At 34.7% G+C, this 280729-nt stretch overlaps 37 protein-coding genes, 1 long non-coding RNA gene, 2 other non-coding genes and 2 pseudogenes across 56 annotated transcripts; 21 read left to right on the top strand and 21 right to left on the bottom strand.

Annotated features, from left to right (window-relative positions):
- Positions 1-4951: 4951 nt before the first annotated feature.
- Positions 4952-8724, top strand: LOC105962548 (large ribosomal subunit protein uL3y). The gene is made up of 6 exons (XM_012986860.2): positions 4952-5193; positions 6242-6348; positions 6771-6881; positions 7328-7632; positions 7716-8125; positions 8214-8724. Exons 2-6 carry the CDS (start codon positions 6264-6266, stop codon positions 8470-8472), a joined length of 1170 nt encoding a protein of 389 aa, XP_012842314.1. The 5' UTR covers positions 4952-5193; positions 6242-6263; the 3' UTR covers positions 8473-8724.
- LOC148765025 (small nucleolar RNA R32/R81/Z41) lies at positions 7035-7126 on the top strand. Its single transcript, XR_016029980.1, has one exon. It is a non-coding gene; the product is annotated as a small nucleolar RNA R32/R81/Z41 (small nucleolar RNA).
- A 2610-nt stretch (positions 8725-11334) lies between the features above and the next one.
- Positions 11335-17108, top strand: LOC105962549 (coatomer subunit delta). The gene is made up of 12 exons (XM_012986861.2): positions 11335-11474; positions 11791-11858; positions 11960-11999; positions 12991-13214; positions 13461-13703; positions 13795-13972; positions 14634-14938; positions 15072-15264; positions 15355-15508; positions 16302-16364; positions 16462-16558; positions 16763-17108. The coding sequence occupies exons 2-12, from the start codon at positions 11856-11858 to the stop codon at positions 16850-16852; spliced, it is 1590 nt and encodes a 529-aa protein (XP_012842315.1). The 5' UTR covers positions 11335-11474; positions 11791-11855; the 3' UTR covers positions 16853-17108.
- Positions 17109-18478: 1370 nt separating this feature from the next.
- LOC105962533 (uncharacterized) lies at positions 18479-21144 on the top strand. Its single transcript, XM_012986847.2, has 2 exons — positions 18479-18860; positions 19859-21144. The coding sequence occupies exons 1-2, from the start codon at positions 18656-18658 to the stop codon at positions 20770-20772; spliced, it is 1119 nt and encodes a 372-aa protein (XP_012842301.2). The 5' UTR covers positions 18479-18655; the 3' UTR covers positions 20773-21144.
- A 1046-nt stretch (positions 21145-22190) lies between these two features.
- On the bottom strand, positions 22191-26672 carry LOC105962550 (stromal 70 kDa heat shock-related protein, chloroplastic). The gene is made up of 8 exons (XM_012986862.2): positions 25861-26672; positions 25236-25488; positions 24858-24937; positions 24589-24731; positions 24404-24502; positions 24118-24307; positions 23628-24026; positions 22191-22923 (listed from the first exon to the last, which is right to left on the bottom strand). Exons 1-8 carry the CDS (start codon positions 26419-26421, stop codon positions 22525-22527), a joined length of 2124 nt encoding a protein of 707 aa, XP_012842316.2. The 5' UTR covers positions 26422-26672; the 3' UTR covers positions 22191-22524.
- Positions 26673-27464: 792 nt separating this feature from the next.
- PUR2 (Glycinamide ribonucleotide (GAR) synthetase) lies at positions 27465-30766 on the bottom strand. The gene is made up of 4 exons (XM_088813734.1): positions 30264-30766; positions 29770-30146; positions 28611-29141; positions 27465-28149 (listed from the first exon to the last, which is right to left on the bottom strand). Exons 1-4 carry the CDS (start codon positions 30550-30552, stop codon positions 27730-27732), a joined length of 1617 nt encoding a protein of 538 aa, XP_088669860.1. The 5' UTR covers positions 30553-30766; the 3' UTR covers positions 27465-27729.
- A 527-nt stretch (positions 30767-31293) lies between these two features.
- LOC105962552 (shaggy-related protein kinase kappa) lies at positions 31294-36842 on the bottom strand. Of its 2 annotated transcripts, XM_012986865.2 has the most exons (14): positions 36543-36772; positions 36339-36390; positions 34446-34679; positions 34181-34273; positions 34037-34096; positions 33682-33954; positions 33411-33485; positions 32987-33043; positions 32776-32916; positions 32639-32689; positions 32340-32435; positions 32136-32219; positions 31919-32021; positions 31294-31777 (listed from the first exon to the last, which is right to left on the bottom strand). In XM_012986865.2, exons 3-14 carry the CDS (start codon positions 34590-34592, stop codon positions 31689-31691), a joined length of 1269 nt encoding a protein of 422 aa, XP_012842319.1. In that variant the 5' UTR covers positions 34593-34679; positions 36339-36390; positions 36543-36772; the 3' UTR covers positions 31294-31688. The 2 variants fall into 2 exon arrangements, with proteins under 2 accessions (XP_012842319.1, XP_012842317.1); XM_012986863.2 differs by lacking the exon at positions 36339-36390 and having other exon boundaries at positions 36543-36842.
- An 8977-nt stretch (positions 36843-45819) lies between these two features.
- On the bottom strand, positions 45820-46368 carry LOC148765024 (uncharacterized). Its single transcript, XM_088812652.1, has one exon. It carries the CDS (start codon positions 46366-46368, stop codon positions 45820-45822), a length of 549 nt encoding a protein of 182 aa, XP_088668778.1.
- A 4143-nt stretch (positions 46369-50511) lies between these two features.
- On the bottom strand, positions 50512-52174 carry HSK (homoserine kinase). The gene has a single exon (XM_012986866.2). It carries the CDS (start codon positions 52008-52010, stop codon positions 50871-50873), a length of 1140 nt encoding a protein of 379 aa, XP_012842320.2. The 5' UTR covers positions 52011-52174; the 3' UTR covers positions 50512-50870.
- Positions 52175-53120: 946 nt separating this feature from the next.
- Positions 53121-61966, bottom strand: LOC105962554 (regulator of nonsense transcripts UPF3). Its single transcript, XM_012986867.2, has 13 exons — positions 61504-61966; positions 59919-60025; positions 59565-59660; positions 59374-59472; positions 59149-59228; positions 58155-58268; positions 57252-57399; positions 56336-56409; positions 54658-55081; positions 54399-54485; positions 53944-54065; positions 53803-53855; positions 53121-53626 (listed from the first exon to the last, which is right to left on the bottom strand). Exons 1-12 carry the CDS (start codon positions 61641-61643, stop codon positions 53817-53819), a joined length of 1530 nt encoding a protein of 509 aa, XP_012842321.2. The 5' UTR covers positions 61644-61966; the 3' UTR covers positions 53121-53626; positions 53803-53816.
- Positions 61967-64244: 2278 nt separating this feature from the next.
- Positions 64245-68715, top strand: LOC105962535 (RNA-binding KH domain-containing protein). The gene is made up of 8 exons (XM_088814559.1): positions 64245-64457; positions 64790-64916; positions 65488-65573; positions 66530-66672; positions 67060-67197; positions 67310-67426; positions 67911-68054; positions 68142-68715. Exons 2-8 carry the CDS (start codon positions 64819-64821, stop codon positions 68298-68300), a joined length of 885 nt encoding a protein of 294 aa, XP_088670685.1. The 5' UTR covers positions 64245-64457; positions 64790-64818; the 3' UTR covers positions 68301-68715.
- Positions 68716-69648: 933 nt separating this feature from the next.
- On the top strand, positions 69649-72247 carry LOC105962555 (ras-related protein RABA2a). The gene is made up of 2 exons (XM_012986868.2): positions 69649-69914; positions 71585-72247. Exons 1-2 carry the CDS (start codon positions 69750-69752, stop codon positions 72062-72064), a joined length of 645 nt encoding a protein of 214 aa, XP_012842322.1. The 5' UTR covers positions 69649-69749; the 3' UTR covers positions 72065-72247.
- A 75-nt stretch (positions 72248-72322) lies between these two features.
- LOC105962556 (ras-related protein RABD1) lies at positions 72323-74628 on the bottom strand. The gene is made up of 8 exons (XM_012986869.2): positions 74483-74628; positions 74297-74369; positions 74018-74065; positions 73844-73891; positions 73443-73514; positions 72998-73153; positions 72814-72917; positions 72323-72534 (listed from the first exon to the last, which is right to left on the bottom strand). Exons 1-8 carry the CDS (start codon positions 74494-74496, stop codon positions 72447-72449), a joined length of 603 nt encoding a protein of 200 aa, XP_012842323.1. The 5' UTR covers positions 74497-74628; the 3' UTR covers positions 72323-72446.
- Positions 74629-76063: 1435 nt separating this feature from the next.
- GXM3 (glucuronoxylan 4-O-methyltransferase-like protein (DUF579)) lies at positions 76064-77260 on the bottom strand. Its single transcript, XM_012986855.2, has one exon. It carries the CDS (start codon positions 77130-77132, stop codon positions 76242-76244), a length of 891 nt encoding a protein of 296 aa, XP_012842309.2. The 5' UTR covers positions 77133-77260; the 3' UTR covers positions 76064-76241.
- Positions 77261-78257: 997 nt separating this feature from the next.
- Positions 78258-84125, bottom strand: LOC105962557 (putative serine/threonine-protein kinase At1g09600). Of its 2 annotated transcripts, XM_012986870.2 has the most exons (9): positions 82745-84123; positions 81948-82232; positions 81150-81467; positions 80510-80737; positions 79875-79975; positions 79633-79747; positions 79129-79542; positions 78620-78805; positions 78258-78472 (listed from the first exon to the last, which is right to left on the bottom strand). In XM_012986870.2, exons 1-9 carry the CDS (start codon positions 83291-83293, stop codon positions 78452-78454), a joined length of 2217 nt encoding a protein of 738 aa, XP_012842324.1. In that variant the 5' UTR covers positions 83294-84123; the 3' UTR covers positions 78258-78451. The 2 variants fall into 2 exon arrangements, with proteins under 2 accessions (XP_012842324.1, XP_088669064.1); XM_088812938.1 differs by lacking the exon at positions 78258-78472 and having other exon boundaries at positions 78527-78805; positions 82745-84125.
- A 1436-nt stretch (positions 84126-85561) lies between these two features.
- On the bottom strand, positions 85562-89175 carry DBE1 (debranching enzyme 1). 4 transcript variants are annotated; one of them, XM_012986871.2, is made up of 2 exons: positions 89028-89175; positions 85562-88325 (listed from the first exon to the last, which is right to left on the bottom strand). In XM_012986871.2, exon 2 carries the CDS (start codon positions 88271-88273, stop codon positions 85751-85753), a length of 2523 nt encoding a protein of 840 aa, XP_012842325.2. In that variant the 5' UTR covers positions 88274-88325; positions 89028-89175; the 3' UTR covers positions 85562-85750. The 4 variants fall into 4 exon arrangements, with proteins under 4 accessions (XP_012842325.2, XP_012842326.2, XP_088669275.1 ...); XM_012986872.2 differs by having other exon boundaries at positions 85562-88322; XM_088813149.1 differs by having other exon boundaries at positions 85562-88322; positions 88655-89144.
- Positions 89176-94100: 4925 nt separating this feature from the next.
- LOC105962560 (uncharacterized) lies at positions 94101-96731 on the top strand. Its single transcript, XM_012986875.2, has 2 exons — positions 94101-94290; positions 95228-96731. The coding sequence occupies exon 2, from the start codon at positions 95325-95327 to the stop codon at positions 96477-96479; it is 1155 nt and encodes a 384-aa protein (XP_012842329.2). The 5' UTR covers positions 94101-94290; positions 95228-95324; the 3' UTR covers positions 96480-96731.
- An 878-nt stretch (positions 96732-97609) lies between these two features.
- Positions 97610-99878, top strand: LOC105962561 (cytochrome c). Its single transcript, XM_012986876.2, has 3 exons — positions 97610-97836; positions 98489-98622; positions 99477-99878. Exons 1-3 carry the CDS (start codon positions 97725-97727, stop codon positions 99567-99569), a joined length of 339 nt encoding a protein of 112 aa, XP_012842330.1. The 5' UTR covers positions 97610-97724; the 3' UTR covers positions 99570-99878.
- A 530-nt stretch (positions 99879-100408) lies between these two features.
- LOC105966751 (Cytochrome c oxidase biogenesis protein Cmc1-like protein) lies at positions 100409-102290 on the bottom strand. Of its 2 annotated transcripts, none has more exons than XM_012991331.2 (4): positions 102164-102290; positions 101081-101170; positions 100875-100979; positions 100409-100787 (listed from the first exon to the last, which is right to left on the bottom strand). In XM_012991331.2, exons 2-4 carry the CDS (start codon positions 101123-101125, stop codon positions 100677-100679), a joined length of 261 nt encoding a protein of 86 aa, XP_012846785.1. In that variant the 5' UTR covers positions 101126-101170; positions 102164-102290; the 3' UTR covers positions 100409-100676. The 2 variants fall into 2 exon arrangements, with proteins under 2 accessions (XP_012846785.1, XP_088669015.1); XM_088812889.1 differs by having other exon boundaries at positions 101081-101162; positions 102164-102206.
- A 1944-nt stretch (positions 102291-104234) lies between these two features.
- LOC105962536 (uncharacterized) lies at positions 104235-110127 on the top strand. Its single transcript, XM_088813650.1, has 16 exons — positions 104235-104739; positions 105357-105476; positions 105911-105970; positions 106133-106183; positions 106282-106344; positions 106426-106527; positions 106625-106708; positions 107041-107159; positions 107266-107367; positions 107626-107742; positions 107897-107962; positions 108108-108174; positions 108879-108932; positions 109119-109211; positions 109352-109426; positions 109692-110127. The coding sequence occupies exons 1-16, from the start codon at positions 104719-104721 to the stop codon at positions 109809-109811; spliced, it is 1314 nt and encodes a 437-aa protein (XP_088669776.1). The 5' UTR covers positions 104235-104718; the 3' UTR covers positions 109812-110127.
- Positions 110128-110775: 648 nt separating this feature from the next.
- Positions 110776-113762, top strand: LOC105962562 (pentatricopeptide repeat-containing protein At1g10270-like). Its single transcript, XM_012986877.2, has one exon. The coding sequence runs from the start codon at positions 110915-110917 to the stop codon at positions 113513-113515; it is 2601 nt and encodes an 866-aa protein (XP_012842331.2). The 5' UTR covers positions 110776-110914; the 3' UTR covers positions 113516-113762.
- Positions 113763-114003: 241 nt separating this feature from the next.
- LOC105962563 (Core-2/I-branching beta-1,6-N-acetylglucosaminyltransferase family protein) lies at positions 114004-117753 on the bottom strand. Its single transcript, XM_012986879.2, has 2 exons — positions 116404-117753; positions 114004-114887 (listed from the first exon to the last, which is right to left on the bottom strand). Exons 1-2 carry the CDS (start codon positions 116968-116970, stop codon positions 114246-114248), a joined length of 1209 nt encoding a protein of 402 aa, XP_012842333.1. The 5' UTR covers positions 116971-117753; the 3' UTR covers positions 114004-114245.
- Positions 117754-120807: 3054 nt separating this feature from the next.
- On the top strand, positions 120808-123022 carry LOC148765023 (uncharacterized). The gene is made up of 2 exons (XR_016029905.1): positions 120808-121073; positions 122707-123022. It is a non-coding gene; the product is annotated as an uncharacterized LOC148765023 (long non-coding RNA).
- A 1431-nt stretch (positions 123023-124453) lies between these two features.
- On the top strand, positions 124454-132032 carry MTR4 (RNA helicase, ATP-dependent, SK12/DOB1 protein). 4 transcript variants are annotated; one of them, XM_088814407.1, is made up of 15 exons: positions 124454-124695; positions 124998-125286; positions 125386-125586; positions 125679-125897; positions 126467-126802; positions 127111-127215; positions 127311-127421; positions 127532-127782; positions 128312-128435; positions 128535-128817; positions 128904-129058; positions 129437-129586; positions 129850-130082; positions 130317-130581; positions 131278-132032. In XM_088814407.1, exons 2-15 carry the CDS (start codon positions 125008-125010, stop codon positions 131554-131556), a joined length of 2991 nt encoding a protein of 996 aa, XP_088670533.1. In that variant the 5' UTR covers positions 124454-124695; positions 124998-125007; the 3' UTR covers positions 131557-132032. The 4 variants fall into 4 exon arrangements, with proteins under 4 accessions (XP_088670533.1, XP_088670531.1, XP_012842334.2 ...); XM_088814405.1 differs by having other exon boundaries at positions 124494-124695; positions 130317-130585; positions 131282-132032; XM_012986880.2 differs by having other exon boundaries at positions 124500-124695; positions 125003-125286.
- A 5207-nt stretch (positions 132033-137239) lies between these two features.
- Positions 137240-140775, top strand: LOC148765022 (uncharacterized). The gene is made up of 4 exons (XM_088814304.1): positions 137240-137661; positions 138525-138656; positions 139865-140003; positions 140622-140775. Exons 1-4 carry the CDS (start codon positions 137578-137580, stop codon positions 140627-140629), a joined length of 363 nt encoding a protein of 120 aa, XP_088670430.1. The 5' UTR covers positions 137240-137577; the 3' UTR covers positions 140630-140775.
- A 6357-nt stretch (positions 140776-147132) lies between these two features.
- On the top strand, positions 147133-149793 carry LOC105962544 (uncharacterized). The gene is made up of 4 exons (XM_088814289.1): positions 147133-147402; positions 148266-148397; positions 148770-148908; positions 149527-149793. Exons 1-4 carry the CDS (start codon positions 147319-147321, stop codon positions 149532-149534), a joined length of 363 nt encoding a protein of 120 aa, XP_088670415.1. The 5' UTR covers positions 147133-147318; the 3' UTR covers positions 149535-149793.
- A 1042-nt stretch (positions 149794-150835) lies between these two features.
- LOC105962565 (nucleic acid binding/RNA binding protein) lies at positions 150836-155732 on the bottom strand. Its single transcript, XM_012986881.2, has 8 exons — positions 155519-155732; positions 154568-154636; positions 153845-153967; positions 152406-152488; positions 152205-152280; positions 151527-151712; positions 151283-151411; positions 150836-151187 (listed from the first exon to the last, which is right to left on the bottom strand). The coding sequence occupies exons 1-8, from the start codon at positions 155603-155605 to the stop codon at positions 151023-151025; spliced, it is 918 nt and encodes a 305-aa protein (XP_012842335.1). The 5' UTR covers positions 155606-155732; the 3' UTR covers positions 150836-151022.
- A 926-nt stretch (positions 155733-156658) lies between these two features.
- Positions 156659-156739, top strand: LOC148765021 (U6 spliceosomal RNA; annotated as a pseudogene).
- Positions 156740-156889: 150 nt separating this feature from the next.
- LOC105962567 (glutamate receptor 3.2) lies at positions 156890-162127 on the bottom strand. The gene is made up of 6 exons (XM_012986882.2): positions 160959-162127; positions 159537-160873; positions 159051-159328; positions 158917-158948; positions 158240-158634; positions 156890-157612 (listed from the first exon to the last, which is right to left on the bottom strand). Exons 1-6 carry the CDS (start codon positions 161215-161217, stop codon positions 157148-157150), a joined length of 2766 nt encoding a protein of 921 aa, XP_012842336.1. The 5' UTR covers positions 161218-162127; the 3' UTR covers positions 156890-157147.
- Positions 162128-168207: 6080 nt separating this feature from the next.
- Positions 168208-176835, bottom strand: LOC105962568 (methionine S-methyltransferase). Of its 2 annotated transcripts, none has more exons than XM_012986883.2 (12): positions 176381-176835; positions 175198-175391; positions 174852-175058; positions 174616-174711; positions 173709-173897; positions 173450-173638; positions 173099-173335; positions 171869-172003; positions 171056-171376; positions 170725-170904; positions 169230-170195; positions 168208-168682 (listed from the first exon to the last, which is right to left on the bottom strand). In XM_012986883.2, exons 1-12 carry the CDS (start codon positions 176625-176627, stop codon positions 168392-168394), a joined length of 3252 nt encoding a protein of 1083 aa, XP_012842337.2. In that variant the 5' UTR covers positions 176628-176835; the 3' UTR covers positions 168208-168391. The 2 variants fall into 2 exon arrangements, with proteins under 2 accessions (XP_012842337.2, XP_088669951.1); XM_088813825.1 differs by having other exon boundaries at positions 171056-171373; positions 176381-176763.
- A 3249-nt stretch (positions 176836-180084) lies between these two features.
- Positions 180085-180158, bottom strand: TRNAI-AAU (transfer RNA isoleucine (anticodon AAU)). The gene has a single exon. It is a non-coding gene; the product is annotated as a tRNA-Ile (tRNA).
- A 966-nt stretch (positions 180159-181124) lies between these two features.
- LOC105962569 (F-box/kelch-repeat protein At3g06240) lies at positions 181125-183757 on the top strand. Of its 3 annotated transcripts, none has more exons than XM_012986884.2 (2): positions 181125-181285; positions 182208-183757. In XM_012986884.2, exon 2 carries the CDS (start codon positions 182229-182231, stop codon positions 183534-183536), a length of 1308 nt encoding a protein of 435 aa, XP_012842338.1. In that variant the 5' UTR covers positions 181125-181285; positions 182208-182228; the 3' UTR covers positions 183537-183757. The 3 variants fall into 3 exon arrangements, with proteins under 3 accessions (XP_012842338.1, XP_088669786.1, XP_088669785.1); XM_088813660.1 differs by having other exon boundaries at positions 181149-181489; XM_088813659.1 differs by having other exon boundaries at positions 181163-181478.
- Positions 183758-191927: 8170 nt separating this feature from the next.
- Positions 191928-197279, bottom strand: LOC105962570 (protein STICHEL). 2 transcript variants are annotated; one of them, XM_012986885.2, is made up of 6 exons: positions 194706-197279; positions 194404-194620; positions 193356-193850; positions 192637-193216; positions 192168-192255; positions 191928-192037 (listed from the first exon to the last, which is right to left on the bottom strand). In XM_012986885.2, exons 1-6 carry the CDS (start codon positions 196800-196802, stop codon positions 191936-191938), a joined length of 3579 nt encoding a protein of 1192 aa, XP_012842339.2. In that variant the 5' UTR covers positions 196803-197279; the 3' UTR covers positions 191928-191935. The 2 variants fall into 2 exon arrangements, with proteins under 2 accessions (XP_012842339.2, XP_088669642.1); XM_088813516.1 differs by having other exon boundaries at positions 192174-192255; positions 194706-196934.
- A 6320-nt stretch (positions 197280-203599) lies between these two features.
- On the top strand, positions 203600-207221 carry LOC105962537 (Pentatricopeptide repeat (PPR) superfamily protein). Of its 2 annotated transcripts, none has more exons than XM_012986851.2 (3): positions 203600-206076; positions 206153-206410; positions 206959-207221. In XM_012986851.2, the coding sequence occupies exon 1, from the start codon at positions 203743-203745 to the stop codon at positions 205963-205965; it is 2223 nt and encodes a 740-aa protein (XP_012842305.2). In that variant the 5' UTR covers positions 203600-203742; the 3' UTR covers positions 205966-206076; positions 206153-206410; positions 206959-207221. The 2 variants fall into 2 exon arrangements, with proteins under 2 accessions (XP_012842305.2, XP_088670050.1); XM_088813924.1 differs by having other exon boundaries at positions 203671-205976.
- A 3249-nt stretch (positions 207222-210470) lies between these two features.
- Positions 210471-212468, top strand: LOC105962572 (uncharacterized). The gene is made up of 3 exons (XM_088813303.1): positions 210471-210602; positions 210793-211523; positions 212163-212468. The coding sequence occupies exon 2, from the start codon at positions 210818-210820 to the stop codon at positions 211517-211519; it is 702 nt and encodes a 233-aa protein (XP_088669429.1). The 5' UTR covers positions 210471-210602; positions 210793-210817; the 3' UTR covers positions 211520-211523; positions 212163-212468.
- Positions 212469-212585: 117 nt separating this feature from the next.
- Positions 212586-215581, bottom strand: LOC105962538 (PHD finger protein ALFIN-LIKE 6). Its single transcript, XM_012986852.2, has 5 exons — positions 215159-215581; positions 214997-215029; positions 213737-213965; positions 213264-213390; positions 212586-213155 (listed from the first exon to the last, which is right to left on the bottom strand). The coding sequence occupies exons 1-5, from the start codon at positions 215253-215255 to the stop codon at positions 212862-212864; spliced, it is 780 nt and encodes a 259-aa protein (XP_012842306.2). The 5' UTR covers positions 215256-215581; the 3' UTR covers positions 212586-212861.
- Positions 215582-219102: 3521 nt separating this feature from the next.
- LOC105962573 (putative phosphopantothenoylcysteine decarboxylase) lies at positions 219103-222476 on the top strand. Its single transcript, XM_088813842.1, has 4 exons — positions 219103-219285; positions 220856-221199; positions 221903-222380; positions 222435-222476. The coding sequence occupies exons 2-3, from the start codon at positions 220861-220863 to the stop codon at positions 222191-222193; spliced, it is 630 nt and encodes a 209-aa protein (XP_088669968.1). The 5' UTR covers positions 219103-219285; positions 220856-220860; the 3' UTR covers positions 222194-222380; positions 222435-222476.
- A 3403-nt stretch (positions 222477-225879) lies between these two features.
- On the bottom strand, positions 225880-228829 carry LOC105962539 (uncharacterized). Its single transcript, XM_012986853.2, has 3 exons — positions 228391-228829; positions 227481-227749; positions 225880-226604 (listed from the first exon to the last, which is right to left on the bottom strand). Exons 1-3 carry the CDS (start codon positions 228686-228688, stop codon positions 225954-225956), a joined length of 1218 nt encoding a protein of 405 aa, XP_012842307.2. The 5' UTR covers positions 228689-228829; the 3' UTR covers positions 225880-225953.
- Positions 228830-248450: 19621 nt separating this feature from the next.
- Positions 248451-256296, top strand: LOC105962541 (DNA (cytosine-5)-methyltransferase 1). The gene is made up of 12 exons (XM_088814674.1): positions 248451-248695; positions 250156-251623; positions 252006-253518; positions 253612-253776; positions 253908-254121; positions 254208-254319; positions 254433-254580; positions 254672-254869; positions 254977-255255; positions 255337-255498; positions 255596-255814; positions 255910-256296. Exons 1-12 carry the CDS (start codon positions 248653-248655, stop codon positions 256045-256047), a joined length of 4659 nt encoding a protein of 1552 aa, XP_088670800.1. The 5' UTR covers positions 248451-248652; the 3' UTR covers positions 256048-256296.
- A 1295-nt stretch (positions 256297-257591) lies between these two features.
- LOC105962576 (leucine-rich repeat receptor protein kinase HPCA1) lies at positions 257592-280524 on the bottom strand. 3 transcript variants are annotated; one of them, XM_088814677.1, is made up of 21 exons: positions 279774-280524; positions 279236-279356; positions 279057-279128; positions 278851-278925; positions 278699-278770; positions 278437-278598; positions 278267-278341; positions 278047-278118; positions 277828-277899; positions 277654-277722; positions 277475-277549; positions 276847-276918; positions 276590-276724; positions 276021-276499; positions 275784-275942; positions 275493-275629; positions 275188-275407; positions 274861-275096; positions 273942-274399; positions 273626-273676; positions 257592-257696 (listed from the first exon to the last, which is right to left on the bottom strand). In XM_088814677.1, the coding sequence occupies exons 1-20, from the start codon at positions 279853-279855 to the stop codon at positions 273664-273666; spliced, it is 2856 nt and encodes a 951-aa protein (XP_088670803.1). In that variant the 5' UTR covers positions 279856-280524; the 3' UTR covers positions 257592-257696; positions 273626-273663. The 3 variants fall into 3 exon arrangements, with proteins under 3 accessions (XP_088670803.1, XP_088670802.1, XP_088670801.1); XM_088814676.1 differs by lacking the exon at positions 257592-257696 and having other exon boundaries at positions 273482-273676; XM_088814675.1 differs by lacking the exons at positions 257592-257696; positions 273626-273676 and having other exon boundaries at positions 273678-274399.
- Positions 257795-259160, bottom strand: LOC105962574 (leucine-rich repeat receptor protein kinase HPCA1-like). Its single transcript, XM_012986887.2, has 2 exons — positions 258907-259160; positions 257795-258480 (listed from the first exon to the last, which is right to left on the bottom strand). The coding sequence occupies exons 1-2, from the start codon at positions 259114-259116 to the stop codon at positions 258007-258009; spliced, it is 684 nt and encodes a 227-aa protein (XP_012842341.2). The 5' UTR covers positions 259117-259160; the 3' UTR covers positions 257795-258006.
- LOC105962575 (acetolactate synthase 2, chloroplastic-like) lies at positions 266406-268912 on the top strand (annotated as a pseudogene).
- Positions 280525-280729: the final 205 nt, after the last annotated feature.

The raw sequence follows: 280729 nt of genomic DNA, 5'->3' as shown, positions 1-280729 counted from the left end.
AAGAAAAGAATCAGAAACTCACGTTTTAAAAGACTTTGTCTGAAGAGGCCATATAAGTTTTCTCTCAAAGTTGTTTCATTTAATTGGGAAGAAGCATCTTTGAGTGGTATGTCATGTATTTATGCAAATGTCCTATTTCTCTTGCCTTTGTTTGAAAAGGATGATGTACTTTTCAAATAATGAAAATAAAGGAAGGGTATAAAAGGAAAGAAAAAAATAAAAATAAATAATATGCGGGTTGAATCGGGAGTTATCGTAATTGTTCAAATTAATATTGAAATTGAGGAAGTATTGCACATGACCATGAAAGTCGAGAGACAACTTAAGAGGAGGGACCAAACTACATATAGGACGAAGGGCATCTAGACGTACGGAAAACCAAAGTGGAATCCTCCTTCCAAAAGAGATCGTCAATTAAACCTAATAATGAGAAACCAATGACTAATTAGGCCTCCATTAAAAAAAATAAAGAGCGAGTGAGTCTGGTCTAATCGAAGTCAACCGATTCGCAAGGAATAGGGATGAATTTTCACCGAGTCGATCGTTTGAGTCTATGGGACAGCTCGTTTCAATCTCAAAGTACTCGTGATATTAAATGTCATAACTTATAAATGTCATGGAGTAGACCATAGTAGACCATATCGCATCGGAGTGCCTTATCGGCGAGCTATGATCGTCTAATGGCCGGTATCATTAGAAATAATAACATATAAAATAATTCATTATATTTTGTAAGAAATATATAGATATTTGTCGTTCTCTCTTAACAAAGATGTTTCATAGGAGGAAGAGGACAATATCTTAGATTTCCTAGATTGTTTCTTGTACTAAATGGATTTGTTTTGTTATCTAACTTTTAATCATCAATCACTTTTGCTAATTAATATCCTTTGTTTATTGCATGTTGATTAGTGGCCCAATTATGTTCATAATTAATATGTTTCACAACTATTTAGATAGTGTTTGACTAGATTTGTAAACTCATCATAAAATGTCTATATATGGTGGGTGATTTTGAAAATATTTTAAATTATTCAAAAGTTGTATCACTAAAACACTTCTAATAATTAAGTGCACAACTTAACTATAAGGTACGACCTAATGGTTGAGCAAGTGACGAGATTTTGTCAATTGACCCAAGTTCGAATTCCATTGTCAATGATTGCTAAGTTAGTTTGTCACACAAACTTAGCGTAATGAGGTTTACGTCTTTCGTATGGTTTGAAAGTTATTATACTAGAGTATATGATTTCCAATATGGGACCTTTATTTGAAAAAAATAATTTGTTTATAAGGGGGTTCAAAATTTAATATACTAAAAGAATATAAATAACATTTCATAAAACTGATGGACTAAAAAATTACATGGGTTCGTGGGCAGCGCCCCCGATTTTTTTATGAAATGTATGAATATAAAATAACTAAAAATATGGAAAAATTTCAACATTAACCAAATGATTTGTTGGTTCACTTCCTTCTGTGACATATAATATTTATAAAAAATAGACTTCATAACTATTTTATAAAAAGAAACTTGAATAAACTAATGAATATTGATTCAAATTTAAGGAATAAAAATAGGGCTAAATACAGTTTGCACCCATGTACTTTCACTACTGTCGCATTTACCCCCTGTACTATGAAATGCAACAAAACACCCCCTCACTTTAACAGTCAACTCTCACATATCTAATGGTGTTAGTTTCTGCTGTATAATTATATTTGTTCCCTTTCTTTTATTTGATAGAAGTAGCCATTTTTAGACTTTGTAATTTGGGACAAAAATATTAAACACTTTCAGCAAAACAGAAGGGAGAAACTTTTCCCTCTTCCCCTGTTATTCATCTTCTCTCATGCGATTCAACACATCATGGACGTCTTTGAAGCAATTTGAAGAGAACTTGGTGTAAACAAAAGTAAGTTCTGAAATTTTCGCTTAATTTAGGGTTGTGATTTTTTGGGGGTTTTATCCCACGCAAAATTTGGGTTTAGATCTTCAAGGATTGGGTTACAACCCTACTTTCACAGGATTATCAATACAATTTTTTTTCAGAAATTTTGGATTAAAAAAAGAGCTGAAATGAAAATTAAGAAGAAATTGGGAAGGAATTAAGTACAAATGATTGAAGAATGATGCACCCCTTTTATAGACAATTAGAAGGGTGTTTTGGTTAGAATTTTTCCAACGGCTACTTCAACAGTCAGTCAACATTTGGAAGGGACGGCTTTTGTAACGGAGATGGACAACAGGGGGTGTTTTGTCGCATTTCATAGTACATGGGGGTAAATGCGACAATGGTGATAGTACAGGGGTGCAAGCTGTATGTAACCCATAAAAATAAGTAATTAAGACATTATAAATTTACTTTGGGGCCTCAAGGTTAAGAAAATTGTACTAATATCTACTTGATTATTAATTTTAAATTTATTTTAAATTTATTTTAAAATTGATATTCCAAAATATTATATATAACAAATTTTAAAAATAAGTACTAATATATAAAGTGCATATATTTTCGTAAAAAGTCAAGGGCCCTAGATGACCGCCTACTTCGTGTCCCCTTACAACCGGTCATGATTATTAGTTGGATGTCGGTTCCTTTGCTAAAGAATAAATATTAAGAAATTAAATGTTGTTAATCCAAACTTTAATCAAAATTGTATAGTAGGAACTTCCCAAAAAAGAAAGAGCAAATAGGGTATAGCTAAATAAAGTTAATCAATGATTCAATTCATGGACATAATAATTAATTGTCGTGAACTCGTACGTAGAAATGGAATTTTGGACCTATTGGTGGAATTCCACGTCATAATTACATAATGCTTTTGTCCCTTATTGTCCTCGTGGGGCATTATTCTCACTCATTGTACCATACCCTACCCTCTTCATAACTAGGGTGTGCACGGGTCGGTTCGGTTAGGTTTTAGCCAAAAACCGAACCGAACCGAATATATCGGTTTTTGTAAAATAAAAAACTGTGTATGTCGATTTTTTATTGGTTCGGTTTCTTTCGGTTTCGGTTCGGTTTCGGTTTCGGTTATTTTTTGGTTCAAGCGTAACTATATATTCAAGTTGTACAAACAAAATAATACAATTACAATTACTTTCACAACTTACTAATGCAATGAAAATATAAAATCTTTAATTTCATAGGACTTAACATAATTTATAGATGATGTATTATGCTTCATTTTTTTCTCTACTTTTATCTACCACATTATTAAAACCATGAACTCAAGTAAATTTTTAATTACTAAATAAATAAAATACAATATCTCAATTTATGAACAAATGCTTAGAATGAGACAAGTAGTTGAAAGATAGAAAATAAATATTAGGGTAAAATAATATATATATTATATAAAATGAAGTCATTTTATAGTTTCGGTTGGGTTCGGTTTTTCGGTTCGGTTATTTACCTTTCCACCATACCGAACCGAATAATTCGCTATTTCAAAAATAAAAAACCGTACATGCGGTTTGCTATTCGGTACGATTTAAAACGGCTCGGTTTTTCGGTTTTTCGGTTCGGTTTTTCGGTTTTTCAGTTTTTATGCTCACCCCTATTCATAACTTAATTATGGGTAAATTACAATCACCCCTGAGGTATGGTTAAATTACAAAAAAAATCCCTCTTGTCTGGATAATAACAACCACCCCTCAACTATAAATCTTTTTACATGTCCACCCTTGCGGTTTCAAATTTAGTGAAATTTTCGAGATTGTATGGATTATTATCACTTTTGTACCCGATTTATCCTATCCGAACTCTACAATTTGAAGCAAGATGATCAAATATGTGTTTTAAACTTGTATATATCAGATTGTGGTGCATCAGAAACTGTAAGTTTACACAAAATGAGTACAAACTAAAGCACATTTCACGAAATCTAGATGATTATGTTGAATTTGAAACTATATGGATGAAAGTGTAAGAAAAAATCATAGCTATGGGGGGTAGATGTAATTATCCAAACAAAATGAGTTTTTTCGTAAATTGACCATACCTCAGGGGAATGGTTGTTGTAATTTACCCCTTAATCATAATATATTTAGGCATGGCAATTTGCCCCCCCTCGCTTCAACCTGAAATTCTTGGGTATTATCTGGCTCGAAAAAATATGGGGCGAGAATGAGAATTAACAAAAGAAGTTCGACCGCGGATGAGGATGGGGATGGTGACGGAGACGAGTGTATATGTACATGCCACGTAGACTCGACCGCGTATATTATTTATAAATATTTATTAATTATTATGTTAAAATGTGATGCATATGTTTAATTTATGAAATTTTTGTATTAGATTTGAAATTAAATTTGCACTTTGTTGATTTGTTTGTTGAAATAAGTCTTTAAATTATTAGTATATTACATTTTTATTAAAAAACAAAAAGAAAAAAAAAAAGAAAAACAAATTGGGGTTTTTGCAGGGCGAGTACCTAAGGGGATTTTACGTGGCGGGTTCAGGGATACTAATTCATAGAAATCGGGAATTTTGACGTATACGGGGAGGGAATTCTAGAGTCGGCACAGGGACGAGGATTGCAAAACCCGAGTACCTGAGGGGATTTTACGTGGCGGGTTCAGGGATACTAATTCATAGAAATCGGGAATTTTGACGTATACGGGGAGGGAATTCTAGAGACGGCACAGGGACGAGGATTGCAAAACCCGCCACGTTGCCATCCCTAAATATATTTATAGTACAATACATTTAAGTATCTGAAATGTTATTTGTTGTTTCAGTTTTACGAATGTCGTTCCAGTTTTATATGTTATTTTGACCATTTTCTAGTATGACTTTGCAAAATTCCAATTTTTATATTCTTTCATCTATATATATATATATATATATATATATATATATAAATTCGAGTTTTCGAGTTTCTGATTTCGGATTTTAGACTAAAAAATATAAATGCACACTTAGGCCCAACGATAAGAGCAAAAGTGTTAATACAATAAATACAACACCACCAACAAACGGGCCTTCTCCGGCCCAATACTCCACGTAGCGGCGGAGACGGAAACCCTAGATTCAACGATAATATCCTGCGGCTGAAAATCAAAGTCTCAATTGATCTCAGCCGTTCACTCTCCGACTAATCTTATATAAACAAGGACAACGAACACCCATCGGTATACAATTCTAGGGTTTAGAAGCAAGTGCCAATTTCCGTTGCGGCTCTCAGGTAGTATACTCAAATTACATCTGCCGAGTTGATACGAAAATGTCATGTACAGATCTGTATATTGTGTTTTCATCGTATTCATTTCTGATTGGTTCTAATTTTTCAGTATTATGTTGAATTAATTCAATTTTAACTAATCTGCTGATATTTGATTTGAAGTACAGTCTTTGTTCATTTTTTTAATAGATTTTTCTGTGTTTTTTTCATCGTATTCGTTTCGGTTTGGTTCTTATTTTTTTTCAGAATTATGTTGAAATAAATGAATTTTGACTGATTTGCTGATATTTGATGTGAATTACAGATTGTTAATTTTTTTTTTAGATTTTTCTGTGTTTTTGGATTAAAATAAAAAAATAAAAATGGTTTTTTTTTTTTTTTTTTGTAATTTTTGTGTATGTCTTGTTCTGGTTTAAATGCTGTTGATCACCTCCATTTTCTTTGCGATGATTGAAATGCACTCCCTCGAATAATCTTAATAAAAATTTAATCAAGGCTGGAGTCTCGAAACAGCTCTTTCTGCAAATGCCCTAGATTTTCGGGGTGTTTCGAATGGAAAACTAATGAGCTAGAGATTTGGTTTGGTAAATCATTCCATAGGCCTTTGGTTTTGGGAGCATTTCATTTCGTTCGCATTGAATTTGGCGGTGATCCGTGTTTTCTCTAGTCGTGGCATTCGATGTTTTGGACTTTTGTTTTCGAGATCGAAAAACCTTTTCTTTTTAATTGTGATGTAAAGAGTGTATAGAGTTTTGTATATATACGCATATACATAAATACACTGTGATCCAGTTTTTGCTATTCGTGGCATTTGATTTTTTTAGCTTGTGTTTTCGAGATTGAAGAAACTATTATTTTAATTGTGCTTTTGATTAGCTGTTATATGTAAAGAGTTTCAAGAGTTGTATGTATATGTGTTTGTATATATACATACATAGTTTATCACAAAACTCAATTTATGAAATGATGTATTAAGTTGAATCGTTGAAATGGTTACATGTTTTTTTATTATTGTTATATAAATATGTATTGAAATTTAATAATTTTGCAGAGTTAACTGTATTTGAGTAAGAATGTCTCATCGTAAGTTTGAGCACCCGAGGCACGGTTCTTTGGGGTTTCTTCCTCGGAAAAGGGCTGCTCGTCATAGAGGAAAAGGTCTGTTTTTTTGTTTGTTGTTAATGTTAGGACAAGTTTTACTTGCATCTATTATTTGTCTGATATGCGTAGTCGAATCAAACAGTATACTTCTGTATCTCAATAAAGTTAAACATATACATATATATTTTCTTAAATGCTAAGAAAAATTAGATTACATATTTGAGAACTAGTAGTGATTTCTTTAGTTCAGCTAATAAGCAAGGCATCTACTCTTTCGGATAATTGTTCAAGTAGATCAGTTAGCTTTATATTTGAAATTTGACTTTTTACTCCCTGCGTTTGTACTGATGATCAATTATTTTCGTAGTTGTTGATGATCTTTTTTTTGCCGTTTTCTATTTTGCTTCATCGTATTATCAGTGTGTGTGCTTGTCCAAAGCGTTTATCGTGATATTTTGTTCTGTGTTTGATTTATACAGTGAAGGCTTTCCCAAAAGATGATCCCACAAAAGCTTGCAGATTGACTGCTTTCCTCGGATACAAAGCTGGGATGACACATATTGTTCGTGAGGTCGAGAAACCTGGGTCGAGTAAGTTCTCTTTTTTTTTCTTTCCTCTTTGCTGTTTTAATCAATTATGTTTTATATTGGTCTTTACTTTACTGTAATGCTTCTAAGGAAAAGGGATATTATAAGCTACATATTATCTAATTGACTCGTTTCACCTTTGAAAATCGATATGGAGGATGAAAGTGATGAATAGTGATTAAACGGTGATGGTGAATTCCATCTGATCTGCAAATCTTTCACTTCGCTACGTTCTTTCTGATTCGTCCTCCAATAAAAAACTTTTCGAAAAAAACTATTTCTAGAGTTCTGATATTTCTTGAATTTATTTTACGTGTTTGAAAAAAACTATTTCTAGAGTTCTGATATTTCTTGAATTTATTTGAGGGTAATAGTTTAGTGTTGCTTCCATTGTATATTGAAATGTTTGTGGGTAAGGTTATTTATTTTCTTACCGTTGTCTTGTTCAGAGCTTCACAAGAAAGAGACCTGTGAGGCTGTAACCATAATAGAAACCCCACCAATGATTGTTGTTGGAGTTGTGGGGTACGTCAAAACACCAAGGGGTCTCCGTTGTCTGAACACTGTCTGGGCTCAACATCTCAGCGAAGAAATCAAGAGAAGGTTCTACAAAAACTGGTGCAAGTCGAAAAAGAAGGCCTTCACCAAATACTCTAAGAAGTTCGACACTGAAGAAGGGAAAAAAGACATGCAATCCCAGCTCGAGAAAATGAAGAAATACTGCACCGTGATTCGTGTTTTGGCTCACACACAGGTCTTTTTTCATACCGAAACAAATTAATAGAATATATTGTTCCTCTCTTATTGTACGTCACTTATTCATAATTTCAATTTCAGATTCGTAAGATGAAAGGGCTGAAGCAGAAGAAAGCCCACTTGATGGAGATTCAAGTCAACGGAGGCGACATTTCAAAGAAGGTTGACTTTGCGTGCAGCTTTTTCGAGAAGCAGGTTCCAATCGATGCAGTTTTCCAGAAGGATGAAATGATTGACATTATTGGAGTGACAAAGGGTAAGGGTTACGAGGGTGTGGTGACACGTTGGGGTGTCACACGCCTTCCAAGAAAGACCCACCGTGGGCTCCGCAAAGTTGCGTGTATTGGTGCATGGCATCCTGCTAGGGTTTCGTTCACTGTCGCAAGAGCTGGGCAAAATGGGTACCATCACAGGACTGAGATGAACAAGAAGATTTACAAGCTGGGGAAGACTGGTCAAGAAACTCATAATGCCATGACTGAGTTTGATAGGTCGGTATCGGAAATTGATTTTTTAAGTTAGTAATTTCAAAAAAAATTATTTGTGTTTTCTAATATGGTGATGATTATATATATACAGGACTGAAAAGGATATTACTCCGATGGGAGGGTTCCCGCACTATGGGGTGGTGAAGGACGACTATTTGTTGATCAAGGGATGCTGTGTGGGCCCCAAGAAGCGCGTCGTTACGTTGAGGCAGACTTTGTTGAACCAGACTTCTAGGGTTGCGTTGGAGGATATTAAGCTCAAGTTTATCGATACTTCTTCGAAATTCGGCCATGGTCGCTTCCAGACTATGGATGAGAAGGCCAAGTTTTACGGAAGAGTCAAGGCTTGAAGCAAATATTGTTGTGTTGTGGCATCGGAGATATTTTGTCGATTCAATTTTGTTTTTTATGTTTTCGAAGTTCCGAAATATGAAGATGTTTTTGTTTTCTTGGTTAATATTTTACCTTTTTGGTGGGATTGTTATTCTGCATTTTATTGCATATCTGAGATCTTGTTATGCTTACATAATAAGCCTTGTTGATCTGATTTATTTACTTGTAATTTTTTTTTTTAAATTTAAATTTCAGTTTATATTAATAAATTTGTGTAAAAACTATAATCAAAGAAGAAGATGACATATTAGGTACCTAAATGCCAAGTTTCATTTGAAAAATTAAATCTTTCATCATAATTAAGGAAAAAGATGTATCTATTATTAATATAGAAACTATTTAATAATTTTTTTTTATTAGAGATCCTAGTTGAAATTTGAAAACATTGAGTATTTGAGTAAAAAACTCATGTTTATTCAATTCAAATAAAACTGTAAATTCAAATGTACAGTTAAGTATAATAAATCAAAATTTAAATTTTTAAAAATATGTATCTTTATAAAAAAAGAAAAGAAAATAGAGGTTTCTTTTGTAGGGGTTATTTTGTATTAAAGACAATTTTGGTAAAAACCACCTAAAATTCAGCCCCCGCCAAAATTCATATCGTTTACTGTACCGACATGTATGGTTCGGATCGGTAAATTGTGAATTATCGAAATTTTATTAAATATATTTTAAAAATTAATTAAATTTTGAATGTTGAATTTTGAATTACTTTTATAATTTTAGTATAAAAAATAATAAATTATAGTATAAATGTTAATATTACATATATAAAATAATAAGTAAAAATATATAAAAATAATTAATTGAGGCCGAATGATCGGGTTTTGGAAAAAAGAAGACCAAATACTTAACCGAATTACCGGTTCGATATACAGTAGGTATTAAACAGTCCTTGTCACACCATTCGTGTAGGTTCCTGCTTATGAGATAAGAAATTTCACTACCTTACGACAATTAAAGTTACTTTCGTCGTTTACAAGGATTTCCATTAGAAACAACTGATACGCCTCCTTGCGACCTTTCATTATCGGACAAATGTCAGAGTTTATACATCGTATAACCACTTAGTAGAGTCTTGTGTTTTAGTAAACAACCGCTACTCTTGGTATGTACCGCTTTTCTAATCAGAAAATATAAGAGCACCCCTTGTCCCGAAGTTGTGGGCTCGTTTTAGTTCTCTCAAGTGCCCTAATATAATCTAGGTGTTCAAATTTGTGTGTTTAGGGTACGGTTCGTTCACCGGTAAGAGATCCAAAAGAATTAACAAAAAACAAAAAGGAAAGGCTAGAGAAACTGAAAGGAGAATGAGAAAACTAATCGCAAGTAGTCTCAAACGATTTTGGGCTTTTCTGCACGTAAGAAAACCTACGTTTTGTAGTAATAATATAGTTAGTAGTCAAATAAGTTAAGTGTGGACCAACCATCGTTAAAAGAGTTGTTATCTATCCTCTACTATTACAGTTGAGGTCTAGAATTCAAATCTTGTCCCTCACATAATTTTTAATAATAAGAAGAAAAATATTAACTATTGAGTTTTGGGGTAAGTATTATACATGATATAATACAAGGGTAAATTACGGCCACATCTGAGGTATGGTTAAATTATGAAAAAAATCCTCTTGTTTGAGTAATTATAATCACATGCCTCAACTATGAATCTTCTTACATGTTCATCATTGTGGTGTCAAATTTAACAGAACCTTCTTAATTATATGGAATATTTTTCAGTTTGTACTCGTTTTGTGCAAAAATGCAGTTTCTGATGCAACACAATCTGATATTTACAAGTCAAGAAACACATCTTATGATCATCTTATTTCAATACGTGGAGTTCGAATGGGTTAAAAATGATACAAACTGAAGAATATACCACATAATCTAGAAGATTCCCCTAAATTTGACACCACAAGGGTTGACACGTAAGAAGATTCATAATTAGGGATGGTTATAATTACCCAAACAAGGGTTTTTTTTCGTAATTTAACGTACCTCAGGGTGGCCGTAATTTACCCTATAATACAATGAGTAGATCTGTATAAATACAAGAAAAATTAAATATACAGTTCAAATTCACCCAATATAAATAATCAGGTATAATTATATTAAAAAAAAAGTGTAACATCTAACTCCCCATAAATACGAAGGTGCAAAAAGTATTTTACATAATTTTATATAAAAAAATGTCTATCGAAAATAAATTATGGGAGTGTAAATAGTAAAATAGTGCGGCGTAAAAAATTCTACCTTATAAAAAAAACTAAATTTATTAATGACGACGGATATATGCAAGCCCATTTTTTTATTAGTTCAAATCTACATAAAAGAGTTTATTAGTTCAAGCCCGTAAATTAATTTAATTTTATTACATCAAGACCAAATAAGACGAATATACCCTTATCAATAAATGATACCCAAGTACAAACAAACTCTATTATTAATTTGTTCAAGACCAAAAAATAAAAAAATAAAAATGTAAAAAAAAAAACAAAATCGGCGACACAACGGCGACTTTAAAAGAAAATTGAGGTTGAAATTGATTTTTTTGTATGTTTTCGTTGGTTTCTCAAAACGGTTTATCCAGATCGATTTTGTACACGAAAATCGGCGTCACAATGCCGATTTTTGTTAACCAAATCGGCGACACAACGCCGACTTTACAAGTCAAAATCAGCGTTGTAACACCGATTTTTTGATTTTTTTTTATATAATTTATGTTTTTTATTTGATTTTCAATTACATGAAGGATAAATTAGTATTTTTATGTCGGAGACCTTAAACTAATTAAAAAATGGGCTTGCATATTTATATCCTTTGCCATTTATTAATTTAACTCCGCGAAGTATAAACAAGAACAAACTTCACACTTCCATTTTTCCAGTCGTCAAGCCTTCGCCTTCAATCTACTCCTCTTCCCTCCGTCGCTCTATTAGCTACAGATCTGGTGAATTATCAGGTTATTAATTTTTTTTTTAATTTTCATATTGTCGAGATTTTGGGTTTTCCTTGATCCGTTCAATTCGAAAAATCACGACGATTTCAATCATGCGTTTTATCGTTTGCATTCCAATCCCGCGTGGTTTTTGATGTTTTTACGACGTCGTATTTTGTAGAAATCTGTAATCTGTGCAGTTGCGATGCAATAACGGCCAATTTCTGCATTTTTTAAAAAAATTTAAACCCTATTTTAATGATTCAGATCTCGATCTTCTTCTTTCGATCATATAAAGTATAAATTACCGAACTCAATTTTGTGTTGTGTGGCATTTCAGGAGTTGTTGGGAATCATTAATTTTGCTTAATCAGTGACTGTTTGGTTGAATTTGAGAGCAACAAGATGGTAATATTTCTTTTACCCTTTTGTTTCTTCACTTAATTTTTTGACATTTTCTCTGTCTTTATTTTGCTTTTTGACCATTGTATTCGTAACCGGTGCTGCAGGTTGTACTCGCGGCTTCGATTATAAGCAAATCTGGCAAAGGTAAGCACCTACTGTTGACTTCTTATAAGTAACGTACCTAGATGTGGTGGATTTTGAGTTTGGTTGCTTATTTATGTTAGGTAGGGGATACAGTTGGTTTTACATTTTTGCCTGTTCTTTGTAATGAGGTGGAAAAATGATCAAAAGTAACGCAATAGAATATCTGAATGAAGTTGGCATTTGAGCACGACGTAAAAACTAGTTGGTTGTTAAAAGCAGGAAATTCCCCTGTTATGATATGAAGATTGATTTGAATGAACTTCTAAAAGCCTTTCGTGTGACTTCTAATTTAGTGTCCATTGTCGGGAGACTTGTCACTTTGAAGAGTGAACAAATTGCTCAACCTGATATTGGTTTCAACAGTATAGTGTTCGCCGTGGAAATCTCTCCTTTTTTTTTGATTTTTTCTATTTGCAATTTCACGACTGATTTATTGCATAAGGTAATGCATGATATGACTTATCAGCATAAAATTTGGTCTCACAACAGAACTTCGCACCAAGTAATGATGGATGATATTAATTGTCTCTTTACTTTCTCAGCGATTGAGATAGATTGCTACTGGAGGTTTTGAAATTATTATTTATTGAACCTTAATAAATGTTATTATTTATATATTTGGGTTTTCTTTTTGGCTAGGTAAATTTGTTTCTAAACCTCAGTGATTGAATATGGGGTTAGAGGACAAATTTGTCATTAACTTTACTTGTTCCGTATTTTATTGTGCTACTATTACTTTCTTAGCTTTGGTTATTTTCTCCGCTTTGAGGATTTTGCTAAACTAATGACCTTTTCCTCTAAAACTTTGACAAAAAAAAAAGCAGTTCACTTTTCATGATTTCTCTTCCACATTGTTGTAAAAATGCTGCAGTTGTTAGTAGATTTGTCCATTTAAATATGATTTTCTTTGCTGTAACCATGTTTTCTGCATTCTGTTAGCTGGACAAGTTAAATGACCACGTTTACTATATGATTTTTTTATCTTCTGCAGCACTTGTTTCAAGGCAGTTTGTTGATATGTCTCGTATAAGGATTGAGGGATACCTTGCAGCTTTTCCTAAATTGGTTGGAATAGGCAAACAGCATACTTACGTCGAGACTGAAAATGTTCGTTATGTTTATCAGCCAATTGAGACTCTATACTTGCTTCTTATTACAACTAAACAGAGCAACATTCTTGAAGATTTGGAGACACTGAGGCTACTCTCAAAGCTCGTATCCTTTTTCTATTTGACAAATTTGTTTTTCCCTTTCTTATATGCCTTCTGAGAAGCTGTGCTTTTTCACCTCTGGGTGTGCGTGCTTTCACCATCAGTGTTTTGCGTATTTAGTTATATGCTTAGAGCAGAAAATGTATATGCTTTTTTCTTTACTAAGACTTTGCTTCTACCATCCATGGGACTCATTGTGGAATTTTTATGTTTTTATCAAATGTGGTATTGTTTCCCTAACTGTACCTAGGTGCCTGAATACTCTTATTCCCTAGACGAAGAGGGCATTGGCAGAATGGCATTTGAGATTCTTTTTGCATTTGATGAAGTTATTTCACTTGGGCAAAAAGAAAATCTCACTGTCGCACAAGTTAAACAGTACTGTGAGATGGAAAGTCACGAAGAGAGATTGCACAAGTTGGTCTTACAAAGTAAGATCAATGAAACCAAGGATGTCATGAAGCGCAAGGCTAATGAAATTGACAAAAGCAGGGTAAATTGATTGATGCACAACCAATGATTTTTACCTTCTATTTCATTTTATAGGGTCATGGATAAACTGATTTTGTGTAAAATTTGTCTAGATCGAGAAGAATAGGGGTGAGAAAGGAGGATTTATGTCTCTGCAATCGATGGGTTCTGGAAGAATTGATACTGGGTTTGGCAGTGATTCCAGCATATCTAGTAATACTGGTGGTTTTGGAAGTGGTACAGGCTTTGGACTGAACACTGAAGCGGATTCTTTCTCCACTAAGCCAAAAGGTTTGTGTTTTATACTTTCACCTGATAAAATTGAAAGGTAGTTAATAGTCTACACTAATTTCTCAAAAATTGCTATGCATGAAGTTCTTTCTTGATGATAGATATCATATTGAAAAATTATGCAGTATCTGAGTATTTAAATCCGTTCAAGAGCATGTATCTCTTATTCTTTTACTTTTTGCTGAGGGGATTGTTTAATATTTTTGTATTGGCCTTCTCCTGGTCCATAAAGTTATAGAACAATGAAAATTCACCCTACTACCGGACTACACATTGTCTCATCAGTTTAGAGAAAGATCACAGCTTCTATTATTGTGAATGTGTGGGAGGATCTTATTAGTTTTGAGTATGTTGCATCATTATAAGACATCATCTAGCCATACTTACCATTTAAGCGTACTTATGAGAGTGTAATATTCACCGCATCGTCCGGCCGAAGTGTATAGAGGGTAGAGTACTTTTGGTTGTACATTTTTGGGTTTGTCTTTTATAATAACTGTTAATGTGGAAGTCATTGTGTCAAAGGATCCAAATTATAATTGTTGCTCATTATTTTCTTTTTGGCATTGGATTTGATTGAGATGCTACATGAGTGAATGATACATTAGAAATAGCACGTGACTATTTCCTGACATGTTGCTTTCTGAATTTCTATGAACAGGTCGTCCACAAGCATCTGCTTCAGCTCCACCCAAGGGTCTTGGTATGCAGCTAGGGAAAAACCAGAAGACCAACCAATTTTTGGAATCTCTCAAAGCTGAAGGCGAAGTTATTGTTGAAGATGTGAGACCAAGTGTCGGTCAGTCCAAACCAGCTGCAGCACTACCAAGTGATCCAGTTACCTTAACTGTTGAAGAAAAGCTTAACATAACTCTAAAACAGGATGGTGGTATTGGGAACTTTGATTTGCAGGGTACCTTGGCACTCCATATACTTAGCCACAGTGACGGGCTTATCCAAGTTCAGGTTCTCTAGATTCCTTCAATGGCTCTGCTCCTTTGTCCTTTTGAACTGCTTCTAAAAGTGTTGAAAAGTAGTCTCGATTTTATGTTCATGTTCTGGTAAAAATCTATCTGATGTCGTCTGTGATATTTTTCAGATTGAAACTGGTGGTAATCCAGGAATTCAATATAGAACGCACCCCAACATGAACAAGGAATTGTTTTCTGGTGAGAATATTTTGGGCCTCAAGGATCCGAATCGGCCATTTCCGATTGGTGCGGCAGGTGATGGTGTTAGTCTCTTGAAGTGGAGAATGCAAAGTGCAGATGAGTCGCTTGTGCCATTATCAAGTGAGCTTTGATCTTATCATACGCACAATCACATGTATGTACAGCAAACACTTAATGTGATTTGATTCACATACTTCTTTTTTGTTGTAGTTAACTGCTGGCCTTCTGTTTCGGGGAATGAGACGTATGTGAACATGGAATATGAATCTTCACCAATGTTTGATCTGCAAAATGTTGTGATTTCAATTCCTCTTCCGGCTCTTAGGGAGGCGCCAAAAGTACAACAGATTGATGGGGATTGGAAGTAAGTTCATTTTGACATTTAACGCTGCGTTATATGAATAACACTATGATTTCATCAATGAGGTTTAGTTGGGATTCTGTTTAAACTTTTATTCTTGTTTGGTTTAAGTAAGAGACAGATGTGAAAAATAACCAAAGCTACTCGATTCAATTGTCAAACGTGCTTTTGATATCTGTGAACGTAAAGGATCAAGTTTGAGCATATTTTTCGTTCGGTGATAAAAGAGCTTGGTTTGAGTTGGACTCAAATAGTAAAAACAGCTAATATTGCTTGATTCCCTTTTTTGGCTCCGATTAAATAACGTTCGGGCTCCAATCCGTTAATAATCAAACCACGGTCAAATATATTTTTAAATCTCGATAGAAAATTAGATTATCTTGAACAGTAATATGTTGAGGCCGACTTGATACATTTAAACCACTATCAATAGCAATTTTGATAGCTCGAACCATCTAGCCTTCTTCATCCCTTTTTCACATGAAATACTAATAGTAATAGGTAAATTTATTATCTTCGGAAGAAACTGCAGCTTGAGGTTAAATATGAAAATCTGAATCACAAATGAAATCCTGAATACTTCGCAATGAAACTAAAAAGAGTGAGCTGAAACAAGCTTGAAACTCTAAAGAAATTTGCCTTGTAATTAATTGGGTGTCGTTTGAATTAAGTTTTACCGTAAGGAGGAATCTTGGTATGTTTCTAAAAAGTTCGTTACATAGTACTTTATATTTTGCCTTTCACTTTGTTTTCAATTGAACTTGCAAATAAGCATTTACAATGTTTATAACTGCAGATATGATCCCAGAAAGTCAATCTTGGAGTGGTCAATTGTACTCATTGATAACTCAAACCGCAGGTTGAATTCTCACTCAAGTTATTCTACTCTACCTTTATACCGACTGATTTCACAGTTGTCTAATTTGGTTTTTGATTGGGTATTGGAATCTTTTCAGTGGATCTATGGAATTCGTTATTCCTGCAGTGGATACATCCGATCTTTTCCCGATTTCTGTGCGTTTTACTTCTACAAGCACTTTCAGTGATCTAAAGGTTCTTTTCTGTCCTCCCTTTCACTCCCTATATGTTCTCATTGTTACTTTTTGTCATGTAAACAATTCTGCGGAGGAATAATAAAAATCCGACAACAAACTTTTGCTGAGCATTCTACTAAGTTATTTTTATTTCTTTTAATTACCATGCATCTCCACGAGAAATTCCGACGAGTCGTTAATCGAAGTATCTCAACGTTTGCAGGTTGTTAATATTTTGCCCCTGAAAGGTGGTAATCCCCCCAAGTATGCCCAGAGAACACTGCTATCAGCTGAAAATTACCAAGTTGTCTGATTATTGTTCTGGGAATTGGAATTTCTTCCATTTCGGCTTACCCTTTTTATTTGATGACCCCCGAAAAAGTTATTACAGGTTTTGTGGTTATGTTATACAATGATTTTGTAATTGTTCTTTTTTTGTTCTTTTCCGAAGTCGAGCAGAATATCGGAGTTCTTTTGTTAGAGATGTTTCAAATTATGTCATGATATTTTACATATTGCTTGTGTGAGATAGGCCAATTATATGCCAATGAGCCCTCACTATTCGAAAATCTACTCTTTAAGGTGATTTGCTGTATATTTTATATAATTGCAAATACCATTTTAAGGCAAATTACGGCAAACACCGTGAGGTAATGTCAAATTATGAAGAAAAAAAATCTTTATTGTTTCGGTAATTACAATAATCCCCACATCTCTATATTGTCGTATGAAAGAACCCTTCTTTCAATAGGTAAATTTGCAATGTAAGGATGAACGAACGTATAAGAAAATACATAGTTGAATGCTGGTGCCTGGTTATAATTACCCAAACATAAGAGGTTTTTCGTAATTTGACCTTTTCTTTGGGGTGGTCGTAATTTGCCCTAATTTTTAATTGTTTGAAAACCAAAATCTTATGTTTGCAACTATATGATACTTGGATAATCCACCTTATCAAGATCTTTTTGGCTTTTCATTTTCCAATTAATCATTAAAAAAACATCCAAAAGGTGAAAATTTTGAATATAAGGACAATTGTTTTTCCTCTCATAAAGGAACCAAATGACAAGAGTCATGTGAAGCAAAAAGCTAAACAATACAACATGGCCATTTATTAAATCATCAAAAAAAAAAAAAACATGGCCATTTATTGTGATACAAAATATATTTACAAAAAAAGCCCCTTCACTTTTCTAGAATTACATCAACACCTTAAAAGTTGTAGATTTATTACATTAATTAATACCATTTGTAGAGGGTGAGAGTAATCAATTTTGACAAATTATAGGAGACTGGATGTAATTTCTTAAAAATAAGGTTTTTTTTTTGTAATTACACTTTATTTCGAGAAGATGGTTGTAACATAAAAACAACAATAAACAATGTTAAAATATATGCCCTCAAAATCTATATATGTGGCTCTATGATTTCCCTTTCCCTGGGTAGGTTGCATTGATTGTTTTTTTCCCTTTTCGATACATATAATACCTCAAAAAGATATCTGCGTCGCGTAAGGGATGAACTAGCCGTTGTATTAAGTGATTTTTTGTCAATTAACCTAAGTTAGAACACAATTGTTAACGATTGGAGATCGAATTTATCACATACGGTTAGTCTAGTGTGATTTATGTCTCTCGTATGATTTGCAAGTTATTATACGTGAACGTGAGTGTAGGTTGGCCACAATTTCTTCATTAAAAAAAGAAAAAAAAATATTTGCAATTCCAAAATCTAAATATTTATTTAATAATTATACAAAATCTTGAAAAAAAAATATATATTTAAAAATGTTGTTCAACGTATTGTGCGAGTCAGATTAGCGTAACAAACAAGTCAACGATTGTTATTCCTCATAGTATCTTTATTATCCCAACAATTACGGAAAACAGATTCCGTACCGTTTTTTTTCGCCCCCCTATAAATACCGCTTATGCCTCCTCTAATACCAGAGTTTTTCAAAACCTCTCATCTTCTCTCTCTTCAAATTTTTTTTTTTGTTTTGAATTTTCTCTCTCTAGAACTGCTTTTGTTTGTTCCCATTGTTTTCTTCAACAATTTCTTTTCCTTTTATGGAAATCAAATTCGAGATTGTTTGATCTCTCTCTTAATAATAATAATGTCTACACATGTTGCTCCAATTTCCACCGCCCCCGTCTCCTCCGGCTCGGCGCCGAGTTCCGCCCCCGGTTCGCCCAAAAGCCGCGTCAAATTTCTGTGCAGTCACGGCGGCAAAATCCTCCCCCGCCCCGCCGACGGCCACCTCAAGTACGTCGGCGGCGAAACACGTGTCATTTCTGTGCCTAGGGATATTCCTTTCCAGGGTAACGCATTTATTTTCCTCCATTCCTTTTAATTTCTGTATTTTGTGTGGCCTCTGTTAAATATTGGAAAAATTGCTTGCTTTAACATTTTGGGGATGAAACAAAAATAATTTGTACAGGCTGTGGTGTTGTAGACCTAAATTTTTGAATTTTTTTGTTTGTTTGTGGCATTAACTGTACATTGATAAGGATTTACAAAATAAAGTTTTTTTTTTTCTGTATTATATATAATTTCATTACAGAATGTGAAATTACGAAAAAGAGGCTCTAAATTGTTTAAATCATGTTCTCATAGAGTAATTTGGACTTGAATGTATATTGTTTGAAGGAATAACGAGTCCCTTTCTCGATTTTATCGGGTGTCGTTATATGCTCATTTCGTATTTATTTCTCTGTTGTTGAGTGTTCAATCGGTGCAGTTGTTGTTGTTGTTGTTAATGGTGGTTTATTCCATGCTTCGGTTGCTGAATTTCACCGGATGTCTAATCTGCTTACAGCCTTACGCGTGTATTTTCAAGGTTTTCACTTCCAAATTATTTTTTCAATTTCCTCCCTCTTTCCATTTCAATGCTTATTGAAAAGATACACTTATAACCGAATTAGACATCCAGTGAAATTTAATAGGTGTAGTAGCATGGAACAAAATGTGTTGGGAGATGCTTGATGATCACTTATGTAGATAACGAGGGTGGAAAACACACACACACTAAGTGTGCATTTGGATGGAAGGATTTGAGGGAGGGATTTCAAATCCATAATAACGAATCCATCGATTTTGTTTGGATGGACTCATTTGTCGAGGAATTTCAAATCCATAGCTCCCATTTTTAGTTGTTTTTTGAGCATTGTGGTGATTTCAAATCCCTTCTCATTTGGACTCATTTTAAATACATTCATTTCAAATCCCTCAATCCAAACGCAGCCTTAGAATTTTTCCACTACTCTGCTCCAAACCCTCTTTGCTGAAATCACATTCTTGAATGTTTATCTTTTTACAGAACTGATGAAGAAGCTCACCTACATGATCGAAGGAGAAACAACACTCAAGTACCAGGTCATCACCGAAGACCTCGACGCACTTGTCTCCGTAAAATCCGACGAAGACCTCCGCCACATGTGCGACGAAATCGAGCGGTACGAACTCGCCGGAGCGCCGCGCCTCCGGGCCTTCCTCTTCCCCGTGGGCCCCATAGTGATGGAGACTCAAAACATCACAGTGGACCATTACGCCCTCGAGCAACGCTACATAGACGCAATCAACGGCATAATCCGCCTAAACGCCGTCCTTAAGCAGCACCCTAACATAAACGCAGTTCAAAACGGCTCTTTAGTCTCCTCAGGCTGCTCTTCTCCAAGATCTCCCGATAGCTGCACCACCGAAGCTATAAACAATGAAGCAACAGTGTATTGTAATAGCCGTACGAATATGCATAAGGTACAAAGTTCGCCAAACATATGCAGCCTTAATAATAATACTAATAATAATAATGTCGCACAACATTATATGCAACAACAACAACAGCATCATCAAGTTGCTTCGACACCTCATTATATGAATCACTGTAATGGATATCAGTTGCCACTGAATAAGCCGCCTATTGATCTGAGAAATGGTGGTGGTGTGGTTGGACCCGATAGGTTGATGTCCGTTAGGTCTGTCGGGCGGGCGGATGGGGGGAGATACCAAATGGATCTGCCACCTCAGCAGCAGTATTACTATAATAATAACAATTACACGAGGCAGCAGAATCGAGGAAACGGGTGTTGTAATAAATGCATGCATTATGAGGATTTGGGTCATTATCCGGAGAGGAGGATGACGGGGAGATTGAGCCCAGCTTCTTCTTCGAGTCCACGTCTTAGTTACAGTGGGATGAAGGTGTGGGATAATACTTATGTTGGGGATGTTTGAATAAAGAGAATATCAAGTGGGAGTTTGGATGAATATGTTTTTTTCCCCGATGCGGGGACGACATTCTTGAGGTGTTCATGGATTCTCTTACCAATTATGTTTTTGTTGATCAAATGCTTTGGTCCAATCCCCCACCCTCAATTTTAAAATGTTCCCATGGAAGCATATTTGGAGAGACTAATTTCATTTTTATTTTTATTTTTTGAATTATTTATGTAAATAGATTTGTGTGCGTGAGATATCGAATTGTGAACAGTTTGTAAATTCTTGTGTTCTTGGATTTATTCCATTTTACACTCGACTGTATATTTGTACATATTTAGTGCTTTTTTTTTTTTTTTTAAATTTAAATCTTGTAGATGAGGAATCAAATGCTAGTTAAGATTAGTGTTACCATCATTTGTGAATTTTTTTATACATGTTAATCTAATTTTCCAAAATTGGCTGAAATTTCACCCGCTAAGGGCATCTCCAATGGAGTAAGCAAATTGCATTTGGCTTCAAAATATAGAAATTGTGGAAGAAAATTCAACACCAACAAGAAACTTAGTCGGGCTCTAAATTTTCAGATTTTTGCATAATCTCCAAATTTGTTCCTAAATATAGGACTTTGTTTGGAGACTCATGTGTATTTCTTGAGATTTTATTTAGAGATTGGAAATTATAGAGTACTCCATTGTGAGATTTTATATTTTAGAGACTCTAAAATTCCATGGAGTCTCCATATGGATCTCCAAAATAGAATTTAGAGACCTAATTTGCTTGCTCTATTGGAGATGCCCTAAGAGTCTTTCGGGCAGATTAGCTAGAGAGTCTAGACAAAAAATAATAATTTTAAACTGAAAATACTTTATTATCATTCAATTCATCCATTCTCAAAACCACATCCACTGCAAAAAGTAGCATTCTTTCCACTATTCCATCTCTTTCTATTAGTCCCATGTCGTTGAACGCCTAATTTTCGCCATAACTTCATTGGAAGAAGGCTATTTTCACTTAAAATGTGTAGTTACAGTTGAAATTCTCTAACTAAGTTGCCCAGTCTAAATTGTCTATTTTCAACCTAAATTGTCCAAGTACGGTAGCCCAAAGGACCTTTAGCAAATGCAATATATCCGAACATATTGTTAGCTTTATAAAATATGTTTTAAGGGAGTTTTTAGCCAATTTTCCCTTTGTTTATAGCACTTCAAATGTTGCATCATTGGGTTTGGATGTGTGTCTGATTTCCCAAAATTGGCTGCAATTTGAACCAACCCTAAGGGAGACTACATGTAATTTACCCTTCTTGAAAAACACACAAATTCCGGGGTTTATTTGGTGTTGCACCAGATAAAATACACCGATCTGACATAATCGCATACACACCCATGTGTATATATACCTAGTTAAAAGTTAACCCACCACACCAACAGTTAAAAATCACCCATTTATTTCACCTTCACCGTGTGTAGAATCTCAATAACCCAAATTCCAGCAACCATTTCAAAAGTGTGGGCAGCTTTTCTATAACAAGTGCTGCAAATAATAAAATCTTGAAGCTAACAATAATCTAAGTCTTTTTTGCTTTATAACAACCACACCACCTATGACACTTCTAATACCTTTTCTGACTTAAATAATTCTTTCTTCAAAACAATCAATCTGGACAAAAAACATTCCTTATGCACATGTGAAGAAAGAAATATATGTCAACAAAAAATATAGCTACCAACCAATTTCAAGCATCGAATTCCCCATGCTTCTCACTCCTCATTTGCTGTCGGTGAAATCAGCATCAATAACATCACCGTCAGGTCCCTTGCCCGACGATTCTCCGGCAGCAGCACCACCAGGTGTGGGTCCCTCGCTGGGAGCGGCACCACCAGGTTGATTGTACAATGACTGGCCGAGCTGCATTACTTCCTGATTAAGAGCAGCCATAGCGTCCTTAATCGCTTGGGTGGACCCACCTGAGATTGCTTCCTTGAGTTCTCCTAACTTAGCCTCGACTTTTTCTTTTACGGGGACAGGAACTTTTTCTCCGAGCTCCTTCAACTGCTTCTCTGTCTGGTAAACTACTGAATCAGCCTGGTTTTTGGTATCTATTGCGTCTCTCTTCTCCTTGTCTTCCTTTGCGAATTTTTCAGCTTCGCTCACCATTTTTTCTACCTGAAGTTTTCGTTCACCAAAAAAAAAAAAAAACTTAAATTCAGCACCGAAAACACTGTCTATGATTGAATAATGGAGAAATATCCTAATTAATAGGAAAAGGGTCATATGGCAATCCCGAGTGGATCCTCAAAACTATTGAAATGCAATTCAGATGCTACAGAAAATTATAGAAATATTCTAATTAAGGCGGTGATTGCAATAAGCTTTTGAGTCTGAAAAACTGATAAGGAGCTTTTTTTTTGGCTTATGATTAGTTTTTTAATGTTTGCAATGCTAACTTTTGCTTCTGGTTTTCTAAGAGTACGCAGTTTAAAATGTAAACAACAATCTGAGAAGCGCCCTTGGAGCTGCTTATCCAATATAAAAGCACTTTTGTAACTAAAAAAGAAAGAAGGCGTTTGACTTTTTCACCCTTATAATTCCATATCGAAATTCCAATTATCATCAAAATACGATACAGATAAAATTTATATGCAAACAGTATAACTTCTCTGTTGGTTACTTAAAGTTGATCTTTTAGAAATAAATACTTGTGCTAAATTTAACTCATAATCACTAACTTCTACTTGTGTAAAACCTCTTGTATACACCACCCAAGACAAAGTTCCTTATAAAAAACACGGTAAAAGAAGAGGAAAAATGCAGTTGTGAGGCATGAAATTCAATTAAGGCATCACTTTTAAATAAAAAATAAAATTTACCTCGTCACTAGGCAATGTACTTGCACCAGTAATGGTGATATCTTGCTTCTTCCCAGTTCCCTTATCAATGGCAGCAACAGAAAGGATGCCATTGGCATCAATGTCGAATTTGACCTCAATTTGAGGAACTCCACGTGGGGCCGGTGGAATCCCATCAAGTCGGAAGCTACCTAAAGACTTGTTGTCTCTGACAAACTCTCTCTCACCTTGAAGCACATTGATCTCAACACTTGTCTGACCATCAGCAGCTGTTGAGAACACCTCCGATTTCGAGGTGGGCAGTGTCGTATTTCTCAGAATAATCTTTGTCATTACTCCACCAAGAGTTTCCAGCCCCAGAGACAGTGGTGTTACATCTAGAAGGACAATGTCACTAACATCTCCAGCCAAAACACCAGCCTAAGTAAAATGAAACCAAAGCAGCTGTTTAAATAAATAACGTAACTTAAAAAGTGTTGAAGACAGCAAACAGAGGAAAAGAGGAACAAACCTGAACTGCAGCTCCGAGGGCAACAACTTCATCGGGATTAACAGTGACATTTGGGTCCTTTCCGGTCAATTTTTTAACGAGTTCTTGAACAGATGGAATACGGGTTGAGCCACCTACAAGGATTACCTCGTCTAGATCACTGAACGAGAGCTTTGCATCCCTCAATGAATTCTGAACGGGAGTTTTGAGTCTGAGAGACAGACATGATTTCCTTCCATATAAGTTCAAAGAAAGAGAGTAGGAAATACTTCAGAATTCAAATGAATACAAGATGCTGTAAAATCACCTGTCGAGTAAATCTGAGCACAACTCCTCAAACTTAGCTCGTGTAAGAGTGGTTTCAATATGTTTGGGACCATCTGCAGTAGCAGTAATGAAAGGCAAACTGTCCAAGAAAAAAATTAAAAATTAAACGGTCATCAAGACTGCACATATGAGGCTCCTAATCGACTCGCAATATTTGAAACATGCCTTAGATTAGTCTGTGTCAGAGATGATAGCTCCATTTTAGCTTTCTCAGCTGTCTCGGTCAGGCGCTGAAGTGCTTGCTTGTCCTTCAATAGATCTATTCCCTCATCTTTCTTGAAACTTGCAGCAAGCCAATCAACAATTCTCTGAATAAAACACAAAACAAAGGATCAACAATCTCATTCACGAATTGCTTGGTAAATCCAATAGAAGGGAAAGAGGGTAGATGGATAAAGAGAGAGTTGTTTTATAACTCAGCAAGAAGGATGAACCTTATCAAAGTCATCACCACCAAGATGTGTATCTCCAGATGTAGAAAGCACCTCAAACACGCCATCACCAACCTCGAGAACTAAAACCAGAGAAAGAAAATAAATTATAAATCTTCAGACAGAATCTGTAAGTATTCATCACTAAATACGAAAATGTATCAGCACATAGAAGTGATAATCATAGTCTACAGTTGTAACTTGTAACAGATAGACCAATTTACAACGGTCCCGACAAGAAATTTCTATCCATCTAAGCAGAGGAAATTGTCTCACATGGGTAAAAAAGGTTCCAACAATCAGATATACTGGAGGAGGCATACGTACCATATAAACAAAAAAACAGTGCAATCAGTGTTGATTAACAAGAATATTCCATACCTGAAACATCAAAAGTACCACCTCCAAGGTCAAAAACCAGAATCGTTTCATTGCTTTTCCTTTCAAAACCATAAGCAAGTGATGCAGCTGTTGGCTCGTTTATGATACGGAGAACTTCTAGGCCAGCAATACGACCAGCATCCTTGGTTGCAGTTCTCTGAGAATCATTGAAGTACGCAGGCACAGTAACGACTGCTTTAGTAACCTTGTCATTCAAAAACTTCGACGCATCATCCACAAGCTTCCTCAAAACCTACAAAATCCAGCAAGAAGGAAACAATTAGACGCTACAATTAGTCCAATCAAGCACTTGTAATAAAATCATACCACACCTATTCATTTTTTTTAATGGTGTTTAACAAATATACCATACACCATGATACCAATATATAATTACATAAGCTGGTATCGAGGCACATACAAAAAAAAAAAAAAGCCAATTGCAGCATTTAAACTTCTATTCAGTTACATCAAATTCTTTAAATGCATGCAAACCCTTGGCAACAACCAAAAAAAAAAAAAAAACTTCTTCCATCCCAATTTAATCCTATGCAATTTCAAGAACAAAAACAAATGTCCACCTCAGATGAAATGCAAATTACCAAAATTCAAACTATTTATATACCTGAGCAGAGATTTCTTCGGCTGCAAATTGCTTCCCAATGGCAGGACACTCAAGCTTGACATTCCCATTCTCATCCCTCACAACATTATATGAAACCTGCTTCGACTCATTGTCAATTTCCGACATCTTCCTCCCAATGAACCTCTTCACCGAAAAGAACGTATTCTCAGGGTTCACCACCGCCTGCCGCTTGGCAATCTGCCCCACCAATCTATCCCCATTCTTAGTGTAAGCCACCACAGACGGCGTCGTCCTCTGCCCCTCAGCATTCGTGACGATGGTCGGCTTTCCTCCCTCCATCGCCGCCACAGCAGAATTCGTCGTACCAAGGTCAATTCCGACGACTTTCTCGGCCACCACACGGAGCGGAGTGCTGCGTCGGGAGCTGCCGCCGCCGCCGCCGCTTCTGACCTTGTTCTTCAGATTCAGCCCGAACGAAACGGCGTTGTTCAGCTTAGTCCCGAAGAAGACGGTCTTCGCGGGATTGTTTCTGGCGGGGTTCCCGGATGTGAAGTGGGCGGTGGCACCGAGGGCGTGAATTTGAGCTGCAGAAGACGCCATTTTTGGTGGATAGTTCGGAGTAGACTGAATATGGCGGAGGAAAGCAATTGAGTAAGGATCAACTCAAACCCTAGAAATTGGGGGAAATTGATAGTGAGGGTTTGAGGAGAGACGAAGAAGAAGATAAGGGGGGGAATGGGGGTGGAGGGTTTAATGGCTACTCTGTGTGTTAGGTGAGTACACGTCACACTTCTAGAAACATCTATTTCGGTCCGGCCGGCAGATATCTATTTTATTAAATAATATTAATATTAATAATAATAATAATATTTTCTTTTCTTTTTTTTTTTTTTTTGAATTAGAATTTTGTTAGAAATGAGAAGCAAGGGAAATGACATAATTTGAATTTTGAATTGACTGGCTTGCGGTGTAAGAAAAATCGAAATCCTCTCAACACCTTTCTGAAATCTGGCGAATTAAACGAGCAATTTCGACAACTATTGGTGTAAAAAATTACTTCTCAACGTATATTTAACGTTTTATTTTTTGTTTAGTAGCAAATTGCATCGGTTAGAATAAGTTTATGATTGAATTGGAAAAAAGAACAAAAATCACCTTTGTTTCGTGCTACAAAGCAGGAAATGGACTTCTTCATAGAGGAATTTTCAAATTTTTGGTTTGTTTCGTGTAGACTTACACAAAAACAAAACTGAAGCTTCTGTTTCGTGTAAATTACACCTACACAAAATGGTCCAAAAAATGATTTTTTTTGTTGCATTTCGTGTAATTTCACACGAAACGGAACAACATTTATACATAAGAAAAAAATGAAAACAAATCATTTCGTGTGGATTACACGAAATGCGACGAAATGCAACATCGCATTTCGTGTAATCCTACACGAAATGCATTAAAAAAAAAAAGACGAAAAGTCGACAAAAAAATGTTTTTTTTATCTCACAATCGGAATCAGTTTCGACCATATTGATAATTGATGTGCATAGAGGGAGGAGAATTTCATTTTTCCATATTATTTACAATATTTCTTTTCGTTTTTTTATTTGTATATGTCATCCAACAATGAATATATCTACACATATGCCTAAAAACAAATGAACTATTAAGAACCAAAAACATTCACAAACCCAAATCATTGCCTAACATCAAATGCAATCAAATGAATCCAAAACATCAAGAAAAGAAAAAAAAGAAAAAAAAAAAAAAAAACAGAGACTACTCTCAGTACTTTGATCAATAATTATTATTATGTAAAAAAAAAAAAAAAAAAAAAAACTCATTACTCGATAATGGCTAATCAAAATTCCCGACGACAAAAATAAATTACGACTAAAATGTGCCACCTGTTTGTCAACCTTCGGTGACACGATGTTGCTTCTGTGGCAAAGCTCTCCACCCAATATCCCGTCTGTAAAATCCCTCCGGCCAGTTGACTTGGTCAACGGCTTGGTAAACCCTATCACGAGCCTCAGCAAGATTTGCCCCCTTGGCGGAGATTCCAAGAACACGGCCACCCGTGGCAATATAGTTACCATCGGAATCGAGGGCGGTGCCAGCATGGAATACCTTAACGGTGGGGGCCACTTGCTCAGCTTCTTCTAGGTTATGAATCACCGTTCCGTTTTTGTAACTGCCGGGGTAACCGTTGCTAGCCATAACCACCACCATGGCTGAACCAGGGGACCACTCTAGAGATACGTTGGCTAGTTTTCCCTTGCATGCTGCCAGTAGGACTTGAGCTAGGTCCGATTCCAAACGGACCATCAATACCTGCAAATTACCCATGTCCGAAATTCGATTAAAAAAAATTCAAGAACGTAACACATTGTAAAACGGGGAAAACGGAACATGGAAATCACACTTGCTGCGTCGGGGTTTATTGCATTTAGTACCCGCATGTAATAGTGAATTGCTACAAAAGTCGTCGCATTATTAATATTAACAAAAAGAAACACACCCTATAATGCAGTTTTTTTAGCAAACTATAGGCTAATTTAAAAACAATTAATTTAAAAAACCTCTACTTCAGGCTAATTTTGTTGGAAACAAGTCATTCACATATGATAAGACAAGATTAAATTCAGATGCAATACAAACAAACCGAATTCGATACAGTCTCGTTTTTTTTGTAATGTCGCTTCCTATTCGATTTTTTCCTAATTCTTCTCGACATGAATTTCTAGACCAATCAATACGAGAATTTAACAATTAACAGAAGAAAAAAAACCAACCTGGCACTCTGGATCACCGAAACGAACATTGTACTCAATCAGCTTCGGCAAACCAGATTTCCTCTCAATCATAAGCCCAGCATACAAAACGCCGACAAACTTACACCCTTCCAAAGCCATCCCTTTCACAGTCGGAACAATTATAGATTCCATCACGACCTTTTCGAGTTCTTTAGTCAAGACGGGGGCCGGAGAATAGGCCCCCATGCCACCTGTATTGGGCCCCACATCACCATCCCCAACTCGTTTATGGTCCTGAGCAGATTCTAGAGCTAAGGCATTCTCACCATCCACTAGAGCGAAAAATGAAGCTTCCTCTCCTTCGAGACACTCCTCGATAATTACACGACCGCCCGCCGATCCAAAAGCGTTTTTTACGAGCATTGTTTCGACTGCTTCGTATGCCTCTTCTAGAGTTGTGGCGACTATGACTCCTTTTCCTGCTGCTAAGCCGTCTGCTTTGACTACGATCGGAGCGCCTTGACTCTTTATGTATGCTTTTGCGAGAGATGGATCGGAGAATGTTTGGTACTGTTTGCAAGAATCAAGAATGACTGAGGTGAGTGTTTTTTGCAGAGAGGTACTGTTTGCAAAAGCTTAACGAAACTAATTATGAGTTCTTTTCTATTGTAGTTTATTTGCAGACACATCATCAACTGTTATGATAGATGCTTAAAGTTGATTTTTTTCTTAACATTTGCAAATGACCCCCAACTTTTAGAAAATAACTAATTATTTCAAGGTTTCCTCATAATCACCACATGATGAGTAACGTTTGAAATGATTACTTATTTATAAAAGTTGGGGGGTAGTTTGCAAATGTTGCGAAAAAAAGTTCAAAATTTTAAACAGTCAATTTATAAGCTGATGGATAACTAAAATTTACTTAAAATCTTCGGTCAAAATAATAAGGCACAAATGGCCAATGCAACTTAAAATAAAACTTCTGCAAAGATTCTTTTTTGAGATTATATCGGGGCATTTGCAAACACTCGAAAACATATAATTAGCCAAAAACAAGTAAAACTCGTATTCTACTTCCAAAAGCTTTTTCAAACACCAAGTAAGTTAAGAGAACTAACCAAAAGAACAAAAACTAAACCACATCATCGATAAATGCAATATAAAAACTTAAAAAAAAAAAAAAAAAAAAACGAACCTTAGCGGTTGGAATATCATATTTGTCACACAATCGTTTCATAAAGTCCTTAGAACCTTCCAAGGCAGCAGCTTCAGAAGAAGGGCCGAAAGTAGGAATCCCGGCATTTACAAGATCGTTCGCAAGGCCCGCAACAAGAGGAGCTTCGGGCCCCACCACAACCAGCCCGATACCCCATTCACGGCAGAAGGCAATCACCGACAAGCTGTCGGAGATATCTAGGTAGTCTATACAAGTTGCATCGCCGGAGTTGGATATTCCGGCATTGCCGGGTGCACAGAAGACGGCATCGCACGACGGAGATCGTTTCTTCAGGGCGTAACAAAGCGCGTGCTCTCTTCCACCTCCGCCGATAACTAATACCGATACTCTTTCCACTACAATAGAATTTAATTTTGAGCAACACATTGTTATAATCAGAATGTACAGTTTTGATTTAATGGAAGGATTAGACATAAATAAAAGTAGAAAATAAAAAAAAAATTAAAAATTACCGGAGGTAGAGGAAGCGCCGTTACTTGAAGCAACGCAGCTAAAAACAGGAAACCCCTGTTGGCGGAAAACGACGCCGTTTCTGCGGCGGGCTGTAAACCCACGGCGGCGAATTTGACCGGAGCTACCACACCGAAGATTTGAAGCGTCCCAATTGATGGGTCCGGCGAGAAAAAAGCTCTGAGAGAAGACCTTTGGCGATAAATTGAAGAAACGAGTAGGAGTGGTGAATGATTCCGTACTACCGCCATTGAAGGCGGTTGCGAAGGTCTGCGAAAATATGCAGGCCATGAAATAGTGAAGCAATTACGACGCAATTAGGGGATTAAATAGATGAGAGAGATACAGTGGAGTTGCGATTATGAAGAAATTTGGGGAAGAAGTTGTTGTTTGTTGCAGACAAATGAATGAGCGGCAAAAGGAAGTAAGAGAAAGAATTGTGCTTTGTAGGTTTTCATTACTGTGTTTCCATTTCTCGTTTCCTTTTTCGAAACCTTTTCTTTTTATTTTATTTTTTTATTATTATTAAATAAATTTGAAATTGGATTACATGTGAGGTATCGATATTCGGTCCATTTTAGAAAAAAAGAAGAAAAAAAAAAGTCCGTAAACAATTTTTAGACTATCAATATTTAGGGGTGTTCCACTCGGCCGATAAACCGACCGAACAGAATCAAAATCGGATTAAATTGTTTAAGGTTATATAACAAACTGTAAAATACATTTACATTGATAGTTTTTTTCATTTTTTAGGGTCGATTGTTGGAATTTAAATGTCAAATTCAAGAATTAATTAGGTTAAATATATATTTTTTACAATTTTCAAAATATTAAAAATATATTTTCGGTTTATCGATACTGAACCAAAAAGACCGAATTAATTCGACAAAAAACCAAACCGTACCGAACTTGGAGAATTTACCAAAATTGCTGTTGTTGTCCCTACAAATCATCATTTAGCACTTGAGTTTTCAATTTTCACACATTTAAATCCCATTCAATTACGGAAATCCAGTCAAAACTGTCCAAATATATTTTACACACATCCACATGTACGTGTGCGTTTACTCGTAATATTTTTCTTCACCAAAAACACATAATGGGTTTAAGAACCTTAAAGCACAAGATCCACATTGAACTCAATTTACATAGGACGTGAAGCACGAAAAAACTGATCTATACGCATTCTTTTTTTTCTTTTCTTTTCTTTTTTTCGTCCTGTACTTTTTCATTTTTTCAGTATCCGGCAATAAACATTCCGCAAGTCTCATAAATATAAACGGAATTGCTGACATGGCATACGTTCGTCAAGCTAAAAAACTCTTATCCCCTACAAAATAGTCCCTGCAAACTTGAAGCCATTTTGACAAAACATGAAGTTTCTTTTTTCACAGAATCGAAGGAGCAGGACTTGTTTGATGCGTTGACTAAGAGTGGAAAGCCATGAACAAATTCTGCCTTCTAGCATGTTCCGGAATGAGGCGGTGGATAGTGTCGGCAGGTATACCGGAAAGCTCTGCGAGAAAACAATGAAGGCATATTTTTTAAGATGCTTTCAAGCATAAAATGGTAAGCTGAATGATCAAAGCATTTAATTAAACCGATTTCAGTTCATTAGATGAAAAAACGTAAATTCTGTTTACAAGTTCAAATTTACCTTGAGGTTTGAAATTAAAGAGAGGAGGAAGCGGGCGACCATTTGGAAGTCGGGTGTTGGGATCCCTCAATTCATCGAAGAAAGGGTGAATGCATGCTTCCAACTGGGATGCACCCCCACAACAACATCAACACCAAAAAAAAAATCGTAAATTTACTTGATTACTTGCAGTTTCTGAATTGCGATTCAGTAGATGGAGGACGAAAGTTGAACTTACAGCTGTGCATCTGAGATTGGGTGAGTACTGGAAAAACCGACAAACCAGGTCCACTGCCTCTGGAGGTAGACGCTTCTGGAAAACCTGAAAGAAAAACAAAAATTACAATATTTGTAACCATGAGCAGAAGTTGTTTAAGGATATTCGTCGGACAGAAAAATAAATAAATAAAGAATGCCAAGGGAAGATGCGAAGGTAATGTACCTTGTGCCAAGGATGGGGCTTGATCTGTGGAAACTTGAACTCCGTATAGTTTGGATTCATGCATTTGATCTCTTCTCTCGTAGGTGTTCCTAAAACCTGTTATGAGGTCAATTAAAACCCGATAATTGCAAAACCCCTGTTAGAGTCCAAACAACACTAAATAATCGGAAAGGGCGACGCCAATGACTAACAGTCGCTAAACTTTTTCAGTTCTATAATTGTGTTATATGTAAAAGACTATTTACTATTTAATCATGAATATCGTAGCTCTCATGTAACTTGAGTTCGAGTGGTATTACCTTAATAATTTCAACAAGTTGATCAACTCCACTCTCTCCAGGAAACAACGGCTGTATAAAAAGAAATGAGAGATGTGTCAGAGTATTATGAAGGCGCAATGTATTGGGAACAGAAAACATTCAGATCATTGTTCAACCTGTCCGAGAAGTAATTCAGCCATTACACAACCACTCGACCATATATCAATTGCAGTTGTATATTCAGTCGCACCGAATATGAGTTCAGGAGCACGGTAATATCTCGAACATATATAGGATACATTGGGTTCCCCTTTCACCTAAGGAATGAATGAAATGCATGAGCAAAGACAAACTTTAATTAGTGATTCATGTTGCACAAAGACTTACCAAAACTTTCGCACTTCCGAAATCACAGAGTTTAAGCTGATGTGTGTGTGGATTCACCTGAAAGTAAATCAATATAACATCAGCTTCTTTAAATAAAAACAAGATGATTAGAGATCAAGAAAACACCACCAAGTAATTTAGTCTCGAGTCTACTGAAAGGAAAAAAGAAAGAGAAAAAAGAGTACAGTAATAACCAATATATATCATCTTATAGTTACACATAAATAAATCCGATAATTTAATTTAAAATCATAGACATGGTTAATAAAGTAAATTAATTCCCAATATCCTATCACCCAGAAATTATATATCTTTAAAGGACTACCTGAAAAGTAATTATGCTATTGTAATCAGTGATCAGCTAAAACATGAACATTACTGATTCGGAATTAAGAACCTCATCTTTAATAATAGAAATACTTACAAGTAAATTTTGAGGCTTGATGTCTCGGTGACAAATACCAATACAATTATGTATGTAGGCAAGTGCTCGGCATATCTGCACACAGGGAAAGGAGTTGTTATGAAAGAGATCTTCATAAGAAACTATTGGATGAGAGAAAAGAAACCTCTCAAATGCAAACACGGTGCAAGGAAAATATTGAAGGCTACGTGACAATCAACAAGTCAAAAGAATTAACATTCAGAAATTAATTTTAAGATCAAGAAAAACACACGCAAACAAAACTACTTGCCTGATAGGTATAGAGTTTGACATATATCAATGGCATTCGCTGGTTCATCCTGCTGTATTGTCGTGCAATACGATTAACAGTTTCTGGCACATAATCCAGGACAAGATTTAGGTATAGCTCTTCTTTCTCAGTTTTCGCGAAGAATGAATGCTTCAAAGCCACGATATTGGGATGGTCCAACATTTGCATAATCTGCAACTCCCTGTTTTTGTAGCGCTTGTCCTGAAGAACCTTCTTAATAGCAACTATTTCTCCAGTCTCTCTGCATTTTGCCTGTTAGAAACAGCTTGAATCACCACAGAAAGGACAAATAGCAATACGAACTTCTAAAACTAGGTAATGCCACATAACTTACTTGAAAGACAACTCCAAACGAACCAGTTCCAACAACATGTTCTGCTATGTAACTGACCACCTGTCAACACAAATAAAGCGGAAATTATTACCACTGGTCATTCTCACCATGTGAAGCAATACTTCTAAAAGAACTATTACCGACCTGCTTAGACTGACCATTTCGACCACCAATAGTGGTCCTTATGACGTGCCCTGTTTCAGCACCCACACCATCAATTATGTCGGGTTCACTATCCTGCATAAGAAAGGAAATCTCTGTTGCAATGTTTATCACGAGCAAGACTCAGAAACCACTATAAATTTTCAAGAATGAAGCTAGTATTAACTTCGACCACTTCAGAAGTGCAGAAGCTGCAAATAAACGTAGCATCTCCACGTATAAGCACTGAAAAATGATCTAAACTTACCCTATCATCATCAGTATCCACTCTGTCTCTCAATCTCATCTCAAGCATCTCCCTTCCCAGCCATTCAACAGAACTAGACGAGACCTTCAAGCCATTAGCCGATCTTGAACTCCCGGCTCCTCCATGTCCTAGTCCAGCCGATGCCATGAGTAAGGCTGATTGAGTATCAATAAGCTACTGTCTCCTCCAATTTTCAAGTATGTGGCATTCCATATCTTCAAAGCCAGTCTTTACCTAAATACACATGGAAAGTTATTAAGATAGTTTTGCTAAAAACCAAACTTCATTTGAATAAGAAAACTGGTCAATAGTCCTTAGTGTAGTCATCATGCCAAAAAAAGGCAAAATAATGCAATTTTTCAAGGTAAAAAACAAATTTGAATATCTTTCATGAAAACCCTTGTCTTGTTAGCAGGATGTAAAACACCATAAAAGATAGTGTGGTTAAGTTGGAAAACAGAGGGAACTAAAATATTATGATTCCTTAATGTAGTACAGAAAGATGTGTGTGTGTGTGTGTGTCTCTATGTGTAGGTATCTCAAATGAATGCGCAGTGTATATACAATTGAACTCTCTCTGACTCTCATTTATCATGTCTGTCACACTTTTCCAAATTAAAGTAAAACACTTCAGACTAGAACAAATATGACAGGAACCATCAAGTTTGTGGACAATAGTTTCTTTATCAAAAGAAATATCGCCAAACAAGTTCAGATCAACAGTGTTTACAACAAAGACCAGGACACGTATCCAAATGAGATTTTTACGAATACAGTACAAAATCTCACAAAGCAACAACGTACAAAAATTTCAACGAAAATAAGTACATATAACTCACAATCCTATGACCCAAGGATTAATGGCTCTTTTTGTTCCAGCGACCCACACTTTTTTATGTTTTTTTAGCTAAAGTTTCTGTGGTCAAGTATCAAGGTTATGTCACATAGCAATCTGCCAAGTCTCTTCAAAATGCAGTACAAACAGCATTACATGTTACGGAAGAACTCTACGTATAGCAAGAATAAGCCCACCAAATCGGGATTTTTCTGTTTGCGTTTAATAATAATACATATTTCACAATGTCCAGTTGCATCTCAGAAGCCAAAATGCTATGCTTGTTTTACTATCCTTTTTCACTTTCAATTGGACTATAGAAATCTCGAATTTCAGGAAATCAAGCTAATTGATATTGTCTAACATTCACATCTAAATATAGTAAGCTCCACAAATTACTAAGCGCTTATCATTAGCAAGCTCGATCAAGCATAGCCCACATACACTGACAACAGAAAAATTAGAAAAACAACGTTACCTACATCCAACTTATGTTCAGCTAAACTATACTTGATTTATGTTTCATGATCTGAACTATATTTAGAACCGAACAAGTAACCAACCACACTTGAACAAATCCATTATTCATTATAGTTCGTTAACTTTTCCCTTCATACTTAATGGGCACTTAAATTTTCACTCTACTATTACGAGCAAGCTTTCTCAGACTCCATTACATAAACTCACCTTAAGAGCTTTGTAAATATAACTACAAAATAAAACCCTTAGTTCTCGATAAAAGACCACGATATTACAGAAATAATTCACTCAGATTTTCCATTACTCTGGTCTCCTTCTTCGAGCTGTTACTCGCCAAATACAAAAACTCCAAAAACCATCACCATAAAGTTAAAACCTAATTTCAAATGTATCATACCCTAACTTTTACCCAAATTAATCAGATCTAACTCCAAAATTTGAAGCTACCACCAATTTCAGACAATAATCAAATACAAACAACAATAATCACAAAATCATAAAACTTCACCCAATCCAGTCTCAACTTTTAAATAGATAATTAAAAAAAAAAATATAGCACATGAAAATCGACTACTAACAGGAAGCAAACTCGCCGCCAATACGAAGCAGATCACACACATTTTTCTGCTCCTTCAACTCCAATCGATGACACCATCAATTAACACAAAAAATTAAGCATAAATTAACATAAATTAAACGCAGATGAACAATAAAGTAAGAGATTTTGAATTTTTTTTTTAAAGGATGGATCATAAAACACAGAGCGTGAAGAATAATCGTACCTTTATTCTCTACTGCCTTTTCATCGTTTCACTTTTCCTCTCTCTCTCTCTCTCTCTCTCTCTCTCTCTCTTTCTCTCTCTATATGTATGGGTGAAGAAGAATGTATGTATATGTGTGTGATTGAGAATAGGGAATCAAAGTGATACACAGTGTGTGTATATGTGTGTAACTGCGTGTTTTGGGGGGTTTCAAAACTTCTTCCCCACTGAGACTTGACTTTGAAAGTGACAGTCTTCTTTGTCCAAACTCAAATGTGAATATAAAAGGACAAATACACTTGTGTGTATCTATTCTTGTGTGATTTGTATCTATTCGGATGTCTATAAATTGCAATTTTTATTTTTTTTAGAATATTTTTTTTATTTTAATTTTAATTTTAAACATTATAATTTCTCATTTATTTTATTTTTAACTTGTGTGTATAATAATTTATATTATGGGCCCCAAAACATTACAATAATACCAAGATGGTCAACCTCATTTTTTTTCTATTATCAACCTACCTTTCGGAACACAAAAATCGTTCAATATGGTTATTTTGTCCAGCGCGCGTCCACTTAGAGCAACTCCAATGGAAGCATTAAATGAGGTATCAAACTAAAAAACTACCACTTTGATGCTCTAAAATTAAAAAATCATTCTCCAATGGAGGCATTAAGAGCAACTCCAATGGAGAAACATCAAAATGGAGCATTAAACATTCATTTGATACTTGATATAATACTTTGATACCTCTAGAAAAAAAATTCACTCCAACCACAAGTATCAAATAGATTATCAAATCTTAAATATATGTATAATTATTTTTTTAAATGCCACGTGTCAGATAGTGATAGGTTAATGGAGTGGTTATATTTTTGATACCTCATTTTCCAGGGAGTATTTTTGCACCTCGGGGTGGTTGAGTATCAAAATAATTCTCCATTTAATGCTTCCGTTGGAGAAGGATTTTTTTATTTTAGAGCATCAAAGTGGTAGTTTTTTAGTTTGATACCTCATTTAGTGCCTCCATTGGAGTTGCTCTAAATGGAGAATTATTTTGATACTCAACCACCCGGAGGTGCAAAAATAATTCCTGGAAAATAAGGTATCAAAAATATAACCACCCAATTAACCTATCACTATTTGACACGTGGCATTTAAAAATATAATTATTCATATATTTAAAATTTGATAATCTATTTGATACTTGTGGTTGGAGTGATTTTTTTTTCAAGAAGTATCAAAGTATTATATCAAGTATCAAATGAATATTTAATGCTCCATTTTGATATCTCCCATTGGAGTTGCTCTTAAGTCAGTTTTTTTCCGAAATCACTATTGTTTTTCATCCATTGATCTTAGTATTGTTATGTGACAGTTTACGTAATCGATTATAGTCAATTAATAAATCAACTATGTTTGTTTCATTTATAGTCGATTTTTTTTAAGTCTAAATAATCAACTATAGTCGATTAATAAATCAATTATGCAAACAATGTAGTTAATTTACGTCTAGTTTAATCCAGAATTTTGCAAAAAAAAATATAAGGCGAGGTTATTACTAATTATTTCCAGAGAGTGGACATATATTAGTGCAATTTCAAAACATAGAGTGGAGGCTTTTTCACTAATTTTCCCTTTATATTATATGCGAATGAAGAAATGAAATATCCAATTCCAATCCATTTTCTCTTTATTTGTTTCCTTTTCTTTGGAAAAAATATTTTTATGAATTTTAAAATTTCATTTTTCTTTTTCAAAAAAAAAATATTTAAATATGTTCCGAAAGGGATGGCCTAGCGAATATAGAGCGAACGTAGTGTCATTTGATTCGAGTTATATCAAATAATATTCATAGCAATTTGCACTTAGTAAAACACGTATGACGTACCAACCATCATTAGGAGAGTTGGTACCTAGCCTTTACCAATAGGGTAACGGTCTAGGGTTCGAGTCCCCCCCTCCCCTACTTCCCCTTGTAATGGACTTGAATTTACTCAAAAAAAAAAAAAAAACACGTATGACGTGTCTATAAATGCGTATACAATTAAAAAAATTAATAACATATGTATATGACAATATTTATATCTAATAAAATTAAATGAGAATATACTATATAGCATTGAAATAAATAAATTAATTAATTAGGGGCAATAATGACATTATGCATAAGGATATGATATAATTGATAAGATCAATTTGGGCCCAAGAGCTACAATTTTATTCGTATTTGTTTGTATCTGAAAGCTACACAAGCCACGTGCCCCCCCCCCCCCCCACCTTAGCACTCGAAGCACATGAAAGTACTCGCAGTGTCATTTAATAGGTTTCATTAATAGGTTTCTTCGACCCTACATCTGGTGATAAACACCGGGTGAGTCTTCTTTCTTTTTTTAATTTTCTAAAACCCCTAAAGGTTAACCCTAAGGAGAATCTATTATAAAATACAAAAAAAGAAACGTGACAGCAGAAGACCCACCCGGTGTTTATCACCGGGTATAGGGTCGAACAAATCCATTTAATACGAGTTTATCTTTGTCAATATTTTTTAGGTCAAATTCGTTAGAGCAACTTAAATGGAGAAATTAAATAAAGTATTAAACTAAAAAACTGCTACTTTAATATTCTAAAATAAAAAAAATCCGCCTCCAATGGAGCCATTAAATTAAGAATTACTTTGATATTCAACCACCCTAACGTGCAAAAATACTCCCTGGAAAATAAGGTATCAAAAATATAACCACTCCATTAACCTATCGCTATTTGACATGTGGCATTTAATAATATAATTATTCATATAATTAAAATTTGATAATCTATTTGGTACTCGTGGTTGGACTTTGGAGTGAATTTTTTTTCTTCTAAAAGTATCAAAACATTATATCAAGTATCAAATGAATGTTTAATGCTCCATTTTGTACTGAATTAAACCTTGTTTAATTTTTTTTTCAATTCATGAAAAAGGAAAAATAAAATTTCTTCTAATGACGTTGGATAGGGATGATCATGGGGCCTGCAGACACGGCCACGGGCCGGTTCGGGCCGGTTCCGGGCCGGTTCAAACCGGTTCACGGTTCACATTTTCCGAAACCGGAACCGGCCCGTAGTATGGGCGGTTCAGCGGGCCGGGTCGGCCCACCGGTTCGGGCCGGTTCCGGGCCTATCCGGGCCGGTTCCGGGTCGGCCCGGAAATTTTGATTTTTTTTTTTTTTTTTTTTGAAATATTTTATGAATAAGTAAATTAAAAGAAGTACTTTTAAATAGAAAAAGGAAAAGGAAATAAATGAAAAGACTTGAACTTAATTTTAAATTCAAAGTTTTAAAGATTTCGAATTTAAAATGATTTTTTGAAATATTTTATTAATAAGTAAATTAAAAGAAGTACTTTTAAATATAAAAAGGAAAAGAAAATAAATGAAAAGACTTGAACTTAATTTTAAATTCAAAATTTTAAAGATTTCGAATTTAAAATGATTTTTTGAAATATTTTATGAATAAATAAATTAAAAGAAGTACTTTTAAATAGAAAAAGGAAATAAATTGGGGGGGGGGGGGGGGGGGGGGGGGGGGAATTCAAAAAAAAGTAAATAACGGCCGGTTCACCGGGCCGGTTCACTAGCCGTTATTTGTTTTTTTTTTGAATTTTTTTGATTTTTTTGATTTTTTTTATTTTTAAATCCGGGTGAACCGCGGGCCAGCCCGGCGGTTCACGGGTCCGGGCCGGTTCACTCGGTCAACGGGCCGGTTTGGGCCGTCAACGGGCCGGTTCCGGGCCCAAAACCGGCTCGTGGCCGTGTCTACCATGGGGCGCCCCGCTAGCAAAATTTTACACCCGTACCCGCCTTGTATCCGTTACGGGTTTGATTTTATTAAATCCACCCCACCCATATAAAAGTCGCCCCATACCCACCCCACTCCGGATCTGTAAGAAAATATAATTTTTATATTAATAATTTATTTAATAAAAATATCTTTAAAAATTAGTATTTTATAGTAATAAAAATATATAAAACAGGTTGGATACGAGATGGGTAAGGGTGCATATGTTCAAAACCCAGACACGCCCTGCTGCGGGTGAAATTTTTAAAACATGTACCCGCGGCATTAACAAACGGGGTGGGGATTACCTAGACACGGCCATGGGCCGGTTCGGGCCTGTTCACGCCGGTTCGCGGTTCACTTTTTTCGGAACTGGAACCACCCAATGTTTTTAATTTTTTACTTTTTTTTTATAAAATTGGGTGAACCGCTGGGCCGGCCAACGGTTCGTCAACAGGCCGGTTCCGGGCCAAAAACCGGCCCATGGTCGTGTCTAGGATTACCCGGTAAATTCGTGTGGGCATCCGATGGCAAGGGTTAAATTGTCATCCCTTACGTTGGAATGGTTTTGTGAGTGGGAACCACCTCAATTATGGTGCGGCCCAATCGCATATAATCAATGCCATGGTCAATTAACATTGCCCATGGGTGCTAGAGTTCCATCAAGACTAAACGAGCCTCGGTCCTAGGTGTGAGTTAAAAAATACTTTTGTCCAAGTATCATAATAATTGTGTACACATTATTTGATTATGTAATAACTAGTAAATTTTGAAGGGATTAGTGTACCTCTTTATCATGTCTTGTGCCTTCTTCATTAGTTCCTTAAATTGTTGGGTAACTGATTGTTGTTCCTAAATCCAAGTCTCCGTTCCTGCTGACTTGCTAATTAAGTGAGAATCATACCCAATTTGAGATGTAGGGTACCCCATACAGAGCCTCAAAAGGGATTTTCTCTATCGCAGAATGGTCCGTGATGGAAGCTATAAACTCGATTGTTTTGGCATATGACCACACATACACCTTAGATAAGTTTCTAAGCATCGCTTAACCCTCTCGATATGTCCCTCAGTCCGGGAATAGTAAGTTGAACTTGATTGCTGTTGCACACCTAATCACTTCATCACATCTTTCCAAAACACACTAGTAAAGACAGTGTCCCTCTCATAAACTATATATGTAGGAAATCATGGGGTTTATAGATAGTATCTATGAACTTAAGTGCCAATGTGGAAACTGATATTGGGTTGGCTTAAGGCCACAAAGTGTGCATACTTTGTCAATATGTCACCCACCACCGCTTGATCTTAGAGTGCGTTTGGATAGAGGAATTTTGAGATAGATTTGATTTGAGGCAGAGATTTGAAATGACTCCAAATTTGAAGTCATTTGAAATCAACATCAATTGCTCCAAAAACAACTAAAAGGGAGGGTTGTGGATTTGAAATTCATCATCAAATATCTCAATCCAAACAAATCCGAGGGATTTGTTATTATGGATTTGAAATCCCTCCTCCGAATCCCTTCATCCAAATGGACCCTTAAAGTTTCGCAATTTCACAATAAAATTCATAGTTATGTAAGACTATGCATGGTCATGAACAGGAAGTGGTTGTAAAAATCATGGACTCTTCATAATCTCATGTTTGTCGATCTAGCAAACATGGCATTGTTTGATAAATTCCTGACGATAACCCCTTCGCCAGCTGCTCCAATGGATTCAGAGCTTCCGCCAGAAATCCCCTCTATGTGTTATTGTACTGGTTGTTGGCTTATCTCACAATGCTCTTGACGCTAATTTTGAGTCAATCCAGTGAATTCTCATACATTTTAACAAATTGTATAGCTTAAGCCATCGACATTGGTCTCAATACCTTAACGAAACTTTTGAGCTCATCTTACAGTCCCCGGTAAGAACGCTTTTATGTAGTATTCCTTGGTCAATTTATGGAATTGCTCCACCACATCATCACCTTCCTCATCTGTAAATCTTTCTTACACCATGTTAGTAAAGACATTCCATCCCGCAAACTCCCTTCTCTCAACATAGTCCGCGTACCAGTATTTTGCCTCGTCATCCATATGCGTAAGGGGGCAACTATTTTAAATCTCAACTTTTGCTTACTTGAATACTACCAAGTTTAAAACCAAAATTGAGTACATATTTATCAGTTTTTTCTTACTTTAATACCAAAATAAAAAGAAAAGTACAAAAACACCCTTTCATACAAAATATCAATTATATCAATTTTTTTTAGAAATTACCTATTCAAAAACCAAATAAAAAGAAAAAAAGAAAAAAAACCCTTTGTTGTAAAAAAAAAAACCTCCAACCCTCGCCGCCGCCGCCGCCGAACGCCACCGTACGCCGCCGCCGCTTCTTCGTTCCGGTTTCATCCAAGTAATAATTTTTTTCGAATTTTTTTTCTTTAATATTTACTTAGGATTTGATTGTTTGATATGGGTAATTAGGATTTGATTGTTTTAGGTAGAAATGATCGTTAATTAGTAATGGGTGTATCTAATTTCAGTCGATTTGAGCATTGATTTGAGATTCGTGGGTCGGTTCTTCGTTCAAAATAATCGACCTGTACATGTCGATTTTTGCAGGATTTTCGACAGATTGATGTCGGAAATTCTACAAAAATCGACATGTAGTTGTCGATTATTTTGATTTTTTGGTAATTCGACATAGTAATTTCGACAACCAACTGTCGAAATTTTGTAGAAAATTCGACAGTTAGCTGTCGAATTCTCTAGCATATTTCGACAGTTGGTTGTCGAAATTACTCTGTGTAATCCTTTTGTTTTTTTTATTTTTTTGATTTATTTATTAATTTGTTTTCTTTCCTATTTTTATTTGCTTGTGTTTATATTATGTATATTTATTTTTATTTGTGTGTTATTTTGCAGTGGAAGAACCACGCGAACCTCGTATACCTCCGACTGTCTCGAACCGTAAGAAGAGGAAGGAATTATCCGATAGAGGCAAGGGCAAGGCAATCACGACCAAGAAAAAGACCACGACCAAGAAGAAGTCTGGAGAGGGTTCTTCCTCAACGAATCCGGTGCCGGCTCTACCTTCGACTGTAGAAGTTGGTGATTCGAGCAACGAACCGGTCCGAGGTCCCGAGATACCGGAATTGTACACAAATTTTGATAAGCACATTGCTTATCATATTGTGAACGGAGGTCCAGAGCGCTCGGAGCGCGGCTCAGAATTTTGAATTCGAAATCACACAGGAACTTTGAAAGGTTGGGTGCCGGCGCCGTTTATTACAGAGATAGTACAAAGAGTTGGATTAATGTCAGTTGTACAAGCATCGTACAACACTGTGGACGGCCATCTACTTAGAGCCTTCATAGAGAGATGGCAGCCAGCTACCAACACATTTCATTTACCTGTTGGAGAGATGACCATCACACTTGATGATGTGAGTACGTTGGTCGGTTTGCCAGTTGTTGGGCGTACCGTGTCTTGCGAGCGTCTGATCCGTGATTCCAAAACGAAGCCCAGTAGTTTGATGTTCGAGTTTCTAGGTGAGTACCCGGACGATGTAGACAAGAAGAAAGCGGTGAAGTTGGAATGGTTGAAGGCTAAATCTAGCAAAGTGACCATGAGAGACAGTGCGGAGAAGAGGACATACGCCATTCGGGCGTATTTGTTATTTTTGCTCAGGTGTACTATACTGTGCGACAAGACAGGCAACATGGTAAGCGTGGAGTATCTAAATCTCGTCTCTGATTTGGATCGGATCGGCGAGTATGCTTGGGGCACTGCATGTCTTTGCCGGTTGTACGATGAGCTTTCGTCAGCCTCACAAAAATCAACGAACTCGATGGCTGGCTGGCTGACGCTCTTTCAATCATGGATTTACGAGCACTTTCCTTATTTGGCGGGTGGCACATTGAAGACGGAATTCGAGGGCCCATTAGCGAGCCGATGGGAGCCTCAGTCAAAGACTACTTCAACGCCTGAACGAGCGTCGTACCTGCGATCTCGATTAGATGATTTGATCCCCGATCAGGTAAAATACCAGTTTAATAATTTGTTATTACTACTTAAGTAGGTTTTTAAATCTATTTTTTTATTTATTTTACTAGGTTTTATGGTCACCGTATACGGCTATTCGTGATCGTTTCCCGATGCCAGATTCTGCTTGGTTTAGTGGGATGATATGTTGCATGGACCACTTCGAGGCATATCATCCGGACAGAGTGTTGAGGCAGTTCAACCGGGTGCAAATTATTCCAGGTCGTGTATACATGTCAAAAGATATGTACAAAGCTCTAGTTAACAAAGGTCGATCAGTCCAGAACTCAATATTCGTTGCGTATGGCGAACGTTTCTCTGATCGGTGGGAGGAGTATTGTCTGGACGAGGAGTCGAGGTCTGTTGAAGTTGAACTCGGGGAGGCGGATACTTCGCCGGACTACATGAATTGGTTCCGACCCAGATGCATGTTACAACTCAGTAGGCATGGAGCCCAACCACCTCGACCCCAGGCGGATCGACCTCGACCACGTGAAGCTCGTCCAGGGGGTGGTACCGATAAGGAGGTCCAACTTTCACAAATTTTGGAGTTGGTGAAGGGTACACTTAGCGAGGTGCGGGGACTTGCGCCATCCGACGCTCATACGGTCATGTGGGGGACCCTAAATGATATTGTCAGATTGATCGAGCCGGATGCCCCATTTCCACCTCCATAGAGCTCGTCGGATGCCCCACCACCACCTCCAGCTAGCTCGATAGAGCCACTTCCACCGCCATCGACCTCGCCCGATGCCCCACATGCAGTTGTGAAACGCGTGTTTAGTAGGAAGAAAAAAACACAGGATTAGTCTTTAGATGGATGTTGTTTTATGGATTCTATTTGATTTACTTGTTTTTTAATTTAGTTTTATATGGATTTTGATTGTTTTAAATGAAATTATTTTTAATAATTTAGTTTTATATGGATTCTATTTAATTTACTTGTTATTTATGTTATATTGCAATATTTTTGGGGTTTATTTCACAAAAAAAATAAAAATTTCAAATTATCGAAAAAAAAAAAAATTGAAACAGTTCAAATTCGACAGCTAGCTGTCGAATTTAAACTGTTTCATTTTTTTTTTTTTTCGATAATTTGAAATTTTTATTTTTTTTGTCCAAAAACACTTAGAATATGTTATTTATGTTATATTGCAATATATTTGGGGTTAATTTCACAAAAAAAAATAAAAATTTCAAATTATCGAAAAAAAAAAAATTTTGAAACAGTTCAAATTCGACAGCTAGCTGTCGAATTTAAACTGTTTCATTTTTTATTTTTTTTCGATAATTTGAAATTTTTATTTTTTTTGTCCAAAAACACTTAGAATATGTTATTTATGTTATATTGCAATATATTTGGGGTTAATTTCACAAAAAAAATAAAAACTGCAATTTATCAAAAACACAACACTTAATAACATTGAAACTAGCACCAGTAACTTTACATAGTTTTGTTCGGAGAACTATCACCATTGTCTGATATAGTAATAATCTCGAAACTCTCTCGCGTGGCAACATTTTGACCTATTAGTTCTCGGAATGCTGTAATCCGACCATCCATTTCTGCAGGCTTCCAACCATCAGCTTTAGGATCATGGCATCGGTACCAATAATCGGCGATAGGAGGTATTGGACAATTGTTGTTCAAGACAACATGCACGAAGTGACAGTTGTCGACGAATGCCATTTCGTGCTCTTGTCTCTCTCTGAAAAGCATTGGATCGCTCGATAGAGGAAGGAACGTGAGACACTGATACTTGGATAAGTAGACAAGCACAATATTGTATGTTGAAGCAATTACATGACCCATATTTGGAAAAGACATCCAATGGTCACGAGTGGCAGGAACATCCCAGTTACTCACAATAGTTTGCATGCTTCTAACAGTTTCTTCGCCACGGTGCATGACCGTGTAAGTGGAAAAATTAGAAGTCAACTCCCGTAGCATGTCATCTCGTACTCGACCCCATTCATCTTCTCCAAATTCCATCATAGAGGCAACTGCCCGAAATCCACAGTGTCCATCTGAACCGACATTGATGATTTCTCGAACATGCATACGAAATCATGGATGGATCGTGTCAATGTACTTATTCTTGCCGATCAAATCTGGTGGCAATCCCACATCTGCATCTTCAAATAATGGTTTGAACGACTCTTGCGTCGGTATAGTGTTTTTTCCTGACTCTTGAGTTGGTATAGTGTTAATAGAATCATTCGAGTGCCCTCGTAATCTCATCAGTACAGGTATAAGCTGCAGTATATTACACAAAATTACTTAGCACAATTATAAAATACAACAACTTCAATGAAATGAGACGATAGTATCGACATTTACCTTTCGAGAACAACTAGCTTGCTTCGATTTTTTTTTCTTTGGCTCCACATACTCAAAATGTGATTTGTCCCGAGTGCTTGATTTGTCTTTCCTATTTTTTGTCGGTCGACCTTTGCTAACAACTTTTTCACTTGGCTCCGTAAGGTTAGTCTTCTCTGGGTGGTTAAAATGTCTCAAATGGTTGCGCAATTGAGTTTTTGCATCGAGATCGGCACATTCAAAGAGCTTCTGGTATTCCGATAATTCTTCGTCGATGGTTGGTAGGATGACTTCGTCTGTGGTCGCGACGGGCTCCATGCTCATGTGTTTCCAATACGAGCCTATTAACTCAAGTGGGATAGGACATTTGTTCACAACAACATACTCATGAAGTTCATGGCAACATGGTAGACCGTGAGTTGTTCGGATGGCGCAACTACAACCCATATCGCTCGAATGCAATAGTTTCGCATTGTCCACCTCAACTTTGAGTAGTTGCAGGGCGTATTTTGAGATACTTCCACGAAGCTCATTGTATATCAACGTTTTGAAAGTGTGCTCGTAAGTATTTTTACTTACTTCAAAAGAAGCTTTGATGTCATTGTGTTGTTCGACAATTTGGTTGTGGACTTTCGTATACAAATCCACAAATGTGCCAGTTGAATTATGCACATCTCTTTTCATTCGTCCGTGTGCCCCCTCCACCCTATTAGAAGTGTACGTTCCAAAATGAGTACACTTATTTGTCCACACCGATACAAGTCTCTCCTTGTACGGATCCAACCATGAATTAGCTACATATGCTATAGCCGGAGGATAACCGATAAATGTTCTTTTCATTGACTCCCAATCCTCATTGAACTCTTCTATGGTATTTCTTTCAATAAGAGCCGAAAAAACCGACTGAAATTGCTTCCATTTGGTGATGTCCTTTGTGAACAATTTCTTACAATTGGCCACTATATTCTTGTTCACATGCCACCGACACAGCAAGTGATGACTCGATGGATACACATTGGCCACTGCTTTCATTAAACCCAAATCTCGATCTGTTACAATGCAATTAGGCCGAGGACAACTGGTCATGGCCTCCTTCAAACAACGCAACGCCCATTCGAAATTTTCCGTCTTTTCGTCATCCAAGTATGCAAAGGCAATTGAGAACGTCTTGTTGGTACAAGTAAAACCCACAATCTCAAGAAATGGGAGTCCGTAACGATTGGTCTTGTACGTGCAATCGATGACGAATACGTACGGATACGACTGTGCCAACTTAATGCATTTGGGGTGGATCCACAACAAGTCAGTAATCGCATTCAACTCGTTCGATCTATGGTACGAGAGGTATTCATCTTCTTTCAACTTGACGAACAATGATTGCAATTGAGATCTCCCATCCAATTCACTGAAATTTAACTTAGAGATAGTATTGTAAACTGTCTTCATACCAGTTACATTAGACGGGTCCTTTTTCCTTCAATGCTCTTAGAATTGCCCTTGGTTTCACCATTGCTTTCTTCATAGTGTGAACAAAGGAAACCTGCTCCTTTGATAATCTTCCAGCATAAGAGTGTCCGTGCAAGTTTTCAAATAAGTTGTGGTTGTGAATACCACTATAAACATCCAATTTTCCACTCAGCCTTTTCATCATCCTTGTGTTCTTTTGTCCCCTTCAATTTAAACGGACAATTGCATTTCTTTGAACCGGTGCTCCTTTTTCCCGGTCTTTGATCATCTTCACCTGGTACCTTCTTGCCAACATAATGGCCCCCACGCTCACAACGAACAATCACATACGGTGTCCTACGTCCTCTATCCCCGTCACTTGAACCCGCAATCATTAACACCATTCCAATTCTTTTACATACTTCACGTACCCATGCCAATAAAGCTTCTTTTGTTGGGAATTTTTCTGACGTGGTAAATGAATGGGTGCAATCGATCTACACAAAAGTGTCGAAAATATAAGACAACTAAATTTGCAACAGGAACAAAATCGACACCTAAGTGTCGAAAATGACCCATATTTTCGACACTTAAGTGTCGAAAATAGAGGTCAGTTTCGACACTTAAGTGTCGAAAATATGGGTCATTTTCGACACTTAGGTGTCGAAAATTGTATCAAAATTCGACACTTAGGTGTCGAAACTGAATAAAATATGAATTGTTATGTTTTTCGACACATACATGTCGAAAAATAAGAGTATTTTCGACCTGTATGTGTCGAAAATTGATGGCGAGTTTAAAAAAAAAAAAAAATCAAAATCGATGTTTTAGCTCAAAAAATACATGAATACATACCTTAATGGGTTCTCCTTGCTCGTAAACTACCATTCTATTGTCATTTGACGCCATTTTGCAAGTTGTGTAAGGTTTTGATTTCTTTTGTTTTGAGGTGTTTTAGGAGGGTTTTTGGGGAGGGAGAAGAAGGAGGTGGAGGAGGTGAGAGGTTTGTGAGTGAGGAGGGAAATGTTTTTTTTAGGTTTTTGATTATTTGGTATTTAAGAAAGAAAAATAGTATTTGTAATATTTTTTTGGTTTTAATTTTCATTAAGGGCATTAAAGTAATTTACAATTAATTATTTATTTTTTATTTTTTTGGTATTCAAGTAAGCAAAAGTTGGGATTTGAAATAGTGATCCCCTATTCGTAAATGCCGTCAACACTCTCTCAACATCCGACGTTGGATGCAATAAAAAATACCTTTTGACACTTTCTCAGTGTTTATGTTGAACAACTTTCTTGTCACAACTCTTCTTTGCTTTAATTAAATAGCTAGTCCCGACTCTCTCAAACGATGTCGTTCGACTTTCCCCCCAAATTCCATGATCTTGCCCTAATTCATCAGATATTATTTATCTACATAATTTGTAACTCAATTCTAATCTACTTGTTTCCCTTATTTTCCATCAATTTCCAAGATAATTTTTCAATCCTACGAGAACCCAGTCGACCTAGAGGAGGTCCAGTCCAGTACACAAACCCTAACGAGATAAAATCCCGTTTTTCCACAACCACGCCTCAAAAAGTTAGTGCACTAACTAAACAATCAAACAAGATAGAACCGAATTCAAGTAACAAATAATGTGAGCTCAATTGCCCAATCGAATATAAGATTGTTGATTTGCCTACGGAATGTACCTTAAAACTGTACAGACGAAATGTACCTTGAGCAATAATTGCAACTATAAAGAACTATAAAAAAATACAAAAAACTAAAATAAAGAATCAAGGAAAATTTATTTTCAATTCGACAGTTAGCACAACAGAGAGATTAATCTACATAACAACAACAATACAGAAATCGGACTCGGGCACGCAAACATTGGGTGCAGGGGGAAAATATCGAAGCTTAGACACTAATTAACTCCAAGTAGAAAAGAATGACATTCAGAAATTAATTATGCGATCGAGAAAAATCACACCTAAACGAAAAATACTTGCCCCATAGGTATATAATGATTCAAGAATCAAGATTCAGGCATACTCAAGTAGTAATGATAATAATAATAATGTACGAACAACCCTCGAGTAAGACGATGTAACAAGTAGGTTATTGTTTGTTTCTAAAGAAAAAAACAAACTCAATTCTTGTCCAAGAAAATATATAATAGCTTTTACGAATGCAGCACCTCTCCATTATTCTCGAGAAACCAGAAAAACTCGAAAATATTGGTATGATTATACTCTCCAAAAACTGCACAATTTAGCAACCACGACGAAAAAAACCGTTCCTAGATAGCAAATCACCACTCCACCATTACTTATGCAGAAAATGCCAAGAATTCTCAAATGTAGGTGCAAGAAAATCGAGAATAAAATTCAAACAAAGTGCAGTTACTAAAGAATCGTGTCTCCGATAATCGTATGCCATTTGCTGGTTCATCCTACTGTATTGCCGTGCAAAATACAATATGATTAACACACGATTTACGGAATATATCCCAGACCAATATTTAGGCATAGCTTTTATAGCTTTCGACCGAGAAAAGACATAACACACTTACATTAACTACAATTACGAACGCTAATGCGAATGCAAATGCAAATGCTAATTATCCTCTAAAAACCAATGCAAATAACTACTTTCCGCCATTATTTATGCAAATAATTCTCAAATGAATGCAGTGCAAGAAAAATCGAGAGAAAAAAACTCAAACCAAGGGATCATTATATCATATGGGGACGCTGCTGACTAGGCGAGCTCCGACTCTATCGAGCTGTTTGACCATGGTCAACGCCTTCAAATTCCCTTCCTTCATAAACGCCTCCACCATTCTCTCACCGATTACCCTCCCCTTCTCCTCACTGTCGGTCACCGCCACCGCGGTGGGGCCCGCCCCACTAATAGTGCACCCAAACGCCCCAGCTGCGATCGCCGCCTTCTTGACGGCATCCATGCCCGGAATCAGCGGGGCCCGCCTCGGCTCCACTATCTTATCGGACGATAGGGCTTTTCCGAACCCGACGAGGTCGCCTTGCAAAACAGACGCAACTAGAGCTCCCGCTTGGCTGGAATTCCAGACGTGGTGCGACATTGTGATTTCGGTCGGAAGCGCCGCCCTCATTTTCTTCGTTGGGGCTTCGAATTCCGGGTTTACGAGAACGAAGAAGAGGTTGTTTTCGGAGGGGAATTTGAGCGGCATTAGTTCGAGAGGATCGTAGCTGCGGATCAAGATGAAGCCTCCCATTATAGATGGGGCTATATTGTCGGCGTGGTAGCCGGAGACCTTGGACTCCGACTCGAGGCCGGCGATGACGAGATCGGATTTGGATAGGGGGGATCCGAAGAGCTCGTTCACGGCAACGGCGGCGGCGGCGGCGCTGGCGGCGCTGGAGCCGAGGCCGCTGCCGAGGGGGAGGCCTTTCTCGAGGGAGAGGGAGAGGCCGACGGATCGGATACTGAGCATCTTCATGACGGCGATGGCGGCGATGCCGGCGCAGTTCCAGAGGGGGTTTTTGCTGAGCTTGGAGCCGGCGCCGGAGATATGGGAGATGGAGATCTCGCCGGGGTGGACGTTGGGGTCGATTTGGAGGTTGACGTAGTCGCCGATGCCGTCGACGGCGCAGCCGAGGAAGTCGAAGCCTGGTCCGAGATTGGCTACGGTGGCGGGGGCGAAGGTTCTGACGGAGGAGAAGAGTGGTTGGGGCTCGGCGGCGGCGGCGGATTTGGAATAGGAGGACGACGATGGTAGTGCGAAAGTCGATGGGTTGAATCTCAAGTTGGTGTGAGATTTTGGTGATGATACGAAGGTGGTGGTGGTGGTGGCGGCGGCGGTGGTGAGGTTCAACTGAGAGCAGCAAATGGCGGCCATTGTGCACGAGAGGTGGCGGCGGAGGATAAATCCCACACTTTTTTCTGTGCTTTATTCTCTCTCTACTTTTTCACCATTTTACAGTGATGAAGGTTTTTCATTTCAATTTTTTTTTTTTGAAATATTTTATTTACATTAAATTAGAATTAAATAATAAGATTTTAACAACCAAAAACAATTTCAAAATTTCACATTATTTATTGGATACAAATTAAAAAGTGCAAATTACGGTCACCTATGAGTTATGACTAAATTACGAAAAACCCCACCTCTTATTTGGATAATTACAATCACTCATCCTTTTAAATATTTTTACCTAAAATTTATGTAATTCAATTATTTACCAAACCAAATCATATATTCAATTCGATAAACAGTATGAAATGTTGGCGTATCGAAATTTTGATTCGATTTTACCGATTTAACATCCATAAATTTGCTTGTGGAGGGGTATTTTCGTATAATAATACATAGATTAGGAGAATAGATGTAATTACCCAAATAGAAAAGAGGTTTTCGTAATTTGACCATAACTCAGGGGTATGTTTTCGTAATTTGACTATAACTCAGGGGTTGACCATAATTTGCCCAATTAAAAATTGATATTTTTTTTAATCCATATTTTTTAGGTAAAAAAAAATTTATACAACAAAAACAAAATACACATTACAACTAATATTTTTTTAGGAATATTCATATTCAACTACAAAATGCACAACAATAAAGACGTGATAAAAATGTTTGACCATTAAATTAATTTTAGAGGTCGGAAAATATATTTTAAATAGTTTATGGGTTTAAAAGTGTATAATACACTCGAATTATTTTTAGGTCGCCGGTATTCGGAATTTTAAGATTTCTAAGAGGAAGACCTTACTAAAATTACGCAAACATACAAAAAGAAAGACTTGAATTTACTAATATTGCCATTATCAAAACATATTCTCAGTAATAACTGCAGTAAGGGTATAACAGTCTTTTAATAATTCACTTTGGCGAAAAATTAGATTTGGTTTTCCCCTAAGCAGTTTGTGGGATTCTAAACAACTGCGGCCTTATTTTTACGAACATAAATATGTTGAAACTGTTTGCAAAAAATTCCCCGAAAAATTGTAAAAGCGAATATTTAATGACCTGAACAAATATTCACCAACTTCAGTTTTCATTCTATATATAACAATTAGTATCATATCAATCATGTAAAAAGGAAACCTTACAAATCTCTCTCTCGAACAAACTCGATTGCAGTTAACCCTGATACTACACACCATTCCATATCATCTGTATCGATAGTTTTCGTCCGTCTAACAAGTTATATATATCTCGATTTTTAGCAGATAATCAATCGACGGCAAGAACTGCAAGTTTAAAGTCTTGCAACCGAGTAGTATAATAGGGACACCGATGAGAATGGTGGTGTTATGTAATTAAAAACTATTTATCCATTTTCTTAATTAATTTCCTGACCTTTTCGACTCAAGAACATATTCAAGTGCCTCGATTTTCCAAGCAAGCTTTGTCTGTCTTCATCAACCCTGCTCGCATTTCTATCAATCAAGAGAGAGGGAGAGAGCGCTCCGGCCACCGTCAATATGGTATTTGACCAAAATATTGCACTGCACGATTACCCAAATGAGATCACAATTCAGAACATTGTGTTTGTGAAAATTGAATATCGCACTTCGAGTGGTTTTCGAAATTAAATAGTTATAAGTTGATATTCTGGAATCCAAATTGAAGTTCGAACCCGAAGGAGAAAGGTATCAGAAGTAGAAGATATTGAAGTGTTTACCATATACAGCAAAACTAAGAGCCGGGACTGGACTTTTGGACCCACACTCGTTTCTGCAAATGTAAAACAAAATAATTAACAAAAAAGATACCATTTAACAGAAGGATAATGAAAATTGCAGATTCTAAATGGGAAGCGTACCTCATGGGAACTATAACCAGAACCACCTCCTCGCTTCGAGAATTTCGCATCCACAACTGAAGAGCCATCTGTATCTTTCATGTTATAAGCTGAACCACGACGCCCCCCGTGCCTATAAGAACCTATAGTAACTCATACACCATCAGTACGCTAAGGCCTCGTTTGGTTGCCAAGATAGGACTAGTCAATGATAAGATTAAATAATCTAACGAAAACCCAATTTTGTTTTATTGGACCCCGGAAGGTCCAACAAAAAAACTCCCTAAAAGACATGATAAGGCGGGATAACATAATATTTCCTGGTCGACCTGGGAAATTATTGGGTTTACCAAACATCAAACAAAGTCCAATTATTTAGTTAATCATGGCTAATCTCCCTAACCAAACAAGGCCTAAGTTCGCAGGTTAATCACATCTCTCGTCCCTGTATAAAATACATAAGCAAAACTTCTCACCATTGTCAGCAGAAGAATGGCTGCCACGACCGCTTCCAATGTGCCTTTGATCACCACCACGGACAGACAGCATCTCGATTTTTAAGTCTGCATGAGTTCCGATAAAGTCATACGATTAATATAAAACTTGGATTTGAGCATTAGCCAATAAAATTAATAATTTCCACGAAGAGGTGAGGAATATGAAACTAATTATTTTTAGAAAAGTAACGCAATCTATTATCCTATCGAAAACCAAAATAAGTTATTGTCAATTGACCTTCTGCAGAATCCAACGTTTGTGAGTTCTGGGAAGCAGATGATGATAACGAGTCATCACTTGCATGTGATCCATCTGAACGCCGAAGAGGAGTCCACACACCACGATCAGGCTTCTTTGTTCGCCTTTCCTGCTTTTCCGAAATGACTACTTTGTCCTCAAGAAAACCTTCTCTTTCTTTCTGAAATGACTGCACACTTGGGGGTCGAGGAGGTCTTTTGTCCCTGTCTTGATTTGAACTCTGGATTCGCAGTTCTTGAGACCCGACTGGTGGCTGATTTTGACGAGTATCTTTGTTGAGAAGAATGGTCCTTATTATCCTTCCACCAGTTTCACGTCTCTGATTCTGTCTGAAAGGAGCTGAACTATGTAGATTTTTGGCAGGACTTGCAGCATTCTGCTGCAGTGATGAAGCACCAGAAACCTATAGAATTGGGAAAAACAGAAATCAAGTTTTTCTTTTCCCCCCTTTTCACTCACTATAACCTAGAAATTTAACAGCTCAGTAACAGAAATCATAACTATAGCATATTCAAATGGATTTTGTCTCATATTAGTAACAATTTATTCGGTTGTGCATGAGACAATGCAGGAGTCTATAGATACTCAGGATCCTTCGAAGTTGTGCAGAATCAGCAACCGTCGAATGAGCAATCTTTGCCCCAATGGAGATGATTTTCAAGTTTCTGCTGAACTTTACTAGGGTATAGCTGAACTTAAGAAAAGGTATCTAAGCAAATTCTGCTATATTGTCCAGTAGAGGCTATGTATGCAGTACTTCCTATTATTTGATAGGCCCAGCATATGCTTCACACAAAATGCCAGCTACTTGTTTCTCTCTTATCTGACAAAGTGTTCTACTAACAGTATGCAAGTTCTTAACAGTAATCGACTTAGTTCAACCGAGTATGCTTACAGGGTTCTCCTCAAAGGACAATATACTGTTTTTATGAAACACAGAGTTCAATTCTTATCCACAGGTTACACAAGTTTCCTCTAATCATACACGCCTTCTCAACCAAAGGGCGTCACATTTTTGCTAATTTAGTCAACCATGCAGTTTGAAAAGCTAGTAAGATCTCAAAGAGGAACTTGAGGTGACTATATCATTCTTAAAGGTGGATAATCTGTAGATAAAAAACCTCAAATGTGAGTTACCTCTATAGCTAGACAAATTCAGAAGCAGAAATATTTGTCTGACATGTTAAAGCAAAAGTGTTGAACAAGGGAAAATAACCAATTATCTAGTAATATATGGATGGCCACTAAACTCATTATTCTTCTTGCCAAACAAAGAGGAATTCAAATTGCCTTAGAGATGGAAATGATTTATTTTCTCAAGTTAAAAAACTGATTCAAGTAAAAATAGCTCCCATCGTGTGCTCCAAGGATGACTGGAATAGGTGAAATGTCCCTTAGAAATGTTGCAAACAGATAGACATCCAATTACGTTGCGATGAACAGCTGCGGATCAAACAGAAACTTAACAGTTGAAGCTGCTTAAAGTCGCACATTAAATGTCAAGTTTGATGTACTATTTAATAGAGTCCAGAGATGAGCTCACCTGAGTGGTTGATGATTGCAATTTCTAAAGCTTCAACATGCAACATTTACGGAATTGAATACATATAGAGTTACTAACATACTTATGATAGCAACAGAGCTATAATCAGCTTACATTAGAAATTTCTTTTTCATTTCCTTTCAGGAGCAGGATTTTCTTCTTCCCAATCCCAGTGGATCCCAGGTCTCCTACAACAAATCAAATAGCATAAAAGACTTGAGAGTTAAGAAATAAAGAACCACAACAGCAACATTCTTAAAGAGGGAAATCAACCATTCTCAATCTGACGAACTTAGGTAACTGACAAAAGGATAGCTTGGTGTCCTTACAGCTTAAACCTAAATTAGTTTTTTGGCCAAATCAAAAATATGCATGAGCTTGGAAAGACAGCTAGACATTTCTAAAAACCAACTCGAAATAGGTGAAGATGCAAATAAAAAATCTATGACTTGAATTTCTAGGTCCTAAGAATCTGAGATACATATACAAGTACATAGTATCACGAAAAGATAAATCAGCTAGTTGATTTACAACAAAACAATGTAAAAAACAAATTGTCCGGTTTTGCGTCCAATTCAACAGGTTCTCAGCACCTTATTGCATTAAATTCACGCTTCATTGATCTTTTCCCCATTTCCTAATTACTTCTATACATAATCTGTCTGCCCTTGATTATTTAGTTCTCTACTTCACATAATCCCTCAAAATAGAAAAAAACAAACTGCAACAAAAAGCATGTAACCAAGAATATCAGAGTCCAATGGCCACAATTCCATAACGATGTTTATGAGATTTTCTTGCAAAGAGCTACAAGGAATCACTGAGAGTTCATCAAGATAATGCAGTACTCCCAATACATTAGCCACAACATTCTCTTAAAAACTACATACCGAACAACTGTTGCTTGAAATTAAGAAATCTAGTTGTACAGTATACAATTGCAGACACTTATGAAGAGCTACAAATAAGAATGGTGTGGGAAACATTTAAATTATCTCCGATTAAAATAAGTTCCTACATTTAACCTTACCACTTTCCCCTTCCAACGGATCAGTTCCAGAGACAGCTGCTAAATTGGCAGACTTGTCCATGAGCTGTTGATCATCTTGTTTAGGAACCAATAAATATGGCGTCTTATCCTTGCTACCTACACCTTTGGAGCCGTCTCTTATAACATACTGCGCAAAGTACAGTTAAGAGACAAATGAATTTATGAAAATGATCAATCTAGTAAAGCATTGAAACTCACTTATTATTCTGAATTCTCTCAGTACATGCAGACACATATGTAACAAACTCAAACATATGAAACAAGATATTAGAAAAAGCTGGTCAATTTATTTAGGAAATATCAAGTTCATTAAACAGTTCCACAAACAAGTCACACCCAACAATTTAGATGCAACAAGTGGATAGGAGAAATCAGAAACAGCCCAATACAGTGAACTAAATTGTTTAAAGTAGACAACAATAAATCTAGTCACTAAAACTGACAGATCAATCAGCATTAAGCTTCAGTTCATTGTTGACCATTGTTTTAAAGCATATAAGATACACTCAACACAAACATCAGCAGTAGATGCTGGACAACAGCAATTCTATAACAAGATATAAATGCTATTGTTCAGCAATCATATAGAGTAAAGGGTTCAGCAGGGAAATAAAAAAAAATAAAGGCACATCAAGCAGTACAAACGTCATTGATTGCATCTTCTTCATGAGTGAAATAAGAAGTCATTTCAAAAGGTTGATTTATCTTCCCTACACATCCCATGTCTTGGCATTCCCTCAAGTTCTTCTATAACTAGCAAGTGCCAAATGCCATTTTTTCTTATTAAATGAATGAATACGTGGCAAATTTTGAGACATGAAATAGATGCACGCAGCTTGAAGAAGTTGGAGATTCAAAAAAAAATATTGAAAAACCATTAACCATAGTGGTAGAAGTCCGCCTCTTTCCTGAGCCTCTTTTGGAAGAACCTGAGATAGGACTCCTAGATGATATTCCAGTGACTCCTCTTGTTGACTTTCCATTCAATACGGTTCTCTGTAAAAATTTACAAAGAAAATAGGGGACTGTGTTAGAACTTACTCAAAGAGTTCCACAACAGGAGAAAAAGGAATTAGGTGGTCCCACTACCATCCAGGAATAAATTAGAAGTAACAGACATACAATTGATAATGTCGTCATCAAAAGCTCACCACAGAGATAGATAATATGTGTGGTTGTGACCCCCGACCTAGAAGAAAACTAGATCTCCAGCTATAAATTCAAAATATGACAAGAACTAAAATGATTTGTGACCCATATTTTCTGGTGATATAATGGATAAGAACACCAACAAATATCTCAGCCGAACTGCCGGTTTCCCACATTTTGTTGGCGACTTTAAGAAGTTATAATCCAAGAAGATAGCTTTTGCAGAAGAAATGGATTTATGATCAAAAGAACCACCAGAAAATGGGAACTTTCATTGATAAAACCATAACTACAAGCATAGAGCTTTACAACATGTTATTTTTATTCCTTCATAATCATCCCCATTTCATCTCAATAACTAAAATCCCTTACCTAGAAAAAGGTCAATACCAATCATGAACCTATCATAAAGCCTGGAATCACCAGAGACTCCTTGCAGTTATAGTTGGTACCGAAAATCACAATGACAATAATTCACCTTTTTGTCTACTATAATATAGAAAATGATCTTATAACCTTGGGCAACCTTATTTCGGAAAGGTTAACAGACTTAATTGCCAACTGAGCAAGCAAAAAAGAATACAATAATTTGAAGGATCCTACCAAGAAACATTCTTATATAGAAATAATACATTTATTTTCAAATAACAGTTCAGCTTCTCAGACATATCTTAAGTGGAAAATTATAAGGGCCAGTTTAAGTAAGCAAAATGATAGGATTTCCTACCCGAGCTCCACCTTTTGCAGCTCTTTGCTGACGAACATATTCCATTAAAGGAGTAACTACTGGAGGAACCTTTGGAGCACCTAAAAGAAAATGAGAACTCATTTCAGCTAAAAAAATGAAAATGCTACTCATACATACATCTGTATTTCCATTGTATAACTTCATTAAATCAATTGATATCTTAGATACTAAGTAGGCACGAGTGTAAAAATATTCAAGACTGACCTACTCGTGCAGCTTCTTTTCTCTCCAACTGTATCTCTGCACTGGGCAGATTCTCCACGGGCTTTGCAAGTAATTCAAGGAACTCCAGATATTCAGGATCTGGACTTGTAACAAATGAACAAGAACTGAAGTTAGTATGTGATAGCATCTAAGCCATTTGCAATCAGCAAACGAGAAAATGAAAAATTCACCTTTCAATATAGTCCCTTCGCGACCATCTTTCTTAGACCATTGTTTTGGAATACGCTGTGAAGGAGCATACTCAACAATTGCTTTAAATTGAGCCCCTGGAAATAAAGTAGAAGCAAGTATCCAGACAATTAAAAAAAACTAATCATAGAATATCTTACATGTGATAGGAAGTTACAAATAAAACCGAGCTTGCTTCATCAAACCAGGTAGCATGAAAAACTAGCCATCTTTGCAAATGATGTAAGGATAGTAAAAGCCCAAAAGCCCAGATAAGCAAAATATACAATGCTTTAGGCATAAGGATATAACCAAGTCACCTTGCCAATTGTTTCAATTAAGCTCATGGACGTTACCTTTCTCATTGACGAAGACATGGCCATTAAAAAACTCAGCAAACTCGATTACATCTTCTGGCCTATTAAAGTTGATGTAAGCTCTAGAATGCGTTAAATGCTTCTGGCTGCAAAGATGAACATAAAGTTTCAGAGTGTGAATAACCTTGAAATTTCATATACTTCAGTTGAGCAAAAAAAATAATGTGGGGGAAGAAATATGGAATAAAGATTAACATTCAGACTAATAAGCACTTTCGAATATATATTAATTTTAAAAAAAGAACCAAATCAACAATAATGTGAAAGTACTTATGGCTGAAGACCCCAATATTTTAATTAAACGGTGCTTAATATTCTAAAATCAGGAAACATTTCCATGTCTGAAATAGGAAAATGAAAAAGAAAAAAAAGTATGTTCTTATGTCATAAACATCAATACATCATCCATCACCTTCCTTGCACCTTTTATGGCATATTTACGAACTCTAATCAAATGGCACTACAAATGAGAAAGGGGATTCACAAACGCGTATACGAAAATATGGCATATTTACAAACTCTAGTAAAATGGCACTAGAAAATGAGAAAGGGGATTCACAAATGTGTACGAAAAGATAACAGAAGAAACTCTTGAGCATGTTGGACTCAATCACATAAAACGTCCAGTGATTGTTAAAAAAGAAATATGAAGAAGCAAGACATTGATGCAACACGTGTCCACCAAACCGAAAGATAAGCGGGTGCCAAAAATGGCAGCAAGCGTAAAAAAACAGCTATGAGTTCTCCACCCAACTCTTTTTGTCCTCATATCCCAGCTGTCATACATTCACTGCTTGCCGCTACGCATTTATTCATACATCCCATATTTTCCAATAAATTATATGCCACGTAGAATACTTAAACATACATAAAAGTATCCATACTCTTCTACAATCTCCAAACAAATAATAGGGATTTCATTTCCAGTGGTCCCACAGGATCCAACTGGCACGCTAAACCCACTCATACACGTGTGCAACAATATCACAACGGATAACCTCATAGTTGCAGCGTTATTCTGATACCAAACGCACAGTTTATGCCATCGTGATAAAGTGCGAGATAAAGACAAACTTCTTTCATTAGCTCCGAAGATTTTGTGAGATCTAACAAATGAAAAATCAGTGACAAAACCAACTGACAGTGTCATGATCTTAGTTGACTGACAATCCAAACCACCAAACTGAGAAACATAAATCTACCTGATCATAGTATTAAGAACCATGATCGCTTGCCGGCATTAAAGAAACAAATACATGTATGAAACTTGCATGCCTGCCCCAAACCTATCCCCTTAAATCCTTAACTTCCTAAAACTAAAGAAACATCACCCAATCAATCAAATGCACAACATAGAACCTTGCCAGGAAACACAACCAAAAATATATATATATAACCAAAACTAAGAATAAGCTTTCACACTAACATACACATTTTGCACGAATAATTTGACAAGAGAAAAATAAAATCTTGAAATAAATAAACAAAAACGAAAAACTTCAGTAACATCCAAGGTGAATAAGAAAAAAAAAAAAAAAAAAAAGGGAAGAAGATAAAACCACACCTGGGATTTCCAGGGCGAAAGGCGATGCAATGGTAGCGCCCGGAAAACCGAGAATCAACATGCTCGACCAGGTTTGACTGAGAAATTGTTGGGGGCAAGTGCCGCAGCACCACCTTCGTTCGATCTAACGGGCCCTTCATGCCAAACAAAAAACCCTAACACCGATTCTACAGTTAACAGCTATGAAAAATACTCTTCAATTAACTTCAGTTCCAGCCGAAATACCCTCTCGAATGCCCGGGAATTACATCTTCCGAACGCGGTTTGCAGCATCCAGCCGTGATTATGTTTCTCGAATAGCCCTAATTCCGGAATTCGGGTTTCCAATTGGCCATGCAGAAAAGGGTAGAGAGAGAAAAAAAAAAGTCGGAAGAGGAAATTTAGAGAGAGAATTTATGAATTGGGGAGAGAGTGACGAAATGGGATTTTGTGCGCCTGTGTAAGCAAACATACTGTGATACACAATATATATATATTTTTTATTATTTTTTTTAGAGAAAAAAAGGAAAAATAAATAAGCCAAGTCTCATAAATGGTCCCTCGTCTTCATATTTAGTTCCACTTTACTCCCTAATATCTCAATTGTCTCCTTTTCATCCTTCATTTCTATAATCAATCTCATTATCACTCCTTGGTGTATGTATAAGACTGTTAACTTTAACCGAATCTTTTTAAAACGAATGAATATTCCATTTTTAGAATTATTTTTTATAAATTATGAGTTTTTTCGATAAATAATAAAGTTGTAATTTAAAAATAATATTTGCAACTATTAAAACATTAAATGGATCATTAAATTTTAATTTAATGCTCGTTTTATTATATTGATACTCACTGACTCCAACCGCAAGCATTAAATGGATTATCAAAATTTAAATATAAACGTAAATATATTTAAATCTGACATGTGCCAATTCATGATAGGTTTTTTAGGTACTTAATATTTTGATACTTCTTTTTTCATGATGCATTTTTGCATCTCCGAAAGTTGAATATCAAAATAACTACCAATTTAATTCCTCCACTAGAGATGAAATTTTAAGTTTTGGAGCATAGAATAGAAGTTATACCATTTAATTTCTCATTTAATTTCTCCATTGGAGTTGCTCTAAAATTACTATTTTTACGAAATAATATTAATTTATATTAATATAAAACGAATCATTTATTTTGTAAATATATGAGTTGAATTAGAAACGTATTTAAATAATTATAATATGTCATTTAAATATATTCTCTATCAAAAATTTAGTTATATACTTTATCATCTTATGTTAATATTAAAAAAACTAATTCAATTATATATCTTTTTCTAGTTATTATTAATTTACTTAAAGTTTATTAAAAATAATTATAAGAATATAATATTCTATCAAATAAATAAAAGATTATGTTAAAGTTAACTAAAGTATACAACAAAGAACTATATTGAGATAGATTATAGAATTGAAGGGTGATAACGAGACAATTGGAACATGAAGGACTAAATTGAAACTAATTACTAAGATGAGGGACTATTAGTGAATAAATAAAATAGATGGGAGCGCGTGTGTTCAATGACGTGTTTCCTCATTTTTTTCCCATTTCACAGATTTAGTACACAATTAAGACGACTATTACGAAAATCTCAATAAAAAGTTTGTTTGAACAAAAAAACCCAGCTTCAATTTATTAAATAATATTTTTACGCCCATCAAAAAAATCTATTTCACAGATTTAGTACCCAAAATTACATATTTTGCCCCCAAGGCCTAATTGGGCTTAATTGATGCCTTAAAAGTTAAATCCATGACACTAATCCCAAGTATTAGTAATCCATCTTTTTTGCAATTTAATTTCAAATAATATTATTAAGATTCTATGCAAAAAAATTTATTTGAGTTGACTTGAGTATTCAAAAAAATCATAATGGTTACCTAACTAATTTCAAATAGATTACCAAGATTCAATGCCAAATTATGCAATTGTTTAATTTTAGTTGACTCCATCGTCACCACGTAATAATATTTTTTTCATTATTTTTATTTATTATTCATATTATAAAATATCAAAATCTTATGTGAAAAATATTTAGATAATTATTTATGGTTTTTTTCTTAAAGATTAATATGTTTTTGACCTAATTTTGAAGTCATTTTCATTTACCCAAAGTGTCAATAGTATACCCTAATTTTTTTTTTCTTGATATATCATCCATATTTCATCAATACTATAATAAAAAAAATATATTATATTGTCAAATTGGAGAAATTGCAGCTTAAATTGTGCATTATAACAACTTGTCAAATTATTTGGCTAACTAATAATAATTAATATTCAATAAAATTTGACCTCCTTATAATAATGGGTTTTAAATAAAAAAAAGATATGTAACAACAATTATTAATATTGCTTGAATTAATTTAATGAAAAAATCAAATACTAATTCTTGAAAATGCAACAAAAAGTGGACCGAAATGATTATTTATACTATACTTCTTTTTTTATTCAGTCAACCCTAAAAAGTTAAGTAAATCAAAATAAAAACACAATTAAAAAAAAATTGCGAAAATATTAGTAATACAGAATTTTTTTTAATTAATATTATAATTTTCTTTAAAGTTACATAAATAATAATAATAATAATAATAATAATAATAATAATAATAATAATAATAATAATAATAATAATAATAATAATAATAATAAACCTAATTTTCTTTATTATATAATATGAGAGATCACCATCATATCTAAACTCCTCACACACACACACACGCACAAAAGTGCAACAAATCCAATGATTTTTGCACACAAAAACACACACACACCACACACACACACTCACACACACACACAGTATAAAGCAAAGAATCCACCACACCTCTGTTAAGTAGGGGTTTCTTTCTTCAGCAGTCATTTTCCATCTTCTCCCACAGCAATTATAGAGTTCCCCATAAGAGGGGGAATCAAAGGTCGAATCTTTATTCCACATTCGCCTTTCTGTATCATATATATATATATATATATATATATATATATATATATATATATATATATATATATATATATATATATGTATATCTGTATTTCTGTATATCATATCGCTATCTTCTTGTGTATCTATTTATTCATCTATTTGGGTAGCTTGATTCTTGATTCTTGAACTATGTAAAAAAATAAAGGGTTCTCTTTGTATGTTTTCATTTTGGTTGACCATTTTGTTTAATGGGTAGTAGGATTTGTGTTTTCTTGAATAACAGATTGATTATATATATATATATATATATGGTGGTTTTTTTTGCAGGTTTGTAGAAATTGAATTTGTTGGGTGTAATGGAGAACAGAATCCCGGCCGGGAGTTACTTTCAGTACGCTCCAACAAACCTCCATAGTCCAATTCAGAGGTCTTCGTCTCTCACAGATCGCGAAAGGCAAGGATTTTATCGGCCCTTCTTTTAATCGTTTTTCGTTTGTTTTGTCGAATGTGATTTGCTGTCGTCTTTGAATTTGGTTCGAGTTTGTCTGTGTGAGTGTTTTTAGAATAAAAATCGTCTTTGAATTTGGTTCGAGTTTGTCAGTGTGAGTGTTTTTAGAATAAAAAATGGTTCGCATTATCGCATATGAGGTGTTTGATCTAATGACTGACTGGAGTGTCGCATCTTCGTGGAGTTTTGTTGTTTCAAGCAATCCCGTTCGGCTGATTCGTAGATGATTTTGTATTGAAAGGTTTTATTGTTATATTTTGTGAGTGGTGGATGATGATTCTTGGTTACGATGTGAATCGCTACACCGGTTCCGTTTTTAACTTTTGCATCGAGATGCAGCTTTGGATGACGAAACAATTCATTTCTAAAGCTTTCTTGCTCCCTTCTTTATTTTCTTGTTCTACGAGGTTTTTGTTATGTCTAGTGACGGACGAGTTGAACTAAATTAGAAATGGTTCGATATTACGCGAAACGGTAAATTTTTCGATAATTATGAATATTTTTTCCATGCTGGCAGATATTTGGCTGATCTATTGGCAGAGAGACAAACGCTAGGACTGTTTATGCAGATTCTTCCAGTTTGCAGCAGACTTTTGAATCAAGGTTATATATATAATGTATATATCTATATATGTATATTCGTATTGATCAATTATCTCTCGATCGACATAGTTTATTGTCCAACACTTTTCAGTCAACTTAGTTGCTTGAATTGATCCCAAACAGGAGATTCTGAAGATGCCTTTTAGGGTTGATTTGAGAAGCTACGATTAAAAAAATAGTCGGATATTACCATGAAAAGAATTGCCAAATATATTTAATCGAAGATCGAAGATCTCGTTTCACAACATGGAAAACGTGAATTGTGTATTTTGGATATAACGACGATGTAGTTCGGATTGGACTAAAAATATCGTAGGCTCCAAAGAACATAAGTCATCGATATCTTTTTTACTTTCGAGCTTACGTATATTTCGTAATTGGCAGGCTAATCGTAGAATTTAGGGAAAAAAGAATCGATATATTAAAACTTGGAATCGGAACCGATAATCTTGCGGAAAAAAAGGATTTGTAACAGAGCTGAACTATGGTTATTATTAGTTTTTCGTTCTTCTATTTCGAAAGCATCTTACCATAGATGAGAATCTGAATTCAGTTCTATATGAAGGTTACACAAATTTTAATTTTATTGTAAAATTTACCGTTTCGAGTTCATGCAGTCTATATAACAATATATTTGTAGTAAATTATAATTAATGCCTATATATCACATATAGTTAGTTACTATTATTGGCCACAGAGAAATACACGTGACGATGAACGTTGAAAATAGGCTTTCTTTATAGTAAGTACAAAGAAATCCTAATTATTACACTAGTTTAAGATTATGTAGCTACCGTGTCCTTTTGAGAATCGAATCACGTCATTTGTTAAGCAAACGAGTTACATCTTCAAAGTTATGTTTAATGATTATTTAGCTATTTCAACACATTATTTATAGATAGCTGCATTGGAATTATATATTTATTGAATTTCGTAATTTTTTTCTACTTTTGCAGAAATCATGAGAGTATCGGGAATGCTTTCGAATCAGATTGCGGAACTTGAAAGAATAGGGCACGATAATCCTTACAGGTCAATGGGCCCACAGCCCAACGGAAGGCAGATGAATATGATGACATGGAATCCGATGCAAACTGAGGTAATAATTTTTTTTTTTTTTAACACGTCTTATCTACATCTATACATGATAATTTTCTCTTTTTTGATATCTATTATTCGTGTTTTCTGTTGTTTCATTACTCATTAAGCATTATTCGTATACGTTCGACTTTATCTACTCCTCAGAATCATGCAAAAGTCGCTACAATTTGCATACCTCGATAATTTTTATCTATTTCAAGAAAGTGCATCACTTAGCTAAAAAATGAAGGCTTTATTGAACTTTTTTTCTTCGTTTCGGATTTTTAAATTGAAGGTCAAAGCTACGTCGGGTTTTGCTCGATTATACTTTTAAACTGTAAACGAAATATATTAGAATTTTTTTTTTGGATTTTTTTTTATTCAAATGTTATGCGACTTTTATTAGGAAGATAAGCTCATCCAGAAAATGGCTCCATTTCAACAATCGTCTTTAAACTGGAATGTAGTCCCGGGTACACCTACTACCACTCCAGTTGTCAAAAGGGTACTCCGATTAGATGTTCCTGTCGAAAAATACCCAAATGTAAGTTTAATATATTTTTTATTTTTTATTTTTTCTAATTATTATTGAAGTGAGTTATTATATTTTTAAGAGAGCGATCGATACTATTGTACTGACTCAAAAGACGATGCAGTTTAACTTTGTTGGCAGAATTCTAGGACCACGTGGGAATTCTTTGAAAAGGGTCGAAGCAATGACGGATTGTCGAATATATATACGGGGTCAAGGATCCGTGAAAGATTCCCTTAAGGTATTGACTTTATTATTATTTTATTTTTTTACTTACTTTCAATTCCATAATGTTAATTGTTAAAAAGTTTATATTTACGATAATTATGTACGCATTGCAATAATCAAGGTTGGAGATGTACTTGGTAACATCTCCCTTTCCGTACTCGTATGAATTTTACATTTTTTCACGCACTCGACATTTATTAAATCGTCCCATGAAACAAACTTGTCCATGCAAAATGTATTTATATGCTGCGTATAAGAATATTATAGACAATCCCAAATTTTTGGATACTCACTTACTCATGTTAGACACTTTTTGGAGCATTTTCGTAATTTTCGAAAAAACAGAAACACGTTTTTATTTACACGTTTCCCGACATTCTCGTGTTCTACTTAAATTGGTAAAGAATCCATTCAAATTTGAATAAAATTATTAAGTTGGGACTTATACGTTGCCTTTTTTTTTGTTTTTTATAATTTTAATTTTTTGAATTTTATAGGAAGAGACTCTAAAAGATAAACCGGGATACGAGCACTTAAACGAGCCACTCCACATCTTGGTTGAAGCCGAGTTTCCGGAAGATGTAATGGACGCCCGTTTGGAACACGCAATCGCAATACTCGAAAACCTCCTAAAACCCGTGGTAAGCAATAATTCATCACCATAAACTTTGAAAACAAAAAACCCTAAATCACCCGCATGTAACTCTAACATTCCCCCTCCCTCACAGGACGAATCAATGGACGTTTACAAGAAGCAACAGCTGAGAGAGTTGGCTATGATAAACGGGACTTTCAGAGAAGAAAGCCCGAGCATGAGCCCTAGCATGAGCCCTAGTATGTCACCTTTCAATAGCACCGCTATGAAACGAGCTAAAACGGGCCGGTAGTTCTGTGGGCCCCACGTTGACTTTCTTGATTTTTTTTTTTCTTCGTGAGATTTTGACCGTCCGGATTCTGTGGACCCCACATTGCGATTTTGACCGTTCCAAATGTGCTGGCGAATTTGCTGACTCTGTTTGTGGATATGCCTTTTTTTGACCGCGATGATTGCAGTCGAGTTAACTCGTATCTTACTACTTTCTTATATATATATATTTTTTGATGTAATACTTACGTTGACTTGAAGAATCGGAGTTTATTTTTTCGGTAGCTACTTATAGTTGCAATAATGTTTTTGTGCGAACTTCTCTACTTACAGAGGCTGTTACTATGTGTTATAGCTGAATTTTTGGCTCTAAGTAATTCCAGCAGACATTATCAGGAAATTACATTTTGACTCTATATATTTTTGCTTAATTATTATTATTATTATTATTATTATTATTATTATTATTATTATTATTTTTTTTTTTTTTTTTTTTTTTTTAATGTGGATGGTGGTACTTTGTAATTTGTATGTTGATAGTTGTGGCATTTTTTGTTGCATTAAATTGTCAAATAGATGCTATTCATATATTAGTTGATAGGTTTTATTACGTTGATATACACGTGGCAAATCGGATGTTACGTTTTCGAAAAAAATCAATTTTTTTCGAAAGTAAAAAGTGTGTTCTAATTTCCGTTTCAAAAAAAAAATCAGGTTGAGAAAGTATGGCTCTAAATTCCAATATTTTTGGATCGAAATTAGCGGAGATAATCCAATTTGCACCCCTAGCTTGATACAATACTAACCTAAGCTTTTTTTATTTAATATTTATTTATTCTTTTTAATAATAAATCATTTTTGTTTGAATTAGTTAAATAGTTTCAAATCTTTACTTGTCAATTTAGAACTTTTTTCTTAAAATTTATTTATCGTGACAGTACATTTAAAATTCAGTTGATGAGGAATTATTGGCTAAAATTCAAAATTATCAATCTAAATGTAACACAAATATTATCCATTTTACATATTGGTATTTACGATACTCACGAAATTCAATTAATAAACGACGAACGCCTTGAAACTGTACTTAGTGAAATATCTAAATCCATTTATTCATTTGCATAAGTCATAATTAATACTTATATAATCTAACAAATCATTTCATTCACAAATTTCAAATACCTAAAAATTTAATAGAATTTTTGCCAGAAATTCAAATATTTGAATGAAAATAAAAAACAAATTTAAACATTTCAAGAAAATATTAAGAGGGGCATTTAAGTAATTTCACAATTTACACCCCCCCCCCCCCCACTTCCCAATAGGCATGTCTGTTAAAAAAAAAAAAAAAAAAAAAGAAAAAAAACAATAATTGGTTTTGTAATAATTTCTATAATAATAAAATATAATAATTTTTATTTTTGTTTTTGATTCCAGAGGAAGACCGATTCAACAGGGTGAAGAAAAAGCTATGGCGAGGAGACCGGACGATGAGTACGATTACTTGTTCAAGGTCGTATTAATCGGCGATTCCGGCGTCGGAAAATCCAATCTCCTATCCCGATTCACCAGAAACGAGTTCTGCTTGGAATCCAAATCCACCATCGGCGTCGAATTCGCCACCCGTACTCTCCAGGTCCCAATTTCCCTATTCCCCATTTCCACCATTTTTTCTTCTGATTTTTACCGATTTCGATAATGTTTTGGGGGAAATTCGAAATAAAGTTGCGATCTTTTTTAGTGGGGGTTGGTTTTCTCTTGTTTTTAGGTTTTGTCGATTTCAGAATGTGGTGAAATTGTGCGTCATTTTTTCTGTTGGGTTCGTGACACGACGTCGTATTTGGTTGTTTCTTAGGGTTCTTTGTTGCTTTCTCTTACTATTTAAGTAATTTATTAGGGCTGAGTCAAATTTTTTTTATTTTTTTTAATGGATTATTGGATGTTATTATCTATATGGGGCTTTTCAGATTTTTTTTCTCTTTTTTGGATTTGATGTTAGATGGGCTAGTTATCGTTCGGTGTTAATGGTGTTTACTTGATTTTGCCCAATTATACTGTGTAATTTTTGGATGACTTAGAACACTTGATTCAATAAATGGGGGTTTGAATTTATGAGGTGTAAAGTTTGGAATTGTTTTTAAAAAAGAGGGTTCGAATACGAAATTGAACGTGATTGTATTTTATACTACGTCGTATTTGGTCGTTTCTTTCTTAGGGCTATTAGTGGGTTCTTTGTTGCTTTCTTTTACTATTTAAGTAATTTATCAAGGCTGAGTCAATTTTGTTTTTTTCAATGGATTCTTGGATGTTATTATCTATATGGGGCTTTTCAGATTCTTTTTATTGGATCTGATGTTAGATGGGCTGGTTATCGTTCGGTTTTATGGTAAATTTACTCGATTTTGCGCAACAACGGTTGACCAATTCTACTGTGTACTTTCTGGATCACTTAGAACACTTGATTCAATAAACGAGGGTTTGAATTTTGAGGTGTAAAGTTTGGATTAAAAAGAAGAGAGGGTTCGAATGCGAAATTGAACGTGATTGTATCGTATCCTCTGTTCGTCCTTGGGTTTAATATTTGAAGGATTAGAAGAATCCTTTACGATAACCTCTTGCAATTTCTTTCCGTAAAATACAGACTAGAAAGAATCTTGATAATTAAGTTTGATTCTTGTGCCTAGTTAATCTTTGTCATGACTTGTCATACTCTGTGTTACTTGTCAACTAAAGGTATAAACTCTCGATTTGGTTATAATGAACGCATAGTAGTATGTGAAACTACATGCATACCGTGTTGACTATCTATCTACAATTAGTATTTGGATGGAACCCTTGTAACTATCAGCTTATTGGCAATGGCCCGTGTTTTAGTTTCTAGCAATTCATAAGAACCATATCAAAGATACACCGAACTAATATTTGTAACTTCTGGAGGTTAATTCGAAGTTCGGTGCTCTACGCGTGAGAAGGTTATTGCACTTCAACTTCTTAAACAGATAAATGTACGAAACTGTATTGATCGATTAAGTTGTTAGACTTCCCAAAAATTCTCCTCGATTTGGGAAAAAAATAATACTGGATTGAACGTACAGTGCATCAACGCGTCTGCTATATCGTTGAGTTTAGATACTGGTTGTAGACATGTAGCTTTAGTTTGTATCCTTTTATTTGTTCACAACAGTTTTTTCGTTTTCTCATTTGACTTCTGGTTTGGTTAGAAAAGCAAACAGTCAATCAATACGACTTATTATTATTTTATTTTATTTTGTTTGCTTATTTTTCGTCAACCATATATATATGTAGGTTGAAGGAAGAACAGTGAAGGCTCAAATATGGGATACAGCGGGCCAAGAGAGATACAGAGCCATAACAAGTGCGTATTACCGCGGTGCCCTTGGAGCCATTCTCGTATACGATACGACAAAACAAACGACGTTCGAGAACGTGAGTCGATGGTTGAAGGAGCTGCGTGACCACGCGGACGCAAATATCGTAATCATGCTCATAGGAAACAAAACCGATCTCAAACACCTTAGAGCCGTCGCCACAGAGGATGCTCAAGTTTTTGCAGAAAAAGAGGGGCTTTCGTTCGTCGAAACATCAGCTCTAGAAGCTACTAACGTGGAGAAATCTTTTCAGACAATTCTTTCGGAGATTTATCGAATCATTAGTAAGAAATCTCTCTCGTCGAATGAGCCTGCGCCAAGTGGCATCAAAGAAGGGAAGACTCTTGTTGTGGGCCCTCAAGAAACCAACACAAAGAAAGCTTGCTGCTCTTCATAAGTTACCTGCTTTGTTTTTTTTTTTTTTTTCCTTTCTTTTCCCTATATATTGATTTCAATCTTCGTATTAGTCTCGTGCTTAAAAGGTTTTTTGCTACTCGATTCGAGACTTTCTGTGTATGTCGATTTGTATGAGTTGTATTTGCTTTTCCAGTGACGATATATAGTATTTATTACATTTGAATCGATTTCGAGTCAGAATTTCAACTTCAGATGGCAATTTCGATATATATATATATATGTATATATATATATATATAACTGTAGTACATAAAAAAGGAACATAAAACTGTGTCTGCAGTAGTGATAGGAAATTAGGTTAATAGACATTTACTATCTTTGTACAGAACTTCTAAACATTTCAAATTACAAATAACCAAACTTTAACCACAACAGTTGTTCTTCTGCTCGATTGGCTGTCCCTTGATCTGCACCGTCGATGACTTATTCCCAGTTGGCTGGCTACCAAGCCTACATAATAAACACTCAGTTTTTTCAGACAACTCCGAACAGAACAAAAAAAACCAGCAAATTGGTTTTCAACACTAAAAATCATGGCAGAAACTAATCAGCACAAATACGAAACGTTTCCGGTTTCACTTTTAGACATGCACACATGGCATAGAAGCTTCAAATTCAGAAAAATCGAGAAACAAATGCAAGAAGATTGTGTGTTTTAAAATGGATTATATGCAGGATAATATCGACATTTTAAATTTAAAACAGTGATGAAATGGTCAGTAGGTTTACTTTTTCTTAATCTCTGAAGCCATAGTCAAGAAAGCCTGTTCCACATTGATTGAATCTTTCGCACTTGTCTCGAGGAAAGGAATCCCGAGTTCATCGGCAAATGCCTACAAGAATTTAAAATTAAAAATGGTATACATTGAAGCTTCAAATATAATGCATAAGACCAAAAAGCAAAATAATTCACCTTTGCGGTTTGTGTGTCCACAACTTTACTGTCGACCAAATCGCATTTGTTGCCCACCAAAAGCTTGCAAACGCTATCGTTTGCGTATCTATCGATCTCGTTAAGCCATTGTTTGACATTGTTGAAGCTCTCCATCTCAGTTACATCGTACACAATCTATTACAATTTAGACATATGAGGTTACGACACATAGCGTACCGAATCCACAACTGATTTAAGCATATAACACCAGACGGAAGGTACATATATATAAGCCCGATTAGAAAAAAGGTACACTTAACAAACGAGCACAAGCAAAATGCATAAATTCGACAATTCCAAGAAATTAGCCAAGTACGAGAAAAAACATGATGGATAAACATGCAATTCAAGAATATATATATATATATATATATATATATATATATATATATATATATATATATATATATATAATCTTCCTTACAATGATGCCATGGGCTCCTCGATAGTAACTGCTAGTGATCGTTCGGAATCGCTCCTGGCCAGCAGTATCCCACTTGAAACACAAACAAAATAACGTAAGTTAAGTTTGACCAGAATAAGAACATCAAAATGGTTTCCCGTATTAGAATTCTACTCTATCTTGGAGTTTTTCACCGTACGAACCAACACAATTTCAGATACGCGAGTTTACAGGAACTCGAATAGGAATAAAATATATACTTTCTCCAAACGAGAAAGTAAAAAACTTCGGTAATGGATAAAACGTAGTCACACGCACGTACAGTCCAAAGAAATCTGCACTATCAAATTCTAAACTCGAATATCAAGATCCATTTATGCAAGTATACTACTACATGGGGAAGTTTCGTCAGATTAACTCACAATTTGCAGCTTGCTCGTCTTGCCATCGAGCTCCACTGTCCGAATTTTCTGCAACGTTAAGTGTCAACCCCTCGTAATATTTGTACGAAAATGATTCCAACAAGTGAAAATCGACCCAATAATAACTATAGATACAAAAGTATGTATGTACTCGAAAAAATCAAGAGAACTTACGAAATCGACTCCGATAGTGCTTATGTAGCTGTCCACATATGAATCATCCTATAATCAATTAATCATTAATAAAACAACATTACTTTCAGAAAAATCTCAAACAAGAACAAAAATATTCAGAAATGTATATCTGCCCATAGATTCTCCAAGAAGACTAACTCATGCAAAACCCATTTACAACTAAACTAATTAGTGAAATTCTCAAAACCCAAAATACAAATAATTCACAGAAAAAATAAAATTAAAAATAAATCAAAAGAGTAATTGAAGCGAACATACAGCGAATCTGAGAAGAAGACACGACTTTCCGACAGAGGAATCGCCGATTAACAGAAGCTTGAACAAATAATCGCTGCAAACACCAAAAAAAAAATAAAAAAAATTGGTGAACGAAACCCTAAAAATCAAAATCAGAATCAAAATCAAAACAAGGATGACAATTAATCTGGGTTTTTAATCTCTTACTATTCGTTGCTCATGTTAGCTATTCCGATTTTAATTTTGAGAAAAAATGGTGGAAGAATTTGAGAGTAGTAGTGGTGGGGAAGTATTGGAACCCACAAAGTAAATGCTTTTTCCCACCTGTACAATTTGTTTCCTTCTTCAGATTGTTTACTTTACGACCCCTGATTTATTACTTTATTATAATTACCCCCGAATACTTTTCCGAAATTCGAAATGTACCCCGTCAAATTTCAAGATGTTGGATAAAATTTGGTGGCTATTGGAAAAGCTTTTGCAAATAGATTACGAGTTTTTTTTAGCATATAACCTGTTTTTCGGTGTTTTTTAGGTGTTTGCAAAATAAATTTTTGGTTTTGTTTCTCTTAAAATAAGTTGTGTTAAGCTATAAATTTTAAAAACACTTATTTACCCGCCTTTTCTATTTTAATTGATTTTCCAGCTAATTTGCAAATACCCTCAATTTTTAGAAATAAACACGTAATCCTAATTTAACTTAAAATCACTAACTTCTACTTTTAAATAAGCTTTCGCAAACACAACCTAAAGTCAGGGTGTGCAAACGAATAGAGTCGAGTCTTGTCAAAACTTGTTTGCATATTTTTTGAGTTTTATTATAAGCTGTGTTTGAATTTAGTTTGATAAGCCATCGAGTTGAACTCGAACGGGAGTTTAAATCGAGTTCAACACGACTGGGCCTTTTTTTTATCAAAAACATACATGATGCCTCAATCGATCATTTCATATTCCTGTGGAAATCACAACGAAATTTTTGAATTCCGTCAGTTTCTGTCGAAAATTTTCACTTGTAGTGTAATGATGATGCTAAATACTTAGATCACCTGGGGTAGTGTAGAAAATGAACTGGGAGAGCAAAGCAGATCAGTAGCTTGACAACTTGATGATCCTGAGGTACCTGCGATCATAGAACACATGAACTAAGCCGGGGGTTGATCCGGCGGAAACCCCTCCGACGCTCAAGTCAGACGTGCTGATCATAGAAATAGTCCAGAGAATATACATTGTAGTATTGCTCAGTTAATAGGACGTACCTTAAGCAATGAGTTCAAATGATTATTTATAGCTTAGTTGAGATTGTTGGGCACAAACCTTACTTGAAGGTGATTGGGCCTTTGGTGATAATGGTCTTCGATATTGGGCTCGTGGCCCAGTAGGTAAATAATTTGTAGGCCCATTGAGTTGGGCCAATTAGGCATATCATGTAATATTTTTCATTTTACATTTTGAAAATTCCTATTTCCGGTTTTTTTTCTTCAATTAATTTTTATTGGAATTGGAATATAGATGTTATCCCGATTTTCGATCAGATTTTAATTTTTGAAATTATTCCTAAACGTTCAATTGTGTTTCCAAAAATTACATTTATAATATATGTGAACAAAATATAGAATATCTGAGTTTGTCGATTATAATCCAAAAAATTCTAATTTTTTAACAAAAGATTTTATTCCAATTTCCGAAATTCCTAACTTCAATTCTTTTACTTTGGATATAATTGAAATTAGTTTTTCACTTCTTCTTTTTTTTTTTCCTGAAAGAACAAATTTCGTCCGATCAGTCCGATTAACACTCCTAAAATTCCACCTCATCATTATTTCAAACCTCTCGCCTCCATTTCTCAACATTCAACTTCTTTTACAAGTCCAACATCAAAACAAAAATAGGAAAAAAAAATAAAACAAGAAAAGAATCAAGAAATTAATAATGCAAAAGAATTAACTTCTATATTAATTTTTTTCTATTAGGGGCAAAATGGTCTTTCCAAATCATCCCTATGACTAGGCACAACAAAGTGCCTCAATCTCCCTTCTTGTTTCTTCAAATACCCCTCACAAAGAAACTCCATTGAAAATTTATCTTCCACCTCCCTATTCACATCATGCACAAACACATGGGTCCCACCACCGCCGCCGCCACCCCGCCGCCGCCGGTTCCTGGCCATCATCCCGGCCGTATATATCGCCGCCATCCTCCCCGGCGCCTCCTCGTAATACCCCGTGGGCGCATCCACCATTATCAAGTCCCACTCCACCTCATAAACTTCGCTCGGCAAACCCTTCAACGCCAACTGGCACACCAAGTACCTAGGGTCCGAAACCGCCGTGCACTCGATCCCTTTCCCCACGTGCATCAAATCATTGGCTTGGCTGACTTTCGTGCCGTAACTTGCGCGGTAAGATTCCAGCATGGGGAATCTTCTCTTGATTTGCTCGATCCAAGACTCGTCTTCTTCTAGAAATACGGTCCGTCCGCCGTGGTTCAATGAGTGCCACATGAGGCTGTCGTGGCCGAGGCCGAATACGAGGAAGTTGCATGGGGAGTGTTCGTCCAAGATTCTCGACGTGATTGATATCTCTTCGAGCGTTTGTTGAGGTGTGATGGTCGAGGTCGAGTAGTGGATTAGGGCTTTCGATATGGATTGCGGGATTTTCCCGCAATAATTTTTCGGACACTTCGTTGTGTCTTTCGTCTTCGGGAGGGATTTGGATTGACGAATATTAGATCGTGGCGAAGTCGTAATATTGGAAGATGGTGATAAATTTGATCTCAAAATGAAGAGGAGGAAAAAAACTAGAGTTGTGGGGATTATGAGAAGCTTGAGGTTGAATGGATTCTTTGTTTTTGGCCTCATATCTTCTTCTTTTCTTTTGAGTATATATTCTTGATTCTTGGATTCTTGGATTCTTGATTCCTTGATTCTTGATTCTTGATTATTGTTTGGAGGAGGAATAGGTAAAAAATAGAAGGGGTGCTATAATATATGTGTTAAGGCGTAGTGATTAAGTGATGTGTGTATCTGTAATTAAATTCTATGTGTTTGATAAAGACAAGAGAACTGCAAAGATTTTGGATGAAGCAAAATTAAAAAAAGGGTTTTGTTTTTTTTTTTTTTTTAATTTTGATTTTGCTGGTGGATCAAAAAGTTTGGTGTGGGATAATGATTTATTGACCTTATAATATAATTAGATTATAGTGTTTGTGTTACGTTGATATGAAGTTAAGAGAACAAATTAAAATTGTTATTACGTTGGGCTGAAACCCTATCTGTCTATAGATCAAAAACCGATGAGAACATAATGATGTTTCATGTGATACGATACGGCCCGAAAATGGCCAAAAATTAACAGCTGCCGAAAAATAAAAAATTGCGGGCAAAACAGGCAGCCCAAACTAAAGATATGATAGAGGAGTAAGAATGATCATATAAAGCCTGGGAAAACATCTACTCGGTTTCTATGGTTGCGTAAAATCGGGAAGGTGTGTGACATTGGTGGGTTGTTCATAAATTCATTGGACGGCCAATGGCAGTGGAATGCATCGGTGCTTATGGCAATATCGACAACCCGCTTTAAGTATTGGAGATCGATTATTTTGGTTGGTGATATTTTGCGAGTTATCGCCTTATATTGAGAAAATTTTATCTCTATCTTCTTTATTTCAAATCTCGTATTTTTTTTTTCTTTTGTTGAGCGCGCACATTTTAGCTTCGAAGTCTGAAACGTTTTGCACCGAAGGTTCTATCCTTCCGGTTGATATGCCGTATTACGCTTAATAAAAATCACTACTTTTTTTTCTCAAAAAAATATTTTCCTATGTTCACTAGAATGGTTCTATTGCATGATAATTAAAATAGGAAAAGACAAAAAAATACCAAAAAAGGCAAAAACTATAGTAATGAAAATAAAAACAATTTTTTTACATAAATAAACAAATAAATAAATAAATAGAAATTATAGCATAGGCAACGACAAGAAAGTAATAATGAAAATCAAATCTAATATATAGTCTGTTTCCAGTCCTCATAAGAATTTTTACAGTCCTCATAAGGATTTTTACAGTTTTTTTCTTTTGTGTTTAAAAACTGTACATGAATCGATACTGTTTACGACCGACCTTACACGCCCAAAAAGATTCCCGCCCACTCCGTAAGATCGATATTAGTTTGCCACCTCATCTCTCCGAGACTTTGGGCTAAAAGAAATAAATAATAATAATAATACCTTCAACTGAAATATCATCAGCTGGTTTCGAGGGGTAAAAGAGGAATGTACATTTTCTTGAAGCAGCACATAAGTGTTTTTTTTCTCTTTACGTAAAAAATCAGCGGCCGTTACTTACATATCCTAGGAGTAAATCGGTTTGTCCATTATCGTTTTGTGCTTTCCTTGTATTGTTCTTCTCGCGAGCTTTTCTTACGGCTATCTGAATCTGCTTTTCGTGCTCTTTCAGCATTTCCTCCACACTTCCACCGTGAGGCAATAACGGTCCAGAATAGTGCATTCGTGTCTTCTTTAGTGCATATACCTGTCATCAAAATATATATATATCAAAGAAACACTCGACTTTTTCCTTCCGTTTAAGGTTAAGGGTAAAAGGGACAATTCACCAATCGGGCCTCGTTTTTTTGAAAATTAGGATAGGACTTGATACTTGATAGACAATATAGGCCATGATAAAATAATATTTCCTGGCCGACCCGGAAAACTATTGGCTTTACCAAATATCAAACAAAGTCCAGTTATTTAGTTAATCATGGCTAATCTCCAATTCAAACAATCTTATCAATCCCATCAACATTCCCAAACGAGAAACCTTAAAAAAAAAAGTCACATTCGTAAAATTCTTACCGCATCAGTCTCCTTGAGAGGGGCTTCTCCATTATTATTCTTGTGGGGAGAATTAGGTCTTCCGAGTAAATGGTTGGATGACTCAGCATCGTTCATCTGTTCGTATCTGTTGTTGTTCGGCCAATGAGAATGAATGCTCGAGTCTCTACTAAAATCGAGCTGTGAGCTGCCACGAGACGCCACCGAATTCGAGAATTTTGACAACCGTGCAGATGTTGTTTGTGGCTTAAAAGATCTCTGAGTCTTTAACTCTCTATATCCAGACGAATCCAATCCCCTGTAAGAGCTGAGGTGGCGCCCCTCGTCCACAGCATCCAAGGTTCTAGAAGCTTCCATCAGAAAGCCGGACTCACCATCTCCTTTTGGATTGTAAACCTCGGTATTGCTCTTCGGGTTCGCAAGTCCTTTCCGTTTCTAAAATACCATAAACTACTACGTTTAACTTTCATGAAATATTAATGCAGTATTTTGCATGTGTATATATATGTAAGTAGATAGATATACCTGTATTGAGACTTGCAGTTCAGCGTTAGCATCGGGTGCCGGGACTGCTTTGGAATCTTTTGATCCTTTTCTAGAAGATTCCGCTCCGCCTCCCTTTCCATTAGCTGCTCTTTGTCTGTATAGAAAGTATGAACGATAAAATCTTTCATTGCACTTGAATAGCTACAGTGAAATAATCGTGCACAACTTCGTGAAAAATACAAATGGACTGTGTATCTATCTATGTATATATATACAAGTACCTTCTTGCCTCCTCGTCTCGGACTTTGGCATCAAATTCTTTGCTAGGTGGGTATTTTGGCAACGATGAAGGATCACAAGGTAGGGGCTTTGTAGTGAAGAACTGAAAAGAGACGCCTTATAAATACGCAGATAGTGAAAATAAGCATTATACTTGATAGAAAAGAAAATTTGCAATTCAAAAAATATGACCTGCGAGGGCATAAATATTAATGAAATAAACTTCAATCTTCACATGAGATTTGTAAAAAAAAAAAAAAGAAAAAGGACGAAGCACCAAAACCCACAATTTGAATGTGCGCTGATTGGAGACGAAGGTTAGTTTTATTGTATAAAAAATACGAATCATTTATAGTTGATGTAGACAAAGGTTTACTATGCTTCGACCAGACACATTTGCATTCTGATTTTCAGTTTTCGAAAAAAAAAATGAATTATACCAACAAAAGTCTAAATAAGAACAGCTTTTAAGACAACCAATTGTCACCTAAATCTAGTATCTGATGTGAGATTGAACAGCTCAAAGAACCAACTCCTAGGCTGTATAGCAAATGTGAATCAAATTAAGAGTGCCGAATCATCACTAAACTTTTGAGGGGTTGGACAAAAAAAATGTACCGAAAAATGGAAACTTTACCTCACTATGAAGAGCAGAAGTGGTCGTTCCTCTACACTCTGGTTCAAAAGCAAGGAGAGAATCGAGTAGTGATAAAGTCGAAGAAGGGAATTCCTTGAAAGTCTCAGCCACACATCGTCTGTAAGGCTGTTGAGGTTTGAAAATTGTTGCGTGCGGTAGTTTTGATCTTTTCCAGTATTCTTCTGCGGGCGAACCACATAGTTTAAAGATTTTATGCAGCTGTTCCACCTGCACACAACATCAAATTGGGTTTTTAAAAAAACATCAAAAAACGGAAACTTGCCTGAAATTTGCTGCAGAACAGTTATTTTACATATGCATCGAGTAAAATAGAAGAAAATGTCTTTTAAATCACAGATTTAACAAGTGTTTACGAGGATCCAACGACATATATGTGTTTATTCCCCTGCCTTCTATAACAAAATTCATATTGTTAAAATTTGGGGAAAATAAAAATATAATATATAATAAAAATATAACATTTTAATGAGTAATTATAATGTTTTCAGATGCCAAGAAATAAAAGAATACATCTCTCTCCGTCGGAATTGAGAATCATCGAATTAGAATACAAGAAAGAAAATCTAGAATTTAAATGGACTCGTTCCAAAAAATTAATGTTATTAATCTGAAAATATACCTCTGTCCTTCCTGGCATAATTGGTTTTCCTGCAAATAGTTCGGCAAGAATGCAACCCGAACTCCACAAATCAACAGATACTCCATAATCTGTAGCACCGAGCAAAAGCTCGGGTGGTCGATACCACAAAGTCACAACACGGCTAGTTAGAGGTTGCTTTTGATAGGCTCGGAAAAAAGTTGCCAGCCCAAAATCACCGATTTTCAGATTTCCAGAGTTGTCGATCAGAAGATTCGAACCCTTAATATCACGGTGCAAGACTCCACGACTGTGACAGTGTTCAAGTCCTCGAAACAGCTGTTGCATGAAGCACTTGATCTGCGTGTACATTATATATAAATAATTTAATTACTAAATATCACATTTGAAAGACAAATCACTTTGAGTTGCTCTAGAAGTAAACGATAATAAGATTGGTACATATCATCAAAAACAGCTAATTCAATGCAAAATTTAACTTGCTCTAGAATTTATTGTGATCTTTATTTTTTATACATTCTATATCGCTACAAGTGTTGTTCATGACGAAGGCGAATCTTGCTCAGTTTTCATTCTTATAAATATATCAATGGCTCTTTATTTAACAGACACAACAATTATGGATAAAAAAGATCACAATAAATTCTATCACCAGCATCATCTCCCTTGACAGACTTCTCGTGATAATAAACAGCATTGTAAAACATTATTTTTCTAATTTAATCTAGACTCTCAAACTTTGAAAAGGTTTGAACGAGCATCCATGCGTAAAATGAGTTATATATTCACAAGAAAGAAAAAAAGTAACCACTAGCAAACCTGAGGCTCGGTAAATCGAACTACAGGCGAAGCAGCAAGTCCAGAAAGATCGTGTTCCATGTATTCAAATACGAGGTACAAATTGCCTGAAACCCTCGAAGTGACGAGACCTTCAAGCTTCATAACATTAGGGTGATCGAGCCGACGTAGAATAAGGATTTCCCTAGCCATGAAACGGACGCTTTCTGGATCCATGTTGACAAACCGCACCTTTTTCAGAGCAACAACTTTCCCAGTTTCGAGATCACGAGCTCTGTACACACTGCTGTACGTCCCTTGACCGATCTGTCAAGTTTTCATTTAAGTAGAAACAATTTAATCAATAATATAACAATAGAGAGAATGCGAATATTTCATACCAACTAAGAGGCGATGAAATTTATGCAAGCTTTTCACATCAAAGCAGTGACACAAATTCTAATGTGCAAATACACGAATTCCCAATTTTTCCTACTCACCTTTCTCGATTTCCTACTCACCATTCTTACATATATAAACCAAAAGAAAGGGATGCACTACGCAGTGCCGACAAGTGACGATCAAATAATAATAAATAATTGAATATACACGATACGTGGCATATGTATAGCCGAACAAAAATATACTACAGCATACCTTATCCAACTCCCTACTCATCTTTCTAGCTCACTTACTCATTTTTCTTACATATAGACAAAAAAATGAGAGAATCACACGAGCAAAGAGTGAGACAATTGCATTAAACTCTAAAATAGAAACCAAAAAAGAACACACTATATAGTATCTAAACAGGTCACTACAAAAAAGAAAGAATATACCTTATCCAATTTCTCGAAAGAGTCTGCTTTTCGAGGTATCCAACCCTTGATAGCTTCTCCAGCCACAGACGTCAGCCACGAAGGCCATCCGGCAACAACTTGTGCACCATCGACACCGTTTCTGATACTTAATACCCTAGACAATTGAGGCTGCCCTCCTTGTTGTCCAGGTTCGATTGTCGGACGTATTTGCGTTTGTGCCACTACAGCTTTCTCAAAAACCGTAGGATTTTTATCACCCTCCTCCCACAAGGCAGGGGTGGACCCCGCGCTTTTGTCGGCGATCTCTGTTGATATAAGCCTCGCGGTCGCATCATTGCCCCCGTTATCAACCTCCACCACGATTTCATCGTTCCTCGAGGATGCTACAAACTTTTTCGAGGATTTCTTCGACCCTTTCTCTTTCTTGACTTTGTTTTCATCTTTCGTCCCTTTGGAGCAAACGCAGCCCATGCCAAATGTGAGTTTCAGGCCCCTGTTCTTGTTAACAGGAAACCTGATGTTCCTAAAACATAAAGTAAGTTTATTTTTCTCTAATACCTCCAGCATTTATCAAGACTCTTATTAACAGCATCATCAATGCCCTAAATCAAAATTCGTAACAAAACAAAGATCCTCTTCGATAACACGAAATTCCAGCCCCAAATTCAAATGTGAAAACCTAAAATTTTCAAATTCTTCTCCCAAATGAACAGCATTCCCCCAAACAATTCAAAATAACTCCAATCGAATTCGGAAACGCAGACGAATCACAGCCCGAAAGGAAAAATTGAACGGAAATCCCAGCCCAGATTAACCCAGATTACAGAATCAGATCTTATTCAACAGAAACCAACCCACATTGTCAAAAATAGACAATGCAATTTGTTACAATAAACAAAATGAGTTGAAAAAATGAAGAAATCTGATCTTTGTTGTTGTTTTTTTTTTTGTCTGGGTGAAGAGAGAGAAAGAGAAGAATGACATACGAGAGAAACTGAAATCAATCTGAAGCATGAAATGTTGCTCCGGGAACGATTGTTCCTGAATTTTCTGTTTGTCGATTGACTACAGCCACTGATTTCATCCCCAAAATACAACTGATTTTCTATGTTTATTACAAATTACAAAAATTAGCGGTTAAAAAAACACAAAGGGTGGGAATTAAGAGAGAGAGAGAGAGAGAGAGAGAGAGAGAGATTTTCGGATCTGGTGAGTGCCGAGAAATGCGAATAACCGATTGATATTCGGTTCGAAATCGAAAAAAAGAAATTTAATTAAATGAATAAATATTAATCAGTTTCCATTAAAATGCCGATGATGAGAAGTTTAAGAACCAAGATTTCATCAGGAGAGAGAGAGAGAGAGAGGAGAAAGGCACAGAACTGTAGAGTCGGGCCGGGCCGGGCCGGGCGCACTTCAATTTTTTTTAATACCCTAGTCAGACGATGACACGTGGCGTTTAGAAACATAAAGTGGGTCCAACGGCACTGAATAATTAAAAAATTCTAATAATTTAATACTTTTTATCAACCTATGGATAAATCGGATCGAAATTAGCATTTTCGAAAGAACGTTCTTTTTTTCGAAAGTTAACAAAATAAAGTATAGTTCAATTAATAAAATTGAAAATGAGAATTTCTAAAATTGAAAATGATGGAACTTGTTTCAAAATCAGAAGTTTTCGAAGAGTAATCGACGGGATTTCGATTTTTCATTTTTTTTTAACCACCTATAATATAAATACATAATACTGTTGATATACAGTGTACAAAATCGGAAAATTCAAAATTTGGAATTTTTGGAATGCGAATCGAAATTGAGGAAATTTCCACCCCCAATCCTCCTCGTTTTCAATCTCGGGAGTGTAATGTACTTTATAGGTTAAAATTGAGCAGATCGGATCAGAATTAGCACATTTGAAAAAAAAATCCAATCTTTTCAAAGCTGAAAAAATTAACATCAATTATGTTAAAAATAAACCGGAATTATAAAAAATTGGAACAAAAAATCATGTTTCAAAATTAGAAATTTTCGATCATAAAAAATTAACATCAATTATGTTAAAAATAAATCGGAAATATAAAAAATTGGAACAAAAAAATCATGTTTCAAAATCTAGTTTATTAAAGAATTAAAATTGACAAAAACGTGTATCTGAAATGTAGTTGCTGATTGGTGTTTTAGTATGATAGTTTTATAAAGTTAGAAAAGAGCAACAAAAAAATAAAATAAAGTAATAAAAATAGCTATAGTTTAATATACATTAGGACAAAATGTAGAGATGTTACTATCATTTATTTTTTGAGAAATATTCAAAGTTGATTATGTTTGTGGGTGAAGTCATATGATTTGGACCATTGCCATTGACTTTTTCTGAAAAAATATTTATAATATATTTTTTTAAATATATATATATGTTTATTTAATTTCATTAGCAAGATGAGAATACTTTTCAAATTTGTTATACTTCTTTTTTTTCAAACTTAAATTAAATTATAGTGAAGGTGAAAAGTCAACTTGAACTTATTACATGAGAGGAGAGTTGACTTAGTAGCCTTGCAATAAAATTGATTGTTCTTTGCAATTTATAACAATGGGACAAAAGGTGGTTGAGTATATATTTTTTTGCCAATTATGTTCTTACACAATAGTAGGGTATATATGTAGCTTGGGTTTACTCAGAAAAATTATTGTGTTTACCAAACAGCAAACAAAGTCCAATTATTTACTGAGTCGATTTTCAGACAAACATCTAATCTACCTAACCGAACGAGGCCTTACTCGATTCAGACATAAAGAAAAAAAAAATAAGACAAGACGCGGATAAAAAATACGTTTTTAAGCAAGCACATTATAAATTAACTGCTAATCAATTCAAAGAACCAAGAAGTAATAGATCAGTTTACCTAGTTGCAACGAGCAAATAGCGCCACACTTTATTCGAGCATCGTTGCACCAAAAATGGGGACATATATACCGAACCCCTTATGGAATAAAAAATAAAATATAATAGCAGATTACCTCTCAGATAAAGCTCCGAGCTTCGAATAATACACAGCTATGAGACTTCATCTCGTACGTTTCTAATCCATCCTCCAAAGGAACACCTTCCTCGGTGAAAAACCCCGGAAAAGGAAGCGAAGTATCGACCAAACAAACCCAATTTGTATCAACTGCGGCAAGTGGCGGCAGAGCAACTTTCTCGGAACAATCACCGCCGTTGAAGGCAACAAACAAGTCACTCAACGGTGGATCGGCCTTCAAAGTCATCGCCAAGAATTTGCACGACGGATCGTCCCACATGGGTGGGCCCCCCTCAGCCCCATGCCACTCGATGTTATCTTCCTTCAAGAAGCTTCTTTTCTGAAGAAGATCGTTTCGTCTTATTCTCAGCGAGCTCAAAAACGAAATGAACTCGGTCACCTGAGTACCGAAACCCGATTTCAACGCACTCCAGTCGAAGGATATTCTGTCGGAATATTCCGGCGAGCCTCTGGTGGATTGGCCACACTCGTCTCCCATATTAAGCACCGGCACACCCAAAGACACAAACAAGACAAATATAAAATTGCGTATCTGCTTAAGCCTTGTTTCAAGTACAAGAATCTTATTTGTGGGGCCCTCTTCCCCACAATTCCAGCTCGATTCGATGCTATTATAGCTGACCAAGTCAACGAGTGTGGGACCCACATTTCTCGTGACGAAGTTAAAAGAGAAGGCCGGGCTCCGCCCACCCAAGAAGAGATCGCCGCTGCCACATAGACGAGTTGCGAGGCTGCTTATCGAACCCTTACCCCTAAAAAAATTCCTCATTTCGGAGCAGAATTTCGCATTCATCTCCGCCCATCTCTTCCAGTGAGGGAAAACAATTTCTTTCATCTCCATTTCATGTGGGTCCCACGAGTCCGCCACTATCTTGACTTTCGAAAGTAAAGGATCGAAAGCAATAGCTTCGACCAATGGAGGGCGAGAGAGGAACTCGCCATGGAAGCCTCTCGTGAGAGAGGATGAATTGATGAAACAGAAGCCATCGATGTGGAACTCGGTCACCCAATAACGGAGACACTCCAAGATCATTTGTTGGACAATTGGGTAATTGCAATTCAACGAGTTTCTTGATTTCAATTCCTCCCCTCCTTCGACATGGTGATAAGACGAGTTATCGATTTCTCTCAGTGCTGAAATCTCACTAGTATGTGTGAAAACAACTTCCAGTAATACCTCCATTCCATTAGCGTGCAGCTTTTTCACCATCTCCTTCAACGAATTAGCAACTTTACTCGGATCGCCAGAGGGTCCATATAAGCTCCCCGGAGAAAAGAAATGCCACGGGAAATAGGGTCCCTTTTGTTCGTCAAAGGGGAAGATCGGCTCTAATAAGACAGCATTCACACCAAGATTCTTGAAATAATGCAATTTATCGGAAATACCGGAGAAACTTCCAGCAATATCACGAGGTAATTTACTGGACTTATCGTTCGTAAAACGTGCAACGTTCAACCTATAGACAATCAGTTTCTCCATCGGTAAATTGGGGCGAGATTCGCCGCTCCAATCAAATGCAGATTCGTTGCACAATCTTCCAAGGCATTTTCGAGGTCCAAATTCTTCGATAACCTTAGCGTATGGATCGGGCAGAACACGGTGCCCTTTACTGTCGGTACTACTGCTCCTGCATCGATAACCGTAGCTAACGAATGGCAAAGAGGAGCAATCTATCGAAGCATGCCAAATATCACCTGATCGATTTACGTATGGATCGAGATCAATCTCCAGAGCAGGTTTGTCTACTGTGGTGTCTGCGTATAGACAGAGTACAACACTGTCTGCATTGCGTGAGAAGAAGGCGAAATTTATAAATCCGTCATTTAAGAGAGAAATGCCCAATGGAGAAGGACGCCCGGAGCGAAAACCTACAGGCACGATGAAATTTGTTTTCCTGTGGCTTCTGATTGTCGAGGTTTTCGAGTTGGAACCTAATTTGGACTTTAATAATATCGAGACGTAAAAAGGCGCTAAACTTTCCTCGAATTCAAGCTCAACGGACAACCTGTCACAATCTTTCACAAATGGGGTTTCGGTGGTGCCATCAGTGCTTGATTGTTGAACTGGCATAAATTTTGTCAAATCATCTCTGAAAATCCCCCAGATCATAATTAGCTCTCGTTGTTCTTCATCAAGTTGTAAAGATTCGACTTCGACATAAACTCCATATTTGTTATTATTATTCTTTTTAACCATTACCTTCAATTGACCACCGATCTCCATCCAAAATCGATAAGTTAGTACGTTTTCTAGGATTTTCACCGCAGAAACATCTGAAGTAGCTATTGCTTTCGTTACATGATGGCTGCAAGAAATCCTTCCTATGGGTTTCGCGAATTGTCCTCCGTGGAGATTTATCCGTCTGAAATCTAATTTACGAGAATCGCTTGTCACCCTTTTCCCATATCTTCCATGGCTGGTGGGAAACGACTTAGACGATTCGAAAGATTCATTTCCTACGCAATGTGGTTGCATCACATACGGTACTGGAAGAACAGCCATTCTCGGAAATACGGGAATGGACTAAATCACAAAACTGGAACTTCGATTTCTTCTGACCAAAAAACAAGAAAATCGGATTAGAAGACGAAAAAAGAGCTACAAAATTTAGTCCTACTAAATACGGGAATGGACTAAATCACAAAACTGGAACTTCGATTTCTTCTGACCATAAAGCAAGAAAATCGGATTAGAAGACGAAAAAAAAAAGCTACAAAATTCAGTCCAACTTATAAAAAAGGAACCGTGTATATACACGCACAAAACCAACGGCCAGGCTATTTTTCTCTTTTGAAGAATTGTGCACATAGATTCGAAATGTTATGGCTTCGATTAGTCGAATATAAAAGATCTGATTACTGATTAGTGTTCAACCGACGATACCTCGTAATCACGAAACGCAGACATTGTACGGATGCATCCAAACCAACAAGTATAAAACAAAAGACTGCAAATGCAATTGCATTATCACTAGCTACCAAGAAACCACAGAAGAATCCCCAATCGCTCAATCAGCACAAAAAAAAAAAAAAAAAAAAAAAACACTTCAGCAACTAAAAAAAAACACTTCAATTGAAACAAAAAAAACGTGAACTTTTTAATCGGAAAAGAGTAATTCATTACTTAATTCTACAGTTCAACGCAGAATTGAGGGCATTGGCAATTCAGTAAATATAAAATTCCAAAAAAAAATTAAAAAAATTAAAATACTGACATAATCATGGCGGAAGAAGAAGAGAGAGGAATTAAAACTCACAGCGATTGCCCATTTATCGCACCGAAATCGGAGTGGGAATGGATAACAACTGAGCGAAGAATGTTCACTGGTTTTCATGAGGTATCGGAAAATCACCAACAAATTGAAAATTGAAATTTTAATAGGCACTTTTTTTATTGAACAACCTGATAAAAGGTCCAGTTTTAGTAACGGGTATATGGGTCGGGTCTATGAGTAAAATTACGAATTTAGACATCACTAATACAAATCGAAAGTTTTAGGCTATGTTTGGTTGTTTTCATTGTGCCCCAAAATAAAATGGGATTTATTACACTTTTCAAATCATTTTCTCAAAACAATTTCAAAAGTTTCTCTCTCCTTCAGACATGATGTGACTGCTACAGTAAAATGATTTGACTACTACAGTAAAAAATGTCTTCACTAAAAAACAAATAAACATCACTTCATCTTTCAATTTTTTTCTTCAAAAATACTTTTTTCTAACACCTTTAAACATGATTTGATTGCTACAGCCTACAGTGTATTTTGTCTCCTTACAAAATACAAACAAACATTACTTTCATTCTCAAATTATTCCCCCAAAACATATTTCCTCAAAATGAAATCAAAATAAAATCCAAAACGCTTCCAAACATTGCCTAAATATTTTCAATTCCTGAAATGTTAAATGTCGTTTCAATTTTACTAATGTCGTTTTGACTTCGAACCTGATTTTGACATATTTCTATTTTGATTTTGGCAAAATTCAAACCATGAAAACTGTAGTCCTTTGGGTTAGCTTTCTAATCCAACTTAAATCCGGCAGATTGGATGCCATGTGACAAAGTTATGCATGAATGAGTCACATTTTGACTTTTAGATACCTCAATACATCAAAGTTGTGGGCAATATCCATTGATTCATGTATATCTTTCTCGTTCGACATCCAATTTTGGTGATTCAAGTTGGATTAGAAACTAAATCAGAATACTACAAATTCTATTTTTCGGGTTTTGCAAAATTTGGAATAAAAAATGATCAAAATCACGTTTGAAGTCGTAACGATATTATTAAAGCTCGAACGATATTTATCACATCCCTTTTAATTCATTGATAATACAAGCGATGATAATAAATATTATATGTGTAACTCTCGAGAATAAATGGACCCGGATTTCGTATGTTCGATTTTGATCATAAAACATAAAGTAAATCGAAAAACTGAATGAAATTTGGAAGGAAAAATATTGTTTTTAATAAAATAAAGAGGAATGGGCAAAATTAAAAAATCCGTTGCAATTTAAACACCCAGTCGAGCCTATTTGAAACTAGACGAATTCGAGTTCATTATTCCAATTTTGAAGATTAAAAGTTAATTCCAATCTAAACAAAATCATAAACTTGGATATCGATTTATTTTTTTGGGATTTTTATGCAAAAGTCCCCAACCAATCATGTTTATTATTCTAGGTTTAGGGGACATATCTCTTTCACCAATAAGCCCATCCCTTTAATATTTATTATAACTAAAGGAAACATTCATGTATATCCCAATATTACCCTCAACCATTTATACCCAATTCTTAATTGTAACCCAAATTAATCAATTTTGTCCATAAAAGTTCAATTTTGACCACAAAAATTGAATTTTGACTTTTTTTTGGAGTATAATTTAATATGCTCCAATTTCATCCTTAACTTAATTTAATCTCAATTTGACCCCAAATTTCACAAATTATTAAATTTTGACCCAAAATTTTTTTTTTTTCAAAAACTTTTTTTTTGCCGCCGGATTCCGGCGTTGACTTTTTAAATTTTTTTTTTTTTTCCTTCCGGATTTTTTTTCCGGATTCCGGCGTTGACTTTTTTTTTTTTTTTTTTTTTGCTTTTTTCTTTTTTTTTTTTCTTTTCTTTTCTTCCGGATTTTTTCGCCGGTTTCCGGCGGTCTCTTTCTTTAGTGTTTTTTTAAGTTTTTTTTTTTTTGTTTGGTTTGTTTTGTTTTTCCACGCCCGCCGCTACACGTTGACCGTAATTGTGCTGTCACTGACAGTAAATTAACGTAATTATACTGTCAATGATAGTTAATTAACGTAATTGTACTGCCGTTGACATTACATTTATGTAATTGTGCTGCCGTTGACAGTAAATTAATGCAATATTATATTTTTTTTATTTATTATTTTTTTTTTTTTTTTTTTTTGATTTGTTGACAAGTCAACGTAATTATATTACTGTCGTTGACAGTAAAATAACTGTAAACACAATAATATTACTGTCAACAACATCAATATTATTATTTTTTTGGGGTGTTTGTTTTGTTTGAGTTATTCACGGAGTAACGTATTAATATTACTGTCTATTATTGTAATATTACTGTAAACACAATAATATTACTGTGGTTGACGGTAATATTACTGTTGTTATAGTAATATTCCTGTCAACCACATCAATATTATTATTTTGTTTGGATTTTTTGTTTGTTCGAGTTATTCACGGAGTAACGTAATAATATTACTGTCTACTATTGTAATATTACTGTTGCTATAGTAATATTACTGTCACTCACAGTAATAGTAATTCTTTTGGTTTTTTTTATTTTGTTTACATTTGTTGAACGGACAACATAGTAATATTACTTTATTATACAATAATAATGAATTTTGTTGTGTTAATATTAATGTGCTAGAGATTAATATAGCAATATCACTGTGTTAAACTATAGTTTAGTTATTTTTACTGTGTTTAACAGTAATATAGTTAATATTACTGTCATTCACAGCAATATTGCTGTTTAAACGGAAAAAAAAGTTACAGGAAAAAAAAAAAAAAAAAAAAAAAAAAAAAAAAAAAAATTTAAAATTAAAAAGTCAACGCCGGAGACCGGCGTTGACCGCCGGTCAACGCCGGAATCCGGAAAAAAAATCCGGAAGGAAAAAAAAAAAAAAAAAAAAAAAAATTAAAAAGTCAACGCCGGAGACCGGCGTTGACCGCCGGTCAACGCCGGAATCCGGAAAAAAAATCCGGAAGAAAAAAAAAAATAAATAAAAAAAAAAAAAAAGTCAACGCCGGAATCCGGCGGAAAAAAAAGTTTTTGAAAAAAAAAAATTTTGTGAAAAAAAAAAAGTTTTGGGTCAAAATTGAATAATTTGTGAAAGTTGGGGTCAAATTGAAGTTAAAGTAAGTTAAGGATGAAATTGGAGCATATTAAAGTAAGAGGGGTTATTTTAGTCCTTTACATAAATCTGGACCATGTGTGGACTTATTGGTAAAGGAGAATATTGTCTGGATCTCTTTATGAATAAGTTCCCACTGATGGGCTTATTTGTAATATGCCCTATTTTTTTTTTCATATTTTTTAAGAAAAAAAATGAAATATATACCGGTTTCATTCTTTTTTTGAGAAGGTCAATCTTGGAAGTCTCATAACTATTTAAAATACTCAATTTTGAGAAGTTCATTGCCGATTTTATAAGTTTATCATATTTGTTAAACTAATCATTTTTTCATAAATTCGTCGCCGTATTATTTGGCGAAAATTCAAAAAGAAAACAAAATTAAACCTAATATATATATATATATATATATATATATATATATATATATATATATATATATATATATAAATTGTATTTTTTTTTATTAACACTCAAAATAAACTAGAAAAGTACAAAAATGGTACCAAAAAGGGAAGGAAAAAAAACCATAAATGGTAAAATAAACATTTAAAGTCGTATCCGATAGAACTTTAGATTCTAAAAACAACTTAATTGGCACGATTAAATCCGAATTTTCAACTATCAGTTATACAACTTACAAATTTAATATATATATTACAAAAAAGAAGGTTTTTTGAAGTTCTAAACGACGACATATTGCAAAAGTTTGACATGCTTCCGTATTAAAGCTAACAACTTGTCTCTAATTCTTCATATCGCTTCAAATAAATTTGATTGAACTTCAGTTATAATATGAAAAATAAAAGGTAACACGGTGGCATATTTGAAACATTAGTTACATAATTTTTATTAAATAAAAATTTTAACTAAAAAGGAATTTTGAGTTGCATACAAGGGACTATGAGCTAATTTTCATTGTATTTTAATGTTTAGGTACATATAATACCTTATTGATTTTTATTTTATTTTTAGATACACATTACCTAATTAAATTGATAAAAGGGGAAAAGGAAATACCACCCACATCAGTTTTGGGTAGGGAGAGTATACTAATATTACAAGTTTTTATTATTTTTTGGGGTCTAATAAAATAGGCTAAATTACTGCCACCACCCTGAGGTAAGGACACATATAAAAAAAACCTCTTATATTTGAGTAATTACAATCACCTCACTCGACTACGAATCTTCTCATATATCCACCGTTACGATGTAAAATTTAGTGGAATCTTTTAGATTAAGTGGAATATTCTCCATTTTGTACATTTTACCCCATTCTAGATCCATATTTTGAAACAGATGATCATAATATGTGTCTCTAAGCTTATAAATATCAGATTATGGTGCATCAGAAATTGTATATTTGCACAAAACGAGTACAAATTAGACAACATTCAACGGAATCTAGAAGATTATATTGAATGTGACACCATAAATGTGGACATGTAGTGCAAGAAGATTCATAGTTAAGAGTGGTTGTAATTACTGAAACGTGAAGGTTTTTTCGTGATTTGATTTTACCTCAGAGGTAGCCGTAATTTCCCTAAATAATAAGGGTAAATTACACATATACATGAGGTATGCTAATATAACTTTAAGGTCCTATGATATCGGTAATTACAATCACCCCTAAAACATTGTTGGAAACTCTAGCAGAATAATGCATTGGATCGATAAGTTATTCTGTTAAAGGTTTTTTACGATTAATTGTTTCAGGGATGTGACTGTAATTACCAAGACCATATGGACCTTAAAGTTATTTTGGCATACCTTAGGGATGTATGTGTAATTTAACCTAAATAATAATAAATATAGCATAATAACACTGAAATAATAATAAAGGAATTATTTATAATGTTTTAATGTTTATACAGTTTGGTTGATTTGCTGGCGACAGGCTGTCAGCAACAAAGTCCCACTCTCTCTCTTACAAGACTAGACCCCCTCTACCTTAACTTATTTGATTCTCTCTCCTCCCCCCCCCTCTCTCTCTCTATCGCACAAACTTTTCTCTGGTGTTTTTCGCTGGATTTTGTTCTCTCTCTCTCTCTCTCTCTCTCTCGCTAGGGTTCTTCGCTGGATTTCAGATTCGTCGTCTCAGTTTGCCGGATCTTCGCTTCTAGAGTTGTAAGCTTTCTACAGATCCTTTTATTTTTTGTTAATTATATTTTTGAACGGTGGATTTTGAGTTTTTCTTTTTTAATTAATTAATTCGGCGAGAATGTGCATTTTTTTGAAGGTTTTCGAGATTTTTCGTGTGTTTTGTTTCATATAATTTTTCCTTTTTGTGCCATTTTTTGTGGATTAATGTTCTTCATTAGGTTGAATTGTTGAAAGTTAATTGGCTGGTTAAATATTTCTAATTATATGTGGTGAATTAAGATATAAGTAATAAATTGTGTAGTTTGAAGAAAAATTTCAATGGGTGAATCTAATTCTAATTAGGGCTGGAAAGTTTTAAATTCCGAAGATTATTTGCTTGGAATCTAAATTATTATAAAGAAATTTAATTCAGCCGTACAACATTGTGTCGTAGATGCTGTAATAGGAGTGCATTGTTTGTCCGGTTGCTACTTATACAGCTTCATAGGTGCTCGACGCGCCTTGTTAAGGGGGTTTTCGACTTTCGACACTGAACCAATCACGTAGTGTTCAATTAATATTGGTGAAGTTTTGTTGCGCACGTAATTGCTTTCGTCTTCGCCTTTTTTTTCTTCGCTGGCTTCTTTCTAAATTAAAAGGATGATTGTATCGTATAGTTTGTCAGTTGTCGTTCTCTATGTTATGCTGCCATGAGAAATGCATGTTGATTTACCACGTGTCGAACACATAGGAAATATTGTGGCCAGAATTTGTGTTACGAGATTATTAGATAGTCAAGATTTCCGGCATGTTTGTATGTTTCCATATGTGTGTCTACGGTTTGGTTAAGTTTGACCGGCCACGAGGCTTAATCTAGCATATGAAATTATTGAATGGAATTGTTTGGCGATGATACGTATCTCACTCAGATGCATGTGTAAATACGTACAAACACTGAAATACACACGTGTTATTATTGCAGGGGTTAGCTTCTGAGGAATCCGATACTTGATAGGGGAATATTCTTTTTTCGTTGTCCATGCTGGCGGAGAGCATGCGTGGATTCTGTGCTTTGGGTAATGCCACAGACGAGTTTTGCTGCTGATGCACTCAGTGTGGTGACAATTTGTCTCGTTGCTCTATTAGTCCTCCTCGGATTATTCTGCGTCGTATATTCCTTTTACTTCCGAAATAAAATCCGCAGCCAAGCCCTCGCTCAGCTCAACTACTTCAGCGGCCCTTGGATTATCCGAATCGCGTACATCTTCTTCGCCACGTGGTGGGGTTTCGGGGAAATCATCCGCTTAAATCTACTAAGACACAACGGAACATTCTTGAATGCACTAAGTTCGAAATGGCAAGAGAATCTCTGCAAAGGCTACATAATCTCGAACCTGGGATTCGCCGAACCTTGCCTCTTTCTCACTCTAGTTTTCCTCCTCCGCGGTTCGTTGCAAAAAACGGGAGCTCTAAGCCAAAAATGGAACGCCACAACATTTGGTTTTGTTCTCCTTTGTTGCTCGCCAATCTTCATTCTCCAGCTCGTAATTATTTTAGTCGGATCGAATTATGAGGAACACCAAAAGCACATCCTCAAACTGCCTTCTTATTTCATCAAATCAGCTATAAAAAATGACGATATTGCCCTCTGCACTTACCCTTTATTGAGCACTTCATTTCTCGGACTTTTCGCCCTTGTCCTAACCATCTACCTGTGCTGGCTCGGTAGGCGAATACTTAATTTGGTGATCAATAGGGGCATGCAGAAAAGAGTGTACACATTAGTGTTTTCCATTTCGAGTTTTTTCCCATTAAGAGTCGTGCTTCTCGGTTTGTCGGTTCTATCTAAGCCCGAGAGCAGTGTATTCGAGGCCGTCGTATTCCTGGCCTTCCTTTCCTTTCTGTGCTGTGCGGGTGTCGGTACATGCATGCTTGTGTACCTTCCAATTGCCGATTCTTTAGCTTTGAGAAGCCCGCAAGGGGATGATCTAGAAGCTTCTAGAAGCGGTAATAACGAATCCGTTTCACTAATCGCTAACGAGGAAAGTATGGTGAGTAGTAGCCCAAGAAACTCTGCGCGTGGATCGATTTCTTTTCGGACTAAGGAAATAGATGAAGAAGGTTCGGGAACTTTTGTGGAACTGAGTTTGTTCAATCTGAGCCGGGACTCGAGTCCGATGGGGTCGCCTACTAGGATTCTTGGCTGGCCTATGATCCATACTCGGGAACCCTAAATGTGGCAAACATTTTTGTGGCGAACTCTCAGTGTTTGTAAATTTAGCTTTTTAAATAAGGATTTTTTTTTACTAATTTTGTTTTGTTTTGTTTTTTATGTTTTTTTTTTTTTGAGATATAGTGGTTTGTTTGTTATCTATCCCACCTTGTTTTTTTGGTGGCACTTTGAATGTGTATTACTTGTTAAATTTAGTTTCTTGTGACAATTTTATAGATTTGCCGACTATAATTAATGCGCTTTTTGTTTGTTATTGTTTCTTGTGTTATTTTTATGCTACATCGGGTGAAGATTACATCGAATGAATTTTTTTCGTTGATCTACACACCAATGTGGGTGTGGGTTTTATCGTTGATCTACACACACCGGGTTTTATTGTTGATCTACACACACTAATATGGATGTGGGTGTTTGTATGCTTATGAATGATAAATCCGATGTGGCACAGTATAAACCTTCTCGAGACCAATTTATCGATCCCGAACCTTATTTGAAGGTGATTGTGCCTTCATAGTATTAGCTTTTAAATTAAGTAAGTGACCCAGTAAATATGAGTCTATTGGGCTGGACCAATAGACATATAAACTATAAATTTAATTTCCCAAATTTGATCTTAATATAACCATGTAACTTGGTACCGTCGGGAACGTATACTACAACCCGGTATATCGTATTTTTTGGTGGTAATGATATGAAATTTCCCATAGCATTACCATAAGTTATGGTTGTTACACAATGATAATAAACGACTCCGCTATCCCTACCATTGCCACCATCAATAGAATAAAACTTTAAATAAATCTATTTTTTTTAATAAAACTAAATTATATATATTCATGATTAGAGATTAAAATTTCCATCAATTTTCTAATTGTTGTACATGTACCTGTTCTGATATATTCTTATTTATTTTTTTAATTTTTTATTTAATTTATGTCATTTATCTTATAGAAATACATTTTGTTTTTATTATATAAAAAATAAAATACATTTACCGGAATCCGCTTAGTTTAATAAATTTGCAAACCAGGCGGATTCAGGTTTTGCAACCCCCGCTCAAGGCCCAATTGTTGACCAGTCAAAGGGGTACAATTGTAATTTCCACTTGTGACGCCGCCTCAAAGCCACACGCCTTTTTAGTAAATTCAACCGACCACAACACAAGAAAAAAGGGGGCTCTTGGAGAAAAAAGAAATACAGTGAAAGGGGATCTGAAAACCCTAACGAAAAACTAGAGAAATCGAAAATGGCGTCGTTTGATGAGGCACCGCCCGGCGACGGCAAGGCCGGAGAGAAGATCTTCAAGACTAAGTGCGCTCAGTGTCACACCGTCGATAAAGGCGCCGGCCACAAACAAGGTCAGTTAGCTGAATTAATTTCTTTTCTAGGGTTTTTTTTTGTGTTTACCTTTTGCGCGATTTGATGATATTCGCCCAGCTTTGTATTTGTTATTTTTGGCTTCAGATCTCGTGTTAATTGTTTAGTGTGTATTCTGGTTTTATCCTCTGATTATTTGTTTTATAGAAAATAGAAATGTAATTAATTGGTTTTGTTTTTTTTTTGGCTTAATTTGTTCTTATTGTCTGGGATCTGACAATTACTTGCGTATTAATGGTAATTTTGTTTGGCCAATTCGTTCGTTTCTTAAATTGACCCGAGTGCGTGTATCTTGATGATTTTGATACTATAATAATAACATGAGCAATTCTTGATTTAGAGCTATTCGTAGAACTATGTTGGGTTTTCGATCGAAGTAGCTGTCGCAATTTTATCGTGTTGTTCTGTAGTTTTAGTGGCACAGATTTCGACGAAACTATGTATGGTTTTCGATCGAAGTAGCTAGCACAATTTTTTCGGATCAGGGTTTTGTGTATAAATTGCTTAAATTGTTGGTGCTTGGAATTAGTGATGATTATTTACTTACTATTTTGTTTGCATATTTGTTCTTTCCGATTTGTATTCGTTATTTTGTATGCATTGAGGTTTTTGTCATGTATGCGAAATGGTTAGGTCCCAACTTGAACGGGCTTTTTGGAAGGCAGTCCGGCACCACCCCTGGTTATTCTTACTCGACTGCCAACAAAAGCATGGCTGTAAACTGGGGAGAGAATACACTTTATGATTACTTGCTTAATCCCAAGAAGGTACTTTGCTCAGCCGTGTTCAAATTTGATATTTCGAAGTTACTATGGTGTTCAGTTAAATTGTAACTTATTGGATATTCGAATCAGTTCTATGATGTCATATTAAGGTGGATTGCTTTATTTTTATTTTTTTTGTGATATCTGATTTTCAGACAAACATGGCTTTTGGGGGTATGTTGTTTATCTTGGATACCTCTGTTTGCGAAGCTTTTAAAAAACTGTCAATCCAAAATTAGAGTTATATTTCATTTTCGAATATTGTTTTTTCTGGATTGGAACTTATTTCCCACAAAAGTTGATTTTTTTATAGCAGTAAGCGAGTGGGGGCATTAGTAGTGTCTAGAAAACTAGAGATATCTAACCAATAGAAAGTTGGTGGACTCGATGCGTACTAAATTTTCATGAGATTGACTTGTAGATTTATGTAAATTGCTTATGCCGAATGGTTACAACAAACTTTGATAATGAGTGGTTGCTGTGTTTGGTCAAGCTATCACATTAGTGTTTGCTTGATTATCTGTCAACTAAGATTTCTAATGTAGTTACAAAATTGGGTAAACGGCGTAGTTTTAGTTTCGTCGTTATAGTATCCCGTATTTCAATTACTAAGTGCAGTGATTTGAACGAAAGTTGTATAACAAATTTCCCTTAAAGCCCATTATATATCAGCAGCTGGTGGTCACTCCACATGTTTGTACAAGTTTGGCATTAAGATTAATCAAAATGACTGTAATCTAGCTTCTCGTTGCTATGTTTCGTTCGAGTTATAAAATGTGACTGCTAGAGTATAATTTTTCTGGTTCTATTAATTGTTGAATTACTAGCCTAACCATGTGTGAATTATGTTGTTGCAGTACATTCCTGGAACTAAGATGGTGTTCCCCGGGCTGAAGAAACCGAAGGAGCGTGCAGATCTGATTGCATACCTCAAGGAGGCAACTGCTTGAAGTAGTTGTTTTGCAAGCGCGTATTTTGTTTTCTGGCAGTTGGAAATTATGGTGGGTTTATTGGTTGAGTAGGAGATTCTTTCTTTAGTAAAGGAGAGCAAAATATATACCCCGTCGAATAAGATAAAAATTGTTATCCCTTGCTGTGGTGTTTATGTTTCGACCTATGCCAACAGTTTTTGAGTTTTTGTTACTCATATTATTGTTCCGACAATGTTAGAGATTACGTTCCGTTTGAAGACATGAATAAACTGCATATATCATTTATTGGTGTTTGCCCAGATATTAACATTCTGGTCTTTTGGACAACCTATGAGCTTTACTTAATTTGCCTATTTTTAAGTTTCTCTCTTATTTTTGCATTCTTTCATGTTCGTTTCTCTCTCGATCTATCCTTCGTTACCATCTGTTCAAAGAGATTCTTTCAATTTCGAGACAATGATTCTAGTAGAATAGATTTAGGCCTCGTTTGGTTGTCAAGATAAGCCATGATTAACTAAATAGTTGGACTTAATTTGATGTTTGGTATCCCAATACATTGCCGGGTTGACCCTCCAAAATTATATAATTATGGTTTATCTTGCCTTCTAATGAGTTTTTTTTGTTGGACGTTGCAAGCTCCGATAAAATAATTGGGTTTCATTAGATTATTTAATCTTACCTTGGCTAATCTTATCTTGCCAATCAAACGGGGACTTAGAATATAGGGCAAATTACGAGAAACGCCCGGAGGTAAGGTCTAATTACAAAAATTACAATGATTGGAATTACTAGCGAAGCAGCTAAGAACAAAAAAAAAAACACAAAATATATATGTATAAGAAACGATCACAACAATCTTTTCTAACCAAATTCTATTTCGAGAATTTTTGCTGACGTATCCAGGAAATTGTATTATTATTTAGAGAATTCTAACAAAACGAACCCTCCAATAATACTATATTACAGCGACTGGGTTCAAGGCTGTCACGACTATGGCATATGAAGTTCGATTTATGTTATTTAGACATTTGAGCAAACAAAAGGACTGCATAAATACAATCTGCATATTCAAGCAGCAAGCCCTCGATATACGTAGCTCTGATAGCTTGGTAATAAAGATTTAACCTATGCAGAAATTTCTTCCTCTCTCATCTCAGAACTTTCCTTCCTGTATGCTCTCAATCTCTCTTTCAATTTTTTGCTCTCTTCAAAATTTGCCTTCCTCTTCACGGCTTTCTGCACAAGGAAAAAGGTCCGAGTCGAGTTCATCATAATATTCGTTCTACAATTCGATGAAGAATGCAACCATATATTAAACTTTACCTCTTGTCGAAAACATTTATCGAGCTTAAGTTTAAGATCAGTGCATTCGCCAAAAAACTTTCCAAAAGGATGGTCTGTATGGCATTTCTGGAACTGCTCGATAATCTACAGAGAAGAGTTGCATAAGTACCAATATGCACCAATAATTTACAGAAATAAATTTCCTTTCAAGTGAAATATTAGTCGATATATGTGGCGAAACTCACTTCAGCACACATTGGATGCCTGTGGATCGTCAAATGAGGATGCATTGTGTTCCTATCTAGTTATTCCCGTCTCGCGCAAGATCTAAAAAACTGAAAAAAAAAAAGTAATAATAATTATTGTCTCAAATAAAGAAAGTGTGACTCGGATGATTACTCTTTAGTAATTATCAGCAAGCAATCCTTGGGAATTTCTAAATAAATTTTATATCCATATGGCGAGAAAAGCCGATAATTTTTAAATAACGTTGCATACATACATGTTGTAAACAGAGAAAATGAAATTGATTCAACGATAAATCGGATCTCCTGATCCACTTAGAAAAAAATGCGAAGGGGATAAAAAAAGAGAATCAAATACTACGATGAATGCAAGTGTTTCAAAGTGCTGACTTCCTTTTTTATACTTCTTGCTAGTAGATAGTATCCATAAATCTCGTAACAAGTGCCTAAAGATTCATAGTGAACTTCGATGGGAGTTTCTCTTGAAGCAATAACCCGTTGATCTATTCGCTACCGCCCACCGGAGCCACAAAGGACTATCTAAATTGATTCGTTTCTGCCGACAAGCTCCAATTGCATCGTACAAATCAGAAAAAAAAGGGTTCTTTCGTATATTTATTATTGGCATTTCTTTTATTTCGATAGTTTCTACGATTCCGCGGATTATACCTATTTACACAAATACCTCGACGAACCAGATTACAGCAGGTAAGAGGGTAAAATTCCAATATCTGCAAATAAACTCAATCTCAAATCATCGAAGACTTCCCTAATTCAACCGTGAGTATTCTCCCCCCAAAAAAAATAAAAATTAAAAATTGAAATTAAGCTAGAAATAATACTGCCCAGATTTCACCAAAATGAACAGCAAACAAATAATATTAATGGAAAAAAAAAACACCAAAATATTCGGGGATATTTGAAATAAGCCCTAAAATTATTACATTCTTAATGAAGAACTACTTCAGATTCAGCCAGGTTTTCACTCATAATTTCACAACAACAAAATTGGAATTTTGATATTTATAAATGAAATTAGAGAAATTCGAAGAGGAGGAAACCGATGAAGAAGAGGAAACTAACCGGAGAGAATCGCCGGAAATGCTCACCTGTTCACTGTATTGGAAAAGTGAGGGGCATTTTTCGGTTAAATTAAAGTGCGAATTTGCAATTTAACCCCTGAACTTGAGGGGTGTTCCGCAAGTTACCCTTGATCCTCACTGTTTTTGCACTTTAAACCCCTGAACTTTATTAGTTATACATTAGTATTTATTTTCCTATATATCTCTCGCTTTAAAATTTATTTTTTACATTCTACTTTGCACCCTTGAATGTAGAATTTTGGCATTTTTCACAATTAAAAGAAAAGTTAATAGTACTTTGTACCCTTAAATTACAATTAATTATATACTACACACCCTTAATTGAATTTTTAAAACATAATAAAGGCAATTTTATTATTTATTTATTTTTTAAGGTGCAAAATAACAAATTAAATTATTGATTTTTTCTACCTTCCAACATAATTTCGAGCATACGAAATGCCAAAAAAAAAAAATCACACCGGAATACTTCAAAACTATATTTTTTCAAAAAAAAAATAAAATATACTTTTTTTTCACTAAATTATTCTACTTGTGGATCTTTTAGTGTAATTGGTAAAAATATTTGGTATAAATCTTTGTAAGAATGTATAATTATCGATTAACTTGCTAATAAAATAGCTGAACGATTTTTTTTTTTATATATTTTTGTATTTTTTTTTTTTGATGAAAAAAATATAGTTTTCAATTATGTTGATGAGATACCAATAAAAGAAAATTATTTGATATTTGACATTCTAAAAAACTAACAACAAACATATTAAATTACTTTCATTAACTTAAAAAAAATCATTTGAAGTGCAGTGTGTATGATTCATCGTGTGTATGAGGTAGGGCTGGGACTGGGTTGGGTCGGTCGATTACCAGCCTAAAAACCGACCCATCCGTCAAACCATTTTTGCTCAAATTTAAAAACCGTTGCCGACCCAACCTTTGTGGGTCGGTTGATGGTTGGCAACCGAATATTTGGTTCCGAAATAGGTCGGTTGATGGTTTATACCCGCCACCTAGTTCACTTAAATAAAATTCAAAACTTTGAGTAAAAATATCCACATTTTGCGTAATGCCACGGTGCGATCATCATTTATCAGTTCAAAATAATTAATAACAATTTAACGAAAAAATATAATTAAGAAATTCAAAGTAATTTCAAACATGCACAAGATATTTAGTGGAGTTTTGCGAGCTTTTTGTTTAAGGTTGGGCATAAAAAACTGATTGAAGATTTAGGTCAATTTTTTTTTCCTTTATTGATTGTTTTAAAATTTAAAATACAAATAATTTTGATAATTTCAATAACCACTTAAGAAAACATGGCCTTTGTTTTATGTTTTTAATAAAATTTTAATAGTATAGTTGGATAACCGATAATTATCGGTCAACCAACTTTTGATAATATTAGAAACCATCAACCGACCCATTATAGATGGGTTGGTTGAAATTTTCGACCCGATCCAATGGGTCGGTTAAAAATTGATTATCCGCCTAAAAATATGGTCGGTAATGGGTTGGTTGGTGGATAAAAACCAACCCAGTCCCAGCCCTAGTATGAGGATGCAAAATACTATTTATTATTTTCAAGATGCAATCCATTTTTTTCATTTACTTTATTATATATTATTATATACAAATATTAAGGGCAAGAAGATGTGTTTGCAGTCCAATTAGTTGTGACATGAAATTAATCGCAGTTGATATTGATATCAATTAATAATTATATTCGGATTCTATGATTTATACTTGGAATTGAGATTTATAAAGGAAGGGGTAAAAAGGGGGTTAAAACAAAATATGGATCTGGCGTTAGGGATTCCGGATCTGGCAGAAACAGAAACAACCGCAATCAATTTCAGCAAACTCCAGATGGTGACCACATTCAATTCAGCCAAACCCAAAACGTATCCATCCCTCGTACCACCACCACCACCAAAGACATGGGCCCCACAAAAATAAAAAAATATGTACACGCGGCACGACCCCACTGGCGAGTACAACAAATGGTTGTATCATACTCGCGCGTCGAGAACACACACACACAAACACACAGTGTCCTGGCACGTCCCCGTGTTACTCGGCAAACGCACAAAAACGTTTTATTCTCTCTCTCTCTCTCTCTCCTCTTACTGCATTTGACACACACAGTGGAGAATCAGAAAATGTGGGCGCGTGTCTTCTTTTCTTCCTAGTACTAGACAGTGAAAGGGCTATTATACATACATACATACATACATACATACATACATACACATCTGTTTGTATCTAATATTTATTTATTGAGACCGTTAATAATAAAAAAAGTGGTGGGGTTTCAGGGGGTTGTTAATTGCGGCGGGGGTTTTGGTGGTGGTGGTGGTGGTGGAAGAATAAAGAAAGAAAGATACCTGTTTGATTTGGGGGTTGGGGTTTCTCTTTATTCTTTGCTTTTTACTCATCGAAACTATTCCTTCCTTTTTCTTTTTATTAGTTTCAAAAAGTCCCCAAGAAAAGGGCTTTTTTTGCCCTTCTTTCTGCTCTTCTCTGCACCTTTGATGCACCATGATGAACTCCTGCAATTGTGTAATTCTCTCTCTCTCTCTCTCTCTCTCTCTCTCTCTCTCTCTCTCTCTCTCTCAGTGTGTGTGTGTGTGTGTGTGTGTGTATGTCTGTGTCTCTCTCCTACAATATGTTTTTGTGTACTTGATTTTATGTTGGTGTTGTGTGTAAATAATTGTGTTTCTTGCTTGAATTTATGATGAAGGCCTATGTGGATTTCTCATTTCTGGGGTGGTTCCTTTTCGAAAATTTTCTCGATTTTTTTTTTGTGATTGATGTAAATTATTCATTATGTAGCTTCTAATTTAGACAATCCATGGCTTATTCATTTTGCGTGTACGTGCGCGCGCGCGCATGTGTGTGTGTGTGGATTGATTCTCGTTGTGCCGTTTAAATTCATCTTGATATTGATTCGTGCCATTGTCAACTCTGCGAGGTATAATTTGCTATTTCTATGTCGAATTTTCCAGAGATTCTTCTGTATACACAGCTAATTTTGAAAAGGTTAAAGTGCCGTATGTATATACGAACAATGTGAATAGAGCAGGCTTAAGTTGTTAATCGATATCAATAGTTGAAAATAGTATTACTCTGTTTGTATCTAATTAGCTTCGAATTTTTGTTTCAATTCGCGTTGTCAGGTTTCGCATTTACCCGATCCGAAGAGCAGATCGTGCGTCTTCAGCATTTTCGTAGCCGTTTCTTTGATTTGCGGTGTTTACTTTATCGGCGGTGCTTGGTTTAACAAAGATTCATTCAGGGTATATATAAATTCATCCGACACTCCTATATATATATATATATATATATATATATATATATATATATATATATATATATATATATATATATATATATATATATATATATATATATATATATATATATCCTCTATTTTCTTGAAATGGTTGAATATTCCCGACATTTTATTATCGAAAAGTCAACTATTTCGGAAATTGGAAAAATACATTTCGAGAACCAAGCATTTAACACAATTTCTCCTAATCATCGTCTTGTCATTGAGTTCCGTTTCTTTGCAAAAAATAAAATATTGAAAATACCTTTTTTTTAAAGCATAAGCTAAGTCGTAAAATTTTCTGCGTCCGAGTTATCATTTTTTATTTTTTTATTTATTAATTCTAAAAGGCATTATTTTTGTGTTTGTTGCATGAAATGGAATGTGTCGATAATGCAGTTATCACCTGGATTTCGAATGAACGCTACACAGCAACATACAGACACTTATAAATGCGAGGTAGGTCTTCATAAGTTTTTACGGCATTACCTTTTTTCAGCATTTAAATTCCTACGATTTTTTAAAATACGAAACGAGATATTGGACCGAAGTCCTTGTTAATTTAGAAACAATTTTAGAGTACTGATAATTTCTTTTTACTTATCATGCACGATTACGAAGTCTCATTTGAAGGCACCGTCGCCGGAAATACAAGTGTTGAACGATACAAGGGTACAACTCTTTACAGCCCGTCTCTTTAAATTTAAAATATTTATATAATTTCCTATTAACTCACCTATATATAATTACAAAATCTCTTTAATTTGAAGGTATCATCACCGGAAATAAAAATCAACGACACCACCGAAAATACGCACCTCGACAAATGCAATGTTTGTCACCTTTACTATTTTCTTCGTTTTCTTTTTGTCTTTACGACTTACCTAATTTAAAAAAAATATTTTTTTATATAGCAAAAATGCAGGCCCGTTGGTAGTGAAGCGTTGCCTAACGGAATTATTTCAATACACGCAAACTTGGAAATGCGCCCTCTTTGGGGTCCCGTTTCAGAAGATGTATGTATAGTTTTCAACACCTTTTCGTAATTTATTTATATAATTATTCTTTTTATTTTAATTATTTTATTTACTATACGCGTTATATTTGAATCAGAACAAGCCAAAGCATGGAACCGGTTTGTTAGCCGTTGCAGTTGGGATAAACCAAAAAGAATTAGTGAACAAAATTGTTAAAAAGGTAGTATTTTTATCGTGTTTTTGTTTAGGGCAAATTACGGCCAACCCTCTGAGGTAAGCTCAAATTATGAAAACCCCCCTCATGTTTGGATAATTACGACCACCCCCTGAACTATGTATTGTCTTACGAAAAAACCCCTCCTTCAATATGTAAATTTGACACCGTAAGGATGGACGTGTTAGACAATGCATAGTTGAGGGGTGATTGTAACTTGCAACTATCCAAACAGGATGGACTTTTTCGTAATTTGAGCATACCTCAAGGAGGTGGCCGTAATTTTCCCTTTTTTTAATTATTCTTTTTGGGATTTAACAATTAAATATTTGGTGCAGTTTCTTGAAAATGATTTCGTTGTGATGCTTTTTCATTACGATGGATTTGTGGATAAGTGGCGCGATTTTGATTGGAGCAACCGAGTACTTCACATCTCCGTCAAAAACCAAACAAAATGGTAATGATTCTTATAGAGCTTGTCTTGAACCAAACCAAGTTATACCTTGTACTTTAATCTTGCATAATGCATATGGAATTTACTCTTTTACCCCTGTCTTGAATAGGTGGTTTGCCAAACGATTTCTTCATCCAGATATTGTTGCTGAATATGAATACATTTTCCTGTGGGACGAGGATTTGGGAGTCGAAGATTTTCATCCCAAACGGTATTTGATTTATGTACATTCTTGATTCTTGATTATCATTCTTGATTTCTAAATGTTTTTTTTATATTTTTAATAGGAGTTAGTTATATCGGTTTGATCTGCATTGGGCTCATATGTTATAAAAAGTTCGGCTTTAACGTAAAATTGAAACTCGTAGAGAATACGATGCTTGTAAACAGACAATATTAAGTGAATCATTTCTTTAAAATAAAACATTATCCGAAGTTTGTCTGATTTTTATTTTTATTTTTATTACAGGTATATATCTATTGTTAAGGAAGAAGGTCTCGAAATTTCACAGCCTGCTCTCGATCCTGGTAAATCCGAGGTTCATCATCCCATTACTGCGCGCAGGCACAAATCAAGGGTCCACAGGTTAGATAATTTGTTAAATAATTAAATATTCGCAGATTAAAACGCACAATTTATTTATTTATTTATTTATTTTTTAATTTTTATTGGGTTCGTTCTTCATTTTCTTGCATTTTACAATTTGTCTTAAACTATTATATTCTATGTAATAAAATAGGAGATACTATAAGTTCAAAGGTAGTGGAAGATGTGACGAGAAAAGTACTTCTCCCCCGTGTGTCGGGTAAGCATTAAAAATTGTTATCATTTTTATCTATTTATTCAAATTTCAGTCTTTTGTCGAAATTCAAACTTCCCGCCGTTTTCACTTTCGCGTGCTAAAAAAGATCTAACATTTTCGATAATGTGTCGTTTAAATTGTGGTGCAGTTGGGTGGAAATGATGGCACCGGTTTTCTCGCGAGCGGCTTGGCGTTGTGTTTGGTATATGATCCAGGTACTCGATTTTGATGGCTGATTTTTATTCAAATTTTGAGTCGCATCGTATTATGTTTTTGAGTATAAGGACTCGGATTTAGGGGTGGAAATTGGACCGATCGAGTCGGAATTAACACCTTTGAAAAGTTTGCAATTTTTTTTTTTTTTTTTGGAATGCAAATCTAATTCCAATTCCGTTAAGAAAAAAGATTGGAAATCGGAATTTTGAAAATTGGTGTGAAAAAACTTGTTCCTAAATCGGAAATTTTTGGATGGCGAAACTCGGAATTGTCAATTATTTAGTGAGCTATAATATAAAATACCTTTATTTTCCGAAATTAAAATCAGGTCGGAAATCAGAATCTAATATATATTCCAATATAAAAAAACCCGGAAAATAGCAAAGCGGAATTTTTGGAATGAAAAGTGTTGTTCCAAAATTGGAAATATTCGAATCGGAATTGGTCGAATTCGAAAATTCCGTTCCAAATTCCACCCCTAGTTAAATTGCCCGAGTTTTTATTAGTTACTCACATATAGAGGTCTTATAAGGTTTCGTTTGATGTGTAAAATAAGCCATGATTAATTAAATAATATGGTCTTAAGGTTTCAAGTTTGCCCGCAATTATAAAATTGCATAATTTATGGAACCAAACGAGGCCTAAGTGTTATTCATTCTCTTTCTCGAAACTACATAACTAATAGTGATGTATATTTTTGCAGAATGATTTAATCCATGCTTGGGGATTAGATATGCAACTCGGTTATTGTGCCCAGGCAAGTTTTCTCGACTAGTCGAATGTATATAATTATTTATCGAACAATATATTTCGTCATATAATAATAATAATAATAATAATAATAATAATAATAATAATAATAATAATAATAATAATAATAATAATAATAATAATAATAATAATAATAATAATAATAATAATAAATCATCTTATTTTATTACAGGGTGATCGGACGGTTAAAATCGGGGTGGTCGATGAGGAGTATATTGTTCATCTTGGTCTTCCTACGCTCGGTGTCTTTTCTGATCGAAATAAGGTATTTTATTTTATTTGAATTGAAATTTAATTGCTTATTTTTCTCTTCATTTTACATATCGTAAAATGTTACTCGACTAAATAACTTTGCCTTTCTTTTTTTTTGATTTTTTTTATATAATGGATTCTTTATGAATGCAGACGAACACTGAATCGACTGACCAATCAAAAAACTTGATGAATTCGGAATCGAACAACTTCGATAACAGATCCGCGGTAAGTTTTTCCCGTTATTAATTGCATTCATCACCCCGGTGTTTACTCTAATTGTTAAAAAGGTCGTCGTGTTATTAATATTAGCAAAACCCCCCATGTTATGCAATTTTTGTATCAAATTACCCCCTAAAACATCACCATTTAGGGGACTTGGTGGTAAATAAAATGCATTATAGAGTTTTTTTAGCCATTATTTATTTATTTATTTTGGTTTATTAACGCACATTTTTTCGACTATTAATTTCTTGTAATTAATTATATGCAGGTTCGTAGACAGTCGTATACTGAAATGGGGATATTTAGGAATAGATGGACAAAGGCGGTAAACGAGGACGAATGTTGGATCGATCCTTTCAAACAATCACCACAACTTCGAAAACCCTAAACAAGAGCTCGACTTTTTCTCGAGGGCGTTTTCGACTTTTTTGTCGACTAAAAAGCTTACGGAAAATCCCAGTCGTTGTACAGAGTACAGACTACAGAAGTATAGAATGCATCCCTTCAAAGAAAAATCTTGATCCATTTTCTTTTTTCTTTTTGTTTGTAATTTTAGGGAATTTTATTTTCACTTTAGTCAAGTTGTGAAGTAAATATTTATTTAGGTCTGATTGTAGTATAGTGTATTTTCTATTTTACATGTCTATTGCCTTAGTTTGTGAAATTGCATAAGAAATATAAGTATTTTCGGTTTAATTTTGCTATTTTTGGCGTTTAATTATTATGGAAAGTATTTTTTTTAAATTAGGGTAAATTACGGCCAATCATGAGATAAAGTCAAATTACGAAAAATCTCATTTTGTTTGGGTAATTACAATCATCCCTCGACTATGAATTTTCTTACACGTTCACTCTTATGCGGACAAATTTACATAATCTTCTAGATTCAGTGGAATATTCTTGAACTTGTACTCGTTTTGTGCAAAAATGCAATTTCCGATGCATAGAGTCATATATCTCCTTGTAAAATGTAAATAAAATTTATTTTTATTTCCTCTTTTTTTAAAACATCTTGTAATAATACAATGTTAAACATTTGTTTAAATTAGGTGTGGTAAACGAGCTCAGTCGAACTCGTAAGCCCGATGAGCCGGCTCGAAAAAAGCTCGACCTCGAGTTTTTGGAGCTTTCTGGCGAGTCGAGCTCGAACTTTGTTTTAGTTGTTTGTGAGCTCACGAGCCGGCCTTATTTTTCTATTTTATATATTATTTTTTATTTAAATAATAAAAATTATATAAATAATATAAAAAAGAACATATAGATATTAAAAAATATAATATAATCACAAGTTATTTTTTATTTTGTAATTTATTTATTACAATCTACATAATTTTTAATAAAAAAATAACAGCTAAAATAAAAAATCACTATATTAGCAGAGCGTCTTCACGACCAAAAGAAGGGTTTAAGCCTTCTCCCCCTCTTCTCTGCAACTAGGGTTTCTAATCTATACATACACACATTCTGTATCCATTTCCGCCACCCATCACTATGACTCTCCGTCGCCTCCTCCTCCTCCGCCCCCTCCGCCGTTACTCCTCCACTCCCAACCCTTTCCCCTTTCATTCCCCCACTTCTTCTACCTCCGCCGCCGATATCCCCAATCATCCTCCCCCAAATTCTCCATACCCTAATTCCCCCACTTCCGCCTCCAACGCCGCCGCTTCCGATCAATACTACTCCTCCAACACCGCCGCAAATGCATTCAACTATCATCAGATCACGCCGGCGAATGATGCTTCGAATTACCACCAGTACAATCGTCAAAACGCGTCCGCCTCCGGTGGTCCTAATTACCAGTACAATCCACCGAACACGGCTTCCTCCGGTGGATCAAATTACCAGTACAATCCTCCGAATACGGCTGCCTCCGGCGGATCAAATTACCAGTACAATCCTCCGAACACGGCTGCCTCCGGCGGATCAAATTACCAGTACAATCAACCGAACACCGCTGCCTCCGGTGGATTAAATTACCAGTACAATCATCATAACAACCCCACCAACGGCGCATCAAATTACCAATACAATCATCAGAGCATTCCAAACGGTGCGTCAAATTACCAGTACAATCCTCAACAGACGGCTGCCTCCGGTGCGTCAAATCACCAGTACAACTCTCAAAATACATCCACCTACAACGCTGCCGCCGCTTACGAAAGTCCCCAGTTTTCCACCTCCAACGCGGCTTCCGCCACCAACAACCACTTCTCCCCCTCTGATGCCACGTCCGCCGCCGCCACCACCAACAACTTCCAGTTCCCAGTGTCCAATACCGCCGCTGCCACCACACCATTTGTTCCCCAGCGATCATACGGCTTCTCTTCCGCTGAGGAAGCTGCCGCCGAACGCCGCCGCCGCAAGAGGAGACTTAGGATCGAGCCGCCGCTCTATGCTCTCCGCCCCAACCCTCAACCCTCTCCGAACAACAACGCCAACAATCCTGACAAGCCCCGCCTCCCTGATTCTACCTCCGCCCTCGTGGGCCCCCGCCTCAACCTGCACAACCGCGTCCAGTCCCTCATTCGTGCAGGTGACCTCGATTCTGCCTCCTATGTCGCCCGACAATCTGTTTTCCAGTCAGTGCGCCCGACCGTTTTCACTTGCAATGCTATTATTGCAGCAATGTACCGTGGCAAACGCTACAACGATGCTAAAGCCCTGTTTCAGTACTTCTTCCGCCAGTTCAATATTATACCAAACATTGTTTCATATAATAACCTCATTGTCTCTCACTGTGAGTCCAATGAGATAGACGATGCACTGAAAGTTTACGCCGACATTCTTGAAAATGCCCCTTATAGCCCGTCGGCTGTTACCTATCGCCACCTAACAAAAGGGCTTATTGATGCCGAACGCATGAACGATGCAGTGGATTTGCTTCGTGAAATGCTGCACAAGGGCCACGGTGCCGATTCTTTGGTTTTCAATAACGTGATTCTCGGTTTCTTGAATTTGGGTAACTTGGACAAGGCTAACGAGCTGTTTGACGAGTTGAAGGAGCGGTGCACAGTTTACGACGGGGTCGTAAATGCAACATTCATGGAGTGGTTTTTCAATCAGGGAAAGCCCAAGGAGGCAATGGAGTCTTACAGAGATTTGATGTCGAGGAATTACAGGATGGTGCCCGCCACTCGAAATGTGCTTTTAGAAACTTTGTTGAAGCACGGTAAAAAGAAAGAAGCATGGGATTTATTCAACGACATGTTGGACGACCACACACCACCGACATTCCAGGCGGTGAATTCAGAAACTTTCAATATGATGGTCAACGAATGCTTTAAAGAAGGTAAGGTCGAAGAGGCGATGGAGGTTTTCAAGAGATCGGGTAAGGGAGTAAAGTCGAAGCCTTTCCAAATGGATGTGGCAGGTTTTAACAATATGATGACAAGGCTGTGTGAGCTTGATATGATGGACGAAGCGGAACAATACTACAAGCAGCTATGTGACAAGTCATTATCGCCAGATGTTAATACGTATAAAACAATGATCGATGCGTATATTAAAGTGGACAGAGTTGATAATGTGGTGGAGAAGTACGCGAAAATGGTTGAGGTGGGTTTGAGGGTTATCCCTCCTTACGCGAATAAGTGGTTTGGTTTCTTGATTGAGAAAGGCAGAGCTTCTGATTGTTTACCGATTTTGTCGAAAATGGTTGATAAGGAACCGAAACCTGATGTGACGACTTATGATATTGTGATAAGGGGTCTTGTTGAGGAAGGTAATTTCGATGCCAGTGCCAATCTGCTTAGAGAGATGACGAACCAAGGTATTGGAACTACTGCTCCGCTTAAAGCATTCGTGTTGGATGTTTTCGAGAGACAAGGGCGGCGTGTGGAGATCGAGAATATTCTGAACAGGTTTCAAAGTCCTTATCAGCCTCAGAGGTCTTATCTACCACCGCAAGGTCCGCCTAGGGTTGAGCACGGAGGAAGAAACCCTACGATGCCATGGCAGACAGCTTCTTCTCCTTCCTCGCCTCCTCAGACGCCTTATTCGAATCAATTTGCAGAACATACGCGTGGGCTCCACATGGCAGAACAGGTGCAGGAAGTGGAGTTTCCTCTTGCAGCAGGACAAAATGCTGCTTAATGTGCAGGTGGATTATTTTCGTATTTATACGTTTTTTTTTACAGCATGGCCGATTTTTTTCTCCGTTAGGACTGCGAAACGACATGAATATTGATCATGAGAAAATTTTGTAGTAGTGTGTGCTCATAGCTTCTGGGAGCTGCAAACATTATTCTTGCATTTGGCATTAAACATTTTATTATATGTGTAATTTGTCAATGTAATGATTTAAGGGGTCTCTTGAGTAATATAAATAATTTCGTTTTCATTCGTTGGTCATCTTCGTGTATATTTTTACGGGCTCGTTTTATATTTCGAGCTCGTTTAGGAAGGATATGATTACATAAGATATATGGTTGCGTTACGTACATATATTCATGTATTGTAAGTGATTTGTTATCTCTATTTGTATAAAATTTGTTCATGCATAATTCATTATCGAACAAATTGTTCGATTATCGAACAATAAATCACGGGTCTCGACTCTCGATAACATACAACAAAGAAAATCAGAAAATGCAGTTTCTTTACTGCCTCATCCATTCATAAAAAATGATTTGGCAAATTCTCTCTTTCCATCAAAAGCAGTCACAACAACTGACAAGTATACAAAAACCTTCCTCTTTATGTTCTATGTATTTTCACTACCGAAAAAAATCGGACCGAAAACAAAATCGCAAGTGTTCCACCAAATGGCGCGTTTTTTTTTTCCTTTTCTTTTTTAATAAATAAAAGCAAATATCCAATAACTTCAAAATCCCATAACTTGCGACGAAATACTAAGCAGAGGCTCTAAAGCACTCTCATCGAACTTCCTAGCAAACAGATAACAAATGTTCGTCTTTTCTGAGTTGTAAGAACACATCGTACCGTTATTCCTAAGCAACTGCAAGAACTGCGTCGTTATATTAACTGCAGTGAATGTCGCAGGGTGCGGGCCCATCATTGACCAGTCAACGTAAGTCAACGAGCGGTTCGAATTGAGTGCCCCGTAAAATTTCCTCACGTACGTCGGAATATAGTGCTCGTCGGGGTAACACGAGGGTCTACAGTACTTACGGAAGATCGAATAGTACTTGAAATCGGCCACTATTTTCACAGCGAGGGTGCGGTGTGCCTCGAACCACTGAGACCCTTTTCGCCACTCCGCCAAACGGATATCGGGCTGCATCCGACGGTTGTACCTGCCCCGCCCGTATCTAGACGGGTCGTCGTACGAGTCGATGAAGCTGTGGAGTGATTCGGTTAGGTATTTGTGGACGGTGGCAAAGTTGTAAATAGGTATGCATCTCTCTGATAGGAGAACAAAACGCTCGTTGGAAAAATCGAGAAGGGCGTTTGCTAGTAGACGTTTTTCTGCGTCCACGAGTGAGACTGACCCCCATTGGACATTCTGCAAAATAAAATAAAATGAAGAAATGTATTTTTTTCTTAGCAATGTTTTTCTCATTTTTTTTCTTTTCAGAGTTTATAATAAGATTAATAAAAGGGCAATGTAAGCATGCTACCTCAGTTCTTGGCAAAAAAAATTCTTTTCGAATTTATTGCTTTTTAGTACCCCCTATGTTATATCGAATTGCTAAAAAACTTGTAGTTTTATAAATATTAGCAAAAAACCCCACTATGATGCATTTTTTTTAGCACACGACCCCCTAAGTGGTGAGTATTTAGGCATCATCTCAACATTTTTCATCTTTTTCGTCAAATTATAATCATCTCAAGCATATTTTCGAGAATCTTGATACATACACATACTACTGCTTAATCAGAGGAACTACTGTTCATTATTTACCATCTACAATATCGGAAAATCGAAACCAGCAGAATGATTCTTAATATTTCTTGCTGAAACAAAAAAAATAAAAATACTGATGAATAATGCATAGATTTTTAAAGAACAACAATTATTCTATACGACTCCAGTCATAAATTTAAGGGCAAATTACGGCCACCCCATGAGGTAAGGTCAGATTACGAAAAAACACCCTCTTGTTTGGGTAATTACAACCACCCCCCCTCAACTATGTATTATTGTCTTACGAAAAAACCCATCCTTCAGTAGGTAAATTTGACGCCACAAGGGTGGACGTGTAAGACAATACATAGTTGGGGGTGGTTGTAATTACCCAAAGAGAAGGGGGGGTTTCGTAATTTGACTTTGCCTCAAGGGGTGTCCGTAATTTGCCCTAAATTTAAGGGTGACTCAGGAAAATGAGTTATCGAAGAATGAAGAGAAAAATGTGAGTAACAGGGTCCTAAGAAACAAGTCGTATAACTTATCGAGGCATAAAAACCATATCCAAAATGTCTTCTCGATTGCCTGGTTTTCTGTGGTAGTATACTAATAAACGGTTCTTAGTACGGAAATGTTTTCATATTTGAAGTCTGAAAAAAACATATTTGCTTTCGTATTCCCTAAGATACTTCAGGAAAAATGTTAAACTGAATCCTGTTTTTAAAATATCAACCCTGTTTTTAGAGCCGAAAAATCGGACTATTGCTGACTCTCGTGCAAGGATTTCATTAGAGAAACAAAAACCCGTCAAGCAATCCTCCGAGTATAGCATTTCAATCTTGAAATCGGGTAATCTCAAGACGCTACAATGGACACAACTAAGTTCACTCTACTAAAGCCAATTCCCATGTCGGGCTAAGATCGAAAACCGTAAATAAATTACAAGATTTCACCTTTTTTACCATATAATAGAAAGTTAGCAGCAAGTCTCGTCTTCTTGATTTGCCATTACAATGTTGAACGATACCTAGTCAATATTGTACGAATTTCGATGCAAAGGTCATACTTGTTTCTAGATTAATAGATGCACTAGTTCTAGTTAGTTAGATTAAGATTTTAACCTATCAACCTCTTAACATAAAAAAAAAATAGCAATCGTCTCACGAATTTATACCTGACTCGGAATCTGGCGCCTGTAAAAGACAGATGAAACGGCCACATTGAGCTCAAAACCAGGGGCATGCACGTAAATCGAGTACTTCTCCTTATCCTGTCCACTAAAGAACCTCTCCCACAACGGCAAGAGGGGCAACGGCCCCCGAGTTAGAAACATGAAAGCCACCCTCGGAACTCTCTTGAACGGGAAATCTTCCTTTTCGGGCACAAGCGAAGCCCTCCAAAACAACTCATCATCCGTCATTCGGTGGGTCAAACTCTTTGGCCGGATAAAACTCTCCATGCTCAAGCAATCCCCCTTTTCGCAGTTGGCCCCTTTCTTCTCGGCATCGTGGCTGAATTGCTCGGTGTCGAAATAATGGCTCTTGAAATCGAACTGATCCCCTTGGAAAGTGAAGTACTTATTGATGTTCGAACTGGAAACAAGTCCTATAACCATGCCCACAACGAAAACTATCAAAATTGAGATCAGTTTCAACATGCTTATCGAAGAATCCGCCATGGATATCGATACCGGAGCACTGAATCGACCGTCCGCATCTTCTTTCTCCTTACTCCTCGCCATTTATCACCCCCCCTTTTTTTCTCTCGCTCTCTGTCAGTGCCCTTTTCCGCTACGAAAATTAAATGCTCCACCGGATTGCGAAAAATTATATCACCAGTGAAGCCAAGATTGCATCTTTACAATTAATTCCAACAACCCACAACCAGAATCAACCAAAACCCGAAAAACCCACGTCGATAAAACCCGAAAAATTCAAAAAAAAAAAAAAAAAAAAAAAACCCAGCTCACTAAATCGAGTTGCTAATCAGAAAATTGTCACAGTGCATGAGAAATTCCACTCAGGCTTGAACAAAATACCCAAAAAAAAAAAGTCCACTTTGAAAATTCAAATTCGTTCTCAGACTAGATAGAAAAAATCAGTCAATTCACCGAGTAATAAATAAATACTCTTGCCAACTTTGGAGTTATGATCCGGATCTTCACCGAATATAATCACACATAAAAACCAAGAGAATCAATCACATGAAAAAGGAATAAATTGCAGGGTTTACGCTGAGAATCGGATCTTCCTTTCCACCGGTTGTGATTAATCGAGTCGATCGTACTGTGTGTAATGCTAGAAAAAAGTGAGAATTTGATTATGGAGGCGGCAATTAAGAAGTAGAGAGACAGAAAAAAAATGGTGATCTTGGTTGAGTTTGGTCAAATCGGAGCGTAATTCTCATAATCCGATTTTAATGGTGGGACAAAAACAAGAAGATCCTTTTTCCCCCTTTTGGGTTTTAATTTAGTAATAAATCCCTAAATTTGGTGAAAGAAGAAGGAAATGGAATGAACGTGATTAAGGAATCTTATGGAAGAATTACATTTTTGGTCATTCATGTTTGACCCGATTTCACTTTTGCTCCTCTTTGTTCCAAAGTGAACAAAGTTCACCTCCAAGTTTCAATTTTATACACTTTTGGTCCCTGCCGATACATGTCCGTTAGCAAGTAACGGAAAACACTATTTTGGGGTAAAATTTTAAATTCTTCTGGGGCTGAAAATAATTATAAATTTAAAATAGACTACTTATAATTAAATTTTTAATAATATTAAGTATAATGAAATTTATTTAGTTAATATTTTCTATTATTAAAAAATTATGATAAGTAGTATAATTAAAACTAATACTAAGTATAATTCACAATAATTTATTTAGTTAATTTGGTTTTTTATTATTAAAAACAAAAGACTTGATAGGGTCGCTTTGGATTTTTTTATTATCATTGTAGGGATACTATTTTTTCTTGTGTTAGGCTCACAAGATTATAACGAGGCCCAAAATGTTTTATCATAGTGGATAATAAAATCTTTTTGGACAAAATAAAAATATTGTATAATTATTTTAAATTTATAATTATTTTTCAGCTTAAAAGAATTTAAAATTTCAATTTTCACCCAAAATAGTGTTTTCCGTTACTTGCTAACCGATATGTAACGGCAGGGATCAAAAGTGTTTAAAATTGAAACTTGAAGGTGAACTTTGTTCACTTTGGAACAAGGGGGACCAAAAATGAAATCGGGCCAAACATGAAGGACCAAAAGTGTAATTCTCCCGAATCTGAGTAATCAACATAAAATCCTTTGTGTTAAGCAAAATCTCCACCAAACTAATTTTCGATTAGTTTTGTTAATTTGGATTAGATGAGACGATTAGCTAATTCGTGATTACTTACGTGGTGATTTCCAAAACTTATTTAAAAGTAGAAGTTATAGATTGTGAGTTAAATTGAAAGTGTTTATTTGTAAAAGTTAGGAGGTGTTTTGCAAATTTGCTGGAAAATTAACTTAAATAGAAAATGTAAGGTCATGGGTGCTTAATAAATTATAGTTTAAAGTTGCTTATTTTAAGAGAAGTAGAAGCAAAAATTCGTTTTACAAACACTTAAAAATAGATTATAATAAAAAAAAAAAAAAAAAAAGAGTTGTTAATCTATTTGTAATAGCTTTTGCAAACAACACCTAAATTTATTTTGGTGGGGTGATTAGTGAGAACCCCAATATATTTAGATATGTCCCGTAAGGACGAACGATTGAAATAAGTGAGCATGTGTCAGTTTAATCATATTCAAATCTCATTGTCATAGATCGTTAGGTCAAGCTTGTCAAACATGGTTAGCCTAGTATGATTTACGTACGTCTCTCGTATAATTTACAAGCTATTATACGAGATTTTAGATTTACCCAGTGCAAATATATAGATCGATCTCTTCATTACAAAAAAGAATATTATACTAGATCTACCATATTTTGTTTTATTAGTGAAACCCTTTATTTAACAGTTTAAATTAATATTTAAACTTTTAATATGTGTTATAGCTGCTATACAACCCTTCAATTATCTTAAACCTGAATTTTCTTAATCAGATTCCAAATCATGTTGCTCATTTTCATCCACTTATATCTGCAGATGTTTTGATCTTTTTTCCAACTCTGGATCGTTCTCCATTATCTCCGATGAATTTGATGAAACGACTTTATTGCCGTTAGTCAATGTTCTTATTTCTACTTCGTTGTTGCCGCTGCCAACCCCTCCCATTTCCTAGATCCCTATTTTTTATGCCACAGTTGCGAACTCATCCTTCATCTGCCACTATAAATCATCATCTCCACCGTGGAGTGGGGCGTCGCGAGAAACAACATTAGAAAAATTTATTCTATTTATGTAAGAATCGATTGATGGAAGACTGGTTGGAGCAGGGGCTTTTGTTCTTGAAAAGCATACGCAGGTTGATCCACCAATCAAGCCTAATGGAATATGGTCCAACTAGACCCAACTAAAGAAATTCTTGGAGAATTCTAGAATCCTTAGTAAAGATCCTTAGATGATCTTTCTTTGTATATATTTGATAGGAGATCATAGGAGTTAATCTTAACCACCAGATCAAGATTATTACCACCATTCTTTGAAGAGGGAGAGTTGTATAAATAGGACTAGTCTCATTCATTTGTAATTATGCAAAAATCCACTCAATAAAGTATTATTTTAGCATTCTCTAATATTTATGTTCCTTCTTAAAGGATAGTTACTAGTTACCCAATTCCTCTCTTGGTGTCTCGAATCCACGACCAAATAGTCCTAGATGTAAGGTGATACTTATCAATGGACTACCTTGTCTCACTAGGCCAAAACAGCTCACTGGCGACGTTTTTTTTGGCGACGATTTATGAATCGTCGCGGCCTTGCGACGATTTAAATTAAAAAACGTCGCAAGATGTCGGAAATTATGATTTTGTTGTTTAGTCTCGCGACGAAAATAATAATCGTCGCTAACTCGCGACTATAATTCCAAAATCGTCGCAAACGAAAAATAAAAAATAAAAAGTCCTCTCGTAGCGACGTCGTTATATAAACGACGCACAAATAATATATTTTGTAATTTAATATTTGTACCTTAGCGACGAATATTATATTTACGTCGCTAGAGTAATTGTGAAAAAAAAAACATTTAATTGGGTTGGCGACGAATTTTATAAACGTAGCGTTATAAAGTGAAAGTATTAATTCTTAGCGACGAAATTGTAAGAAACGTCGCATGTTAAAACTTTTTTTTAAAAAAAATCTAATTATTTTTTGCGACTATAGTGTATTAATCGTCGCCAAAATAATTAGTGAAAAAATAATTCCCCCCTTTTGTAGCGACGGTCCCTATGAAAACGTCGCAAGTCTATTAAGTTATTTTTTTTTGCTACGAAAGCCAATAAAACGTCGCAAAGAGATTCGTTTTAGTCTTTGTTTGCTACGATTTTGTATAAATCGTCGCCAAAATTTTAATTAGAAGACATACCCTAATTCTATTTCCCCTCTTCTCTAACTCTTTTCTTCTTCGTTTCTCACAATCTCTCTCTTTCAATCTCTCACAGCTCACCCTCCGCCGGCGCCTCCCTCTCCGCCTCCGCCTCCGTCCGCCCTCTGCCCTCCCTCCCTCTCCGCGTCCGTCATCCGACATGCGCCTCCGCCGTCCGCCCTCCGCTCTCCGCTGTTCTCGTTGTTTTGTCAATATCCGGCCAGATCTATACGGCGGCGCCGCCACCTCCATCTTCTCCCTACGGCCTTGTTCATATGTAGCTAGGCCTTTGTAACTTCCTCCTCTCTAGTTAGCCCCAACAACCACAAAAAGGTAATTTTTCTTGCCCTAATTTTTTTTCTTCTTTGGTTTGAAATCCTAATAAAATTGGCTATGTTAAGTGGTGAACAACAGGTTGTAGAGTTTAGGCAATTTATAAATTTCCAAGTTCTCGTGTTATTTTTGAAAATATTGTGTGAATAATTTTTGAAACTCCATTGAAATTGAAAATAAATGTGTGAATGAAGAGTGAAACTCCATCGGACTACTATTTATAATTATTACGTAAATATGAGCAAACTCTTGATTTACACTTCGTATATGCTCAACTTTAATTTAGTTTTTAGTTTTTGTATATAATCTTGGTATAAATGGGGGTCTGCGGCCCCATTACCTTGTTCTTTTTCTTAGTTTTTTTTTTTCGAGTGTTAGAGCTAGGCTGATTGGAGGTTGGGATTTCCTTAAGTAATAAGATGATATTTATGTGTTTAATTGATTTATATGTTTAGGAATCGGATTTAGGGGTCTAGGTCAAGAAATATAGATTTCAATGAATTCTAGTTCGAATTTCAGATTCGTAGCCTCAGCTTCCAGTGAATGTTTCATCGATGATTTATTTTATGAAAATTATGATATTAATTGTGTATGTAGATGTTTTTGTTAGCTTCGTTTTGATATATGGTATGCGTAAATCGGAACTATATTGATCAAGTTATGAACCATTTCCCAAAATTGCACGATTTCTAAGTCATTTATGAATTGTGCGATAAATTAGATTCTATCTTAGCCCGATTCATGCGATTCTAATTGGATATGATTATAAACTTATAAATCTGTTTTTTTAGCGAAATTTCATGGTCTTTGTTTGAAAGAATGATTTATTTGGAATTTTAAAGTTGAATGCTCTATTCTAAAATTATGCTGATGTTACTGTACTAAATTAATTATTTCTCTTCCATGGACAGGTATTTTACTAAACGGTTTTAATATGGTATAATTAACATATATGTGAACATTGTGTGAAAATTTCATAAGGTTTGTATTTACGGTTTAAGAGATACGAATTTTCAAAGTTGAAGTACAAAAGCTGCCAAATTTTCTTAAATATAGTACTGTGACTGAAAAGAGTTGTTGGAACGTTTTTTAGAGGACATAGTTCTATTTAAGGATACCTCTCGATTGATTTAGGACTGATAAGGGTATAGATTCGCTTAAGTAATTTGAAGTTCATCATTAAGGTTTAATTGTAAATTGTTTTGGAATCTTTATGTGATTATATTGCAAAGTTGATACGGTTTTTTTATAGTTCTTTGAAATGGAGTATGTGGATTTGAATTTCATGTATTATGTGTGCATGTGCTATTACAGTTATCGTATGCTTATACGTTAACATAAAATGTATAACCTAGAAAGCGTATGAACGATGCATTTAAGATAATTACATTGGTATGTTATAACTGTGAAAGTGGTTATATGAAATAATATGATAATCACCTCTCTTGTATGTGATACATAAATGTTTATTCATGTGTTTATTTGATTATGTGAGTTATTTGAATAAGAAACTGTAAGGAAGAAAGTGCTTTGTATATGTTTGTTAGTTATGTGGTTATGTGTTCAAGTTCGATCTAACATGGTTATATTATTTGAGTCGAATGATTTCTCATTTATGTTATTGCACGGTCAGGTATAGGAAAGTCAGAATCTTAACATGGCTATCGGTCGAGTAGACACGGGAATACGGAGGGGCCGGTATTCCAACTACAGAACTAAGACTATAGAGTGAAACCCAAGAAATTGTGAACACCTTGGCCGGGCGTTTTGGACTAGAAGCCTCGACATCGACTCTTTCTAATGATGGTGGAGTATAAAAAAGGATGAAGTTTGTTTGCTTTTTGCATTAAAGTTAGACACAAAATTATATGCTTTTAAGTTTTTATGTACTTTTTGAATTTATGTTTGTGTGCTACCTTTTGATATTTAATCCGTAAATTTGGTTTTAATATTTTTGATATAAGTGTTTATTTTTTTGTACAACAGCTGAGTACAGGTTGAATTCGTCAATTGAAAATATATATGAACCAGAATTTAATTTAAAAAAAAAAAAAAACTTTGCGACTAAAATATACAATAGTCGCAAACAAAAGAAATGACTAGCTTGCGACGAATCAAATAAACACATCGTCGCAAATAAGTTGTGTGCCTTGCGACGAAAACTATTATTAGTCGCAAACATATTTTCACACTTAGCGACGAAATCATAACAAACGTCGCTAAATTTGGCGACGGAGGTATGGGATCCGTCGCGAGGATTAAAAAAATCATTTTTTTCGGAAAATACGAATTTGACGACGATTTCCCAGATTAGTCGCCAAACCTCGGGTCGGAAATGATTTTTCGTCGCAGGCTTTGCGACGGGGCGTTTGGCAACGTTTTTTGTCCGATTTGGCGACGAAAAATTTTCGTCGCAAGTCTCGAAAAATCGTCGCCAAATATCTTATTTCGTCGCCAAATTTCGTCGCCAGTCGTTCATTTTGGCCTAGTGTCTTGACGTGTTCCTTCCTACACACTTGCACACACTCTTGTGTACTTTCGATACTTACCAACGGACTACCTTATCTTGACGTGTTCCTTCCTACACACTTGCACACACTCTTGTGTACTTTCGAGTGAGGTTGACTTAGCATATTCACGATGACGAAGAACGAACAAGCACAATGGACGTTAATTCATGGCTAAGTGCCACATATTACTTGATCGAAGTTTAAGTCCATGAGACGGGTACATGCGATTTCAAAATTGATTTTCGAAAATTATATAGTTGTTTCGATACTTTTATAATTGATTTCAATAATTTATAATTAATTTTATTTTTTTTGTATCGATTTCAATACTTTTGTAATTGTGTGTAGTGGATTACGTTATTCATTGTGTATTATGTACTGATTTGGATAAGTTTGTAATGGATTTAATAAACAGAAATTTTGAGCAATAGTGAATTTAATGAATGAAAATGGCAATTCACTATGCGCAATAGTGGTTTAAGGAATGAAAATGGCAAAAAAAAAAAAAATTTGGTATAAATTGTTGGAAAAAAAAGTTGTCTTAAAAAACTAAAATTTAAAAAGAAAAAGAAATTTTAAAAAAATTATATAGGGAATTTAATGATCAACAACATAATTAAAACGAGTCCATAATAGTATATACTAGAACCTCGACAAATTAATACTCGATAAATTAATAACCTCGATATATAATAGTTTCTCTCGGTCCAGATTTGGTAAAGTAATTCGCTAAATTAATAGAATTTTCCTAGTCCGACCGTATTAATTTATAGAGGTTTAACTGTATAATTATTTGTTTTTGCTCAAATTTAATAATTATTAATATTAATTAATAAAATAATAAAAAAGGTAATAGTTGAAAAAAGAAAAAAAAACGATTTGTATATCAGGCTACTCGTAAATTGTTAGCATTCCGATACGACGACGTTTACCCCTAACCCCAACCGTCACGGTAAGAAATTGCAAGCAATTCATCGTCTCCCTCTTTACACACTTTTCCGCCTCCAAAAGAAGCAGAGGAGCAAATACTTTTAACGAACACTTACTTCCGCCGCCGCCGCCTGCTGCTCCTCCTCGGCCGCCGTCACCTGCTGCTCCTCGGCCGCCGTCAGGTGAACTCTCTCATCCTCAATTTGCTTCATATCCGCCGCCAGTACTACAAATACCTAAAATTTGAAGTAAAATTCAAACGTAAAAAAAAATTAAATTATTTTCCCCCTAAATTAAAGCCCTTCGAGTCCGCGGCAGCCGTCGTTATCAAAGTAAATACCCTAGGTTTTGCTTGTATTTACACATTAGTCCTACGGTGAACGGAAAAAAAGCTATATTTACGTTTGCTGTATTTTGCTAATTGTGCCGACTGTTTTCAGATTAAAATTTATCCTTTTTTAATTTTTTAAAATTAATTTTGCAGAGTAGGAGTTATGGGGTCAGTGAAGAGGAAGTCTACGAAAGAGGCGGGGGAGGATTACGGAGCTCCGCCATTGAAGCAGCAAAGAGAGAATGACTTGGTGGTGGGGATAATGGACGAGCCAGTTGCTTGTCTTCACGACGTATCGTATCCGGAAGGGTATGTGCCGCGTGCGTCAAGTTCGACTGTTCTCAACAACGAAGACTCGAAACCGGCCAAAGAATTTCCGTTTACTCTCGACCCTTTTCAGTTGGAAGCTATTAAGTGCCTCGACAATGGAGAATCTGTCATGGTATGTTTTTTTTCTTAACTCACCAGTTGGAATAAAGTTTGAATCTTTTGCTCGGTTTTCTGATTAAACGTGTAACTGAGTGTTTGAAAATATTGATAGGTGTCTGCGCATACTTCTGCTGGTAAAACAGTTGTAGCGTTGTATGCCATTGCTATGTCGTTGAGGAACAAGCAGCGTGTGATATATACATCACCGATTAAGGCACTTAGTAATCAGAAATACCGAGAGTTCAAAGAAGAGTTTTCAGATGTGGGGTTGATGACAGGTGACGTCACCATTGATCCCAATGCTTCTTGCTTGGTAGGTTTGATTTACATTTGCTATATCCTTGTGCATCTTATGTCTTGTTTTGGACTGTTTGGTTAGCTATAATTCGGAACTTTTTATTTCAGGTTATGACCACAGAAATCTGGCGAAGCATGCAGTACAAAGGATCGGAGGTCATACGGGAGGTAGCTTGGATTATTTTCGATGAAGTGCATTACATGAGAGACAGAGAGAGAGGTGTAGTGTGGGAGGAGAGTATTGTTATGGCACCAAAGAACTCTCGGTTTGTTTTCCTCTCAGCTACTGTGCCGAACGCTAAGGAATTTGCTGATTGGGTTGCAAAGGTCCATGTGACTTCTTTTTCCTCTTCTTATTGTATTCTAATGCTTCCAAACTACATATAAAAGACTCGATCGAAGCTACAGAAAACCACAAATGCTTTTAATACTAGGTTGATTGACCAAAATGCTACTTGCAACCAAAATATTATTTGTCAAAGTGAAGTCTTTACTCATATCTGGTCAGGGATAAGGTCTGCTGCAACCAAAATTCTCTTAGCGACGAAATGTTTCTCACACAGGAGTTTTTAGGTTAATCTAATCAGGGATACATTTTAGCTCTTTCTGTTGGTTTTAGATGACTTCGTTTGTAATGCATATGAGGACATAACACTTTAAAACTAGAGGTAAGAGAAAAATTTGATAGGCTTTCTTCAAAAGGGAGAAAAGGAGGGTAAGAAGTTGTTAAAATGACACATTTTAGAACTCCTTCAATGATTTAGTTTTTACGTCAAGAGTGGCTTCTATATAATGTCTTTTCTATGCTTTATTGTTATACGGTGCATTTTGTTGGTTTAGATTTTAGATTCTTGGAACATGCATGGATATGCTAAGATCTTTTTTCAATAGTGCAGGTACATCAGCAGCCATGTCATATTGTTTATACTGATTATCGGCCTACGCCCCTTCAGCATTACATTTTTCCTTCTGGAGGTGATGGTCTTTATTTAGTGGTTGATGAAAACGGTAAGTTTCGAGAGGATAGCTTTCAGAAAGGTTTAAATGCACTCATTCCGAACAATGATGACAGAAAGAAGGAGAATGGAAAATGGCAGAAAGGCTTAGTTGTGGGTAAATCAGGAGAAGATAGTGATATATTTAAGATGGTGAAAATGATCATTCTCCGACAGTACGATCCAGTCATATGTTTCAGTTTCAGCAAAAGAGAATGTGAATTGCTTGCTATGCAGGTTTAAATTCTTCTTTACCTACTATTGATACTGATTAAGAAAATCTTGTACCCTGTATTATGAGCATAGCATATCATAAATATAATTTATATTTATTCATATACGTTACTCATAGTTCAGTTAACAACATTATTCAGCATACAATACTTAATCCTATCAAAATTAGCCTTAATGTCAATAAACCCATGCTAACTTGTTGATTGTCTTTTTTCTTAATTTTGTTCTTGCTTGTAATTAAGATATTTACCGTAGCAATTATTTGGCTATCTTGGGTGTTAGTACATTAACATTTTTCTCGTTCCTGGTAGATGGCTAAATTGGACCTAAACGATGACGATGAGAAACTAAACACAGAAACCATTTTCTGGAGTGCTATGGACATGCTGTCAGATGATGATAAAAAGTTACCACAGGTTAGTTTGTCTGATTGTTAATATTATCAAAGTTCTGTTTGTTCATACTTTTTTTATGTGTTCTTATGTTAGTTTCGTTTGTTGACTTTTTCCAGGTTTCAAATATGCTTCCTTTGTTGAAACGAGGAATAGGTGTACATCACTCTGGTTTGCTTCCCATACTGAAGGAAGTCATTGAAATCCTGTTCCAGGAAGGATTCATCAAGGTCTCCTGATAAATTCTTTTTGAATAAATAAATCCTGCATGCTCGAGTAACTGTTACGTACTTTTTAACGCTATTATTGATACTTTTTTAATCCATTTCGTGTGTTTTAGTGCTTGTTTGCCACAGAGACCTTCAGCATAGGGCTGAACATGCCTGCCAAAACTGTTGTATTCAGTAACGTTCGCAAATTCGATGGAGATAAATTTAGGTGGTTATCGAGTGGGGAGTACATACAAATGAGTGGTCGTGCTGGTCGTCGAGGAATTGATGAACGCGGGATCTGCATCCTTATGGTCGATGAGAAGCTTGAACCTTCTACAGCTAAAATGATGTTAAAAGGAAGTGCAGATCCTTTAAACAGGTGACCTCTCTAAATTATGATTCAGTATCAAAAGCAAGTTCATCATTGTTATAATATTTAATCTTGAGGAGTCCCCTATCTGTTTGTTACCTGATAGTTATCTTTTGTTCGAGAAACTATGAAAAAAAGTTTCTCGTGTTATGTCCTTAAAATGTTTGTGTTTCTGGACTATGTTGATTATTTCTTTCCGGCTTGAATATTTTTTAGATGCATCATTTATGTAACTTACTGTACGTGGATGAACATTTTCCAATGTTATTTGAGATTTCAGATTGATTTGGAATTTACTTCCATACTGCTTTTATTGCCTGCGATTCCCATGAAATATACAGGGATGGAATTTAATAGTGTTGGAATTTAGATGTTCTGTTATCCTGTCGTTTATACTGTGAGTGAAATTTTCTTGAGTTGAGATTGAAATCGTTGATATTTTGCTGTCAGCTGATAAAAAAAAATTCCAAATTTTATCTGTGAAAGAGGTTAGGTATGATTTGTTCTACCTCTAATAGATTTGTTTTCTTAAATCCAGTGCGTTTCACTTAAGCTACAACATGCTTTTGAATCAAATACGATCCGAAGATGGTGATGCCGAAAACCTGCTTCGTAACTCTTTCTTTCAGTTTCAAGCTGATCGAGCCATTCCCGAGCTTGAGGTTCACAATTTGTAATTTGTGTGCCATTATAACATTATTATTATTATTATAATTTTTTTCAATGTAATCCATTCTAAGTGCCCGACTTCGTCCTTGCAGAAACAAGCAAAAGTTCTCGAGGAGGAAAGGGAGTCTATTACTATAGAAGAAGAAGATAGCCTAGAAAATTACTACTCTCTGCTACAACAGTATAAAGCTTTAAAGAAAGACATATGTGACATAGTGTTTTCTCCAAAACATTGCTTACCCTTTCTGCAGCCAGGCAGGCTTGTCTCTATCCAATGTACGAAAAACGATGAAGATTCCTCGTCTTTCTCTATGAAGGATGAGATCACATGGGGAGTGATAATCAATTTCGAGAGGGTTAAAACAGTGTCTGAAGGTGAGATGAGATGTTCTTTAACTTGGTTTGTAACTCCCTATTTCTTTTCAATTCCTAATCATTGGTCTTAATTGTAACACACTCAGATGATGCGAATAAAAAACCAGAAGATGCAAGCTATACGGTGGATGTTCTAACGAGATGTAGAGTGCATAAGGACGAAATTGCTAAAAAAACAATCAAGATCCTTCCTTTGAAGGATCCTGGTGAACCTGCTGTTATTTCAATTCCGATTTCACAGGTGAAGTTCTAATTATGCTGCAATTTTCAAATACTCTTTCGATTTAGTTAATCGCTGCATGTACTATATATATATATATTTTTTTATTTCATTTCTTACCAACTGCTGCAAAATTTAAACCGGAAATTAAATCAATGTATCCAAGGGAAGATCAGAGTGGACTAACAAATTTGTGATTGACTTGAGTTTTTTAGAATTGAAATTATTGGTTCAACTAATTTGTTATTTGTTGTCCATAGCATAATTAATAATTTAATATTGTTTTGCTGGGAGTACTCTTTTATATTGCTAGAACTTTGAGTGGGACACTAGTAATTTACATTGCATATAAATGTGGCGATTGTTATTGTGACACGTGCAATTTTTTTTCTTCATCAGATTGATAGTTTAAGTAGTATTCGGCTAATAATACCGAAAGATCTGCTGCCAATCGAAGCTCGAGAAAATACATTGAAGAAAATTTCTGAAGTTCTCACTAGATTTGCGAAAGAAGGCATGCCTCGTCTAGATCCTGAAGATGACATGAAGGTACATTACCTATTTTGATTTCTTATATATATATATATATATATATATATAGGGCAAATTACCAAAACCCCCCTGAGGAACATGGGGGGGATTTTCGTTATTCAGACTTACCTCAGGGGGGTTTTGGTAATTTGCCCTATATATATATATATATATATATATATATATATATATATATATATATATATATATATGAAAAAAAGGTTTCGTATAGGTTTTGGACTCAATTATTCGTTACCAATATTTGGTATGTATATTTCCAGGTTCAAAGTAGTTCGTATAGAAAAGCGTCACGAAGGATAGAAGCACTGGAGAGTCTTTTTGAAAAGCATGAAATAGCCAAATCTCCGTTGATTGAGCAAAAGCTTAAAGTTTTGCATTCTAAAAAAGAACTTACGACAAAAATCAAATCTATAAAGAAAACATTGAAGTCTTCCTCAGTTTTAGCATTCAAAGATGAACTTAAAGCAAGGAAAAGAGTACTCAGAAGACTCGGGTAAGATTTCATGAAATCGTATTGTGAAATTTTTTAATGTTTGCATCTCTAATTTGAGATTTCATGAAATTATTTTCAAGCTTTAAATGAATTTTAAAGTTACTATCCGACTTTATGTGATTTGCCCAGAGTCACTAATTTAAGTATGCTGAAGTTCCATTCTCTAATTATCTGTAGTTTACGATAAAAATTATCTTCGTTAAAAAATGCTAAAAAAATCTTGTGAACATACAGATATATTTCAAGCGATGACGTGGTGGAGTTAAAGGGGAAAGTTGCATGCGAAATTAGCAGTGCAGATGAATTGACTTTGACAGAACTTATGTTCAATGGAGTTCTGAAAGATGTAAAAGTGGAGGAGATGATATCTCTTCTCTCGTGTTTTGTGTGGCAAGAAAAGCTTCAAGAGGCTCAAAAGCCACGAGACGAGCTTGACTTGCTCTTCAAGCAATTACAGGATACAGCCGGTAAAGTGGCCAAGGTTCAGTTCGAGTGCAAGGTACCTTCAAACGAGACTTTCCTTTTTTTTTTTTTTTTTTTTTTTTTTTTTTTTCTTTTTATAGGTTGATTAAAATTTCAAGATCGAGTAAGTATTGTGGTCGCTTATAGTTGGATTCATTCTGAATTAGTAGGAAGGAAAAATGATATTCTTGTCAAATATGAGTCAATTGTTGTAAAGTCTATTCATTAGGAAATCGGACGGATCAGATCCGAATTAACACTTATGGAAAAAAATGATTTTTTTTGGGAAATTGATTAACTAATTCCAATTCCGTTAAAAAAAATCGGAAACTTTTGGATTGGAATCGGCAGAATTCGGAAAATTCCAATTTTTTGTCACCTAAAATATAATATGGATTATAATATTGATATCATAAGTGTAATTTTTGGAAAAAAAAACTCAGAAGTTTCGGAATTAAAATTGGAATCTCTTATATTTCCAATTCTTATCCAACAAAGTTCGGAAAAAAAATCAGAATTGGAATTTTCGAATTCGGAATGAAAAATATTGTTCCAAAATCGGAAAATTTCGAATCAAAATCGTCGGTAATTGAATATTTCGTTCCAATTGCCACCCCTAGATGGGATGTGATTGCCCTCTCTTTTATTTGAATATCGATTTTTGCGGCTCATGTTTGTTCAATTAATTGACTAAAACAATTCTTAAATGTATGGTTTCTTTTCTTGACCCCAGGTACAAATTGATGTCGAGAATTTTGTGAGTTCATTCAGACCAGATGTTATGGAGGCCGTTTATGCTTGGGCTAAAGGGTCGAAATTTTACGAGATAATGGAAATGACTCCGGTTTTCGAGGGAAGCTTGATAAGGGCAATTAGGAGATTGGAGGAAGTTCTTCAACAGCTTATACAAGCAGCAAAATCAATCGGTGAGACAGATCTCGAAGTTAAATTTGAGGAAGCCGTCACTATGATCAAGAGGGATATTGTCTTTGCGGCATCTTTATACTTATAGACTTATCGTATAATTTATCTGAAGTCGTGTTTTGTTATATTAATTATCGATTCGAGGAAGACTAAAGGGTAGCTGTGGAAGTTTAATTGATGCAAGAAAGAAAAGTAGTTAACGAAGCAATGAAAGACAAACTTTTTAGGCCTAAAAAATCGATATTTGCTACTGTGAAAAATCTGTACTGTTCGGAGTATAATTTTGAAAACGATTGGTACTGGTTAAGGAGGAGAGAGAAAGAGGCCCTCGATTTTCGGCTGAGAGTTAAAAGAGTTGAGTTTGATACATTTTTACCGATATTTATTCGATTTTACTCCTCAAAGCTGTAATTGAGCTTCTCTTAAACAGTTAAACTCAATGGATCATTGAGATTTATTTTTGTTTCCTTTTTTTTCTTTCTTTCTTTTGTACTCATATTAGTGTTTGTATTGATCATCGAAAGTCGAAACTATTAAAAATTAGAATAACAGTTTTCTTGTGAAGCCTGTCGTAATCTTGCACCTGAGCTTTTTTTTTTCTTCAATCAGGATTAGGGGTTAAAATCGACCGGATCAGATCGGAATTAGTACTTTTGTAAAAATTCCGATTTTTTTGGAAGTGAAACTAATTCCAATTTTCCTGGAAAAATGAAAAAAAATTGGAAATAACAATTTTGGAAATTGGAAAAAAAATATTTGTTTCAAAATAGGTAAAATTTATTCGGACTTGGCTGAATTCGGAAATTCCAATTTTAATCACCCATTATTTAATATTTATATTATAGTGTAATCTTTGGAAAAAAAATTGAAATGTTTGGAGCTACTTTTCGAAAATCGGAATCATACACATTCCAATTTTGATACAAAAAAAAAAAAAATACAATTGAAAATAGGAATTTTCGGAATCAGAATGATATCGAAATCGGTAGAATCCAGAAATTCCGTTCTAATTTGCACAATGGACAGGAAATTAAATTACATTATTTACCCATCTTTTGACCTAACTTGTAATGCAATTCCCTTTATTTGAGCTAACAACTTCTCGAATATGAAAACAAGGAAATACGCATCGCACCAAATGAACACCGAATCCAACAACACATCCAAAAGCTCCACCGCCTCTCTCCAATTTCTCGATCTTCGGAACAATGGCATCGTCGTAAATCGGGTTTTGAATTTCTTGCGGGCATATTTCATGATCATCAAAATATATTTCTTCTTGTGTTGGAGAGAAATGCGAATGGGAATTGTTTGCTGAATTAGGCGAATTGGGCTCCTCATCGGATTCTTGAAATTGCAGATCGTATTCGAGCCAGGGCGGCAACGGCGGAGCTGACGGCAGAAGCGGCTCGTATTGGCTGTGGATCGGAGGATATGGCCGCGGCGGCGGTGGTGGTGGCCGAGATGGTGGAGGTGGTGATTCTGTTAGAAGGAACTTCTTTTTCTTCTTTCTTGACCAGAACTTGAGTTTTTTCATTGATTTGATCACCTTCATCTTCTTTATCCACGGTGAATTATATGTATATATACGTATGTATGTATGTATATGTATGTGTGTGTGTGTAAAGATTGGTGAAAGATTAAATTTGAGTTAAAAAGATGGAGAAAGTGTGAGTCTTTCCATTCCAGCCGTTAAGAAAGGCTATTTCAAAATTTTGTAGCCGTTGCTCTTTCAATTAGCCCCCACACTTGAAAAAAGACTTCAATAATTTATGGGTGTCAAAATTGCAATCCATTTCAAAATATAAAGGGTAAATTACACCCACACCCCTGAAGTATGCTAAAATACATTTAAGGTCCATGTGGTATCGATAACTACACTCACCCTCTTGAAATATAGTTAGAAACTCTAATGAGATGATGCATCAGATACGTTATTGCGATAGAGTTCTACGGACTATTAGTATTAGGCATAATAACAACTATATCTAAGCATTTTGGGCAATGTGTATCTGAACCAATGTTCTGAAAACCGGACCGGGCATTGAACCGGTCAAGCGACTGGGTAACGGTTGAACCGGTCAAGCGACTGAGTAACAGTTGAACCGGTCCGACCGGGTTTTTGAATTTCTTTTATTTTTAAATTATTTATATAACTTTAAAGAGGTTATGATATAAATATGCTTATATATTCATCATAAAACATCAATTTTAAGCTTTAATGATTATAATATAACTCAGTAATCATTCGCAATTAAAAAAAAACAAAAAAATGCATACAATATGAAAATACAAATATTCAAATAATTTATTAAACATAAAATTTAAAAAAAATGAAAATCTATGATTAAATTTCTATTAATAAACACGTAATTGAGTTTTATATGCTTCTAAAATACATTTGAAGTTTGACTAGTCAAAGTAAATTTGTGCGTTTAATCAAAATTATACGTAAAAAGAGAAAAAATAGTAAAACAAAAAAAAGAATTACTTATTAATCGCATGCCCAACCCTAATTTTCTCCTAGTCAAACCGCTCCACCGCACATGTTTAATTCTTTTTTGTTTACTGTTTTATTTTATATCTCTACCTGTTTAATTCTTCTTTGTTTACTCATTTGTTTTATATCGCCCAACAAATCAACTCCATCATCCAGCTCCACTCTAGCTAGCGTAATTATAAGTCTAAATTGATTGGTGCAACATATTGTAGGAAAAAATCAACACAATGTACTTGTATTGTAACTTGTGCTTTAAAGTGAGGTAGCTTGTTATATGCCATCCTTAATCTACTACTCCCAAGGAATTTGTTCTATAGTTTTACATATGAGACATTATACTTATTTATAATACTCTCTCCTCCTAATCATGATGAAAATTGATTTAATCTAAAGTTGATAAGTGATTTTCTAGAATTTTATAAGTAATATCTCCATAAAATGCCACTATATATTTATAAGTTTGTACAATTTCCACAAAATCCTACAAACTTATATAGAAAAATCATATAACTTAATAAAAATTGAGCTACTCATGAACTTTAAAATTGAATTTTTCTTTCAATTATTTTAGGGTATAAATCGGACAAATCGGATAGTAATTAGCACTTTCAAACGAATCATAATTTTTGTTTTCAAAGTGAAAGCTAATTCCATGTAAGTTCTCAATAGTTTCGGAAAATATCAAATTGTCGAAATTTGGAAAGAAAAAACCTTGTTTCACACTCAGAATATTTTGGATCTAAATAGGCGAAAGGCGGGGATATATACAAGCCAATTTTTTTATTAGTTAAAGACCTCCAACATAAAAATACTAATTTATCCTTAATGAAATTCAAAACCAAATAAAAAACAAAAAACATTATAAATAAAAAATCGGCATTCTAACGCCGATTTTGACTTGTAAAGTCGACGTTGTGTCGCCGATTTGGTTTAACAAAAATCGGCATTATGACGCCGATTTTCGTGTACAAAATCGGTATGGGTAAACCGATTTGGGAAACCAATGAAAAGACACAAAAAAACCAATTTCAATCTCCATTTTTTTTCAAAATCGGCTAAAACATTGCAACCCAACAAGAAATAAGCATAGATTAATGTTCATCCACGCATATTTATCAAGAATCGATGGTCGATTAATGTTTTCGAATTTACGAACAAAAGTTTAGTAAAAAAGACTTACTTGTTGGTAGTGGTGGTGATGGTGCGGTGGGTGGGTCGTGGGTCGTTATCGGCGCGGTGGAAGTCTCGCTGGTCGGCGTCGCGGCGGTCTGGCGGCAGTCATGCGGCAGTCGTGAGTTTTTTTGTTTTTTTTTGGTCTTGAACAAATTAAAAATAAGGTTTACTTGTATTTGGGTATTATTTGTGGATGATGGTATATTTGTCCTCTTTGGTCTTGATGTAATAAAATTAAATTAATTTAGGCGCTTGAACTAATAAACCCCTTTATGTGGGTTTGAACTGATAAAAAGTTGAACTTGCATATATCCGCTGCCTAGGCGAAAATAAGAATTGTCTATTTTTTCTTCCACATGTGATATGTAAAATAAATAATAATATATCACCGGAAAATATTTGATGAATTTCTTTAGGTGTAACTTTCATGAATTTCTTTATGGAATTTTTGAAATTTAAAGATCGAAAATTGGAACCGCACATACTATAAATCAAAAACTGAAATGTTCGAAATTTGAAATTAAAATATTACTCCAAAATTGTATTTTTTATAATCAAAATCGCTGGAATTCGAAAAATTGGTTCAAATTTCCATCTCCACTCGTATTGATGGAAGAAGTGGATTTACTTATATAAATGCAAAAAAGAGTGATTGACTTTGACATAGATAGTTAATTAGTTAAATTTCGTGTTGATGTACATATGCTTAAAATATTATGGACTCGAACTCATAATTAAAGACATGAACTCAATTATAAGCCAATGCCCGATATATGCTCCCAAACGGTAAGGAAATTAGTCAAGCATATAAATAGCCTAATTATTATTAGAGGTAAATTAATTGATATTTTAATCATATCAAAATCGATAACTTAATCAACCGTTTTTCCAGTCGCAAAAGATTCTTTTCTTGAAAAGTTTCCGGTGATTCGATAATTTATAGAAGTTAATTCTTGTTGATTTATTATTGACAGCATCACATTGTATTATTATTGGACTGTCTATTTGGGTTTAAATTAACTCAATTATATTTAGGGCAAAATACACTTTTCCCTACTACTTTATCTCGATATTACTTTATCCCATTCTATTATTGATTGCATCGATTTGCTCTATTGCATTTGAAAAATTGTCTCAATGTGGCATTCGTTGTTAGTTGTCAAACATTTGACCTTAACACTGTTTGTTCTAAGCACTAAAATTACAAAAAGGTCACCCCTCTCAGCTTAAATAATTATTTAAAAAAAAGTCAAGACAACGAGAAAGCTATATTGCACGGACACGGATACGTGGACACGGCGATACGCGGATACGGACACGGTGATACGACATTCCAAAAAAACTAGGATACAGACACGGGGATACGCATAAATATAAAAATATAAGGGTATATTTATAAATTATAAAAGTATAGGGGTACATTTATAAATTGTAAAAAAAATTTATAAGTCGCCAAATCGCATAAGAGAGTACTTTTTTTATCAGGGCTTTCTCTTAAAACATAAGAGCCGTGTCCCAACTTTTTTAAAATTACGGACACTGCCTGACACGGGTGTCCTACTTTTAGCAAAATTAGGACACGACCCGACATGTGTGTCCGGGTGTATCCAAGTGTAGGATACGGGAAACTCTTCACCTTCTAGAAGTGTATGTGCAACATATCGAGAAAGTATAGTGCACGACGACAACCATAATTATTTTTTATTTTTTATAAATTTCTTTATAATTATTTAAACTGAGAGGAGTATATTTTTTGTAATTTTCAGAGCTTACACCAAAATGTGTTAAGGTCAAAGGTTTAAAAACTAACGGCGATGGCCAAATGGAGACAATTTTTCAAGTGCAGACGGGTAAATCGATGCAATCGAGAGTAGAAGGGGTAAAGTGATATCGAGGTAAGAGTATAAGGAGGCAAAAGTATAAGGGGTGAAAGTGGAATTTATTCTTATATTTAATTTCAGATTTGCATAATAAATTATATATAAAAAAATAAAAAAAAAATTCAAAATTCAAACACAATAATCACCCATACCACCACCCCACCCCATACCCCCACCCCACCCACCCCCGCTTCAATAAACATGAATTTTGCGCTCAAAATTGTTGTCTTGTTCCTCCGCTTCATCGGCAGTTGGCACCCAACGGAGGCGGTTGTTAGATTGGGGTGTCGTTCGCTCTTCAATTTCTCCATTAATTTCTGCTTCTTTTTTTGCCAATCTGTACTTTTGTTTGAAGAATCATCACACCGTTGTTTGAGCACCACTTTGCATCCATCCATTCCATTTGATTCACAACATCAATGCATTCCGCAACAATTCCTTTATTACTCCCAACCCTGCCCCCCTTCTTCGCCTCTGAACAAAACCCTAAACTCCGTCTTCAGCCAAAATCCAGAACCCTAATTTCCATTTTCCACCGCCGCCGCCGCCGCCGATAATGGATGCTCGTCGTACTGCTGCTGCCTCTCCGGCGGAATTTGAATTTTCTAGTGGGGTTACAAAAACCGGAACTTTTGTTGAGGTCTGTTTCTGCTTCTAGAAATTCTACATGCTCATGTTTTTTTTGATTTGATGTTTGGGATTGTGTTAGTTGATCTGTGGGCATAATTTATTTTTCGATTCTTTTGAATTTTGTGTTGCGATCGTTGGAGTCGAAATTGAAGCTGTGGTGCTGTTTTTTTATCTATCTATCTATCTCTTTCGATTTTATAAAGCAATGTTGGATGCACTTATTTTGTCGGATCGAAAACCTAGTTACGATCGGTAGGTTACTAATGTATTCAACTCATCGAATGCTACTAAAAGTTTAGATCTATTACGGATTCATAATAAGCAATCAAATTTATGTGTAAAAGTGAAGAATTATATTTCTCCTCTTCCGGTGGTAGGGTTTTTAGTAGATTCTTGATGATAAGGAGAGAGGAGATCGTTATATACGACAAAAAAAAGTGATCGTTAATCATTAAAATTGTACGGATCGACTTTATTTTGGCCTATTCGAATTGTCGTGTTGTGTTGTGTTGTTTCACATATTGCCACGTGCGATTAAAAAAAAACATATTAAACAGAGCACAATCTAGTGTTCTGCATTCGTACACGTGTCACGGTTATGCGTCGTTGCTTGATAACGATGATCTTAGTTTAGTAACGGCTTCTTTAGTATGATTTGTTTTACTTTGTAGATATTCTCATTTTGAGTTCTCCATTTAATAATGAAATGTCTTAATCGAGAAGGGTTTTCTTAGTTGAATTTCTTCGACTTTTTTAGAAATGCAGTATGTTATAATTACTCGAAAAATAATGGAAATGAATCCGATCATCTTTTAATCTTCGGGCTAAGATAATAATTTTCGATTGACAATTTGTATTGGGTTTCTTCTGCAGGGGTTTGAAGCACCAAAGTTGGTAACTTTCGGAGCAACACGCCAATCACAGGTAGAAGCAGCTTCACCTAGCATAGAGAAGCGTGCTGCTTTAAGAAATAACCGAAGGCGTGGTTTTATTTCCAAAACAAATGTAAGTTTTATTTTTTTTCTTTTTACCTCGAGTTTTTTAGCTAGTGCATCTCATGTGTGGTGTCCGCGCCTGTATATCGTGTGGTGTGCGCGCATTAGGGGTGAACATAAACCCGCCGGACCCGACCCGCCCGCCCGACCCGAGCCGACCCGCCCGAAACCCGCAAGGTTTACTTATTAAATTATGGCCAGCAGTTTGATAAGATGGATACCCGCCTCTTATGGGTCGGTTTGCGGGTTTGACAATAAAAACCCGCGACCCGCCCGACCCGCCCCATAAAACTCATATATCTATATATATATTAATCAAGCCTAGGTTATTCATTGAGCAGCTGCGCCTCTTCTTCTCCATTTCTTCATCTGCTTCACTCACAAAATCCAAGCAATCAAATTCTCCAATTGAGCAGGTTATATTATACCAAACTTTTTTCCTTTTTATTTATTCAAACAAATTCGATCCAGAGGGTGAAGATGAGAGAGAAGAGAGACTTAGAAAAACAATCAAAGGGAGTTTGCTATTTGTCGTGAATGGACATTTTTAATTAGAAGAAAATTGCAAGAAAAAGGGTTTATGACAAAAAAATTGCAAAAAGGGGTTTCTCAATAACTGGGGTCCGGGGATTTTTTTTTTGTGGTAAAAGTTGCACTATTGCAGTAAGGGTTTTTTTTGGAAAAGAAATGCTCGGAGTTTTTATGAATTGATTTATTTAAATTTTGTCGAAGCTTTTCAAGATTTTTCATATTAGTTCAACCCGCTCACCCGCCCGCCACCCGCCCGCCAACCCGCTAAACCCGACCAACCCGACATATGCAGTTTGTGAGTATAAAATGGCAGGTGCAGTTCGCAAATTTTGCAACCCGCCAATGTCGGGTCGGGTTGATATTTTGTACAAACCCGCCCAAACCCGCCCGTGTTCACCCCTAGCGCGCATGTGTGTCACATTTTTCCGTTTATGATTTTTTTCCTCTCTTAGCTAGCGCATCTCGTGTGTGATGTGCGCGCATGTATATCGTGTGGTGTGCGCACATGTTTCCGTATATGATTTTTTTCCTCTCTTAGCTAGCGCATCTCGTGTGTGATGTGGGCGCATGTATATCATAAATAATTTGATATATGATATTTTATATTAATAGTTAGCAATTTCTCCTCTTATAATAAATATGCCATTGAATATATCAGTCTTGTTTTAATAGTTGCATATTTTTCAGGATAGCGCAAAATCGAGGAAAGGAAAGGAAACCGAAAACGACGACGATGTAGTATGCGCGACCGCTCTGCTGGATCTTTCGTTCAACAGAGAAAACGAAGTGCAGGGTGCAAGTGCTCTACTGAAGATTTCATCTCAGGGTAAGTTTCTTAAAACTATTTCTAATTTTTGAAAATTCTTTTCCTTTTATTGGAATATATATAAATATATATATTTGTCGAAGATTAAAAGAGGTGACAAAAAAAGAATGCACGTAAATTGCACTAGTGCATTTTTAGAAACTTATAGCAACATAGTATCAACACCAGCACCAGTACCAGTATCAGTATCATCAGCATCAGCACTCAGCACCAGTATCAGTATCAGCATCAAAATTAGTTATGTTATAGTAGAACATAAAAAAAAAAAACAATATCCTATAAAATAATTTATAATCTTGTGACTTTTTAGCAAATGTTCCCAATTTTCATCGTATCGAAAGTTTGTCATCCACGATACTATTTCCGGCCATTCTTTTTTTTGTTTGTATTTTCAATTGTTTCAACTATTTCTAAACAAATCTTAGCATCCAAAAACTTCCTGCATAACAATGAAAATTGACAGTTGAATTTTCCAAGTGTTCGAATCATTTTGGGTGCGTGCGTGTGTGGTACGTGTGTGGTGCGTGTGTAGTGCGTGCTTAGGCCAATTTTATTTTTATTTATTTTTTTATTTTTTTCTTGTTTTAATAATTTTTTGTTTTGTCAAATTGTCATCAGATTCTTGAAGAAGCCTGGAAATAACCAGGAGGAGAGTCCATGGAAGGTTTGCACTGTAAACCATGTTGAGCAAGCAGATTATCTTGGCCTTCGGTCTCCTTTTTTACTAATTAATTTTATTTATTTTGTTAATATATATATATATATATATATATATATATATATATATATATATATATATATATATATATATATATATATATATATATATATTTCTTTTTTCTTTTTCAAAATCCTTAATAACTAAAAACATTGCTAATTGCTAATCTATCAAATTAACAAGAGTTTACTAATTTACTAGTAAAAGTTACTATTCTAGTAAAATTTAAATTAATAGCTCAAAGTGTTCTATTTAATGAATGGCAAAACCTAATTTATATGGTTACTGGGAGAACATAAACCACATAAATTATTTCTGAATATTTATATGAGATTAGATTCAGATACATTTTTAATGTTTCTTTCAAAGATATGTTCGAAAACATGTACAGTTAAACCTCTTAAAATTAATTCAGTAGGGACCAACAAAATTCTATTAATTTAGCGAAATATTAAACTATCGAAACAATAATTTAAGCGATGTGATTAATTTATCAAGATTCCACTGTATATTGTTTGGTCCCTTTCTGACACATTTTCTTCTATTTATCAAATTTTTAACAAGCCGAATTTATTTTCTATTCAAAACTTTTCGTTTCCAATTGAAAATCGTTGATTTTCGATGCAATTTAATATCTGAAACTAATTCCATTTTTTTTAGTTTTTTTTTTTCTTGAAAACCAAGCGATATTGAAGCACAAGGCTCCATTTGTCTTGTGCCAGCACACCATCAACAAGACAACAACAATGTACACAACATAGTACAGAATTAAGTAAAATCAACCAGTATTATACTTGTTGACAGAATCTTATATCAACTATGAAAATGTAACAGAAAAAAAAAAAAAAAAAAAAAAAAAAACATTGCAACGATATAATACAACGATACACAATGTTACATAGCTCCTAAATCCAATCACAAAACTCATCGGATCAGAAAACGAGTCTTTCCATTCCAGCCGTTAAGAAAGGCTTTTCCAAAATTTTGTAGCCGTTGCTCTTTCAATAATTTATGGGTGTCAAAATCGGAATCCATTTCAAAATATAAAGGGTAAATTACACAGGCTCCTTGGGTTATGCTAAAATAACTTTAAGGTCCATTTGATATCGATAATTACACTCATAAAAGGTCCCTGTGATATCGATAACTTTAAGGTCCCTGTATTCATGAACAAATGCTTAGAATGAGACAAGTAATTGAAAGATAGAAAGTAAAACTTAGGGTAAAATAATACATGTGTACATAAAATGAAGTCATTTTTTAGTTTCGGTTCCGTTTCCACCATAATGAACCGAATAATTCGATATTTCAAAAAATAACAAACCGCACATACGGTTTGGTACTGTTTGAAACGGCTCGGCTTTTCGGTTTTTCGGTTCGATTTTTGATTTCTCGATTTTTTTGCTCACCCCTAAAAATTATATGTCAAAAAGAGAAAAAATAGTAAAACAATAAAACAAAATTTACTTATTAATCCCAAGCCCAAAGCTCAAACCTAATTTTCTCGAGTGAACTGAATTTGCTACCTCTGTGAAAATTGCAACTGCGCGATTCGCCTATCATTAAAAAAATTGCAAATAACCCCCTATGTTTATTAGTAAAACGCAAAAATCCCCCCTCAAGGTAGATAGTGAGGCTTACTCGCTGCCTGTGCGAGTTTTTCTTCTCTTTTGCCTATGAAATGACAAAAATACCCCGGTTGTTTTGCAATAAAAATACTCCAGTCCTAAAACATATTGTTTTTAAAGTTAAAGAACAAAATTGATTTTTCTTATAAAAATTGCAGGAACTTAAGGGGGTTAAATTGCAATTTTTCAGAACTTAATTAAAATCCTTAATTTGATAAAAAAAGATAGATATTTAAAAAAAATGGTTAAATACAAAAACACTCATGTATTATGGACTTTGTATCATATACCCCTTGTACTACACATAAATACAAAAAAAACCCTAATGTTACATTTTCTCCAAAATATGACGAAAATACCCATGCTAAAGCCCATATATATAAGGGATTGTTTGAGCCATTTTTCGCTATATTTTTTAACATTTTCAATCAATTTTACTAGGGAAATTTTGTATTTATATTTTTTCGCCAAAACATCCGATTGCTTAGATTTTTTTAATTTTCTGAATAAAACCTTTTATTTTTGTCATTTTCAGTTTCTTCATTTTTTTTTTCTTAAATGTCTTCCGGTAGTTCAAACATCCTAAGATTACAAACATCTTTACAATCCTATGATCGTTGAGAATTTGAACTACCAGAAGACATTTAAGACAAAAATGAAGAAATTCAAAATGATAAAAATAAAAGGTTTTTTTAGAAAGTTCAAAAAAATCTAAGCAATTAGATGTTTTGGAGAAAAAAATATAAATACCAGAATTTCCCAAGTAAAATTGACTGAAAATGTTAAAAAAATATGGTGAAAAATGGCTCAAACAAACTCTTATATTTATAGGCTTTACTAGAGGTATTTTAGATTTTAGAAATAATGTAACAACATGGGTGTTTTTGTATTTATGTATAGTAAAGGGGCATATGATACAAAGTCCCATAGTAAATGGGTGTTTTTGTATTTAACCCTAAAAAATATAATACTAGGTTATGTGGGGTAAAGCAAAGGCGATCTTCATCTTTATAGTCAGTTCTCGCTGTCACCGGTATTTGGGTTGCTCAGAAAACACGTTCATGGCGAAGAACATAGAAGACAACGAGGAAAAAAAAATTACAATTTGGCCTAGATTACCGCTCGGCAGAGGGCGGTGGGCGGCGGCGACAAAAGCAGCTGGTCCCTGAATTACTGGAGTTTGTATTTGAAGAGGGAAAATGATAGGCAGTGGCGGTGGGTGGAGAGTTATGGTGAGTGAATGGGGTGGGGGTGGGGGTGGGGTGCGGGCAAGATGAAGACATGCGGCAACATTCTTTATTTATTTTTTATTTAATTTAATAATATTTTTGTGTATTTTGTTTATTTAAAACTGAAATAGAATTAAAATTAAAGCTAATGAAAATATTTCCAACATGTAATATAAAAATCTCCTTGGGATGTTTTGATTTTTTCATGGTTGGTCAAATGGAAAAAGATAAATGGATCGAGGCGTGCAGTCTAAAAATATTAAAAATATGCTTATGCTTAGAGAGGTTTTGCTAGTTGTGATTTTCACAGGATGGTAAATACAACTCACTCTAATTTTTTCATAGTCCAACCGCGACTCCCTCATTACCGTTATTGTTTACTTTTGTCTTTATTATCTCCACCACAACACCACCATCACTGCAATTGAAAATTGAAGTTGATGTCAGTCTCTCATCCTCAGTCTCTCATTTTAATAAAACTAGTTTTTTTTTTCTTGAGGTTTTTAGCTGGTTTTATGGCGGTTCGACCGGTATTTGACTGAATTTCCCAGTTCTTATCAACCGACCCGGTTTTTTTATTTTTTCCGAGTTTAGCATTAGATTGGACCGGCACGGTTCGCAGTTCGCTGTTCGCGGTTAAACCGGTCGGGTCGGGCGGTCCGATCCGGGTTTGCATTGAGTAGAAGAAATGATTCATCAATTCTTTCTTTCAGAATTCTTATTTTCACCAAATTAAGCATGGCTGTTTCAATTCGCTTGGCTCGAACTCGCGTAATCGGTCATCATGGCACAATAGTTCGTCCAACAAATCAACTCCATCATACAACTCTACTCTAGCTCGCATACTAAATTGATTCGTGAAACACACTCTAGGAAAAAAATGGACACAATGTGCTTATACTGAAACTTGCGTGCCTTCCTTAATCCACTATTCCCGGGAAATTTGTTCTATTGTTTTACATATGAGACCTTATACTTATTTATAATAACTCTCTCCTCATAATCACGATGAAAATTGATTGAATCTAAAATTGATAAGTGATTTTCTAGAATTTTATAAGTAATATCTCCATAAAATGCCACTATATATTTATAAGTTTGTACAATTTCCACAAAATCCTACACACTCATATAGAAAAATCATATAACTTAATAAAAATTGAGCTAGTGATGAACTTTAAAATTGAATTTTTCTTTCACTTATTTAGAGTATAAATGGGACATATCGGATAGTAATTAGCACTTTCAAACTAATCATAATTTTTGTTTTCAAAGTGAAAACTAATTCCATGTAAGTTCCCAATAGTTTCGGAAAATATCAAATTGTCGAAAATTGGAAAGAAAAAATCTTGTACCACAATCAGAATATTTTGGATCTCAATAGGCGAAAATCAGAATTTTCTACTTTTTTTTTCTACATGTGATATATAAAATAAATAATAATATATCACCGGAAATCTTTGATGAATTTCTTTAGGTGTAACTTTCATGAATTTCTTTCCGGAATTTTTGAAATTTAAAGATCGAAAAAATTGGAACCACACATACTATAAATCAAAAATTGAAATGTTCGAAATTTGAAATTAAAATATTACTCCAAAATTGTTTTTTTATATAATCAAAATCGCCGGAATTCGCAAATTTGGTTCAAATTTCCATCTCCACTCGTATTGATGTAAGAAGTAAGAAGTGGATTTACGTATAGAAATGCAAAAAGAGTGGTCGACTTTGACATAGATAGTTAATTAGTTAATTTTCGTGTTGATGTACACATGCTTAAAATATTATGGACTCAAATTCATTATTAAAGACATTAACTCAATTATAAGCCAATGCCCGATATATGCTCCCAGAGCGTAAGGAAATTAATCAAGCATATAAATAGCCTAATTCTTATTAGAGGTAAATTAATTGATATTTTAATCATACAGTTAAATAGGGGTGTAAACGAGCCGAGCTCGCCTTATTTCGTGAGCTCAAGCTCGAGCTCGAGGAGCCTATAAGTTTTAGTTCGAGCTCGAACTCGTTGTGTTTCTAAAGAGCTCGAGCTCGGCACAACCAAAAACCCATCCATCAAATTTATTTTTTCAATTAAAAAAGTAATATTGTTCTTTTTTATTTTATTATTAATAAGATCCATTATTATATATTATTAATATATATTAAAAATATATAGAGAAAATGTAAAGCTCGCGAGCCTGCTCGCGAGCTGTCGAACAAATGAAGCTCGAGCTCGACTCGTCAAAAAGCTCGGGCTCGTGAGCTCGAGCTCGAGCTCGATTTTTCAAGCTCGAGAACGAGCTTTTTTTGAGCAAGCTCCGGAAGCTCGCGAGCCGGCTCGTCTCATTTACACCCCTACAGTTAAACATATATAAATTAATACAGTCAGGACTAGTAAAATTCTATTAACTTAGCGAAATATTAAGTTATCAAACTAATAATTTTGTGGGTTTTTACCGAGTCGGGACCAAAAGAAACAATTATTTAAGCGAAGTTATTAATTTATCGAATATTAATTTATCGAGGTTTTACTGTATTTTACATTTTCCAAGACTCTATATTTTCTTCGGAACACAACCATTTTTTCAGTCGCAAAAGATTCTTTTCTTGAAAAGTTCCCGGTGATTCGATAATTAATAGTAAGTTAATTCGTGTTGATTTATTATTGACCGCATCACATTGTATTATTCTTGGACTGTCTATTTGGGTTTAAATTAACTCAATTATATTTAGGGCAAAATTCACTTTCCCCCTAGTACTTTAGCTCGATATCACTTTACCCCCTTCTAACCTCGATTGTATCGATTTGCTCCATTGCATTTGAAAGATTGTCTCAATTTAGCCTTCGTTGTTAGTTGTCAAACATTTGATCTCTACACTGTTTGGTCTGAACTCTAAAATTACAAAAAGGTCACCCCTTCCAGTTTAAATAATTATTTTAAAAAAAATTAAGACAACGAGAGAAAATATAGTCCATGGCGACAACCATAATTTTTTTTATATAATTATTTAAACTAGGAGAAGTGGATTTTTTTTGTAATTTTCAGACCTTACACCTAACGGTGTTAAGATCAAATGTCTGAAAACTAACGGATATGGCCAAATTGAGACAATTTTTCAAGTGCAGGGGATAAATCGATGCAATCGAGAGTAGAAGGGGGTAAAGTTATATCGATGAAAAGTATTAGGGGTAAAAGTGGAATTTATCCTTATATTTAATTTCAGATTTGCCTAATAAATAAAATACAAAAAAAAAAAAAAGAAAGAAAAATTCAAAGTTTCAAACACAATACTCACCCATACCACCACCCCATCCATCCCCCCCCCCCCCCCCCCCCCCCCCCCCCCCCCCCCCCCCCCGATTCAATACACATGAATTTTGCGCTCAAAATTGTTGTCTTCTTCCTCCGCTTCATCGGCAGTTGGCACCCAACGGAGGCGGTTGTTACAGTGTTGGTGTTGTCGTTCGCTCTTCAATTTGACCATTAATTTCTGCTTTTTTTTTTTTTTTTCAATCTGTCCTTTTGGTTTGAAGAATCATCACACCGTTGTTTGAGCACCACTTTGCATCCATCCATTCCATTTGATTCACAACTACAAACAATGCATTCCGCAACAATTCCTTTATTACTCCCAACCCTGCCCCCCTTCTTCGCCTCTGAACAAAACCCTAAACTCCGTCTTCAGCCAAAATCCAGAACCCTAATTTCCATTTTCCACCGCCGCCGCCGCCGCCGATAATGGATGCTCGTCGTACTGCTGCTGCCTCTCCGGCGGAATTTGAATTTTCTAGTGGGGTTACAAAAACCGGAACTTTTGTTGAGGTCTGTTTCTGCTTCTAGAAATTCTACATGCTCATGTTTTTTTTGATTTGATGTTTGGGATTGTGTTAGTTGATCTGTGGGCATAATTTATTTTTCGATTCTTTTGAATTTTGTGTTGCGATCGTTGGAGTCGAAATTGAAGCTGTGGTGCTGTTTTTTTATCTATCTATCTATCTCTTTCGATTTTATAAAGCAATGTTGGATGCACTTATTTTGTCGGATCGAAAACCTAGTTACGATCGGTAGGTTACTAATGTATTCAACTCATCGAATGCTACTAAAAGTTTAGATCTATTACGGATTCATAATAAGCAATCAAATTTATGTGTAAAAGTGAAGAATTATATTTCTCCTCTTCCGGTGGTAGGGTTTTTAGTAGATTCTTGATGATAAGGAGAGAGGAGATCGTTATATACGACAAAAAAAAGTGATCGTTAATCATTAAAATTGTACGGATCGACTTTATTTTGGCCTATTCGAATTGTCGTGTTGTGTTGTGTTGTTTCACATATTGCCACGTGCGATTAAAAAAAAACATATTAAACAGAGCACAATCTAGTGTTCTGCATTCGTACACGTGTCACGGTTATGCGTCGTTGCTTGATAACGATGATCTTAGTTTAGTAACGGCTTCTTTAGTATGATTTGTTTTACTTTGTAGATATTCTCATTTTGAGTTCTCCATTTAATAATGAAATGTCTTAATCGAGAAGGGTTTTCTTAGTTGAATTTCTTCGACTTTTTTAGAAATGCAGTATGTTATAATTACTCGAAAAATAATGGAAATGAATCCGATCATCTTTTAATCTTCGGGCTAAGATAATAATTTTCGATTGACAATTTGTATTGGGTTTCTTCTGCAGGGGTTTGAAGCACCAAAGTTGGTAACTTTCGGAGCAACACGCCAATCACAGGTAGAAGCAGCTTCACCTAGCATAGAGAAGCGTGCTGCTTTAAGAAATAACCGAAGGCGTGGTTTTATTTCCAAAACAAATGTAAGTTTTATTTTTTTTCTTTTTACCTCGAGTTTTTTAGCTAGTGCATCTCATGTGTGGTGTCCGCGCCTGTATATCGTGTGGTGTGCGCGCATGTGTGTCACATTTTTCCGTTTATGATTTTTTTCCTCTCTTAGCTAGCGCATCTCGTGTGTGATGTGCGCGCATGTATATCGTGTGGTGTGCGCACATGTTTCCGTATATGATTTTTTTCCTCTCTTAGCTAGCGCATCTCGTGTGTGATGTGGGCGCATGTATATCATAAATAATTTGATATATGATATTTTATATTAATAGTTAGCAATTTCTCCTCTTATAATAAATATGCCATTGAATATATCAGTCTTGTTTTAATAGTTGCATATTTTTCAGGATAGCGCAAAATCGAGGAAAGGAAAGGAAACCGAAAACGACGACGATGTAGTATGCGCGACCGCTCTGCTGGATCTTTCGTTCAACAGAGAAAACGAAGTGCAGGGTGCAAGTGCTCTACTGAAGATTTCATCTCAGGGTAAGTTTCTTAAAACTATTTCTAATTTTTGAAAATTCTTTTCCTTTTATTGGAATATATATAAATATATATATTTGTCGAAGATTAAAAGAGGTGACAAAAAAAGAATGCACGTAAATTGCACTAGTGCATTTTTAGAAACTTATAGCAACATAGTATCAACACCAGCACCAGTACCAGTATCAGTATCATCAGCATCAGCACTCAGCACCAGTATCAGTATCAGCATCAAAATTAGTTATGTTATAGTAGAACATAAAAAAAAAAAACAATATCCTATAAAATAATTTATAATCTTGTGACTTTTTAGCAAATGTTCCCAATTTTCATCGTATCGAAAGTTTGTCATCCACGATACTATTTCCGGCCATTCTTTTTTTTGTTTGTATTTTCAATTGTTTCAACTATTTCTAAACAAATCTTAGCATCCAAAAACTTCCTGCATAACAATGAAAATTGACAGTTGAATTTTCCAAGTGTTCGAATCATTTTGGGTGCGTGCGTGTGTGGTACGTGTGTGGTGCGTGTGTAGTGCGTGCGTAGGCCAATTTTATTTTTATTTATTTTTTTATTTTTTTCTTGTTTTAATAATTTTTTGTTTTGTCAAATTGTCATCAGATTCTTGAAGAAGCCTGGAAATAACCAGGAGGAGAGTCCATGGAAGGTTTGCACTGTAAACCATGTTGAGCAAGCAGATTATCTTGGCCTTCGGTCTCCTTTTTTACTAATTAATTTTATTTTATTGTGTTACTATATATATTTATAAATATACCTTTTTTCTTTTTTTTTTTCAAAATCTAAAAACATTGCTAATTGGCTGATCTATTAAAATAACAAGAGTTTGTTTTCTTTTTGAACAGTAACTAGCATTTTTTTTCCCGTGAATCTTATTTTAAAAGTGAAAAAAATAATCAAATTACTACATAATAAGAAAATATAGTACACAAAAATAGTAAAATTTAATAATGTAATATTATTCATATTTTATATAACATTATTTCTTTAAAATCTTACATATTAAAATTTATAATTCAAATTAGAAAAAAAAATTTAAAAATAAATAACTATCGAAGTACCATTAGGGTGGGATTCTTCACGATTTAGTTTCAATTTTGATAATTGTTAAAAATTATAGTTAGAAATTAGTAGAGAAAAAATATTAAAAATAAATAATTACAGAAATATCATTAGGGTTGCCCAGCATTTCTTTGTTTTATATATAAGATAACAAGAGTTTGAAATACATATTGAAGCAAAATTTTTTTTTTTCCAATTTAATAATTAATTGTGTGATAAATTGAAATTCACAGCACAAATTGTCCTAATACATGACAAACCTATTTTACGTGGCTATTCGGTGAAATAAATGAAAGATCCATTTTTATGAAATAAAATCTGAATATTTATTTCTTGAATGACAAATTAAAATTAGATTTAGATACATTTTTAATGTTTCTTTCCTGTATATGATCGAAAACATGTACAGGCAAACTTCTTTAAATTACTTTATTAATTCTAACAAAATTCCTTTATTAAGTGACTAACAAAATTCTATTGATTTTTAGCGAAATATTAAATTATCGAACTAATAATTTAATATGTTTTTACCAAATCGGGATCAAAAGAAATTATTATTTGAACGAGTATTATCTGAAAATTTCTACTGAGTGCAAATTGAAAGAAAATTCTGAATTGCACCTGGGATACAAAAGAAAATCAAATTTGTATCGAGTCGATTTTTTTTTTTCCTAATCAAAACTTACCGTTTCCAATAGAAAATCATTGATTTCAATGCAATTTAATATTTGAAATTAATTCCAAAATTTTAGTTTTTCTTTTTCTTGAAAACCAAGGGATATTGAAGCACAAGGCTCCATTGGCCTTGTGTCAGCACAACATCAACAAGAAAACAACAATGTACACAACATAGAACAAAATGAAGTAAAATCAACCAGTATTAAACTTGTTGACAGAGTCTTATATCAACTATGAACTAATGCAACAGAAAAAAAAAGGCATTGCAACCATATAATATAACGATACACAAATGTTACATAGCTCCTAAATCCAATCACAAAACTCATCGGATCAGAAAAAAGAGAGAGTTTCGATCTTTACTCGTCTGCACCTTCTATATTTCCACCTTTGAGATGTAGATGCTTTTCTCTTTTCTGAAACTCGGTTAAACCTTTCCCACTTCCAGTTACTCCAACCTTCCCAAATGGATCGTCTGGCGATTTGAATATGCTCTCTCTTTTTCGACCCGAGAAGAAACCAACCTTTGGAACAAAAGTCGAAAAATCAAATCAAAGTACAATAACACGAAAATAAAATAAAATTATATCAATAATATAATACAGAGATGCACACGCACCTTTTTAGCTCTGCCTTTAGTTGTCTGGAATTGTTGCCATGCATTCTGCCTCTTGTTTTGAGTAACCTCTTTTGCTTCCATCCGCATCTTGGACTTAAAAGCATGCAACTTTTTCCGTTTTGCGGCTTTCTGAGAATCGAAAATATGAAATGAATCATATAAGCAAAAAATTCACAACTTCTCAATTCATTGACCAACTATTAGATTATAATCATTTAAAACCGAACAGTAAGTCTAAACATACCACATCTTCAGAATCGTTGGGATCGATCTGAAGTTTTTGAGGAACAGTCCAGGACTCGGACTCTTTAGAAGCAGCTTGGGCAATCTTACGTTTAAGGGCTTCTTTTGTAGCCACAGCAATCTTTTCAGCTTCTAGTAAAGGGTCAGGATTGCTTTCTTGGATTGGTCTCACATTATCAGGATCCACCTGGAATCACCGATGAAGCACGTCAATATAATGGAAGGGAAAGAGTAAACGAAGTTCCACAACATTCCCAAAACTTCAATTCGAATCATAAGTAATAACTTTTTAACTTAAGCAATTCTCATCAGATTTCCCTCAAAAGAAGTCATAATCATAGTCCGTTTTATGCCTTCATTTTTATTCAGAAAAGTAATACCATCAATTATTTTTCTTTTATTTTTTTTGTGGAAGAGATGGTAGCTTGATTCATCACCTTCTATTTTCAATAATCAGAATATTGACCAGAGTAATGATGATGTTTGGCATCGAACAAATAGAAATTCCAGATAGCAGGGAGGGTGGGGATGCGATATAAAATCAAGAGAAACAGATTGTGTGTGCGTGTGTGAGTGTGTTGGGGGGCGGCGATGCGGGATGGATCAATCATTAACCTAGATGGAAATTCCATGTAAAAAGAAAAAAAAAACTTCAAGATCTGAGGGAATCAAAGCATACCTCTTCCCGATTACCCCATCCATCATAGCGAACATAATACCCATTCGGAGTAAGTTCCTCAATTGTACCATCATACCTGTTATATTCAACTAAATCAAACAAGAGGGAGAAAAGGTAAAGAAAAATCGAAAACTAAACATCTCTACCAGGATACAGAGACATACACACACGTAAATATATTATATAAAACAGTTTAGATACCATTCTCCATCTTCACTCCAGACTGCTTGAACTTTGGTGCCAATAGGAAACTTATCACCATCATCGGCAGTAGATCTTGATTCCTGGACAATGATACTAAGAAAATTAGTTTCATCAGCACAAGGCTTGTACGACAATCTTGACCAACATAAGTGCAACATGTAATAATTGTTGACGAGTGACAGCATTTAAGGGAGCGGGAGGGGAGGAAACATGATCAACCTTTTCAACAATCTTTAAAAGACCAAACCTAAGAGCAAGAAGAGGACAACAAAATAACTAACCATGAGATCTATACAGATAAACATTATCAGGATGTCAGTAACGGTAACGAAGCTGTTCATCTCATAGAAAGTAACACGACTTTTCAACATAGTTACAGTCATAACTTTACTTTCCTTCACTTCAATATAGTTACGAATACGTTCATAATTTGCATGACAGGTCATAATCCAAACTTCAACTATAATATCTTTTGACTTTTGAGAAGTCTGAATTTTACACGAGAAATTTATAGTTTCTTCCCAAAAATTACAGTGATTTTGAAATAAAATAAACAGTAAACTAAGTTGGAAAAAGATGCTTGTTTCAAAGGCCGGTGATTCAACAACAACATTCTGCACAACTCACTGCATCCCCTTCTCACTCGGTCAACTATTCAGATCAACACAAAGACCAGGTGACGAAAATTGTATTGCTAGATTGGAGGCCCCTTTTTTCTCTATTTTGTTGAAATGCTTGTTCATTAGATCATGGTTATTTTTTTAGTGACTAATTACTTTATGGTTGCACGAAAAAAGATGGCCCAGCTTTTATCACTAAATGGTCCAAGAATCCAAATAACTACCAACAAACCTAAATACTGCAAAAGGTGGTGCAGGCAATAAGAGCGGTCAATGAGGAGAAAAAATAAAGAGGAAAACTGATATCCCCCTTTTCTTGGTTAACTCTTAAGTGAGATTTCCTAAAAAAAGAAAAAAAGGAAGAAGCTGATGTCATAATCTGCTTAGAACTTTGACCAAAGTCAGACTAAGGCAACAATAACGAAATAGAAGAAATGTAACCACTTGGAAAAACCGATGAATGAAAATAAATCATATTTTTCTTTGATCGAAGATCAACAAATATTCTTTTGATTAGTTGACATAGACTCCATGACCTTTACACAGCCATTGAAACCTTGACTGCTTGTACATCAAAAGCATCTACATGGAAGGTATCTACAGTAGATATAGGAGACCAACAGAAAATGGTTCGTGCTATTTATCGTAATTGATCCTAATCGCAATAATTTATCTACGACCAAGCTATTACAGAACAGGCTACATTGACTACGAACATGCAATACCTTTTTTCTACAGTATCTTGCAAAATCAAGCACAATTTTTAACTCAAAACAGAACCCCCAATCTTTCCGATAAGTTTAGATAATACACTACCTGAAAGGAGTTCCCAGACAGATGTAAATTTTGAGATGATTCGCCATTAGTCCCCGCAACAATTCCAGGACTACTATCACTATGTTTTGCAGTTTCCAGCAGCTCCTCTGTCAATTGAATCACCTGCAGTCACAAAATAAGCCAAATCGTGAACAGACAAATAATTCTACTGTAGTTAACTAAGAGATGAAAAATTGAACTTCAATCCAGCATGACATCCGAAATTCACGAGAAAGCAGGCTGGCCATCACCACATAGCACACCTGCAATAACCAAGACACAAGTGATGGGCACCTTAACAAACTCTCACTTTTTATTGTTTCAAATCCCAACACTTCTCTACACCATGTATGCAGATTTCTCTTAACAAGATAAAATGTTCTCACCTTGCAAACCACAAGGGTAAACAAATCTTTCTTCTGTCACAAGTATTTCCTTGAACTGCTTATTTGAGCAATTATAATATTTGAGAAAGAAAAAGTGAGATTGTGATTAAATTTCAAGAAAGCAATGACCTAATCATATTATTTTAGCTTATTATGTCAAATGGTTTTAACCTCCGAATATCAAAGACAATGGCCCATAAACAACTCAAACAACAAAATGTCAGAGCATACAGGGGACACATGGAATTTAAAGTTCCGAACAAAAAGAATACCCTCCCTTAAGAAAGGGCGGTTTCCTAAGTTGAAGGGGAGAAAAGGATTTCTAAAAACGGATCACCTCCATAAGTTCCTTCTGCATGTCCAGGAACTCAGAGTTCTTTGGGTCGTCATTCAATAGCTTACGGACCTGATTCATATTAAAGAAAATGAATTATAATAAATATCAAGTAGGATATAGTCCTGCACAATTGCATAGCATAAAAACTAAAGGAATCAACAAATTCAGAACTCAACAATGCTGTGAGGGAGGATAAATCTGTAAGTAGGCATGACACATTCCTTTCACTCTGGACACAATACAAACAAGCACCAAAATAAAATGAAGTATAGATTAGCACCCCCATTCTACCCTAGATACAGAATACGAACAAAACAACCTCACAAGAAAACCTACACTAGATCAAAAGTTTATCACAATATATTTGAACTACTTCCATCTGATGCCGATCGAACAAGAAACTACGTACTTCTATTTCATTTTAACAATAGAATGAAGTTTCCGATACCATGCTAAGATCACATTTTGTCATGTTGATACATTGTGCAGTTAGTGTATATCAGAAGTAGTGAAGTTTTTTAAGGCTTATCACATTGAACTTAGTTCCCTTTTATGCCCACGACACGAATATTAGGAATTTAAGGTATTATAATTTCTAACCGTTGGAGGTGACATATTCAAGTTTCAACTATGTAATAATTCATCATATAAGTTCCGAACATAAATCTTTCACTATCGACGATTTACACTAGTTAAACCCCAAATTAACACACAGAAAAATCCAATCTTCCCATCAAACAATTAACAAAAAAATACAACACATACCAAAATGAAACGAAAAGAAAACAAAATCATGTAGCTCCGAACTTCAACTTTCAGTATCGATGATTCACACTAGTTAAAACCCAAATTAACACATAACAAAATCCAATCTCCCAATCAAACAATCAGAAAAAAAATAAAATCCATACCAATTGAAAAAGGGAGGGAAAAGAAAAATCGTGAATTCACCTGTCCAAGCTGCTGTTTGTAAGTAGAGAGGTTGGCGGCGAGTTCTTCAATGCTCACCTCTTCGCCTTCACCTTCGCCGCTTTCCATTCTGGTTCAATCAACTGTATTGAAATTTCGAATTCGCAGATGATAATTTGATTAATCGCTAGGGTTTCTCGGATAATATGTAGAACACGAAAAGGGGGAAAAAAGAAAACCTTCTTTCAGAATTGGGTTTCAATCGAACCATAATCCTTTTTAACAGTACTATTGTTGCGAAATAACACTTTTACCCCCAAACTTTGTAACTTTTAATAATTTACTCCCTTTGAGAAAAAGAAATATATTTTGCCCCCATGAAGTTCGAGTGCGGAAGCTCCGAGCCGCATTTTTTTTTTACCAAATTGCCCTATGAACTAAATATCCTACCGTACCAAAATCACTTGAGGTGGAAAAAAATTACCAACTACCGAATAGCATTGTATACCAATTAAAGATTATCGAAAAAATACCAGAGTATTGGTTAGTAACTCATTCGGTACGGTATTAGTATCGTACCGTAATTAGAGGGTGCAGTAGATATTGCATCATCATTACTATGATAATACCGTATCGTACCATACGTAGTAGTACAGTGTATTTTGCTTCTTTCTTTTTTTTTTTTTTTTTTTTATCTTTATTTTTTATTTTATTTTCTTTTCTATAGCATAATAATTATAACTTCATTAATTTAATACTTGATTAAATAAGCTTGTTTAAATAATATTTTTGTTCGGTCCTCAGTTGGGGACGCCCATGTTAAATTAATAATTCGCTAAATTCACAAATTACAAGATAATATATTTACGAGAATTATTATTTATAGGACATTATGACTAATCTACGAGGATTTTATGAAGAATGATTCAATTATTCTTTTTTGTTGTTGAAATTATGTTAATTTGAATCTCATGCTATATCTATGAAAATCAATCTGCTTTATTTTTATATTTTTATTTACATCAAATGCCAAAAAAAAATAATAATATTATTTCATCCTATAGTTGCAACAAAACCTGTATTTGCAAAATTGCCACTGCTTGGAGGCTGAAACTTATCCCACATCGATAGAACATAGTAACATCTTCCGGTTTATATTCCTCAGCGAAGTCAGCATACATTGCCCCTTCGGGGACATCCGATAAAATTGGAACGATACAGAGAAGGATGACACGCATAAATCGAGAAATGGTCCAAATTTTTTTTTCTTCAATTTCTTTCTTTAGTTAAAATTTTCAATTTTTGGTTTTCGGGTTTCGGTTTCAGTTTCGCGTTACGAATTTTCGAGTTTTGGGAGTCGGTTTTTTTTTTAATAATTGTCGACCAGCTCAAAGTGTTATCAGGCCAATCATATATCAAATAAAATCGGTATATTTAAGATATTGCATTATTTTTGTTTTCCTATTACTATATTTGCTCTAAGAATAATTACATGTTACATTGAAATTACAAACATTTTATAAACAAGGCAAGAACAAAAAAAAGATCAATACATATATACACGTCTTCATTTAATTATTTCCCTTGTGATGATATTAATGAATGAATTTGCTATCATTACCATCTTGTTATATATATCTTCCGCAGAGAAAAATCGGAGCCCGTTTCATTTCAGTAAAAGTCCGAATTCCCGTTGCGCCTGTCGTGGTAAACGCTACTCGGTTCATGATCTTCGGCGCTACCTCTCGGAACAACGTCAATATGCTTTCTCTTCAACTTGTTCTTCAACTCCTCTTCCTTCTCGTCCACAAAAGAGAGAAATCTTTTTATCCGTATGGATTTCGAGCCCCTCTTTATAGAGGGGTCATTTTCCGATTGTTGAGGGAAATGTCGAGTGAATTTACGTAACATCAAGCAGAAATAAACGAGCAGAGCAAGAAAGCACGCAATCCCGCACATTAGGAAGAGACCCCAAAAGCTCTTCAACTGAAGCTGATCGGAATCTTTCGAGCTCGTTTGGCCGCAATCGCTCGTTTTCAGCCACTTGTCGTGTATTTTTTCGAGCTCGCCGTTTTCCGATAGTGCTAAAATGGCGGTGGACATGTCCATTGCTAGTGGCGAGTCTCTCGGAAATGCCTATATATAAAGTAGTCCACATGTTAAAAGAAAAAAAAGTAAAAAAAAAATTAATTGCATTTAGTACCTCTGTGTTATATCGAATTGCTGAAAAACACCATGCGTTATAAATATTAGCAAAACCCCCCCTACGATTCAATACCCTCTAAGTGGTGGGTTTTTACGGGTAGTTTGCTAATAGAGTTTAATGGAATTAGGTACCCGTGTTATATCGAATTGCTAAAAAGACTACCCATCTTATTTTATTTGCAAATATCCCCCTATGATTCGATATTTTTAGCACACAACACCTTAAACATGATACTAATTGCTAAAAAGAAAATCATATAGGGTTTTTTTGGAAATAAAATAATATGGGAAAGTTTTTTAGCAATTCGATATAGCATAGGGGTACTATTTGCAATAAACTTTTTGCTAACATATGGCATTATAGGGGGTTTTGCTAATATTTATAACACGGGAAGTTTTATAACAATTAGAGTAAACACATGGGTGCTAAATGCAATAAACCCCAAAAAACATTGAATATTGCGAAAATTCCAAGCTCAAGTAGTCACTTTTTAAGATCAATCAAAGCATATAATATAAATTCCTCAAAAGCATATAGATAGATATATAGATACTTACGAAACCCCATCCGCTTTTCGTGAACTCTCGTCCGACGGCTTGAAACATGCAATAATTCGAGAGGAATAAATCAACGTACGGACGCTCGTCCACAATCGCAGCGACTCTTCCTCTATCGAGAGCATCGGCATACTCTTCCGGTGAACCGAGAGGAACGAGTCTCGATTTAGGAATATTGAGCTCCTCATTTAAATAATTTTCGGCAAAGGATCCAACTTGGAATCCAATATTCTCATTGCTCGTGATCAACGAATCTATACCCTTGATCGATGGGGTCAACTGTTGAACGGTCAGGATCGAAGTCAAGCTCGCGGTGTAGCTCGAGGTAATTATTAGAACCACGAAGAGCCAGATAAGTAGAACCATACGAGCAAGGGTACTCATGGTATTTTCTCCTGAAATATAAATAATCAATTCTTGTAAATTTAGTATAAATTTAAGGATTTTATTTGCTCTAATTGTTCAAAACATCCCCATGTTATAAAGATTCGAAGAAAAAAAAAAATATGTTGCAATTTGTTTTAGCAAACTATCCCTAAAAACTCCCCATTTAGGGGATTTAGGGGGTTGTTTGCTAAAAAAATTCACTACAGGGGTTTTTTAGCAATTTGATATAACGGAGGGGTACTAAATGCAATAAACTCTATTTTTTTTAAGCTAATTGCTTGGAAACTTACTGTGTGCAAAAAACATAGTTGAGAAGCCAAACCTGCAAATGTGAAGAAAAGTAGATGACTTAATATATATTGTTCAAAAGTTGAGAAGCCATAATTTATGACTTCATTTATCGAAAAAGGAAATTGATTCTCACCATAAAACAGTGATGAGCTGTTTCTTGGGGGGCCCACGAAATTCGTCGTTTATTCTGTGTTCGAGAATCCAAACAACGAATCCGATAATGAGGAAAAACGCAGCTGTGACGACCCACATTAGTGGGGTGAACGGACGCATAAAAGCCCACGGGCTTGAGTAGAACTTCTTTGTGGGGGCCACAACTACGAGCCCCGATTCTATATAAGGCTGAGTGAAGTCCACTATCTTTGTTCGGTTAGTTACGATTGCAATATCACCCACAACTGCATCAAAGACCTGCATATAGAGGTCATTGTGTCGTAAAAATTCAATCTTTGCATTAGGATTAAGTCATTCGACAATGGATCGGAAATTCTAAGTTCTTGTTTTTGTTAGTCATTGAGCTTGATTTAAAAATCCATCTTCTAGTCAAATCCAAAATTTCGACCTACTCTATATAGAGCGATTACAAAATCCACCTTCAAGAAAATGCATAAAAACTTACATTGGATGTGATCATTCTTACGAGCTCCGAATAACTCGGATTACTGTGCCCATCTCCAAATAAGACGAACTTATGAGGCACCGCATATGGAAGCAACTTTATGGCCGCAAGAAATACATCGATGCAATATCCACGAATTTCGCTCGTATTTTCATCCTTCGACACGACCGCTTTATAACTCACCCTATTCGGAATCCCAATTCTCAACTTCCGTCCGTTATTCGGAAAAACCCACCCTCTCGGTTTGACCCGCGTTTGACCCGGCCACACCACATCGTCCAACCGTTGGTTCGAATTCGAACGGTCCAATCCTTTTGCGTAAAGAATCTCCGGTGGCACGACTGTAATTCCCGAGTAGTTCGACCAATACCCTATTTGCTTATAACCACCCTTCGAAACCACATTGATGATGTCGTAAGAAGGTCGAACAACCGATTTTTCCGAATCGAACGCGATTTGACCGGTCAAACCCGTCGTGTTTGTCTCTAATATGATACGTAGAAGCTTGCTCCCTTCGTCGAACATGCTTAGCGCGCCGAGATTAAGATTCCCACCTCCCAAACCAATCAAATTCGAGTTATTCGAGAACGAGATAGTGCCGCCATTATCAAGAAAATTTGCAACCGCATTCGCAATTGTCCAAACTGTGTCATAAGCGTATAAGCCATACGGGTTCAACCCAATCGAACCGTTGCTCAACTTTTTCCATCTGGACAAAAACGCCCTTTTCCTATTGGAATCCGGCGTGTGGGGCCGGAGTGTAAGCACCCCTTGAGTCGACTTGTAAGCAGAAACAGGAGTCGAATCTATCACAGTCGAAAGCCAAGAAGTTGCGATCCAAACGTACCCCTTATCCATCATTCTAAGTTTACGAGCCAAATCGAAAACTTGTAGTCCAATCACAGCGAACGCGTGGACGACAATAACACGCGACTCCATCATTGAAACCTTGAGCAGCTCGTTCGCTATTTCACTACGTGTCGCTTTGGCTTCGGGCGAGAGCACAGCTTTGTAAGAGATTCTGCAGCGCCTTTGTTCGAGCTTGTCTCCAAGAGCTATCATGGAACCACGGCTCTGTTCATCGTCCGTGTACAGAGCTATTACTTCTCGATAACCGAAGTAGCTGATGATGTCAGCGACAGCTGTCATTTGGAAAAGATCGTTAGGGGCCGTCTGGATGAAGTAAGGGTACTGGAGAGAGGCAAGGCTAGGATCCAGTGCGGTGAATGACATCATAGGTACGTGGAGCTCGTTTGCTAAGTGGGAGAGAATGTGGGCCATACCGGAAGCTTGTGGTCCAATTATCGCTACTGTGTTAGTCTCCATGTACTGCAATCCTGTGTTTATGAGGCCAAAAAAAAATTTAAGTATCGAAATTTACGGACATGTAAGTATGTTGCAAGAAAATTTAATCTTTAGTACCTCCGATTATGCCGAGAAAGCCGCTGTAATTCGAATCATGTGTTGAGAGAACTAGTTTTCTGCCATGGAGGATATTGGGGTCGGAGTTTATATCTTCGACTGCAGCGCGCATCGAAATGTTCGATACTCTGCCATTTATCGTGCCGAACGAAAAAATGGCACCGATGTTTATATCATCGGGGCTCGAATCTTCTTTCGAAAATCCCATATTTGAAAGAAAAGACGATAAAAGAACCACCACCATCATCCACAAAGCCATTTCGCTGCTATGAAGATAATTAATCTTGACAACACAGAAAAATCAGGGAAGAACAGTAATTTCTATGACAACCATACATAGAAATCAAATCTCTGTGATGGGAGTTGAGTACATGTAATTTAGATTTTCACAATCTTGAGACAAGAGTTCTCAGAGACAAAACATCAAACAGGTGGTGGACCAACTTTTGGGAGAATAAGAACAGGAGCTAAAGAATGAATGGAAAAAGCTTCAGTTTACATGGAAAAGAATGAAAAGGACAAGTGGGAATGAATTTGCACTCAGTTTTAATTAATATGATTATTATTAATTAAAATGATGAGAGAATACTTGAAGACACAGAAAAAGAAGCAAACTTGGTCTGATGGGCTTCCCCCACTTTGATTTTCTTTCTTCTTCAACTTTTCCCCCTTTTTGCAAATCTCTCTCTCTCTATATATATATATTCTCTCTCTCCTCCCCAAACAAAAGATCACTTTTTTACTGTGTGCATAATCGAATTATGATCAATTGTTCTGCTTTCACAGCAGAGAAATAGTTTCAGCATATTCCGCAAACACATTTCCAACTTTTTGCAGAAGGGTTTAAGCAGAGATTCTATTTTGGGCAAAACGTCTGGAATTTTCTGACTATGAAACAATTTATTATTACAAAAGAAACACAAGTTAACAAAAAGCATGAATACAACGTTAGTGGCTGCAACAACAAGATAGAGATAGATAAAAATATAAATTTGAGGTTGAATATCAAATCATAAATAAATAAATACAGGTACACCAACAGCGACGACAGAGTGAAAGAAAATTGAAATTGTTGGCTCCTAGCGAGCAGAATTATCACACGTTGTACTTTTCTTTTTCTTTTTTTTTCTTTTTTTTTTTTTATCACTGTTCTAAAAATTAGTTGAGGCGGTCGATTAATCCGTCTCGCAGGAGGATTTTGATGTAAATGTTTGAAAAATTGATTTTGGTCAAAAATTGGTGAAAAAATGGTTCTCTATTTTTAGTTAACCAAAAAACATGAGTTTATGATTTATTTTGTTTATTTTAATTGTTATTTTTTAAAGAACCTAATGATATATGCTTGCAATATTCAAGTATAATTTTTGAATTCAGAAGCTTTTCCTTTTATTTGTATTTTGTAAAGATTTTTATTATATTATGATCTGATTGTTATTAATATTTTAATAAGTGATTAGAATATATAAATGGCGGAGATATAATATGTTTTTATAAATGTTTTAAATATTTACAAACAATACCTAGATTATATTACATTAAATTTGATAAATTGATATATTTCCAATTTATCGTCAATTAATTGTGAGGCAGTGTCTAACCGCCTCCGACCCGATTCCGACTTTTTACAACCTTGATTTTTATGTAAAGAGCGACTTAGATGTTTTACAATACAAATCTATACATATATAAAACCAGTAGCCGAGCGAGAATTTTAAGTCCCGAGGGGACCGAATGCATTCAATTAAATTCTAGGTTGGGGGAGGGGGGCGCCATCAGCCACGGGCCAATTATGTTGGCTCCGACACTGTATGTAGCACAATAATGTGTACATATATTTAAATATCTGCAAAATGAATAGTTATGAATACATGTGCTAGCTATAACAAATATCTGAAATATTATCCAATAAAATTCACCGAGTGTAGTATATAACAAATAAATCGAACTCCAATAGTCAAAGTGGAGGGGCCCCCTTTTTGGGTGGGAGATTAGAGAATAGAGTAAAACAAATATGTTTTTGGAATGGTATATATGGAGAGTACCTATCATTATTGCATGCACCAATAACAATCCACTAGGATTTCAGCACTTCATGACATGTTGTTTTCTATTTTTATATTTAAAAATTACGGAAAAACTCTTATTGTTTGGGTATTTACAGTAACCCCCTTATTTTAAATATTTTTACATAAAATTTATGTAATTCGGTTATTTACCGAACTAGTATATTCAGCTCGGTAAACGGTATGAAATGTTGGCGTACCGAAATTTCAGTTCGATTTTGACGGTTTAACATCCCTAAATTTATCTCTGGAGGGTTTTTTTTCATAAGATAATGCATAGTTGAGGGGGTGAATGTAATTACCCAAACATGAGGGGGTTTTTGTAAATTGACAATAACTCGGGGGGTGACCGTAATTTGCGCTATTTAATATTCTTAGACCACGTTTGGTCGGAAAAAATAGTCATGATTAATTAAATGATTGAACTTTATTTTTTATGTTTGATATCCCAAATAACTTGTCGGGTCGACCTGCAAATATTATGTTATTATGTCTTATCTTGTCTTTTAGGCATATTTTTTATCAAATATTCCAAGTTCCCAATAATACAATTAGATTTCATTAAATTGTTTAATCTTATATTGGCAACAAAACGATAATTTAGTTTATAAAAAAATATTAAAAAAAAAAGGAAAATATTAATTAATCTCATTGCATCTGCACCTGCAGAGATTTTATTAGGTGATGAGGTGATACAAAATCTTACCTATGTAATACAAGTGAAAATTAAAGGTTAATGCAGATTTGCTATCATTTATCAGAAACTAGAGTCAAATTTTAATTTTAAAATATATATATATATATATATATATATATATATATATATATATATATATATATATATATATATATATATATATATATATTGGGGGAGGGGGGTGTTAATTTTTTTTGGATTATAGTACAAAATTATTAGTAGATAATTAATAATATAAAATAAAATAAAAAAATCCGCAGGGGCGGGAGCCACCCCAAGTAACAAGGTTGTTCCGCCCCCGAACGTAGGGTCTATTTGGCTAATAAGTTGTTTTAAGAACGAACAAGTTGTTACGTCTTACTTTTGGAATTAATATTTGAATTGTTTAATAATAATTTTATAAGCTATTTTTATTCATTATAAGAATTTAATAAAATAGTAGGGTAATGTTATTTTCTAAAAAATATCTTATTTGTCATCTAACAGCTTATACTTTGAATTTACTTTTTAAAAATTATCAAATATTTTCAAAGAACTTTTAAACTCTTAAACATCTTATAAGCTCTCTCTAACAGCTTATAAGCTTATCAAAACATCCTCTTAATATGTCCATAAATATGGCCAAATAATGGACCAAACTAAATAAACAACAAAACAAAAATCTAAAAAGTCAACCAAAAGAAGAGCTGCCCAAATTAGATAAGAGCCCAATGACACAAACAAAGTATATACAGAGAATATATTATAAATAGCAACATATTAAAATTGGGCAAGAAATGAAGCATCCAAAGAGACTAAAAATAAATAAAGATTGCACCTGCAAATTAGGTCAGCCCAAATATATGTTCTCGTGATGCAAGTGTGACTGCTAACTAATAGTCCACTAACAACAAAGTCAAAGGCCAATTTAAGAGAATTGAGCTAGGATATTAGATCAAACACTTAAAAACACAAATATGTATAGTGGTTCGATCAATTGATCTATATCCATTTGTAGTGAGGAGCTCTCCGTAGACATGACCATCTGTTCGGTTAGAACTGTAACTGGAATCGAATTGGGGTCAACGATTTTGAACCGAACCGGAATTGGTTTGACTAGAGAACCTGAACCGAGAAAACCGGTTTGGTTCCGGTTCCCCATTATTAGAATCGAGAACCGGCGGTTAGAATCGATGGAACCAGTTTTTCTATAAAAAAAAATTATATATTGAAGTATTTAGCAACGAAAAATATTGAAGTATTAAGAAAGATATTTAAGTATTTAAGAAAAATAATTGGGGCTCTTTGAGAAAACCCCCTCACTACTTTTTATAATTGAGGGAGGCCCAAAATATTTTAGTCCATTTGAGAAAAGTCCACACCCATTTTCAGCTATTATATTTTCCAGCTTTACCCCCGCCCGCCACCTCATCACTGGGTCAGCGCTCCAGAATTTTTTTTTTTTTTTTTTCATTTTTTTAATCGACTATGAAGCATAGTCGATTAGTCTTAAATCGACTATGCTTCATAGTCGATTAAGGAAAATCTTTAATTTTTTAATTTTTTTTTTGTTTCTAATTTTTTTTTTTTTTTTTTTGGTTTTTTTAATTTTTTTCTCTATCAGGTTTATTAATGCATAGTCGATTAAAATTTTAGCTATTAAAAATAACAAATCATAATTACAAAAAAAATGCAAAATCAACTATATTTAAAAAAAATATACAAACATTGTAATTGATTTATACATTGGAATCAATAAACAAAAAATCAAAAAAAAAATAAAAAAAAATTAACAACTGGAGTCGGTTAACCTTAATCGACTACCGAACATAGTCGATTAAGCCTTAATCGACTATTGAACATAGTCGATTAAACACACGTAGTCGATTAAGGCCCTGCCTGCGCGAATTTCTTTTTCTGCGCGAATTCAGCAAACCCATCGCAATCTTCCACCCAAAACCGCCGCCGCCAGCAGACCCATCGCAATCCTCCACCCAAAACCGCCGCCACCAACAGACCCATCGCAATCCTCCACTCAAAATCGCCGCCACAACCATCATTACCATCACCATCCACGCACACATACGCCGCCGGTAGCAGACCCATCGCAATCCTCCACCCAAAATCGCCGCTGGTAGCAGATCTGTTGCTCAGAGACGGGCCTTGTGGAGTGTAGAAATTTGTATCGTGGCTCTCGTCGTCGGAGGACGACATCGGCGGCGGCGAGTTTATGATCGGCGGCGGTGGGGGAAGCTGCTTCGTCAGCGGCGGCAGGGGCTGGAGGTCGGGGCTGGGTCTGTAACGATTGGATTTTCCGATGTAAAGAAAAAAAGAGAGAATGGCATGGGTTAGGGGTAATAAGGGTGGTTTGGGAATTATTAAATAATATTTGGGTAGAATATTAGGTAAGGGGGTTTTCTCTAATTATTTTTTGGAGGGGGGTTTTCTTAACTCATTTACCTAGATGAGGGGGTATTGCTAATTATCCCAAAATAATTTCATCAGTCAAATTAAACAAAAATAATTTTTTGAAGTATTTTTTTAAAAAAACTTTAAATATATATATTTTTTAAATGAATTAAGTTTTTCAAGTATTCTTTCCATTGTTTTTTCAAAAACAAATTAACTTCTTTTTAAAAAAATTAAGTATTGTTTTTCTAGTTAAATTTTAAAAAAAATTATTAGTAAGAACCGGTCTACCGGTTATAATCGGGAACCGAACTGGTCGTCGGTTCTACCGGTTAGAACCGGGAACCGAACCGGAACCAATTTGGAACCATACCGTAAAGAACCGGATATATTCGGTTTCTCGAAATTGTTCCACTTTCCACTGCAACATCTTGTAACAACTTTCAGCTCGAGTTAGTTAACGACTGAGCAAGGGAATCTTCTTCAGGTTTTCCTCTTGAGATGATCGGCTGCACTCTTAGCTCCCCAATAGATCACAACCGTTGATCTATTATTCTTCCGCATAGGAATTAGGAATTGAGATCAACCATCATAACTATTTTAGGTTATTACTCATATTTTCTAAGATTCATCTTGATTACATGTATTCCGATTAATTTGGATTAAATGAGATCGAATAAGTTTTCTATTATCTAACAAATTGTTTAGTTAGTAAGATGATCGGTTACTTGTATCGGATCTTTAGTACTGAAATTGCTAAAATTGGATATTAAACATAATTTATCAATAACATTCCTAATTAACAATAACTATATCATAATTTGTAGTACTTCTTGAATAAGTTCCTATTTAACACTATACAACTAATCGCATGGGGTAAGGTAGACCTGACCACCGGTTCGGTTAGAACCGGAACCGGAACCGGAACCGAACCGGGGTCAACGGTTTTAGAACCGAACCGGAACCGGAACCGGAACCGGAACCGAAAAAACCGATTCGGTTCCGGTTCCTCATTTTTGGAACCGGGAACCGACGGTTAGAACCGCGGTTCTAACCGTTTGAACCGGTTTTTATAAAAAAAAAAAAAAAAAAAAAAAATTAATTTCCTAGCTCTCTCTCTCTCTCTCTCTATATATATATATATATATGTCCGTGTATATATATCTATATATATCTCTCTCTCTGTATATATATTTATGTATATATATATCCGTGTATATATATCTATATATCTCTCTCTCTATATATATATATCCCTGTATATATATTTATATATATATATATATATATATATATATATATATATATATATATATATATATATATATATATATATATATATATATTTATATATATATCTGTATGTAATATATATATCTGTATATATATATATGTATTATATATATATATGTATGTATATGTTTTTCTCTCTGTCTCTCTCCATATATATATATTTAAGTATTAAGAAAAAAGTTAAGTTTTTAAATATACTTTCTACTTAAAAAAAAAAAACTATTTATAAAACTGATTTTTTTTTAAGTTTTTAAAGTATTTATATATATATATATATATATATATATATATATATATATATATATATATATATATATATATATATATATATATATATATATATATATATATATATATAAAGTATTATTAAGAACCGGCGGTTCTACCGGTTCTAACCGGGAACCGAACCGCAAGGAACCGGATTTTTTCGGTTCGGTTCCGGTTCCTCCAAAATCGGAACCGGAACCGGCAGTTCGGAACCAGAACCGGAACCGGAACCGAACCGTCAGGTCTAGGGTAAGGTAACTACTATTTTTAATTTTTTATTATACATTTAATTATGACTTCAACTTTTATAGCGAATTTGAATTTGTTTCCTCTTTTTCTTTTTAAATGAGGATAGTTATTGGTCCAGGTGACTCGAACCGATGACCAAATAGATCCATTTTGAAAATATGGATCTACTTCGGACCTGAACCTTGACACCCGTAACGATTAACAAACGTGGAAACCAAATTTTCATATTGGTGCAAGAAAATACCACCAAAAAGATCGTATTGTAAATAGTATAAACTAGGAAAAAGAAAAAAAACGAGCAACAAAATTTTTATTTGATATCAATCTAGGCCAAGTAAGGTCTCCAGAAAACATAGAAATCGAGTTTGTGGCGATTAAAAAGAGCAGCGTCACTATTAAGCAACTCCGGGCCAAATTTATTCACAACACCAAAGTTGTGAAGACAAATTAAAGAAAATTAAGAAGAAGTGGTGTTTTCAGTTTAACTCGAATAACTTCTTGAACTTAGAAATGCAATGCAACGCACGCTTGAACTCACCGTCTTCCAAGGCCATGGTGAAACGGCAGTAACCAGGGATTCCGGTCCAAGAAGGACTGTTGATGCACAAACCGGTGCTCTTAAGCATGACTTCCCTTATACTCGAGTCGATGAGTTTAATTTCCTGATTGTTTACTTTCATTGTCTTGCCAAGATAGGCAGTTGGCTTTGCTAGAATCGATACACCTGCTTGAGCTTCGAGTACCTCCCACCCACAAGTTTCCAGTGTCTGTACATAAAGATTGTTAGTAAGAAAATCTGCACGAGTTATAAATGAGTTTCGTCTGCTAGAAAAAAAATCGATGACATAGCTTTAAATGTCATTGTGAGAGAACAAGGTCAAAAAAAAAAAGACGAATTAAATTTCTTCGGATGACATGTCTAATAAAAGTTTCGAGTGAACTCTACAAAAAATAAATATGGAAATATGGTATCTTCAATTGTTGAAAAGATCTATCTATCATTTTCGTTAGCATAAACTATGTTACGTTTCGTTTAGCTCAGTGCCCCCTTTAAACAGTGAACTCCGAGGGATACTTTTGATCATAGGGGAGTTTATGCTAATACAAAAATAACAAGGGTGCCGAATGCAAAAAAAGATTTTCCTCAAAGTTCATTGTGATCACCGACAGTTTTACTTGCATTAATGCGATAAATCACGCAACTATTAAATCTATGCATTTATTTACGTGTTTATGTAGATAGAATAAAGAGGTGACGGTACTCAATTTTTTTTTCAGAATTTCAAAATAACATTCCTTAGATGCATAGTTTACCTGCTTCAATTGTTTGTATCGACTTCCCACAATCTCTGTCTGCTCCGAAATAGCACTCAATAAATCCTCTCTTTTCTGCTCTCTAAGATCCAGCAGTTTCTTAACCGTGTACTTAATAGTGCTATGAGGTTTACTTAATCCCTCGAAGCTATGGAATGTTTCCAACAGAGAAGCCTGGTTAATCAGAAGAAACCCGAAATTAATCCCACCTGTCAGCATCTTAGAGAATAATCCCCCAAGAAGAGATACACAAAAGCCCGAATCAGCAGAGGAAAGTTTCTCCAGTGTGGGTCCCACATTCCAGCTGTCACTGCCCTTGGAGTTAAATTCCGCCCCCGAGAATGAAGTATCAAGAATCACCCTCGCTCCAAACTTGGCACATACGGATAATAATTTATTGATCTCTTCGTTACTGTATATCAATCCAGTGGGATTGATAGTTGGACCAGAAATGTATACCCATGGTTTCTTGATAGTCTCGAGTGAGGCTGCAAGTGTTTTCTCTGTCAATTTATATCCTACTTCTTGATTGGTTGGAATAATTGCAATTTTTGCGTTCAGAAATTTTGCGGCGGATGAATAATTTCCGTTTGAGCCAGTTGGAAAGCAGAGTGTTCCGCCCTCTTGGACGCAGCAAAGTACCAACTTACTGAAAAGTGCCACTGCACAGTCTGCATATATGACTTCAGTGTTTGCGGCAGATGGAAAGCCGTAACTGTTGCTAATCAACTGTCTAATGCCGTGTGTGACATCAGTTTCGGGTTCTGTTATGTTCTGCCTAGCGAAACTCTCGAAGATGGAAGCTTTTACGGGTGTAGTTATGGGCAAAAAGCTCTGGTCAACATCCATGTGTACCAAGGGAGATTCTTCGGATTCATTCACTGCCAACTCAGCGTTATCAAGTACGTTGATTGTGGGGTTGGAAAAGCCATTCGCCTCTGAAGCTTTTTTCTTCGCACCATTTCTCTGAAACAAGAGAAAAACAATGTGGCACATAGTTATATTATGCAGAAAAGACGTAAGAATGTAAGGAAACTAAATCTACTGCAACTGAATTAGCATCTTATGTTATTAGCGTAAAAAACGTCTGATCAGCATTACAGAATACTGTCTTGGGTCCATAAGATTTACACGTACAGAAAACCTTAAATTATAAGTTGTGTTATAGTGAGGCCATGACATAGAAGTCCTAAGTGCAATCTTTTCCAAGTTGTGATCTTAAAAAACACTCGGGGAGTCTGCGAAGTCTAACTTGTAGTCGTCGATAAAGAAATACTAGCAAGACTTTTATTTAGTACTTCCAAATTAAAATGCCAGCTGATTCACATTTATAACATAAATGCATGCCTGAAATTCCTATGACCATCTTAACTATCATATGAGAAAGAAGGTCGTTTTATGTTCTGGTCTGTTTAATTCTGCTAGTGCAGATTAAAAAGAATAATGAGAATAAATCCGTAGCCACACAACTATGTAATCTCGAAAACAAACTAACCTGGGCAGGTGGATGTCGATCAGCAAGCTGAAAAGCTAGAAGCTCATGGAAAAGACAACCATAATAGTACTGACTAATTATGGAAGTATTTCCTTGTAGAAGTTCGACAGTCTTGCATAATGATTTAAACATTGCCGCCTCCTCTGATATCACAAATGCCACTTCCAAATCTGAATAAACCTGGAGTCCAGAGATGAGGTGTAAGGTGCATATAGTTTTACGACGAAATCACCAAGGTTTAACAAAAAATAAAATAAAATTAATCAGCACGCAAAGCGTCACACTGATAGCTTGAATTCAACTTCAATTACTTTATGACACATATATATACCTGATTTTTCAGTAAGCCGCATACAATAGCAGCGTGTGGAGGAAGAGCATTTCCAGCAAGATATTTAAAGACTCCGTTGGAACTCGGAAGGCTAGAGAGCTCAAAGTGGTCTGATACATCTAAAAACAATCGACATCCAATTTCTCTCGTGACATCCAGGAGATGCTCAAATGAGGAACTAGTGACCGACTCAAATTGAGCCATCCCGGTGACTACTACCTCCGGTTCCAATTTCTTAATCAGCTCTACCAACAAATCTGACTGACGTGGAGCTTCAATGACTGTGATTACTTCCTCGAAATCTTTTCCACTTTCTGTCTTCTGCAGAAAGAAGTTCAAGATGTCAAGAAAAGAGTAATTTACAATAGATAAAACCCACAATTCATTGAACGTTTTGAGGTTCACATGGTCTTGTTCTCATTGTCTTTTATAACGTTTTGAGGTACAACTATAAGGTAAAGCCTAGTGTGTCATTATTCATGAACTACAGTTTAAGGTCCATACTTAGAAATAACGTTATTCATGTACGATGTGTTTCACATGAGTATAATAATTTTTCTTCCTTATATTCCCATGAAAAAACTTGATTTTTATCTTGCATACTTATACTTTTTTTTCGTTTTTTCTTTTAACAGAGAAAAAAAATTGGATGCTATAACAGATTTTCCAGAGTACTACTGGAAAGCGTTAATGATGTCTCAAACTCCAATTAAGGCCAAAAACAAGCTGATTTCATCTAAGCTGTAGTATTTATAAAACACAAGGATCAAAAGTGATACAAGGGATACTAAATAACTTTTACAATCACCATACCTCAATGTTTAGGGATGTTAGCCATTGCCTTGGTAGATGTCGAGACAATTGCTCATCAACAATGGCGAGTCGTGGAGACAACAGACGTAAAGCACTTTCTATAGCCACTGTCCTCGAAGGAAACACAACAACATTCTAGCGCACAAAAACACAAAAGAAAAGAATGGAAAATCAGATAATGTAAATGATTTTATTTTGCATAACCACAATTTTCATACGACTATCTAGATGGAAGAAACATCAAGAAAGGGAAAATTGAATCAGCCTGAGATGCATTATTCATGATCCAATTTAAGCCTATGATTGGAGACAGATTCTCGATAAAAGTAATTATGTGAATAAGTGCAGAACAGATTTATCTAAAAAGATATTCCGTAAAACATACGTCAAATATTTTTCTAAGAAAAGCAAAAATCACTTTGCTTTACCAAAGAAAATAACATGCTTTGGTCACACTCCCTACAGTATAAAAGAGTTCCCTCAACCTCCCTCATCCCTTCACCCCCATCCCTATCCCACCCACCCTGAAAGACTGAAGCAGACAAAACAATCAGGGGGTGAAATATATCTTCTTCCTTTCTTATATCAGTATATCACTCAATGATCATAACACTCAATGCACCTTGTATTCTAACAGAGGCAATATATGCTGACAACATATGTCACAACTTTTCAACTAGAATCTATTCCACAGAACCAACAGAGAAGCAAAGTGCCATAGAGACTGGGCCGCTGTGGGCATCATATATTAATCAGATGTTCAACACTTTTATGGACTAATATGAACCAGACTTTTATGCATAAAATGATACCATGGTCAACTAATGAATGTTTATTTTACCAATTTCTTCATCAAACACTGTTCCAATGTTTAGAAGGAAAGAATTTAGTGTTCTAGCTATTAAACTACTTTCAAGAATGTTAAATACTTTAACGAAAAATTGTATCACATGTACAGGTGCACAGTTGTTCCCCGCCGCCTACATGACATAGACATGCAGATATGCTTATAATGCATATGAGAATGTACGAAAATGTGCATACATTTGCTTTTTAGTTAGCTTTTGATTCTGAATTTCCTGTTTTTAATTGTGTATCTTCCTAGTGCCGCATCACACAAGAAATTTAACAATTGCCCTAAGATAGACTCCATTAAAGGCTTACATGAAGTGGAAGCCATACACCACACAAAAATCTAAAAAAATTATAGCAGAAGAAGAAGTTACTTACATCTGCAGTAATTGGAACATGATGGTATGTTCTCATAAATCTTGAGATGAGACTACGAAATCGTCTGCTTCCTGCTGGTGGTTCGTATGGGAAAAATGAAAGTTCTTTCAAGACATTAGCAAGATAAGCTAGGAACGGGATCTTCTCATCCGCAACAGAGTCATCTTCAAAGTACAAATCCAAAGAGCTGCTGATGTCATCGAATCCATTTCTGAGAAACTCAAAAATCGATTTCACCTGTCAGAGCAGATACATCAGTATTGACCTCATTTCCCCTAAAGACTCGTAACCATTTCTCATGCGTTAATATGTGCGCTTGTACTCATAAGGACATGGAGAAACTTTGCATACCTGATTAGGTTGGCGGAGTTGACAACTGAATACTGATAAAGCATGAGAAATGCGACCACCAGCTTTGGCATATGCCCATGCTGTTCGGGCACAAATAGGCTGGTCTCCAACAAGACCCATGAAGAACTCAAAACGGTGTGGACTATTTTTTTCTATTTCAACTAATGCTGAAATATCTGTATCAGCGGCCTGCAATAAGAGATCTCTTAAGAAGCAAACTTCCATGGGTACTATAAAAGCAATAAAGTTAAAGTAAAACCTGAAGAACTTTAGTCTGCCATAGCTTGTTCAGACGCAGACCGCGACGCTCAAACAGACGTTTACAGACAGCCTGTCCTGGACGGCCTCCCATGTTAAAGATCATAATTCCCATAGATTTTAGAACAGATATCCCTTCTTCAACAGCCCTCGCAATTAGTCCCAAGCCAAATTGGTCTTCAACAAAGCCCTAGCAAGAAGAAAAAAAATGCTTAAAGAAATAGTGAGAGCACAAAATATTATTTCAACAGTTGAATAAATGGCTCTGTCCTTGTATGTGCAACAACAGTAATGATGAACACCAGCTTAGATGACACACAACTAAGTAGCAAGTTAACATGACAGACTGATTTCCTAGAATTGAGGCCTGTAGCTGTGCAACCAATAACTTAATATACTGCAATTATGTTTGCTTGAAACAGGGCAAAGCTGTCGTCGAATCCATACAATAGGCTTCCAATTTCAAATATTTCTTTTAATTCTTTTGGAGGCACATAAATTGATATGCCTCTCTCAGCAATCTTAAAGTGTCTTCATTCCGCAAGAAAGAACATAAAACTTGTATAGCAAAACTTCCATTCATAGTTCATTCACTCCATTCAAATAATCTATGAAAATAAAACCAAAGTAAAATGATAAAGTACTTAAAAGCTACCGAGATATTATAGTTCATATTTTGGTCCAAGGACTGAAAACCAGCTGAAAAAGAAAAGAAGGCAACTTACGTAAGAGTCCAGATATAATACTTACGATGCTAAATACTATCTTTTGCAATGTCATAGACACATTTTAAGAAACTTTTCACAACAGACAGATAAATAGAACTGTAAGTTTATGAAATTCAGAATAAAGCATTATATGCTAGTTATTTTAGCACCATAGCAACGAAAGTTGAACAAGAATCCAACCTGGAGAGCGCAATAGTTGCTTAAAGAATGCAAGAATTCTTCACTGGCATTTTCTGTAATCAACTTGGACATTGCATCTGGATTAGGGTTAAGAATCTGTTACAGCAATATAATGAGAATAATCAGCATCAAGTATATAAATTCTAATCCCAAAACAAGCAAAGAACTTTACTCGTCTTCTGTGGCTATGAAAAGCATTGCTAAAATTAGCAGCAACTTGAAATTAATGAAAATACCTGTGGTATGCATCCAACAATTCTCTCAAGTTCAATCTGATTATCTCTGCAGTAGGACAGCAAATCAGATTCATAAAATTCGACCCTGTCAAGTAAAGTCTTTTTCTCCCCATCGTAAATTGGCTGACCCTTTTCATCCAAAGCATTCAAATACAGATTTATCCAGGAAATCTTTATTGCTCTTGGATTAATATCAAGTCCATACACCTGCATATTGGTATTCCATTGCATTACGGAAACTTGTATGATTTATGTAAAGAGTCTCCAATTAAAACAAGAAGACACTACAACAAAAGAAGATGTCACTAAATAGAGTAAGCAACTGTAAAACATATGAATCTTGGACCTTTGATGGTGACCACTTCTCTGCAATGGCAATGGATATCCATCCATTTCCGCAACCAAGCTCAGCTACCGTCTTATCTTTAAAAATAGAATCTGGATGTCTGTTAAGTCCCTCGTAGAAGGTGAAGGACCAATCCTCTGGCATAAAGATACTGGGTATTACCATCATCGTAAGTTTCTTCCTCTTCTGGAAACCTGTTAAAAGTGATTAAAGAAATTGTGAATGTAGCAAACTAGTGCAAATAATAGGGCAAAATTTCTGATTCAAAACAAACCAGTGACATAAAAAGTGGAAGTAATTGATCAATTACATTCATCAAAACAAGAAGCAAAGACTCGATACGAATAAATGGAGATTAATTTTGGCTGATCCATCTGAAATTATCAAAATGGGAATAAATAAGATATAAAATGAGAGACATATCAGGAACAAAGTTGTCCTCGGCATTGTTGAATTCCTTTGGAGTATAAAATTAAGATTTTATGAGCAGAGAAGTGATTGTTAAACCCCCACTTTTTTCTTAATAATTTTCTCCTGCACCATGAATAGCTCGAAAACTATAAAAAGGCCTCTTGCCAAGCTCATCCGAGGAGGTTTTTCAAAATTCCAATCGCAATATGTAAGCTGTACTATTTCTGATAACTGCATACCGTGGTATTGCTCCTTCGATTCGACAGATTAAAATTGTCAGTGATCGTGAACTTTAACTGACTAATCCCTTAAATCAATTGATTGGAACCAATTTCTTCAAAGAATATTCAATAAAAAAAAATCAGCAGTAAGAGCAATTTGTTGCAATATTATTAGCAAATTCAAAATCGAATAAATTATTGACACCGGCTGGGTCTTCAGCAGTTGTAGTCTTTCGTATTCATGTCATCTAATCCAACACTACTTACAAAATAACAGAAAAAAATAAAAAAATAAAAAAATAAAAAATATTAGGTGGCGTCAAATAGGTGAATCTCGAACAACCGCCGAAATCCTATTCCAATTTTTCGAACTATTTATTTCTCTTAAGTTAGCACTTCAAATTTTTCGAATATCCAAAATCTAATTTCCGCTGATTCCAATTTCCATCGTTAAAACGATTCGTCAAATCACGATAAAAAAACAAAACAAAATAAAAATAAATAAAAAAATCATCCAGACGTTCAATAACGAAACGGAGGGCGAGTGTTACCTTCGTATTGTTCGAGAAATATGTCCTGAATTTGGAAATGGTAGGTCTGGAGGCATCGGTCGGAGGCTTCTTTGGATTCAAAGCGTTTGTGGAGCTCCGAGAGGAAGATCCGGGCATCGGTTCGGGTACTCGGATCCTCGAGACGGTCCAGGAGTAATCGGAGCGCACTGTACGCGGCGTCACCGGACTGTTGGCACTGATTCAGAAACTCCTCCATAGATGCACACGATCCACTCGCCGCAGCCATTTTCAGTCTCAGAAGAAAAAAACGCTCTACTGTGTGTTTTGTGTGTGCGCAGGGAAGGGGGAAAGATGATAACCAGTAGCTATGGTATTATTTGCATTTTGCAGGGCTACGTATATTTATACAGTTTATAATATCTAATTAATTAATTATATATATTGACTCAGTTTTAATTTATGCTAAATAATTAATATATGTTTTTAAAATATATAAAGAAACATTATCCTCTAACTAGGGAGCACTAATGATACTCTCTAATGAATTTCTTAATTTCTTAATTTGTTTAATTAAGGAATCAAAGAATCTTAAAGTTTTCAAGTTTTGCAATAAACCCCCTTTACATAAAAAAAGGGACTGATTAACCCCTAAACACATAAAATTGATTTCACTTTGCCTATTAGCAAGGACATATTTGATATTTTCAATTTATATTAAATGATTAATTTACACATTACACCCTTAAAATATCAATTTGCAATACACGCCCCTCCATTTACCAAATATCTAATTAAAATTCTGACACCGTTAATAATTGGTGTACAATGACTATAATATCCTCCTTGATGATATAGATATATTTTGCCCATCCAAGTATCATCTATAATACTTAGTGTTGCTTAAGAGCGTGTTTGGCTAAACTTATTTTAAACAGCTGATAAGCTCCTACGTCTGATAAGATGTTTTAAGAGCTGATAAGCTGTTACGTCTTATTTTTAGGATTAATTTTTAGAGTGTTTGGATAATTAGCTTATTTCTTATTTTTACTCATAATAAGATCTTAAATAAAAAGGTGGGGTAGGGGTATTTTTTTAAAAAGATCTTATTTGCTCTCCAACAGCTTATTTTAAAATAAATTAAGATTTTTTTTAAAAAAATTACCAAACACTTTGGAAGAGCTTATAAGCTCTAAAACATCTTATAAGCTCATTTTAACATCTTATAAGCTTAGCCAAACACCCTCTAAGTATTATTTGTCACACTTACCTCTTTAAAGTTTTTTTATATCTTAAATATCTGAAAACTTTTATTGGATGAAATAATTTGATTACTTTATCAACAATATTAATTGAAAAGTCAATAGACGTTCCACTAATGCGGCTACAATATTTTATAATTTGTGATATTATTTTTCTCAATAAAACAATTAACATAACCATCTAACTGTTATTGGACCGTATAAAATTGCAAATTTATCAAAATTAAATTATTGGATAAAAAATTGAAAAATAATAATATTATATGACTAAGAATGAGAAAGATATTTTAAGAATAAAAAATAAAAATAAAATAATAAATAAATAACATCGGTTTCTGTTTTCATATCGAGAAATAACACATTTATTTTATTTATTTATTTATTTATTTATTTATTTGTTATTCCTGAATATCTTAATTCTTTTAATAGGAAATAAAATTAATTTACAAAATTAATTTATTTGAAACGACGTCGGAAAGTTACGAGTGTAAAAACTTTCACATGCAACATGTAAACTATTAATTAGTTCATGAAATCAAAACACTGTTAACATTTTAAGATATATCATTAGCTACTTTAAAAGAAAGATATATCTTTATGTAAAAATCAATTTATTTTTAAAAAGGTAATTTTATACTTATTTTCGGTTGGTGAAAAGCGTCGGATATTTTGCACCGTAGACCTATATAAATAATCACTTACTAAGTACACACACAAGAGTGTGTGATATTATAAGCAGATCAATGATGCAAGATCAGTCGTGTATAACATTTATAAAACCAGTCAAAAATTATAGAGACAGTTTAATAATAGTATTAATATCGTCAGAAATTCTAAATATTGTATTGAAGAACTTAATTAATGCTCCTTGTGTCTGATATTATTTGTCTCTTTGAAAAGTTTTTTATTGTCTCAAATTATTTATTACTTTACAATTCCGATGAAGCATTAGTTTACTATTTTCAATTTTACCCTTCATCACTCTTAATTAATTAACGAAAAAATAATTAATCACAATGGTTTTTAGTGATTTACTATGTTTTCTATATAACACATGTGCGTTTAATAATTTTCTTAACATATGTGCAATAAAAAAAAAACGACATATAAAATGGGACGAATGGAGTATCAATTATCTAACTCTAAATTGTTAGCTTTTAAGATAAAGTAACATATTATATTTCAATTATAAAATTAAAATAGATTATTTAAAGAAAAAAAAAAGTACCCTTCATTCATCTAATACAATTGAACCAAAGAAATACTTTGAGAAAAAAAAAACACAAATTATTGTAATTGGATGGCCAATAAATTACACCCTGTCAATTAAATAAGGACAAATTACCGAAAACCCCATCATATTTAAGTAATTACAACCACCCCTTCTTAACTATGTATTGTCTTATATGTTCATTCTTTTACAATGTTAAATTTACATACAAAATAATTTTATTTTATTTTAAAAAAAAATACATAGTTAAGGATGATCATAATTTATTCAAACAACAATGGTTTCTCGTAATTTAATCGGAGTTCATGGGCAAATAATGACTTTTGGGCAAAAGCAATTATTATCCGCATTAGCTCCTAATCCCAGTAAACAATATTTCTCACCTCGCAATTTTGCATCATTTCTTCCTCTTTTTTTTTTTTTTTTTTTTTTTTAATCTTTTATTCCGAATTCCCATTTCCCCATTTACCACTGCCCACTTTTTTAGATTTGTTCGACCCTACCCGGTGAAAAATACCGGGTGAGTCTTCTGCTGCCACGTGTCTCTTTTTTGTATTTTATAATAGATTCCCCGTTAGGGGTTTTAGAAAAAAAAAAAAAAAAAAAGGAACACGTGGCAGCAGAAGACCCACCCTATGTTTTTCACCGAATGTAGGATCGAAGGAACCATTTTCTTAGCACGTTATGGTGAACAATTTTTTTTTTTATAAGTTTCTCACTTTCGGCTTCAATCAAATCATTGTAGCATGCTTTATTTTGAGATGTACATTTTTTTTAAAATATGTTGCCACGTGGAAAAAAATCGAGTGCATTCATCAACAAATTTTTTATTATTAACTTTTTAATTTCGTTTTGATGATTGGATTATTGTCAACAATGAAAGTTCCACAAACATGGAGTGCATTCATCAACGTATGTAACAAAATAACGAGCTTTAGAAAATGACACAATTTCGGAGGCCCCGAAATATCATATTGAAAAGAAGAAAAATAAGGTTTTTAATGGTTTTCGACCATTTCACAAACATCAAAATGAAAATTCGAAATATTCAATCCACTAAACAAATTTGGTCTCAATTTTGTAAGATTCATAAAATATATTTACTGCTCAACTAGAAATTATTCAGCCAAAGTAGTTTGCTTACATAGAAAGAAAAAAATAGTTACAGGTTGGGCTTTGGAAATAATTATGTTGATCCAGCCCATTTAGATTTTATGAACGATATTAATTTATCAGCAAAAAAAGATATAAAATGGCCCATGCAGGTCTCGAACCTGCGACCTTCGCGTTATTAGCACGACGCTCTAACCAACTGAGCTAATGGGCCAATTAATAGTATTATTTATATATGCATAATTGTTAGTTGGATACGAGAAACCAAATATCTCATTTTGCACCCTTAAAATGTAGCATTTTGACTCTCTACACCCTAAAAAAAATTAATAGTGCTTTGCATCCTTGAAACACAATAAATCGTGCATAATGCATTGAATTTTTAAATTCATAAAGTTAATTTAACATTTTTAGTGCTATTTCTTTAGGATGCCAAATGTCAAATGTCAAATTAAAATTTTTATATTCACCAATTTTTTCGAAACTATAAAGTGCAAAAGTAAAAATATATTTCCTCAACATATTTAAAAATTAATCGGGATCGGTGGAATCCGAAAATTTCTATTTTTTTGTCACCTGAAATATAAAATACATAATAATATTGGTATTAGTAATATTCGGAGAAAAAATTGGCATCTTCAGAACTTAAAATCAGTCCGGAAATCGAAATCTCATATATATTCCAACGATTCAAATAATTTCAAAAAAAAAAAAAAATCGGCATTTCTCATATATATTTCAATTCCAATTCTAATATATATCCGAATTCTGTTAAAATAGTTGTGGAAATCAAAACTTTCAAAATTCCATAATGAAAAATGTTGTTTAAAATCGCAAATATTTGATCGAAATCGACGAAATTAGAAAAAAATGTTTAATAAAAAATGTTTAATCACTTAAAATTATTAAAATGACCTTTATTTATAAGAGAAGTTAATATTTAAAGTTAAATTAATAAGGTTATAATAGAAAAATAGGCGTATAATACAAAACAAAAATATATTTCAAAAGTGCCACTTATTATGGTACTCGTTTCAATAATATTTGTTAATATTAAATTATTAATAACGAGAGGGTCTTTTTTAATTATTAATTTATTATTAAAAGCCCATATTTTAGGCATCTCAAATAATTAATTTATTATTATTATTATAAGTCCAACTCCTCGTACTCGGTCTCTGCGTTATAAAAAAAAAAAAAAAACAGTATTTAATCCTCGCACACTTTCTCTCTCTCTCTCTTCTCTCTCTCTCTCTAGAATCTCTCTCTGGTAAAAAAGCAGTAAGCGCTGACAACGAAGCAAAACCAGTGAGGGTTTCTTTTTTTCGCTCTTCTTTTCAGGTACCCTCGCTTCCCTAAATATTATTATCAATTCTTCGATTGTACGATGTTCCCTTTTTCTGTATCAATTGCGGCGTTGTCCGGATCGCCGTTTGTGTGAATTTCGATTTGGGATTTGCGCTAAATGATCGCGATGCACATCTTTGATCTGAATTCGATTATTGATTTCAATGGCCGCAGATGCGAATTGATTGTAATTTCGACGTATTTAATTGCTCCTTTTTTTTTATTTTAAAATTTTCCCCGATTTGTGAATGATTTTGTGAATTTCGATTTGGGATTACCGATTCCGATTTTAATTATTCAAGACGAGGAATGAATTCTGCCACGCGCAACTAATTGAATAATTCATGAACCGGATCAAAAACATGAATTTTATATCACTTTTTATTTTTATTATTTTTTTTTTCATTTTTTAAATTATTGAGGTTTATTTATACATGTTTCTCAGTTGATCATGGCTCACTTTAGCCGAAAAGGACTAGTTTCGAATGCATGTATATTTAATTGGGCAAGCCCTAATTAATCTTTACTCGAGGGTTCCCTTGAGCAACAGTGTTCGGTTTAATATTTTTCCGAATTGTGTTCAATCCAAGTGCACTTTATTTTCTAGATCAGTTTTCTGCAACTCGATTTCTTCGCTGCTTACTGTGGCGTTCACAAAAGTTTCGTTTTCTTCCTTGGATGAATAATCAACAAGAGGAATAAGATGCTTTTGTTTACCATTTATTTATTTATTTTTCTCGTTGGATCGGAATGATTTATTTCTTCGTTTTGTGTAGTAGAATTCCAGTTTTATATGTTGATTTTATAACACCCGAGTAGCGATTTAGCAATAGTTCATGCATTATTATGTAATTAGCTAATCAAACTTTTTACCGAATGTTGAAGTGGGATTCGTAATTATTTTTTTGTGATGCAGACTTCTGCAGCAGTCCCGATAATGGTTTTGCATGACTACAAAAGACGGAGATGGGAAAACTCGATAAACGAACAACAATGCTCCAACACCAAACCCTCGCAGCCTTTCCCTCTACTCGATTTACCTCTCCACTTAGTGTCCGACATTCTCTCGAGGCTGCCTCTGACAAACATAATTCGCTGTACATGTGTTTGCAAGATATTCCTCAAACTAATCAAAGATCCTTACTTCGCCAAGTTACATCTCGCTCGCGGACCCGCCTTAACAACAAACTTAATCCTTCAAGAAACCGTGGGAAGATTGGGAGCCCTTTACTTCTTCACGTTCGATCTCTGCGAGTCCACTTTGTCTTCATGCAGCAGCAACGATCAGAACGTTTGTTCCTATTCCAAATGCGGGCTGCCTATACTGTGTCGAATAAACGCCGAATTCAGTTTCCGTACCGAAAGAGTTACTCTGATTGGCTCGTGTAACGGACTGCTGTGTCTGTATTTCGATTCGGGGGATAATCCTTTCTACGGTATTTGCAACCCTATACTCGGCGAATGCACGAAGCTTCCTCAGCCGACTGCATCGGCCCCACTCTATACTTACGCCAAGTATTCCGGATTCGGTTACTGTTCTAGGTTGAAGCAGTACAAGGTTGTTCGGTTCTTACATCTTACATCTGTCGAGAATCCTATGAACTCGAAAAGAATTGTTGCTGATCTGCACACCCTTGGTTCGGATTCGTGGAGAAGGATCGAAGACGCGCCCTGCCCGAAAAGAAACTCGTTCGACCCTTTCCTAAACGGTGCTCTTCACTGGATAACAAACAGCGAAAAACCCTCTGAGCTTATAAGCTCGTTCGATTTAGAGAGGGAAAAGTTCGACTTCGTCCCTCCACCTCCTCATTTCAATGCGGCTTACATGCGTAAGGTTTCTTGGATCAACATCGGTGTCCTGAGAGGAAACCTCTGCATCTGCTACATTTACGAGGACGCAATGTTTGAGGCTTGGGTTATGAGAGAATACGGAGTTAAAGAAACGTGGAGGAAAGAGTTTGGTATCGACATGAAATTCTACTGCAAGTTGCAAGTTGAGGATTTGCATCGGCCGATCAAATTTGTGAGCAATGGGGATCTTTGGTTTGTGTCTAGTTCGGATTCGCTCGTTTCTTTTAGTCCCGAGAAACGAACTTTTAGGGAATTGAGGTCCATGGGGCCTTGGAGACCAGGAGTTACTGCACATGATTTAAGCTTCATATCGCTTAACGATGTTTTCAAGGGAGGTACGAAGCTGCAGGTGAAGAAATCGAGGCGTGGGCGGACGTTCGTTTTTGGTATTTAGCATTTTTTTGTTTCGACTGCTTTATGCGATGCCGCAATGTGTCTGAATGCAAGAAGTGTTTTTTCTTTAGGAATTCTTGTTATATGTTTGTTTCTAGTAGAATAGATTTTAGTAGTTATGTAAGGGATATTTTTGGATTGAATTGGATTGTATTAACTAATTATCTGGTTAATTATCAAAAAAACTAATTATCTGGTTTTAGTAGAATGTTTGGTACTAAATGTTATTTTTGTAATACATCTTACAGATCTTAGGGGTAAAATTGTCTTTTTCCTTAAGCGGGCCAAAATTCCTGATCGTTGATTCCAGACAGATTAGAAACTTTTTTGCACACCATGAACTTATTTGTAATAGCCTGATGTTTTTGAAAGGTGTAGTATTGTTTATATATATTAATTAATTTAGATTAGATAAAATTTGGATTAATTTCCTACTAACTTACTAATAATTTAGTTATTATTATTCGGGCAAATTACGACCACCCCAGAATTATGGTCATTACGAAAATTCCCTCTTATTTGGATAACTAGTACTTCACCCGTGCGTTGCACGGATGTCAGTTTCAAAATGAGAATAATAATAATATTTAAATTATTATCTCTTTATAACAACACCAATTCAAGTAAAACAAAATGGAAGTAAATAAAAACAATTATCTCTTAATTCAGAGTTGTAAATTCAATTAAATATTACAAAGAAGAATACGTGAAACACGTAAAACACGATATGAAGATTATGTGAAATCATTTAAAATATATATGGTATAACTCTATTTCATGGAATTGAATCTACTACACAAAGTGAATCTTCTGCAAAATAACTAACTTAACAGCAAACACAGTAGTACAAAGGTAACACAATAGATATTCAAATAACCTGAAAGTTTATCACTAACAACATTCAATTAGTGATGCACATTACTCAAACAACGACACAATTTATAAATATTGCAAAATAGATACGATGTATAAGCCACTACCAATAATGATACCAATACTGATACTAATATTAATACTGATACTAAAACTATACTGATACTGATACTGATACTGATACTGATACTGATACTGATACTGATACTAATACTAATACTGATACTAATACTAATACTAAAACTAATATTAATAGTAGTGATAGTGATACCAATAATGATACTAATACTAATACTAATACTAATACTAATACTAATACTAATACTAATACGAATACTAATACGAATATTAATATTAATACTAATACTAATACTAATACTACTACTAATACTAATACTAATACTAATAATAATACTAATATTGATATTAATATTGATACAAATATTGATATTAATACTGATACTCGTACTAATACGTACTCATACCGATACTCATACTAATACTATTATTAATACTAATACTAAAATTAATACTAATATTAATACTAATACTAATACTAATATACTAATACTAATATTAATACTAATACTAATACTAATACTAATACTAATACTAATACTAATACTAATACTAATACTAATACTAATACTAATACTAATACTAATACTAATACTAATACATATACTAATACTAATACTACTAATACTAATACTAATACTACTAATACTAATACTACTAATACTAATACTAATGCTAATACTAATGCTAATACTAATACTAATACTAATACTAATACTAATACTAATACTAATACTGATACTAATACTGATACTAATACTTATACTAATACTAATACTAATACTAATACTAATACTGATACTAATACTGATACTAATACTTATACTAATACTAATACTAATACTAATACTAATACTAATACTAATACTAATACTAATACTAATACTAATACTAATACTAATACTAATACTAATACTAATACTAATAATAATACCAATACCAATACCAATACTAATACTAATACTAATACTAATACTAATACTAATACTAATACTAATATTGATACTCATATTGATACTGATACTGATACTGATACTGATACTGATACTGATACTGATACTGATACTAATACTAATAATAATATTAATACTAATACTAATAATAATAATAATAATAATAATAATAATAATAATAATAATAATAATAATAATAATAATAATAATAATAATAATAATAATAATAATAATAATAATAATAATAATAATAATAATGATACTTAGTGATAATGATAATGATAATGATACTGATACTGATACTAATACTAATACTAATACTAATACTAATACTAATACTAATACTAATACTAATACTGATACTTACTGATACTGATAATGATAATGATACTGATGTTGATACTGATATTGATATTGATAATGATACTGATACTGATACTAACACTGATACTGATATTGATATTGATATTGATACTGACACTGATGTTGATACTGATACTGATGTTGATAGTCATATTGATACTCATAGTAATATTAATATTAATATTAATATTAATACTGATACTCATACGAATATTAATACTCATAATCATACTGATACTGTTAATAATATTGATATTGATACTGATGTTGATACTAATACTAATATTAATACTAATTATATTGATACTAATACTAATATTGATATTATATTGATACTGATACTGATACTGATAGTGATATTGATACTGATACTGATACTGATAGTGATGCTCATACTCATACTGAAACTGATACCGATATTGATACTTAAACTAATACTTGTACTTGTACTGATAGAGATACTAATACTAATACGAATACTTATATATACTGATATTAATACTAATATTAGTACTAATTCTAATACTATTACTAATAGTAATATTAATACTAATACTGATACTAATACTATACTAATATTATTACTAATACTAATATTAATATTAACACTAATTTTAATGCTAATGAACTAATGCTAATGATACATATACTGATACTGATACTGATGCAGATGTAGATACAGATACTGATACTGATACTGATGTCGATACTAATACTGATATTTATACGGGTATTGATAGTGATATTGGTACTGATACTGATACTGATAACAATAGTAATATTGATACGGGTACTTATACTGATATTAATACTAATATTTGTACTAATACTAATATTATTACTAAAAGTAATACTAATACTAATACTAATACTCATATTAATACTAATACTAATACTAATACTAATACTAATACTAATGCTAATATTAATACTAATACTATTATTAATTCTCTTATTAATACTAATATGTTAATATTGTTAATGTTAATGCTAATACTAAGTTTAATGCTAATGCTAATCTGGATATGCTAATTATTATGTTAATGCTAATTATAATTGTAATTCTAATATTATTCGAATCCTTATCCTATTTATAATCATATTCATAACACTTATCATAATTCTAATCCTAATCATAATCATAATCCTGTTCGTAACACTAATCATAAGCCTAATAATTTTAATACTAATTATGCAAATGCTAATGCTAATGTTTATTCTAATTATAATCTTAATTATAATTCTAATCCCAAACCTAATGCTAATCATAATCCTAATACTAATACATGTCACTTATTATCGTATTAAGCATAATCATAATCTTAATTATAATTCTAATACTAATATTAATTATAATATTATATTAATCCTAATATTAATATTAATGCTAATATTAATTCATAATGCTAATATTAATTATAATATTATATTAATCCTAATTACAATCCGAATCCTATTTTTAGTATTCATACTAATACTAATACTAATTGAAAGAATATTAATTGTAATTATAATTCTAATGTTAATATTAATCATGAATTCTGATTTTGTATCAATAATTTTTTGATAAAAAAAAAATTTATATTCAATCTCGAACCTTTATATCAAATTTCTCATGTGTGGTAGCTGAGCATCAAAAAACACATATTAAATTTATTAGAAATTAATATTAATTATATTATCAAACTGACATTAAAACTATTTATAATATTATAAGGGTATAAGCAAAAGTTAAGACGGAAAAGAACAATAGTCATTGTTAATAAGATAAACTATGAAAATTCTCCTGAACTTAGGCTAAATTACAGAAAACACCCCACTTATCGGTGATTACCAAAATCCCCCTCATGTTTGTTTCTATCTTACACGACCCCCTTGTGATGTGATTTTTTTACGGAATCTTTTTTATTCCATGTAATATCCCAAAACATATGGATTCTACCCTTGCAAACGTGACATTTCTTTTTTATCGTACTTTTTAAATACAAAAATTACCCTCAGGGGTGGTCATGGTAATAATAAAAATTTGTGAAAGTGTTATTTAAGAAGAATAAATATTTCGTGTAAAGTCCCCTGAGGGTAATTTTTGTCTTTAAAAAGTACCATAAAGAAATGTCGCGTGTGCCCAGCATTTTTTGTTGAATATTCCACGTAATAAAAAAATTCCTTGAAAAATCATACCATAAGGGGTCGATGTAATACGGAAACAAACATCAGGGGATTTTTGTAATTACGAATATGTGAGGGTGTTTTTCTTAATTTAGCCTAAGTTCAGGTGGTTTTCATAAGTTATCCTAGTTAATATACAACTTAAACTTATTTGCACGGATGACTATATGTTAGAAACTAACATAAAGGCTGATGCTATTGAAAATAGATCAAATTTCAAGTAAACAAAAGTCAATGTAAAATTAATGCTTATATAAATAAAAAAAATAAAAAATAAAAAATAATAGATATACTAAATATATAGAATATATAGTATATACGATATTATACATTTTAAACAAAACAATTGATATTCTTAATGTTTGGTATTAAATAAAGTGAATAAACGAATTTAATACCAAAGATTTAGAATAACATTGTTATGTTTTGAAATATATAAAATCATTTGTTTTTTTTTTATGAATTGATTAATTAAACTTAATTTATGTTATTCAATTTATTAGAATAATCATGATAAAGTTTGTATTTTAATTAGTATATAATTTAAAAGGCTAAATCAATCGTAAAATTTATTGTCTCCGGATTCAGTGAAGAAAAAATGGCTGGTTAAATAATAACATGAAGTTCATGTAGTATAATTTTCAATGCGGTAAATAATGGGGAGTACATTACTCTGCACATAGTAGAAAAAAAAACAGTGTCAATTTTCGCAATATTGTAAATTCGAACATTTATTTTTCTTTTTTACAGATAATATTAATATATAATATTAAATTAGTCAAAAAAACATATTCTCTGGTCATGTTCATGTAAAATGTATCATATCAAATAATTTATTTTGCAATATTTTGTTAATATAAATCCAAGTTTATGAATTAAAATACAAAATTTCCATAGCATCACCAATCACATGCAATTATAATAAGGGAAGATTTTAAATTAAATTTAACTAATTTCAAATTAAATTAATTATAAAATTTTAAAAAAATATTTAGAGTTTCCAAAAAAGTTGATATATTTAGAGCATTTTATAAATGGTAAGATATAAATATAGTAATAAAATAATTAAATATATTTAATTATTTTAATTTTGGAAAATGATGACATGTTTTTTGATGATTTATTTCCACCAATCAATTCGCCACTTGGGATGAAATTGAGGACATGTCACCAATTAAAATTGCCAAATGTCAATCAATTAGGTGTGGAATTCAACTTTTATATATTATATAGATTGTAGCCACCCCTCAATTAGATATGGCCACGGGTCGGGTTTGACCCGGACCCAATCCGAAAACCGCCTCGTTCCGGCCCCGTTGACCATGGACCCGGACTCGGACCCGGACCCGACAAAGTATGGGTCGGTTTCGGGTCCCGATTTTTTGGACCCGAGACCCGACGGGTCCACCCGGCGGGTGGACCCGAGGACCCAACCCGAGTACCCATCGGATCCATCCGAATAAAAAAATATTTTTATTTTCAAATTTTGAAAATGCAACGGCTATAAACCGGACCCGGTCCGAAAATTCAATTTTTTTTTTAATTACAACGACTAGAAACTCGGGTCCACCCAGAACCGACCCGGACCCGGTCCGAAAATTCAATTTTTTTTAATTACAACAGCTAAAAACTCAGGTCCACCTGGACCCAACCCGGACCCGAACCGGACCCGGTCTGACTGATTTCAAATTTTATTTTTAGTTTCTTTTTTCAACGGTCACGATCATCCGACCGTTGGAGATGAAGGGCCAGGATTGTTCGATCATTTAACCCGACCCGAACGGTCGAATTACATGTATAATTTTTATTTTTATTTTTATTTTCACATTTTTTACCTATAAATACCCCCACCCCCCTCTCAATTTTCTCACCAATTCACTCACAATTCTCTCTACTCGCCCAATTCTCAAATCTCAAGTGTTTTCTATTTTCTGTTAAATTTGCAAGCATTCTCTACTCTCTTTCCGGTTTTCAATTTCGTTGCTCTAAAAAACAATGTCTTCAAGTCGTAATCGTGGAACGGGAAAAGGAATAATCCCTCCCGAATTGGAGTGGGATTGTTCCGATGATTGGCAACACCAATCAATTCCGAACTCGAATTTTGAATTTAAAACTAAGCTCAAGTCCTTTAAATTTAGCTTCTTCTTTTTTTTTTTCTTTTTTTGATATATGTGAAAATAATAAAATAAAAAATCAAAAAAATCAAAAATCAGTTTTGAACCCGGACCCGACCTGGGCCGGACCCGGATCCCCCTCCACATGGGTCGGTTTCGGGTCCCAAAAAAGTAGGACCCGGACCCGAACCCGCCCTGCCCCGTGGCCGTGTCTACCCTCAACTATGTATTATCTTGCGACAAATACCCCTCTGTAGGTAAATTTAGGAATGTTAAACCGGTAAAATCGAACCGAAATTTCGGTACGCCAACATTTCATACCGTTTACCGAACTAAATATACGATTTGGTTCGGTAAATAACCAAATTACATAAATTTTATGTAAAAATATTTAAGAGGGGGTGATTGTAAGGGCATCTCCAATGGAGTAAGCAAACTCTATTTGTCTTCAAAATATAGAAATTGTGGAAAAAAATTCAACACCAACAAGAAATTTAGTGGGGCTCTAAATTTTCAGATTTTTGCATAATCTCCAAACTTGTTCCTAAATATAGGACTTTGTTTGGAGACTCATGTGTATTTCATGTGACTTTGTTTAGGAACTCAAAATTATAGAGCCCTCCACTGTGAGATTTTATTTTTTAGAGACTCTAAGATTCCACCGGGTCTCTATACGGGTCTCCAAATACGAATTTGGAGACCCGATTTGCTTACTCCATTGGAGATGCCCTAATTACCCAAACTAGAGGGGTTTTTTCATAATTTGGCCAAACCCATGGGGTGGCCTTAATTCGCCCTAGATTTTTTTATATGAAAGGGGAAATTAAGGGAAAATCCATGTCCGGCCGGCCCTGCATGTAGGTGAAGAATGGAAGTTTCGAGATCACGAAAGGCAAAGGAACAAAACGAAGCGAAAATCGAAGAAAACCAAGTGAAAGTCTTCGCTGCCTCATTGGACCGCCGTCTAATAGCATTCTAATTGAGAAGCCGAAATTATGTTGATCGGTTTTCGGAATAGGTTGTTAAAACCCGACCCGCCCACTACATTTGTACATAAACTAGTTCTTCTGTATGTACGATGCACGGGATGGGATGACATTTTAAAAGTGAGGAAAACAATAATTTAAATACATGACAAAAAAAAAAGTTGAAAAACTAAAATTATGTTTCGACTTAAACATGAATTAGATAGAAATATTTTCGAAAGGACATAAATGGAACAACTTGGGGGAATAAATTATCGTTGTTAATGTCGAAAATTATAACTTAACGGCCATATCTCGACACTAGCTAATGAAAATTATAACTATCTTTAAGGTGCTAAACTCCAATTATTTTTAATTTTGCTACCATATGTAGTCCAAGCACGATCATTCCAAAAATCGGAAAATTATTTTCATCGGCTAGTATATTACTACTATGTTTTGACGATCACACTAAAAAAAATATCGAACTAAAACACAAACAAACGTTACTATATTTCAAGTTCGTATCTAAAAAAATCGTAAACAAACATTACTTCCACCGCGTACTTCTTGAAATAGTATTTCAGCTCTTATTCCTTATATTACCACTACATTTTTTAAGAGTATAAATCAATAAACATTATCAATATACACTTGACCAAAACATTGGTGATTCTTCAAATAAAAGAAGAAATAAAATCCCCAAATTTCACCTTTCAATTAATGATACTTAAGAGTAGTACTAACTTTACATCATATCCTTAAATAACTGTCACGTATTTATAATATATATATATATATATATATATATATATATATATATATATATAAAATAACATTAAAAGGAAAATGGCTGCAACTTTTAAAATTCTCATAATTTTGATGTCATCTATTGTATCTGCTTTCTGTCCTCCTCGATTTCGCGCACTCTCCAAACCACGAAAATCGACCACTTTTACGTGCACGAAGTGGAGTGCCTTGTTTGGCCTGTTTTTGTAGCATCCAAAAAAAAATAAAAATTTGATTCATTTAAGAGAGACTAATTTCTTTACATACACAAAATATATATATATATATATATATATATATATATATATATATATATGAAAGAGATTACCTTTACATTTCCCCTTTTGGGAGGTTTGGAGTTATTCCAACAGAACAATCCGCTGCAACCGGGAGCTCCCGATCCGGATTCATACCCTCTGCACCCAAAAAAAAAAAAAAAAGCGAAGAGAATTTAAGACCTCGTGTGGTTGCCACAATAGTTATAGAATACGGAAATTTTGGTGGACTAATCAAACGTAACACTAGATAAATTTCAACCAAACGAGTCCTTAATAAAAAATCAATTGTAACCGCTAAGTGTGCAAAAGGTTGCCGGATGCAGTTGTTGACGAAAATATTTAGCATTCTGAATATTAATTCACGGCAACAACTTTAGAAAGTAATTTAAACAACAAATATTGAGAGCATGCAAATTCAGACAACCGTAAATTCGAACATAAACTTTTAACATATATATATATATATATATATATATATATATATATATATATATATATATATATATATATATGACTCACATGTTATCTTTGCTGAAATTGCTGGCGAAGCTGCTATTATGCAAAAGACTTGGCGACATGGGGAAATGATCGGCGGACCTCTTAGCGATAATTTGATCTTTCTGAGGGGCAATTCGGTCATTAATCTTCAACGCTTTAATCTCGCGATTCAGCTCGTCTTCCCACTGCTGCAAAGGCGCCACGTCAGCAGAATTCACCGACCCATCGAATTCTTTCGAAGGGTAGTACGACCCGTCTTGCGGCAGAATTTGATTCCTCTTCGAACCGGGGGTGCCGCCTCTCTCCATGGCCTGTAGCCAAGCGGTTTCCAGTCTCTGCTCGTGGATAATTGACTCGATTCTCTTCGCCGGAGGAACGTTGGCTAACCTGCTCCCCCCCTTTGAGGTGCTCATGTTAGCGCTTTCGGACACGTCGTCGTGGTGGTGGTTCAGTTTTAGTAACGAATCCGGTAGTAGAATTATTTTGACTTCCACGTTGTGGCGTAGGACGATCTCGAACGAGTTTGTGATGCTGCTGAGGAAACCTTCTGCTCGGGTTTTGATGTTTTTGTCGGAAAATGCGATGTGCGCTACAAAACCGCCTGCATGCAGAAAGATTCGATTTTTAAAAAATGGCTGAAAAATTACATTTCTACCCCCCAAACTAACGGTAGGTACAAAGTTAAATTAGAAACCGTGAAATACCTAAATTGCCCCTAGATATAGAATATTTGCTATTACCTTTAACTTCGGATACGGAAACTAGCCTTCCATGAGAATGAAGGAGCTGCCTCAACGTCTTCGAATGGCACTTCTCAATACACTGAATCCATATACTAATCAACATCTTCGAATTCATGCATCTCGTTTTATCGGAATCGAAACTGGCAGAGTCAGCCAGAGGGGCAGGATCGTCTTTTCTCGTAGCGGAACTGCGGTGAGGGTACGGTACAGCAGGAGAGTTCGACCTCTCGGGTGCCAGCTCAGCATCGGCGGTACTTCTCTGCTTGTGGGTCATAGTTTCTCTGAGCATAATAATATGGTCCTCGTCGGTTGTCTTTGAGCTCTGTCTTCGACTACTGCCCGAGTGGGTCCGGTCAGGCGACGGGGCGGAACCTAGCTGTAATAAGGTTGCTGTGAACCATGTGGACCGTTCACTCGATACCCTTAGATGCTTTTCTGCTTCCGAGAGAAGGTTCAGTGCGTGTTTTAGCCTGTCTAGTTCTCGTTCGGACACTGTAATAAAATGCAATTAGTTACTTTTCGAACATAATAAAAAAAAATTGAATTGCTAAAAAAATACCCCTTATTATTTTGATCGGCAAAAACCCCCCTACGATTCATTTTTTTTAGCAGACGACCCCTAAACGGGGGTACTAATTGCTTGAAAATTAAATCATAGGGTAATTTTTTTAGCCGTTCGATATAACAAAGAGGTACCAATTGCAATAAACTCGAATTAAAAACCCGTTAGATATATATACCTCAAGAAGCTACTTATTTGTTTCGCTAACGATAATCATCTTGAATTTTACGGAATCATGCAAGAAATCAAGAAAACGTAACAAGTATACCATATTTTACTACAAAGAAACACGTGGCAAGAAATGGCATCGAGTCAACATAAACCCGTTTTTTGTAGTGTTTACATTTTATCGAGCGTGGCATTTATTTCCTGGAATGGATTATGATCGAGATTCAATTTTCGTGTTTCTATAAAAGATCGAAACTTTATGTGATTCAGATCGAAAAATAAAGATTTACTATAAAGATTAGTTTCGACACTCACAATTTCTTCCACCGAAGAAGGAATCGTGCTTCCCGTCGGAACTCGGATAAGTCCCAGCAATAATATCGACAATAAGTGTCGCCATTTGAGACATTAAAACTATCGGGTCAACTCCACAGTCCATCAATTCTCTCGCTCTAATCACAGTCTCCGTCGCATTCGACGCCATGGCTAACTCCAATAACTCCAATAACTTCTCGTCGGAAACAACCCCGATCTACGTAACAAACGACACATGATTATTTTCAGTAAAAACACAATGTTTAAGACAATGTACGTATTTTAAAGAAGAGTAAACTCACGAGTTCGTTGACCAACGAGACGGTGATTCTCTTCCCAAATAAACTCAACTGATCGACCGTTGTCTCCGCATCTCTCAACGAACCATCCGCGTTCGAAGCAATCATTTCCAACGCATCTAAGTCAACGTCCAAATTCTCGTCACTAACGATTTTCCTCAACCGACCCACGATTTCGCTACTGCCGATCTTGTTAAAAAGATGCTTCTGACACCTGGACAAAATCGCCCTCGGCACGTTGTCCGCATCGGTCGTAACGAGTACAAAGACGACGCGCGCAGCGGGTTTCTCAAGCAGACGGAGGAAAGTCAACCAAGTCTTCGACGGCAATAAATGGCACTCCTCGACAACAAAAACCCTAAATTTCGAATCCGAAGAAGACGACGACAAATGGCTCTTCAGAAGCGACTTGATATTCTCGATTCCCTTCTTACTCGAACCGTCGGCTTCTAGAAGGTTCCGGCTCTTTCCGGACATGAAATCGGAACACTCTCTACAAACCCCACAAGGCTTAGTCTCGTTCGACGCTAAGCAATTCAATGCAGCGGCGAAAATTCTCGCGGCCGAAGTTTTTCCGGTCCCACGTGGGCCTTGGAAGAGATAAACGGGGGAAATTCTCCCCCTCGAGATCGTATTAATAAGAGATTGCACGACTATATTCTGACCAATCAATTCCTCGAAAAACATCGGCCTATATTTATGGCTCAAGCTTCGTACATTCTCGGGCGAGCTCTCCTCTTGTACTTCATCGTTCATAGCAACCATTTCTAGACCTTCTTGGCTTCTACAGCTCGAAGACCACCTTTTTCCGTCCAATCGGCTCAACGCCTCCAAATCGATCTCTCCGTAATTCGTCGACAGCTCATCGTCGCTGTTACTACTGTTTGTTAGAAGCGGGACATGGCTAGAATTCGGTCTCCTCTTATTATGATGTCTCCTTTGATGGGTCGAAGAGTGGGTCCCACAAAAAATACTGCTCGATTTCCTTCTTAAAGTATCCGAAAGCGACGGCGAATAGCAGCTCCAAGAACCTACTCTCGACTTCGGAGTTGACCTTCTTGACCAATAGCAAGGGATTCCGCATCCGTTTCGACCCGGCAAATCCAAATTGTCGTCCACCTCATCGTCCGCGCAAGATCCAGTTGTCGCATCCCATGATTCGACCGTACTAGGATTCCTAATCCCGTATTTATTATTATTATTATGACGAGAACTTGTCGAAAGTGCAGGCGTGCTGTACGAAACCGAATCGTCTTCCACATTCTTCTTACGATTCACCGCCGGGGCCCACCCCTTGTTCTTGATTCTCGCAAGCAAAGGGGAAACTGTACTATTGCAGTAATCCTCGGTGTCGTCCGATTGGCCGGCCAAATTGACCGAACCGCCCCTCCGTAGACCTAAGCCGGGCAAACCATCGACCACATTGTGGGCGTACCTACTCACTATTATCTGTTTCTGCAGCTTCTCGTTGTGATGCCGCAGAGTGGCGTTCGAGTAATTACTCCTCCTCGGCTTCTTCTTGATTGTGCGCATGATAGATGGAGTGAAGTCCGTGCTTCTACACTTGAACACGGACGAAGGGTAGATATCGCTCTTCGAATCGTTCCCACCACCGCCATTTCTTGCGTCGCTATCAACACTCGAAACCGAACCCTCTTCGTCTTCTTCCTCATCGATATGCTTGCTTCGTTCGCTCTCGGATTTCTGGCTCCTCCAATTATATAGGAACACTTTCTTCTCTTTCGAATTCGAATTCGGGTTCGGGTTCGGATTCGAATCCACATTATTACTAGTACTAATTTTATCGACTTGCAACGGGAGTTGCGGAAACTGATCGGAGGAGGAAGAAGGGAGGACGATGGCATTACCGTCAATCTTGTTGTGGTGGTGCACGTAGTGGTGCTTGGTGGTGGATCTAGTCGAGTTGAGCGGCGACCGCCGCAGGGAGGAGGAGGTGGTGCCGGGGTCCCTCAACACCCTCGCCGCCGCCTTCCGGATTTGCGTCAACTCCTTCTTCAAATGCAGGTTGCTCGGATCAATACTCCCACCACCACCGCCACTGCCGCCGCCGCCGCCGCCGCCCATCTCCACCGACATCATCTTCAAAACTGCCACCACTGCAGCAACCGAAGAAAATGGAGGTGGAAAAATGAAACAAATTTATCCCAAGAAAACAAATGGGGTTGTCTATAAATAAATCAAAACTGCAGATCTGAAGGAATCAATAATTAAAATTAAAAAAAAAAAAAAAAAAAAAATCCTCAACAGCTACAAATAAGGGTGGTGGGCTGAAATCAAGAATGTAGGGTTCTTAAGGAATTAAGAGAAAAAAAAAAAAAAAAGGCAAAGATTTACTGCTCTGCAAGAATGGAGGGCTTTTGAATTATTATGGGAAAAATTAAATTAATTTCTTGTTTCGTTGAAATCGAAGTAAAAATGGCAACTTTATTTTTTATTTTTTTTTCTCTGCAGAAGTGAAGGTCCCGCCGAGCAGAGATTTTTGAGGCTCCAAAGATTCTATTGTAATGAGTGTCTCTCTCTCTCTCTATACTTTCTCTCTCTAGTTTCTCTCTCTCTCTTGCTTTCTTTGTCTGAGATTTACTTCTCCATTAGTTGTCTTAGTTTCCATACTTTCCTTACACACATTTTCGTTTATTGAAAGCGTTGAAATTGTTGACACTTCCATTGATGATTGATGGACTCATTTGCCTACGGGGTCTTTAATTTTTTATTTTAATATACATTTTACTATAAAGGGTAAATTTGTAAATTACGATCACTCCTGAACAAAGATCACATTAGAAGAAAAAAATAAACGATCGTGTTTGGGTAATTACAATCACATCCCTCAACTGTGGATCTTGTTACACATACACCCTTATGGTGTCGAATTCAATGTAATCTTCTAGATTTCGTGGAATGTTCTCTAGTTTGTACTCGTTTTTTGCAAAATTGCAGTTTCTGATGCACCACTATCTGATTTTTTCAAGCCAAGAGACACATCTTATGATTATCTTGTTTCAAAATGTGAAGCTCGAATAGGGTAAAACATGTACACACTGGAGAATTATCCAAATAATCTAGAAATAACGAGCTAAAGTTCGACTAACTAAGCTTAGGGTATGAATGTAAAATAGTCGAAGCAGATCGCCGTGGAAACTTTAAATTAACTTGGAGAACTAAAGTATGGCTTTGGTATAAATTATCGATTAGGTTGAGTCATTTAATTGGTAAGATGTAAATGAATGGAATTCGAGTCGATGCAAATATGATTGTTCAAGTTTTGATTCATAACTAGGTCGAACTCGAACGAATTTTAATCGAACCTAGCATGAATTATATTCGACAAAAAAATAGGGCTCAAACAAACATTGGAAGACCGACTTCAGATTAAGTATCAAGTAGCTAATTTGATTTGATTAATGGACTGAACTCAGACAAACTTTTATAGATCAATTTCAAATTGAGTATTGAGTAGTGTGATTCGAATTTCAACAATGCATTTTCTCGTGTTTTAATCTTTAAACTTTGCTTTTTAGAATTGGTAAGTTGCAAATTGAGTCAATTATAAATTGCACATAGATTTATTAAAACCCTAATTGTGTTAATTAATTATATATGTACCCTTAACATGTGTATGTAAGTAATTGATAAATAATTCAAATAAATGAGTCCCTAATAAATAATAATACCTAGGTAGATAGGTCATAAATTACAAGAACCCTATAGCTAAAAAATCATTATTGTAGTGCCTTTTTAAATGAGACCTTGTACAGTTATAGATACAACATACTTAGTGGAACTATCTATAGAAGTCCTTTAATTGGATGAAAGCTTATGTTAGGATATTAAATTTGGGCATTCTCTTCATTTATGCAATATATAATGGATATTATAATCAAAGAGTTCTTATAATTTATTAACTTATAATGTAGATGTTAAAACAATTAAAATAAAACATTTTAGGACAAATTACGGCCACTCCTGAGTTATGGTCAAATTACAAAAATCCCCATCATGTTTGGATAATTACAGCCACCCCATCAATTACGTATTATCTTACGAAAGTACCTCTCCAGAGGTAAATTTAGGGATATTAAATCGGTAAAATCGAATTGAAATTTCGGTACACCAACATTTCATACCGTTTACCGAACTGAATGTCCGAGTTGGTTCGGTAAAATAACCGAATCACATAAATTTTAAGTAAAAATATTTAAAGGGAGGGGGTGGCCGTAATTACCCAAACAAGATTGGATTTTCGTAATTTGATCATACCTCGGGGGTGACAGTAATTTACCCAACAATTTAATATCAAATCAGATTTTCTTAGGTCAACCTCGATTTTTTTTTTCGATTGAGCCCAATTTTACACCTGGTCCAATTTGATCTGCACCCAATTTAACTCGAGTTTTCTTTTAGCAATTCACTCATGCTCATTTTTCTTGATGTGAAACTGGATCGAACTAACAACTGGCTGTCCGGAACGGTTCTAACAACATCGAGAAAAAAAAGGCTAAAAGTTGCCAATTACTACCAACCAACATATAAATCATCAAGTTGTGAAGAGTAAAGACAAATCATTCAAGAACGTGAGTGAATATTCGAATTAAGCATAGTAAAAATTTCAACTACGTATGTACCTTTTTGCTTCTAGACACTACAAAAACAACATTATGACTTTTCTAGTTATTTCAACTTTATTTAACTTGGGATAGGTATGTAAAGATTTGTTCTAGTGATCTAAAAGAGAATATGCTATATTTAAATTTTACTTTTCATTAATAAATAAGGATTTCATTAATAAATAAGGATGTTAATAAATGTGGATCCGCTAAGTGTCATTTTAGTTTGAATAATACTGTTCCGACTTCGAACATGATTTAGTAAAAAATAGAATTAACAATCGCTTTCACAATCAAACATCACATATGAGTTTCGTCCCACCTAATTTCATGTTATTTATGTTAATAAATCGAACCATGTATGTGAAGTGCACACGATAAATAGTTACGATATAGGCAAACTCGATGATTTTATAAGATTGACATAAAAAAGTCCAATATTCTGAAAACCGATCGAATATTGATCCGGGTTTCAAAACATTGAGAAAAACTAAGTCGAATCCTACAAAACTGAAAAAAAAAATATAGTTTAATTATTTTTCCCTTTCCTTTCCCACAAAATTTTATATTCAATGTTGGTAAACATTGGTGAGGATTGTTAGATATTTGATAAAAATATTGAAATCCATGGAGATCAAATGGGATCGATCATGTGCTAAATGGTAATGCAATTAATATTATAATTAGGCCACGTGATAATGATAAGGACTCCTTATCTAGATCCAATCGATTTCTTAAAACCTCTCTCATTACTGCACGATTAAGAATAATAATCTCTAACTCTCATGATCACATGTGAATCAAGTCCAAAAATAAGCTTTTTATATATATATATATATATATATATATATATATATATATATATATATATATATATATATATATATATATATATATGAGAAAATGAAAATAATTATTATTACTATTAAAATTTGATAATACTAAGGATAGATCACCTGATGTAGTTGATGTAGAATGAGCTGAAAGAGCAAAGTGAAACACAGGGTCACAAGATTGATGATCCTGAGATACGTGTTGATCAGAGAACACGTAAACTAAGTCAGGAGTTGATCCGGCGGCAACCCAACGCTCAAGTCATGCGTGTGGATAGCAGAAGTCGTAGAGAGAAGAATGCTAGGAGTCGTCTCGATAGAATAATAGAAAATACCTTAACAAATGAGTTACAATCTTTATCTATACCTCGTTCATTGGATTGAGGCTAATTAGTTGAGATTGTCAGATTCAAACCTCAGTAGAAGGTGATCGGGCATTCGTTATAGTGATCTTTAAAATTGAACTCATGGCTCAATAAATAAACAAATTATAGGTTAATCAAGTTGGCCCAATTAGGTATTTCAGGATTAATTATTAACATAGAACATGGTATATATCACATGAATGACTTTGAATAGATTAATGTTGACTGCTTCCAAAACGACATGTCTTGTCGTTGCAACATATCCACATCAAAATTAAACCAAATTAACAAATATATATATATATATATATATATATATATATATATATATATATATATATATATATATATATATATATATTTGTTCTTAAGTAAATAATTTTTTTAGTCGATATCTTAGGGGCTTTAATTTCAACCCATTGGTTAACTCGTTTCTCCACAAATCTAGCGGTGTGAATAAACTGAGCCAACTCAATAAATACTAGAGTTCAAGGTCCATAAAATCGAGCTTGAGAGTTGAAGCTCTTTATTGAGGAGCTTGAGTTCAACTTTAATCGTTCGATAACTCAAACGCTGTCTCATGATCTTTTTCCTATACTTGTTTGTTATAAATATTTAAGAACAATACTTTAAAGTTTAATACTAATTTTACCTAGATATTTACAAATATGATTGTAATAAGTAAAATGTTATTATGATAATAAAACTTAATAATACTATTTTTATTTTTATTTTAAATATATATATTTATTAAAGTTTAGGTTTTGGCGAGCTCCAGTCGAGTTAGAGCTCAGAAAAGTTTACTTAAGCGAGTAGGTCCACCCCCGGGCCAATATATCCTATCGTACCCCGGTATTTAAGCTCACTGTTTAAAGTTTTTTCTAATTTCGAGTTTCGACACATCGAAACGGAACACACAAAATAAGGAATTTAATTTCAAGTTTTAGATTTTTCGGAGAAAAAAAAAATTCAAAATTGACCTTTTCGATCTAAATGAAAAAGATTTATTTAGTGTTGCACTTTTTTTTTTTTTTTTTTTATGTGTGTGTATTTTTTTTGTCCATTTAGGTTTGTAATATTTTATACCGACCAATAATTCGGAATATAATTGACATCAGATTTTTAATTCCAATTTTTATTTTCCTAATTTTAATCAAAACCATCATTTTTATTTTTTACAATGCGATGAATTTATAAATTAGCATATTTCAAATTTTGCACCAAATGTCATTTTCAAAGTATTCATTCATTACAAATAATTCTTTTAATTATTATTATTTTGCAAATACTTTGATACTTAATAATTTTAATTATGAACATTAAATTAATAGAAGAAGTAATTTAAAATTTAAATAGATAAAATAACATTTTGTCTCGGCCAATAATTTCTTTTGAAAAGGGCCCATGAAAATTAAATGCATTTCGACAGTCCCGACAAATGGGCCTCTGTGGTTGGATAAAACATTTAAAAGGGAGGCCTTATCTTAAACTTAAATTTTAGGGTAAATTACACCTACACCCCTGACGTATGCTAAAATAACTTTAAGGTCCCTGTGGTATTAGTAATTATAGCCACACCCCTGAAGCAATTACCGGAGACAAGATTTCATGTCATGGGGATCGATATGCACTGTATTTCTTTTTCCGCGGGGCCGTTAATGCTACCATAGACGAAAATTTATAAATCTTATATAAAATAATAAGGATTTAAGAAATGTTGGGAGAGACATGTCACCCCCTAATTCTATGTTGTCTCTAACACTTCCAAAAAATAATAGTCCGTTAGAACCCTAACGAAATAACTTATCCAATGTATTATTACGTTAGAGTTTCTAACAATGTTTTAGGGGGTCATTGTAATTACCGATACCACATGAACCTTAAAATTATTTTAGCAAACTCAGGGATATAGGTGTAATTTACCCTAAATTCTATTTGTAATACTATCAACATAAATTATTTAAAGTAAATTATACTAACTAAATAATTATTTTAATTGAGAAAATTTAACAAATATATATATATATATATATATATATATATATATATATATATATATATATATATATATATATATATATATATATATATATATTATGTTAAAAAAATATTTATTAAGTAAAAGTAAAAAATACAAATGATTTTAAATGGAATAATAAACAATATATAGACTAGGACAAAGAAGGTTGAAAATTAAGTTCAAGAATGTCGATTTCATGAGAGTGACACTTTTTCTTTGGGATAGATTGTTTGTAGAATGGCTAATAATATTTGTCTTGATTGAGATAGATCACCAATACTTCTTTAGGATAATTGACTCCCCATTTATTATTATTATTATTAGTATTATTATTATTATTATTATTATTATTATTATTATTATTATTATTATTATTATTATTATTATTATTATTATTATTATTATTATTATTATTATTATTATTATTATTATTATTATTATTATTATTATTATTATTATTATTATTATTATTATTATTATTATTATTATTATTAATTATTATTATTATTATTATTATTATTATTATTATTATTAAAAATGAACGTTATTACATAAAACATGAGAAAAAGAAAAGAATTTCTCATGTTTTATGTAAGCGGATTTGCAGATATGAACATCGTTAGAGAAAAACAGATGGAAAATAAGAGATATAAAAAACGAGAAGAATAATTTTAAAAATTACGAATATGCTATTATGATTTTTTAGGTTGATACAACGTTAATTACTTTTATATATAATATTTGTAAAAGTATTATAATTATTTTACCCAAATTGTAGCCCATCGGTTAAATAAATCCCTTAGAACTAAGTTAAGTGTTTGAGTTTGACTCCTAAGCTGAAAAATTATCTCAATGTGATTTTTGATGTTAGTTGTCAGACATGACCTTAACACCGTTTAAGACAACTTTTCAAGTACATAGGCAAATCGATGCAATCGAGAATAGAAGAGAGTAAAGTGATATCGAGCCAAAGTAAAGGAAAAAAGTGGAATTTACCCATTTATAATTTGAAAGTAAAAAGTATATATAGTCTAATAGAACAACTTTATATTCTAATATAAAAAATTACATAATTATTTGCAAAAGAAAAAAAAAATTGAATTATTTTCAAATATTAAAATTAGATTAGAATATCGAAATCTGACGTCACTATTAGACAGATAAAAATGTCTTCTTGATGAAGCCAAACAGATTCTCATGTCGACCAGCATCAACAGATTCCATGCCCACCTCCCCAGCTTCTGCGTTACGCGCCTTGTCTCCTTCTGCACGCACTTCCACGCGCCGCTGCCCCATACCCGCGCCATTTCCCACTCGGCCCACCAGCGAGACGTCGCCGTTTTCACCGAAACGCTCAGGGATTGCTCCAGGCGCGGCGCAAATCATGAGATACTCGCACTCTTCCAAGAAATGCAGACCTCTGGTTTAAAGCCCGACCCTTGTGCGTACCCGATATTGATTAAAGCCGCCGCGAAGAACGGCGTTTTGTTCCACTCGGAGCTGATCAAGACGGGACACGATCGGGGAAAGTATATACGCAACGCGTTGACATATGCGTATGGGAAGTATGGCCCCATTGAGGCCGCGCGCCAGCTGTTCGATGAAATGACTGACAGAAGTTCGGCCGATTGGAATGCCGTTATTTCAGGGTATTGGAATTGGGGGGGTGAAGGTGAGGCTAAGAGGCTGTTTGATTTGATGCCGGATAAGAATATCATCACTTGGACTACAATGGTTACTGGGTACTCGAAGCTTAAGGATTTGGAGAGTGCTCGGAGCTACTTCGATCGAACGCCGCATAAAAGCGTCGTTTCGTGGAATGCAATGCTCTCGGGCTATGCTCAAAATGGATTCTTGAACGAGGCTTTAAGTTTGTTTAATGAGATGATGAGTACTGAGGTTGTCCCGAACGAGACAACTTGGGTGGCTGTTATTTCTTCATGTTCGTCCCGGAATGATCCTAGGCTTGCAGAGTCGCTGGTGAAGATGCTCGAAGAAACGAGAATTCGCTCGAATCCATTCGTCAAAACTGCACTTCTTGATTTGTATGCTAAGTGTGGGCGCCTAGAGATGGCTCGAGAGATATTTGACGAGCTAGGTGTGTACAGAAATGCAGTGACTTGGAATTCTATGATCTCAGCTTACACAAGAAATGGGGACTTAATTGCAGCAAGAAAGCTCTTCGATCGAATGCCACAAAAGAACGTTGTGTCGTGGAATTCAATGATCGTTGGCTATGCACAAAACGGACAATCGGAACTAGCTATTAATCTCTTCAAAGAAATGATAAACGAACAATTAATAACTCCCGATGAAGTCACCATGGCTAGTGTTATATCGGCTTGTGGTCATCTAGGTGCCCTCGAATTGGGCCAGTGGGCTTTGGACTTCACTACTTCAAATCGTATAAAGTTGAGTGCATCCGTGTACAATTCTCTGATTTTCATGTACTCTAGGTGCGGGTGCATGAACGAAGCAAATAAGATATTTTCTAAAATGGAGACGAGAGATGTGGTGGCCCACAACGCGTTGATCACAGGCTTTGCTGCTCATGGAAACGCCGTTGAAGCCCTCAAATTTTTTGAAAGAATGAAAGACGAAAACGTCCAACCAGATCGAATTACTTACATCGGCGTTCTAACGGCGTGCAGTCATTCGGGGATGTTGGATGAGGGCAAAAAGGTCTTTTTGTCGATAGAAGCCCCGGATATAGATCACTACGCATGCATGGTTGATTTGCTTGGTAGGGTAGGTAAACTAGACGAAGCCAAAAGAATAATTGAAGAAATGCCCGTTTATCCACATGCAGCAATATATGGATCTTTGTTGAGTGCTAGTCGAATTCACAAAAGAATCGAAATTGGGGAGTTTGCTGCAAAGAAGCTTTTCGAGCTTGAGCCAGAAAATTCGGGGAATTACGTTTTGCTCTCTAACATATACGCATCTGCAGGGAAGTGGAGAGAAGTCGATAGAATCAGAGGATTGATGAAAACGAGAGGGCTGACGAAGACAAGTGGATGGAGCTCGGTGGAGCACGATAGAAAGGTGCACAGGTTTACGGTGGGCGAGCGCTCACACGATTTATCAGACGCAATTTACGAGAAGTTGGCGGAAATGAAGAGGAAGATGAAGGGTGCTGGATATATAGCTGATAACAGCAGTGTGTTGCGAGATGTTGAGGAGGAAGACAAGGAAGAAATGGTCGGAACTCATAGCGAGAAACTGGCTGTTGCTTTCGGTCTTCTTGTTAGTGAACCGGGAACTGTTATAAGGGTGATGAAGAACTTACGGATTTGTCGGGATTGTCATACTGCTATTAAGATGATTTCGAAGCTCGAGGGGAGAGAGATTATTGTGAGGGATAACAACAGATTTCATCGGTTTACGGATAATGTTTGCTCGTGCAATGACTATTGGTAGCATGTGTGCATGTGAGCATATATATATATATAATATATACACACACACACACTGAGATGACTTCTCGACAGAGGGTCATGAAGAAGAAAAAGAAGAAGCTGGCGAAATTCGGTGAGAGTCTTAATCTGTGTATGTAGCCTAGAGTAAGTCTTGTGTTCATTTTATTTTTTAATTTATGTTTTTGCAGGTTTCGTTGTTGGCAAATTTGCTGGTGTCGTATCAATCAACAAATTTTCAGCAAGAACTTCCTGACAACGAAGCACGATTGCAGATGTTGCAATTATTTTGCCTTGCTAGACAAGAAGATGTATAAATTATATATAAATCCCGAAAATCGTTTGGCTACGTTTCTTCTGTTTTCAGGGAGATGCTGCAGTTCTAGAGAAGTACCGTATAGCAGTGCCTAAAGCTTATGAAAGCCAAGGGATCGTTTTTCGATAACAAGGTGAATTTGAATAGATGTACTATTTTGCTTTCTTTTTTTTTTTTTTTTTTTTTTCGTGCAGACACTAGAATCTTCTTTCACGTTTTAAAAACGATGCAATGCATTATTATCACCTTTTTTAACTTGCATGGTCTTGTAATAAACTTTCTTGAAGAAATATATATGTTATAATGTTTTAAAGTCAAAGGTAAAACCATAAACCTCGTATTCGTATATGCCTCGACGCATCGAATTCAGTAGTGATAAGACAGCTTGGATTGTCCTATTTATTCACAAGCTTAAACAGCCTCTTAGCAGATGCTTTTTTTTCGTACTGAGATTGCATTGTTCGGTTAAGGCCGTGTTCGATGGCTAAAGTCAACATAGGGTCAAGGGGCTATAGCCCCTACTACATCTCTATATTCTTCTAGTATTTGATGCAGACATTTATTCACTTTCGAGCACTGTATCGATTTAGATCGTGGTTTATTAATGAAAATAAATATTCATTAACCTGAAGTATTATGGTTTATGGTTCTTGCTCATATTTTCGCCTTCGATAACTGCAGAATTGGTCTACAGAAGCAACTCTGACGAACGAAATATCCCCTGAGTGGTTAACGACTCCGACTGAGATGTATGAATTTCATCGTTTGAGCATCGGAGCCAGTGAATTTCATCGCATTTTCAACGTAAATTCAGCTTAGTGTAAAGCTAAAGGATGTTCCGTTTGTTGTTCTTCGTTCGTTTGTGTTTATATTTTTGCTAGACTATATAATTCACCCCTGGAGCAATACTAGATAAAGTTTGTAAATGGTAATGTTTAATTATTTATTATTAGGGCTTATTTTCCATACCCTAGCTACCAAATAAACTAGGGATAAATCCAAGCCAAAATTATTATTTGACATATCCCCTGAAGAGGTGAAAGTACTATACTATTCTTACATGCAAGTTTCGGTCAAACTGCATTCAGCATTTCTGGTCCTGCATTTAGCATTTTGGTTGGAGACAGTTTATTTAATTTCTCATAATAGAAAGGCCTAAATTAATTAGATGGAATGTAAGACTAAAATTCAATGAAGAGAAAAATAAGACTAAAATTCAATGAAGAGAAAAATAAGACTAAAATTCAATCAAGAGCAAAACATAAACGAAATTGAAAAGTGAAAACGAAAAATAACGGTAGCACGCACGCATAACAACAGATGGCCGATCGTTGAGTTCGTTAATCCTAGCCGCCTTCTACCAAACAAGAAAGGTTGATAATGACAGAAACCAAGACGCATACGGCGTAAATAAGCGGATAGTCGATTAAAAACTTCTTCAATTTCCAACCGTTGAGCGCGTTCAGCAAGTGGAACGTGCTGCTGGCTATGTGCAGCACAGAGAAGCCAACCGTCATAGCATAACCAAACCACGTCATCATCGGGTTATTGTCAGCTCGATAACGACACAAAACCAAACACACCGAGATAATTGATGTGAACGGCGCCACCCACAACAAACTTGTTCGATGCTTCGGCCCACCTATTCCTGTTACCAGTAAGATCTCCACACTCATTGGCACACATGCCACAATCACCTGATTCATATACAGTTAAAACCTCTATAAATTAATACAGTCGGGACCAAGAAAATTCTATTAATTTAGCGAATTATTAAATTATCGAGTTAATAATTTAATACGTTTTCACTAAGTTGGGACTGAGATAAACTATTATTTAATCTTATCGAGTATTAATTTATTAAGGTTCTACTATATATATATATATATATATATATATATATATATATATATATATATATATATATATATATATATATATATATATATATATATATATATATATATATATATATATATATCACACCATAAATAATAAATAATTTTTTTTTCACAAAACTATTGAATATAAATATATATTGATGGAAATTTTTTTTTTTTATAAGTAATTACCTGCAGCAAACTAAGTAAGAAGATGGCTCGTCCTCCAATTACTTGTGCTTCAGCAACGGCAATCGTCTGTGGACGCTCTCAACCAGCTTCTTCTTCATCTCCCTCTCCCGCCATCTCTTCGATCTTTTCTCCTCCTTTTTTTCGATCTTCGATCTTTTCAACTTTTTTTCGAGTACGTATTTAATTTGATTGATGATAGTAATTCAGTATATATATATATATATATATAGACCAATTTTGATTATCTATTTTTAGATATTATTTTGTATCTTAGGCAGCATAACTTGAGTAGTAGATTCTGCTTTCGATTTTTCGTTTCCTTTTTGGCATCATAGATTCTATTTCCAACAACCACAATAATTCTACGTGAATTATATTTGGTACGTAGTTTCTTAATTTTACGCATACATGCATGGCATGGCAATTATTTTTTTTGAAAAAACCCCCCAAATCTTTTTTTGTTATACGGAAAGGTACAACACATATTTCACTATTTGATATAAACGCATACTCGCCTTTCCCTTCTTTTATAATTCCAAAATTGTTCTTTCCACTACACTCAGCCCCGTTTTTCCTTTTTCTTTTTTTTTTTTCAAAAAAAAATAATTTTTTGGGCCATCGAATACTTCTATTGGGCCTCCTGAATCTGGCCCAATAACTACCCTAAATAAATTTGACCAACATTAATTATTTTTTGTGTCGGAGAGGAATCCAACGGTAGTTAAACCATCGAATTCCGACCACCGGAGAGAGAGTTATGACTCTGGGAAGCAACTTCGCCGATTGGAGATATATGCAGGCGAGATTTGAATCTAGGAGTTGAGAGAGGAAGAGAGAGACGGCTGTAAGTGACTAGGGTTTAAAACTGATTTTAAAGGGGCATTATAGGTACTTTAGGGTGACCAAGGGGAGTATGTCAAAATATATTCGAAATGATGGGGGTTTCCCCTAAAGTGTAATCCACTTGATATATAGTTAGTTCTATATAATTTGGAAATTAGGGGAGTCTGCAAAATAATCCCTTATTATTATATTAATTATCTTTTTAAAATTATTATTTACATCAAACGGAATAATTATCAATTACACGCGTGTAGGAGTGGAAATTGGATGAAATGTTCCGGAAATGATTTTTCTGGAAATTTTTTTTTTGTTTTTTTTGGAAATGGAAAATGGGTTCCAATTTTTGTTACAAAAAAAAAATTGGAATGCAAAAATTCATTCCGATTTCAGAATGCCTCATAATCGGCGGAATTTCGGAAACTACATTAGATTTATAATCTCTTGTTCTAAATTCGGATATAATGAAAATTTTCACCATCTTTTTCTGTTTGTTTTTAATTTTACGGGAAAATGCAAGAAAATTCAAAAGAGAGTTCGATAAAACGCAATAAATAAAAACATGTAGGAACAACAAACTGGAACATAGATTTTTTTTATATTTTAATTTACTTGACCATTTGATATTTATATTTTTCTTATGAAATATAACATAAGTTATATTATAAAATTACAAAATATATCATAAAATTATATTATATATTTCAAGAAACCATAGAAAATTCGGAACTAAAATCGGCTTTTCCGGTAATTTTATACACCACATTCTCGAACCTTGGTCAATAAGGTCTGTAACCCTATTCGAAAATGAGGAGAACTTTGGTCGAGGTGTGAGAATCTTACGACTCCCATCCTCAGCTAACCAAGGGTCTGGCCAAATGGGGGTTGTTTTTCCATCGCCGATTCTTTTCCGAATACCCAAAGCGCTTCCCTAGCCATCCAAATACTTCGCCATGTTGCCGAAGGTCGATTGCCAAGGTCAGCCGTAAACAAGCTCCCATTCGAAAAAATATCTTGCTTGAATAATTTTTGAGAGCAAAAGATTTGGCTGAGTGAAACTACGCCAAGCTTGCTTAATTTGTAAGTAATAAATTGAGATTATGTGAATCATTTGCTAGTTAAGTGATTATTTTAATAATTACTTGTACGTTGTTCTTTGGCTGCTTGTACATTAATTTATATTATTTGATTATTATATGCTTTAAGGGATTGTGCCTTGTGCATTAGAATACTTGTACTCTCGTCTAAAATAATTTCAAAAAAAAGGTGCCCGCCCTAAAATACAACTCTGCCCCCTCTCTCTCTCTCTCTCTCTCTCTCTCTCTCTCTCTCTCCAAGTACAGAGCCATTTTCTTATTCACCGGCGAATTCGTCATTTGCTTCCGGCAAGACTCTGCATTTGTGTATTTTCCGGTGAGTGTGTGTTCTCCTCTTCGCTGTCACAATTGAAACGGCAAACACGAAATTGGAAGATTAGGGTTTTTAATTTTTATGTGCCGCAAATTATCTGTTTTAAGCTTCGATTTTTGATTTTTGATTTTTGATTTTTTATTTTGTTCTGCAAATTGAGTTGTTGTCTGACTGTTCACCATTGTTGCCCCAGTGCAAGCAAGAAAAACAAAGGAAAAATGGAAAACCATCTGATTCCCCTGTTTCCAGCAGCCGAAGCTCTAGAATTCCAATTCAAAACTAACGGAGACGGTGAAACACAATTCATCTCCGTTAACGCAGTCGACGCCGTCTACGGATCTCCGACCCCAGAGCAAGTAGCCGCGGAGAATCGCAGAATTCTCGAGATTCAGCGAGCTCAAGAGCTGACCAACGGCGCTGCTTTGAACCCCGTGCAGTACGGCGACGCCGTCATCCGGCACCACAGGGTCGTTTCCGCCGCCGCCACATCAGCATCGTCCGAGCAGATGAGTGCGATGATCGCTCGGATGGGCATAATGGAGGCCCGATTAAACGCAAACAACGCTAGGGTCCACAACTCCCGACATACCTTCTCTTTGATGAATGAGGTTCCGTACACTGCGGTGGTGAAATATACACCGGGGCACCCGTGGGAGCATCCACCCTCCGTTCCGAACGTGAGTTTCGATCCGGCGTACTCCGTTAACTGCCCGCCGCCCGTTAATTTGGTGCCGGTGAACAGTAAGCAGCTCAAATCGATGGTGATACTTGAGGATGAAATCGATGGCCCTAGGGATAGGCTTAGGGCCATCTACTGGTTTTACAACGACCCGAAGCTGGTGCTGTTGGACGAAAATGCCACTCGAGATAACTGCTTTAGTGCCGTCGACGCTTTGGATACGTTTCTCAGTTATCTGTGAGGATGTAAGTATTTTTTTTTTCTTTCAAGTACGTTCGTGTTTATCGTTTTTTCGCACTTTTTTGGTGATGTATATGTTCAATTATATTGTTTGATCAATTATCTGTACTATGTTCGAGACTTCGAGTGGAATGTGTTTGCGGTAGAATACTTAAAATTATGGGTATAGTTGCGAATTGTGATAATTGTAAGCATCATTCGTACCATCTCTTTGGATTTGATTTCCGAGTAGTCTGTTTGCTAAAAGTTAAAAGTTTAAGCATATTTGACGCATTAATTGGTTAACTGCATTTGTGCTCTACCTTGCTTAATTCGAGTGTATATCCGATGGAGTCTTTCGTTTTGCTTCGTTTAGTTTTGAGGCCTTGATGTGTTTTTTAGCACACTCTACTGCACTGCACAAGCCACTATTTTGTCGCAAAATGTACACTAGAATTCTCTAGGGACCGGAAATATTAGACGACTCGAATATATAAACTTTCTCTATATAGAAACTAGATTTTAAATCCCTTTATGTGGTATTGTCTTTCTTTACGATTCTTGTCTGTGTACATATTAGTTACAGTTCTTGATTTTTCTCTTTTTTCCGGTAGATTTTGACAGCGGTTTAACTAAATATTTGCTGCATTTTTTTATTTTTGCAGTATCGTGGAACTTCACAAATGGACAGTCTTCGTGGGATTCTCCGAATGTTTGGCTGTTCTTAGCATATATATACTACTCTAATTTCGTGTAGTTGAACTGAAGTTGAACTGTCGACATCTCTAATTTCTATTATTCGTAGTTTCCGAATTTCCTATGTTGGACATGGAATCTTAAATTCATGTCAGTTTTTAATTTCTAATATTCGTAGTTTTGGGATTTTGTTTAGCTGTACATATATTCTAATGTTCAAAATATTATGCCATTTTTTGTTGTTTATTAATGATTTATCGCTTTATTTGAGTATACGATGGAAACGAGTATTTAAATTCGGCATATGAATTAAAAGAAAAATTGATGCTTCGATTTGACTTCAATTTTTTTGCTGAAAAAATTCAAAACATTTCATCTACTAAAACACATGATTATACAAAAATCAGAATAATAAATATTTATATTTCCATAATCCCAATCTAAGAAGAAAACCAGAATCTAGCAACCCTAAAGTACACAATTCAGCCAGCATCATATTCAAGATACCCCGTGAAACAACACACGTTCTATTCTTGAACTAACCACATGATTATACAAGATCTGTGCATATATTAACTTACCCTTGTTCAACTAACAACACTAATTAACACTTCTAAACCTTAATCGATCGGCCCGTAGAAAGTTCGAATAATCGGAAGATTAAAATCTTAAACCCTAGCCCTCTTGTTACTGCAACTAGGGCATTTGTAGTGCTTGATATGTTCAGCTTTGGCAGGTGTTATCTTCACGCACTTCCCATGGAACCATCTCTCGCATATATCACAACAAATCCAGAATTCGTCGGTTGCATAATTGTCGCCACAAGCTCCACATAACGCGCCTCCTTGTTCATCTTCTTCTTCTTCTTCGTCTTCCTCTTCTTCCTCTCCAATATCGTCTTCATTTTTGGGTGCAGAAACCTTAACACCAGATTTTGGCTGGGCATTCGGGTGTTGAGATGGCTAAGAGAAATAAAGAATAATTACATATAGACACGTTATATAAAAGAGCCCGAAATATTGGCAATGTGGGACGAAATTCAAATTGTAACAAACCCAAACGGCACTTACCATTCTTCCAGTAGATTTGTTGATCTTGCTGCTGTTAATTTGGGCTACTTCTTTGGCTTGCTTAGCATCTCCTTTCACAATCTCGAATATGGTTGGGAGCTCGTTTATCATTTGAAAAAGTCTCTTCCTGTACAAAAACCGACATTTTTTTTACGGTCAAACATAGTTACGTTTGGAGGCTCTGTAGAATCATCGAAGCTTAATATTCTCCAAATCAACACAAAGAATAAAGCATGTCATGTTTTTCAAATGTGCAATACAGTTATTTAAAATTTCAAGTAAAGTCGACTGGAACCTACAGTGCAATGTACACCAGGTTACGCTAAGCAATAAAAGAAATAGATGTAAATGCATCCCACGGTTTAGAAGATAGAAAAAGCAAGATAGCGAAAGGTACAGATTCTGAACGAAAGATTTGAACATCGAAATTAGACAAAATTCTCAAAGGTCAGTTTCCTACGGATAAAATTTACCTGTCACTTTTACCGAATCCAAATCGTGCACCAAAGTAGAATGAAACGGAAAGGAGCCACGAATCGCTGTGAGCTGCCACAAGAGATAACCAGTCCTTCACTTTCATCCCATCTCTCGCAAAGTTTATTCCGAGTGCTGGCTCGGGCAGTTCGGGAGGCACCTCCTCAACGGGCAGGTTGACTTCCCATGTCTCGTTCGGAAGCCCGTATAGACAGAGGTTCTCTTGATCTTAAACGCAACAACAAATTCAGAAAAAAAATATTCAGCACTATGCAGTTTCTAAATTCATTACCGTGTATAACAAAATCGCCATGAAATTACCAAATTAAAAAAGTTAATGAGGAAATTGGATTTGGTTTTCGGCGGAGCTAATATGTGCCAGTAAAAGGATAAATGTGTTGAATTATTCACAGAGTATGCTATCAGACAATACAATGACAAATAAAATATCAAAATTATATAAACATTTACAATTTAATTTTTTTCTTGAAATTAGGCAGCAAAATATAGAGACGGAAATGCAAAAACAGCAAATGGTGAAAACGGATACGGGAAATATAGAACAGGGGACCGTTGGGAAAATGTAAATTTGAAGATAGTTATATTAAAATTTGTAGAAATATAGTTTTAATAGTTTATAAACCAAAAACTTTCCTATAAGTTATTCAAATAAATTTTACAATCACCAACTAGTTCATAACAAATTTAAGGAAGAAAAAAAATGTTTGGGGATTTTCCACCGAAACATGTTTCCAACTTTATGAAAACCAACCGAAACGGAAGACATTTATTTTGGCTAGCGACTGTGAAACGTCCCTAAAACACGAAAACCTTAGGAAGTTGCCCTATCCATGCTATATAGCTTAGAATTAACAAACACGGAGAATCATAAAAATATTTAAATTAACAAAATGTGGCAGAGGAACACTAATCGTCACGCACATTCACATACTGCTAACCAATTGTCAGCACTCAGCATTATAAAAAGTCAACATAAACCGGCAAAGATAGAAAAAAACTAACTAAAATAAAACTGAAGAACTGTTAACATATACTTGTACTTATTTCGACCAACGCCCCCCCCCCCCCCCCCCCGACACACATATGCTGATCGGAAAATCACATAAATACATAAAAACTACCATAGTAAGTGCGAAGCATCGAGGAAAAAAAAACCCTGAATTTATCACTTCCTATTCAGTATTCATGTCAAAGTTTCAATTTTGAGCTGAAACGAAAGAAAGTCAAAAAAAACTCACCGGGCTCGCACTGCTGGTAAAATTTCTCGGAATCTACAAAGATCAAAACAAAATGAAATCAAAATAATGAAACTACACACACGCACACACATATACATACATATATAATTTGAAGACTTCATTTTTCTTATCGAAAATGGAGAATTAGACGGAATAAAATACCAGTAGTTAGGGCTTTGAGGAGACCATTTCTACGGCCTTCGAAATCCTTGAAGACTTCCTCCACAGTTCTCGGTACAGGATTCTGATTTCCCTCCATTTCGATTCTGTTGCAAACTCCAATTTTTGAAAAATCAAACGAAATTACCTCGGTAATTCAATTCTTCTGCGGCGAAAACAAACAGGAATTGGCCGATTAGGGTTTCATTCAGGAGCTAGGGTTTCTTCCCCAAAATTCCCCCAATTTCTTCTGAAAGATTGATTACATGCAATTAGAATTTAGGGTTTGCTTTGTGCTGTGTTTCTGTGAATATGTATGAGTGGGATTGGAAATCAGGAGAGAGAAATCTTAGAGAGAGAAAGGAAAGGCAGAGGGAGAAAACAGCGGTAATGAAGATGGGTGAATTACTGAATGAGGGTTTTAGTATTTAAATATTTTTTTCTTTTTTACACTTTATTATTTTATATTTATCTACTACATAAAATAATATTACATAAATTAATTAAATAAAACATTTCTTTTTTTGAGTAATAAATAAAACATTTTGGTGGACTGTACTATTTCGTTTTTTGTTTGACAACGTGTCAACATTTGAACGGCTGTGATTGAATTGGTGACGTCACGTATGATTCAATGTTTTTTAGATCATTCTTACGAGTTTATTGCAATTGTACCCTTGTATTATGTTGAATTATGAAAAACGCACTCCCATGTTATTTTATTAGCAAAACACCCCCCTATGATGTAGTTTTTTTTAGCAATTACTACCCCGGTTAGGGGGTTGTGTATAAAAAAATTGAATCGTAGGGGGTATTTTGCTAATAAAATAACATATGGTCGTTTTCTAGCAATTCGATGTAATATAGGGATACTAATTGCAATAAACCCTCATTCTTATATTTTGTGTGATGCACTGAATATTTTATTTTATTAAATATATATTTACATAGAAGTAAAATCAAATGTTGAATATAATATGATTCAATTTTAATTACAAACTTAAATAAACTAAAAGTTTAGGAGATGTATAGAATGAAACTGTACACGGTAGCGGTGAAAATCGAATTGGAATTAACATTTTAGGAAGAAAAAAAATCAATTTTTTTCAAAATAATGAATAAAACTAATTCAAGTTATGTTCCCAAAAAAATTGGAATCCGGGTAATTGGGATGAAGAAATTAGATTGAAATCGACGGAAATTAAGAGAGCGTTCCGGTAAGTTTATAAACTGTTTTTTTTTTTTTTAATCTTACAATAAAAAATACGTTGTTGGAGAGTAAATAAAAAATTTTTAATGAATAAAAATCTATATATATATATAAAAAGACAATCCTTGGCATAATATGTCGACACGTGGCACTCTTTAGGGTTTCAAACCCTAAGGCCTTTTTGGTAATTTCTTAATTTTCTAATGGCGCTTTTGTTATTTTAGTCGGTCAGTTTTATTAGCAAGGGCAGTTTTTTAAAATAAAATCTCCACCCGATATTACAACTCATTTCCTGTTCAAAAACTTCCACGATTTGAAAACTTCTCCCAGTTTATTAAAAAAAAAACTTCTCCCTCAATCATGTTTGCATCTCCTCTCTTCAACAAATGGCCGGTTTTCTTTTTTCCATGTTTTCACCAAATGCATAATTCGTGATTTTGTCGACGTCGGAGGATCGACTTGAAGTGGAAAGAAATCTGGGGAGTTGTCCGATTTGGCTGAAGGCGTGTACAAGGTCGCTTTTCCACTGCTCTTCAAGTTTAATTCAATGCGCTTAATTTTATTGTCCATCGGGTAAATAGTACCATGTTTCATCAATCTGTGTTTTGTGGGATGCTGTCGGATTCGGATTTCTGACAACTGTTGTCTTTCGAATTTCTTATCACATTATATTTTAGTTTTGCTTCGATTCTATTTGTTGTTTTCTTGCCATATTGATGAAGTTTATTTTTTTCCACGGGTTCACAAAGTTCTCTAAGCGTTTATTTCTCTAACATCTTCTCAACTGTTTTAGTAGGTTATTTTCAGGCTGTGAATGGATAGCATGGTATTGTAAATAATTATGTAGTCTAAAAAATGCCTGTTTTTTCTTTTCTGTAAGGATTCTGTCAATTATTGGTATTCAATTTGAATGTGTTTCATTTTTCCGTAATCAAGTCCTTTCTTATGGATGAGTCGGTACAAGTTAAATAGCAACGAGGGGAAAGTTTCTTAATTCAGGCTTTTAGATTTCCTAAAAATACGAGAAGAGAAATTCCTAAGATTAAACCGTTGCGATTATCTAGCTTTATACAATCTTCTGTTATAGAAGTCTTGGAGCATATCTACATAATTTTGCAGGTATATTCTACATCAGTTGATCACTTGCTATGCTTTTGTTTTTCTATTCAGATTTCATCTTTCCCGTGCCTCCTTTCTTTGTTCCACGTAAATATACTTTTGAATTTACCATTCAAACGATAACTCTGTGATTGCTATTTTGCTTGAACTAACTTAGGATATAGCAATTTTGTGAAGCAACGAATTTTTTCCAACCCCTGTATATTCAAGGTCGAAAAGGAAATCGCGTGGGGATGTGGTCTTTCTAATTTTTAGACTCCTAAAGGTATGTTGTTATGGTGGAATAATTATGGATTTAATGTCCAGCCATCAACTCCAATTTTCTCCACCGAGAAACCCCCACAGGGCCTCTTCATCGAGAGAATGGAGTATGCAAAGATTTGCTACTTTTAGAGAGTGCTAAGAATTCATTTTAATTTGTTTGAAATTTTGATACGGGCTAATATTCTGAATGTTTCTCTGTTTTTTTTTTTTTTTTGGTAATTCATGAATTCAATGGAGGAAATAGAAGTTCGAGATAGATACGATGGTGAGAATTTTGAATTTGTCGGTTTTAATCTTCTAATATCTCTTTTCTCGATTTTAATTTGTACCATTAAGAAGCCTTTTGTTGTTAGAATTTTTTTTGCGTCTATGTACATTGAACCTCATTTCAAGCTCCACCGCACAAACAAGGTCTTCTCTATAAATGGAAACCAAGATTCACTCAAGGGTTGTCGGCCTTGGATCAGAACCAGGTTCCACGATTGTTGATGTAGGAAGTTTCGCTAAAGGCAAACGAAGACGAGCCACTCAATGAGAAATCGGGTGCATATTTTCATGATTAATGTAGTTATTGAAGAAAGTGAATAATTTGGAACTGAGAAGTAGGCAATGGAGCAATATGGTCCACAACTATTGATAGAGATATGTTATTGGACCTACTGGCAGGGTCTTCACTTTGTGCTATTATTATTCCTAAGAATCTTTCTGCTAACTACTAACAATTTTAATTTTTAGGAGTGCACACATATATTTTAGACATATATAATTATAACAACATATTTTAGACATCTATGGATGATGGATGTTGTGGTCGAAATTGACTATTACTGGATGTACAAAGTGATTAAATATTTAAGTTTTTTTTTTTTTTTTTGAGAAACGATTAAATATTTAAATTAAGACAATGAATACGTCCGATTCTGATAAGTTTCATTTGCTTTTATCAAGTTTTGTTTTTCTCCATTCTATAGTTATTTGTTCATGATTAACTGTATGTTTTAGTATGTTAAAAATCATATGTTGTGTTCTGATTATGATGCTTCACAGGTTGCTGAAATATTTTACCAAGTTATTAAAATATTATACGCATATATATGTCCATATTTTTATTCGATCCTCAATTAGAAATATGTACTTTTCACTGAAGAAAAATATAAATATGTATTTACCGTGCATCGCACGGGTGTAGTACTAGTATCTTATAAAATCATTATCCAAATACATTAAAAATTAATCTATAAAACAAAACGGAGCGAACAGGAAATTAATTCGCCCCTAATTTGGTAAGATGAGTACAATAATAATACTAGTTGACGGTCTATGAAGCAAAATTTCATTAAAAAAAATCATTTTTAATTACAAACCAATAATTAATTCCTACAAAAGTTATTTTTTTATTTTTATTTTTATTTTCATTTTTCGTCTCCCTTCTTTCTTCTTCGTCTTCACTCTCAGTCTCGACGCCTGCCAAAATTGGGGCTGCTTTCTCTCTCTCTCTCTCTCTCTCTCTCTCTCTCTCTCTCTCTCTCTCGCCGAGGTAATTATTTTTTATTTTTTATTTAATATCCGCTGTTATTTTTAATTTTTTGTGTTTTATTATTATTAAGTTATGCGAAACCCTATACTTGTGTATCTAACTGTAATCATCACTTGATGTTAAGAACTAGGTTCTGAATCAGTGCCTCACTGTCGTAATTTAGGTTATTAAATTAAAAAAAAAAAAAGGGTTGTTTTAATTCTGCTAAAAGATTTGCCTTTTTTTTTCTTATTCACGGCTATTTATTAATTTTTTGACATTATATATATATATATATATATATATATATATATATATATATATATATATATATTTAATTTTTGAGTTCGATCTGTAGAGAATCAGAAATCGAGGTTCAAAAGATTCACTTTTCCGTATAGTAAGAGTCATTGTGATTGTAGATTATAATTCGGTTTACGTTTCGACTGTAGACTACGATCGGTAAATATACGAGTAGTTTGCGTTATGTGAGATTCTTGAAAAGGTGTCAACGCTCGTTTTCTTCGAGTAATACTCGAATGTGAAACTTTTTGTCGTCCAAGACTTGTAAGATTTTGGTGTTCTTTATCATCTTCAAAGAGAGTTTAAACGAGAATGTTCGTTTGAGTTATTATCGATAGACGATTATCTAGTGCGTAACAAGATCTACTAGTGATTATTTGTAATGCCTAATATAATCGAGTTCAATAAATGCAACTTCGTTGCATTAAATATTTAAGTTAAAACACGGAAATTGCAATTGATTTGAATTACTATGCATCCGTTAAGTTAAACACGGAAATCTCATTTTATGGTCAACTATGTTATTCGTAGATTCCTCAATCTGCTCTGTTATTAAAATTGCTTAGGATGGTGCTCGTAATTATGCAAACAATGAGGGTTTTTTTTTCGTAATTAGGCCTTACCTCAGGGGGTCCTTGTAATTTGCCCAAAAATTATTTGTTCTTAAAAACAGTGACATATTGAATTGTTCGACAAATGGTTTTTCTCTCGGTTTTGCCTTTCGTTGGATGATTAATTTCAATCTCTTGTTAATTAATTTCTTAGGCCTCGTTTGGTTGGGGAGATTAGCCTTTATTAACTAAATAATTGAACTGTGTTTGATATTTGGTATCCACAATAACTTGTCGGGTCGACCCGCAAATATTACATTTTAATGGCTTATCTTGCCTTATAGGCCTGTTTTTTTTCTTAGAGGGTCTAATAAAATAATTGGCTTTTCATTAGATTATTTAATCTTATCTTAACTAATTTTATCTCGCCCACCAAACGAGGCCTTATTGTACTGACAAAAATACTAGGTTCAGAAATTGTTTCCGTTACAATTAACTTAAATATAACATTAGATGTCTTACTTTTGTCCGAATTCTTGATTTTTGAAGTGTATGGTAGTTTGGTAATTTGTTTACACAATACTCTTCAAGCACGTATTGAATTTGAAATTTTCTTCGAGCCCTTTAATCTTTATACTTTATATATTCTTGATCTATTTTCCTGCTTTAAATGCTTCTTAAATGGAATAACGGGGTGTTTCTTAAATATTGTTTCGTTTTCGACAACGACAAAACAGGTTATATGGCGCATTTAGAATCTGCAAATACGGACATGAATCTGTATAACGGTACATCGAGAAAGCCTCGTATTCTGCTCGCGGCAAGTGGAAGTGTGGCTGCAATAAAATTTGCTAATCTTTGCCATTGTTTCTCCGAATGGGCAGAAGTGAAAGCAGTTGCGACAAAGGCATCACTTCATTTTGTCGACAGAGCCTCACTTCCGAAAGACGTAACTCTTTATACAGACGAGGATGAATGGTCCACCTGGAAGAAAATCGGCGACGGTGTGCTACACATTGAGCTAAGAAGATGGGCCGATATTATGGTCATTGCACCCTTATCAGCTAACACACTCGGCAAGGTAAAATAAATTCGTATGTATAAATTTACCCGTTAGCATCGTTTCTTAGTAGGCGTGGAAATTGGAACGATTCGGGAATTTCTTAATTTTTGGAAATAATTTTTCTATCCCGATTTTTCAAAATTTTGATTTCCAATATTTTTCTTTCAAAAATATTTGGATATGAATCGAAATTATATATATACATATATCTATATGTGTGTATATATATAAAGTAATTGGAAATTTCTATTTCCAATTCAATTTCAATTTCCAAAAATATTCTGAATTTTCTTTTTGTTTTACAAGTGTAGTTATTATTATCAATATTATTACATACTTTTATGAAATATTTGAATTATAATTTATGTAAATAAATATAAATGATTTTACGTTTAAACGGGTATTATAAAGATAAAATGTTTCATTTTTAAATTCTATATGACTGGAGCAGATAAATGATAGTTTCTTAAGCTGGAATTTTTTTAAATTTTTTTCCCGAAAAAATAGAAGTAAGACGATTTCCAAATTTACCCAAATCGGAATGGATTTGTAGTTTCCCAAATTTTCGGAATCGGATTCGATTTTTCACTTCAGAAAAGAAAATTTAAAACTTTCCCAAAGTATGTTTTCGGACCACCCCTATTTCTTAGAGTGTAGTTAACGATTGTAGTTTCAAAATAATTGACCTAACTCGATTTCGTATCTATTTTTATTCGAGTAGATTGCGGGTGGATTGTGCGACAACTTGTTGAGCTGCATTATCCGAGCATGGGACTACACTAAACCTATGTTTGTGGCACCGGCAATGAATACACTAATGTGGAACAATCCATTTACGGAGCGGCATTTAATGGCGATTGATGACCTCGGAATCTCTCTTATCCCACCCGTTAAAAAGAGGTTGGCTTGTGGAGATTATGGAAACGGGGCAATGGCCGAGCCTTCACTTATATATTCCACCGTAAGACTTTTCTTCGAGACTCGAGAAAAATCGAACGGTGGTAATGTTTAGTGATGGTGATTAATTTATTGCAACTCTCCCCTCTTTGTGGTTTAGATGAAAACTAAAATTAGTAGTGATGGTGTGTATCGTGTTTTCAAACGGTGTTTAGGTGTCAAAGGAAGAATTTGTGTAAATTTTTATCTATTTATGTTTTCTAATTTATGAAACGAATACTTTGTTGTAAGAATTTGTGTGTGTGTGTGTGTGTGTGTGTGTGTGTGTATACATATATGTATACACATATACTTAGTAGTGCATTTTTATTCAATGAACTTAAAAAATGTTTGAGTTAGTTCACTTCTCCTCAATTTGTTTTTGAAATTAGTTCGCGAAGACTTAACGGCTACTACTCGGTTGAATAGTGGTCGCTACAAATGACCATTTTCACAATCGGTGCTTAAAATAATGAAGTTCAGGTATGCCCGTGCAAAAACAAATGTTTGGGGGGCAAAGTGCAAACCGCCCTGAGTTGTGCTTTTAACCCAAGTATAAAATGCGTAATAATATCGGATAAAAAATTCAGCAATCGATTTTCTAGTACAGTCATTATATTTTTATTTGTGTAAATCTCGTAGAGCTTTAGGAAATTGAGTTCGAGTTTGACTTGATTAGCAATCGATTTGAGCACATGAATCGAGATTGAATAAATTTAATCTTTATCATATATTTTGGTCTTATTTTTTAATCAAACTCGAGTTCACACCGAGATTCATATCTTGTCGAATGAATGAATGGGAAAGGAAAAAAAAGTGTTCAAGTTTATTCTACGCTCATTATGTTAATCAATTGAACCTCTAAATGAGTTTTAACGAACAATCTCGAATAAAACAATAAGTAGTTTATATATGTTTATTATTTCGAAGAAGGGATAATTAGCAAGACCCCCCTCATCTAGGAAATGTAGTTAAGAAAACACCCCCTCCTAAAAATAATTAGAGAAAACCCCTTAGTTAATATTCCATCCAAATACTATTTTCATAATTCCAAAACTACCCTTAATTGTTCAATATACTCTCTCAAAACCCTATCTCATTTTCATTTACCATTTTCCTTTCTCGTTTTTCGTTTCTATCTTTTTCTCTGTTCTCTATTCTCTGTTCTTTCTTCTTTGTTTCTTTTTTTTTTCTCCGACAAATCTTCTCCTCGCCGCCGCCGCCGCCGTCGCAAGATGAAGAAATGCATAGAGTCTAACCGTCGGCGCCTATCAACAGAAAACCTCGTGTCGAACTCGTTGAAGCAAAGGCCAGGAGTTCTGGTTAAGTCAACCGCGAAGCGAACGCCGATCCCCAACGGCGATCCGTCGTGCGTGAGAGTCGAAGGGGTGCTAACGGAAGATAATTTCACCACAGTTCTCGCTACCTCGACGAGTAGATGCTTCTGATTCCTGGCCAATTCCAAATGGGGCGGATCTGAAACTGAGCCTTTCAGAGGCTGGATAAAAAATATGTTGGGTTTTATGGGCTTTGAAGAAGCCAAGTCAGAGTGAAGTTGAGGGTTGGGGGAAATGGGCGGCGGAGAGAATTGATGGTGGGAGATTCGAGGCTGGAGAATGGGGTGTGTTGAGTCATTTGACTGTTTGAAGAGTTTGTTGAATTTTGTGGGCAGAGGCAGGAGGAGAGGTAGTGAGAGAACAAGAAGATGATGACCACAAAAATTTATAATTCAATGTGGACGCTTAATCGACTATGCTCTGGTAGTCAATTAAGGTTATTTTTTTTTTTTTTTTGAATTTTTTGTTTATTGATTCCAAGTATATAAATCAATTATAATGTTTGTATATTTTTTGTTTTTTGTAAAATATAGTTGATTTTGCATTTTTTCGCAGTTTTGATTTGTTATGTTTAGTAGCAGATTTTTAATCGACTATGCTTCATCATAGTCAATTAATATACCTGATATAAAAAAATAAACTAAAAAAAAAATTAAAAAACAAAAAAAAAAATTAAAAAATTAAAGAATTTCCTTAATCGACTATGAAGCATAGTCGATTAAGACTAATCGACTATGCTTCATAGTCGATTAAAAAAATGGAAAAAAAAATAAAAAAATCGCTGAGCGCGTGACCAAGTGATGAGGTGGCGGGCGGGGGTAAAGCTGGAAAACATAATGGCTAAAAATGGGTGTGGGCTTTTCTCAAATTGACTAAAATATTTTGGGCCTCCCTCCATTAAAAAAAGTAGTGAGGGGATTTTCTCAAAGAGCCCCTTCGAAGAAAGCGTCATTTAATTATTTAGTAACATTAATAATAATAACAATTAATAAAAATAAATAAATAATTTAAAAAAAAGGTTAAATAGCACTTAACACAGAGCTTTTGCAGATGACCTCATGTGCTTGTAATATAAGCGCATAACCTCCTTGTGGTTGATGGGGGTACTTCCGTCAAATGTAACCACGTGTGTCAAACTTCAAGGGGGTCATCTGCAAAAATGAAAGAGGAAATGAAAGCACAAGGGGATCATCTGCAAAAAAATACTTTAACGTTTGACACAGACGATTAAACTTGACGGAAAAATTAATGAAAGCTAAGTTACCCGATCAACCACAATGGGGTTATGTGCTGATATTAAAAGAATAAGAGAGTCATCTGCAAAAGCTTGTAACAAGGGGATTTAATTGCTATTTACCAAACAAAAATTGTATTTGTGTTTGGTGTTTGGATTGAAAAATGGGGACCACTTGAAATCCAATCCCAATAAATTAATAATTATTTATATTTGTTGTACCTTTTTGTCTCTGAGAAGTCGTCTCTGCAGGTCATGAGAGACAACAATCATCACGTTATTATTCTATTCTCATCACTCTGTTTTTTTACTTGCAAAAATTCACACAACTCAACTCTTAATTATATTTAGGGTAAATTGCAATTAACCCCTTGTAGTTTGAGTTTTGTGCATATCATGCCCTCGTACTTTCAATACAAGCACATGGCTTCCTTATATATAAGTGCATAACTAGGAAGTTTATGTACTCATATTAAAATACAAGGGGCTAATGTGCTGTATTAAAAATACAAAAAAAATATATCCACAAAGTTCAAACTACAGGGGAGTTAAATGTTATTTACCCTTATAATTACAATATTAAACATATCCCAAAAATATTATACTCGCATAAGAATGTCAGTAAATGTGTCTTCACTTTAAGAAAAACACAATAAAATGACTGGAATAACTTTAATCATTTAATAATGTGATAATAGATAGTTATAATACTTAGAGTTGAATTAATTCGGTTAAAACAGAAGAAAAAATTATGCAATTAATGTTTTATTGAAAATCTAAATTGACAGATGATATGGAATAAAAGTATTTTAAAAAAAGACAATAGTTATGCAATAAATGAATTAAATATTCATGGATTCTAAGAAAAAAAACTTATAAAGTGACTAAAATATCACTCTCCATTATTAATTGTTTCATAGTAATAATTATGACTTCGAATTAAACCCTTGTATGAAAACTTCTTCAAGACAATGGCTAAAAAGCTACATTCATGAGTTACTAATTATTACATTACCAATTAAACAAAATATGCATCCACTACACATATATATTAATTAGCATCAATCTGCATTAAACACACACACACACATATATATATATATATATATATATATATATATATATATATATATATATATATATATATATATATATATATATATATATATATATATATATATATATGAGATCACTATATATAATAATTTGAACAACAATATAATTAATTATAAGCAGTTCTACACATAGATATAATCTTAAAGGGTTTACTTGAAAAGATTTGTGAAGTCTTTGTTTGCCTCCGAAATCGAATTCCAGTCCCACAATCTATCGGCGAAGCCTGCCGGCGGCTGCAACGAGGAGGAGAATTCGGGCAGAACATTATTATTGTTAGGATATTGAGGATTATTATTATTATTTTCAAGATTATTATTATCGTTATTATTGGTTAATAATGAGGCACTTTGTTGTGACGAGTAATTAATATTGACTAGCTTATGAAGATCATCATCAATATTTGGATTAATGGAGGAATTATTACTATCATTATTATTATTATTAGTGTTAAATAATATGGAGGAGGGGCAATTTTGGGATAAACTAGAAGAGTGGCAAATAATTATATTAGCCTCTTCTTCTTGTAGTGAAGTTGGAGATGGTGGTGGGATTGTTGTGTAAGAATTATTAGTAATTTGGTTTTGGAGGGCAATATTATTAATATTTTTGGTATTATTATTATAATTTGTGCTTGTTATTTTGGCCTTTTTCCCATCTTTTTGTTGTGATTTTGATCTTCCGATTTCTCGATTTTCGGGTTCGTTTTGATTTCGTGTTTGTTGTGATGAAGATGTTGATGGGAGAGAGTGATGGTCTTCGACTCCGGCTCTTTTGTAGACTCGGCAAAGAGAAATTTCGGCCTGAAAAATCATTAAATAGGAGAAATTAAAGTCTCTGCAAGAAATAATCTTTCTTTGTGACGACATCTGTTTTTATATGGTCAGACAAAAAAATACAATGTTGTCACTAATAGGGGTATCACTAATTCTATCTAGTGACAACAAAAAAGGATTAACTGATAACAAAATTAGTGAGATATTAGTGACGACATGCACTCTTTTTTAGTGACAACTTTTGATATTGTATATCACAGTTAGGGTATCAATACTAATAATGCCATTTTCTCTTGCAGTGAGTGAAGAATTTGGTGAAAATAATGAGGGACAAGAATAAATTAAAGATATTTACATTTACCCACAATTCACATTTATAATGAGGTGTTTGAGGATATTTTATTTAATTTAATTAATGATATGAAAATAGTTGTGAATCTTTTTAATTAAATTCATGCATGTCTTGTGTTTTTTAAGGTGAACATTTAACAACTTCCCATGATTATTTATCATGATTTTGTTGGTTTATTATCTATCTCCTTCACCATATGTTTATATATATTTAAGCTAATTAATCAAAGATAAAGATAATTGACCTAAAATATATATTTTTTTTTTACATTTTTCAGTACTATTGGGGACTTGGGGTTTTCTATGAAATCAAAAAATTTAAAAAGGATAATGCAAAAAAAAAAAAAAAAAAAAAAAAAAACCCAAATTGTGAGGTTCATATCATTGATGATTCTTGATTTCCATCTTTAAAGTTGGAGTGAAAATATATATATATATATATATATATATATATATATATATATATATATATATATATATATATATATATATATATATATATATATATATATATATATATATATATTAATTAATGAGGTATTTCGTATATACCTTTTGTAGGCGTTCGGTTTCGTGGTGAGGCAAGCGATACTCGTTCATGATCCAACTAGTACGGATACCTTTGGGGGCTTTACCGGAGTAGAAAACTAGGGTTTTCTTGAGCCCGATGGAACGGAGATTCTCACTTCGGATGGATCTATCGGCACCCGTTGCTTTCCAATAACCGGAAGTAGTCACACGGTTCGGCCGATCTCCGTTTCTGTACTTTCTATCTCTCGGCACATAAAAGTACCATTCCTTCTCCCCTATTGCTGCCAAACCTTTTTTTTCCATTTCATTTTCACAAGGGAAAAAAAATAATATGAGTCATGTGTGTATATATACTTAAATCCACACACACACACACACACACACACACACACACACATGAGTACAAGAAAAAGAACTATATTCAAGAAAATGATGATTAACTTGTATCTATACATACTTAAATTCACACACACACACGTACAAGAACAGGAAAAAGAATTATTTCAAGAAATGATGATTAACTTGTATCTATATATACTTAAATTCACACACACACACACACCAAGTACAAGAAAAAGAAATATATGTATATATTCAAGGAAATGATGATTAACTTGTACCTATATATGTGCTCTTGTGAAACAATCTTGGATATATTATTTGATATGATATGAAGAGATTAAATTAGAAATTAGAAGAGATTAATTTATTTAAAATAAATAAAAGAAATTAGAAAAATGGAAGTATATAAAAGTACCATTCTTTCTTCCCTTTTGCAGCTAACCCTGATTTTTCACACACACAACACACACACAACACACACACACACAACTAATTAAATAGACCAAAAGGGTTGTTTAGAAAGAAGAGAGAAAAGACAAATATATATAGACATATACATATACATACACATATATATATAGATATATACCAGGAAGTTCCCAAGGGTCATAGCGATAAAGGTCCAAGAAAGTGATGAGTTCGACGTTGAAGCGCTTGCCCTCGACTTTACGGCGAAGGTAGAATTCGACGAGCTCTTCCTCCGTCGGATGGAATCGAAATCCGGGCATCACCATCTCCTCGTCATGATCATTTTCTTGTTCTTGATCATCTTGCTTATTATTAATATTATTATTATTATTATTATTGACGCTTATATTAATATTACTATTATCATTGCTAATTATGCTGTTGCTTTCTTCTTGATTGTTCTTGTTGTTGTTGTTCATGGCTGAATGATGATGCAATTGCCATACACAACTCTCTATGGCAAAATCAAAATTCAATTCATAAACCACACAACCCTCAATTATTTTTGATAGAAATTGAAAGCTAGTAATTATATATACACACACACACACCCTTGTAATGCTTTTTTGATATAATACACACACATGGAATGGATTTTATTTTGAGGGTTTTGAGAGGTGGAGTAGGGTAGGTGGGAGTGGGGGTGAGAGGGGATAAGAGAGAGAGAGAGAGAGAGAGAGAGAGAGAGAGAGAGAGAGAGAGAGAGAGAGAGAGAGAGAGAGAGAGAGAGAGAGAGAGAGAGAGAGAGAGAGAGAGAGAGAGAGAGAGAGAGAGAGATGACAATCAAGAATTTGCATAGCCCAACAAAGTAGAAACTTATAGTCTCTCTCTCTAGAATTGATGGTGGGAGAGGTGATATAGGCAAAAGAAAGATCCACATAATAAATTATGAGGGCCTACGAATTAAGACGGGGTTTAATTAAAGAAAGGGACACCACAGGTTATTAGGGCAGGGTGGCCAACTAGTCACTACTCACTGCGGTGGGTTTGGAGGCTTCTTTTATTTCACCATTAATTATTTATATTTCTAATTTAATTCCTTTTTCGATTTTTGTTTTGGATTCTTTTCATGTAATGAAAATATATATATTTTTTTAGGTACGATTAAAGTTATTCGTGATGTACATTTTTATTTGTTATAAGTCTCTGACCTTCTCAAATGTTACAGTTCAAGCATTGAATCACTCATCTTTTCTTAGTTGCGTCAACCAATTAAATCAGTTGACTCGAGTGGGGAGGGGGATAATTCACTGAAATCAGTTTACTTAACTCATTTGTTATAGGGGTGTGCGTGGGTCATAAACCCGCGGGTTCTAGTATAAAACCCACCCTCGTCCCGTCAATCAACCGTTCTTGATTTTAAGGAATTAAATATGTGGGTTTTCGACGGGTTTTAGATAAACGAGTCCATGGCGGTTTGTAGCAGGACTCAATCTTCACGGGTCGAAACCCGTCATGATTTGTACATTTTATTTTTGTAATAATTTATATGTTTTACGCGGAACTATTTAGAAATTGAAATAAATGGCCAAGCGTCAAATCTTAAATCTTACCAACGTGAATAACATTAATGATAAATATTAAGAGTAAATCAAAATTAATACGTTGTAATCATAAATCCATAACAAAGAGTAACTAAATTCAAAACTTTAAAAGACAAGATTTAAAATTAAATAGATAACAATATACAAAATGAGACGATGTCGTCGTTATAGATATAAATTTGACATGTAAGAGATATTTTATTTATGTATTATATATTATTTTAATTTATTATATTACATAATATAAACAAAATGACGTCGTTTTGTATGGCGGGCTGGACGGGTTTTACGGGTTAAAAAAAATTGAACCCTTCTTAGATCCGAACCCGCGGATTTTCTCCATTTAAGGACCCAATTCCTATTGATTGATCCATCCGTCCAGTTCTAATGGGACGGTCTTTACCTGGTTTATTCAGTTCACAAATTAGGGGTGATGAACAAGTCGGACCCATCAATCCGTTGAACAACCCAATTTTCAGTCTGATTCTAGTAGATCTCGTAATTTTGGGAACAACCCAGTTTACGGAATTCTAATCTGATTTTTCTATGATTTGATCTGATATTAATTTTCTGAAACTTGCCTAAAATAGTAAAAAGATCTTTTAGGAGTCTAAACGACACTGGATTGCTGAAATTTGACGTGATTCATGTGCTCATGAGTTTTGTTCCTTGAGCCGATTCACTTGAGATAGAGTTCGTTTCGTACTCAAATACAATTTGAGTTCGTAGAAAACCCTTATTTTTCCATAATTTCTTTCGATATTTCCACCAATGCCCATTAAGTCTTCTCCGAATTAAATAGTTATTTTGCAATTCGAATCCAATTTGATGTTCCTTATCAATATCCTCTTCTTCAAAAGAGCTCGACCTCGAGCTATGATCAAAATATAGCGATGCATATTTCTTTGCAAACAACTTCAGGTGCTCCACCAATCTTTCCGGCACAAAAATCTCGCTTACAAAATCTTCCTCCAAACGAGGAATTATAAAAATTGGCTTCTTAATCGAAAATTCCAATGGCTCCACCACTTTCTCCGATACAAGAACTTCACAGCAAACAGTATCTACAATTAGATCACATACCTCAACGCAATTCACTTGTCTCTTCTCTTCTCGTGCACCTTCCTCTTGAACAAATTTTACAACTTCAAATTCTTCCTCAAATTTGTTTTTACACTCTCTTTAAACTCATCGACCCCCTCTTCAACCTTGTTAACGTTCTCTTCTACCCCGTTGATGCTCTCTTCGACTTTGTTGATGCTCTATTCAACCTCGTTGACTTTCCCTTCAACTTCATCGACTTTCACCTTGATTTCATTAATGTCATCGTTAATCATAGCTACGCTAATTTTAACTTTTTCGTCTTCAACTTCGTTAACTCCTACGCCATGATCATCCACCAAACTAGGTGCTTGAATAACGAACGAAGTATCTTGTACCTCATTAACTTTGACAACAGGTGGAACATCTTCGGTCTTCTAGAAGAACTATTTCGCTTCTGATAATATTCTTCCCTCCATGCTAACTCTTGAGCCTCTTCAAGGGTGTAGAATGTATGCCACACCATCCTAAGACGTATTGAAATATTCAATCGTGTCAAGTACCGTGAAATTCCCGTACTTTCGGATTCTTGCAAGTTATTTAAGTTTGCTAGTCTCATAAACTCAGCAGTATACTTCTTAACCGATCTACTCATTTGCAAACAATTACAATATAGTTGAAATAGACGTTGCTTGTAATCTAAAGGTAAAAAACGATCCATCAACATTTTTCTCATCCTCCTCCATGATTGGATTGGAAACTTTTCTTGTTTAGCTCTATTCCTCTGGATTTCATCCCACCATGCGGCTGCACAACCCTTTAACTCACACCTAACCAATTTTATCATCTTATTTGGCAAAATATCCATCAAATCAAAATATCTTTCGACTTCTGATACCCAATCGATAAAATCCTCAACTTCAAGAAAATTTCCGTTAAAAGAAGGAATTTCAGCTCTTACCCGATTTTTATCACGATCCTTTTTGCCTCCTTATAGGCGGGTTTTCTTCAAAATCAGAGTTGTCGCTCCCCTTTGAATAGTCCTCATACCTTGATTGAAATTGAACATGTCCATGATAATTTTGTCTAACATATGCACCTCGGGCTATACCGTCGGCAATCATCATGCTAGATTCAGTCCTTCTGTTGTTGTTGTAAAGGGCAAATCCCTCGCGCACCAACCGCAGATTTTGCAATTTTCCAACCCCGCGGTCATCGCCAACGTAGTTGATGTCACCATGTTTCACACGTTTCGCCATCTAACCAGGAAACATCTCGCTACTGATGTCAACTGACGCAGAACGGAAACACGGTAAATAATTAATTTCTACGAATTAATCCTATAGAACAAAATAACATTCGGAATCTACCGAAAACTCTTGAATCGACCAGAAAAATAGAGAAAACTCTAAATATTTTATTAAAATTCGAAATTCTTCTTCAAAATAAAGTCCTAAGGCAACTATTTATACTAATAAAACTGAAAACCCTAATTAAACTAAGAAAATACTAAAAATTACCAGAAACGGCAAAAACGAGTCTGATTCTAGTAGATCTCGTAATTTTGGGAACAACCCAATTTACGGAATCCTAATCTGGTTTTTCTATGATTTGATATTAATTTTCTGAAACTTGCCTAAAATAGTAAAAACGATCTTTTAGGAGTCTAAAGATTGCTGAAATTTAACGTGATTCATGAGTTTTGCTCATGAGTTTTGTTCATTGAGCCGTTTCACTTGAGATAGAGTTCGTTTCGTACTCAAATGTAATTTGAGTTCGTAGAAAACCCTTATTTTTCCATAATTTCTTTCGATATTTCCACCAATACCCATAAGTAACTCTTCACCGAATTAAATAGTTACTTTGCAATTCGAATCCAATTAGACGTTCCTTATCAGACGGGTTCAACGGATTGATGGGTCCGACTTATTCATCACCCCTAATTTGTGAACTGAATAAAATATATATAATTAGCTAAAAACAATTAAAAAAATAAAATGCTGACTTAACTCAAATGTTAGTGAATTTGGCTCCAAGAACAGTATGTGGAATAGTGTGTTTTTGTGTCTAACCCAAAACAGAAACTAAATTAAACAATTGAACACCAAAGTTAACGTGGTACTCAATAAGAGCCTACATCCACCAAACATCCAAGAATAATATATTGATCAAGAGAGTTACAAATTACAATCAATCCACAGTAATCTAAGAATAATCATGCAGTACATCAATAACACACACTAAATAAAATCCTAAACTATTTTTTCTATTTTCAAGTGTGTATCTCTCTTTGTGATTCTATTTTGTCGTCTCAATCTCTCTTCCTTTACGCATCCTTCAAGGTTTATATAGCATCTACAAACGTCCTTGTAGTTATGGGAAAAAAAACTATTATTAGTTGCAGATATTATGATTTAAGAATTAAAAATTTATAACCTTAGTTATGTTTTTTTCTTTTTTTTTTTTATGTTACATTTTATTTTATTTTCTTTTCTTTTCTTTTCTCTCGAGCCAATGCAGTTGACCATTGGTAAATAAGGGTTAACTTCACATTGACACTCTTTTAGATAGTGAAATTACGAGCAACTACCTTATCAAATGAAAAATTACTCAAATCTCTCTTCTTAGATATATAGTTCGGTTTACACCGTTATCCCCATTGTCCGATTTTTGGATAAAAATCGACGACTTCATAAAAAACGTAGTGAACGCCCTATCTTACCCATTCGAATTATTTTTTGAAAGTTTATGAATACTGAAATATTCGTATAATTTATTTCAGTCAAAAAGAGGTATCAAAGTAATAAAATAAATTTATTAAAGGCATGCAATTAAGATGAACTTTAGAAGTATATATATATTGTACAGTTAAACCTCTATATATTAATACAGTTGGGACCATTAAAATTTCATTAATTTAGTGAAATATTAACTTATCGATAAATTAGTAATTATTAATTTATACATAAATTATCAACTTATTAATTTATGAAATTACTTTTATTATATATATATATATATATATATATATATATATATATATATATATATATATATATATATATATATATATATATATATATATATATATATATATATATATATTTACGTATATATTATTCATTGTACCATTATTTCAATGCACTATAGAGCCCGTTTCACGAGCGAAAACTCTTAAAGCAACAATGGTATAGAACGATTTTATGATGAGTTATGAGAAAACTATACCGAAAGTTCTGACCATGTTAAGAAAAATGAGGGACGAGATTGATGATAATGTGAACTTCAACAAGAAACAAGCGAAAATTAAATTATATTGTATTAAGCTTTCATAGATCTATAAAATATGTAATGTACCGTGTAATTTCAGAATTATTTTTATGCATTATTAATTTATATATTATATGGGGCTTCTTAAAATTTCCGAATGTGTACTATCTAATAAATTTATCGAATTATTAATTTAGCACGTTGTCCTCGAATCGGAATCGAGAAAACTTATTATTTAAGCGAGATTATTAATTTATCGGATATTAACTTATCGAGGTTCTATTATAGTATAATTTTCTTATTATTTGAAATTATATTTGTTAAACAAGTAAAATAGGCATCCGTAGAGAAATGTGGTCATTGTAACAACCAAAAGGATCATAGTATAACACTTATCACTCTCAAGAGTCTCTTATTTCAGTAGAGAAATCTATATCTATATTTATACTACTTATAGAAGGAGTAATGTAGTTAGTGGTTTCTTTATTTTTTGTTCTTCAAAAATTATCCCTTACATATGCAAGCTTTGAGACAAAGTAATCTTGATTAATATTGAATCTTATTTCTCCAAACTTAATTTGATATCCCCTTGTGTTTTAATTTACCATAACCCATAAATTTATAACAAATCCTGATTTACTCTGACTACATAAATTGTCAAACTCATTTCGGACTTTTCTCATTATCTCACTCTCCATCTCTTTGTACCTCTCTTCCTCTTATTTTTTTTTTCTCTCATCCACCACCACTCCTCCACCGTTGCTTCCTCTGACGCCGACGTTGACAGCGACGAGACGACGACACCGACGCCCTTATCTCCGCTCCTCTGACGCCCTTATTTTCGAACACAATTTCTAAAACTCGTTAAAAATCCAAAAAGAATTGACAAAATAAGTTCACACTCCTAATTTGTGGACAATAAGTTTACTATAAAGTGACGTCTAAAATAAAGACTAATTATTATAGACTGTAGTGTAACCCACAATAAGGTGTGTGGACAACATAGATTGAGCCAATCACCGACCTATCCCTGTCGGGTCGGGTCATCAGCCGCCCGTCCAATCTCTTTTTGGTGTCAAATACCGGTCTTGGTACCATACATTTCATTTTAATTAAATTGAGACCAATTTTTTTTTCATTTTTCCTTTTTTCTTTTTTTTTAGAAAAAAAGAGATCCCATCAATATAAATTATGATAATATGTTTTGTTTCACGTAAGTTGCTTAAATCAAAATCCTATCACAATTTATGTCGTTTTACCTATCATTTATACATCCTACCAGAGGCGGAACCATGAATTTTGCGTTGGAGGCCGAGATTTTTTTGGGGGTTCAGTGGTAGTTGTCCGACTTTTTTTTAAGGAATATTTACATAAAAGACAAAATAAATGTATTTTGTACTATTTATTTAAAATAATACAAATTAAAATATTGTGTATTCAAAACATATCTTCAATAGAGATTTTAATTCAATATTAGAAAATCTAAGTGGATTAAGGCCTCGTTTTGTTGGGAAGATTAATCATTATTAATTAAATAAGTGGATTTTGTTTGATATTTGACATTTTCAATAACTTGTCGAGTCGACCCGCAAATTTTATGTTATCATGGTTTATCTTGCATTTTGGAAAGTTTTTCTGTTGGACTTTTTGATGTACGATAAAATAATTGGATTTTTCTTAGATTATTTAATCTTATCTTGATTGATTTTATCTTAGTAAAACTTGAGGCCTAAGTAAATGAGTATTATTGCTTAAAATAATAAATGTTTGAGAATAACTAAAAATTTGATAGATCGAGAATCTAAAGTAGTGAAAAATTGCAATTTAATAACAAACATTAATTTTTTTTTCTTCTTTTTATATATATTTGTTTTTATCTATTATGATCTGGAATTGGTAAAGATTAGAATTTTAAATTTTAGTGAAATTTGTAGAATCGAATTTAATAGAAAATTATTTAAAAAGAAAACGTAAATTTAGTTTTTAGGTAGTGCCAATACATAAAAATATAGAAAATATATACATTATGCTCTATCTTGAACTAAACATAAATTTTCAATCAAGAGTTATGAAATTGAATTGACAAATATAAATGATTGTGAATCAAAAATATTAAATTAAAATTATATGTTAGAATGAATGATAATGAATTGTGGATCATGTGTTTGTATGAATGTATACTTACAAAATGTCACGAGTTGTGCAAATGGACAAGGAACCATGATTTTGTGTCTTGTTTGTGTAGCCAACAATTTAGAGCCTCACAAGGGCAATAAGACAGACAAATTACCACTTTTTCTAATTAATGAGGCGGCAGGCAAACAAGGCTTTTTCCTTTTCTTCTTTTTTTTTTGGCTTAATCTCATTTTGCACCCTTAAAATATACTATTTTGACACTTTGCACCCTCAAAATAAATTAATAGCACTTTGCACCCTCAAAACACAATATATCTTGCATAATGCACCCCACATGATATTTTAGATATTTTAAAGTTGATAAAGGTAATTTAATATTTTGGATTATTTTACAGACCGCCCTCATTTCCAAATTATATAGAATTAACTACAAAACGGATTACACTCTAGGGGAAACCCCTCTCATTTTGAAAATATTTTACATACCCCCCTCGACCACCCTGAAGTACCTATAAAGCCCTTTTAAAATCAGTTTTAAACCCTAGCGACCCACAATCGTCTCTCTTCCTCTCCCGGATTCAAATTCCGCATCCATATATCTCCAACCGGCGAAGTTGCTTCCTGAAGTCATAACTCTATGTCCCGTGGTCGGAATTCGATGGTTTGACTACCGTTGGATTCCTCTCGTCGAACTCTTTCTTTTGGTGGTGATTTCATTCAGTTTGGAGCACTCGATATGTTCTGCAATTATTTTTCAGTCGATGTATATTTCGAAGATGGTGGGTCTTGCCGGAGGTATATTTTGTGTTCCGGCAGTCGGAATTTCACGGGCTACCCGTTGGATTCCTCTCGTCGAGATCTGTATTTTGATGGTAATTTTGTTCATTTTTATATAGTCATATTTATTTTTATAAATTTTTTTCATTTGTGAGCGCGGAACTTTGGGTGGTTATTAGCGGCGGTTAGGGTTTTTAGTAGGAGACGATTGGGGTGAGAAGTCACTGGCTGTTTGGTTTAAAATTTGTAACATTTCCCAGCTATAGCGTCTCTCTCAATCTCTCGATCTCTTAGTGTTTGTTGATTTTTGAGTGTTTTGATGTTTCTTATTTGCACTAAAATAATTTTTTTTTGTTTTGATTTTGCAATTGCAGCTTAATGAAAGTCATTGTCTCATTGATCATCTACTTGAAGGTGTCAAAAATTTGGTTGATGTTACATCTACTTCAAGTTACAATGTTCAACAGACTGTAAACATTACTGTACATTACTATATATTACTAGTTACATATAGTAACATGTAGTTACATATGCATATATTTGTGTATTTTCGAATTGTATTTTATTGGTTCTGAGATGATTATAAAAAAATATTCAAATTTATAATTTTTTGTTGTTGGGGTTAATGAATTTCTTTTGTATAAGCCAATATTCGTGTGCGTATACAATTGATCGATTAAAAATATGGGGTAGAAAAAAAACATAACTACGAATTACTATAGTTTACTACAGTTACATGTATTGTATTTAGTTATTTTCAGTGTAGTAAACATATTGATTTGAAAAAAAAAATTTAAGAATATATATATATATATATATATATATATATATATATATATATATATATATATATATATATATATATATATATATATATATATATATATAACAAACAGGTTTATTAAAAATAATAATAATAATAAATAAATCAACGAAAATGTTATACGCGGTTTGGCCGAAATTATATATAAGGGTAGTATTGTACTTTCGCCTTTCCAGGGGGTATGTCAAAGAATGATTTTGGCTTGGGTTTATCCCTAGTTTAATTGGTAGCCATGGGTATGTAAAATAAGCCCTAATATTTTTAGTGGTATTTAAAAATTATATTTTTTAGCCCAAAAAGATATTATACGAAAAAAAAAAAATTCAGCTATTTCGTTATCAAGTTATCTAAAAATCATATTTTCTTCCAAATATTTATGTCTAATATTTCCACCAATAATAATAAAATATTTATCACTCGAATAATTTGGTGATAAAACTTTATTTGATTTTATTTTGTAAGAAAAGAAAAATCAATTATCCGGTGTGATTTTTATTTTTTCGCAATTTGTGCGCTCGAAGTTAGGTTGGATGGTGAAGAAAATAACAATTCAATTTTTTTTATTTTGCACCCCTGAATAAAAAAATTAGCCTTTATTATTCAATTAAGGGTGCATTGTGAATGATTTATTGTGTTTTAAGGCCCCGTTTGGTTGCCAAGATAAGCCATGATTAACTAAATAGTTGGACTTAATTTGATGTTTGGTATCCTCAATAACTTGCCGGGTCGACCCGCCAAAATTATATAATCATGGCTTATCTTGCCTTATCTTGGCTTATCTTGCCTTTTAATGAGTTTTTTCTATTGCACCTTTCAAGCTCCAATAAAATAATTGGGTCTCATTAGATTATTTAATCTTATCTTGGCTAATCTTATCTTGCCAACCAAACGAGGCTAGGTGTACAAAGTGCTATTATTATTTTTCAAAGGTGCAAAGTATCAAAAGACTTCATTTCAAGAATACAAAATGGGATTAAGCCTTTGTTTTTTTTGGAAGATATTTGCCATATGCATTTGGGCTGTCAATTTGGTCGGTTTTGCCCTCCATTTTATTATTCGCCTCTTGTTTTTCATTTTGTTTTTTTTTTTTTTTTTTTGTTTTTAATGTGTTGGGAGGGGGGAATTATTGGGGGTAAAAACATTGTTAAATTTCATTATTGAAAAAAAAAAATTCATATATTTACTCAGGTGTGTTCGATTTTTATAATTCTTTTTATTTTTTGAAAGTGCAAATTACTAATTGTGATTAAAGGTTATGTTTATTTTTAAAATCTGGGCTTTTTTTAATAAATATTGTAATACAAATCTAGATTAATTAACTGGCAGCGTTTGCAAGAAAACTTTAACTTCAAACTCGTTTTTGCAATAGAAAAGAATAATAAGGGCATAAATGTCAAATACAATTTCTTGTAGATTATCAAGTGCTTAACTGATCTTCAAATAGTCATTGCTAGCCTTTCAAGTCAATTCAAATATGATTATTGATTATAATCAAAAGGGCTCAAGTCACACGTACTTGACCTTAAAAACGTATTATTTTTAAGGGTCTCAAGTTTTCGATATTTGTACTATCGCTTCTATTTGATCTAAGATAAAGATTTACTGAAGAGTGAGGACGAAACAATTAAAGCGTATTAATTATAGAATAGTTTAAATATATAAGAATTATTAGAGAGTTTAGCAATTAATTAGAGATTAGTTAGAGACTTTAGCAAACAAGAGCTTAATTATTAGAAAAAGTTGCTCCAATTATTTAAGGTTTTGGGGAGGATTTTCTAATTCTCACTTTTTTATTTAGTCTAATTAATAGGAATATTCAATTAGTGAGGACTATAATGTAAATATATGCAATTGTGAGAGATATATGGTGGTGTTTGCAAATGATTATTTAAAAGCAGAAGTTAGTGATTGTGATTTAAGTTAGTTTTAAGTGCTTATTTTTAAAAGTTGGGGGTGTTTGCAAATATTTCGGAAAATGAACTAAAATTGAAAAAGCAGGGTTAGGGGTGCTTTTAAAAAAATAGCTTAAAGCAGATTATTTTAAGAGAAGCAAAAGCAAAAGTTGATTTTGCAAACACCTAAAAACAGATTATGAGCAAAAAAAATCGCATAATCACTTTCAAAAAGCATTTGCAAACACCACCATAGAAACACGACGGTGACGGAGGAAGAAGGGAATGTGACTTTTGCCGACCTTATTTAATAACATTACCAACACCACCGTTTCCATTATTGCATTATGTACCCACAACTTTCATTTAATTACATACAAGTACATTCCTCATTATTATGGTCTATGTTCATTAAAAAAAAAGAAATAGTCAATAATAAATAAATAAAAAGTCAAAGTATTTAAAATTATGGCAAATTACTTGTTCATCTTTATAGTGTCAAATTTATCTAGTAAAATAGGAGGTTTTCCGTAAGACAATTATATATTGAATGTTGATATATAATTAAGGGTAAATAGCACTTAACCCCCATGTCCTTACAAGTTTTTGCAGATGACCTCCTTGTGCTCGTAATATCAACACATAACCCTCTTTTGGTTTAGGGGTAACTTCCGTTAGTTTTTCCGTCAAACTTAACCACTTGTGTCAAACTCCAATTTTTTTTCTTTTTTGCGGATGATCCCTTTATGCTTACATTTTTATGTTCATTTTTATAGATGACCTCCTTGAAGATTGACACACGCGGTTATATTTAACGGAAAAATTAGAGAAATTTACCCCCTAAACTACAAGAGGATTATATGCTGATATAAGAAGCACAAGAGGTCATCTGCAAAAGTTTGAAACCAGGTTAATTGCTATTTACCCTGTAATTAATTTAATTTACTATTGGTGCTTGATTGTTTAATTTCACTTTAGGATCTCGATAATTAATTCTCCATTAGTTTAAAATTGAAGGGAAAAAAATTATATTATTAAAATTGTTTAAAATGATAAATTATCTTCTCTTTGTTTTGGAGAACTTTTCTTATATCATATTATATATTATCTTAGATTTAGAGTTTCAATAATGTATTAGTTAATATTTTCACATCTTTTCTAAAAAAAATTAGTATATATTTAAAAAGAATTGGATAATATGTATATTTAAGTAACATTTTGTTGGTGGGCCAAATCAAACCATAATCACCGTTGTGGGTTATTACATTGTCGGGAATGTCCCATATACTACAACCTTATTTATTGGGTTGACTCTCAGACTTGACCTTTATGTTGACTTGTCAGAAACCTGTTAAATAAATAAAATAATTATATATTGGGCTATATGGCAAACATCCTTTATTGGGATTTTAATTCATGATAAATTATTTATTTGTAAATGATATTTGACATAAATCCAATGAACCTGAAAAATCATATATGCCCCCACTAATTATAAATTAATATAATTATTTAATTAAAAAAATTATACCTATAATCTACACCCAAATCTTCCTCCAAAAATTATTCCCCTAAGAGCAACTCCAATGGTAGGTATTAAAATGAGGCATCTAAACACTTAATTGACGCTTGAATAATACTTTGGTACTTCGAAAAATATAATATACTCCAACCCGTAGGAATCAAATAAATTATTTTATTTTAAATATGTATTAAACATAAATTAATAGATTTATTTGGTCCCTATTTCATGGGAATTTGTTAGAAAAAAATATTTTTTTTTACGTTGAAATTGCATTTCCTAATTTCTAGAAATATTTGATACTTGATTTGTTTGGGTGCATTTTTGCACCTCTAGGATATAAAGTATCAAAAAAACTACCCCTTTGATGCTTCCATTGGAGAAGAAATTTTAAGTTTTGGGAATCAAAATGGAAGTTTTATCATATAATACTCCATTTGATTCCCCCATTGGAGTTGCTCTAATCACGCCAATTCAGTTTTTTTTTTTCCTTTTCTTTTTTTATTTTTTTAATGGTTTTCCTTATTTCGATTTAAAAGAAAATTTTGTAATTATTTTATTTTTTTAATTTTTTTTTATTTTCAGTTTTTTATTTTAAATTTTTTTCTTTTTATATTTTTCATGTTTTTTATTTTAATTTAAAAAAATAATTTTATTTTAATTTTCGTTTTTTCATGGTTTTTCTTTTTTCTTAATTTCGATTTTTTTTTAAAAATGGTTTTTTTTTTTATTTTCTTTCCATTTTTTTAAAATAAAAACCACTATAAACATGAAAACCACTATAAACATGAAAACCACTCTGTATAAACAGCTATATAAACATGAAAATCACTATGTATAACAACTATATAACATGAAAGCTACTATGTATAAACATCTATATAAACATGAAAAACACTATGTATAACAGCTACATAACATTAAAACCACTCTGTATAACAACTATGTAAATTTGAAAACCACTCAGTATAATAACTATGTCAACATAAAAACCACTCTGTATATATAGTTATATAAAAATCTGTACAAAAATTATTGAAAACCACTATAATTTTTGTACAGATTTTTATAGTGGTTTATGTAAAATATTGAAAACCACTATAAAAATATGTACATAATTATTGTGATTGGCAAATAGCTTCGTGCAGAAACGGTACTAATGATTTCACTCTCCTGACAAAGGGGCAGACCGATAATCGGAGAATCTGAGACCGTGTGGCGGCGTCCTTGATCTGCACATAAGCCGTCCCCGCCGCATCGATGGGGGAGGATCCTTTGCCACGACTGAGAATAACTGCCGGTTTTCTACAACAAAAATGCTACGAAATCGGAATTGAATATGCAGACTTTGATTTCCGACAAAGCCTCCGAGAAGTTGGATTAACAACTACAATAAAGATTCTTCTTTTTATTTACAAAAGTTGACAAGGGCAAATAAAAACTCATGTTTATATAATCATACAACAAAAAAATTAATACTTTGCAGACATATCATATTTCCAATTAAAAATAAATAAAAAAATAAAAATAAATCAACAGACCATACTAGAACACAAAAGGAAAAGAGATTTTCCAAAGAGACTACAGAGTTGCTTGGATAGATTCAGACAAAAACCCATGTTTGATTTGTTAAAAACTCATGTTTATATAATCATACAACAAAAAAATTAGAACTTTGCAGATCCAATTACAAACAAAAAATTAAAAAAAATAAAAATAAATCAAAAGATCATACTAAAACACAAAAGGAAAAAATATTACTCAAAGAGAATACAGAGTTACTTGGATAGATTCAGACAAAAACCCATGTTTGGTTTGTTGGATTGTTATGCTTACAGAAGTTGTAAGTAAAATTATTTCTCTGCTCAAAACTCATCTATAAGAGAAGAAGAAAAACAACCCAACTTGTTAATTATTCTGCTTCGTCACTTGTTTCAACGACCATTGTTTGCCGTGGTGGTGGTGGTGGTGGTGGCCGTGGCGGGGCAGCATAGGTGTGGTCTGTGTAGAAAAGGAAGAACGGCAGATCTAGGGTTTGGGTGTGGAACTTAACAGAGAAATAGAGAATATCTGAGTATAAAATATAAAATATAAAGAAACGTGGTAAGAGAAAAGGTTATAATTGTCTAACTATATTAATTTTTATTAATTTTAAATGCTTTGGATTTAACTCAAAAATAAGAAAAATATCTGGACTCATTGTAATTAGAGGAGGCTAATGAGGGGTGTTTGTCAAATTATCCCTTATAAATTTATAAGGGAAAATTACAGTTTTCACCCCTGAATTTTGCACTAATTCCATATTTGGTCCCTCATATTTCAATAATTTAACATTTTTTGTCATTTCCGTCCATCTACCATGAGTCCATCAGTTAGGGCACTGATGCGCACATGCTTCATTCCGTTAATACTAACAAAAAATTGACGGACTTGACTGAAAAAGTGTTCAAATTTTGAAACATGAGGGACTAAATGTATTTTTTGTGAACATGAGGGACCAAATGTAAAATCGGTACAAAGTTCAGCGATGAAAAATCTATTTTTCCCAGTTTATGATTATAATCGTAATAATACTCGCAACTTAAATTGAAGTAGGTAACATAGTACAAACAATCGGTGGAAATATATAGTTTATATAGTGTTACAGATTTGCGGGTCTTAGACCCGAAACCATACGGTTGTGGGGTGAATAATGAGTTTAAATTTTAAGAATCGGACGATCCTGGATCGAGTAATGGATCTTATAGGAATCGACTCAGAATCCAACCAAATAAATATTATTTAATAATTAGTATACTATTAAAAAAAATAAGTTAGAATTTTTATTTTTCGAAATTGCACCCTGCACCTTTTAAATCTTTTACATTTTCTTTTCTTTGGTACCAATTTTCACCGTTTTACTTTCTCGAATAACTATCATAGTTCATATTTGTTGAACGACCGCCTCAACTAAAAGCTTAAATTGTTAGTGAGGGTCGAGGGGAATTATTTGATATTAATAATAATGAAAATAGCTTGCGAGCCAGCATCCGAGTTCATGAATAATTAGAAATGGCTTGAGCTTGAGCTTTTGCCGAGCATGCTCGTCTCATATACACCGTTATTTGGCAATTTCTAGATGCTACATCAAGTGAAAATTTATCCATTGACATATCATAAATATGAATATATAGATAAATACATATATTGTTGTTTGAGCAAATTATCATAACTAATATTTTTACAAACAACACCAGAGAAACTATAATGCAAGCGATTAAGGACGTAAAAATGAATCGAGTTGAGTTGAGTCGAGTCGAGTCGAGTCGATTAGTTATTTGATTCTTATCAAAAAAAATAAAAAAATTAATGGAGCTCGAGTTGAAATTTATAACTTGTCGAACAAAAATATATGTTCACCTACGGTTCTGTATCCTAAAAATCGGATGCGAACGAACTTTTAACGATCAATTTAAAATTAAGTAGTTTAATTTAATTTCCACGACGGACGAGTCAACTATCACAACAAATAGTTCTGAATTTGTATCAGCACCTAATTGGAAACGGGCCATAAGAAAAATTATGTATGGGCCGTACCATTTAGCATTGTCACATGTAAAATTATGTTTGGGCCCAATTCGTATACAAAAAGTTATGTTGAGTTTGGTCTAGGGGTGGAAATTGGAGCGGAATTTTCAGTTTTCGTCAGTTCCGAATCGATTTTTTTGATTTTGGAACATTTTTTTTCATTTCGTTATCCTTCGATTTTTTCGATTTGGAATTGGAATTTAAAAAAAAATATTTGGAATTTTCAATTTCCGAAATTAATTTCGAATTTTTTTATTTTTTCCGAAAAATACACGAATAATATATATATATATATATATATATATATATATATATATATATATAGACACACACACACAAATTTTTACTTTATGTGCCATGTTGGAGAGCCAAAGTATTTTATTTGTTATTTCTCACATAGAAAAAGACCTAGCTTATTTTCTAGTTTTGAATTTTATCATTTATAAGGTTTAAAATTTTTATGATTTATGAAAGTGGGTGTTCTTATTTTTAAAAATTTATGAAAGTCTTAAAATTGTTTAAATATATTTAAATCATGCAATTTCCGAAATTTTTAAAATTTCCATAACTTTTGGAATTAAAATGAATTTCTAGATTCCGAAAATTTTGGAATTGAATTTGGAAAAAAATTTACACTCCTGATAAAATATAATTTCGATCTGTTCTATTCGACTTTCACCCTTAATGCCAAATTGCCAATCGTTTTTGTGGTTACTTCTATGGATGGTTGGCTAAAAAAACTATGTACATAATAAGACTTAATTTTAATAAAACTATCAACCAGCTGAGCCCGGTCCCAACCTTAATTTTAATAAAACTTTTTATTTATATTCAAATTCTTAATTTATTTTAGGGATAATTTGACAAAACCCCCTCACCACACAAGTGCAATTAGAATGATCCCAAATATATTTTATATTTTTAAGATAAATCCAAAACATCTTTTATTAATAAAAATTAATTAAGTATCACAATTATACCCTTAGCTTATTATAAGGTATTTTAGGGTTGAAAATAAATAAACGTAATATCTTTGTTCTTTTTTTTTTTTTCTCCTCCATCGTCGTCGCGCCGCCAGAAAAGGTGCAGCTCCAACGTACAACCACCTCTTCTTCCGCTTCCCGCCGCCGCACCCCGCCGCACAAAGCCTCTCCGCGAATAAGAAAGCGAATAGTCCTCCCAAAAAATCATCAAAATCTCCCACCAAGGCATTCGTTCGGCGCATCAAATACATAAACTTTGTGAACCATAGGAAACTAAATCAATTGGCGAGCAAGAAGAAAATTCCCACTCGGCGGCGCATGAGGTGAAGAAGTCGTCGGGTCTTAAGAAGATTTTTGGGTACGACGGCGGAAGAAAATTCGATGCTTCAGTTAACCATGGCGGCGGACTGCGGCTGCCGGATAGGGCGGTGAGTCTGAGCCAGATAAGGAGGATCGCGAGCGGCCGCGGCACGTATGCAAATTTTGATCGGACAACTGCATGAAATGCAGCGAAGGTGGGCCGGGGTTTCTATTCTGATGAAGAGAGGGGATACAGTGACGGAGAAGATGAAGTCATCATCATACCTTTCTCAGATTTTTCTATTCTTTTAAATGATTTGGGGAAAACGATAATTGAATTGTTGAATATTTTATTTTTAGGTATGTCTCGGTAATTATTTTCAAGTGAAGGATGGTGGTAAAGTTTCGGCTTTTGCCACTTCATTATGTAATTTATGCAATAATGTTATTGGTGTTGGCTGCGGTGAAGAAGTTGACATATTTTTCGGTATGGCGGCGTTTGCAATATCTCCGCCGCCGAGCAATTTAAGTTTCATATTACGAGTGCTTTTTATTGATGATTAGGACCCAACTACAAGAAGAAAAGTGACTCGTGTTGGTTGTGGATTGCGGATTCGTTCATGGACAGAAAATTGGTTAAATATGTATTATTCTAATTTTTATGGTGTTAAATATTTGTAACATGGAAAGCAACAGAATAAGATTGTCCAATCTCATGCCTTTACTTGGATTTCTAAAGGGGTTAGGTTCTTTCACATTGATAACATTGATAAGTATACACAGTGGATTTTGAAAAGTATACAGAGTGGTTTTCATGTTTATATAGTTGTTTGTAAATAGTGGTTTTCATGTTTATATAGTGTTTATATAAATTGGTTTTCATGTTATATGTTATTTATAAAGAGTGGTTTTCATATTTATATTGTTGTTTATACATAGTGGTTTTCACATAGTGGATTATGTTAATGTAAAGTGGATTACGTTATTTTATAGTAATTTTACTATGGTTTTTGATAAATTTGTAGTAGTTTCCGATGAGTATATAGTGGATTTTAATTTTTGTAACCCGGGTGGAAAAAAAATTAAGTGGATTTCACTAATTTAATAGTGGTTTTTGATGAACATGTAGTGAATTACACTAATTTAACAATGGGTTACACTAATTTAATAGTGGGATTACATTAATATTAAGGTGGATTATGCTTATTTTATAGTAATTTTTACTTTATTTCCATAGTGGTTTTCGATAAATTTAATGGTTTTCGATTATTATGTAGTGAATTTTTTTATATAAAATATGAACGATTAAAAAACTGAAAAAAAAATGGTTTAAATTTTGAAATAAAAAAAACTTATTAAAAAAATAAAATATAAAAAAACTGGAAAAACACTAAAATTAAGTTTGCTGCGTGAGATAGGGAGAGAGAGAGAGAGAGAATATGGGGTGGGTGAGATAGTGGAGAGAAATAAGGGATTTGCATATTTAATTTTTTTTAATGATTTTCTATAATAATATAATATGATAACTTTCATTAATAGTAAATAAGGGTATTTTGGATAATTTGAGTCAATTGGATTTATAACAAATATCAATTAAAAAAAAGATTTATTAAGAAGTCAAAATTGAATGGAGGGGTTTTGGCAAATAGCCCCTTTATTTTAATATAAATTTTCATGATTCTTTTTATTGCTTGATTATATTTTAAATAAAATGTCAAATTTATTTTTAATATAAAAGACTTAGTAAAAACTTATCACAAAAGCATAATAAATTATAAAAATATTGATGTGTGATTATGTTAAATAGTAATCTCATTAGGTTTAATTCAATAACATGAAAATTTAAAACGAATAAATTGAACCGCAAATCGCATGAGTTCTAAGCTAAACTGAATATTGATTCGCTCATTTTCTATCTAAAAGTAACTGTTTTTACGGAACAAACGTTTAACAAAAAATCTCAAACAAACTAGGTACGAGTTAAGTCGACCATTAATAACTAGTTCGAAAGCCGTAAGTTGTATGATCCCATTCCAGAAGTCAAATAACTATTTTCAACTTGACGTATAAAACACACATCGTAAATTGTAAAAATCACTAGAAATATAAATATACATGCGCATCTAGTGAAATATTTAATTTTTTTCACATATCAATAATTAGACGATGAGACATACAATGTTAATACTTTATGTAAGTAAATACAATGTAGAACTATATATTTCAATTATAAAATTTTAATTTCATAATTTAATAATTAAAAATAATGTAGCATACGTGTCGTTTGGATTTTTTATTTATTCAATTAAATAAATGAATTAATTATTAAAGAAGGTGACGATTTGGTATTGGCGGTAGCCAAATAAATTGAAAAGCAAGGCGCCATTATTATTTCCCCCAAAAAATTTCAGTAACCTTCCAAAAAAGCTCAACACACTCTCTCTCTCTCTCTCTCTCTCTATATTACAGTGGGTGGTGGTCTAGGGTTTACAGACGGATTTCTCTGAAGATAAAAAAAAAATAAAAAAATGGTGGTCGCTGCGCAATTGAAATCAGCGGCTTCGGACGACGGTAAATTCTCGATTCTCATTCTCCCTCTTTTTTTTTTCGCCGTTCACTTTTCGATTGATTGTGTGTGTGTCTTGCTCATGCAAATGCAAATCAATGGTGCATTGTTTGAATTACGATTTATCTGGTTTCAATTTGTGCGCTTATGGTTGGATCTTCTTCGGTGGATCGTTTTTTTTTTTTTTTTGTAAAAAAAAAAGTAAAATTCTCGGGTTTTATATGTTTTGAGATAAGTTGGCCGGAATTTTTATCTGGGAAGATGATTATTTTGAGGTTTGGTGTGTTTATTGGATCGGATTGATTAGAATTGGTTGTGTTATTGAATCACTGAAGTTCTAATTTGGGAGGCTGTCTTGCCCTTGTGTTGAGGGGCTAACAAAATCTTCAATTTTTAATTTTTATTTTTGAATTATGTGTTTGAGTATAGAATGATTGTTTGTTTTGAAAATTTCCATCTTTAATTTTAGAGTTTAATACGTTTTTGTTCTTCCATGCATTACTATGAAATTGAAAGGTGTTTAGATCCACCAAAACAGGTCTTATGAAATGGGAATTTTTTTTTAGATTCATCAATGTATTTGTGTGTCGGTTTGGTAATGCATCGAGAATTTTTCATGATGTGTAGCAAGCGTATGCTGTATAAATGTGATGGAAGAAGATGAATGTGTGTGATATTTGTTGAGCTGGACTATTTTAACTGGCATGAATTTGATCCTGTTCGTTATAAGCCGTTACATATTTTCAGCTGGAAGATTCCTTTTCTGCGTACATTTTATCTGTGGGCCCCATTTATTTTAATGATGAAAATAAATATGGCGACTGGCTACGTTCTCGTCCATGACGGACACGTGGAGAACGATGCATAAATGTTGACCTTTTTTTTACTTAAATTGGAAGTTGAATATATTATAGATCGAAGTTTGCTGACGTAAATTATTTATTTATATGCTACACATTTGGTTATCAACAAATACATTTTGCTGGTCTTACAAGCCTATCTTAGAAACTAAAATTGGATTAATGTGACGAGCATTTAATCATGGAACTTGTCGAATTATTTTGCTCTTTGGGTCAAGTTTTATACAATCGACGTGGTATGTTTGTTCATAGAAACTTCATCATATTTGAAATCTTAAATACTATTTCATTCCTTCCTGTTTAGTCTTTTCCTTTTATGCGGCATGGTTTCGCAATGTTGTTGTGCTATACCCAAAGTTTGCCATTTAATAACCTCTTTTCTACTAAATCACTAATTTAATTTGTTAGTTGAAATAAGAGTATCTCATTAATTTGTCATTCGTTCCATCTGTGTTTTTCACTCTTTTATGAGATGTGTAAATAGACCATTGTGAAAGATTTGGTTACTGAATTTCTTTGTTCTTGTGCCGCATCATTTGTGTGTCATAATTTTCCATATATACTTTCCGACTTGATCTAAAAGTTGTCTTTTGTTATCATTGCAGGAACCAAAAATAGCAAAAATAAAGCGATTTCTGCACCTAAGGCGAAAATGGCAAATGATGAAAAACCAAAAAAGAGGACTGCTTCTGAGAACATCGAGGATCCAGCTGTATCACGTAAAATGCCAAAGCGAGCTGCTGCCTGTTCAGATTTCAAGGAGAAATCTCTTCGTATATCCAAAAAAGACATGGTATGTGAAACTAAAAAGGATGGAGTTGTGGAGGAAGAAGTTGTAGCTGTTCGTCTGACTGCTGCACAAGAAGATGGGCGCCCATGCAGACGCCTTACAGATTTCACCTTTCACAATTCAGAAGGAGTCTCACAGCCTTTTGAAATGCTGGAAGCTGACGATATCTTTATCTCTGGTCTTATCTTACCACTTGAGGAAAGTGCTGACAAAGATAAAGGAAAGGGAATCAGATGTGAAGGATTTGGGCGGGTTGAAGAATGGGCTATATCCGGTTATGAAGATGGGTCGCCAGTTATATGGGTTTCCACCGAGCTCGCGGATTATGATTGCATTAAACCTTCTGGCAGCTACAAGAAATTCTACGACCATTTTTATGCGAAAGCTAGTGCCTGCATTGAGGTTTATAAAGTTTTGTCAAAATCTCGTGGAGGAGATTTAAGCCTTGACGAGTTGCTTGCTGGTGTTGTGCGAAAAATGAGTGGGATGAAGTGCTTCTCAAGGGGTGTATCTATAAGGGATTTCATTGTTTCTCAAGGCGACTTCATTTATAACCAACTTATAGGTTTGGATGAAACGTCAAAGAAGACCGAGCAGTTGTTCCTCGAGGCACCTGTCTTAACTGCTCTTAGAGATGAAAGTAGCAAGGTGTTGGATCTTCCCCATGCTAAGCCTGGTTCTCGGTCAGGGAACCTGAGAATTGGTGGTTCAAGTTCTGGGGAGGAAAAGAAAGAAAGTCCAATAGAAGAAGATGGAGACTCGAAATTGGCGAGGGTGTTACAGGAAGAAGAGCGCTGGCAGTCAATGAAGTCAAAGAAAAGCAGGGCTGCAACATCCTCATCCAACAACTACTACATTAAGATCAACGAGGATGAAATAGCCAGCGACTATCCTTTACCTGCCTATTACCAGACGTCAAATGAAGAAATCGACGAGTATTTAATTTTTGACAGCAGCATGGGTGTTGAGCAGAATATTGACACCTTGGAAAAGAATATGCTGCACGACTGGTCTCTGTACAATTCAGATGCTAGGCTGGTTCCATTAGAACTCCTACCCTTGAAACCCTGTGCTGAAATTGATGTGACCATATTCGGATCGGGCATAATGACTCTCGATGATGGGTCTGGATACAATGTTGATGGTGATTGCGCTCTTTCTTCAAGTGCTTCTGGGGATGCTGCAGTTGAAGGGATCCCAGTTTTCTTGAGTGCAATTAAAGAATGGGTGATTGATTTCGGTGCCTCGATTGTTGTCATTTCAATACGAACAGATATGTCCTGGTATATCACATTCTCTCTCACTCTTGTGTGTGTGATTCTGGATTTAAACTAATTGATCTGCCTTCTTTATTTCTTTTATTGGCTTGTCTTTTTTAGAGTTTCTGTGAGTTTTTCCAAAACATTGTCGGATATTAGATGATTAATGTCACTTCAATATTTCCTTGAATGTGGAGGTAAAAGTATTGTCAATCCTTGTCGTGGAATTTAATAGCATGAAGGAAACATCTAAAGAAGTCGTAGGCTGTATGTATGCAATACTTAAGATCATAGTAAATGGCTCATGAGCTTTACTGATTTGTCACAATTAACCAATAATTGCTGTCCTTTTTCTTGTATCTCACCTTTTCGTGTACAAATGAATTGTTTTGATTTTATTCTTCAGGTATAGGCTTGGGAAACCCTCAAAGCAATATGCTCCATGGTATGAACGAGTCCTGAAAACTGCAAGACTGGCAATTAGTACCATCAATTTGTTGAAGGATGCGACCAGGGTGGCACGGCTTTCGTTCACAGACGTTATCAAGAGACTCTCGGATTTCACCAAAGATAACCCTGCTTTTATATCGTCGAACCCTGATGCAGTGGAAAGGTACGTGGTTGTACATGGCCAGATTATTCTGCAGCAGTTCTCAGAGTTTCCTGACGATAATATAAAGAAGTGCCCGTTCGTGACTGGCCTCACAAAGAAAATGGAAGACAAGCACCACACTAAATGGGTCGTCAAGAAAAAGCAGTTTCTGCAGAGAGAAGAGCAGAACTTAAATCCAAGGGCCGCTATGGGGCCCGTTGTGTCAAAAAGGAAGGCTATGCAGGCTACTACGACGAGGCTAATCAACAGAATCTGGGGTGAATACTATTCAAATTACTCACCCGAGGAGCCAAATGAGCCAAATGAAGAAGTCCATGCTGAAGTAAAAGAAGATGAAAATGAAGAGGAAGAGGAGAACGAAGAGGATAATGCTTCGGAGGAGAAAGTTGTACTACCAGAAAAAAATCAGACACCTACCTCGGACCGAAGGCAAAGCAAGTCACGTTCAGGTAGCAGAGAAGTAAAGTGGGATGGGAAATCTGTAGGTGAACTGCCTAATGGCGATGCTTTATATGAAAAGGCAATTGTCCATGGAGATGAAGTAGCAGCCAAGGCGGCTGTTCTTGTGCAAGAGGAGGAGTTGGATGATTTGCCGTCCATCTATTTTGTAGAATACATGTTTGAAAAGTTGGATGGAAGTAAAATGATTCATGGGAGATTGATGCAACGAGGCAGCGAAACTGTGCTCGGAAACGCAGCGAACGAGAGGGAGCTATTTTTGACAAACGAGTGTGCGGATTTTCAACTCGAAGAAGTGAAGCAAACTGTGACCGTCGATATAAGATCAGTGCCTTGGGGTCATCAGCACAGGAAGGAAAATGCAAATGCTGATAAAATTGATAGAGCACGAGCAGAAGAAAGGAAGAAGAAGGGATTGCCGATTGAGTATTACTGCAAAAGTTTGTATTGGCCTGAAAGAGGTGCCTTCTTTGTTCTTCCATATGCTTTTATGGGGCTCGGATCTGGATCATGTCAGGCATGTAAAGTAAGAGAAGTTGACGAGGAGAGAGAAAAGTTTAAGTTGGATGCTTCTTTATCCAGTTTTACGTACTGCGGAACTGAATATTCGATCGATGATTACGTCTATGTGAGTCCGTACTACTTTTCAGCAGAAAAGGGAGCCGAACTTTTCAAGGGTGGGAGAAATGTCGGCTTAAAAGCATATGCTATATGTCAGCTGCTTGAAATTTGTGATGTTAAGCATCCTAAAAACGCTGATGCGAGCTCTGTTCGAGTCAAAGTTAGAAGATTTTTCAGGCCAGATGATGTATCATTGGACAAGGCCTACTCTTCCGATATTCGGGAGGTAAGTTGCTAGTTATAACTAGCAATGTTGACTGATATTGCTCACATTTAAAATCTTGCAAGGACTGAATTTTATTTATTTATGTTTTCTTAGGTCTACTACAGTGAGGAAATGCACACTGTACCAGTTGATGTGATCGAAGGAAAATGTGAGATCAGAAAGAAGAAGGATCTTGGGCCACAAGATGTCCCTTTAATCTTTGATCACGTTTTCTTCTGCGAATATCAGTACGACCCGTCCAAAGGATCCATTAGACAGGTTACACTTCCTTTCATTTTTTTTGTTTCCCGGCATACATTCTATGCCCCCAATTTGCTGCTCTTCTTTTGTTGCTAATTTGTGCCATTTCTTATTTTCTGATTGATGCTTCAATTCTTCTTCGTGTGCAGTTGCCATCACAAATTAAAATTAAGTACTCCACTGGACAGCTCAGCACAGAGGTGAGTGACGATGTTACAGCCAGGAAAAAGAAGGGTAAATGCAAAGAAGGAGAGATGGATTCGGAATCTGCGAAACTCAAGGAAGCACCTACGCAGAACTGTTTGACTACATTAGACATATTTGCTGGCTGCGGTGGGTTGTCTGAGGGGCTAGAGCAATCAGGCAAGCCTTTCACTTGCTTGTGCTACATTAAATTAAGATTATATAATTTCTTGAAAGTGCAATCTGATTCTTGTTAAATTTTTCAGGTGCCTCTTCCACAAAATGGGCTATCGAGTACGAAGAGCCTGCTGGAGATGCATTCAGACTCAATCATCCTGGAGCTTTGGTGTTTGTAAACAATTGCAACGTCATCCTTAGGTAGATTGCTAACTGTAAATCAAAATTCCCTTGGTATTATCAACAGTAATAATCAAAAGTTAGAATAAAACCAGCGTATGATATAGCAACACTAAGAAAACATATAAATGCAGGGCGGTGATGGAGAAGTGTGGGGATGAAGAGGATTGCATTTCGACCCCCGAGGCTGATAAGTTGGTTTCAGAACTCGACAAGGAAGAACTTGCTAACCTTCCAGTGCCAGGACAAGTTGATTTCATTAATGGAGGGCCCCCTTGTCAGGTTGGTAAAAAAAAAAAGGAACATAACATTGTCTCGTCAGATTATTCGAACGTCGTTCGTTAAAAATAATCGCAAAATTTTTGTTTTGTAGGGATTTTCTGGAATGAACAGATTCAATCAGAGCACATGGAGCAAAGTTCAGTGTGAGATGATCTTGGCATTTTTATCCTTCGCCGACTACTACCGTCCAAAGTTTTTCCTTCTCGAGAATGTGAGGAACTTCGTGTCGTTCAATCAAGGCCAGACTTTTCGCTTGACTGTAGCTTCACTTCTCGAGATGGGTTATCAGGTACATGCGTTGCATTATTGTTTGAGAATGAAGTACTTGATCTGCAATTTCGGCATCCCCTGATCAATTTTTTTTTCTTATATTTAAATGTTTATTTTATGCATTAGGTGAGATTTGGTATACTAGAAGCTGGTGCATACGGGGTTCCTCAGTCGAGGAAGAGAGCTTTCATTTGGGCAGCCTCACCCGAAGAGCAGCTCCCAGAGTGGCCTGAGCCAATGCACGTTTTTTCAGCACCAGAATTGAAAATCTCAATGTCCAAAAACTTTCACTACTCTGCCGTTAGAAGTACTGCAAAAGGAGCTCCGTTTCGCCCTCTTACAGTCAGAGATACTATCGGAGATCTTCCTCCCGTGGGCAACGGTGCATCTAACAAAAGCTTACAGGTATTAAAAAAAATAACTGCTTAAAACTCGTTACGTATTTTTTTTCATGTTTATTTTATTAATGTTTGTTCGTCAATGCAGTACCAAGGTGAACCTATATCGTGGTACCAGAAGACAATCCGAGGTAACATGGATGTACTAATCGATCATATATCCAAGGAAATGAACGAGCTGAATCTAATCAGGTGTCAGAGAATTCCTAAGCGCCCTGGTTGTGACTGGCGTGATCTTCCAGATGAGAAGGTGCGTATTTTTCACAACCAAATGGTCGTATATTTATTTGTTAAAAAAATGATTGTTGTATTTTGTAGCTAATTTTGAGTTTCTATAATTTATACAGGTTAAATTGTCTAACGGTCAAGTGGTCGATTTAATACCGTGGTGCTTGCCGAATACTGCCAAGAGGCACAATCAGTGGAAGGGGCTGTTTGGAAGGTTGGATTGGGAGGGAAATTTCCCGACTTCCATAACCGACCCACAGCCGATGGGTAAAGTGGGAATGTGCTTTCATCCTGAGCAAGATAGGATCGTCACTGTTCGTGAATGTGCGCGTTCACAAGTAAGTCGACTTCCCCTGTTTTTTCGTTTTTTTTTTGCAAACGCTTATACCTATAAATCAAGAAGATCTAAGACAAATTCAAATAATTTATGCAGGGTTTTCGAGATAGCTATAAATTCTCTGGTAGTGTGCTGCACAGGCACAGACAGATTGGAAATGCTGTTCCTCCTCCTCTAGCGTATGCACTCGGGCATAAGCTAAAGGAAGCAGTCCAGAGTAAAAAGTCTCGGTAATGCCTGTCTGTATATGCGGCTCTTTTTTGTCGGATATTAAAAATTGGAGAAATATAGATTAACTCAACTTTTATTGTTGTAGATTGTCTGTGGAGTTTCATAGTGCATAATATGTGCATGTTATGAGATATTTATGGGAACTTGTTGTGATTTTCGAGAGTTTTTATAGAGAACTTCAAACGAGATTTCGTACTCATTTTCTTAAATTATATGATATATATGAATTCTGGATTCTGGATTCTTACTTCAGTACAATTTGTTATCCAATTTTGAATACCATCTTTTTGCTTGAATTGTTCTACCTTTGAATACCATGTTTTTATGTGTTGAAATCGGAAGTTTTTGAATTCCGTCAATTCCGAAAAAAAATATGCAGATTTTTCTAGAACAATTTTTTGTTACAAATTTGTAAAACTTGGATTTGTTTCGATATTTTTTTTATAGGAGTTCCAACTTTTTATGTGATTTTAATTTTTGAAAATAATCCAAATATTTTTTATTCTTATGGAATTGCATTTATAATATCAATATTATTTTGGATTTACTTTATAGGTTTTGATAAAGTGATGGAATTTCTAAATTACGGTGATTATGAATTGAAATATTTTCAATTTTGAAACAAGTGTTTCTTGAATCCAAAATATTCAAAAGTTTTTCATTTCGGTTATTTTTTCAAAAACTATTCGGAACGAAATTTGGAACGAAATTTGATCCTGTCTTTGTGGGGACGAATACATACTAAAGCTGTTCGGAAATTAAACGTTAGGGTTCTCAATAGGGGTGGAGATTCCAATTCCGGTCCGAAAATTTCAATCCGGAATAGTTTTCTTGATTTTGATCTCTGAAAAATTCCAATTTTGGAATAGTTTTCCTGATTTTGATTTCTGAAATTCCATTTATGAGTTTATCGAAAACAATTAGACCGGAATCGGAATTCAATATTGAATCTCTGAAATATCCGAAAGTAATTCCAAACTTTTCCAAAAAAATATATATTTAAGAATTATCTAAAAAATTTCCACAATAATTTTTTGGGACTGAATTTGTTCCGCCGACTCTGATCTGAATAATTCTGATTTTAACTTGGATTTTTCAATCCAATCAGAAACAAATACAGAGTTTTGGAAATTCTGATTTCCGAACCGATTTTTATTTCCGATAAAACTAAGAAAATTCGGAATGTTTTCAAAAGGTTTGAAATATTTCTAATTTGATTTTTTTCAATTTTGAAATGGCTATGTTTGGTAAGCTTTTGGGCTTCCATTTCCATTTTATTCTGGAGAAAAATGTTTTGGGAGAAGAATTTGAAAATAAAATAAAATTTGTTTGTGTTTCGAGAGGAGACAATTTGTACTGTAGCAAGTCAAATCATGTCTAAAAGATGTTGGAAAAAAATATTTTGGAAGAAGAATTTGAATGATAAAGTGATTTTAGTTACACATACTTAGAACAAAGTTGGAATTAATTTTAAAAAAAATATTAATTTCAATCCGATGTAACCCATTTCCAACCCTAAAGTTATTGAAAGAACTCAAAGAGGTAAGTAAACTAGTAGAATTACTACCAACAAAAAACATTTAATCTTTAAAAAAAAAAAAAAAAATCAAAATCATTTCACTCAAACAAAAACTTCACCAACAAAGTGTACACTTCTCTCAGCCCTTGAATACTTAGATTCAAAATATGCTCTATTCTCAACCATTTAACCTGGCAATGAAAAAGGATAATAAAATAAATCTTGGAATATACATGCACAATTCACAAAACTCATGCAACAAATTCTGAAAAATAAATTTACACACAAGTTCACTTTCAGCCAGTGGCGGAGCCAGAATTTCATACTCACGAGAGCACATAATATTATCATCTAGAAGGGCCCGGAACAACAATACTACACTACTCGAAAAATAATAAATATTTATATATTTGGGGGCCATGGCCCCCCCCCCCATAGCCCCCCTACTTGGGTTCTAACCTTGAAGGAGAGAAACTCCCACTATATGCAAAGAGACTCTCTTTAATGTAAGGATGTTCGTGATCTTTCCCTTTCCCTTCGTAACTGTTCGAAGTCGATGCTGACTCAGCGTGTGGATTGAGACCGGCCGATTCCATGATGTTTTCGATCTCCTTCGCCACCTCATTCATCGTGGGCCTGCTATCGCCCGATTCTTGGACACACCTCAGCGCCAAGTCGGCAAACTTTTCGACGCTGCCTGGTGCTGAGTTGGCGGCTACTATTGGGTCGAGGATGTCGTGGAGGTTGTAGAGAACCTTGGTTCTGTCCATTGCTTCTTTGACTTCTCGAACGATGTACTTACCGTTGACTATTGGACTTCTTGCAGTTAAAATTTCGAATAGAAGAACTCCGAAGCTGTATACGTCGCTCTTTTCTGTTAATTGGTTTGTCATGTAGTACTCGGGATCCAAATATCCCTGATTTTGATTTAAAAAAAATAAATGAATAATAAAATTTTGATACTCATACGGAAAAAATTGCATAGTATGGATCGAAATCAGACGGAAAAAATCAGAAATTGGAATGTAGAAACTGTTCTAAAATCGAAATGTTTGGGTTCGGAATTGGCAGAATTCGGAGTTTTCATTTTTTATTCACCTATAGTTTACAATACATAATAATATTAGTGTTATAAATACAATTTTCTGAAAAAAAAGGATTTTTTGAAAATATTTTCGGGAAATTAAAATCGGGTCAGAAATTGGAATCTAATACTATACGAGTTCCGTTTTAAAAAAAATCGATAACATAAAAAATCAGAACTTTCGGAATTCGGAATGGAAAATATTGTTTCAAAATTGAAAAATTTCGGATCGAAATAGGCGGAATCGGAATGTGCTAACCATTGTGCCTTTAACTTGAGTGGTAACATAGCCCTTTTCGGGTTCTCCCATTGGCTTAGAAAGACCGAAATCTGCTACTTTTGCATTCAACCGTTCGTCCAGCAAAATATTGTTCGATTTAATATCTCTGTGAATTATCGGAGGATTGGCTAAGTCATGCAGATACTGCACCCCTCTTGCTGCACCGAGCGCTATTCGAAGCCGTCTCATCCAATCTAACCTTATTCCACTCCTCCCTTAAAAAATAAACACATATTGTTAGAATTTATTTCGTGCATATTAAATTATTTGTGTCAGATTCAGTTTTTTTTGTTATTGTTGCGTGAAGTGTTGAAACAGTTCGTGAAACAGTTTGTAAAAACAGAAATAAACGAGACACAAATTGAATGTGGTTCGGATACAATTAAAAACATAAATAAACGAGACACAAATTGAATGTGGTTCTGATACAATTGTACTGGTTCGGATACAATTAAAAACAGAAATAAACGAGACACAAATTGAATGTGGTTCAGATACAATTGTACCCTACATCCACGAGGATCTGCAAAAACGAATATTCACTATTTTAGTTTTACAAGCACAATATTAGGACTTAAACAATAAATTAAAGACTCCCTCTTTATCTTGACGCCGTTCTTGTGCAATACTCAAAACTAGTAACTCCGATTATGCCAGCCTCCTCTCCGCTCGGTTGAACTCCCTTCAGTCGGGGGATCGATCTCCTCCCGAGATCTGTTTAAAATCCTCTCCCGAAGAACCGATCTTCTTTTTGTATAGAAGAAGCAAACTTGTGAATAATCCACAATCCTTGTGAATAATCCACAATCCTTGAACGTATCTTCTCCACAAAGCCTTGAAACCGATATATTTTCTATGAAGTAGCAATAAAAACGAGAGCAAAAGATATTTTAGAAAAAAAGTTTCTCACGTAGCAATAAAAACAAGATATTTTATATTCTCTATGAAAAAAATGTTTCTCTTGATAAAAAAATGAGCAGCAAAAATAAGAACAGAAAAATATAATGAAAAATATAATTTTTCTCTCCAACAAAAGGTCTACAGTATGAGGGCGTACAGTATGAGGCGCCGTGCTGCTCTATTTATACTTCTACAGGTGATAAGAATCCTACTAGGAAATAGAGTCCATTAGGGTTAGAAAACTCTTAATCACGTAGGAAATAATATTTTCAATATAAGGAAACTCTTTAGAAGAATAATTTCTATTATAAATCAATTAATGACAAATTAAAAGAATTAGAAGCTAGAAGGACTCTTTCCTTTTTTAGCTCACGGTATATGCAAACTTGTGGCACAAGTTTTATTTAATTCTCGTATAATGAAACTACACAATAGTAGCAAAAAAGTTACCGTTCCGTAAAATTTTTTTTTTTGGAAATTATATACGAGACAAATATCGAATTATAGAACAAAAGTACAAAACCGAAGACACTAATACAGATCATAAAACTGACTTTGAATCTGCCAAGAAATACTAATCCAAGATACAAGAAAATGCGGATATTCGTTTTTTTTTCTAACAAATTGCTAATTTTCGCAGAGTTCTAACGAAGCACCGATTTTTAATATACAAGGAACTGAAAATATAAATAATAATGATAATAATTATAATAATCAAGAAAGACATGCTTATGTGCATAGCAACTCAGAGTAATTAGCTAAAGAGTGAAAATTAATAATTAAATCAAGAATGATATAAAGTGCTCGCTGTTTTTGAGGAAAATCAATCGTTAGGATACTCGAACAATTCGAGGTGCTCGTGCAAAGGTAATTGTTCGTCGGACAAGATGACTTGGAGAACTTGTGATCCAAATTTATATGTGAAACGGTAATCTCCGAAGAATTTATTAATATCCTTCGTACTATTTTGATTTAAGCAATTCAATAAACTTTAATCTCCTTGCAATTTTGATTTCGTAAGAGATGCATGATATATCTATTTAATGGCATGAAATATATGCATAAACTTTATGTTCAAGTCATTACTTCATATATACCGTGGATAGTTTGAATACATGATCTGATTGGTAATCTTTATTCTATAATGTGATTAAAATGTCTTGTTATTTGATATAATAATTGTTCTAAGCATGTGAAATGCTATCTTATTATTCGACAAAAATATTGCATGTTCAAGTATAAAATATTGTCATGAATTTTGCCGTCTCAACCATGCTATATGATTCTATGTGTTTTGGCTATATGTGATGATTCGATGTTTGAGATTCAAAGTGATGAAATCTGGTATATATTCTTTTGTCTCATGCTCTTAACGTATTATCACTTATGCCTAATGTAATTGTATGAATTCCACATTATGGATATGATTAGGTAATTGGTAATTAACTATCTCAGTCATTTCAAGTTGGTTCATGGAATTTGTATGAGTTATAATACATGATAATTATGATTTATATCATGACAAGTTATACGGTTTTGGTTATCTTTTATACCAATATTAGAGCATGCTATATGTCTTTAATGTTTGGCAAGTATTCATTATTGTCTTAATTGAATGAAAACTTTGGTCTATCTCTAATGGAGAATTCTATTCAATTGATCCATTATTTATATGCCATATGTAATTTTGTGATACAAAAATGGTAAGCAATATTTCGTTTGACGTTATGGTTTATCGTATGAAATCCATGAATGTGTATGAACATGTGGTGTATGAATTATTAGACCGGAAGTTCTAATATGTGCAAAATATACATGAAATTGTCTATGGATGTTACATTCCCATAAAACAATAATACTCCTTATTCTATTTGATTTGAGATGAAACACGTGAGCAAACTCAAGTTTACCCAACTTAATGTATTTGGCGAATGGATGTTAAGATCCATACGCTTAGTGAGCAATTGAGAATGATTGTTTTCGAGAATAATTTATTAGGTAAAGCCTAAAAGGCTAAGACTATGTTTCTAATTACGAGATAATTAGATGAAGTCCTTCGTCTGGACTATTCATCGAACGAGGGTCCTCATAAAGAATGGGATACTATGACTAGTCGTTTTGATTACCAAAAGAAAATACACATGCCTGAAGCAAGGAGTAAGTGATCATAAACGATTTGTATATGAACTTTAAAATCTGAATAGAGCTAAAAATCAGAACATATATATATATATATATATATATATATATATATATATATATATATATATATATATATATATATATATATATATATATATATATATATATATATGGTGGATCTGAGCATTGGTCGCGCACCTGTAGGGCGAGGAACTTTGGGGCTGGAGATGCAAATAATAACGCACCAACATAGACTGAGTTGGTAGAGACAAATGTTTTCAATGTATAGCTCGTCGCTCAACTTCCATACTTGGGCACATCTGACCAAATAACCCATGTCGGGATGATTGAACTGTTGATTTCATGCATTTTGTTTATTTTATTACTCGAGTTTATTAGTTTATTGAATTTCAATCATCTGACTTCATATGCTCCTGTTATGAACCATATTCGTATTTTAATTATGTTTAGTTTATGCTCCGGATCATATACTTGTGTCACTATATGTTCTAAGTTAATTATTATGTTATTCAGTGGTGTTTGCTTGATGAATAAATTTAGTACCTGAAGTACTGAATATATGTGATTAAGTTTATATAACTCTCTAGACATGACATGTGGGGGTAAATGTCTGGTAGATAGTGCGACAACACATACTATCTTGAGAGATAAGTCGTACTTTATTAATTTCATGTCTATTTGTAGTAAGCTATCTTCGGTAACTAAATGAGGCACATATAGTTTTGATAGATGGTTATGGTAATGTCCACATTATGTATCTCATGGCACAGTTGTGCGCATTGAAGTAACTCATTTTTTCTCCACTTTCCAGTAGAACGTTGTGAAACTTTAAAGATATTTGTGCTAATGGTTATTATGCTGAAACCACTGAAGACAAGAAATTGAATATATGTGCATAATCTCTAACGTGTACGGCCAAAAGCGTACATTGGGAAAATTATAGGAATTTTCTACACGGTTATGTAGAACCACAATTTGAGTGCCAGAAGCATAAGTTGTCGATTGCTCGAAATCAAGTAATTTGATTATATGTCAGCATACGCACATACATGTAATGATTCAATTCCTTTCTTGGAGGTAATCCAAGAAGATATATGTGAAATATGTATCACCATATATAACTTAAATATAGAACCTTATACAGGCGATCTCTTACCCGCTCAAATTACGGACTGTTACTTTGATGAGACTATCTTCCCGCCATTAGGGGAGGAAATAACGTCCACACTAACGTTCCTGAAGAACGGCGTGAAGTCGTGTGGGACGACCCCACCGTGTCTCATCAAGATCTCCTACATCAGAGAATTGATGTATAGATTATTAGATCATCCACACAAACGTTCATGTAGAACGATTTGAGGTCGCGTGGGATGACTATATAGATCTGCAAGTAACGTCCACACTGGCATTCCCGAATAACGTTTAAAGTCGTGTGGGGCCAATAATAAATCGGTAAAGAAAGTCCACACTAATGTTCCAGAAGAACGACGTGAAGTTGTGTGTGACGAGTAATGCCAGACTCATTCTCAGGTTTGAAAAAGTGACGAGATCTCAAATAAGCCAGCAATGACAGATGTCTTAGAAGGATAAAATATGGGTAGACCATCAATCCATGCTAACCAATCTTGCCTCCCTGCCTAGAAGAGGGGGAGAGCAATGGGATCAAAGGATTCTCATCTCCATAAGAGAATAATGCCCAACAAGCGAATCCGGTTAGCACAAGTACCAATGGGATCCCACCTGATCCATCTCATAAAATAATTCTAGAATATCGATTCGTCTGGGAGATGATGTCGGGGGACGCCTCGACATCAATATCCATTCCCGAGAAAAGGAAAATCTCGGTTAGTTATTCATGCATGAATGAGATGTTGTATCAGGCTGAAATGATCATCGATGACAAATTTCCTTACACAGTAGCTACTTAACTTTTTATGAGTGATGATATATAACCTCTATCAAATAAGTGCAAACAAAAAGATGATGGACCGAAATGAGAAAAAAACAATACGAGCTGAATTTGATTCCTTGATAAAATGAAGAGTGTAGAGACCAGTAGTTCCTACAATTCCTTGAATTTCACCCATGAAATATAAGTGAATACTCATAAAGGAATTAAATGAGATTGGGAACCAGAAGATTCATCTCATAGCTTAAACGAGATTGGGAGCCAGGAGACTCATCTCATAGCTCAATCAACGAAATGAGACTGGGAACCAGATGATTCATCTCATAGCTCAAATGAGATTGGGAACCAGAAGATTCATCTCATAGCTTAAACGAGATTGGGAGCTAGGAGACCCATCTCATAGCTCAATCAATGAAATGAGACTGGAAGCTAGAAGATTCATCTCATAGCTCAAATGAGATTGGGAACCAAAAGATTCATCTCATAGCTTAAACGAGATTAGGAGCCAGAAGACTCATCTCATAACTCAATGAATGAAATGAGATTGGAAAACAGAAGATTCATCTCATAGCTTAAACGAGATTGGGAGCCAGGAGACTCATCTCATAGCTCAAGGAATGATATGAGATTGGAAACCAGAAGATTCATCTCATAGCTTAAACGGGATTGAGAGCCAAGAGAATCATCTCATAGCTTAATCAATGAAATGAGATTGGTAACCAGAAGGTTCATCTTATAGCTCAAATGAGATTGGGAACCAAAAGATTTTTCTCATAGCTTAAACGAGATTGGGAGCCAGAAGACTCATCTCATAACTCGAACGAGATTTGGAGCCAGAAGACCCATCTCATAGTACAATGATTTATGGCCAAATGAGACTGGGAGCTCGAAGACTCGTCTCATAATTCAAGGATTTCCTCAGCAACCTGAGATTGATTTTAAACAGGTATACTCTTTCATGGTGAATGTTATTAAATTCGTGGTCACAAAGTATCTTACGGGGATCTAGATGCAAATATTTATATGAAAGTCCCTGAAGGACTATGTTTTCACGAAACAATTAGTTCCAGACCACGGAACATAAACTCAGTTTGGCTGAGACGTTCACTTAAACTGAGGCTTGAAATATTCCGGAAGAATATGATAATATCCTAAGTGAGTAATTGCTCCAGAAGATAATATATGAACAATAATTGGTTTTGATTGTTCCCATTACTACAATTTATGTTAAGGACGTGAACTTGATTTGGACTCCTGAAGAAATCAAGTAAGAGAAACTCAGTTGTTGAAAATTTGAGTTCAAGATCAAAGATATGAGACTAATTTGTTGTCTCTACCAACTTAAAATTTATCATGTCAATTATATTTTTGTCCATCAATAGAATTACATCGAGAAGATGCTATGGATAAAGAGAAATGATCGAGTAACACCCGTGGGAGTTTGAAAGTGGAATAGGTCCAATGATTCATTTCGTCCCATGGAGAAGGAAGAGAAAGTGTTAGCACCAGAAGTGCCATACGTAAATGTAATATATGCATTATTATGCTTAACTCCATGTACTCGATATGATTTAGCGTTTTCGGTAAATTTATTAGATAGACTTATCTCACCTTACCGACACGCCCTGGTTTATATTGGCATTGACTAGAAGTCATATCCATACAAAGCTCGTTCCCAGTCCATGGTTTAGTATTGGGAAAATAGCTATGTCTTGGGGTTCTATGAAATATACCTTAGTTGTCACTAGATCAAATCATGCATGATGTTTGCTTCACGAGATAGTGAGTGAATGCACATGGACTGAAGCCATGATTAGGCATGTTCGAGAAACCTTGGAATTGACTAACACAGAAGATCCTACAGGATTGTATTTTACTGTAATACTACAGTATGCATTGAGCAAATGAAGATGGACTTCATTAAAGTGACAACTCCATGTACATAGCTTTGAAGTTTTCTTTAATCAGCAACAACAATAGCCTAAGCAAATAATGATCCCGCATATCAAAATTTTAGATAACTGCTCCAACTTTAAGAATAAGTTGTGCCTAAAGTCAAATTTTGAAAACATGATAAAGCTATTGACTTGAGTAGATTATCCGAGCTCACTCCATTGTACGTATCAGGCGGAGTTAACTTGAGGGGGAGTACCGTGTAGCTACTCAGTATCTAGAAGATACCCGGGTGCCTTGTTGTACTCTTTTTTTCCTTTGTGCGATTCTTTCATGTATTTGTAATTTTCTTTTTGGCCTTTCGTCTTTTTCTTTTTTTTTCTTGAATAAAACCTATTCTTCCTGTCTAATTGAAAGAATTTATTACCAAATGTTTTTACTTATGACACGTGTCCGTCGAATCCCACCATCTCATTTTGTTTATAAAAGGGTTCAGGTCATCCATCTTTTCTCACACCATATCAACAGAAACAAATTATCACTTTTTTCTGCTTTAAAAAAAATAAAAGAAAACAAACACAAAAATAATTACAGTTGTTAGCGCACTGTAGCAATGTCAGCTCTTCCGGCAGTAATAACCAGACTCTCCCTTCCGCCACGCAACATTCTATCTCGGGCCACCTGGCAGTATTCCCTGTCTTCTTCCACTGATCTTCGTCGTCGTTTCCCAACTTCGAGTGCTCTCATGACTCCCGACAACAAAGAAGACGTCGTTCCACAGGAGATGCTTCAATTTGGTTCCGACGAACTCCGCCGACAAGGTTCCGACGTGCTAGTGGAGGCGCTGAAGCGCGAGGGGGTGAGAACCGTGTTCGCATACCCAGGAGCCTCATCAATGGAGATACACCAATCAATCTCGCGGTCGGGTCTGATCACCAACGTGCTACCGCATCACGAGTAGGGCTGCATCTTTGCTGCCGAGGGCTATGCGCGGGTTTCGGGCTCCCTCGGTGTGTGCATTTCCAGCTCCGGCCCCGGAGCGACAAACTTTATGTCTAGCATGGCGGACGCTCTCTCGGACAGCATCCCGCTAGTGATGATAACCGGACAAGTCCCCAGATGCGTCATGGGGACTGGCGCTTTCTAGGAGACACCCGTCGTCGGCATCACTAAATTTAGACACGGCCACGGGCCGGTTTTGGGCCCGGAACCGGCCCGTTGACGGCCCAAACCGGCCCGTTGACCAAGTGAACCGGCCCGTCCTCCCCGGGACGGGCCCGGATCTTAGAAATGGTGAACCGTGAACCGCCGGGCCGGCTCGGCGGTTCACCCGGATTTTAAAAAAAAAAAAAAAATCAAAAAAATTCAAAAAAAAGCAAATAACGGCTAGTGAACCGGCCCGGGTGAACCGGCCGTTATTTACTTTTTTTTTGAATTCCCCCCCCCCCCCCAATTTTTCCTATAAATTCGAAATCTTCAAAATTTTGAATTTAAAATTGAGTTCAAGTCTTTTCATTTATTTCCTTTTTCTTTTTCTATTTAAAAGTACTTCTTTTAATTTACTTATTCATAAAATATTTCAAAAAAAAAAAAAAAAAAACAAAAATTCAAAATTTCCGACCCGGAACCGGCCCGAACCGGCCGGCCGACCCGGCCCGCTGAACCGCCCATACTACGGGCCGGTTCCAGTTCCGGAAAATGTGAACCGTGAACCGGTTTGAACCGGCGCGGAACCGGCCCGTGGCCGTGTCTAACTAAATTGATCACTAAGAGGAATTACCTTATTCAGGATGTAGCAGCATCCCGCACATTGTTAATGAAGCCTTCTTTGTGGCGAAGTCAGGAAGACTCGGACCTATTCTTATCGATGTTCCGAAAGACATACAAAAGAAGATGGTCGTTCCAGACTGGAATCAACCCATGCAGCTAGGTGGCTACATATCCACCTTGCCTGGACCTCCGAATGAGACCAGGTTGAAAGAGATTATTGCACTCATATCCTTGTCCACAAAACCAGTTCTCTATGTTGGCGGTGGTTGCCTAAATTCTAGTGCGGAACTGAGACGTTTTGTCGATTTGACTGGAATTTCTGTGACGACCACTTTGATGGGACTTGGCTGCTACCCAGGCTCTGATGTCGACGAATTGGCGTTGAAGATGCTTGGCATGCACGGGACGATGTACGCCAACTACGCCGTTGACATGAGTGATTTGCTTCTTGCATTTGGTGTTCGATTTGATGACCGTGTGACCGGCAAGCTGGAGACATTTGCCACCCGAGAGAAAATTGTCCACATAGACATCGGTTCGTCAGAGATAGGCAAAAATAAGAAACCACATGTCTCCATCTGTGCCAACATAAAGTTGGCTCTCCAAGGATTTAACAAAATACTGAATGCTGAGAAACAAGCAAAAATACATGGTAACAAATTTTCGATGTGGACGGAAGAGCTTCGAGAACAAAAACAAAGATATCCGTTGAGTTAAAAAATTCCTAATGAAGCCGACATCCCACCTCAATACGCAATTGAGGTGCTTGAGGAGCTCACTAATGGAGACGCAATCATTACCACCGGCGTTGGGCAACACCAAATGTGGGCGGCACAATTCTACAAGTACAACATGCCCCGCCAGTGGTTGACATCCGGCAGTTTCGGCGCTATGGGATTTGGGCTTCCAGCAGCTATCAGAGCTGCCCTTGCGAGACCCAATGCCCGGTACGTTGTGGACATAGATGGCGATGGCAGTTTCCTAATGAATATTCAAGAATTGGCCACGTTACGGGTGCAGAACCTTCCCTTCAAGATTATGTTGTTGAACAACCAACACTTGGGAATGGTTGTCCAACTCAAGGACCGGTTTAACAAATCAAATAGGGCCGATACATTTATCGGAAATCCAACAAATAAATTGAAGATTTTCCCGGACATGACTAAATTTGCTGAGTCGTGTGGTTTTCCTGCTGCACGGGTGAAAGACAAAGAGAATGTCCGGGGTGCAATTAAGAAAATGTTGGATACTCCTGGTCCATATTTATTGGATATTATGGTTCCACATGAAGAGCATGTGCTGCCCATGATCCCAAGCTATGGAGCCTTTGAAGATGCGATCAACGAGTAATCCCATACCACCTGAGCTAGTCTTCTGTTTGGCATAGCATAATAATCGTTGTTGTTGTTGTTGTTTGTTTGTTTTTCTTTTTTAGTTTGTATGGTCGGAAAATTGTATTGTTTTATTTTTTGGTTTGTTTGGTCAGAAAATCGTATTGTTGTTTTTCTTTATGGTCAACATTGTCGTGTTTGTGTGATTTCACTGTAATTCACATTTTAACTATTATTACGTTTGTCAAAATTAATTATGTAGATTTGGGTTTAAACTTTAAACTAATGACGAACGGGCTATTATTAGGTTTGTCAAAATTAATTATGTAGATTTGGGTTTAAACATTAAACTAATGCCTGTTTGTATATGCGGCTTTTTTTGTCGGAGATTAAGGTTCTGATTGATTTGCAGAAAACTGTATGTAAAAAGATGAAAAGTCAAAGTAATTCATTTTTCCGGTTTGGTTACAAAGAAAATACAAAGAAAGATACTGAGTAAAGTAATTTGGGGAAAAAAGTGAAAAAATTTATAAGCTAAAACAAGGAAAAAGCCCTTCCCTAAAAAAAGGTGAGGAAAATGTGAAGGAAAAAATGATCGGGCGTTTCTTTTCTACTGTTATGGCTTCCAAACTATATTTATTAAATTCTCCGCCGCTACCTCCCCGTTGGCCGCACCACAACCACCACCACCTTTTTCGCCACCTCCACCAGACCCTTAACATCATCAATTGTTGCCACCAGCAACCTCTCCGACACCGCCTCCACCACCACCAGACCCTCAAGGCCTCAACACCATCAACCACCGCCTCAAGCCCGTTCCTGGGAATTTGGGGTCCCTAGGCGAGGTTTAAAGAACAACTGAAAACAGGGCCCCCTATTTGATGAATCATTTTTTTAATGGGTGTTCGAAATTGGATGTAATAAAAAATATAAATATTCTTTTTTCTAAAAATGAAGAAAATAAACATTATGGGGGTTCGGGGGCAGTGCCCCCGAATATTTTTTGAAATGTATGAATATAAAGTAATTAAAAATATGGGCAAAAATTCAAAATTAACAAATACGATTTGCTGGTTCACTTCCTCCCGTGACGTATAATTTTTATAGCAATAGATTTCAAAATTATTTATAAACTTGAATACCCTAATAAATATTGATTCTTATTTTAGAATAAAAATAAGTAATTAAGACATTATAAACTAAAATTTAGGGGGCCCGAGGTTAAGAAAATTTCAAAAATATCTATTGATCATTTAGTTTAAATTTATTTTAGAACCGATGTTCCAAAATATTATAATAATAAATTTTTAAAAATAATTACTAATATATATAGTGTATATAAAATAATTTAGGGGCCCCAAATTTTCGAAAAAAATCGGGGGCTCTAGGCGACCGCCTACTTCGCCTCCCCTCAGAACCGGCCGTGCACCGCCTGCAACCTCTCCGTCCCACCCACCACCATCACTATCGTCGACTCTAGGCCGTCAAAATAATTTCTCGCTCCGCCCACAATTATCGCTGCGCCGCCGCCGTCAACTCTTTCTTGTCATCCGCCCAGATGATTACTCCACTTCCACCTATAAATTGCCCATCGTGTGTGTGTGAAGTGGGAAATTGAGATTCATTTATTTTAATTTTATATTTTCTTATTTTTTTTCTTTAAAATTATTATTATTATTATTATTTATTATTGTGGTCTTAAATTTAATTTATTTTTATTGTTAGGTGGGTGGTGGGGGTGAGGGGGTCGGAGTGGCGGTTAGTTTGGGGCTAGGGAGTAATTTAAGATAATTTTGAAATTTAATTTAGTTTTAATATCATTTTACTTGGTATTTTTCTCTATTATTTTTCTTTAAGGAAAATGGTTTTCCTCAAAATTATTTTCACCATTTTTTTTAAGAACCAAACACAATTGAGATTTCAAAAGTCCTTGATTTCCTTTTCCTTTGCATCTTCATTTTCCTTAATTTTGAAATCTATGAACGAATCAAAGCCTAAAAACATGTTTTTATGTGTTGAAATCGGAAGTTTTTGAATTCCGTCAATTTCGAAAAAAAATAGGCAGATTTTTCTAGAACAATTTGCAAAACTCTGTTTTTTTGATATTTTTTATAGGAGTTGGAATTATATTAGGAGATTCCAACTTTTGATGTGATTTTAATTTTTGAAAATAATCCAAATATTTTTTATTCTTCTAATGGAGTTGCATTAATAATATCAATATTATTTTGGATTTATATTATAGGTTGATAAATAGATGGAATTTCTAAATTACGCTGATTATGAATTGAAATATTTTCGATTTTGAAACAAGTGTTTCATTACTAATTCAAAAGTTTTCATTTCTGTTTTTTTTTTCAAAAACTATCCGGAACGAAATTTGATCTTGTCTTCGTGGGGATAAATACGTACTAAAGCTATCCGGAAATTAAACGTAAGGGTTCTAATTAGGAATGAAAATTCCAATTCTGATCCAAAAAATTTCAATTTTGGAATAGTTTTCTTGATTTAGATCTCCAAAAAAATCCAATTTTGGAATACTTTTCCTGATTTTGGTTTTTAAAATTTCATTTCCGAGTTTATCGAAAACAATTAGATCGGGGTCGGAATTTGATATATAATCTTCAAAATATTCGAATTCCTATCCGAAAGTAGTTCCGAACTTTTTCAAAAAATTATATGTTTAAGAATTATTTAGGGGTGGAACTCGGAAAGAAATTTCCAATTTCCGCCGATTCTCAACTGGATAATACTGATTTTGGAACTTGGGTTTTTCAATCCAATTAGCGGCGGATATATGCAAGCCTATTTTTTTGTTAGTTCAAACCCATATAAATAGGTTTATTAGTTCAAGCCCGTAAATTAATCTAATTTTATTACATCAAGACCAAAGATGACAAATATACCTTTATCCACAATTAATACAAAAATACAAATAAATCCTATTTTTAATTTGTTCAAGACCAAAAAATAAAAAATAAAAAAAATAAAAGAAAACCACCCACCGCACGACTGCCGCAACCAAACCGCCGCGACGCCGACCAGCGAGACTTCCACCGCGCCGGCGATGACCAACGACCCACCCACCGCACCACCACCACCACACCACCACCACCACACCACCACCAACAAGTAAGTTTTTTTTTTACTAAACTTTTGTTTGAAAATTCGAAAACATTAATCGAACATCGATTCTTGATAAACATGCGTGGATGAACATTAATCTATGCTTATTTCTTGTTGGGTTGCAATGCTTTGGCCGATTTTGGAAAAAAAATGAGATTGAAATTGGCTTTTTTGTGTGTTTTCGTTGGTTTCCCAAATCGGTTTACCTAGACCAATTTTGTACACGAAAACCGGCGTCATAATGTGATTTTTGTTAACCAAATCGGCGACACAACGTCGATTTTACAAGTCAAAATCGGCGTTCTAATGTCGATTATTGAGTACAAAATCGGTTTTCGGATACAGATGTTTATCGGATTTTTTTTTTTTTTTTTTCAAATAATATGTTATATATTTCAGTAATTGATATTTTTTAAATGTTTTGCAGTGGAACCTCAACCTCTCATGTACCGCCGACCGTCCCAAACCGTAATCGAAAGGAAAATGCTCAAAAGAGCAAGGTGAAAAAGCCAAAAAAAAGGCGTGCCCCTTTTAATCCTCCCAGTCGACGCACTGGGATTGATGAAGGTCCTTCTCCAGTACCGATATCTCACGGTTTTTCGCTTTTTGGATTTTTTTTTTCCAACTCGTAATACCCACTATCCTTTGGTGTTTGGATCTCATAATACAACTTTAGAGGTATTAAGCATAAATATATATGTTACGAGCAATTGTAAGTAATGCATAATAATAATAAAGGCTACCAACAATCTTAAACGATTGTACAACAATTACATTGTTTCACGAAAAATCTTTTACCATCTCGTCTTCACTTACATATGTTAAATCTATGAAGGTTTCTTGCAAGGCTACTTCTTGACCAACTAACTTCCTAAACATTGTAAGTCTTGATTCCATATCGGAAGTCTTCCAACCATCCGCTTTTTCATCATGATACCGTCGCCAATAATCCGCCATATAGGACAATTCATTTTAACTCCCACTCAACATTATCGGTATCCTTTCCTCGTTTTTTTTCCTTCAATCTAAATGTGCAATTACATTTTTTAGAACCCGTCCTCCTCTTTCCCTCTCCTTGGTCATTCTCACCGGCTTTCTTCTTCCACGATACTCACCCGCACGCTTACATGCGAGTACAACATACGGTCTTCTAAGCCCTTTCAATCCCGGATTTGAAACGAAAATGTTTATCACCATTCCGTGGCGTCTACCAACTCCTTTAACCCAATCGAGTAGAGCTTCCCGTGTCTCAAATATTTGTTAGGTAGATAATTCATCTCAATAATCCTACATCAATTCCGAAAAGATTTGAAATATTTATGATTTGAAAATTTTCAGTTTTGAAAGAATGTTTTTCATTATTATTTCCAAAACTTTGTTTACCAAAAAATTTCAACCACATAGTTAGAACGAAGTCGGAATTAATTTTTGAAAAATATTAATTTCGATCCGATGCAACCGATTTCCAACCCTAAATTTATTGAAAAGAACTCAAAAGAGGCAAACTAATAGAATAACTACCAACAAAAAACATTCAATCTTTACAAAAAAACAAAACAAAATCAAAATCCTTCACTCAAACAAAAATTTCACCAACAAAGTGTACACTTCTCTCAGCCCTTAGATCCAAAATATGCTCTCTTCTCAACCATTTGATCTGGCAATCAAAAACAATAATAAATAAAATTTGAAATATACTTATACAATTGTCAAAACTCATGCAAAAAATTCTGAAAAATAAATGAACACACAAAGTTCACTTCCAGCCAGCGGCGGAGCCAGAATTTCATATTCACAAGAGCACATAATATTATATCATCTAGAACGGCCCGGAACAACAATACTACACTACTTGAAAAATAATAAATATTTATATATTTGGGGGCCATGGCCCCCCATAGCCCCCCTACTTGGGTTCTAACCTTGAAGGAGAGAAACTCCCACTATATGCAAAGAGACTCTCTTTAATGTAAGGATGTTCGTGATCTTTTCCTTTCCCTTCGTAACTGTTCGAAGTCGATGCTGACTCAGCGTGTGGATTGAGACCGGCCGATTCCATGATGTTTTCGATCTCCTTCGCCACCTCATTCATCGTGGGCCTGCTATCGCCCGATTCTTGGACACACCTCAGCGCCAAGTCGGCAAACTTTTCGACGCTGCCTGGTGCTGAGTTGGCGGCTACTATTGGGTCGAGGATGTCGTGGAGGTTGTAGAGAACCTTGGTTCTGTCCATTGCTTCTTTGACTTCTCGAACGATGTACTTACCGTTGACTATTGGACTTCTTGCAGTTAAAATTTCGAATAGAAGAACTCCGAAGCTGTATACGTCGCTCTTTTCTGTTAATTGGTTTGTCATGTAGTACTCGGGATCCAAATATCCCTGATTTTGATTTAAAAAAAATAAATGAATAATAAAATTTTGATACTCATACGGAGAAAATTGCATAGTATGGATCGAAATCAGACGGAAAAAATCAGAAATTGGAATGTAGAAACTGTTCTAAAATCGAAATGTTTGGGTTCGGAATTGGCAGAATTCGGAGTTTTCATTTTTTATTCACCTATAGTTTACAATACATAATAATATTAGTGTTATAAATACAATTTTCTGAAAAAAACGGATTTTTTGAAAATATTTTCGGGAAATTAAAATCGGGTCAGAAATTGGAATCTAATACTATACGAGTTCAGTTTTAAAAAAAATCGATAACATAAAAAATCAGAACTTTCGGAATTCGGAATGGAAAATATTGTTTCAAAATTGAAAAATTTCGGATCGAAATAGGCGGAATCGGAAATTCAATTCCAATTTTGAGATGAATTAGAGAAAAATGTGCTAACCATTGTGCCTTTAACTTGAGTGGTAACATAGCCCTTTTCGGGTTCTCCCATTGGCTTAGAAAGACCGAAATCTGCTACTTTTGCATTCAACCGTTCGTCCAGCAAAATATTGTTCGATTTAATATCTCTGTGAATTATCGGAGGATTGGCTAAGTCATGCAGATACTGCACCCCTCTTGCTGCACCGAGCGCTATTCGAAGCCGTCTCATCCAATCTAACCTTATTCCACTCCTCCCTTCATAGATAAATACGTATTTGAGAGAGAGAGAGAGAGAGAGAGAGAGAGAGAGAGAGAGAGAGAGAGGCGCGTAGAGAGAGGCGCATACCGGTAAGACCATCTTTCAACGTGCCATTAGTGATGTACTCGTAGACCAACATTTGTTCGCCTTGATCGAAGCAGAATCCAACTAAACTAACAACGTTTTTGTGATGAACCCTAGAGAGAAGCTCGATCTCCGTTTTGAACTCGTAACCGCCCTGCGTCGATCCTTGCACTGCTCTTTTAATGGCCACCATTTGCCCGTTCGGAAGATTCCCTCTGTATACCTTACAATTCACACGAACAAAAAAAATTAAAATAAATCACGCAGCCCGAAAATTAGTTCAAAAAATTCGTCTTTAGAAAATAAACCTTTCCGTATCCACCCCTTCCAACTTCATTCGATTCCGAGAAGTTATTAGTGCATTTCTTGATTTCTTCGAACGAAAAACTTCTCGCCCCTTTTAACTGTGGAACTCCACCACTATCTGTATTAGGGTCCCATAATGCTGCAAATATCAATTTAATTAGCCTAACATTCATATATATACATGTATATACATATATATATATATATATATATATATATATATATATATATATATATATATATATATATATATATATATATATATATAGACACACACACACACACACACGTACCGAAAGGATCGTTCTTTTTGGAAGCCGTTTCAGCTCTTTTCTTCTGTCGACAAGCATACACTCCGGCAAATAGTAGCAACAAAAACAGCACAAATCCACCGACCGCCGCTCCGATAATCACACCGGTACTCAAAGGCTTGCCGGACCCTTTATCGAGTCCTGGATAATTAAACGAACATGCAAATTAAATTCACGGAAATTTAGCATGCATGATCATGATAGATCGAAAAAACGAACCTGCAAAGTACGGATACTCGTTGGCTTTGAAATAAAAGGGTCCGAATGTATGCGGCGGCTTGAACGTTTGGTTGCTTAGAATAAACCCGATACTCGAAATCCCCGTTCGATTAAAATAATCTATTCCCGACGGGAAAACTTGCAGATTCAGTACTAAGTATTCGTTGCTGTTCTTCGTTGGATTGCTCAGAGAAGTTGACTCCACGGGTTGACCGTGGGACTTAAATGTTTCCATTAGTTTCGAATGAAGAGACTCGAAAACAGTTTTGTTTCCGAACGTGGAAAACGAAGGCGCTCGGAAAAAAAGATTCCCCGAATACGGATACGCACATTTGCATGTAGGGCTAGATACTTTTTCCGACGTGCATGGAATCGGTGTGCAGTTTTCGGGTGGTGTTGAGTAAGTGGAATTCGATTGGTCGGGGAACGAGCAGTAATTCTGCGTCACTCCTTCGTCGCATATCGGGTTTCCTATAAGTCTACAAATGAATTAAAAAAAAAACACGAGTGAAAATCGCGTTGAAAACGAGAACATTGCGAAAAACGAATGAAAAAGGAGAATAGATTACATGATTTGAACGGTGGATCCTGCTCGTTGAGTGAATGCGTCGATGAAGTTGTTTTGCAAATCGATCCGTTGGAGTTGGGTGCTAAATGTGGGGCCGATGTTTAATGTGCCGTTTATTCGATTGTTCTTCAATGAACTAATTGCAAAAAAAAAAATTAAAAAAAAAAAAGAAAAGAAAAATATGATTTTTACATGAATTTAATATGGAGAAAAGGTAGAAAGTATATTAAATTAGGATATATAAAGAATATTACTTACACAGTTTGTAACTGAGATAGGCTGAATAAAGAAACTGGAAGTTTGCCTTGAATGTGTGCATTCTCCATTATCCTACAAATTTAGTGTTATTACATCATAAGAACCTTATTTTAGGACAATAAATATATATAGACAAACTACGAAAAAATCCCTAATGTTTGGGTAATTACAACCATCCCCTCAACTATGAATCTTCTTACACGTTCATCCTTAAGGTGTCAAATTTAGTGGAATCTTCTAGATTATGTGGAATATTCTCCAGTTTGTACCCGTTTTTAGCCCATTCGAGCTCCACGTTTTGAAACGAGATGATCATTAGATGTGTCTCTTGGCTTGTTAATATCAAATTGTGGTGCATCAAAAACTGCATTTTTGCACGAAACGAGTACAAGCTGGAGAATATTCCACATAAACTAGAATATTCTGTTGAATTTGACACCGTAAGCGTGGACGCATAAGAAGATTCATAGTTGAGGGGCCTGGTTGTAATTACCCAAACAAGAGATATTTTTTTTCTTCGTATTTTGACCTTACCTCAGGGGTTGCCGTCATTTAACATATATATATTGTTTCTTTAAAGCACGAAAAACACACACACACAAAAAAAAAAAAAAAAAAAAAAACGTACAACGAAGTCAAGGACTGCAAAGACGAAAACCACGGGGGAACATCGGTTGCATCGAACGAATTATTGCTCACATCCCTGCAACATTTCAATCGAAAATTATCAACCATTTTTTTTTTCATACAATGCTGCATTTTGCATGTACTTAGTAAATTCTAAATAAATTGTGGCTTTGTTCTTACACATAATTGAGCAAATTCATGCCAGTGAGGTTAGGCAAAGATCCAGTCAACTGATTGTTTGACAAGAACCTAAAAAATCGGATCGAAAAACAAACTACTCTTACGAAATGGTATATAATAAACGAGATCAAAATATAGAAACAAATTTCGTCGTGTGTAATTAATTATACTTACAGCTCCTGTACAGACGTTAAATTGTTGAAGTTTTCGGGCACGGGTCCACTCAAAGAGTTCCTATCGAGCCTTCTGTTACAATTAACACATTTAGTTCGAATTCTCTTTACGAAAACTAAATAAATCGAGAGTATATAAAATTTGGAGTCACGATTTTATCTTCGCGGATGCAAGTATATAATATAGATAAAGTAGGGGGCCATGGCCCCCGACACTTACACAACTTCCAGTGTCTGCACAAGCCCCAACGACGAAGGGATGCTACCGGTTAACTTATTGTCCTCGAGTAGCCTGCTCATTTTAAAATTTATTACACAATTTTTTTCAATTACGAAAACCGAAAAAAAAAATGATTTATTTATTATTTAATTATTTATTATTTTATTTTAATTTTTTAATTCTTAGTGATGATACTATAACAGAGTAAATAGGTACTTACAAGTGTATAAGATTCAAATTTGAGCTGAAAAGCTGAGACGGTATTTCACCGGAGAGTTGATTCTTTCCGAAGTGGCTACGAAAAATGTCGAGATTTAAATTATCAGTGCTAAACTCACCGAAAATTACAAAAAAATAAAAAATAAAAATAAAAATAGTGAAAATACGTACAAATGTTTTGTGTTGACGAGCATATCGAGACCAGGTGTTTTTCCACTCGAAACCGGAATTGATCCACTCAGCTTATTATCAGCTAAATCGAGCCAATGAAGATTCGATAAATTGCCAATCGAAGCTGGGATTTCGCCGATTAAATTGTTCGAATTAAGAGACCTTAATAATAAGAAAAAATCGCAACTCGAAAGTCAAAATAAAAATATAGTACTATTTTTATTGTATTCGTAACAATTGAAATTGAATCAAAAATGCTTACAGGTAAACTAACTGCTGTAGAGATCCTATGGAGGATGGTATTGGACCAGAAAATCCACAGCCGACGAGGATTCTGCAATCGATATAAATAAATATTTATTTAGAAAAACGGAATTATTTTATTTTTTATAGTTGTCGTAAATTTTTTCTTACAAGCTCGTCAACTTGTTCAAATGCTCGATCGATGTAGGAAGCGGCCCTGTCATACCTTTGTTATACGATAGATCACTATAACAAAAAATTAAACAACCGATCGTGAAAATGCAGATAGTAATACGATCGTTAACAAGATTACAAACGGAACGAAAAAAATAAAATAAAATAAAAATGGTGAAAATGTTTAATAACAAACATCTTACAGAGTCTGTAATTCGGATAATCCTTCGATATCTGACGATAGCTGACCACTTAAATTGATGCTAGCTAATGTTCTGTAATAAAATTAGATAAAAATATCGACTGATTAAACACGAACACGTAAAATACATGGGTTTTTTTTTTTTTTTTGTTGTTGTTATAAGTACGAAAAAATGCGTACATGGAAACGACACGATTATCGCTGCAGCTAATTCCATCCCAATTGGATCCGCAAGGATCGGCTCCATTCCAATTGGGCGGTACGTTACGCCATACGTCTTTTAGAGACTTTAGAGCAACGACTGCACAAACATACGAAATAAAATCTTCGATTTTATTTTTATGAAACTATACAATAGTAGCAAAAAAGTTACGGCTCCGTAAATTTATTTTTTCGAAATTTATATACGAGAGAAATATCCCATTTTAGAACAAAAATGAAACATGACTTTGGATCTGCCTAGAAACACTAATACAAGATACAAGAAAATGCGGATATTCGTTTTTTTTTTCTTTTTTTTCTAACAAATTGCTAATTTTCGCAGAGTTCTAACGAAGCACCGATTTTTAATATACAAGGAACCAGAATAAAAATAATAATAATAATTATTATAATAATCAAGACATGTTTATGTGCATAGCAACTCAGAGTAACCTAACTAAAGAGTGAAAAAATAATAATTAAATCAAGAATGATTATATATAAATATATTACTTACAATCATCTGTGTTTGTCAATGCTAATATACCGAAAACTTGGATCAAAGCAACAAGCAGAGAGAGATGAATCCTCCAACACATGATTATTTCTCAGGACAAACAAAACAACCTTAATTATATATCAAGAAAATACAGACCAAAAATTTACATCAAGAAAAAAAAATCTATTTAATTACTAAAAACTATTTTTTTCAAGAATTTGGGGGAAATTAAAAATGAAAAAAGAAAAAAAGAAAAGAAAAAAGACCCATGTTATTTTTATTTGTTCATCATATTATATGCACGTTATCAAGTTTACACACACACACACACACACACACACACACACACACACACACATCCACACACATACACACACACACACACACACACTCTTGACAAGTTGGTGTTGATTAGTTGAAGACTCTTAAATTCTCTCCATAAGGGATATTTTTCAACTTTCTGGGGTCAATTCTTTTTCATTGCATTCATGGCGACTTGACCCACACACACACACATTAAAAAAAAACCCACTAAATACTTCGAGAAAGATAATAAAATAATAATAATAAATAAATAAAAAAACCCCGAAATTTTGGTTTGAATGAAGCACAGAGAAATTGGGCACTAGTAGGGTTGAAAAAAATTGAGTCTTGAACATGCGCATAAAGTGTGTGTAATTTGTTTATTTGAATTTCTATATATACTTTTTTAAATTGCATATATAAACACAAAAAAAGGTTAAATGTTTGAAGTTAGAATTATATATGTGGAGTTGATGATAAGGGTACATTAATTAATAGGGTGGTGATGTTAGTGAAATCACTGTCTTTGTCCCCATTTCCATGAGATACTCATCCACCTACATTAATGGCGGCCACCCTACTCTTTGTGTGCGTGTGACGTGCTCATATTTATATCAATTTTTCTAACTAAGACTAAGAATGACGACTTAATTCATATTATAACTTAAATT

The sequence above is a fragment of the Erythranthe guttata genome, chromosome 14 (assembly GCF_056151865.1).
Source record: "Erythranthe guttata isolate IM_541 chromosome 14, IM_541, whole genome shotgun sequence".
Lineage (NCBI taxonomy): Eukaryota > Viridiplantae > Streptophyta > Magnoliopsida > Lamiales > Phrymaceae > Erythranthe > Erythranthe guttata.
Note: the sequence above shows the minus strand (reverse complement) of the source record. Positions and strands in the feature narration are given on the sequence as shown.

Excerpts from the sequence above, each read along its gene's own strand:
- LOC105962548 (XM_012986860.2), top strand. The coding sequence starts at position 6,264 with ATGTCTCATCGTAAGTTTGAGCACCCGAGGCACGGTTCTTTGGGGTTT. Across the intron at positions 7,633-7,715 it reads GTGTTTTGGCTCACACACAG|ATTCGTAAGATGAAAGGGCT; the intron begins GTCTTTTTTCAT and ends TTTCAATTTCAG. Across the intron at positions 8,126-8,213 it reads GCCATGACTGAGTTTGATAG|GACTGAAAAGGATATTACTC; the intron begins GTCGGTATCGGA and ends ATATATATACAG.
- LOC105962549 (XM_012986861.2), top strand. Across the intron at positions 13,704-13,794 it reads ATGAAATTGACAAAAGCAGG|ATCGAGAAGAATAGGGGTGA; the intron begins GTAAATTGATTG and ends AAATTTGTCTAG. Across the intron at positions 15,509-16,301 it reads CAGATTGATGGGGATTGGAA|ATATGATCCCAGAAAGTCAA; the intron begins GTAAGTTCATTT and ends TTATAACTGCAG.
- LOC105962533 (XM_012986847.2), top strand. The coding sequence starts at position 18,656 with ATGTCTACACATGTTGCTCCAATTTCCACCGCCCCCGTCTCCTCCGGC. Across the intron at positions 18,861-19,858 it reads TAGGGATATTCCTTTCCAGG|AACTGATGAAGAAGCTCACC; the intron begins GTAACGCATTTA and ends ATCTTTTTACAG.
- LOC105962550 (XM_012986862.2), bottom strand. The coding sequence starts at position 26,421 with ATGGCGTCTTCTGCAGCTCAAATTCACGCCCTCGGTGCCACCGCCCAC. Across the intron at positions 24,732-24,857 it reads GTGGTGATGACTTTGATAAG|AGAATTGTTGATTGGCTTGC; the intron begins GTTCATCCTTCT and ends TGTTTTATTCAG. Across the intron at positions 22,924-23,627 it reads GTACATTGCCTAGTGACGAG|GTAGAAAAAATGGTGAGCGA; the intron begins GTAAATTTTATT and ends CGAAAACTTCAG.
- PUR2 (XM_088813734.1), bottom strand. The coding sequence starts at position 30,552 with ATGGCCTGCATATTTTCGCAGACCTTCGCAACCGCCTTCAATGGCGGT. Across the intron at positions 30,147-30,263 it reads CGGCGCTTCCTCTACCTCCG|TGGAAAGAGTATCGGTATTA; the intron begins GTAATTTTTAAT and ends ATTCTATTGTAG. Across the intron at positions 29,142-29,769 it reads ATGATATTCCAACCGCTAAG|TACCAAACATTCTCCGATCC; the intron begins GTTCGTTTTTTT and ends TCTTGCAAACAG.
- LOC105962552 (XM_012986863.2), bottom strand. The coding sequence starts at position 34,592 with ATGGCATCGGCTGGACTAGGACATGGAGGAGCCGGGAGTTCAAGATCG. Across the intron at positions 32,917-32,986 it reads TCGGAAGTGCGAAAGTTTTG|GTGAAAGGGGAACCCAATGT; the intron begins GTAAGTCTTTGT and ends TTCATTCCTTAG. Across the intron at positions 32,436-32,638 it reads AACTTGTTGAAATTATTAAG|GTTTTAGGAACACCTACGAG; the intron begins GTAATACCACTC and ends ACCTCATAACAG.
- LOC148765024 (XM_088812652.1), bottom strand. The coding sequence starts at position 46,368 with ATGGAATTTGGAGAAGATGAATGGGGTCGAGTACGAGATGACATGCTA.
- HSK (XM_012986866.2), bottom strand. The coding sequence starts at position 52,010 with ATGGCCGCCATTTGCTGCTCTCAGTTGAACCTCACCACCGCCGCCGCC.
- LOC105962554 (XM_012986867.2), bottom strand. The coding sequence starts at position 61,643 with ATGAAGGGCCCGTTAGATCGAACGAAGGTGGTGCTGCGGCACTTGCCC. Across the intron at positions 59,473-59,564 it reads CGAAGGGACTATATTGAAAG|ATCCTGAATATCTGGAGTTC; the intron begins GTGAATTTTTCA and ends TTACAAGTCCAG. Across the intron at positions 56,410-57,251 it reads TCCGTTGGAAGGGGAAAGTG|GAGACCTGGGATCCACTGGG; the intron begins GTAAGGTTAAAT and ends GATTTGTTGTAG.
- LOC105962535 (XM_088814559.1), top strand. The coding sequence starts at position 64,819 with ATGGAGAACAGAATCCCGGCCGGGAGTTACTTTCAGTACGCTCCAACA. Across the intron at positions 66,673-67,059 it reads GGAATCCGATGCAAACTGAG|GAAGATAAGCTCATCCAGAA; the intron begins GTAATAATTTTT and ends GACTTTTATTAG. Across the intron at positions 67,427-67,910 it reads CCGTGAAAGATTCCCTTAAG|GAAGAGACTCTAAAAGATAA; the intron begins GTATTGACTTTA and ends TGAATTTTATAG.
- LOC105962555 (XM_012986868.2), top strand. The coding sequence starts at position 69,750 with ATGGCGAGGAGACCGGACGATGAGTACGATTACTTGTTCAAGGTCGTA. Across the intron at positions 69,915-71,584 it reads TCGCCACCCGTACTCTCCAG|GTTGAAGGAAGAACAGTGAA; the intron begins GTCCCAATTTCC and ends ATATATATGTAG.
- LOC105962556 (XM_012986869.2), bottom strand. Across the intron at positions 73,154-73,442 it reads GAGGAGCCCATGGCATCATT|ATTGTGTACGATGTAACTGA; the intron begins GTAAGGAAGATT and ends AAATTGTAATAG. Across the intron at positions 72,918-72,997 it reads TGGACACACAAACCGCAAAG|GCATTTGCCGATGAACTCGG; the intron begins GTGAATTATTTT and ends AAATTCTTGTAG.
- GXM3 (XM_012986855.2), bottom strand. The coding sequence starts at position 77,132 with ATGAGGCCAAAAACAAAGAATCCATTCAACCTCAAGCTTCTCATAATC.
- LOC105962557 (XM_012986870.2), bottom strand. The coding sequence starts at position 83,293 with ATGCTGGAGGTATTAGAGAAAAATAAACTTACTTTATGTTTTAGGAAC. Across the intron at positions 81,468-81,947 it reads TTCGATTTACCGAGCCTCAG|ATCAAGTGCTTCATGCAACA; the intron begins GTTTGCTAGTGG and ends ATGTACACGCAG. Across the intron at positions 79,748-79,874 it reads CGAGACGAGGAGGCAAGAAG|ACAAAGAGCAGCTAATGGAA; the intron begins GTACTTGTATAT and ends CTTTCTATACAG.
- DBE1 (XM_012986871.2), bottom strand. The coding sequence starts at position 88,273 with ATGGCTGTTCTTCCAGTACCGTATGTGATGCAACCACATTGCGTAGGA.
- LOC105962560 (XM_012986875.2), top strand. The coding sequence starts at position 95,325 with ATGCCACAGACGAGTTTTGCTGCTGATGCACTCAGTGTGGTGACAATT.
- LOC105962561 (XM_012986876.2), top strand. The coding sequence starts at position 97,725 with ATGGCGTCGTTTGATGAGGCACCGCCCGGCGACGGCAAGGCCGGAGAG. Across the intron at positions 97,837-98,488 it reads AGGCGCCGGCCACAAACAAG|GTCCCAACTTGAACGGGCTT; the intron begins GTCAGTTAGCTG and ends CGAAATGGTTAG. Across the intron at positions 98,623-99,476 it reads ACTTGCTTAATCCCAAGAAG|TACATTCCTGGAACTAAGAT; the intron begins GTACTTTGCTCA and ends ATGTTGTTGCAG.
- LOC105966751 (XM_012991331.2), bottom strand. The coding sequence starts at position 101,125 with ATGCATCCTCATTTGACGATCCACAGGCATCCAATGTGTGCTGAA. Across the intron at positions 100,980-101,080 it reads GGCATCCAATGTGTGCTGAA|ATTATCGAGCAGTTCCAGAA; the intron begins GTGAGTTTCGCC and ends TCTTCTCTGTAG. Across the intron at positions 100,788-100,874 it reads ATAAATGTTTTCGACAAGAG|AAAGCCGTGAAGAGGAAGGC; the intron begins GTAAAGTTTAAT and ends TTCCTTGTGCAG.
- LOC105962536 (XM_088813650.1), top strand. The coding sequence starts at position 104,719 with ATGATGAACTCCTGCAATTGT. Across the intron at positions 104,740-105,356 it reads TGATGAACTCCTGCAATTGT|GTTTCGCATTTACCCGATCC; the intron begins GTAATTCTCTCT and ends TCGCGTTGTCAG. Across the intron at positions 107,743-107,896 it reads CACAAATCAAGGGTCCACAG|GAGATACTATAAGTTCAAAG; the intron begins GTTAGATAATTT and ends GTAATAAAATAG.
- LOC105962562 (XM_012986877.2), top strand. The coding sequence starts at position 110,915 with ATGACTCTCCGTCGCCTCCTCCTCCTCCGCCCCCTCCGCCGTTACTCC.
- LOC105962563 (XM_012986879.2), bottom strand. The coding sequence starts at position 116,970 with ATGGCGAGGAGTAAGGAGAAAGAAGATGCGGACGGTCGATTCAGTGCT. Across the intron at positions 114,888-116,403 it reads GGCGCCAGATTCCGAGTCAG|AATGTCCAATGGGGGTCAGT; the intron begins GTATAAATTCGT and ends TTTATTTTGCAG.
- MTR4 (XM_088814407.1), top strand. The coding sequence starts at position 125,008 with ATGGGGTCAGTGAAGAGGAAGTCTACGAAAGAGGCGGGGGAGGATTAC. Across the intron at positions 126,803-127,110 it reads GTGAATTGCTTGCTATGCAG|ATGGCTAAATTGGACCTAAA; the intron begins GTTTAAATTCTT and ends CGTTCCTGGTAG. Across the intron at positions 128,436-128,534 it reads GAGCCATTCCCGAGCTTGAG|AAACAAGCAAAAGTTCTCGA; the intron begins GTTCACAATTTG and ends TCGTCCTTGCAG.
- LOC148765022 (XM_088814304.1), top strand. The coding sequence starts at position 137,578 with ATGGATGCTCGTCGTACTGCTGCTGCCTCTCCGGCGGAATTTGAATTT. Across the intron at positions 137,662-138,524 it reads AAACCGGAACTTTTGTTGAG|GGGTTTGAAGCACCAAAGTT; the intron begins GTCTGTTTCTGC and ends TTTCTTCTGCAG. Across the intron at positions 138,657-139,864 it reads GTTTTATTTCCAAAACAAAT|GATAGCGCAAAATCGAGGAA; the intron begins GTAAGTTTTATT and ends CATATTTTTCAG.
- LOC105962544 (XM_088814289.1), top strand. The coding sequence starts at position 147,319 with ATGGATGCTCGTCGTACTGCTGCTGCCTCTCCGGCGGAATTTGAATTT. Across the intron at positions 147,403-148,265 it reads AAACCGGAACTTTTGTTGAG|GGGTTTGAAGCACCAAAGTT; the intron begins GTCTGTTTCTGC and ends TTTCTTCTGCAG. Across the intron at positions 148,398-148,769 it reads GTTTTATTTCCAAAACAAAT|GATAGCGCAAAATCGAGGAA; the intron begins GTAAGTTTTATT and ends CATATTTTTCAG.
- LOC105962565 (XM_012986881.2), bottom strand. The coding sequence starts at position 155,605 with ATGGAAAGCGGCGAAGGTGAAGGCGAAGAGGTGAGCATTGAAGAACTC. Across the intron at positions 153,968-154,567 it reads TGCAGAAGGAACTTATGGAG|GTGATTCAATTGACAGAGGA; the intron begins GTGATCCGTTTT and ends TTGTGACTGCAG. Across the intron at positions 152,281-152,405 it reads TGGAGTGAAGATGGAGAATG|GTATGATGGTACAATTGAGG; the intron begins GTATCTAAACTG and ends TGAATATAACAG.
- LOC105962567 (XM_012986882.2), bottom strand. The coding sequence starts at position 161,217 with ATGGCTTTGTGGATGATGGTGGTGGTTCTTTTATCGTCTTTTCTTTCA. Across the intron at positions 159,329-159,536 it reads TAAGAATGATCACATCCAAT|GTCTTTGATGCAGTTGTGGG; the intron begins GTAAGTTTTTAT and ends CTCTATATGCAG. Across the intron at positions 158,635-158,916 it reads AACTATGTTTTTTGCACACA|GAGAAAATACCATGAGTACC; the intron begins GTAAGTTTCCAA and ends TTTATATTTCAG.
- LOC105962568 (XM_012986883.2), bottom strand. The coding sequence starts at position 176,627 with ATGGCTGCGGCGAGTGGATCGTGTGCATCTATGGAGGAGTTTCTGAAT. Across the intron at positions 173,898-174,615 it reads GCAACTATTGCGCTCTCCAG|GGCTTTGTTGAAGACCAATT; the intron begins GTTGGATTCTTG and ends TCTTCTTGCTAG. Across the intron at positions 170,905-171,055 it reads GCGGCTTACTGAAAAATCAG|GTTTATTCAGATTTGGAAGT; the intron begins GTATATATATGT and ends TCTGGACTCCAG.
- LOC105962569 (XM_088813659.1), top strand. The coding sequence starts at position 181,410 with ATGATCGCGATGCACATCTTTGATCTGAATTCGATTATTGATTTCAAT. Across the intron at positions 181,479-182,207 it reads GCCGCAGATGCGAATTGATT|ACTTCTGCAGCAGTCCCGAT; the intron begins GTAATTTCGACG and ends TTTGTGATGCAG.
- LOC105962570 (XM_012986885.2), bottom strand. The coding sequence starts at position 196,802 with ATGATGTCGGTGGAGATGGGCGGCGGCGGCGGCGGCGGCAGTGGCGGT. Across the intron at positions 193,217-193,355 it reads TTCCGTATCCGAAGTTAAAG|GCGGTTTTGTAGCGCACATC; the intron begins GTAATAGCAAAT and ends TTCTGCATGCAG. Across the intron at positions 192,256-192,636 it reads AATTTCAGCAAAGATAACAT|AGGGTATGAATCCGGATCGG; the intron begins GTGAGTCATATA and ends TTTTGGGTGCAG.
- LOC105962537 (XM_012986851.2), top strand. The coding sequence starts at position 203,743 with ATGTCGACCAGCATCAACAGATTCCATGCCCACCTCCCCAGCTTCTGC.
- LOC105962572 (XM_088813303.1), top strand. The coding sequence starts at position 210,818 with ATGGAAAACCATCTGATTCCCCTGTTTCCAGCAGCCGAAGCTCTAGAA.
- LOC105962538 (XM_012986852.2), bottom strand. The coding sequence starts at position 215,255 with ATGGAGGGAAATCAGAATCCTGTACCGAGAACTGTGGAGGAAGTCTTC. Across the intron at positions 215,030-215,158 it reads CCTCAAAGCCCTAACTACTG|ATTCCGAGAAATTTTACCAG; the intron begins GTATTTTATTCC and ends TGATCTTTGTAG. Across the intron at positions 213,391-213,736 it reads GGATTCGGTAAAAGTGACAG|GAAGAGACTTTTTCAAATGA; the intron begins GTAAATTTTATC and ends GTTTTTGTACAG.
- LOC105962573 (XM_088813842.1), top strand. The coding sequence starts at position 220,861 with ATGGCGCATTTAGAATCTGCAAATACGGACATGAATCTGTATAACGGT. Across the intron at positions 221,200-221,902 it reads CAGCTAACACACTCGGCAAG|ATTGCGGGTGGATTGTGCGA; the intron begins GTAAAATAAATT and ends TTATTCGAGTAG.
- LOC105962539 (XM_012986853.2), bottom strand. The coding sequence starts at position 228,688 with ATGAACAACAACAACAAGAACAATCAAGAAGAAAGCAACAGCATAATT. Across the intron at positions 227,750-228,390 it reads TGACCCTTGGGAACTTCCTG|GTTTGGCAGCAATAGGGGAG; the intron begins GTATATATCTAT and ends TGGAAAAAAAAG. Across the intron at positions 226,605-227,480 it reads AAACCGAACGCCTACAAAAG|GCCGAAATTTCTCTTTGCCG; the intron begins GTATATACGAAA and ends ATGATTTTTCAG.
- LOC105962541 (XM_088814674.1), top strand. The coding sequence starts at position 248,653 with ATGGTGGTCGCTGCGCAATTGAAATCAGCGGCTTCGGACGACG. Across the intron at positions 254,870-254,976 it reads TTCTCGAGATGGGTTATCAG|GTGAGATTTGGTATACTAGA; the intron begins GTACATGCGTTG and ends TTTATGCATTAG. Across the intron at positions 255,256-255,336 it reads CATCTAACAAAAGCTTACAG|TACCAAGGTGAACCTATATC; the intron begins GTATTAAAAAAA and ends TCGTCAATGCAG.
- LOC105962574 (XM_012986887.2), bottom strand. The coding sequence starts at position 259,116 with ATGAGACGGCTTCGAATAGCGCTCGGTGCAGCAAGAGGGGTGCAGTAT. Across the intron at positions 258,481-258,906 it reads CTCAAGTTAAAGGCACAATG|GGATATTTGGATCCCGAGTA; the intron begins GTTAGCACATTC and ends AATCAAAATCAG.
- LOC105962576 (XM_088814675.1), bottom strand. The coding sequence starts at position 279,855 with ATGTGTTGGAGGATTCATCTCTCTCTGCTTGTTGCTTTGATCCAAGTT. Across the intron at positions 276,725-276,846 it reads CTATCTCAGTTACAAACTGT|TTCATTGAAGAACAATCGAA; the intron begins GTAAGTAATATT and ends TTTTGCAATTAG. Across the intron at positions 275,943-276,020 it reads CGAGTATCCGTACTTTGCAG|GACTCGATAAAGGGTCCGGC; the intron begins GTTCGTTTTTTC and ends TTAATTATCCAG.